This window comes from Schistocerca serialis, chromosome 10 (assembly GCF_023864345.2).
Source record: "Schistocerca serialis cubense isolate TAMUIC-IGC-003099 chromosome 10, iqSchSeri2.2, whole genome shotgun sequence".
In the NCBI taxonomy this organism is placed as follows: Eukaryota; Metazoa; Arthropoda; class Insecta; order Orthoptera; family Acrididae; genus Schistocerca; species Schistocerca serialis.
Window position 1 is genome coordinate 242480879 of NC_064647.1, and position 288358 is coordinate 242769236.

General features: G+C 44.8%; 1 protein-coding gene and 1 pseudogene across 1 annotated transcript; one reads left to right on the forward strand and one right to left on the reverse strand.

Annotated features, from left to right (window-relative positions):
• The first annotated feature begins 45549 nt into the window (after positions 1 to 45549).
• LOC126424968 (uncharacterized) lies at positions 45550 to 220594 on the forward strand. Its single transcript, XM_050087847.1, has 4 exons — positions 45550 to 45829; positions 215221 to 215330; positions 217671 to 217928; positions 218853 to 220594. The coding sequence occupies exons 2-4, from the start codon at positions 215325 to 215327 to the stop codon at positions 219744 to 219746; spliced, it is 1158 nt and encodes a 385-aa protein (XP_049943804.1). The 5' UTR covers positions 45550 to 45829; positions 215221 to 215324; the 3' UTR covers positions 219747 to 220594.
• On the reverse strand, positions 198135 to 198252 carry LOC126425587 (5S ribosomal RNA; annotated as a pseudogene).
• Positions 220595 to 288358: the final 67764 nt, after the last annotated feature.

Below are 288358 nucleotides of genomic sequence, written 5' to 3' on the forward strand. Positions count from 1 at the left end.
CGAATTGAGCAATTCGATTGGTTGCTATGAATTAGGTACGGTCTATGGTAGGCCTTAGACGGCTTATAGAAGCACCATTTGTTCGTGGGAGGTTAATAAGAAATTCCTGAAAAGTCATTAGTTTTTGGTATTAAAAGTACCAGTTGTGGAGGTGGTCGCGTCTATAATTTCTCTTCTTGGCAAATCGTCGAAATTTGTACCGAATGTTCTTAAAATGATGCTCTCCGGAAACCTTGCAGCTTCTTTCGATATCGTTGTCGGTTACCGAGTTCCAGTGCATGATAATTACCGTACATATGCACGTAAAATATACACGTTATATTCAAACTGAGACGTAAATGTAGTTTCAACTGCCGTAGTGAACACGTGTCAAGGGTTATGGGGTCACCGAACTATGTTTCCAGTAACTATTTTTTACCAAGAAAACTTTATGACGCGCTGTCTCGTTATAATTGGCACTTCACGCGTATACAGGCTGTCTTGACCTGAACTATATTTCGATACTGCCACCTAGCGGCGTAAGCCCCTTACAGAAAATTCCTTTTTCTTGTGACACTCTTTGTAACTACAGACCAATCACTTCATCTTTTGGCGCACTCTATGTTGTGCATTTTTTTTTGTAAGTTGGATGGGAGGCTATTTTGTGCTGATCTTGTATTAGGCATACTTAATACATTGTTTTTATGTGTTGAAACACGTATGTATTCAGTGGCAGCGATGGCGAGGCATGACAGAATCTCTGACCAGAGAGTTATTTATCGTTGCTAGTCTCCCCTTGACCGCGCGTGAGTGCAGTTGTTGTACGTAGCGAGTCGCGAGAGCATGTAGTTCAGTTCGAGAGTAGTAGCGCGCACGAGACGACAGTCGGAGTTGTGTGTGAGGAGTCGGCGGGCGTCGACATGGATCTCTGGTCAAGGTTCGGGACGAGGTGGTTGTTGTTGTTGTTGTGGTCTTCAGTCCTCCGACTGGTTTGATGCAGCTCTCCATGCTACTCTATCCTGTGCAAGCTTCTTCATCTCCCAGTACCTACTGCAACCTACATCCTTCTGAATCTGCTTAGTGTATTCATCTCTTGGTCTCCCCCTATGATTTTTACCCTCCACGCTGCCCTGAAATACTAAATTGGTGATCCCTTGATGCCTCAGAACATGTCCTACCAACCGATTCCTTCTTTTGGTCAAGTTGTGCCACAAACTTCTCTTCTCCCCAATCCTATTCAATACTTCCTCATTAGTTATGTGATCTACCCATCTAATCTTCAGCATTCTTCTGTAGCACCACATTTCAAAAGCTTCTATTCTCTTCTTGTCCAAACTATTTACCGTCCATGTTTCACTTCCATACATGGCTACACTCCATACAAATACTTTCAGAAATAACTTCCTGACACTTAAATCTATACTCGATGTTAACAAATTTCTCTTCTTCAGAAACGCTTTCCTTGCCATTGCCAGCCTACATTTTATATCCTCTCTACTTCGACCATCATCAGTTATTTTGCTCCCCAAATAGCAAAACTCCTTTACTACTTTCAGTGTCTCATTTCCTACTCTAATACCCTCAGCATCACCCGACTTAACTCGACTACATTCCATTATCCTCGTTTTGCTTTTGTTGATGTTCATCTTATATCCTCCCTTCAAGACACCATCCATTCCGTTCAACTGCTCTTCCAAGTCCTTTGCTGTCTCTGACAGAATTACAATGTCATCGGCGAACCTCAAAGTTTTTATTTCTTCTCCATGGATTTTAATACCTACTCCAAATTTTTCTTTTGTTTCCTTTACTGCTTGCTCAATACAGAGATTGAATAACATCGGGGAGAGGCTACAACCCTGTCTTACTCCCTTCGCAACCACTGCTTCCCTTTCACGTCCCTCAACTCTTATAACTGCCATCTGGTATCTGTACAAGTTGTAAATAGCCTTTCGCTCTCTGTATTTTACCCCTGCCACCTTTAGAATTTGAAAGAGAGTATTCCAGTCAACATTGTCAAAAGCTTTCTCTAAGTCTACAAATGCTAGAAACGTAGGTTTGCCTTTTCTTAATCTTTCTTCTAAGATAAGTCGTAAGGTCAGTATTGCCTCACGTGTTCGAGGTATATTTTTAAATAAGGTAATGAAGCAGCATTGCGCACATCTGATAATGTAATGTATGTTAACTGTAATTAATTTGTTCAAGAATTGCCCCAATAATAATTTTGTTCTCAAAGCAATCGTTTTAAGAAAATAATAATTACAATTGAAACAATATTTCCTTTGCTTTTCCTCCCAGAATCAATTTATCAGGTTGATTATTGCACAGGGCCTAAGGTCAGCGCAACTGCCCTTATAAAATTTAGCAGGTTGATCTTAATGTTAATTTTGTAGGGACTTAACATTTTTCACATTGTTATTATCATTGAGTTTTATTACTGTGGGAAGCTAACATTTGGCTCTATTTGCAATTCTATTCAATTCTTTTCATTTTGCTTATTTTTACCGGGAGGTTACGTTTAGCACGATTTTCATTATCATTTAAATATTGTCATCGAAAATTTTGTGGGAAGGTTACAGTGTCAAAGTTTGTAAATGTGTCGAAATACATAAATAAACTGTCAAAACGTTGCTAATCGATAGAATATGCTTTACGTGAACACCACACCATGCTGTAACAAGTGAACCAGCTGGAAAATGCTCGTGTCGGAGGACTCTGGCGGAAGTGGAGAACCAGCTGCTTTAATTGTCATTCCGCATTCCTCACCAAAAATTTTGCGTGCAAACGAATTCGGTCATTTTTGTGCTGAAGGAGAATAGAAGAGGGACTGTAAAAGAGGAAGGGAGAGGAGACAAGGCCAGTATCAGAGAAAGAGAGAGCAGACACTGATGATGGGAGAAAGAAAGTGGCAGTGGGAGAGGAGGAGAGATGGATGAAGACAACAGCAGTGGGAGCCAGTGAGAGAGGAGATATTGATGGTCAGTGAGATGGCAATAAAAGAGAAAGAGAGACGGGCGTAGATAGTGCGGTGGAAGCAGTTAACTCCACCAAGTGTGCACTGTTGCAATTGCGCCAGGCACAGCGCGTTTGTATGGACTGTATTACGACAGATTATTATTACAGTTATATACAGTGCCTCTCGTAAGTTTTGGGACAAACATTGTACACACTATGTCTGGGTATGAAAGAATTTATGATGTTTAATATGGAAATAAAGATGCATACGTACAAGTCGTACATCTAATTATGGGTAATGAAAAGTGCAATCACCTGTGTTTGCTTGTTTACAACAGAATAAGACCCATTTTTTACTGCGAGACATGAAACTCTGCACTACAAAAGTTTTGGGACAAACGTTGGCAACGGTGTCAGTGTGCGTATATCTGTTATTCGCTACTTTCTGCTATGTCAGTCATTACCTGTCGAGAGCTCAACGGAAACGTAAGTGTGTTTGTATACAATGGTACATAGAGGTATAAAGAGCACTTTGGAACATAGGCAGTTAGTAATATTCCACCACGAAAATGGTTCAAATGGCTCTGAGCACTATGGGACTTAACATCTGTGGTCATCAGTCACCTAGAACTTACAACTACTTAAACCTAACTAACCTAAGGACATCACACACATCCATGCCCGAGGCAGGATTCGAACCTGCGACCGTAGCGGTCGCGCGGTTCCAGACTGAAGCGCCTAGAACCGCACGGCCACACCGGCCGGCCACCACGGAAAGGAAGAACATGCCAAGAAATAGCGACGTGACGCCGGCCGCGGTGGCCGAGCGGTTCTAGGCGTGCAGTCCGGAACCGCGCGACTGCTACGGTCGCAGGTTCGAATCCTGCCTCGGGCATGGATGTGTGTGATGTCCTCAGGTTAGTTAGGTTTAAGTAGTTCTAAGTTCTAGGTGACTGATGACCACCGCTGTTCCGTCCCATAGTGCTCAGAGCCATTTGAACCATTTTTAGCAACGTGACTGAATACGTAGAAAAGTACTGCAGGGAACATGGTCCGTTGATATACATATGAAGACAGGATACAAAATCTGCCACAGATAGGCCGTCCAAGGATATTTGTGAGGAGAGAAGAGACAAACGGCCAAGAAAGATCCACAAATCACAGCTACACAAATTGACACTGAGGCTGAGGAAGAGTTTGGGGAGAAGGCCAGACGTCGCGTAATCAGACGAGTACTGTACAGAGAAAAGTACCATGGGCGAACTGCAAGAAGGAAGCCTTACATCGGCAATGTAAATAGGAAGGACAGACTGCTATTCGCAAGGGAACAGACAAACAAGAACATGGAGTGGTGGAATCAAATTTTCTCAGATGAAACAAAGTTTAACATATCAGGACCGGATGGACGAATAACGGGTCTGGCGTCAGTCCAACAAAGAGCTAGAATAAAGAAAATACGCAAGCTGCAGTGAAACATGGGATGGACCATATTATGGTTAGGGGTTGTATGTCGGCCCAACGAGTGGGTAAGCTGGTCTTGATTGACAAAACAATGAATAAAAATGTATACCTGCAGATGCTAAGGAACAATTTGAAGAAGAGCGCAGAAAATATGGGGATTGGAGATTGTTTCAAATTTTATCAGGACAACGACCCCAAGCATACTGCCTATATTGTACGGTTGTGGCTCCTGTACAACTGTCCAGCAGTTGTCAATTCCCCTCCACAAAGTCCGGACATGAATCTCATCGAGAATTTATGGGATGCGTTACAAAAAAATATTCGGGAAGTCCCCATACAGTCCAAACAAGACGTCAGGAGAAGACTGCAAGAAGAACGGGAAAATCTAATTATTTCCTACTTACAGTAGCTTGTACAAAGTACGCCAAAACGGTTGGTAACTGTTGCAACACTGCAGTAGAAGTACAAAGCACTAATTCATCATTATTTCCTAGTTTTTGGTTTGTTTCTGCACTTTGCCCCAAAACTTTTGCGAAGGAAAATATATGTTGCTTCACACAGAAATGAAATTATTTCTTTTTTGTGAGTCATTAAATGAAGTAAAATGTTCAATTTATTGCTCTGTGAACATCATTCTGTCTGTTGGAACAACAAGCATAATAGATTTAATTGTTTATCTGTTATTTTTCAAAGTAAATACATAACTACTCTAGGTTTGTCCCAAAACTTATGAAAGGCACTGTATGTTCTTCATTTGAATGGCGCATACATGACGTAAATGCGTGTTTGATTCAGTCAGGTACATCTTTTATCTCCTGTGAAGATGATTATAGTAACAGAAGCCAGTAGAGAATAAAGATGCAATTGTACGAAAGATAAGCAATGAAAAATAAAAGAACGGTGTTTTCTCTTTCTTTATTTTCTCTGGTAGCAAGCAGTCTTATCAGACGGCCTAAGGTCTGGAGCGCGATCGCATACATACGTGACTTTGCTAAAAATTAACCTAATTTCACACCATGATTGTAATTACCTTCTTTTCAGAATCCTAAAATCGTATCGATATACCTTCAAAGACAGCCAAATCAGCATCCACTGAAAACTCAGTAAAAGCAACCAACAACCTTTAATAATTAAAAAGCAGTTACTGACATTATGCCACGCAAATGGTGAATTCGATCAAACGAAACTAGAGTCCGGCAAGTGAGTCGCGGACCTGACGAGTACTCGGCCGACACACGGAGGTAAACACAACACGTCTAACCGCAGTGCAGCCGGCCTGTGCCCGGTGTAAACACAGACACAGCAGGAAGTGTCGGACTGCCGGAGCCACACACGGCCGGGGTCCTCGGTGGTCTAGCGGTTACAGTCTGGAACGTTCCAGCGCCTCGGCCGGCGCTGGAATTTTCAGACTCCCTGGCCCCTAGCCTCCGCCTCTCCCCTGGCATGTGGAGCATGCCGGGAACCTCCGTGGGGTCCGGGCTTCGGATCCCACGTGGACCACACCAGCAAACTACAAAAAACAGCCAGATTATGCTGCTGCAAACAGTGATCATTATTTTTTTTCCTTTTCCTTAAGGTATTTTACTGTTTATGCACTTTACTTCTGCAACTGAAGATTTTAAATTACGTTTTGACAGTAAGATATTTCGAGGAAACGGAATTTATGAAACTACCTAGAACAAAGAATGTATAATTTCAGGATACATTTCCCTTGAAATAACTCATTCTCACAATCAATCGCACGATATAATATATCTAGGATTACAACAATATAAAAAAAGGAAATAGCTTGTTCATATGGTATTTGGCGTACTGAATGCCAATGTCACAAAAAATCATATTAGAGATTATGTACAGTTGATACTGAATAAATTAGAAAACTTTTTTCTTTCTATTTTACTGATACTGCACTGCATACATTTTTCAAAAACGAGTAGAGACAATTATTCCTTAAAATATCTCACAATCGGTGGCAAAACGAAATGCATGATATCACACAGGCTAACAATGAAAACAAATTTGTGTGGTAAGTGAGTAGCTTATTCCTGTTCTTTTCAGTGTGTTCAGTGCTAATATTACAAAAATAACGTCTTACGATTATCACTCACTAGTTAAAAAATACTGGAATTTCTAAGTGGCTTTACTAACTGACCCATATATTTCATATAGCTACTATTTCGTTGGAAGTGGTTGAATTTGTTGGTATATCGTAACTACTATGACAATTTCTTTGGCTCTTTTCTCGTTGATCCGAAAAAAAATATATTACCATGTCTATACATACATTGGGCTTAATGAAACGGTTCGTCACAGCTTTACCCAAATATGCAAAACGGTTCAAGTACCTCTGCGACGCGTTTGCTAGTCTGCAATAAGTGAAATTGAAGAATATGATAAAAATCTATTAAGGTTCTACCACTGATGTTGCATTGCGAAAAAAAATTATTTACTGTGCTCTTTAAAATTCTTGATCCCACAACGCAGTTCAGTTATTTTGATACTGTGTAAAAAGAAAAAAAAAAGAAACCTTCACTCTACAGTGCAGATTAAGATGACCAATATACCTGGAACGAAATAAAAAAAAATAAAAATGAACAGTTACTATCAAACACAGTGTCACACTTCCATTTTAAATACTTAAAACCGAGCATGAAATTGTGTTTAGTAATATTAATTTACGAGCAAAGAATGTTTAATATAACGCCCCATTTGTGTTAAAGTCAATAGAGATAAAATTTCCGTTAAATCTTGTGAACACAGAATTACTTTGTAATATGTCAAATAGACAACAATGAGGTAACTGACAAACAGTGAAACGATTATGCAGTTACTTCTCTAACAATCGTATAAACCGACGTAAGTACCTGAATTTCTGCCGCCACTTTGCTGTTCACCACTCCGCTGGTAGATGTCTCTACTGGTCAGCCATCTGTAGTAGAGGCGTTCTCTGCCAGAGGGCGCTAGTTCCGCTGATAGCTCGCCGCTTCATTCAACATCCAGGCAGGTGACGTGACCGCAAAACCAGCAGACCAAAAGAGAAACGTAATACTCTCAGTACCAAAGAAGAAAAGCGTCGACAGGTGTGAATATCACTGAACCATCAGTTTAATATTAATAAGTCATTGTAGCAAAATACTGACACAAATTGCCCGTAAAAAAAAAAAAAACTGGAACAACTGGTAGCACCAAGCCTGGGGGAATATCAATCTGGAAGGAACACGCAAAACGTTGCAGACTGTGCGAATTATCAGACAGGTTGGAGGAAGACAAAGCCACGTTTTAGTATTTTTGTATGTAGAATAGACTTTAGACAATTTTCATCAGAATTTACAATTTAATGTTATGTTAACACGGGTAAGAAAGAGGACGTGAAAGATTATGTAGAACTGTAGCACAAACCAGGCACCAGTTGGACGTACAAGGGAGGCCGCAGTTAAGAAATTAGTGTGGCAGGACTGAAGTCCATCCCAGTTTAGTCATTTTCTGTACAGAAGGCCCAGAATGGGAAATCTAGGACACGAATTTATGATCAGAGAGAAGAGATGCAAACTGTTTCCAAAATGAATTTTCACTCTGCAGCGGAGCATGCACTGGTTTGAAACTTCCAGGCAGATTAAAACTGCGTTTTCTTTGTTTTTTGGGGGGGGAGGGGGGGGGTATTGGTAGAGCATTTGCACATGCAAGTCTAAAGCTCGAGTCCTTGTATGGCACACAGGTTTAATCTGCAAGAGAGTTTCAAAGCAGTGCACACACTGTTGCAGAGCGAATATTCATTCTGTAAACATTCCTCTAGGCTGTGGCTAAGCTATTTCTTCGATGTGCCCTATCTTGAAAGAGTGTCAGTCCTGTGCTAAGTGTAGCAGAGAGGTAGTGGGGGAAGTAAAGGTGTGACGACAGGACGTGACAGATCAGTCGGCAGAGCATTTAGCAGCGAATGGTGGGGGTGCCAGGTCTGAGTCACAGCCCCCGCCCTACCCCCTCCAAAAAACACACACACAGTTTTAATCTGCCAGGGAGTTTCAAATCTTCGTTTGCACGTGACATTATGCTTTGAGAGGTGCCTACACACTTGAAAGATTAGGTGAATGGAATGGATAGTTTTTGGAAGAAGGTAATAAGATGAGCACAGATTAAAACAAGAGTAACGGAGAGCAGTTGAATTAGATCAAAATTTAATGAGGGAATTAAAGTGCAAAATGATAAAGTAGGAGTAGGAAACGACTTTCGGAATTTCGATAGCAAAATAAAAGCCTGTAGTGGAAGTAGAAAACATATGAAATGGTAACTGTTAAGAGCAGAAAGAGCGTAACAGACAAGGGAAAAAAAGTTAGCAAATTGTGTTAGGAAGTCATTTCTGAGATTATTTTGTTTGGAAGGAAGCGTTTTAAATAGGAGTGACGTGACGATAACAAACAGTAGCCCACGGTTAGTCTCATATACGGTTCATGTGTGACTGGCAAAAGCCTTCCCCATTCCCTTCGATACGCCTTACATGAGACTTCGCAGATCCATACATTCCTGTTTGTGCTTGTCCGTAGGTTACATCCTCCCGGGCACAAAATTATAATATTTGGAAGGTTCGTGGGGACTGCACATACTGAGCTGTTTAACCCATGGAAAGTATTGCCTATTGCGTGACGTCCATCACCACGAATCATTCGCTCAGGTGCCTCAGTGTTCCAGTCCATTTGAGAAGTGGATGAATGACCCCAAACATTACACACCATCGTCTACTTTTAATGCAATTTATCCATTCTTAAACTTACCAGCGAGTAACACAGCTATCACAATATTGAACCTCTGCGCAGTTCAGAATACGTCCTACAAAGTGCACTGAATTTAGAGGATAAACACAGTTAACGTGCAACGACTTCAAGACAAATAGTTGTTGAGGAAGTGTTTTCAATTTACCGAGCACTAAAAAGTTCTTTATTTTTCGACCAGTGTATGGAACCAAAAAGATAGGACAAAAAAATACGATTTTTTCAAGCTGTCATATCTCGGGTTCTATTGGTCACAGAAATACGGGGTCAAGTGCTTCGAATAGCCATATGCCTACCGGAAGGAATGGGCATACTGTAGCTAAGCTACAGTACACGGTCCAAATTTAAACAACACGAAGTTCCTCCAGCCCAGGTAAATTGAGCAAATTGGATCGTTCTTTTGCATTAGGTGTAATCTAGGGTGGTCTTAGACGACTTGTATAACCACACTTTCTTCATGGGCGTCTCCTGAGCTATCACTGAAACACTTCTTTAATTTCTATTCGTGGCAAATCGTTCATTTTTCGGCAAATGTTATTCAGATAATGTTCTCTGAGAGCTTAGAAACTTTTTTGGATATCATTACCCGTTACCGAGGTCAAAAGGTTAAAGGTTGCCATGCTCTTGCACGCGAAGTAGTCAGGAACAGCTGGCGATGGTTCTGACGTCATCAAACTCTGTTTTCGGTCGTCATTGTTTCAGAAATAAAACTTTATGACTTGCTGCCTCTGTACAATGGGCACTTCATGGCTGTACAGGTTGTTCTCATCTAGTGACCGCTGGCAGAGGAAGCACCTTACAAAAAAAAAAAAAATTACTTGCAGCTCGAACACCATACCAATTTTGTGATATTTTAGGTGTAGCCTAAGGATGTGCACTTTATATAAACCATCGTAAAGATGGGAGACTGTTTTGTGTTAACATTGTATTATGCATACTTATTTGTTGTTTATGTCTGTCGAAATATATACATGAATTGTGAAAACGTTACTGACGTACAGAATGTGTTTTATATAAGCAGCACACCCGGTTGTAACAGGGAAAGTAAGGTAACCCGCATAAAAGATGGTCTTGTCAGAGCATAAAATAGGCGAATACGTTCCTATCTAAAAGACTCAGACAGAAAAGTGGAAACCAGCTGCTTCAGTCCAGCTTCCTCACGAAAAATCTTGGCACACGAACACGTTCGGCGTTTCTTGTGCTGATAGGAAGTACCAGAGAGACAGTAAAGTAAGAAGGAAAGAAAGTGGCAGTAGGAGAGAAGGAAAAAGGAGACAGATGGATGAAAACAAAGGCAGTGGGAGGCAAAGAAAGAGGAGATACTGATGGGGAGTGAAAGACAGCGGCAGAGAGAGAGAGAGAGAGAGAGAGAGAGAGAGAGGGAGGGAGAGAGAGAGAGAGATGACTGGAGATAGCAGCAGTGGGGAGGAGACTGTGGAAATGAAAGAGAGAGATGAGTGGAGAGCACATATATACTTGGGGGATACGGACAATGGCCGTGCGGTTCTAGGCGCTTCAGTCTGGAACCGCGTGACCGCTACGGTCGCAGGTTCGAATCCTGCCTCGGGCATGGATGTGTGTGATGCCCTTAGGTTAGTTAGGTTCAAGTAGTTGTAAGTTCTAGGGGACTGATGACCTCATATGTTACGCCCCATAGTGCTCAGAGACACATTTGTTTATTCACGGCAGCGTGCACAGGCCGCGGTCCGTCATTGATGAGATGGCGGGCGCCGCTAACTGTTCGTTATTGTAAATGTTTTGTAGACTTCTTTCATTAAGAGCTGCATCTGTTTAATTTTTATCGCTCTGTCGCTGGATAAAATTATACGTCTTTGCTTGATAATGCATAAAAATTCAGTAGCCTCTTTGGGTCAACCTACGAACAATGTTTTCCCATAACGAAAAAAAAAGGAACTGTTTGACGAACGACAATGTTGACTGGAATACCCTCTTTCAAATTCTAAAGGTGGCAGGGGTAAAATACAGGGAGCGAAAGGCTATTTACAATTTGTACAGAAACCAGATAGCAGTAATAAGAGTTGAGGGACATGAAAGGGAAGCAGTGGTTGGGAAGGGAGTGAGACAGGGTTGTAGCCTCTCCACGATGTTATTCAATCTGTATATTCAGCAAGCAGCAAAGGAAACAAAAGAAAAATTTGGAGTAGGTATTAAAATCCATGGAGAAGAAATAAAAACTTTGAGATTCGCCGATGACATTGTAAGTCTGTCAGAGACAGCAAAGGACTTGGAAGAGCAGTTGAACGGAATGGACAGTGTCTTGAAAGGAGGATATAAGATGAACATCAACAAAAGCAAAACGAGGATAATGGAATGTAGTCGAATTAAGTCGGGTGATGCTGAGAGAATTAGATTAGGAAATGAGACGCTTAAAGTAGTAAAGGAGTTTTGCTATTTACGGAGCAAAATAACTGATGACGGTCGAAGTAGAGAGGATATAAAATGTAGACTGGCAATGGCAAGGAAAGCGTTTCTGAAGAAGAGAAATTTGTTAACTTCAAGTATAGATTTAAGTGTCAGGAAGTCGTTTCTGATAGTATTTGTATGGAGTGTAGCCATGTATGGAAGTGAAACATGGACGATAAATAGTTTAGACAAGATGAGAATAGAAGCTTTCGAGATGTGGAGGTACAGAAGAATACTGAAGATTAGATGAGTAGATCACGTAACTAATGAGGAGGTATTGAATAGAATTAGGGAGAAGAGGAGTTTGTGGCACAACTTGACTAGAAGAAGGGATCGGTTGGTAGGACATGTTCTGAAACATCGAGGGATCACCAATTTACTATTGGAGGGCAGCGTGGAGGGTAAAAATCGTAGAGGGAGACCAAGAGATGAATACACTAAGCAGATTCAGAAGTATGTAGGCTGCAGTAGGTACGGGGAGATGAAGAAGCTTGCACAGGATAGAGTAGCATGGAGAGCTGCATCAAACCAGTCTCAGGACTAAAGACCACAACAACAACAAATAATATTTATGTAATAATACACTGTTAGAATTACACTTGCTAAACAAATGATGTGGACTAGTTACGTACATGGTTACTTTATTTTTAGGGTTGCCTTACCTCAGTCGGTGAAAACGGAACGTTTATGGAATCACATTGTTGTCTGTCAGATTGTTAACAAACCTTTTTCTGAGGACGTATCAGTATGAAATTTATGTCGCATCCTAAGGTTTGTAGCCCTTGTTGGTGTAATAAATGTAAGCTAAGTCAATGCTGTCAAAAGGTATGACCATTTATGTCACATATTTCGATATTCGCAAAGACACTCAAAAAAACTACAGGTACTGGTGGAAAATATATATTGTTTGTCAGAAGCCAAAAGCCGGTTCGCGACCAAATAATCTTTTGCAGAACATCAGGGAAATGTTTCCTATTTAACGCATTATTTTTCACCTCTTCTGCTCACTTGAGCAAATACATCTCTGCTGCCATGACATCATCATCTGTCATTGACAAAAAAAGTGCAATGAAAAATTAAAGAACAGTGTTCTCTCTCTCTCTCTCTCTCTCTCTCTCTCTCTCTCTCTCTCTCTCTCTCTTGTGTCTGGTAGCAGTCTTATCAGAAGGACTCAGATCAAAAGCACGATCTCAAACGTGAGTGAGTTTGCTGAAAATAACCCTAATCTCATACCGTAATTCCAATTACCTACATTTTTTTGAATCCTAAAATCATATCGACATACTTTCCAAGACAGCCAAGTTTGCAGCCACTGAAAACGGAGTAATAGCTACCCAGAAGGTTCAGTAATTAAAAAGCAGTTACTGACATTATGACACGCATATGACGAATTCAATCAAACGAAACTAGTCAGGCAAGTGAGTCCCAGACCTGGCTATTGGGCCGACACACGGGGGTAAACACAACACGGCCCGGTCTAAACACAGAGACAGCAGGAAGTGTCGGACTGCCGCAGCCACACACGGCCGGGATCCTCGGTGGCCTAGTGGTTAGTCTGGAACGTTCCAGCGCCTCGGCTGGGGCTATTTGCCCCAGCCGGGCCGAGGTTCAATCCCCAGCCGGCGCTGGAATTTTCAGACTCCCTGGCCTCTGGCCTCCACCTCTCCCCTGGCATGTGGAGCATGCCGGGAACCCCCGTGGGGTCCGTGCTTCGGATCCCACGTGGACCACGCCAGCAAACTACAAAACACAGCCCGATTATGCTGCTGCTAACAGTGACCATTATTAAATGTTTCATTTTTTTTTCTTTTGCTTAAAATATGTTATTGTTTGTGTACTTTTGAACTCCAGTTGAATACTTAAAATATTTGAAAAAAGAGACAGCATTGGTCGTATATTTTTTACTATTGCAAAATCTATGTGATTGCCGTAAGCTTAGTGACAACAGTGCATCCCAATTTAAGTTATACAATATAGCACTGAAGATGGTCACTTAGTGACAGAAAATCGATTTTGCAATAGTAAAAAATATACGACCAATGCTGTCTCTTTTTTCAAGTATACCTGTTATCTGATCGTAGTGCACAAGACAACATGGAGTCGCCAATCAATAACTTAAAATATTGTGCATTTCGTTTTGACAGCAATATATTTCAAGGGAAAAAAATTATTAAAAAAATGTCTCTAAGCACTATGGGACTTAACATCTGAGGTCATCAGTCCCCTAGACTTAGAACTACTTAAACCTAACTAACCTAAGGACATCACACGCATGCATGCCCGAGGCATGATTCGAACCTGCGACCGTAGCGGTCGCTCGGTTCCGGACTGAAGCGCCTAGAACCGCTCGGTCACAGAAGCCGGGATTTATAAAATTATCTAGAACACTTCACATGTATTTTCAGCATACTCGCCTCTTAAAATAACTCACTCTCAAAACGAATTGCACTTTATAATATCTCTGCGATTACAATAGTGTAAAAACTTTTAAAAAATGAAAATGGCTTCTTATTATGGCGTTTAGTGTGTACGTTCCAAATGTAACAAAAAAAAATACCACATTAGAGACTTTTTACAGTTGATATTAAATATATCAAAAATGTATGCTTTCATCGATTTTTTCTATTTCATATACTGTACAGCATAAATATCCAAAAACGAATGCACAGTACTTTTTTTTCTTAAATTATCTCTGTCGTAAAAGGAAATGTATGCTATCACACAAGGTAAAAATTAAAACAAAGTCTCTTGATTAGTGAAAAATATCTTTCCATCCTTTTTACTATGATTACCAGCCGGCCACAGTGGTCGAGCGGTTCTAGGCGCTTCAGTCGGGAAGCGCGCGATCGCTACGGGCGCAGGTTCGAATTCTGCCTCGGGCATGGATGTGTGTGATGTCCTTAGGTTAGTTAGGTTTAAGTGGTTCTAAGTTCTAGGAGACTGATGACCTCAGATGTTAAGTCTCATAGTGCTTAGAGCCATTTGAACCATATGATCACCACCCAGTATTCGAAATACACATTTTACTGAGCGATTTTAGTAACTGAGCCATATACATTCCATATAGCTACTATGTTGGAGACATTGCTTGCGCTGGTTAAAGTATTTCGTAAACGACTATGACACAAAAATTACCATCTTAATGGAACAGACTGCCACAAGCTTGACCAAATATGGTTAATGGTTCGAGTATATCTGCAAGCCGTTTGCTAATCTACAATGAGTGAAACTGAAAAAAATTCCGAAAATTTATTACTGTCCTACTACTGACGTTTCATTGCGGAAAAATTATTTACCATACTCCTAGCTATTTAAAATTCTTGAAACCACAATACAGTGCAGTTATTTTGATACTGATTAATGTAAAGAAAAACCTCCCTACAGTGCAGATTAAAATGAACAATATACTTGGAATGAATACATAGGAAAGAGATTGCTACTAACAAATGTTCTTATCAGACTTCCATTTTAAATACTTAAAAGCGTGTATGAAATTGTATTTATTAATATGAATGTACATACGCAGAATGTTGGAATATGACGCCCCATGTGCGTTAAAACCAGTAGAGGTACAATTCGCATTAAATCTCGTGAGAACAGAATTAATTTGTAGCTTGCAGAATACATAAAAATGTGTTAACTGATAAACAGAGCGCTGATGATGGAGTCTGTTTTGTAATAGTCGTATAAATTAACAAAACTCGCTCTATTTTCGCAACCGTATTGCTCCTCGCCACTCCGCTGGTAGAGGTCTCTGCTTGTCCCTTATCTAGTCAGCTGCCTGTAGTACAGGCGTTCCCTGCCAGGGGGCGCTAGTCTGCCGGTGTAGCTTGCTGCCACGCTTCTCAACGTCTGTGCAAGTAACATGGCCTCAAAACCGTCAGACTAGACGAGAACCATAATAATCCCGATACCAAAGGAGACAGGTGTGAACATCACTGGACGGCTAGTAAAAGACGTCATCGTCATCTTTGCAAAATACTTACACATCATGTGAATAAGAACTGATAGATAGCTGCCGACATGGGGGAAGATTAGTTTGGATGGAACACGCGACGCAGTGCACACCGTACGAATTGTAAGAGGGGCTGAAGAAAGACGAACCGAAATTTGTAGTAGTTTTGGGTGCGAAAACTACTTTTTGCAACATTGGTCAGAACACACATTTGATTTTGAGATGTTAACAGGGATAAAACAGTAGACGCGAAAGGTTAGCTAGTGCTTGAACAGAAACCACACAGCAGTTATAAGAGTTGAAAGGAAAAAAAAGACAAAAGTCTAGGCAGTAACTGAGACAGGGTTGTAGCCTGTCCGCCGTGGTAGCAAATATGCGAAATTGGCGAGAAATTTGGAAATGATTTTTCACTCTGCAGCGGACTGCGGAAGATTTCAAACTTCGTAGCACATTAAAGCTGTGTTTATCGCGGGCCGTTCGTAGCCCATGTGCCTGCAAAGGGCGAAGATTCAAATTTACTTCCAACACATAGTTTTAATCTGGCGGGAAGTCCCAAAAGCTTTATTCGCCGGTGGCTTTGTAATTCTATCTGACATGGCAAGGGAGTTTGCAAGATTAGCTCACGTTAATCGATAACTTTTGAAAAGAGGTCGTAAAGGCAAATGGGTTAAAATGAAATGAAGGTAATGGAGTGCAGTCTATGTAAGTCTAGGATTACCGATGGTATTATTACGAAATTAGACACTAAAATAAGGCCTCCTAGATTAATTTTGCTGTCTGAGTAACGAAATAACTAAGAGTGGGCGAAGTAGAAGCGATATGAAATAATAGGTCAATTGCAAGGAGGTTAAAAAAAAGTTCTGGAAAAGCAGACCCCGTACTAAACGGGATAAGCAACAGGGGATAGAAGAAAAACAACATAATTGAGTTACGTGATGGTTTCATCTCTTTTTCCAGCCGGTCTCGTCTTCGCGGGGTCGGCACGTTTTTCTGTTATTCTGGATTTGGCAGTGTTAGCGGGAGACACTGGACCCTCCCCCCCCCCCCCCCTCCTCCCCCTCACGGGAACTGAGAACCCCATGTGTGTGCGTCGGAAGTGTTATCCCGCGCGATAGTGGGGGGAACGTTTACGAAATGTTGGCGATTAGTGTAACTGCGTGGCGGGACGTGGGTAGCAGTCCCGTTGTATTGACATTGCGGGATGTGGGAAATCGGCTGAAAACGAATCGGCCGGGTGAACTGGGTCCGTGGCTGGCGGGCCTCCCGGAATCCCGGAAGCGGCGTGTCAGTACGCGCGCATATCTGGACGAGTCACTAATAATTTCAGCCAGGCGGTAAAATCAAGAATGGGTGCACCAAAACGTTTGTATGAAAATTTTTGACGGCGGGAAAGTAACTACGCTAGAAGGGAATAACAAATATATGTTACATCTGTGTGATTCCGTTATTTCCTCGACAGTCAGCTGTTGTCCTTTCGGCAACAATGATGGATACTGTCCAAAGCTCGGATTTTCGTAGAGAATTAACGACGCACGTCGACCGAGCTAAGAACAAATGACGGAAGTAGCATTAACTTACAGCTGTTAAGCCCATATAGATGAAGCAATGTTTAAAGAAGATCGATCCGAGTTTCAGCGTATTATGCTCCTTTGCAGGCAACGAACGTGACGCAGAAATTAAAGAGATAAAAGCGAAAGTACAGGATACAATTAAACAGCTGAAAAATGGCGAAGCACCAGGACATGGAACTATGGAAGGCCGGGCCAAACGTTTTATTCGAACATCTCGCACAGCTATTTAACCTCTGTCTTAGTGGAGAGGGAATCCTCGTCGAGTTTAAAGAAAGGTTCGTCACAAATCTATTTAAAAGAAGAAGCAAGGAGGACTGCGCTAATTATCGAGACACCGCAGTTCTGTTCCGTATCGAGACTATATGAGCCGGCCGAAGTGGCCGTGCGGTTAAAGGCGCTGCAGTCTGGAACCGCAAGACCGCTACGGTCGCAGGTTCGAATCCTGCCTCGGGCATGGAGGTTTGTGATGTCCTTAGGTTAGTTAGGTTTAACTAGTTCTAAGTTCTAGGGGACTAATGACCTCAGCAGTTGAGTCTCATAGTGCTCAGAGCCATTTCCAAAGAGACTATATGATATGATACTTGAAACTAAAACAGAGAGAGAAATTGAGGAAACAGACGAACAGAGTGGCTTCCGAGCAGGAAGCTGTTGTATCGATAATATCTGCAGCATTAAACAGGGACTGACAAGAGAATGGCACATAATTTGGAGACGCACATTGTCTTCATAAATTTGCAGAAGGCCTCTGACAGTTTACCATCCTCTAGGGTGTAGGAAGCAGTGAATAAGCAAAACATTCATAAATGCTACGTACAAGCCGTTAGAGAGCTGTTTTCACATAATACTTGTCGTGTTGAAGTTGGGGAGTTTCTGCCACAGAAAATTATGATTAGCAGATGACTGAGACAAGAATACTGCTTCGCGCCTGGGTTCTTTAAAATATTTTTGAACGAAGCAGTGAAAAACTGGAAAAGAAAGTGCAGAAACATGGGAATCAGAGTAAGTGATGACGTCCCGTTCTCCCTAAATTTCGCCGACGATCAGGTGATCCTCGCCGAGGAAGAGAGGATGTGTCTCACATGTTAAGAAAGCTTAAAGTAGAATATCAGCAGAGGGGAATGAAAATTAACCTTACAAAGAATGAGAACGAATAGATGCTTATCGGAGGTACAGGAAGAGATATCGTTATGGGTGATGGATCTAGAGTAAAGTGTAGTCAATCATTTAGGGACGATCATTTCGGATAAAGGTGGAAGTAACGAGGAAATAAAGCAGAGAAAAAGAAAAGGTGGCGATTAAGCAATTACACTACTTTATTTTCAATGAAACTACATCAAAAAATTTGAAAAGGAGGATATACGAAACTACAGTTGAAAGCATTTCTATGTATGGTGCTGGACTGAGGTGTGTTTCCAGGATCGACGGGAAGAAATTAAACGCAATGGAAAAGGAGTTTTGGAGACGAAGTTGTGGAGGTACAAGAAGAGAGAAAATAAGAAATGAAGTGCTACGAGAACAGATGGGAGTCACAAAGGATGTTGTAGACACTAGTAAAAATAAACGGCTCGCACGGTATGGACATCTCAGAAGAATCCCAGAGGAAAGATGACTTTCTAAAAATGTCGGTGGAGACATCCACTACACAGAGAAACGGGAAGGCCACGGCTACAACGATGGAGCGAGGAGTTGCGGTGCAGGACAGAATCACGCAAGAAAAGGACTGCCAACAGCGAAGCAGATGGGAACTTTGTAGGCCAGAGACGCCGCGTGGTGCAGAACATTCGCAAGAAGAGAAGTGGTCGTTGAACACTTAATACAACAAATCTGTCGCGGTTCGTGGCCATACAGGCTGATCTGGGGCTCCAACGAGGAAATTTTTGGAGGTAGTTGGGGTACGTTTTCCGACTGTTTTGGTGGCTATCGGAGTACCGATGTAGATGTAGAAGAGGTTCGGTCGTGTCCGGTAGCTCATTACAGAGTAATACTGTTTAGTTTGACTTTTTACCTACATTTATGTCTGTACCTGTGCTCTCCTGAAAACACATGCACAACACCGCAAATGTCTGCCGATCTGCGCCGTGCGTATTGTTTGCACCTATTGTTGACAACCGTACACTGCCGACTTCACTCTTCGCCCTGAATCTCGCACTCAGGACTGCCCAGTTCTGCCTCGAGTTTTTCTCCGGCAGTGTTGGTTGCGCGTTAACAGTACTGGGGACACCTTTACTGGTGAAAAGCTGCCCGATACGCACCTCGTGTGTGGGTTCACTGAATGAAGTGGAAGGGTGTCACAACCACGCTGCGCTCAGCTGTTGCCCGCAACGACAACAGCGAAATCACAGTCTTTTTGCGTCTGTCGGAGAGTTGTTGCATTACTTTGTGTTGTACGGCTGTGTGTTGCATATTACAGGCTTATTAGTTGCTGTGAACGCATTTTCACAGAAGCGAAGGTTATTCGGAGTATTTACTTATTTAGCGTTACGACACCATTGCTGTTGCATCTAATATACTAAAAGAAGGAAAAACACGTATAATATAAACGTTATATAGTAATGTGAGTCGCAGTTATCCACTCAAATCACATGGGTCTTCATTTCACCACGGGGATATGCTGTCAGCTCACATTCTTCAGCAAGGTGACGCATACATTGACTCGGTCCTCCACCATCGCAGTTCCGTATCGGAATTTTCCACACTTGTACAAACAAATGGGTTAACGAACAGAATAAATCGTAATTACATCTCGATGCAGTTACAGGTGATAGATGTACTGGTTGCGTCAGCCTGTCGTATTCATTTTGTGGAGGAAAAAAAAAATCCACCTAAATATGTTCTCTTTCCCCAACTACAGACCGATGTGAGAGAGTTAGTTTGAATTCTCAATGCTCTATGACGCGCCAGCTATATGTATGGTGTACGGTCATAGAGATGACCCACACAGTATTTAGAATGGAAATAAACTTTCCCAAATCGGTCTGCAGTTTCATTTAGTACTGAGAATCTAAATAAACTTTCCCAGGTCGGTTTATAGTTAAAGTTCGGAAAGAGAAGATATTTATAGCTTTTCGGTAGATTCGTTTCGTCTCTACCAAAATACGCGGAAAATATCGCTGTTCGAAATCTGTTTGCCTATGGGGTTGGACTTGACATTGAACTTTACATACTGAGGCGACAAAAGTCATGGGATAGCAACACGCACATATACAGACGGCGTTAGTATCGCGTTCGCAATGTGTAAAACGCCATTACAGGGTTATTACAAATGATTGAAGCGATTTCACAGCTCTACAATGACTTTATTATTTGAGATATTTTCACAATGCTTTGCACACACATACAAAAACTCAAAGTTTTTTTAGGCATTCACAAATGTTCGATATGTGCCCCTTTAGTGATTCGGCAGACATCAAGCCGATAATCAAGTTCCTCCCACACTCGGCGCAGCATGTCCCCATCAATGAGTTCGAAAGCATCGTTGATGCGAGCTCGCAGTTCTGGCACGTTTCTTGGTAGAGGAGGTTTAAACACTGAATCTTTCACATAACCCCACAGAAAGAAATCGCATGGGGTTAAGTCGGGAGAGCGTGGAGGCCATGACACGAATTGCTGATCATGATCTCCACCACGACCGATCCATCGGTTTTCCAATCTCCTGTTTAAGAAATGCCGAACATCATGATGGAAGTGCGGTGGAGCACCATCCTGTTGAAAGCTGAAGTCGGCGCTGTCGGTCTCCAGTTGTGGCATGAGCCAATTTTCCAGCATGTCCAGATACACGTGTCCTGTAACTTTTTTTCGCAGAAGAAAAAGGGGCCGTAAGCTTTAAACCGTGAGATTGCACAAAACACGTTAACTTTTGGTGAATTGCGAATTTGCTGCAGGAATGCGTGAGGATTCTCTACCGCCCAGATTCGCACATTGTGTCTGTTGACTTCACCATTAAGAAAAAATGTTGCTTTATCACTGAAAGCAAGTTTCGCACTGAACGCATCCTCTTCCATGAGCTGTTGCAACCGCGCCGAAAATTCAAAGCGTTTGACTTTGTCATCGGGTGTCAGGGCTTGTAGCAATTGTAAACGGTAAGGCTTCTGCTTTAGCCTTTTCCGTAAGATTTTCCAAACCGTCGGCTGTGGTACGTTTAGCTCCCTGCTTGCTCTATTCGTCGACTTCAGCGGGCTACGCGTGAAACTTGCCCGCACGCGTTCAACCGTTTCTTCGCTCACTGCAGGCCGACCCGTTGATTTCCCCTTACAGAGGCATCCAGAAGCATTAAACTGCGCATACCATCGCCGAATGGAGTTAGCAGTTGGTGGATCTTTGTTGAACTTCGTCCTGAAGTGTCGTTGCACTGTTATGACTGACTGATGTGAGTGCATTTCAAGCACGACATACGCTTTCTCGGCTCCTGTCGCCATTTTGTCTCACTGCGCTCTCGAGCGCTCTGGCGGCAGAAACCTGAAGTGCGGCTTCAGCCGAACAAAACTTTATGAGTTTTTCTACGTATCTGTATTGTGTCGTGACCATATGTCAATGAATGGAGCTACAGTGAATTTATGAAATCGCTTCAATTATTTGAAATAGCCCTGTACATTCGTACTCTGGTGATTCACGTGGAAAGTTTACTACTTGATTGTGGCCGCACGGCGGGAATGGTAGTTGGAGCAAGACGTGTGGGACATTTCAATTCGGAAATCGTTAGAGAATTAAATATTCCGACATCCACAGGGTCAAGCGAGTGCTGAGGATACCAAATTTCGGGCATTGCCTATCATCACGGACAACGAAGTCGCTGACGGCCTTCACTTAAAGGCGGAGGGCAGCAGCGTTTGCGGACTTGTCACTCCTAACAGACGAGCAACACTGCGTGAAATAACGTAGAAGTCAGTGTGGGACGTACGACGGACGTATCCGTTAGGACGGCGCGGCGAAATTTGGCGTCAATGGGCTAAGGCAGCGGACGACCTACGCGAATGCCTTTCATAACAGCACGACACCGCCTGCAGCGCTTTTCCTGGCCTCGTGACCTTATCGGTTGGACCCCCGACGGCTGGAAGACCGTAGCCCGGTCAGTTAACTGTCGATTTCAGTTGTCAAGAGGTGATGGAAGCCTTCGAGCTTTACACTGACGCCACGAAGTCACGGATCCCTGTTGTCAACCAAGCGCTGTCCAAGGTTGCGGTGTTTACATGGAACAGACTGGCTCCTCTGGTCCAACTGAACCGATCATTGGCTGTAAATGGCTATCTTCAGCTGCTTGAAGATGATAACGGGCGGGAGACCACTCGCTCCCCGAGTTCTTTAACGCGACTACGGCGACTTTCATTCACTCGCAAGGCAGAGAAAATCCCCGAACCCGCCGGGAATCGAACCCGGAACCCCGTGCGAGGGAAGCGAGAACGCTACCGCAAGACCACGAGCCGCGGACTGCTCGAAGATCATTTCCAGCCACTCGTATGTTCACGTTCCCGAACAACGATCGAATTTTTATGGATGACAATGCATTGGGTCACCGGGTCGCAGATGTTCGCAACAGGTATAAGAACATCCTCGAAAGTTCTGGCGGATAGCCTGGCCACCCCTCGGATATTTATGCGACGTAACCGAGACGTCGGTTCGTGCACAAAATTCTGCACCGGCAACATTTTCTCTGTTACGGACGGCTATTAGAGGCAGCACGCTTCATTATTTCTGTAGGGGACTTCCAACGACTTATTGAGTCCACAAGACGTCGGGTTGCTGCAGTACGCCGGGCAGAAGCAGGTCCGACACGATATTAGGAGGTATCGTGTCACTTTTGTCACCCAAGTGCATCTCTGCCAGAGTTCCATCCACCACCATCAAGAGACTTTTCCGCCAATGTATCGCCGCCCCACCGTCCAGGTGCGGGGTACTGTCTGCACTGCTTTGAACTGTATTTACATAACTAGTTTCACGTTCTGACTGAAGTGTTTGGCAGATGGTTCAAACAACTACGTTCAAATTTGTTTCTCGACCTCTCCATTCTGGAATAGCACGTGGGGAAAAATGAACATCTAAATCGCCCCCACAGAGAACTATAATTTCTTCTTATTTCGTTACTATGGTCATTTCACCAAGTAATAGTCGCATTCGACAAGTTGGTGACTGAAAGTTCGTGAAAAGAGCTAGCCGCAACGAAAATCGCCTCCGTTTAATGGCCACCGCAACTCGTATATCATGTCTGTGATACTCTCCCCCCTATTTTGCAATAATACAACGCGTTCTGTCCTTATATCAATTTGCTGAATGCATATTCCAAGTCTTTTCATTGCTGTAATGGTACTTTCAGATAACGAAAGGTAAACGGGGGCAACAAACCTTACAAATTCCAATAATATATAAAAGATGAACATCAACAAAAGCAAAACGAGGATAATGGAATGTAGTCGAATTAAATCGGGTGATGCTGAGGGAATTAGATTAGAAAATCAAACGCTTAAAGTAGTAAAGCAGTTTTGCTATTTGGGGAGCAAAATAACTAATGATGGTCGAAGTAGAGAGGATATAAAATGTAGACTGGCAATGGCAAGGAAAGCGTTTCTGAAGAAGAGAAATTTGTTAACATCCAATATAGATTTAAGTGTCAGGAAGTCATTTCTGAAAGTATATGTATGGAATGTAGCCTTGTATGGAAGTGAAACGTGGACGATAAATAGTTTAGAGAAAGAATAGAAGCTTTCGAAATGTGGTGCTACAGAAGACTGCTGAAGATTAGATGGGTAGATCACATAACTAATGAGGAGGTATTGAACAAAATTGGAGAGAACAGCAGTTTGTGGCACAACTTGAGTAGAAGAAGGGACTGGTTGGTAGGGAATATTCTGAGGCATCAAGGGATCACTAATTTAGTATTGGAGGGCAGCGTGGAGGGTAAAAATCGTAGAGGGAGACCAACAAATGAACCACTAAACAGAGTAAGAAGCATATAGGTTGCAGTAGGTACTGGGAGATGAAGAAGCTTGCACAGGTTAGAGTACCATGGAGAGCTGCATCAAACCCGTCTCTGGACTGAAGATGATAACAATCATTACTCAATAACGAACCCTCTCAGAACACTGATCCCTCATGCCAAAATAGTCGGAAAATATCCCTCTAGAAACTGTGAAATTTTTTGGCTGGAAGTCAGGTTGTCCTTGTATCAGTTTGTGTTGAGAAATAAAAGGATAGTCCTCGACTGCAGTGTCGAGAGTGATAGAGACAGCTCGCCGCCGTTCGTCAGCCACATCAGTTAGACTTCTGAAAACCCCTAACTGTACGACAGTGTTCCGAGTTGAGGTTTTTCGTCGGACGGCAGGCAACTCCGGCTTTCGTCAGAGCGGCCGGCGAACAATGGGGCTGCGGGCCGTGTTGGTCTGCTCGGCACACAAACAGCTGATACGGGCCGCCTCACGTCTGCTGACGTCACCAAACACCGCCACAGCAGTGTGGCAAGGCGCGACGGCGTAGCCGGCTGCACGGTGAAAACTGGCTCTGTAAAGTGGTCGGTACAAGAGGCTTCGAGACTGGCGTAACGCACGAAAACAGAGAAGAGCTGAGGGGCTGGGTTTGATGCTTCACGTGTCGTACACAGGCTCCCCCTACCTGTGTGCACCGCACCGAACGTTATACAAGCCAGTGAAACGGCCAGGACGATGTCGGTTCAAATCGGCTTCCGGCCATCTTGATTTAGGTTTTGCGCTATTTCCCTCAATCGCCTGGATGGTTGCTTTGAAACGCACGGCCTACCTCCTTCGCTAATCCGATGGGATCGATGACCTCGCTATTTGGTCCCCTCACCCGGGCCAACCAACCAACCCAACCAACCAACTAACCAGTCAGAAGAGTCCTCCTCGGAGAAGTTGTTCGTCTCGCGCCTCACGTTGGCTCTTGCGTGTCGGTTACGTCGTCAAAGCGTTGACATTTCGTGTCACTTTCTCCACTGTGTCATTTTATGGTAGGTTTGTACTGGTCCCCCGTGATCATTTTTTACAGAAAAGAATTGTCCGCGATTTTTACTTCAGTCAAGTACTGCGGCAGGGCTCCAAGTGTCGTTCTTTTTGTTCGGGGATCAAAGTATGCGGGACAAATTTTGCACACACTTTTCTCCAAAACATTCTGGAGCATACCTAGAACGCTTGATTCTGACACGTTTCTCAGCTGGCACTTGTGAAATAATAGCGTCGACACTACGTCCGCACGTCCACTGCTCAACACGTGACTGGTCTGATGCACGTCTGTTGTTTACACTTCTTAATTCAAGCTGCCGCCGCCGGCCGAAGTGGCCGTGCGGTTAAAGGCGCTGCAGTCTGGAACCGCAAGACCGCTACGGTCGCAGGTTCGAATCCCGCCTCGGGCATGGATGTGTGTGATGTCCTTAGGTTAGTTAGGTTTAACTAGTTCTAAGTTCTAGGGTACTAATGACCTCAGCAGTTGAGTCCCATAGTGCTCAGAGCCATTTGAACCATTTTCAAGCTGCCGCCGTAGTTACTGCGCTGCCGTCGCTTGTACGTCACAAATAACGTCAGTCCCGAAACGTTTTGGATGGACGCTGTACACCTCAATCCAATTACGGAAACCGTGGAAAACTCATATCTGAATGCCCGACGCATATTACAACCGCCATGTTCCCGAATTCGTATCTAGCGTCTTACTAGGGCAGAACTTTTATTTTCCCTTTATCTGCCGGCCGCTGTGGCCGAGCGGCTCTAGGCGCTTCAGTCCGGAATCGCGCTGCTGCTACGGTCGCAGGTTCGAATCCTGCCTCGGGCGTGGATGTGTGTGATGTCATTAGGTTAGTTAGGTTTAAGTGGTTATAAGCTCTAGGGGACTGATGACCTCTGATGTTAAGTCCCATAGGGTTTAGAGCCATTTTTTGATCCCTTTATCTGAAGGACACATCCTTCCTCCCCTACAGCTACGGAAACAAATCGAAGTAAGTGATACAATCGAGAAGTACTGTCTACTTCACACTGGTTTGCAAAGCAGACATTGTACATGCACAAGTGATAGATCACTCTAACCACCTGTAACTAGGCTGTCTAGGTTTTTATATTGGTAACGCCACCGCCACGTAGCCCTCTGTATGAAAAGCACTGGCTGTGCTGTGTGCAGTCTGTGACTAGTTTGCATTGTTGTCTGCTATTGTAGTGTTGGGCAGCTGGGTGTTAACAGCGCGTAGCGTTGCGCAGTTGGAGGTAAGCCGCCAGCAGTGGTGGATGTGGGGAGAGAGATGGCGGAATTTTGAGAGCGAACGATCTGGACGTGTGTCCATCAGAAAGAGTAAATTTGTAATATTGGATATCACGAGCTGATATATATATTTTGACCTTTGAACACTATTAAGGTAAATACATTGTTTGTTCTCTATCAAAATGTTTCTTTTGCTAACTATGCCTATCAGTAGTTAATGCCTTCAGTAGTTTGAATCTTTTATTTAGCTGGCAGTATTGGCGCTCGCTGTATTGCGGTAGTTTGAGTAACGAAGGTTTTTGTGAGGTAAGTGATTCATGAAAGATATAGGTTATTGTTAGTCAGGGTCATTCTTTTGTAGGGATTGTTGAAAGTCAGATTGCGTTGCGCTAAAAGTACTGTGTGTCAGTTTAAGCACAGTCATGTATAATTTTTCTAAGGGGACGTTTCACACCATTTCATGGAACAGTTTTGGAGTTTCCTTAATTTTACCAATGGTACATTACACTCGCAACTCACTTCACTTCACTTCAAGCATATGCGTCTGCCCACGTGGCATTGCTTCCTATCCTCGGTTAGTTGTCCTATGGTGTTCCGCTTTTTCTCGGTGTTTAATGCTTCTCGCAAGTATGTCTAAGACATGTACTTGCCGCTATTGTTCAGTGTTCTTTCAAGTCGGATGTCATCGTGATCGCCGTGCAGGTACAACAGTTGTCCCTGAAAGTGCTTCACAGCCTAGGAACCGTGGACCCTATACACTATCCGACCAGATGTGTCCGGGCACCGGCCAGTGGATATCAATACAGGCTGTGCGCACCCTTAGCCTCGATGAGGGCTTAAACTCTGCTCGGGCTCAGTATGTTAGTGGAGGGAGTTAAGTCCATTATTCGACAAGAACCGAAAACCAGGGAAGAGAGCCATGTTGGATACTGGGGCCTGGAACGATGTCGGCGTTCTACCTCATCGCAAAGGCGTTCCACTGGGTTCACGTCGGAACTGCGGGCAACACAGACCATCTGAGGAATGGTGTTATCCACAAAATGTTGCTTCACAGACGCCGTTTTTTGAGAGTGTGCGATGTGCTGATACAGTCAATCGTAGTCTCCGAACTGTTCCTGCACTGTAACTGATAGACAGTGCTGTGAAATGAGTTCGTATCCGCAAACAGCGTGTTCTTAAGATCAACAAGGGGACCGAAAAACACCCCTATACCGTGACACCGCCCCCCCCCCCCCCCTGCATAGTCCAAACAATGTGGCATGCAACTTCGAGTCATTCGCCAAAATCAAATGCCCCCATCGGAATGTCACAGGGTACAATGTGATTCACGAGTCCAAATGACTAGCTTCCAGTCACCCACTCTTTACACCACGTAAACAGTCATATAGCACTGACTGCAGAAATACATGGCTTATGAAGAGCTGCTCGACCATTGTGGAGCATCCTTCTTAATTCCCCACGCAGTGTCATTGTGCTGGCTGCACTGTCGGTAGCATTTCGGAACTCAGGACTGATTATTTAGTGTGATTGTTTTGTAAGATGGCAAGAACTACGCCCCTTACATGAAGTCATTAAAGATCACCTAACTCACGTTGAGCGAACAGTAGGACTGAACAAAAATGACTGACAAGGCACAATGCATCTTGTAGAGGGTATAGTATGGACGTATTGGAATAATTAATGTCGGGTGATGGTTTTAAAGTAATTCACACAACATGAAAATATTGTGGAAACGCGTCGATTTACTGGAGGCTAGTTTGTCCCAGGGAAGTATTCAGAATTCACCATGGCCAGCGGCGAAGGAAAGCGATAATAGGCAGCTTGGGGCGGCTCAAGCTCTGAGAAAGTGGTAATGGGGCGCGGCCTCCAGCTGCCTTAAGATGAGTGACAGTGAGTGGGTGGTAGACCCCATACTGGTGTACCGGGAAGCAGACGGAGAACTTGTACGCCTGTTGATAAATGTCCGTCTCCTGTTTTCAGTGAAACATGCGAGAAAGCCGCGCAAAGCTACGGTGGAGCAGTCAACAGAGGTCAAAATATGTGTGTTCGTGACTATAGCAACTTCACGCTGAATTCACTGTCTGCAGAGTCTGAAGTAAATCAGGTGAAGAGCGACAGAATGAAATACGCCGGCCTCCAATGGGAACGTAGGACCAAGGAATTTGAAGTACTCTCCTGGGAGTCAGAAGTCTGGAAAACTTTCTGTTTGTGCAGACGCTAACCTTGATTGGTGGCCTGGGAGGAGCTAAATAGCAGAAGTTGAGAGGAAGGGAAATTTTGTGGGAATTTGTTCACTTCCCAGAGCAGGCATTGGTCGGCGCTGGGAAGCAATGGATAATTAACGCGACTTGCGCTGCAATTGGCGTAAGTGATTTTGCTGGAGGGGAAACCGAGGTAAAGAGCAGACTGGGAGAAGTCCCCGTAGAGGTCTTCCGTTCCCAGCTTGCCTAGAGTGCGGATGTGGCGTTCTTTACTCAGCTTGCCTGAGAAAGAGTGAGCATCTCTGCAGTTTAGGACTTAGCAAATGCAATGATTGAGCTTGGAGATAGGAAGTTTTGGTTCTGCTATGTACTGAGCCAGATATCTAGGAGTGAGAAGACGAGCGCAGCCTTGCAGCACCACGAGGCCGGCCGACGCCTGCACAACGTCGCCGCCCCGCCATGCTATATTCGGTGATATTGCGCCAGCTCCAGCCACTGATTAATTTGTTGGATCACGTCGGCAAAGTTTCATCGAGGGTTTCATGGGCCGTGTAGTGTAGAATTCTTCTCGCACTTCGCATTATGCCTGGGTCAATCGATAGGAATTACTTTTGAGTTATCGCGCTTTACTCCACGCAAACGCAATTTATTACCACTGCCTGTCAGGAGAGTCTTGTAATGTGATGATTGAACGTCGGGAGTTAAAATAAATTTGAGCTAATCGACTGTTTTCAATCAAGTAGTTGAAATCCCAAGTCACTTTCTTAATTAATTTTATGTTCAACATTTGCATTTCGTGTTCAATAGCTGAATATAACATCAATGTGCACCCCTTTTTAATTAACAGTGATCAATTCTGAAGCAATTAATGTCAACACTGCCACCGCAGTTCAATAGGAGTCACATGGCCGTGTTACTTTCTTTGCGTTGTCCGACATTGCGGCAGTTTTGCACTCCCTGTTGATCTGTTAGTCAATTACCTGGGGTGAACACACACCAAAACCAGATAAGTGACGGGTGGGGTGTTACAGTTTCACAACCACGCTTCGCACTGCTTGACTGTTCCTTTCGCTCAGTACATGATGTCTGGCTAGTCTCGGTTTACCCGCGGTCGTTCCTTCGCGTTTCCACTTCACCAACAATCGATTTGGGCATCTTTAGAAGGGCTGAAATGTGCCGTATGGACCTGTTAGTCACGTGACATGCGCTGACTAGTGCACGGTAGAAGAGACTTTTTGAGTCCCCCGGAGCCACTCCTTGTGCTGTTACTGCTCTGTTGCCAATACACCCCTCGCCCTCCTCCCTCCATTTATACAGGCAGGTCGGTGTCCCGTCACACCTAAGTGCTCTATTCTGAGGTACGTAGGGGTGTCCGGATACTTTTGATCACGCAGTCTCTGTCTAATCGCTGGTGACGACGACCAAGTTTCTCGACGAGTCTTGATGATACACTGAAGAGCCAAAGGCACTGGTATACGTAAGCGCATTCGAATACAGAGATATGTGAACACGCAGAATACGACGCTGCGGTTCGCAACGCCCATATAAGGTAAGTAACTGGCGCCGTTTTTAGACCGATTACTGCAGCTACTATAACAGCTTATCAAGACTTAAGTGAGTTTGAACGTGGTGTTAAAGTTGGCGCACGAGCGATGGGACACAGCAGCTACGAGGTAGCAATGAAGTCGTGAATTTCCCGTATGACCACTTCACGAGTGTACTGTGGATATCAGGAATCCGGTAAAACATCAAATATCTGACGTCGCTGCGGCCAGAAAAAGATCCTGCAAGAACGGGTCCAACGACGACCGAAGAGAATCGTTCGACGTGACACCAGTGCAAACCTTCTGCAAATTGCTGCAGATTTCAGTGCTGGGTCATCAAGAAGTGTCAGCTTGCGAAACATTCCACGAGACATGATAGACTGGGTTTTTGGAGCCGAAGGCCCACTCGTGTACCCTTGACGACTACACGACACAAAGCTTTACGCCTCGCCTGGCCCCCGTCAACATCGACACTACACTGTCGATGACTGGAAATATGTTGCCTGGTCGGACGAGTCTCGTTTCAAATTATATCGAGAGGATGGAAGTGTTCGGGTATGGAGACAACCTCACGAATCCACGGACCCTGCATGTCTCCAGGGGACTTTTCGAGCTAGTGGAGGATCTGTAATGTTGCGGGGCATATGCAGTTGGAGTGATATAGCACCCCTGATACGTCTAGATACAATTCTGACAGCAGACACATACGTAAGCATCCTGTCTGATCACCTGCATGCATTTGTGTCCATTGTGCATTCTCACGTACTTGGGAATTCCACTAGGACAATGTGACACCTCACTCGTCCAGAATTTGCTACGGAGTGGCTCCAGGAATACCTTCTAACACTTCCGCTGGCCACCAAACTCTCCACACATGAACATTATTGAGCGTATCTGGGATGTCTTGTAACGTGCTGTTCAGGAGGGACCTGCACCCTCTCGGCGTCTTGCGGATTTATGGGCAGCCCTGCAGGATTCGTGATGTCAGTTCCCTAGAGCACCACTTCAGACATCAGTCGAGTCCACGCCGCGTCGTGTTGCGGCACTTCTGCGTGCTCGCGGCGTCCCTACACTGTATTAGGCAGGTGTACCAGTTTCTCTGTCTCTTTGGTGTATTAACGGCGCTAGCACGGCGGCAGATGTAGCAAAGATGCACAGAGAGTGTCAGTTGCCGGCGGTCTGCAGACGTGCGCCGTCGCTACCCCTGTGTAGCGTCCAGCTGCGCCCTTCCCTCCCTCCCTCCCGCCACCCCGTGACGGAGGCAGCAGTTCGGGGCTTCCCTCTGGCGCCTCACTGGAACACTTGTGCCGCTTCGTCCGCCTTCTAGCCTCGGTTCGCCAGCTATCGATCATCGGCGGCCGATGTTCGCAGCCGAAGGAGAGGTTCTGCTGGCGAGACGCCGTCGCCGAGATCCCCCATGTCGTTCTAACCGTACAACTAATTCGGAATATGTTGTTGTTGTTGTTGTTGTTGTTGTGGTCTTCAGAACTGAGACTGGTTTGATGCAGCTCTCCATGCTACCCTATCCTGTGCAAGCTTCTTCATCTCCCAGTACCTACTGCAGCCTACATCCTTCTGAATCTGCTTAGTGTATTCATCTCTTGGTCTCCCTCTACGATTTTTACCCTCCACCCTGCCCTCCAGTACTAAATTGGTGATCCTTGATGCCTCAGAATATGCCCTACCAACCCATTTCTTCTTCTAGTCAAGTTGTGCCACAAATTTCTCTTCTCCCCAATTCTGTTCAATACCTCCTCATTAGTTATGTGATCTACCCATCTAATCTTCAGCATTCTTCTGCAGCACCACATTTCAAAAGCTTCTATTCTCTTCTTGTCTAAACTATTTATCGTCCACGTTTCACTTCCATACATGGCTACACTCCATACAAACACTTTCAGAAACGACTTCCTGACACTTAAATCTATACTCTATGTTAACAAATTTCTCTTCTTCAGAAACGCTTTCCTTGCCGTTGCCAGTCTACATTTTATTTTCCTCCCTATTCCGACCATCATCAGTTATTTTGCTCCCCAAATAGCAAAACTCCTTTACTACTTTGAGTGTCATTTCCTAATCTAATTCCCTCAGCATCACCCGACTTAATTCGACTACATTCCATTATCCTCATTTTGCTTTTGTTGATGTTCATCTTATAACCTCCTTTCAAGACACTGTCCATTCCGTTCAACTACTTTTCCAAGTCCTCTGCTGGCTGTGACAGAATTACAATGTCATCGGCGAACCTCAAAGTTTTTAATTCTTCTCCATACATTTTAATACCTACTCCGAATTTTTCTTTTGTTTCCTTTACTGCTTCCCCAATATACAGATTGAATAACACCGGGGAGAGGCTACAACCCTGTCTCACTCCCTTCCCAACCACTGCTTCCCTTTCATGTCCCTTGACTCTTATAAATGCCATCTGGTTTTTGTACAAATTGTAAATAGCCTTTCGCTCCCTGTATTTTACTCCTGCCACCTACAGAATTTGAAAGAGAGCATTCCAATCAACATTGTCAAAAGCTTTCTCTAAGTGTACAAATGCTAGAAACGTAGGTTTGCCTTTCCTTAATCTATTTTCCAAGATAAGCCATAGGGTCAGTATTGCCTCTCGTGATCCAATATTTCTACGGAATCCGAACTGATCTTCCCCGAGGTCGGCTTCTACCAGTTTTTCCATTCGTCTGTAAAGGATTCGTGTTAATATTTTGCAACTGTGACTTATTAAACTGATAGTTCGGTAATTTGCAAATCTGTCAACACCTGCTTTCTTTTGGATTGGAATTATTATGTTCTTCTTGAAGTCTGAGGGAATTTCGCCTGTCTCATACATCTTGCTCACCAGATGGTAGAGTTTTGTCAGGACTGGCTCTCCCAAGGCTGTCAGTAGTTCCAATGGAATGTTGTCTACTCCCGGGGCCTTGTTTCGACTCAGGTCTTTCAGTGCTCTGTCAAACTCTTCATGCAGTATCATATCTCCCACTTCATCTACATTCTCTCCCATTTCCATAATATTGTCCTCAATTACATCGCCCTTGTATAGACCTTCTATATACTCCTTCCCCCTTTCTGCTTTCCCTTCTTTGCTTAGAACTGGCTTTCCATCTGAGCTCTTGATATTCATGCAAGTGGTTCTCTATTCGTCCTAATTATACAGGCATGAGGTACAGAGAGCGAACAGTTATTCACAACGCGTACAGAAACTAGACTTCGGTTACAAGAGACGACAGATTAGGAAGGGAAGCAGTAGTCGAAAAAGGAGTTACACATATAATTTCCCGGCGGGTTAAAACTCTGAGCCGAAGCTCGAACTCAGGACCTTTGCTTTGAGGACGGCTCGTGAGACGTTCTTGGATACCTCAGACGGTGGAGCACTTGGTGGTGAAAGGCAATGGTCCCAGGTTCCTATCTCAGTCCGGAACACAGTTTTAAATGTTGGAAATGTTCAAATGTGTGTGAATTCCTAAGGGACCAAACTGCTCAGGTCATCGGTCCCTTGACTTACACATTACTTAAACTAACTTATGCTGAGAACAGCACACACATCCCCATGTCCGAGGGAGGACTCGAACCTCCGGCGGGAGGGGCCGCACAATCCGTGACATGGCGCCTCAAACCGCGCGGCCACTCCGCGCGGCTAGTGTTTTAATCTGCCAGGTAATTCCATATTAGCGCACCCTCCGCTTCAGAGTGGAAAATTGATTTTGGAGTCAGACACGGTTGTAGCCTCCCCCCTCCTTCGATACTACTGAACCCGCACATTAGACAACAAGTGAAGCAAACCAAGGAGAATTTGGGGAATAGAATTAAAGTTCAGGGTGAATAAGTAAAATCTTTAAGATTTACATAACAAAAAAAACTGTACCAGTTAGTCATTCATGCTTATCACAACGCGTTTCGAAAATTTATTCTCATTTTCAACTGCATTTGTGCACGAGAATATTACTGGCGATGTTTGCATGTGTGATTTTCTACCTCTCTTGTGTTGTAGATGTGTTTTTTGGAGGTTATACTGCAATCGAAAACACAGACAAAATCAGTCTTGGAGTGTTTTTATATGCTAACGTTAGGAATGGTATTTTTGTTTGTCAACTTACAGAAGTTGTGCCTCCCACGTTACACAGAGTGTCACACACACGCAAATCATCATTTACGAAACACTGTAACACCTCCAACAGTATACAAACTCTTTGTGAAACCATTGTGTCGAAAGAACTTTGTAGGAAGTTTTCATTAGCAAAATAAACAGTGTAAGTGATGATTTGCGTATGTGTGAAATTCTGTCTGGTTGAGGATGCACAATTTCTGCAAGTAGACGAAGAAAAGTACCTTTTCTAACATTAGCATACACTCCAGGATTCATTTTGCCCGATTTTCCAGTTGCAGTAGAATCTCAAAAATACATCTACAACGCAAGAGAGCCAGAAAATCGCACACGCAAACATCGTCAAAAAGATTCACGTAAAAAAAATGCACTTGAAAATGAGAACTACGTAACAGGTGGAGTTTTTCATGATTCAAATCATGACTGATACAGTTGCAGGCTTTCCTAAAACACCCATTATGGTGAGCGAAATCGAGCTGTACAATCTTTCAAGATTTGCTTATGAAGTTTTAATTCTGTCAGAGGCGGCAAAGGACTTGCGAGAGCAGTTGAACGGAATACTTAGCGTCTCGAGACGTGCCTCCGAGATGAAAATCAATAAAAGTAACACAAGGGTAACGGTATGTACTGGAATTAAATGAGATGATGCTGAAAGAATTCGATAAGGAAATGAGAGACTAATAGTAGATTAGTTTTGCCATTTCAGCAGCACAATGACTGGCGTTGGAGGGAGCAGAGAAAGAAGATTGGCAGTAGCAAGGAAAGCATTTCTGAAAAGATTAATTTCTTATCATTACAAGCCAATTGTTAGGAAGGGTATTTACTTGGAGCGTATCCTTTTACGGTAGTAAAATGTGGACGATAAGAGGCTCAGACAAGAAGACGAGGCAAGCTTTCGAACTGCAGAGCTACAGTAAATTGTGAAAGATCCCACGGGTAAGTACAATAGCTAATGAGGCGGCATTGAAGCGAACTGAGCGAAAAACAAATTTACGCCACTACCTGTCTAACGGAAGTGATCGGCTCAGAGGGCATATCCTCAGGCATCACGAAATCATTTGGTAATGGTGGGAAGCTATTGTGTTCTCAGAAGAGCAGGTTAAAAGTAAACATGAACTTTTGCGACTTAAAAAAAAAAAAAAAAAAAAAAAAAAAAAAGAGAGAGATTTTTCACGGTATCGAGTCGTAGGAACCACTGCAGATTTTGAAAGATGTGCTCTTTAATTGTAATGCAATAACAATAAACGCACATAAAAACAAGGTACTAAGTTGTCAGAAATTGATGTACCGGTACAACTAATTTCGAAAATTTGCGAAGTGACATTATAAGGTTGAGCAACGTCACTCTATTTGATTCGCTGAGGAAACAGCGATGATCTTGAAAGACAGATCGTCCACTTTCAGGATAAACGGTAGGCCGGCCGGAGTGGCCGTGCGGTTCTAGGCGCTACAGTCTGGAACCGAGCGACCGCTACAGTCGCAGGTTCGAATCCTGCCTCGGGCATGGATGTGTGTGATGTCCTTAGGTTGGTTAGGTCTAATTGGTTCTAAGTTCTAGGCGACTGATGACCTCAGAAGTTAATCGCATAGTGCTCAGAGTCATTTGAACCATTTGATAAACGGTATTTGTAGCCACCCCCAGGTCGACAAAAAGTGAACTCGGTTCATCCATGAAGAGAGAGAGAGAGAGAGAGAGAGAGAGAGAGAGAGAGAGAGGCACGAAACGGCAAACAACGTTTACAGCGCTAGGGAGGTACCGACAGCAAAAGCCGACGCTGGTCACCTATTGCAAGTAACGTTTACAGTACGTAAACCCTTAAAAGTGCACGCTGACAAACCTTTTGTGAGTTTTTTGGTACTCCACCACAAAAGGCTGGTTCCAGTATTGGCATCTACGAGAGTCTATTAGCTTCTTCATGTGTAGGTCCACAGCCTATAATTCTAAATGATAACAATCATTTATTTGCGTTTGCGGTGACGAAAGAACACATTGCACAGCTACACACATTACATACATGAGGCAATGTCTTACAAGCCGTTTAGTAGCAGTAATTTAGTTGGATGACGTATTGCAAATGTGATGTGTGTTTCCGTATGCAATATGTAATTATAGTGCACTGTTGCGGATATTAAAAATTAATTATTACAGGCACATTTGGTAGGAGTTGACCGATTCCAGTTGTGACTCGTGGGTGAAGGAGGACGCAATGCCTAAGAGGGTAATGAAAGCAGAACTGCACTGAGGAGCCAAAGAAACTGGTACACCTGCCTAATATCGTGTAGGGCTCCCGCGAGCACGCAGAAGTGCCGCAACACGACGTGGCATGAACTCCACTAATGTCTGAAGTAGCGCTGGAGGGAAATGACACCATGAATCCTGTAGGGCTGTTAATAAATCCGTAAGAGTACGAGGCGGTGGAGATCTCTTCTGAACAGCACACTGAAAGGCATCCCAGATATGTTTAATAATGTTCATATCTGGAGAGTATGGTGGCCAGCGGAAGTGAAGGTATTCCTGGAGCCACTCTGTAGCAAATTCTGGACGTGTGGGGTTTCGCATTGTCCTGTTGGAATTCCGAAGTACGTCGGATGCACAACGGACGTGAATGGATGCAGGTGATCAGACAGGGTGCTTATGTACGTGTCACGTGTCAGAGTCGTATCTAGACGCATCAGGGGCCCAATATCACTCCAACTGCACACGACACATACCATTATACAGCCTACACCGGCTTCAACAGTCCCCTGCTGACATGCAGGGTCCATGGATTCATGAGGTTGTCTCCCTACCCGAACACGTCCATCCAGTCGATACAATTTGAAACGAGACTCGCCCGACCAGGCAACATGTTTCTGTCATCGACTGTCCAATGTCGGTGTTGACGGGCCCTGGCGAGGCGTAAAGCCGTGTGTCGTGCAGTCGCGAGTGGGCCTTCGGCTCCCAAAGCCCATATCGGTGGTGACTCGTCGAATGTTTCCCAATGTGACACTTGTTGATGGCCAAGCATTGAAATCTGTGGCAATTTGCGGAAGGGCTGTACTCCTGTCACGTTGACCGATTCTCTTCATTCGTCGTTGGTTCCGTTCTTGCAGGATCATTTTCCGGCCGCAGCGACGTCGCAGATCTGATGTTTTACCGGGTTCCTGATATTCACGTTACACTCGTGAAATGGTCGCACGGGGAAATCTCAACTTCATCGCTACCTCGGAGATGATGTATCCCATCGCTCGTGCGCCAACACCACGTTCAAACTCACTTAAATCTTGATAAACCTACCGTTCTAGCAGCAGTAACCGATCTAACAACTGCGCAGGGACTCTTCTTGTCTTACATAGGCGTTGCCGACCGCAGCGCCGTATTATGCTTGTTTATACATCTCCGTATTTAAAATACGCATGCTTATATCAGTTTATTTGGGGCTTCAGTGTAGTAGGCTACACTCGTGACATTCGTCCTCCTTCCAGTTTCGCGATTAATCTTCGCCGTGTGACGTCATCAAAATTAATGATGAATGTTGCCTCACCATGCGTACCGCAACTGATCACTCTCTCTCTCTCTCTCTCTCTCTCTCTCTCTCTCTCTCTCTCTCACACACACACACACACACACACACACACACACACACACACACACACACACACACACACTCTCTCTTTCTCTTTTCCCATTCCTCCGACTGGTCAGCCCCATCTAGCGCTAGAGCCACGCTGACCTCTAGCGCTACGGGATCCAGCTTTCTGCACTTTCATCCGTTTCCACCGAGTTGTTAATATCTTTTGTTACTTTGGCTAGCTCTTCCTTAGTTTTGCAGAGCAGTGTAGTTGCAGTGTCGGTGCCTTTCCATCGCACCCTTCTAGCACACAAGACCGGGGTAAGTGGAAATTTCCCAAACAGTCGCTACCATCTCGCTTGTTCCACGACTAGCACTTTTCGTCCATCTTGTGACCAACGCGACTTTTTCACACGAAGCAGCTGCGTGAAATATTCACACTGTTTTCATTTTGCGCGTGACTAACTTAATGTCCTTCCAACTTACCGGTTGTACTTTGTCAGTTAAAAAAAAAAAAAAAAAACTAGCGGTAAAATATTGGTTTGCATGGAAAGAGTCACTCATCATTTTGACTCCTTTTTACAGTTTACATTCGTCGTCTACATCTACATGATTACTCTGCAATTCACATTTAAGTGCTTGGCAGAGGGTTCATCGAACCACAATCATACTATCTCTCTACCATTAAACTCCCGAACAGCGCGCGGGAAAAACGAACACCTAAACCTTTCTGTTCGAGCTCTGATTTCTCTTATTTTATTTCGACGATCATTCCTACCTATGTAGGTTGGGCTCAACAAAATATTTTCGCATTCGGAAGAGAAAGTTGGTGACTGAAATTTCGTAAATAGATCTCGCCGCGACGAAAAACGTCTTTGCTTTAACGACTTCCATCCCAACTCGTGTATCATATCTGCCACACTCTCTCCCCTATTACGTGACAATACAGAACGAGCTGCCTTTTCTGCACTCTTTCGATATCCTCCGTCAATCCCACCTGGTAAGGATCCCACACCGCGCAGCAAATATTCTAACAGAGGACGGACGAGTGTAGTGTAAGCTGTCTCTTTAGTGGACTTGTTGCATCTTCTAAGTGTCCTGCCAATGAAACGCAACCTTTGGCTCGCCTTCCCCACAATATTGTCTACGTGGTCTTTGCAACTGAAGTTGTTCGCATTTTTAACACCCAGGTACTTAACTGAATTAACAGCCTTGAGAATTGTACTGTTTATCGAGTAATCGAATTCCAACGGATTTCTTTTGGGACTCATGTGGATCACCTCACACTTTTCGTTATTTAGCGTCAACTGCCACCTGCCACACCATACAGCAATCTTTTCTAAATCGCTTTGCAACTGATACTGGTCTTCGGATGACCTTACTAGACGGTAAATTACAGCATCATCTGCGAACAACTTAAGAGAACTGCTGAGATTGTCACCCAGGTCATTTATGTAGATCAGCCATAGCAGAGGTCCCAGGACGCTTCCCTGGGGAACACCTGATATCACTTGAGTTTTACTCGATGATTTGCCGTCTATTACTACGAACTGCGACCTTCCCGACGGGAAATCACGAATCCAGTCTCACAACTGAGACGATATCCCATAGGCCCGCAGCTTGATCGCAAGAGTGTGATCACTGTGACGTGGACAGAACAGACGCACGTTTCACGATATCCATCGTGGAGGTAAAACAAGAGGGAAGGTGGCATTACGTCACAAACCTAAGGCCGATGTCCGCCATATTAGGTAGCCCAAGACATTAGGTTCACCGCATTCGTATCCCCATAGTTCACCGCGGTGTCACTATCCCGTGACGTCACTCTGACTGTATCATACTACTAGACCAAATACACATCCAAGAAGAGTAAAAGGTTCGAAATGGCCGTCCTGACGCTATGGTATTCATCTAACATCTATAATGTTTAGTATTTAACACACTTGTTGCTCGCACAAGACAGAAATAATGAACAAGAAGCCCTAGTAGTCTGCTAATGTTTTGGGCTACTTGAAATGGCGCCACTTTGGCTTAAAGAGTAAGTCCGTAGCGCCACCTCCCTTCCGTGTTTACAACCATGATATTTATGTATAGAAGAGTGAAAGCAGTCGATATTATCAGAGAGTGTCCGAGTCCCCCGCTGGAGGTGTTCCCGCATCTCGTTACACTATTCTGGCACTTGAGCCTTGCTATAGGCTACTGCATTGCCCACAAACAGCCTCAACGAAGGTCCACTACACTGTGGACGCAACTGAACAAACTGCAAGCAGCTGGTTTATCCATTCTTCCCCGTCTACATGTTATGTGTATACAAAAGGTTACAGATAAACAGAGTGCAATATTTACTGCTGCAATTAAAGAGTGAATGAGTTACTAGCGAATGTGATAGACAAAGAGGACCGTCGAAATCAGTATCTATGTACATTAACTGAGCTTTTGTTTATACTCCCACGTGTCCACAAACAAAAGCGCGCTGATATACAGGAGTTTATCGACTGTTTGTCATTACAACATTGGGGCCTCCAATCTTATCTAGGAGCCACATACTGACCGCCCGCGCACAGTTATCTGTGTGACTCTCGAACCAGTTAAAGAAAGGAAAATGATCGTAGAGAGTACGCATTCAAGTCAGTAACAAAATCACTTGATGAAACAAGGCGACATATACAGAAAATGCACTGAAGTGCTGTCTGCATCGATACGAAATGTGAGAATGCAATGTACACAAAACATTGTTTGCTTTGTATTTTTATTTTATTTTTTTTCTTCTTTTCGGTTATAAGATCAGCACATTCCATTGCCTCCCACACAGCCATCCGTCAAAACCAAACTTTAGTTCGCACTGTCAATTGGCATCTCAGAATGTGACGCCGGCAGCTATCTGAAAACCGAAGTAAGACAGTACCCAGGGGACAACCATCCGTAGAAAACAGCAGTTAGATGACCTGAAGATGTGCGCTGCAAAGTCGGTCGAAATGTCGGCATTTTAGTTGGTTTACTGTTTCATAATGACGCGGCCTACTACACAATATGATTTCATTCTAATTTTTAACAAAAATGAATAAAACACTTCCATCTAAAAAGATTTGAACATAAATATAATTTATTCGTTTTCTTGTAGTACACGAGAAATTCTTGTTTTAGGAAAAAAAACTTAAATCTTTTTCCAGTTGTTGCAATTCTACAGCTGAATTTTTCTAATTTACACCTGAAACCAGTTCGAACAACGTATAAACATAGCACACAGGAAGTGTTCCGCAAAAAGGACTTGAAAACATTTTTTTTCATAGAAACCAGTTAGTGGTCTTCTGGATACAAAACGTACACTGCTAGAGTCGCCTTTTTATGACCACCACCACCACCACCACCACCACCACCACCACCACCACCACCACCGTCGTCGTCGTCGTCGTCATTATTATTTTTTTATCTGATTTGGCCTGCTAAGGAACCACATGAAATAACTAATGTCTTTTTTTTTCTCCTTTCCTTCTTTCCACCACTTCGTTGTTCTTTCCCTAAGTTTTATCTCTTCTGTCCATGTCTTTTCCTTTGTTTTCTCCTGGAATCCCTTTAACTTTTACTTTTGCTCCGAACTTTCCTCCCATTTCTTCCTCCGTCACTTTCGTTTTCGTCACGTCTGGTTTAATTTTTTTGATCCACGTCGTTGATGTTTTTGGTTTCTATAAAAGAAAGTTAAAAATTACTTTGTTATTCTGTGTTTATCTAGTCTGTTTTGGTGTCGATAGAATATTGCTGTTCTCTTCCTCATCGCGCCTAAAACTCGTTCTGTTCTTTCACAAACTTCTTTATTAATTCTCAGTTTCCATTTCCCATTGCAATACGTTGCATTATGGATATAGATTTCTTGTTATACAGGTATTTTGTAACTTGAAAAACCACCTCCAATTTCCTTGACCTTGCTACGTTAGCTACTTTGTCCAAAGCATCTGTTTGTAGTATTTCACTTAGATATTTAAATTTTATTATTATTACTAATTTCCGATTTAATGAAAATTATGTGAATGATGTTTCGCAGCCTCGTGGAATACTCTCGTAACACCGGGAAAACCTGAAGACACTTCATTTTAAGAACTAAAGCAATTTTTTACATGTTTTGTATGTGTGTGATATTGTGCTGCAAACTGGCTGTGTTAATGTATGTCTCTAATATTTAAACACATTCTAGAGTGCTTGGACAAAATTATGTAGAAAAAAATAAAACACCCATCTCGCAAAGAAATGGTTCCAAATGCCACTGGCGAGGGAACTCTTGTAACTATGATGATAAAACGCGTTACTCGTCTTACTTAAATTCAGGAACCAGCTACCTTGTTTACGAACTTTTGTTTATATCAACATGTGTAATACATTTCTAAATCTCCAATTAGCACATCGTTAAAAACGTTGACTATAATTCGTGTGTTGCAGTTACTCTGTGCAAAACGACAAGTTTGTTTAACTATCACACTTGGCGAGCTGTAGGTCTACAATACGCTACTCGCTAAACGCACTCGTCTTCTGTTCTGCCCCTGGCAGTTCCCAATTTCCGTGGCACAAAAACAGTGCAGCGTCCGCCATGTTTGTTTACATCCGAAAGTTAGGCCTACAATCAACGCTTTACTTACCAAATTTTGAAGGTACTGCTGAAGACAATGCATACATTAAATATCTTCAATTTAACCTTCCGAATGACTAAAACTTAAAATGGCATAGTACACAATGTACTGTACAACAGGAACTGATTAACTTGAACTACATTCAGTATTACAGAACTAATAAAGTACATGTTATATAAAGGAGTTAATTTCATCTATTTTACTCACAGTTAATAAATTTGACTCACTGGAGTGACATTAAGAATGAATAAGTGAAGAAAAATTGACATACATCATGCAAAGTTACTATACACGTTGGATATGACAACAGAAATTTATTGCTAATATTATGTTTTTTTCAGGGCTGTGTTTGGCGCTTGGTTGTGTCAGTCAGTTATGGAAGTTTATAAGAAACATTTCGATGGGTAACTCCTTTCCGTTATTTAGAAAGTCATTTGGGAATGCACATTTGTAAGGATGGAATTCAATTTGTTAGACTATGTGCATTCTTTTATCTTTGTTGGCCAGGTGAAGTATTAATTGTAGGTTGTATGGTATGTCTTCTGTCACCAATTGAAGATGGGGTAAAGGCAGAAAGGCATACTGGTGTAACTAAAAATATAAATAGTCTTGTTGTGATTGGAAGATGCTGTCGACGTTTATCTGTGTTTGCGAATGAATGTTGGTGTTTGTTTGGTGTGAGCGGTGCCAGCAGCTAAGTACCTGTGTAGGAGTATTGCGACGTAAGTAGTTGTTCATATCCAGTTTTATTGTAACGTCCTGTGAGAGCAGGTGAGAGCGTAGTAATAAATAAAAATAAAAAAAGGATGCTGTAAACAGCATATACAACCGCAGTAGAGTGAGAAAACACACCACAGATGCTAAAGTGGACGAAAAACTTAATTATAGTGACACACACAATCGCGACCCACAAGAAGTTATTCTCAAAAATAATCCAATTCTTTACGACTACTTTGCAGATGACGTAATGTCACAGCGTCAGGTATAAAAGGAAGCCGACATGTAGAAATTAGTTTTCACAAATAATGAATTTCCACGCAAGCAGTAGAAACAAATTAAACAAAATGTACATATTACAGTTTTTAGGCCTGAAATAGAAAAACTACCATGAAGTTTGTACGATACTGTAAAATCGAAATCCATAGAAGATGAAACACAGGTGTCGAAACATGTCTGGGTACATAGAAAAAGGAATAGATAGTATTTTGTATCATCATGATCAGTTATCTGCTATATTAGCAGGTCCTTTGCCTCTCCATTTTCTGCGATCCATTGCTTCCTTCTTAAGGCTGCTGTATGTTGTACCGTCCATCATGTCATCCAGTATCTGGAATCTCTTCCTTCCTCGCTTCCTTTTCCCTTCTACATAACCTTCTAAAACTGTTTTTATCAGTCCGTCATTCTTTCTTAATATATGCCCAATCCAATTTCTTTTTCTTCCCTTTATTACATCTAGTAACTGTCTTCTCTCCCACTCTTCTCAGTACCTCTTCATTTTTTACTCTGTCCATCCAACTTATTCTTTCCATCTTCCGCCATGTCCAGATCTCAAAAGCCTCCAGCCTTTCTCTATCTTTTTTTCCTCATAGTCCATGTTTCAGCGCCATATAGAAGAACACTCCATACAAGACATTTTATGAGTCTCTTTCTGAGTTCTCTGTCCAGACTGCTGCAGAAGATTCTCCTTTTCTTATAAAACGCTTCTTTTGCCATTGCTATCCTTGTTTTAATTTCTGTGGTGCACTTCCAGTCGGTGTCTATCCTGGTTCCAAGATACTTAAAATTTTTGCACCTGTTCTAGTGTTTCTCCATTCAGCATAATTTTTATTTCCTTATTTCCTCCTAGTGCCAATACTTTTGTTTTATTTGTGTTTATTTTGTATAACGTGGAAAAAATTAAAAATATATAGAAAGTGACTTGTCGCTATATTTGTATAAAAAATGTAATGCTCTGCCAAAGAGCGCAACAGTCAACTTTACTCAGCGATTAGAATGCGTAGAAAACGAAATGCGCAGAGCACAGTAGTTTCCCGGGAGCGTTTAATGCGCGTATTCGCTGGCGGTGGTCTCCAGGAACTCCGGGGGCTATTAGGAGAACGGAACAGATGCGGCTGCGAGCTTCACTTGCTTAGGCGAACAGGATGGGGGGGGGGGGGGGGGGGGCGGGGGGCGGAAAGCCCGGTAGCGGCCGGGAAGTCCTGTCTCTGGTTTACCGCGGCGCGCCGCTGCTCGCTTGTCGTGTGACGTATTACTCGCGGGGAGCCCCTCTTCACCCCTACTGCAGCCAGCGCTCTTCTTCCGTCCCCCTCCCCCCCCCCCCCCCCCCCCCCCACCATCCGACCGCTGCGCGACAGGCGTTGAATGCCGCTGACACCTCGGCGGCCGGCGGCGGTTATCAGCTGTTTCGCCAGCGGCGCAGCCAGGAAACCTCGCCGCGTCAAAAAGCCCTTATAGAGAAGACGACGCGGGGAGGGGGACAGCGGGCAGAGAGAGAGGGTGGGGCGAAGAGTGAGACGGAGCGGCGGAGGAAATGAGGGAATGACAAGGATGGTGTAGAGAGAGAGAGAGAGAGAGAGAGAGAGAGAGAGAGAGAGAGAGAGGAGTCTGGCGCCGCAGTTGCGGCGATCTGCCGCCAGAGGCGCTCGATGCCTGTCACTCGGTTTTCGCGTCGGCGGCCGTCGGATGCTGATGCTCGGCTGTTGGCGGCGGGATGGCGGAGGGGGAAAGCGGTGGGGGCGACGAGTGGTGGGGGGGCACGAGGGGGAGGGACGGGCGCTCACCCTCTGAGAGGAGTCAGTCAGTCGCTGCCCGCCGAGGCGGAAGGACGTGTCCGTGCGTGTGTGTTGTGTCCACTGTGTGTGTGCGCGGAGCAGCGTCTGGCGCGCGCGGAGCCGACTGCGAGACGCGGCACGTAGGACGAGTCGCCAGCAGCTCGTTATCTCCGTCTCGCGGGCGAGCAAGGACTTCGCCAGCCGCGCCGTGTGGCCCCTGCCCGGAGCAGGAAGGGGACCCTGCCGCTATCACCGTATATCGGTGCTACGTCAGTGTGTGCGCGCTCGCTCGCCTTTATCGCCACAAGTGCTGGCGCCCCGGCTGCGCTTTAGTGAACGCGACAGCTCCGTGGCAGGCTGGTATTGTGCGCGACCCACGTGCAAAGTGCATCACAGCTGGAAGTGAACAGTGAAAGACAAGTGCTAACAAGTGAAGTTACAGTGGTTGTCGCACAAAAAAAAAAAAAAAAAAGGAACAGTGTAGTGTCGACTGTGTTGGAATTTCCCGAGCTCCCTGGCGAGCAATCCACAGTGCGATAAAAAAAAAAAAATACACTGACCGGTGTGTTGTATAGTCTCGTATCCCCTGTGACGACAGATGCTGGGCGAGACAAGTGCGTGACAAATAACGGTTCCGTCTGCCGTCGCTTCTGGGAACTTTGTACCCACACACGTACTGCCTAGGATATACATACGTACACAGTCATCGCTCCACTCCCAGCGAGCCACGACTCCACGAAAAAGGTGAGTGCGTGTGTAGTGTTTTTTTTCGCAGTAGTGTCGAGTTAGTGCCGAAACTGAGTGGTGTGGGTGTGCGGAAACGCTTGCGGGAGAGCAATGCGACCCTTTTTTTTCCCACCGCTAGTCTCCATTCTGCCGCGGCCGAACGGGCGACCTCATTTTCGGAGCCCAGCGGCCGTTCGCCTCGCATGTCCGTGCGTGCGTGCGTGCGCGCATACGCAGCGGAAATCTCTGCGGGCGATCCTCGGTGCCAGTTCGCCCGCACTTAATTTTTCCCTGCTGTCAGGCGCGCGACGCCTGTTTGTCGCAGCCAGGCTGCGCAACGCGCAGAGCTGCTCTTATTTTCTGACGCCATTGTCTGTCACGGTCGCCAAGTCGCCTCGCCGGCCAGCCAGCTAGCTAGCTATTAGCTATCGCGCCTAGCGGACCGCAAAACCAGTTACGCACGACCTCTTCCTCTTTTCTCGGCCCTCTCCTTCTCTTTTGTTCCCTCCCCCTTTTAATTATATTGCTTCTGGTCCACCGCTCTTTTTCCGCGTCAGCGCGAGACCATCTGTCTGGCGTAACGATCGCTCCCTAATAGACGACAAAGCGGCAGTAAACGGAGGAGAGCGCTGCCCGGCTCGCCGCTTTGAAACTAATCTCATTCTTCTACAGCTCGCCGCTCCGCAGGAAAACCCATCACTTACCTAACATTACGCGCTCGATTCTTCCCCCCTCCCGTTACTTTTTAATTAGCGTCCAATTATCGAGTCAATTCCGCAGTCATACCTGGGCATAACTCCGGTGACGCGAAGCATATTCCGGCAGTTAAGCTACTCGATTACATTTCACCGCAGCCATTTAACGTTTTGTGACGAGGGGGGACACAGTGATCCCCCCTCCTTCGTCACTCTTCTGGCGTCCCGTCGGAAGTTGCCCCGTTCGGCCGTGACAACTCGATTGCGGAATGCACAGAACGGTTTCTTTGTTCGTCGCACGTCTGTCGCAAGCCCAATTAGTGCGAACCGATAGCCGTGAAAATTTCGCCGCAGCCTGGCGCAAATTTTTTCCACCTGTGAGCTAACACTTCACTGAGGAAATAGTAAGAGATTGATGGTTTTCGTGTCCATAGATCTCTGCGATGATAATGTGTGCGCTCAGGCTGAAAGAGTGTAAAGGAAATTCGTTCTGGATAGACAATGAAACTGCCTTTTTTAAAAAAAGGCTTACCTCGAGGCACAATGAAGCACTTGCAGATAAGTCAACAACCGAATTATAGGCAGTTAACACGTCGTACGCCTGATAAAAGTTACGCGTTTTCTTTCACGTTGACGTCGGAAACACAAGAGGTTGAGCGTTGGCTCTGCATCTACGGTGGCGGAGAGTATTCCTTACCAGTACTGGCGAATTTCAGCCCTATTGCCAGTTTGCATCAGTCTTAGTCGTTTGGTTCTCGAGATGCTTGTGCGCGGTGACAGCACAGTGTTCTTCGAGTACAGCTGGTTCCACAAGTTCACGCAACAAGGTTTCACGACAATTCCGTCTTTGGCTCCACTGAAGTTGCCCTGGAATTTGTGTTACATTTCGCATATTAGTTATATCGACCCGTTACGTCCCTAGCAGCACGTCTTTTAAATCGTTCGGTCTCTTACGTCACGTTTAACTGAGGACTCGAAACGTCGCAACAATGCACTAGCCACTAGCGTCTTCTACCGCGTTTTCTCCCTTACTGTACTCTCCCGATTGTTCTAAGAAGTCTTATGTCAGCCAATCGCCGTTCCCGCTGATCCAGTTTCATATCGTATATCCCGTAAATATTTGAACGGTATGATGTGGTCGACACGTTCTCCACTAATCTCGTGATCGCTCACTTTTGGTTTCTCTGTTACGGGTATTGTTCTCAGAGAGAGGAGTCAGCCAAGAAATACGTGCGAAAGTGGCGAAGTCGGAATTGTTGGTGCAAAATCTCAGCGCCGCAACTCGCCAATACAAATTCTGACACTGGACAGTGGTCAGACGAAACCAGCGAACTACGCGCGTTGCTATAATTCGTACAGCGTTCAGATTCCGTGAGCAAGATTTGCAGAGCGAAACACTTGTGTTTTCGACGATATTCAATGGATAATTGAAATCTTGCCGTTTACAGTCTCTTCTACAGCGATTTTGAAAACTGTTGAAAGCGTTTAGATTTCTAATTGTTATTAACACTCATTGTAAAGGAGGGAGAATCTGCGAACGCCGGCAGATGTTTCAGTTATCTGTGACGAAATTGCGGTCGGTAAAATATTGTGGACTCATGTCCAGTTAGGTGTAGACAACGTATCAGTCTAGTGCAAAGAATGGCAGCTGTGCGCGTCACGAACTGCAAAACTGTGCTCTCATTTGAGGACAGTGTTGACGAGTCGTAAGTAGAGCCACTCGCGTCATACAAATATTTGCGATGTGTAGGTGTGTCTGTTCAGTGGAACGACCACGTAGAGTTGACTGTGACAAGCTACGATTCAGTGGTAAAGGCACTGCCGTTTGCTGAAGAGTCTCTGATGAAACACTTACGCGGACCATAGTTGAACAGTAAAGGGAATATGGAACCCACGTCAGGTCAGACTGATAAGGGATGTGGGATCGTGTGGAAAAGAAGGGGTGGGGGTGTGCGACTGGTAAATGGCGGACAGTCCGATAGAAATGTTGAAAACTCTTACAACGCAAGTTCCCGAAAAAGCCAGTCTTACACCTCGAGAGAAAACGCTTAGAGAAAAACCTCAAGGATCGTCTTTCACGGCATAAACTAACGACATTCTAACTGCCCCCTGCACGTTTATACTTTAGCGACCGTGCAAAGCTCAGGCAAATGGCGATAGTACAGCAGCCGATTTTTGCACTCTCCGCCCGCGGGCGAAATGGAAAGGAACCACAGCATATCGAACTGTAGCACCCGCCGTTACGTACTTCTCTGTGATTCACAGAGAACAGGCGTGGCAGCTTTGTTTACCGCCATGCATCAGACCACTGTAGACATACTGTCCTGCCTTCGCACAGGTAGAAATTTAAACGTCCGCCTCTTACAACGGGCTGTTCCACCGCCGGCGATCAGACGATTCCATTCTCCTATACGTGAAAGCGATTACAGCCCGCTGGTGTAACAGTAGGCACTCCCTTGCTTATAGCTACTACCTGCTTGACACTTTTTTTAACCCCCCCCCCCCCCCCCGTTGCGTTTCATTTGACGGGAGCAATGTCAGCGAACGACAAAAAAGCTACTGCGCCCGTCGTGACAAGTTTTTAGCTAATTGTTCCTCCCCCACCGGCAGCGGTGGTCGTGTGCCACAGCTCCGACGCCCACTCGCATAACTAAGTGGGAGGCGCGCCGGCAGTTTAAATTAATTCTGAACGGAAACACTCGCCATTATTCCACCGTCTGTGTGTGTGTGTGTGTGTGTGTGTGTGTGTGTGTGTGTGTGTGTGCGCGCGCGTGCGCACTTCTGCCCTCCCCCCCTTCCGGACAGTTTATTCACCGGTGGGAGGGGAAAATTAAGCGACCTAAACAGTGCGAAATACGACAAAGCTTCACGTCTCGTACCCTCCCTTTCCCTTTCTTCCGTTCTTTCATTTTTTTTTTTTAAACATGTGCTTCGCGCAGTTGGCCATTCTGTGTAGCCACTTTGGAGAGGCGCGAGGGTGCGCACAAAACCACTAATCGAACATTCAGGCGCGCGTTAAGTGCTAATTAATTGAAGACGGCGAAGTCGATTAGTGGTGGCGCTAATTCTGCACCTCTCTCCCCCCCCCCCTCACCCTCCCTCTCCGCTCACGGGTTTTTCAATTTCCCCTCTCTCTCTCTCTCTCTCTCTCTCTCTCTCTCTCTCTCTCTCTCTCTCCCCTCCCCCTATCTGATAAGGCAGACCGATCCTCTAATGAACTGTTCGGTATTGTAGGGGCGGCAGAAAAAAAAAAGAATAAGGAAGGAAAAAAGAAAAGGAAATCGTTTCACTCCCCCAACAGCGGATTACGTGGCGCGTGCAAAGTGGGCTGTCGCTGCGCTAGTCCGATTACATCGTTACGCCAGCACTGAGGTTTTCATTTTTGAGACCGGAAAGCTGATACAGTCATCACCTTCCGAAAGAAAACCCCGCACCGTATGTTTATAGAGCGTAACCGTTAAAAAGACTCCACTCACTGTACATTATTCTCGAATAATAAACAAACATCTGTCAAAGTAAAACAACTGTACTGAAATGCGCGCTAACTGAATCAGGTGGTGCTGAGAAAATTAGATGAGAAAATGAGTTCTGTTACTTGGGTCGCACAAACGTGACCTTGACCGAATTAGAACTGCACTATATTGTCTCAAAAACCTTAGATTATTTCCAAGCCATTCCTTCTACTTCCCTGTTAATGATTTTAATTGTTTCATTTCCACTTCGTTTCTTAGTGCTGCCTCTAAAGAATTGATTGACGCAATGTGGTCTCCTGATCTCATAATCGGATACTATCGGCTTCTTTTTTTCTCTCGGGTGTAGGGCACAGTTCTCCGTTTATTCACATTCACGATGAGATGCCAGTCATTGCTCCAAGTAAACACTTTGTCCAGATCTTTATACATTTCCTCAAGACCGTCCAGTGACGGTAATTACTCATAGCCCGTAGCACTTTTGGCAAATATTCGTATAATGCTTCTAATCCAGTACGCAGGTGCAGATAACGTTGTTTCTGTGTACTGAGAATATTAAACGTCCAGATTAACTTCCTTCGGTCGCACACGATTTTACCCTCGTTTCTGCCACACTCTCGCCATCCAGTTTAACGTTGTTGCTCTGGTCTTCAGTTCCAGGACTGGTTTTTCGGAGCTCTCCATCCACACTGCTCTATCCTGTCTAATCCTCTTTATCCCTTAATATCTATGAGAATCTTCATCTATTTGAACCAAATTATTGTTGTCAAGCGTTGCTCTCCCAGACAAATATCCCTAGAAAAAAAAACTTCCTAGCACTTAAATTTACGTTCGATTATACACTTCCCTTCCTCAGAAACGTTTTTATTGTTGTAGACAATCCATACTTTGCATCTTTGCTTCGGCAGTTATTTAGTTGCCAAATAGTAAAATTCATCTACTACCTTCAGTGCCTCATTTTCTAAACTAATTCCTCTCAGCATCGTCTGCCTTGATTCTACTGCATTCCACTATCCTTCTTTTACTTTTGTTCGTAACAGTCTTATAACCTCTTTTCAAGACGCTATTCATCCGTTCAAGTGGTTTTCCCCGTCCTTTGCTGGCTCTGTTTTATCACGTTCTCACGCAAAATTTAAGTCCTGTATGGACCTGGGCCATGCTACATTATTCAACATGTACGACTTTCTCATTTAAAGTTACTTTTTTGCAATTATTTACTATTACATGGAAAGGAGGGTCATAAAGTCACGCAATGTTCCGTTGTGTTCCCTGAATTCGAGATACTGATCCAGTACCCGAGAAAGTGAGTTTCGAACCTCCGCCGGATTACCCAGATTCACGTATCCAGATAATAAGCGTGCACATAAACACTTTTGTTCGGAGAATACAGCCCCGCATACGCGCTCGTTAGGTATCCGACGGGGGCAGATCTTGATGTCAGATAAGCGTATAATTTACCGAGCGCTTCCTGAGATGAAGATGTGTAAGTAAACGACCGCCCTTGCAAAGTGTGAGCTACAGCGGACGACTCGCTTAAAGAGGCGAAGTTTTTGTCCCAGTAGGTGTGTGGTTTCTTTTATTATTTTCCGTGTCGAAGATTAGCGGACCATTTAGACACGGAATTGCAGGCTTCTTACTGCGCGTTGCGCGGCTTGCATAACTATCGGGCGTCAGATCTTAACTTGGTTTCTTCCCCTCATTAGACTGCAACAGGCGCCTGCGTTCTCTCTGCCTGCCTCCTTCCCTCCCCCTTCTTTCTCCTCCCTCCCCCACCACACACACACACACACACACACACACACACACACACACACACACGTGCGCGAGTTTACGCTCGGCAGATCGACTCCTGCCCGCCCTCGGCGGGATTAATGGCAGTTCATTAGTCGCTCTAATAGGCGCAGTTAAATTCCCATTCGTTTTTAACGACCGGCGCGGCTCAAAAGGTGGCTGCTCGTCATATTCTTGTTCTGCGCTGAAACAGCCACGGCGACGAGAGTGAAATGGCCCCGCAGACGTCTCTGTCATCGGGTGCCGCTCCTTCCTCAGGGATTGGTTCCTTTTCAGAGCGCAGCGTCTCGCTGTGCCGAAGTGAAAGGAAATACGTTCTCCCTGTTCATTTTAGAAGTGGCACTTTGCTTACGGAATGTTATGCAGATACTTCGGAACACGCGACGCAACGCTGACCCTACCACTTATCTTCCTAAGACAGATTATACAAAGGCTAATCTCCGTTTGAAGCATTTTTTTAGATTTGGAGAAACCTTTTGAATTTCTTGACTGGAATACACTCGTTTGAGTTCCGAAGGCAGCTGGGGTAAAATAAGGCTGTTTACTACTTTTGCGGACACCAGACTGCACTTGCAAGGTCCAAAGAGCGTGAAATACGGGCTATAAATTAAAATAAAATGGTTCAAATGGCTCTGAGCACTATGGGACTGCACATCTTAGGTCATCAGTCCCCTAGAACTTAGAACTACTTAAACCTAACTAACCTAAGGACGTCACACACATCCATGCCCGAGGCAGGATTCGAACCTGCGACCGTAGCAGTCCCGCGGTTCCGGACTGCAGCGCCTAGAACCGCACCGCCACCGAATACGGGCTATTGCAGAGAATGTTTGTCCCAGGTATAGAGCAAGCAGTAAAGGACACCAAGGAGGAATTTGGAGACAGAATTAAAGTTCACGTAGAAGAGATAACAACTTTGAGTTTTGCCGCTGACATTGTAATTGTGGCGAAAAGATTTGGAAAAGCAGTTCTTTACTGAGCACTCAAAGGACCTGCATCCAGAAAATGACCGAAGTTTTTTTTTTTATACTGGAATTGAAGACTTTCCTTTTTATAATGACGCATGTATTTTGTATTCAGCTCAATTTTAAGTATTTTTATTTTATTTGCTAAGAATATGCTGACATAAGTTTGTCCTGATATGTTTTTCATTCATTTACGCTTTCCAGTAATTTCGCATATAGTTTGTCTGTGGATCAAAATGGCTCTGAGCACTATGAGACTTAACTTCTCAGGTCATCAGTCCCCTAGAACTTAGAACTACTTAAACCTAACTAACCTAAGGACATCACACACATCCATGCCCGAGGCAGGATTCGAACCTGCGACCGTAGCGGTCACGCGGTTCCAAACTGAAGCGCTTAGAACCGCACGGCCATACCGGCCGGCTCTGTGGATCATGTTTCAGTAGTTGGCCAACAAGGTACAAATGGCAACTGTTTAAGCTTCAGAATGACATAACTTTGTTTTTTCTTTATGACTTGTATTGTTAGTTCGTTTTAGTCGGGGTGCGATTCACTAATCACCTGTTTATTTATTTATTTTTTTTAAACTCCAGTGAGTTAGGTAAATAGTTTGTAGTGTTAATGGGGACAGTGCTCGTCCCAGTAGCGAGCAACTGAGACATTCAGGTGAAAGAAGCTTCTAGGAGCTGAGGACCAGAATTCCGATGCAAATCTGATCGTTTGCTATGTCCTCTCGATCGCATGTACGGCCGTGAAGACATGTCATCAATACATCAGTGTCTAGCAGATACTGAAAACTGACTTTATACTATCGTTGATACATGTTGGTAGACTGTGGGTATGTTGTGACCCCTCGTGCCCACTGCATTTCCACCAAGTCTGTGGTCCCTTAGGACACAATCAGTGTAAAATATATTACACTCTAGACTATAGAGCACACGGTACTGTTGCCACGCACAAAAAAAGAAAAAAAAGGCTCTAAGCACTATGGGACTTAACATCTAACCTAAGGAGAGCACACACATCCGTGCCCGAGGCAGGATTCGAACCTGCGACCGTAGCAGCAGCGCGGTTCCGGAATAAAGCGCCTAGAACCGCTCGGCCACAGCGGCCGGCACCACACACACCTAAGGAAACATTATTGGGTGTCGAGTGCAGTGCATAATACATGATCAGTGGTGCATCACTCAAATAAAGAGAGGAAGAAGAGTGCCGAAAGGGATGAGAAGAGTTTGTAGACACAAGCTGGGCAAAAGACGAAAGCCGCCGACCAGTTATCTATTGGCTTGGAAAAATCATTCCTCCATTCCGGGATTTCCTTAAACTGCTACTGAAACTTCAAACTCCATTCCCCACAAATGTGCTTTATCGCCATATATGGAGCATTTTCAAGTGAATTATTGTAGGTAAAGACCTAAGATTTTCACTGTTTCATCATAGCCATTCCACTAAATGCCACAAAATAATTCCGTGCCAGCAGCAGTTAAGAAAAAATTTGTTTTAATTTTTCCAAGCCATAAAAATACTGTTATGTGAAGACTAATCACCTACACGCTGAAATCCCAAAGGTACAGAACGTACCCACCTTGCTAGTCTCCAGAAATTAACTATGTAGTTCAAATGCTGTAACAGAAAAATTCCTTAAATTTCACATTGCGAATATTGGACAGTCTGGGCTCCTTAATTTCTTTTAGACAATACTTGACGAACTAGTGCCAAATATTTGTACATGACGGAATCTGCTTAATCGTATAGTGAAATTATACAACCCTTTTACGTTTCGTCACGAACACAACTGCCGGAATATTACAGCAAATTTTCTTGCCCTGTAGGGAGCTGCCAGCACAAATTATTGGAACTTGTTCCAGAAAGTTCACTTTCTTTAATGTGTTGTTAGCTGGTGAGTCACTGTGTCAGACACATTACCAAAGTTGTTAATATTGTTCCTCTGCTTACTAGTTTTACCAAGTCCGTGTTCTGTGCAAATGTCAAACATTTATTGGAAAGTGAGGTTTCTGACAGCGCCTCAATGTTTATGACGTCACATGTCCTAACCATGTGTCGTGCTGTGTATTTTGCAAGGACATTCATTGGTATGCAAGCTATGTTGAGAATAAATTAAAACGTCGTGCCTAATGCTCACGTTTGACAGCATGAACAGTGGAAATGTCTTTTTTTTTTGGAGGGGAGGGATTCAGCGGTCAGCAAGAAAAAGTTTCGAATTGAAATTATGTGTAAAGTTTATTATAAGTAGCAAAGTGCTCCGATTCTGAAATAGTGGACGAATAACGTCCGTGTATTGGCGCACCGACAGTTTCGTGTTCGATGGATCATTTGCTCAATAAATCTTAATGATGTGGAACGAGTCATTTTACATTCTCATTTGTAAATATGGCTGCATGCTGAACATTTATAAGTTCATTAATATTATTATTATTATTATTATATATAGATGTTACTTAGTAATTCCTACAAGTCATTTTTTGGACGTTACAGTAATAGAAATTATTCTACGGAATTGCAGTAGTTGTCAAGGAGAAACATTTTCAATTTGTTTTCCTGTCTGTCAGAGATTTTACTACTGAGTAAGTAATCAAAAATTTTAGTTGCTTAATCGCGCACCCCTTTTTGGACTAAAGGCAACCGTAATGTGGAGTGATGAAAGTCGTTTTTCCTTCTGGTATTGTAATTATGTACGTCATTGTTCCTTTTGAACCGCAGTGGATTATTTACAACAAACTTCATGAGGGGGGTAAATATACTGTGGAGCAGGAGTCAAATCCCTAAAACACAGATGCCTGTAAGGTGATCCTGAGTGAGCACCACATGTCATTCTTCCAGCACGCTGTTGAGCAATTTAGACTTTATGAAAGAACATTATTCCATAAAACACTACTGAATGAAAATGCCAACTTACTGATTTGCCTCTCACAAGGATTGTAAGTGCAAATGTAGCTGGACTAAGATGTTTTAGAAGTTGCAAAATGTGCTTTTTCCAGGTTAAATTCTCATCAGTATGGACATTAAGAATTTTGAAATGTACGCCCTATTCATTATTTCCTCGCCATTTGTTACACTTAATCACTCGTGTAGTACCCCTAGATATGCAGAAATGAACATGTTGCGTCTTCTTAAAACTGAGAGTGAGTCCACTCGCATAAAACCAGTCACAGAAACTTTTAAGAACCTTGTTTACTATTTCTTCTGTTGCTTTATGTACACTGTCTAGAGGTAAACATAAAGTTTCTAACTGTGACACTTGTCTTACTGTGTTAAAGGTGAACATAAGAGCAATGTTCTTCATGAATAGATCGACACAGCTTTCTAAATCCCAACTGTATGAAATATTGTAAATGAAATTTCTCACACCGGAGCCGTTAGATAGGCAACCAACAACAGGGAATGCGCCGAATTAGTCGTTCAGTACGTAATACAGATATGTGGATCGGTGCCTGTGGCGAGGCGCTCGTTGCCTTTATAGCTGGCATTCATTACTCTTTCTTGTTGAACAGCTCCCAGTTTTAGTTTCGTCGTTTTTTCCCCTCCTGACGTGCGCGCTTTCCTCCGGCTTTCTTTATCGCTCCTGTTTTCCTGTATCTCTTTTGTCCACGACTGTCAGTAACGCCTCCTCACGAACGTCCTTCGCCGTCCTTGTCCCCACTGAAGAAGAGGAAGAAGAAGCGAGACTGGAGAAAGAAAGGATGGGGCGAGCTACTGGAGTGGAAAGGAGGGAGGGGAGGGAGAGAGAGAGAGAGAGAGAGAGAGAGAGAGAGAGAGAATGCAAGCGGCTGTCGCAAGTGAGCTGAACACTCAGCAAAGGCAGGGTGCGGGGAGCGACCGTGAAAATTCTGCTCTGTAGAATGACGTGCGCGGCGCACGTACGAATGCAAGAGCGTTCGCAGTCCCACGCAGGCTACTGCGTGAATGCCTAGCGTCGAGGTAGTCTCATTCCGTTTGATGGCACATGGTGTGTGTTTCGATTTTGTCGCGCGCTTTTAATAGAGATGTTTCTCAACAACACTCGCGGTAAGGAAAAAGGTTTGCTGGAGGGGGGGGGGGGGGGGGGGGGCACGAGCGCACAACCTGCTCTGTGTGCAGTCACAGAGAACCGTCCCTCCGGTAATTGCGTTGGTAATGATAGCCATTGCAGCGATAAACAATGTCGGCAACATTCTCCAGTACAGGTGTAGTAGTTGCCGTTTTCGACACGAATACAACTATTCGCTGATTGGTCGAACTTCCTTGCGCGACAAAATGTCAGATTTGAACCGCTAATAACTACCAGTCTAATAATGAGTAAACAATGGATGAGCCCACGACGGGTACATCCTATCTGTATGTGCTTTTCGTGGAGTATTTGTTTTTCTGTGTTGTCATCGTACCAGTGTAGGAATACGCGCGTGAGTGTCACGATTTAGTTTTGTGTGCAGTTACAAACTGGCGTAGCGTGGCCACGCGTTTAGCTAGGAAACTGATCCTATTGTTATTGTGAAGAGCGTGCGCCGCATTACCGGAACACAAAGTGAGACAATTAAAATATGCGGTGGAGTGTTACCCTGAAAATTGCGGAATAATGAGAGCTATCGTCTCAAATGTCTCGTAAACGTCTCCGCAATTACAGAAAACGCGAGTCGGAGAGAAGATCGCGTCAAAAAAAAAAAGTTCAGTGTCCAGAGAATGCGAGAGCTATGGCAGGACCGGAATCGAAATAAAAAAGAAAAAATAGTTGCAAAGGGATTAAGTAGTCGGCAAGCAGTGGAAAGTGGCAGTCCTTACTGTATAGTGATTTGCTGTAACCACTTTAGTCCATAGTTAAATTACATATCAGTACGAAACAACAGTTATGATTTTATTTGACGTCTACTGCACAGACCCGAACGGTGCATATAGAAATTTTAATATTTTAATTTTATTATTATTCTTTCTTCCTGTCGCAGCTGCCATCTCCGGACCACGCATGTTTTGGCCCGTTTTCAACTTTTTCTTTCCTTGTAAACCAAGGTGCCGCTGGAGTTTACTGTCTGCTCCAGTGTTACCCGCTCATCTTGCGAGCCTTTTTCTATCTCAATGAAGTACGTCTTGCTGAGAAAGTAGCGAAGAACTGACTGCTCAGCCCTGCAGGAAGACAGAGTTCATGGTCGTTGCTGTCATCTGCTGAATTCTCTGTTTTCTTTGACCAGGATATTTCGTGAATATACATCATCTCCTATATCTAATTCCTCGATCAGTCCTTTTCTATTCATAGCAAGGCATCCGGCAGCATATAGTACCTCCAGCGTGTAGTTATGTCATGTGCTGCTGCTTTCTTCTAGTAGGCAAATCCGTTCAGTTCGTATGCTGTACCCGCTTTTCCGATGCGTGATGCAGCTGCTCCGTTATCTGAGGTTTTTGTCTCTGCCCACTCCGAGACTTTTAAACTTCTCCCATGTCCAGTGCCTTGGGTGCTGACTTGATCTACGTAATATCTCTGTTTCCTCGAATGATATCTGGAGCCAATCTTCGCTCACTGTGTCTTCAGGTGATCTATTTACTGCAGTTCAGATTTCGGCACTAATGAACCATATACTCGAACAAGCATTTTCATAAATTTAGAGGTTTGTTTTAGACTTCTTCGTGCCCAACATTTCTCAGAATGGGCTCCTTTTTTCGCTGGTCACATCATCTTGTTTCATTCTCCGGTATCTCTGCCACCCAAACTGCCTAAAAATATTCCTACCCGTTATACCAAGTTGTGTTATTCCTGCTTCTCGACGTCTTTTTTTTACTACACCGGTCCATTTTATTGCTTCAATTTTACCTTCGAAAAAATTATTCACTTTCGTAGAATTATGCAACCTGACTAATTAGTCTGTTTGCTTCCATTCTTTTTATACGCCCATAAAATTTTAGTCCGTATATTTTTTTCGTATTGCAATAAACTTGGCATACTTTTTCCAATTCCTTTATTAGATATTAATAATCTCTAGATTTCTCCTTCACAGTTATTCGGAACTAAATTTTTCCTGGTTACTTTTTGTTTCCTCTCTTAGATTTTTTCAATGTTTCTCTTTCATTTTAAAATAAGCGATTCACAGTCACACCGACCATGACATTCTGCTTTGAGAATTTCGTTGTAACGTCTCTGTTCTGAGATGCGCGCGTGCGTGTGCGTGTGTGTTTTCTGTTGATTTATGTAATGTACAGACTTTTTAAATTCTTTGTGTCCATCTTTTCATATATATGACTACAAAACTGTAATCACCGATTCCTGATAGTATTTGTAATTAGTTAGCATCCAATCTTCAACATTCTTCTCTAATGCCATACTTAAAATGGTCCTATTCTCTTCACGTCTTAACTGTTTCAGTGCCATCTGAGACAAACGCCAGAGACAATCTTTTGTTGCTGCTCCCAGTCTGTATTTTATATCCTCCCTACTTCGGACATTATCAGTGATTTTGCTGCCCAAATAGTAAAACTCATCTATACTTTTAGTATCTTATTTCCTAATATAATGCCCTCACAGCATCGCCTGATTCACTGTGACTATATTCCACTATCCATGTTTTACTTTTGTTGATCATCGTACAATCGCTTTCCAAGATGCTACCCTTGTCCCTTACATAATTGAAGTGTCTTCTGTATAGTTTTCATTTCTTCCCCCCTGAACTTTTAATTCCGTTCCCAAATTTCGGAATGTTGCAGTTTACTGCTTGCTCAATGTACAGATTTAATAACATCTGGGATAGGCTAAAACCCTGTTCACTAGCTTCTCAAATGTGGCTTCCTGTTCATGCCCTTCGGTTTTTATCACTACTGTATGGTTTGTGTACAAGTTGTAGAGGTCATTTAGCTCCTGTAATTTATCCCTGCTGTGTTCAGAATTTCATGTACGGATGCTATAAGCGTAGGTTTGTTTTGTTCCACCTGTCGTCCGAGATACGTCGTAGGGTCAGTATCACGTCGCGTGTCCCTACATTTCTCCAGAACCCAAACTGATCTTTCACGAGATCGGCTTATGACAGTTTTTCCACTCTTCTGCACAAAATTCGTGTCAGTGTTTTGCAGTCCGTGACTTCCTAAACTAATCAGTCCGTTCAGAGCACCTGCTGGGCCTTTCGATGCCGGCCGACCGCCGTGTCGTACTCTGCCAGTGGCGCCACAGGATGCGGTAGGTAGCGGGGTGAGGGCAGCACGCCGCTCTGTCAGTCTCGGTCAGCTGGAGACGCTACTAATCGCTCCTCGACTGACTTCCAGACCTCCCACAGAGGGGAAGTCCCTGGCAGTGCCGTGTGCAACACGCTGGTGGTTTTGCAATGCTCTCACCTGCCTGCACTTGCCTTCTGATACTGGAATCAATACACCCCTCTCCAGACAGTATCACACGTTTGCGTCACCGACTGCCCCAAACCTGGCTCGGTAGCGCGTCTGATCCTGCGATTACAGACACAGTAGCCTGCGAGCTGGCCACTCTGGGGCAGGCCCACACTTCTGGGCGAGAAAGGCCCCGTGCGGCTCGGCTCAGACAGCTGTTGGCCCCGGTCCAAACGGCAGCGTCCTTCGCAGCTTCACATACTCGTGGCACACTCCGCCCTACAGTGTCGCACGCAACATCAGATAAAACCCCAAGGCCGTCGCGAAACCCATCGCGAGGACACTTTTCGGTATCCAGGAGTCTCAGTCATTTCACACGCAGTTCCAATGATCGTCGACACCTGTAGAACCGACTGTCGAGTTGCGATGCGTCAGTCCGTGGGAATATTGCCGTCGACACGGGGGCAGCCGCCGTATTGCGGTTGCTTAAGGAATTGTGATTGTATCCACGCGTGCACCTCTTCATCCTAAGCGAATCGACGGTCACGAATGTCTTCCCAAAAAAGGACCGTATGGGCGACGTGTAAGGGCTTCACAGCAACGTGGCCGAAACAACCTTGGCGGTGTAATATTATATCCTGACATTATATATATATATACACTCCTGGAAATTGAAATAAGAACACCGTGAATTCATTGTCCCAGGAAGGGGAAACTTTATTGACACATTCCTGGGGTCAGATACATCACATGATCACACTGACAGAACCACAGGCACATGGACACAGGCAACAGAGCATGCACGATGTCGGCACTAGTACAGTGTATATCCACCTTTCGCAGCAATGCAGGCTGCTATTCTCCCATGGAGACGATCGTAGAGATGCTGGATGTAGTCCTGTGGAACGGCTTGCCATGCCATTTCCACCTGGCGCCTCAGTTGGACCAGCGTTCGTGCTGGACGTGCAGACCGCGTGAGACGACGCTTCATCCAGTCCCAAACATGCTCAATGGGGGACAGATCCGGAGATCTTGCTGGCCAGGGTAGTTGACTTACACCTTCTAGAGCACGTTGGGTGGCACGGGATACATGCGGACGTGCATTGTCCTGTTGGAACAGCAAGTTCCCTTGCCGATCTTGGAATGGTAGAACGATGGGTTCGATGACGGTTTGGATGTACCGTGCACTATTCAGTGTCCCCTCGACGATCACCAGTGGTGTACGGCCAGTGTAGGAGATCGCTCCCCACACCATGATGCCGGGTGTTGGCCCTGTGTGCCTCGGTCGTATGCAGTCCTGATTGTGGCGCTCACCTGCACGGCGCCAAACACGCATACGACCATCATTGGCACCAAGGCAGAAGCGACTCTCATCGCTGAAGACGACACGTCTCCATTCGTCCCTCCATTCACGCCTGTCGCGACACCACTGGAGGCGGGCTGCACGATGTTGGGGCGTGAGCGGAAGACGGCCTAACGGTGTGCGGGACCGTAGCCCAGCTTCATGGAGACGGTTGCGAATGGTCCTCGCCGATACCCCAGGAGCAACAGTGTCCCTAATTTGCTGGGAAGTGGCGGTGCGGTCCCCTACGGCACTGCGTAGGATCCTACGGTCTTGGCGTGCATCCGTGCGTCGCTGCGGTCCGGTCCCAGGTCGACGGGCACGTGCACCTTCCGCCGACCACTGGCGACAACATTGATGTACTGTGGAGACCTCACGCCCCACGTGTTGAGCAATTCGGCGGTACGTCCACCCGGCCTCCCGCATGCCCACTATACGCCCTCGCTCAAAGTCCGTCAACTGCACATACGGTTCACGTCCACGCTGTCGCGGCATGCTACCAGTGTTAAAGACTGCGATGGAGCTCCGTATGCCACGGCAAACTGGCTGACACTGACGGCGGCGGTGCACAAATGCTGCGCAGCTAGCGCCATTCGACGGCCAACACCGCGGTTCCTGGTGTGTCCGCTGTGCCGTGCGTGTGATCATTGCTTGTACAGCCCTCTCGCAGTGTCCGGAGCATGTATGGTGGGTCTGACACACCGGTGTCAATGTGTTCTTTTTTCCATTTCCAGGAGTGTATTTATTCAGCACTTTTGGCATTTCCAGGCACCAATACAGCGGGAATTATTCTGCAACAGAACAAAGCCGTCTGTCAACATTGTTGGGCGGTTGGACTTCAATGCTTGCATGGTTCTATAGGCAACCAGTAACATTTTTCCAAGGAGGCATCGGCCGTCTTGTCGCACAGTTTCACACGTGTAGCAACTGTTACGGCGATTGCCCTTGAAATAATTAGTTTACTTACTTTTTTTTTATCTCTGTCATTTTCACTTGACAGCCCGTTACGAAAGGCTGAAAAAGAATAGGGCGTAACTAATTTATCGATCCTCGTAACTGAAGTGCAGTGGAAGCATCTCAGTCTGTTCCACGCGCTCATTAGGGGGTGCCTTGCGGTTCTCTGCCACTGTGAAGTTGTCAGCAGTTTACTCGGGGTTAATACGCGAGTGTGGCGCGTGCGTGGCGCCCGTTTGAGGCGTCAGCGACGGCTCAGAAGACACGGCCGGCAGCCGGAGACGCCGGAGTAACCCAGTTATTTATTGCAGTGGGCCGTGCGCTGCGCGCTTGTTATCTGCCGGGCCGTTATACCGGCTGGCTGCCTGGCCCGGCCCGCTCCCCCTCCCCCTTCTCCCCCCCCCCCCTGCCGGCCAGCTCTCCTCCTCCCCTCCACTCTACCGTCCTCCGTCTCCCCCCCTCCCACCACCACCCGTGTGCCCAGCGCGGAGCCACCGCACACAACCCGCGCGTCCGACGTATCGAGCGATCGATGCGATAACGCAAGCGGGCACTAAACCGGTTATCACCCGAGTAGATTGTTTGTCGTCCGCCCCCTCTCTCTCTCTCACTCTCTCGCGCGCGCGTTCTGCCGTGTCCTTTACAACATCGTGTGTGTGTCTGTGTGTGTGTGTGTGTGTGTGTGGCAGCAACCGAGCGCAGCGGAGGAGGAAGCCGGTGGAAGTCTACCTGGCGCTTCCGAGTCGAGGTGACCGTCGATTAGTCTGGAAGTGCCTCGCGTCCTGCCCCATTTACACTATAAGCACTGGTCTACAGAGAAGTCGATATCTCGCGTCGGCTGAAGCCCCAACGTTTTATTTCCGTTAGCCCCGCCTGTTAATGTGGCTTTCGACGTATTCACAGAGTCGCGGGTTCGTCGCCTACCACTGCCTGTCTCTTGTCCGGCCTACAGAGGAAGGGACACTAGGTGCCTGTTTAATGGTGCGTCCACGTCGACATCATCGTCATTACGGCCATAACGATCAAGTTCCCGCCAAGGGCGCCGGCATACAGAGGGCAAATACCAATTAATTAAAAGAAAGAACGAGGGCGCCACCATCACTTAACCACACAGAGAGCTACACGCCCTCGGTAAGCTGTGTGCCTACTGGGTATCAGTTGTGCGACTGGATTCGTGATTTCTTGTCAGGAAGGTCGCAGTTCGTAGTAATAGACGGCAAATCATCGAGTAAAGCTGAAGTTATATCAGGTGTTCCCCAGGGAAGCGTCCTGGGACCCTTGCTGTTCCTGATCTATATAAATCACCTGGGTGACAAGCTGAGCAGTTCTCTTAGGTTGTTCGCAGATGATGCTGTAATTTACCGTCTAGTAAGGTCATCCGAAGACCAGTATCAGTTGCAAAGCGATTTAGAAAAGATTGCTGTATGGTGTGGCAGGTGGCAGTTGACGCTAAATAACGGAAAGTGTGAGGTGAACCACATGAGTTCCAAAATAAATCCGCTGGAATTCGATTACTCGATAAATAGTACAATTCTCAAGGCTGTCAATTCAACTAAGTACCTGGATGTTAAAATTACGAACAACTTCAGTTGGAAAGACCACATGATAATATTGTGGGGAAGGAGAGCCAAAGGTTGCGTTTCATCGGCAGGACACTTAGAAGATGCAACAAGTCCACTAAAGAGACAGCTTACACTACACTCGTTCGTCCTCTGTTAGAATATTGCTGCGCGGTGTGGGATCCTTACCAGGTGGGATTGACGGAGGACATCGAAAGGGTGGAAAAAAGGGCAGCTCGTTTTGTATCGTCACGTAATAGGCGAGAGGGTGTGGCAGATATGATACGCGAGTTGGGATGGAAGTCATTTAAGCAAAGACGTTTTTCGTCGCGGCGAAATCTATTTACGAAATTTAAGTCACCAATTTTCTCTTCCGAATGCGAAAATATTTTGTTGGGCCCAACCTACATAGGCAGGAATGATCGTCGAAATAAAATAAGAGAAATCAGAGCTCGAACAGAAAGGTTTACCTGTTCGTTTTTCCCGCGCGCTGTTCGGGAGTGGAATGGTAGGGAGATAGTATGATTGTGGTTCGATGAACCCTCTGCCAAGCACTTAAATGTGAATTGCAGAATAATCATGTAGATGTAGATGACAATAACGCCTCTTGAGTTCCTTCTTGCTTTCAGCCGTTTGCAGCGCCAACATACGAGGGCTACTCAGAAAGTAAGGTCCGATGGGGTGCGAAATGGAAACCACAGTGAAAATCCGATAATGCTTTGCACAGACGTGTTGGACAGTGCCTCTAGTGATCGCGTCACGCCGCTCTTTTTAGCTCAGAGCGCACAGTGAGCACGTAAAGATGCTTAGAATTCTAGTGTCTCCCAACAAGTTCGTGGGCCTGGTGAGAGAGTTCGCCTGACACCGTGCAGTCCAGACAACATAACTTTCGTACGTTTCCTTCTGCATGGTAATTCTCGGCCGCTCTCTGAAGAGGCAATGGAGATGCTCCAACAGCGTTTCCTATGGGAAGTGCGTCATCATCCACAACAGAGCCCGTAATTGGCTCTGAGTATCATCTCTGCTCACATGAACTGCTAGCTATGAAGACAACGTTCTGCCACAGACAACGAGCTGTAGACCATCGCAGATAATTGGCAGAAAGCACAGGCGCCTTCCTTCTATGACGAAGGTATTAGGAAGTTGGTACTTCGCAAAGTAAGGTCCGATCGGTCGCAAAATGGAAATAAAAAATGTTTCATGTGCAACAGTTAGCTACTATACCTTGCAGCTACTTCTCTACATAGTCGCCGCTCCGATTTATATACCAGGGTAATCCCAAAAGTAAGGTCTCCTACTTTTTATAAGTCCTTAGACCTGTTTATTTCTACACTGATTTACATCAGTTTACAGCTTGAACATGGTAGCTATTTTTCGACATAATCACTATTTCTGTCGATGCATTTTTGTAGACGCTGTGGCACTTTTTCTATGCCAATGTCTTACCAGCTCGCCGCCATGCTGTTCAGAAACTTATGAACCTCTTCTTTCACCTCGTTGTCGGAGCTGAATCGCTTTCCGGCCAAATGTTCTTTTAACCCAGGGAACAGGTGATAGTCACTGGGCGCCAAGTCAGGACTATACGGTGGGTGGGTGGGTGGGTAGGTGGGTGGGTGGGTGATTATGTTTCACTGAAACCGTTGCAGGAGAGCAACGGTTTGCCGAGCGATGTGTGGGCGAGCGTTGTCATAAAGAATGTGAACGCCCTTGCTCAACATTCCTCTTCTCCGGTTCTGAATCGCCCGTTTCAGTTTTTTCAGAGTCTCACAGTACCTGTCAGCGTTAACTGTGGTCCCAGCGATTCAGCTCCAACGACGAGGTGAAAGAAGAGGTTCATAACTTTCTAAAGAGCATCGCGGTGAGCTGGTGTGACATGGGCATACAAAAACTGCCACAGCATCTACAAACATGCATCGACATGTCGAAAAATAGCTAAATGTTCAACCTGTAAACTGATGTAAACCACTGTAGAAATAAACAGGTCTAAGGACATAAAAAATAGGAGACCTTACTTTTGCGATTACCCTCGTTTCTAAATCGGAGCGGCGACTATGTAGAGAAGTAGCTGCGAGGTGTAGTAGCTAACTGTTGCACATGAAACATTTTTTTATTTCCATTTTGCGACCAATCGGACCTTACTTTGCGAATAGGCCTCGTATTAGGGCCATGTTGGCTGATGTTACAAGGCCAGATCGTTCAAATGGCTCTGAGCACTATGGGACTTAACATCTGCGATCATCAGTCCCCTAGAACTTAGAACTACTTAAACCTAACTAACCTAAGGACATCACACACTTCCATGCCCGAGGCAGGATTCCAGCCTGCGGCCGTAGCGGTCGCGCTGTTCCAGACTGTAGCGCCTAGAACCGCTCGGCCACTCCGGCCGGCGAGAAGGAATGCAAACTGTTTCCAAAATTAATTATAACTTCGCAGCCCTGATTTGAAACTTGCTGGTAGATTAAAACAGTGCGGGCGTTAGTACAGTATTTGCTCGCTAAAGGGAGAGGTTCCAGTCCTCGTACGACACACAGCTTTAATCAGTGAACACTTCTCTGCAGAGTTACAGACGTACCTGATATCTGCATCACCCGAAGATGTGTAATGTTTTCCGAAGCGACCTGGGTGCATCACTGGACAGCGACTGATTTCCCGTATTTATTTCTTTTCCTTCCTTTGTCAACGTATCGAGAAAACTGAATACCTCCATGGGTAATGTAGCGATAATGTGAGGTGAAATAGGCTAGGCTTTACTTTTTTTTTTTTAATAAAGGACAGCAGTGGGTGTTCATTTCATCACTGACATGTTTCTACCTCACGAAGTATCGCATTAAATTCCACTAGACGCTGGTGACAGCGCAAAGGATCCATTTTATAAGCGAGGAAGAAGGTGTTGATGATTCTGCTCTTTCCTCCGCCTGTTGCAGATGTTCTTTATACAGATTCTTGGACTGCAGCAGTGGCAAGAAAGAAATTAAAGCAGGAATGAAACGGCTGCTAGCTGCGGACATTTTTACAGAGTAGCTACCCCTAGGTACTACAAATTTTTACACTACTACGGCTCATTTCGATGTAAAAGCGCCAGAGTGCTTGTCTCCGCTGCAATACCGTCTGACTGACAGTTGCAGTAGCACAACCACACAGCGTGATTCTCTCTCCCCCCCTCCCCCACCATTTTTTTAAATTTAACAGATGTATGTAGATGGGCGCTTTACATTCCGCGTTTCGTACAAATAACGAAAATATCAAATTTACGGCGTATTGCTAGCGAGCACATGGTCGAGTGATCGGGTGTCACAGCTGGTATTAAAAACGTGGCCACGATAATCAAATGTAAACATTCTGAAATAAAAGCTTAAAAAAACAAAAGTATACTTGTTTGTTCTGTATCACACATGATATTCCGACTTTATTATTTGCGTACGCCGTATTACCGCAGCATATGAAATAAAAAAAATCTATCGAGCCAGGCCGCAGCGCCCCGAATTTTGCTCATTGAGTGTTTAGAGCAACCTACATCGCACAGTTGCTGCCGCTATTACTGGCCCACGATGACTGTAAACAGCTGAATTTATCCGTAGTCTAAAACAGGAATTTTCCTTCCTCTTGGATAATTATACGCTTCAAGTGGATTAGGCTTCTCTTTGTTGGCCTATGCTCACTTCACGGTGTACTGTCCTACAAGCTGACTACCCGGTATCGTTTACTTCACTCTTTCCACATCAGTGGCCCACCACTAAACGTGGTACGGGGTGTCTTACGTCAACGGTGCATCTTTTCCATGTAGAATTTCATATGCACCAAATTTATATCAAAGCGTTCCAGTGCTTGAGACAAGTCAAGTGCTTTTCACGTTTGTGAAAGCTACTGCATCAACATATATGACGACGTCACACTCCCTGCAGCTACTTTCACATACTACTAAGTATAAAGTGTCCGTAAATGCCTTCCATCTCTCTAATGAGCCTCCTTTTGCTCGTCTAAAGTGACAGTGAAGAAGTTTTGAAACGTCGCAAAGCGACTGGCTGTCGTCTTAACGCCCACCATCCGCCAGGCTAAAGCAGCCGCGGCAGAAAACCAACGACCAAAAGTGGTTCAAATGGCTCTGAGCACTACGGGACTTAACATCTGAGGTCATCAGTCCCCTAGAACTCAGAACTACTTAAACCAAACTAACCTAAGGACATCACACACATCCATGCCCGATCCGGCCGGCAACTAGCGTACAAAATGGATCGGGAATTTACTTGCGCTTTCTAGAACTTCAAGTTTGAACCCAAGTACTACAACGTCTATCGATATGAAGCCATATTCCTTCAGTACACCAAAGCTAACATTCTTTAGTTTGTCGATTGCCTCCATCCATAATATGCTCTTCCCTGTACGCAGCCCTTACCCCACTACCACGAAGCACCCTTCTTTCCTACCAAAGCTTGTGCACTGGACCTAAATTTCTTTTCTTCATAACTCGTTAAGTCAGATAATATTACTTTCATACACGTGTATATACGTTTTGTACCTGCTACTGTCACTATTATTACTATTATAGCGGTAACCGAAGGCCTCTGAAGAGGTATATCTGCGGGTGAAACAGAAAAAGCAACGAGTAGTACTAGTACAGGATACCCTCCGCCACGCGCCTTACTCTAGCTTGAGAAGTGTGTACATAGATGCAGACATAAACAGAGCAAATGAGAACACTAAGCTGCATTCCGTATTTTATCACAAGTTGGACGCTTCCCAAGAGTCTAGGAATATGTGATTTCGTCTTCTTCTCCCTGCACTTTATTCCGTATCTTCACGGCACCGGTAACGGTTACTGTACTTGACAATGCTGGTGGTAGGTGGTGGCCGGCAAGTTTCTGCGTCTAGTGTTATCTCGTGTGAAACTGTTCACAGATTTTATAAATGCTGACGAATCGTACAGCTGAGATGGGACATGTGCACATTTACAGCAGTCGTTCCCGAGCCAGGGGAAAATGAAATCTTCAGAGGCTTTTAAACAAAAGGCTTCAATTGTGTTTCCGTCACAGAACTGAATTATTTTTTGAAGACTGTAATACCGATCACATAGGAAACCAATAATCACTTTTTTTTTTCAAATTCGAACACTAATGCATGACACAATTTGGTTCAAATGGCTCTGAGTACTATGGGACTTAGCTGCTGTGGTCATCAGTGCCCTAGAACTTAGAACTACTTAAACCTAACTAACCTAAGGACATCACACACATCCATGCCCGAGGCAGGATTCGAATCTGCGACCGTGGTGGTCGCGCGGCTCCAGACTGTAGCGCCTAGAACCGCTCGGCCACCACGGCCGGCCACAATTTGGTGGAGGCTGCAGCTTGCAAAACGAATACATGATCATCATCTTCGTGACGAAGTGCACCCACTACAAACATACTTTGTACTTTATACCGTGTACCTATGGCACTAAAACTGACGCATGTACATCACATACACTTAAATATCTCACGTAAATGCCTTCTGAGCTGTACCTAGTTCCCGCAATGGACCAGTAAAAGCTTTATTACTCGCTTCGCAACAGACAAAAGAACAGAACTAAGTGAGAACACAACAGTAACCATGCAATGACTACCACCATGCTGTTAAGTCCTATACGCTATTATTGTCATTACTATTAATGGCTGTGATACACAAACCACTGACAGCCTGAAGTTTTTCAATTTCAGAAATAAGGAGACCAGCGATCACGCGATGTACGAACATTAAGTGCAGTACACACATTGAGCTCGGTTTATTTTAAATGCGATGCAGTGTGTGGGTGAAGCAAGTGTCGGTAGAAGAGGAGTGGAGCAGAGGATGTTTCGTTCCGAGTATGCACACCCTCAGCGCTTCCTTTTCTGAGAAGGAGTTGTAGGTGGCACTCACGATGCACTGAGAATTGCTTCATCAGTCTATAAAAAAATTGTTATAAATAAGCAGTACTAGTTGTCAAAGTCAGTGACTTAACAAAACCAAAAATCGCTTGCCATTCTAGACCTAAGTTACGCAGAGAAATTGCTATTTGGCAGAGAGATGGTGGTAGCTGTGGGGAGAGGGGGTATTCGCTCTGACTGCACACAGGGGTAATGGTCTCAGGAAGCTTGGGAGCCATTGATTTCGAAGGACGTGGAAGACCGCCTAAAAACCAGAACCAGGCCGGCCGGCGCACCCCCGCGCCTCCCCTGATCCCGGAAAGGGCGTGCTAACGCGCGCGGCTCTGCGGATGGGTCACAGTAGCTGCTTGCTATTAAGTATTGATACAAAAATCACGATTTCAGACTAAAAGAACAGCCGACGCAAGTGAATGATATCTTTTAAGAAAGTGGTCATATTGTAATTATGGCTATTTTATAAGTAAGAATGGTACAAAATTGGTGTATGTGTAGAACTCGACTCCGATGTAAGAGTGGTCCCGAAAGTCCTCAAAGCAAGCAAAGCGTGTTTTGGCACTGACGGGATTATCGCGACCGACCGACCGCCGTGTCATCCTCTGCCCAGTGGCGTCATTTGTCACGGTGTTGTCGGCGGCTGTGGTGACCTGAAGCCGCTACTCGACTCCCATCACGAGGCCGAAAATTCCCAGGCAGCACCGGGAATCCAACCCGGGTCCTCCGCACGGTAGGCAGACACTGTTACCAATGAGCTACTGACGCCGGACTCAAGGTACTCATCTGACCGATAAAATATATTGAGATAGTCGTTTTTATAAAATGCAATTTAGCCATCAGCTGTTTATTTGTCCCATCAGTCATAGGCCAGTTTCGATTATTAACGATAATCCAGGATATCCATGATCATCATCATTTAGTTATAACAAAAGGAGACTAAACGTTTCTGAATATACACGCTGTCTGACACACCTTATTGCATAAAGGATGTTGCTGTAAGTGAAGTACCACTGGAAATTCGATGCTGCACTTTAGATTAACATTATTGCTTTTAGTAAGGTGTATTCGGTTCCACTTTTATCTTGCGATTGTCTTTATTCTAACTTTCAGTACTAACCGTGTCTGTTTTTGTTTACATCCCGTCAAAGATGTTGGTAAAGATATTCTGTTCTTTGACTTTACCACTGATGTAAAAGGATGTTGGTATGTTAGCTATTCAGTACAGATGTACTATCTTTAACATAACTCGACTGCTAAGAGATTTTTTTTTCTTTTTCAGTAATTGTTCGTCTTCTTTTTCCTGTTATGTCTGTCCATGAGATACGACTGTCACTATTCTAAGAGAAGTCATGTCAGCTGTTTTTCACTGGAAAATTTCGATATTGTTCAGCATTAAAGGAATATGGGAGACTTCTAACTAATCCGTTGTACACTGTAAGTATACAAGTGGAATTTTGCACCCATATATTTGGTTACTAACCGTTATCCTGGATCATGGTTAATAATCCAAACCGGTATATGAATAATGAAACAAATCTACATCTACATCCATACTCCGCAAGCCACCTGACGGTCTGTGGCGGAGGGTACCTTGAGTACCTCTACCGGTTCTCTCTTCTATTCCAGTCTAGTATTGTTCGTGGAAAGAAGGATTGTCGGTATGCCTCTGTGTGGGCTCTAATCTCTCTGATTTTATCCTCATGGTCTCTTCGCGAGATACGTAGGAGGGAGCAATATACTGCTTGACTCCTCGGTGAAAGTATGTTCTCGAAACTTCAACAAAAGCCCGTACCGAGCTACCGAGCGTCTCTCCTGCAGAGTCTTCCACTGGAGTTTATCTATCATCTCCGTAACGCTTTCGAGATTACTAAATGATCCTGTAACGAAGCGCGCTGCTCTCCGTTGGATCTTCTCTATCAACCCTATCTGGTACGGATCCCACACTGCTGAGCAGTATTCAAGCAGTGGGCGAACAAGTGTACTGTAATCTACTTTCTTTGTTTTCGGACTGCATTAGGATTCTTCTAATGAATCTCAGTCTGGCGTCTGCTTTACCGACTATTAACTTCATGTGATCATTCCATTTTAAATCACTCCTAATGCGTACTCCCAGATAATTTATGGAATTAACTGCTTCCAGTTGCTGACCTGCTATATTGTAGCTAAATGATGAAGGATCTTTCTTTCTGTGTATTCGTAGCACATTACATTTGTCTACGTTGAGATTCAATTGCCATTCCCTGCACCATGCGTCAATTCGATGCAGATCCTCCTGAATTTCAGTACAATTTTGCATTGTTACAACCTCTCGATGTACTACAGCATCATCCGCTAAAGCCTCAGTGAACTTCCGATGTCATCCACAAGGTCGTTTATGTACATTGTGAATAGCAACGGTCGTACGACACTCCCCTGCGGCACACCTGAAATCAGTCTTACGTCGGAAGACTTCTCTCCATTGAGAATGACATGCTGCGTTCTATTATCTAGGAACTATTCAATCCAATCACGCAATTGGTCTGATAGTCCATATGCTCTTACTTTGTTCATTAAACGACTGTGGGGAACTGTATCGAACGCCTTACGGAAGTCAAGAAACACGGCATCTACCCGTGAACCCGTGTCTATGGCCCTCTGAGTCTCGTGGACGAATAGCGCGAGCTGGGTTTGACAAGATTGTCTTTTTCGAAACCCATGCCGATACCTACAGAGTAGATTTCTAATCTCCAGAAAAGTCATTATACTCGAACATAATACGTGTTCCAAAATTCTACAACTGATAGACGTTAGAGATATAGGTCTATGGTTCTGCACATCTGTTCGACGTCCCTTCTTAAAAACGGTGATGATCTGTGCCCTTTTCCAATCTTTTGGAACGCTACGCTCTTCTAGAGACCTGCGGTACACCGCTGCAAATAAACAGTTAATGGTAAAAATGCATTTTATGTAGTACTTGCCGCTGTCGAATTCACGTTATCTAAACATTACGTATTTAGAAGTGATGGTGACACGGCGGCCAGGGTCTGCAGGACGCGGCCAGCTTACTGCTGGCGCCGTGCCTGGGATTCGAGTGAAAGAGGAAGCGACAGCGCGGTTGGCTATTAGGGGGACGGCGGGGGTGGCGGCGGGGGCGGGGGCGCACGCAGCTGCCGCGGCTGCGCTGCGTGATTTACGGCAGGAAGAGCGCCGGCCGGGCCTGTTGATCTGACAGGGGGGGGGGGGGGGGACCACTGCCTGTAGGCGAGATGGTATGCGAGGGGGCCAGTACATTCCGCACTACCTTTTGTAGCAACTGACGTAATCGTGACGTAGTGGCGCTGTGAAGGCGACCAGAAACCGAGTTATCGATTTCTCGATCACTATAGGGCCCAGCTGATGTTTGTGGGCGTGTTAGTGAGAGGAGACTGCCACAGTTGTAGCGAGAAGTCTTTCAGGCGTCAGCACTTTTAAGCTGTACCCTTAGGTTCCTGCCTAACAAAACACGCTGAAATCACCACATAATCGGAAATACACACCAAAATATTTACACTACTGGCCATTAAAATTGCTACACCAAGAGGAAATGCAGATGATAAACGGGTATTCATGGGACAAATATATTATACTAGAACTGGCATGTCATTACATTTTCACGTAATTTGGGTACATAGATCCTGAGAGATCAGTACCCAGAACAACCACCTCTGGCCGTAATAACGGCCTTGATACGCCTGGGCATCGAGTCAAACAGAGCTTGGATGGCGTGTACAGGTACAGCTGCCCATGCAGCTTCAACACGATACCACAGTTCATCAAGAGTAGTGACAGGCGCATTGTGACGAGCCAGTTGCTCGGCCACCATTGACCAAATGTTTTCAGTTGGTGAGAGATCTGGAGACTGTGCTGGCGAGGGCAGCAGTCGAACGTTTTCTGTATCCAGAACGTCCACTGTTCAAAGTCCCTTCAATGCGAACAAGAGGTGACCGAGACGTGTAACCAATGGCACCCAATACCATCACGCCGGGTGATACGCCAGTATGGCGATGACGAATACACGCTTCCAATGTGCGTTCACCGCGATGTCGCCAAACACTGATGCGATCATCGTGATGCTGTAAACAGAACCTGGATTCATCCGAACAAATGACGTTTTGCCATTCGTGCATCCAGGTTCGACGATGAGTACACCATCGCAGGTGCTCGTGCCTGTAGCTGGTCACCGTGGCCGAGCGGTTCTAGGCGCTTCAGTCTGGAACTGCGCGACCGCTACGGTCGCAGGTTCGAATCCTGCCTCGGGCATGGATGTGTGTAATGTCCTTAGGTTAGTTAGGTTTAAGTAGTTCTAAGTCTAGGGGACTGTTGACCTCAGATGTTAAGTCCCATAGTGCTCAGAACCATTTGAACCATTCGCTCCTGCCTATGATGTAACGTCAATGGTAACCGCAGCCATGGTCTCCGAGCTGATGGTCCGTGCTGCTGCAAACGTCGTCGAACTGTTCGTGCAGATGGTTGTTGTCTTGCAAACGACCCCATCTGTTGACTCAGGGATCGAAACGTGGCTGCACGATCCGTTACAGCCACGCGGATAAGATGCCTGTCATCTCGACTGCTAGTGATACGACGCCGTTGGGATGCAGCACGGCGTTCCGTATTACCCTCCTGAATATTGCATATTCTGCTAACAGTCATTGGATCTCGACCAACGCGAGCAGCAATGTCGCGATACGATAAACCGCAATCGCGATAGGCTACAATCCGACCTTTATCAAAGTCGGAAACGTGATGATACGCATCACAGCAACGTTTCACCAGGCAACCCCGGTCAACTGCTGTTTGTGTATGAGAAATCGGTTGGAAACTTTCCTCGTGTCAGCACGTTGTAGGTGTCGCCACCGGCGCCATCCTTGTGTGAACGCTCTGAAAAGCTAATCATTTGCATATCACAGCATCTTCTTGCTGTCGGTTAAATTTCGCGTCTGTAGCACGTCGTCTTCGTGGTGTAGCAATTTTAATGGCCAGTAGCGTATTTATCCTTCATTCTCTAATCAGACGGAAATGTTAAATAACATCAAATATTGCAGAAGATGCTCGCACTACATTCGTAACAACGTTGCAGAGTGTTTTATTGCCGCCTGCAGTAAGCGGCTGTACTTTCGGTGTTCCGCGCAAGTCTCGTGAATGGTGCGGTGCGAGTGACGTACTACATTTTCCGTAACGAATCTGACACACACACGCCTTAAGAAGCAATGAATCATCCTCCACATAGCGGAGAAAGGTTGCTACGAGGCGTGTCTTTTAAGGAAGTACCATTTTGAAATAAAAAAAAAAAGAGCTAAGATATCTCAACAATTCAATTTTTACACGAAAGCCTGTACCTTAATCTACTTTTCTACATAATTTCCGTCAATATTGAGGCACTTGTTACAACGTTGTACGAGTTTTTGATTACCCTCCTCATAGAAGTCTGCCGTCTGACTTGTTAACCACTGCATCACCACTGTTTTGACTTCGTCATCGTCTTGCAGACGCTGACCGCCCAGGTGTTTCTTCAAGTGCAGGAACAGATGGTAGTCACTGGGCGCAAGATCGGGGCTGTACGGAGGATGATCTAGAGTTTCCCAGCGAAAAGATGGGATGAGATCTTTGCTCTGATTCGCCACATGCGGACGGGCATTGTCTGACAGCAAAACGATGCCCATGCTCAACTTCCGTGAACTGTTGCTTTGATTCTGGTGTGACACAGGCCACCCATGTCTCATCGCCCGTAACAATTCGGCTTCAGAAATCATCACCATCATCGTGGTACCGCTCAAGGAAAGTCAATGCACCGTCTAAACGTTTGGTGTCGTGCGCATCAGTCAACATTTTCGGTACGCAACGTGCGCACAATTTTCGGTAATTCAAGTACTGGGACACAATGCCATACAAAAGACTACGAGAAACATTAGGAAAGTCATCCCGCAAGGACGAGATCGTAAAGCGACTGTTTTCTCTCATCTTATTGTGCACTTCCTGCACCAAACTTTCATCAACGACTGAAGGACGCCCACTCCGTTGTTCATCGTGCGGCCATCTTTAAATGCTCTCACCCACTTTCTTAGCATTCCATCACTCATAATGTTTTCTCCGTAAACTGCACAGATCTCACGATGAATATCGATCGCGTTTAGGCCTTTAGCACTAAGAAATCTTATAAGAGCCCGTACTTCAATGTCGGCGGGACTCACGATTATCGGAGGCATCTCAAACACTCAGTACACAACGTAAACAAGCAAGAATCAGATTGTTATGGCGTCAGTGCGTAGATTAAGGTACAGGGTTTCATGTAAAATAAAATTATTGAGATATCTTAGCACGTCTTTTTTAAATTTCGAAACGGTACTTACTGAAAAAAACGCGCCTCGTATCTTCGTAGCAAGCCGGGAGATCACTTTAAGACGGTGTTTCTGGTATGGTATTTCTCATGCTCAGGATGACAAATATTACTACCTTCTAGCACTAAAATTTTGTTGTTGTTGTTGTGGTCTTCAGTCCTAACACTGGTTTGACGCAGCTCTCCATGCTACTCTATCCTGTGCAAGCTTCTTCATCTCCAGTACCTACTGTAACCTACATCCTCCTTAATCTGCTTGGTGTACTCATCTCTTGGTCTCCCTCTACGACTTTTACCCTCCCCGCCGCCCTCCAATACTAAATTGGTGATCCCTTGATGCATCAGAACATGTCCTACTAATCGATCCCTTCTTGTCGTGAAGTTGTGCCACTAACTTCTCCCCAATCCTATTCAATACTTCATCATTAGTTATGTGATCTACCCATATAATCTTCAGTATTCTTCTGTAGCACCACATTTCGAAAGCTTCTATTCTCTTCTTGTCCAAACTATTTATTGCCCATGTTTCACTTCCATACATGGCTACACTCCATTCAAATACTTTCAAAAACGCCTTCCTGACACTTAAATCTATATTTGATGTTAACAAATTTCTGTTCTTCAGAAATGCTTTCCTTGCCATTGCCAGTCTACAATGGAAATGAATTTGAGCGTTTGGCGTCATTGGCCGCCTTGGTGCAGGTCTTATTACAGTCGACGCCACATTGGGCGACCTGCGCGCCGGATGGGGATGAAATGATGATGAAGACAGCACAACACCCAGTCCCTGAGCGGAGAAAATCCCCGACGCAGCCGGGAATCGACCCCGGGCCCGTAGGACGGCAATCCGTCACGCTGACCACTCAGCTATCGGGGCGGACGCTATAATTTAATAATCGCTCATAATCCATGTCTCGCTTAGGGGAACATCGGGCGGTACGACCGAAGGTAACAAACTGATACGATTTCCGCAGACCGTCGTCGGACATCTGGACTTTCGGGCGTTGAACACGGATCGCCCTGAGACCGCCCACGTGGTGGCGGACTGATCTGAACAGATCGGCGAGACTGTGGCCCCAGCCATAACTAGTGCGAGTAATGGCGCGTACAGGCAAAGGAACGGGCAGGTTCAAGAGTGGGCGGGTGTACCACAGCAGAGCGGAGCACGAATGTGTACAGCGTTTGTGCTTAACGACTGTGAAACGAACAACTCGTGCGAGTTGGTCAGAACTTAGTCGGGACTGTCTCATTTTGGCTGTGTGTCTGCAAACAGTAGCGGCAGAGCAGGAAGCCGTGGGGTGGGGGATGAGTAACACCAGGTTCGGGGAACGACGGCTGCTCCGGTCCGCACACAAAGATACCGGCCGGTGACTCACCAGGGGTCGCGCCCGCCAGCCGCTTGAAGACCTGTTGCCGAGTGTGTTTCTGTCTGTCAGCTGGCCGCCTGCATATTCAGGACGGCCACAATGGAACAATGCATTCCGTCGCCAGGTCACGCCGGTTCGGTTTCCAGGCGCCTTTCTGTGTTCCACACACTGCCTTCGTTACAAGGAATAGCACTTGTCATTATACGGGGAATTATTTTCGAGACATATACCTCTCGGTAACTTATCTGCTCCCTAAAACCACGCCCAGGGACGGGAGAGGAATGTACGAATCCCAGTTTTGCTGGTAGGCTGGCCGTCTCCACATAAACACGTAGAGAAATACTGAACAGTCAGGGACCTTCGGAGTTCTCCTATTATAATATCAAAATTTCTCTCGCATCCTGCGAGAACTGAACATAAACTAAATTCTGGAAAAACATTAACGCGATATGGTTGGATGCAGTGATACCCGCAAATAATCTGATAATTTATACTAGTTCTTAATAACATATTCTTTTACTTTAGTTTTGAATACCTAGCAGTTTCTAATTTCCATTGTGTCGGAAATCTGTTTAAGACTTTGTCCAAGATAACGTGAAACTCTGTTCTGAACCTTAGAGAGGAATATGAAGTCGATATGAACTTTTTTTTGTACTTCTAGATCTGTGCCAATTTATTTCAAAGTCTGTATTAACATTATTATTATTATTATTATTATTTATTTTCTTTCTCAGACGTTACGTCTGGTTAAAAATGGAAAGTCACGCGGACCTTGATCAAGCGTGACTTCCTTTTAACTGTACGGTATATGTTACATTGCATTTAGGAACTTTCGGGTAACTGAACATGTATCAATAATTACAGATTTCTGTAGTTGTATATATACGTTTGGATGTAGCAGTATTGCGTTGATGTACTGGTGGATATTGTGTGGTATGACTCCTGTAGTTGATAGTACAATTGGTATAATGTCAACTTTATCCTGATGCCACATGTCCTTGAATTCCTCATCCAGTTGGATGTATTTTTCAATTTTTTCTCCTGTTTTCTTTTGTATATTTGTTGTTTTGGGTATGGATATTTCGATTAGTTGTGTTAGTTTCTTCTTTTTATTGGTGACTATCATGTCATGTTTGTTATGTGGTGTTGTTTTATCTGTTATAATGGTTCTGTTCCAGTATAATTTGTATTGATCATTCTCCAGTTCACTTTGTGGTGCATAATGTGGGAACGTGTTGTTGTATTAGTTGTATGGCAAGTTGTTGATGTATTATTTTTGTTACATTGTCATGTCTTCTGGGGTATTCGGTATTTGCTAGTTTTGCATTATTATTATCATTATTATTAACCACGAATAATGTTAGGCAGTAAATGCATTAGCATATAAGTGCAAGAATCCGGAGTTTACCCAAGAGAGTTTTCCAGAATATTCGGTTACAGGATTACAGTGTATTTCATCTATAGTATAAATGAACTTTTTTTTCATTTTATATGCATTTCTCTCATAGAGCAGAAATTGAAACTAAGTCTGCTAGCAATACCGCCAACACAACGAGTTGAAACTGCGACGGCCACGTAAAAGTGTCACGAGGCAAGGCAGACGCCAAACAAGAGTGATTGCAAGAATTCTCGGGAAATCTGGTCCACCCACGAAGGAGGTAGCTTACAAAACCCTCGCTCGTAGTCCTGGACCTGTCCAAGACGGAATCTGTACAGTAAACGGAGAACATCCAAACAAGTGCGATGTGTTTCGGCAAGGGATCGTTTGGTCGGAGCGTCAGTGATACGGAGATGCTCAACAAACTTCTTTGGGAAACGGAGAAGTGTACTGTTGAAATTCCGAGAGCGTACTTTCCTAGAAGAGTAAAGCGATATATTTTCTCGTACGTGTAGCTCGCGAGAAAAACACGAAAGTGAAATGAGAGGGATTCGAGCTCACACACGAAGCTCGACTGGAACAACAAAGGGGCGAAGAGCAACTACCCTCCGCCACACGCTCTAAGATGACTTCCGTGACATACCTGCAGGCCCTGTGTTTGTTAGTGTACTATCTGATTTGCACACCGTTAGTACTCGTGCGGTGTTTGCAGTGGAGGCTGTATTCACGCCTCTGTGCGTATTTGCGTTTGAGATTTAGTACACACCGCTCACCCACAGTTTATGGTATTTTATATGGCAAACACGCTTATTTTTATGGACTGCTGTGTGTACTCTCGCGTGGTATGCTTCTAGCTGCCTGAAAGATGGATGAAACACCTGGAAATATAACCGCTACGAGTAAATAAATTAAACAATTTTTGACAGCTGTAAGCGGAACCGACCGCGTTTACTAATTACTTGAATGCTTAGGATGCTTCAAGACACTGGAGAAGGACGGCAGTGGAGTGGTAGTGGTACACGAAGTACCCTCCGCCGGGCACCGCGAGGTGTCTCGCGCCGAACAGATGTAGGCGCGGGCCAGTAGCGGCGCGGCTGCAGACAGCTTTCTCTGACACGGTGACCCCGCTGCACTGTACTGGAGACCTCTATCCCGCTCGCTGTGTGGCAGCCGTTCTGCCGAGCGCGCGAGAGTTGCTGTCTGCGTGACGCGCCAAGGCTGCGGGCCCGCGCACGCCTGCAGAGGACGCTCGGCAGCGCCGGCTGCGTGCGTGACGTAACAGCCGGCCGGGGAACCACGGCTGTGACGTCGCGTCCGGCGCGTCTTCCACAGACCGTCGGGTCACCTCCGCGTTCCGCGAAGCGCCGCCGGAGTCCTGCGTCTGCTGCCGACGACAGTGGGGACTTCCGTGGCGCCTCGACAAGTGGAGGAAACTTTTTACGTCTCACGGATTACCAGCAATGAGTCACCCATGACATACAAAAGGGCTGGGGGTGCGGGAGAGGGGGCCGTTCACGAAATCGACATTTTCTTTCAATTTTAGACCTATTTTTTATTTATTAGTAAAAGGCATGGACAATACGTTCCCCAAGTTTCACTGATGAAATTGCATCCGAAGTGCCTGATAAATAATTAAACGTGTGACGCGACCTTCCTGCCACTCCCACTTTTCAAAGCAACGCTTCAACAGTTGCTCAGTATTCAGAGGATTCCTTTCGAAAAAAAAACTTGCACAGAACACATCCGCAAGGCTGTGATGTGTACTCATTGGTTTCGTAGATAATCTGCGATTTTGTTCCGTATCTTAGAAACAACGACACACCAGGCACATTAAAACTGTGTGCCGAACCGAGACTCGAACTCGGGACCTTTGCCTTTGGCGGGCAAGTGTTCTACCGGCTCAGCTACCCAAGGACGACTCACGACCCGTCCTCACAGCTTTAGTTTTGCTAGTGAAGCTATGAGGACGGGTCGTGAGTCGTGCTTGTGTAGCTCAGCCGGTAGAACACTTGCCCGCGAAAGGCAAAGGTCACGAATTCGAGTCCCGGTGCGGCACACATTTTTACTCGCCGCCGCTGATTCCACGTGAAATCCCTTTGCAGCTGATATCATCTGCTCCTTCCCTTTCCTTTTCTTTTCTGTCTTTGCTGCCTCTAGATCGCGCCTTTCTGGGTTCAGTCCCTGGCGAACTCGTAGATTTTCTCAGTTCGGGGACTCTGTGTTGTCATCATTTCAGCTCATCATCACAGAGACGCGCCGAGCTAGCATCAAATAGAAAGAGTTGCACGCGGCACCCGAACAACCGCAGACGCAGTGTGCAAGCCAGTGATGCCACGCGTTCATTTCATTGTAAAACTATCGTAGACTACAACAAGCAAGCGTAGACTATACGGAAGTTTTGCTCCTAGCGTTGGTCAGTTAATGGCGTGCCCACATCACCTCTTTGTAATGTGTGTTGAATACCTATCAGGCGCTACCTCATAACGATCTATTTCTTTACTTGCGCGACCAGCGTCTTACCAGATTCCCCTAAAAATCGGGACACCTAGAAACTGAGTGAAGATACACAACATTCTTGTCCTACACAGCTACCCTCCTCCCTGTCTGTTAGAAATAAAGTGTCTTTTTTTAGCAAAGCTGAAACTGTATATGTTTAATTTAGGTTTTATTTGAAATGTGTTGATTTGCGACGTAAAACAGAGGATGTCGTAATAATACAGAAAACAATAGAGATTTACCTTATAGCGCTAGAAACCGCAATTTCCTTAAAAAAGATAAAATACAAAAAAAACGCGAAACAAAAAATATATCAACCACCGTTTGAGTAGTTGGTGGTGCGTATATAAAACATTTTTCTGTTATTCATAAACAACTTTCCCATTTATCAACAGTAAGATGAAACTCTACCATTTGATAATAATGAACAACATTCTACTGAGTAAAAATGTGTGTGAAATCTTATGGGACTTAACTGCTATGGTCATCAGTTCCTAAGCTTACACAGTACGTAACCTAAATTATCCTAAGGACACACACACACACACACACACACACACACACACACACACACACACACACACACACACACGCCCGAGGAAGGACTCGAACCTCCACCAGGACCAGGCGCACAGTCCATGACTGCAGCGCCTGAGACTGCTCGGCTAATCCCGCGCGGCATTCTACTGAGTACGAAATAACAATAATTGTACATATCTTTTCCATGTTGGTGCACGTAAACTGTACTTGCATCAAAAGCAATTGCTTCGATTAAATCAAAGTCCAAAAGTTACGGGATCGCCTTCTTTTTATCAGTAATAAAATGCAATTTGTATTCTCTAAGGATATAAAATACACAATGGGCTAACACTGAATCATGTGCGGTTCTAATTATGTGCGAAACAAACAGCCAAATCCACTTACGTTTCTTTCACAACCATCGCTACCTGTAGTACCTGTAATCCTGCCATTTACAACGTCGTTTATGTACTGTAGCGAAACTACCGAACCGTAGTTTTGATAGAGCGCAACTCTAATCATAACATCTTTTCAACACACTACCCAACATTCTTATCTGCTCTTCCAACTCCTTTGGCGTCTCTCAGAAACCTCACTATTTCATCAGCAAACGTGACCATTTTCGTTTCTTCTCCCTGAGTTTTAATTCCCTCTCCAAATTTCTCCTCGGTTTCGCCCATGAGCTTGTTCAATATACAAAATGAGTAGCACCCTGCCTAGGCTGCAACCCTGCCTCGCCCCCTAGTAACTCCTTCCAGTCTCGTAACTGCAGTCCGTTGTCTGTAGAGTCTCTGAATAATCCTCGGAGCCGGCCGCGGTGGTCTCGCGGTTCTAGGCGCGCAGTCCGGAACCGCGCGAATGCTACGGTCGGAGGTTCGAATCCTGCCTCGGGCATGGATGTGTGTGATGTCCTTAGGTTAGTTAGGTTTAAGTAGTTCTAAGTTCTAGGGGACTGATGACCACAGCTGTTAAGTCCCATAGTGCTCAGAGCCAATAATCCTCGGCGCCTTCTATTTTATCACCGCCTCCTTGAAAATGTCAAAGAATGAATTTCAGTCTTTTCCGTTACTGACATACAAATGTAGAACAGGTCTGAGACGCGTGGAATTCCTCCGGTCGCATCGTCAGCTGTGCAGATTAGACACGCGCGTGCGTGCCGTGTTTACGTATCGCGCGGCCGGTGTTTACGGCCGAGTGCTCGGCTGACGGGCGAAGGGGTCTGCCTGCTGGCTGCTAGAAATCGGGTCACGTGGTCTCGCCGCCGCTACCCGACTTTCTCTTTTACACAACTCGCCGCGCCGAAGAAAGGGAACCCGGGCGAGCGGGCGCTCTCAACACGCCCACGCCCGCCCCCACAGTGTTTAACACTTGCTCGTAGCTTCCAGGGCACCAGCGGAAAACGTAGCTCCCCTATCCGGGATGGGGACAGCACTTTCTCAAGCACCACGTGTCCGAGACGCGCCTTGGGTAGAAGTACAAGTAACATGCTTCTGCACCACACCTAATACAAACCACGCCTTATGCATCCCAAAACACGTACATAAACTTACACCGATGAGACTTTTTCGCTAAGTTGCAGCCCGGAAATATTTCTGTCCTACTCGAGACATTTCTAGAGTTCCGTGCATCAGATTGCAAAAACGGGAGGGACCCTTATAGAATTATTTTGTTGTCCATCCGACTGCTAAGAACCCTTTCTCTCGGCAAAGTGTAGAGGTATCAAGTTGAAATGTAGGTTATATACTAATGGACACTTCAGGGTGTAAAAATTTAAGCTTCGACGTCAATTCAATCAAAAAATACTGCTATTTATGTCATATAGTAGAGACGCTGAGTCGCAGATAGGCACAACAAAACGACTATCACAAATAAGTTTTCGGCCAACAAGGCCTTTGTCGAAATCTCCCTTCCCCATTTTCCTAGAACCATAAAATTCGGACCGGCCGCGGTGGCCGTGCGGTTCTAGGCGCTGCAGTCCGGAACCGCGCGACTGCTACGGTCGCAGGTTCGAATCCTGCCTCGGGCATGGATGTGTGTGATGTCCTTAGGTTAGTTAGGTTTAAGTAGTTCTAAGTTCAAGGGGACTGATGACCTCAGAAGTTAAGTCCCATAGTGCTCAGAGCCATTTGAACCATAAAATTCGGGAAGAACGAAGGTGTCACAGTACACACGCAGCAAAAGATCTGAAATTTGTTAAACTCTAATTCCAATAAAACATATGTTGCATTCATCGTGTGTCAAAAGCATAAGAGACGAACATTACCGCATGCAAAAATAAAATGTAAGTTACAGTCATGTTTTAGTAAGTAAATAAACAATGTTTTGTTAAATCTTCTCTCCCTGCACATGTAAACTTAAGTGCCTTGCTCCCTTCTTGTTGCATATCCGGGCTGGTCTGAGGAACTACTGTAGACATTTTGATACAACCCTGGAATCCCCGGGACCAGTACCTTGCCGATATCGATAGCAGGGAGAAATCTTTGAGATTCTCTGTCCCCAAGATTCGATGAACTATACGTAGGTAATTAAGTTTCCACGGAACCATCGCTGCCCGAGCCCCATTCCCAGTTCGCCTGTTTTATTAAGTTTATAGTTGCCGAATTATGATAACGAATACCACAGTTCATCAAGAGTAGTGACTGGCCTATTGTGACGAGCCAGTTGCTCGGCCACCATTGACCAGACCTCTTCTGTTGGTGAGATATCTGGAGAATGTGCTGGTCAGGGCAGCAGTCGAACATTTTCTGTATCCAGAAAGGCCCGTACAGGACCGGCAATATGCGGTCGTGCATTATCGTGCCGAAATGTAGGGTTTCGCAGGGATCGAATGAAGGGTAGAGCCACGGGTCGTAACACATCTGAAATGTAACGTACACTGTTCAAAGTGCCGTCGATGCGAACAAGAGGTGACCGAGACGTGTAACCAATGGCACCCCATACCATCACGCCGGTTGATACGCCAGTATGGCGATGACGAATACACGCTTCCAATGTGCGTTCACCGCGATGTCGCCAAACACGGATGCGACCATCACGATGTTGTAAACAGAACCTGGATTCATTCGAAAAAATGACGTTTTGCCATTCGTGCACCCAGATTCGTCCTCGAGTACACCATCGCAGGCGCTCCTGTCTGTGATGCAGCGTCAAGGGTAACCGCAGCCACGGTCTCCGAGCTGATGGTCCACGCTGCTGCAAACGTCGTCGAACTGTTCGTGCATACAGTTGTCGTCTTGCAAACGTCCCCATCTGTCGACTCAGGGTTCGAGACGTGGCTGCACGATCCGTTACAGCCCGGTGGATAAGATGCCTGTCATCTCGACTGCTAGTGATACGAGGCCGTTGGGATCCAGCACGGCGTTCCGTATTACCCTCCTGAACCCACCGATTCCCTATTCTGCTAACAGTCATTGGATCTCGACCAACGCGAGCGGCAATGTCGCGATACGATAAACCGCTATCGCGATAGGCTACAATCCGACCTTTATCAAAGTCGGAAACGTGATGATACGCATTTCTCCTCCTTACACGAGGCATCACAGTAAAGTTTGACCAGGCAACGCCGGTCAACTGGTGTTTGTGTATGAGAAATCGGTTGGAAACTTTCCTCATGTCAGCACGTTGTAGGTGTCGCCACCGGCGCCAACCTTGTGCGAATGCTCTGAAAAGCTGATCATTTGCATATCACAGCATCTTCTTCCTGTCGGATAAGTTTCGCGTCTGTATCACGTCATCTTCGTGGTGTAGCAATTTTAATAGCCAGTAGTGTATATATAATTTTTTTTTTCATAGTACCTACATAGGATACAGTACGGTGGCAGCGTAATGGCTGCACAGTCTTTTACGAATACAGCGAAAGCGGTTTTGCGCTTTCCTTCAAACGATTATGATTTACAACCGGCGAGCATTTCCGTTACACTTTCTTACATGTAAAGGTCAAGCGTAGGTAACTGTCCACGACAGGACGTCATATGACTGGTAGTGAAGACGGGCACACTCCTCTGCGTTTATTCGCAGGAGTCGCAACCATCTCGGTGTCGTAGCTCGTTACCTGACAGGCCGTAAGAACGGGCGGCCGCCTGGACAGACACTTGGCTGTGCTGCGTTCCGTGTAGCGGCCCAAGCCACCCGACTGGTTTCCCTTCCAAGGCCGATCAGTGCCGGCCGCCAGTATCCGGTATCCTAGCCCCGTATATCCCGTCCTATGCCACCCCGCGCGCACGGGGCCAGCACGCGAGGCACTGGGCATTACGAAAAGTATACGACAGTTCAACAGCAAAGGCAAGTACTCCCACACTCATCTTACCAGCCGGCCCACCAACTACTCCTACAGGTGAAACCAGAGGAGGGAAATGCCTTCCGTGCACCGCGGAAAACATCGTACTGGGTGACCTGCGGTAAGCGTACGTTTGCAATTGGCTAGTACTCGCAGGCAGACACGGCGCATACGTCAACTATTTCCGAACTGCCCGTCAGTTCTGTAGTTCGGGAACACCAGACGACAGGGTATCGCTCGTTTGCAAACAAGGCGCTTCCTCTAAATGTCGAATGTGTCGTCGCAGCGCGGAGAAAATTCCGTCGCCATTTCAATCGTACAGCCCTACGCGCTGCGGCACGACCGTACGATGGATGACAGCTTTCAGAGCAATAGAAAACTCTCTTACGAAGAAGGCGCCAGGCTCAGACGACGGCCGGAAACATCGCCCTTGTGGGAGAGGCAGTTGTGGGGGCTCCGAGACCATACATAGTAAACAAACACACCTTACACGGATGAGCTGCGAGTCTGAGAGAACAATTTTTCCCTTGGCTATAAAATCCCATCCGTATGAAATGCTGGTGATTCAGCAGATCAAAAGTAGGTGACTTTTAGTGGCGAGAAGACTTTGCAATTCTGTTTTTATTTTATTACGGAATCAAAAGTCAAAACTCTGCGTCCTCATTCTGTGTGTGTGTCCCTGACACGACAGTGAGACGGAAACTACTTACCACTATTCGCTCTGTACGGGAGTAACTCCGGGCCAGGTTAATTCTAGGGCAACGCCTTTCAAGCTGTAATTATTGCTTTGAAGGACGCCTGGAGCGCAGGAGTACATTCCTGGAAGGTAGCTGGAAATTAATCCAGCCGGTAATGGCAACCTAAGAGATCTGGAGAAGCTGGTAAGGCAGAGACACGAGGCTTCAGACTGGTCCATCACCGGACACTTCTTGGACAGCCGATGGCTCACCACGACGAGATATTACGCCATCCCACTACACTGTTCAGATGGTTCAAACGGCTCTGAGCACTATGGGACTTAACATCTGAGGTCATCAGTCCCCTAGAACTTAGAACTACTCAAACCTAACTAACCTAAGGACGTCACACACATCCACGCCCGAGGCAGGATTCGAACCTGCGACCGTAGCAGCAGCGCGGTTCCGGACTCAAGCGCCTACAACTGCTCGGTCACAGCGGCCGGTTGCTGCACTGTTACTAGAATGAGATTTTCACTCTGCAGCGGAGTGGGCGCTGATATCAAGCTCCTTAGTAGATTAAAGCTGTGTGGCGGACCGAGACTCGAACTCGGGACCTTTGCCTTTCGCGGCCAAGTGCTCTACCGACTGAGCTACCCAAGCACGACTCACGACCCGTCCTCACAGCTTCAATTCTCCCAGCACCTACACTGTGGCTCCCCATGGCTAGCATTTCTTCCTCTCTTGCTCGTCTCAACCCTGTAAGGTCTTCACTGGTTGCCTTTTTGTTGCTTTTGTTTCAACTGATCCTTTGTAAAACTGATATTCAACAATAGCGCACTCCTTCCTCCCGATTCCAGTGCTCGACATTCGTTTTCTATTGTCTTGTAAGTCCGGAATGCAGAAGATAATGCAGTTTGGAAGCCGAATTTGGTCTTTTCCATTCTTACTACTATGGTACTGCCCTTCCTGTTCACCTGCATTCCCACGATTGACACGATTAATCAACGTTCAAAGTGGTTGCTTGATTCACACCTTCAAATTGGATGTAGTCTGTCGCCCCCGAGGCCAACCAGTACGGCGTCGCCTTCATTCGATTCCACTGTTTGAGGAAGAGGTGAGCACATCAGTTGTAACAAAGCAACTTCCCTACGCATATGCAAGTGATCTACGAAGGCGACCCAAGCGCAACAGTGTTTGTAAACGAAGAGGCGCACTTCTTCACCCGAAATGGGTCAGTTAACAAACGCAGCCCAGGAATAGCCTTGCGTACTTGATAAAAGACCTCTCCATTGCCCACGTGTTCCGTACCTGCTGTCGGTGTAATCGGCCCTTAGGTGTGTTTTTGAGAAGCGCGGCGTTGACGGTGGGCAGTTATCTCGGAACGTTGCGTATCTTAACTCTCTCTGCGAGGATTGAGGATACGACGCATAAACAAGAGGAGCGTTCTGTGCGACAGTGCAGACTGGCAATCCATCCGTGGCAGCTGAGAACCACATTTCCCTGGATGCCTAGTTCACCGTCTAACATTCTGCGTGGTGTCTGTCTGTTCCAAGTCGTATATCTCCCTACCACTTTCGCGCAACGACGCTCTGAGCGTGTTTTTTTAGGAAATTGACTAGTTTGAACCTGGGACCTGTTGCTGGTAAGGAGACGCCAGACCACACATGACATGCAGAGTTCAGAAGAGTTCAGTGAGACTAGCGATGATGTAATCAAATACTTAATGATTTCAGCGTCAGCTCCACTGCACTCCCTGTAAAAGAATCTTAATACTAACTAAATTTAGTTGAAGGGGTTCAAGGCTTTCCTATTTTTAGTTAGTTGGTAAAATAACGTCGAAAAAGCAGTTAAGTTTACCATTGGAAATTTTATTCTACTCACAAAACATTGTTTATAAATTGCACTATTGATAAAAGGAAATATTTTAATACAGGATGATAAAAACCAACTGCGTTCAACAAAAATGTGAACGAATATTCCCTGAATGGGTTTCCAAGTTCTACAATGGATCGAAGGATGACCTATGCCATATCACATCTATAATTTAGGTTTAAATTAAGTTTACAAAAGAGCAAACTAATAAAATGGTCTACAGTGACCCTCAATTATCTTTAATTACTTATCTAACTTGTCGTAAATTACAGTGGCTGATGTGGCTTCTCAATAACTATGTAACAGAAAAATCATCGCGTTTCAGATTTTTACTTCAAGTGGCAAATGTGAACACCATGAGCTTTAATTGACGATCGACACTAGTATTACGCAAAAAGGGGGTGTAACAGATGAGACTTTTGCAGTTCTGAGTGAAGCTTTATGCGCTGTTATGCGGCATCGCATGCGTTCATTACCTTGTCGGTGTTCGTCAGGGGGCAGCGGGCAGCACAGCTCCGCTCACCTCTCCGTCTCGGAAGCAACTCTGTCCTAACCTCTCCTTACTACAATTTACCGAAGTTGGTTTAAAAAAAAACTATCTGACTGTGTTTTCATCTGATCAATCAGGGTCTCAATGTTAGCTTTAAGCTCCGCCTACAAAAATTCTGTCTATCCAATGAGAAACGTTATACTTTTCGTGGTGGGGCAATGTTTTTAAAGTTTGCAACGTAACAGAGACGCGAAAAAGTCTCACGCTAAAACTTGCGGGTGGTGTGGCCCTTTTTGTGTTATCGTAAGATCTATACTGTTCTTCTGGAGGGCTCTATCTTTTAACATGGGCTGGGGGGTGGTCCTGGCGGTTGGCTGGAGACGTGGGTGTCCGTCCCTTATCGTAGGGCCTAGTAGCTTAACACGGTTCTGCTCTCGGCTTCTGTTCTCGTTTCTCCCCTCGGAACTGCGTCTGTCTCACGGTGGGAAGGTATGACATGCATTTAGGCATTCTTGTGTTAGTCTGTGGTATTCCATTTGCTCACTCGTTACTCGTATTACTTTGGTTAATTTAATGTCAGGATTTATTCGGAGCTATGTGACATACTGCCGGATTTGCTATCAAGTCAGGGTTTTCATGGAAGGTGTTGGATTTGCCTGATACCTTACACCCGTTCCACTGACATGTCGCACTCACCGAGTTCACCATAGTTGCGACTCTTGGCGTGTCGGCGTCAACAAACCCCAGAGTTGAACAGAGTCGAAAGCTGCCATTAAGGAGGAGGTGGATCTGTCTGACGGACGCCCGTTACGAATAACTTCTGGCCAGAGGGTTGAGAGTTGTGTTAGAGACAACAGCTGCCAGTGGAGTGACACAGCTTTTCGTAACTTACCGTGTACCGTAAATGGAACAGTGGTGTGTAAATGAAAGGTCTTCTTCCTTAAAGAAGAACATACGACCGTCCACTTCTGAACTGACCATTTGCGCGTAGTGTGTAGACTGCCGGACTGACGTGTGATCTCTAGGTGGAAGGTGGGAGGTTCTACGCTACGCCGCGATCGCCGCTTTTTTCCCGCTTCCTGCTCTTCGCTCCGCTGCCGCGACTTTTTCCTTATTGCGGGCAGCCACGCAACAGCTCAACACGAAGCGACCTTCCGCGTAGTCTAGCCGACTGATTACTTCCACTACACGTCCCTCCCGTTTCCTTTGACTACGATAGTACTTGCGACTCCAATAAGACGCACGGCGACAACAGGCTGAAGTCTTACCCTTGTTTTTTCTTTCTCCCGTTTGAAGGAGAAGCGCTTTACGGGCAACTCGGTAGTAAAATCCTTCTGTTGCCTGTCTAATAGGGAATTTACTTCGCCAGTTTACATTACCAAGTCCCAGCGTCATCGTGACGCCTTCAGCTGTTACGCAAACTGCCTTTATCGCTATGTCAGCGTACGTCTTTGCGACTTCTGGAGCGTTCACATTCACAATATCTGAAATTGTGGTGCAACGCACACAGAATTACAGAAGAATATACATGGCACGAAACTTCCTGGCAGAGTAAAACTGTGTGCCGGACCGAGACTCGAACTCGGGACCTAGTTCTGCAAGGTTCGCAGGAGAGCTTCTTTGAAGTTTTTTAAAGTAGAAGACGAGGTACTGGCGGAAGTAAAGTTGTGAGGACGGGGCGTGAGTCGTGCTCGGGTAGCACGCGGAAGGCAAAGATCCCGAGTTCGAGTCTCGGTCCGGCTCACAGTTTTCACCCGCCAGGAAGTTTCATATCAGCGCATACTCCGCTGCAGAGTGAAATTCTCATTCTGGGAATATACGCGGTGTTTCAAAGTCTTGGCATCAAACGTATTGGGTGGTGGAGTATGTCACGGGGAGTAACTCTGGTCAGAGGCAGCGAGTCGGCCCACGATTATCGGAGTTGCAACAGGCCTCAGCTTGTGCTGGTGATGTGGTCGCTGCCATTCTGCGGCCTGTTACCCGCGAGCCAGTCAACTGGGCAAAATTAAAGTTCATCTTGCTTTTCTAAATATTTTTCTGCGCTTCGAAACAAGGCCGGCGACTACTAAACGACGCCATACTCGCTCGCAAGCGTCAGCGATCATTTTCTAACGAACAAAAGTTGTTACCTGTGATGTTTGATGCAAAGACTCTGATACACCCTGTATCTCGATTTATGTTGAAACTTGCGTTGTTGTTGCACTGCTAAGGCTGTTTTCATGCAGCTCTCCATGCTGTTCTATCCTGTGCAAGCCCATTCACCTCCGAGTAACTAATGGGTTGGGTTGTTTGGGGAAGAAGACCAGACAGTGAGGTCAACGGTCTCATCCGATTAGGGAAGGACGGGGAAGGAAGTCGGCCGTGCTCTTTCAAAGGAACCATCCCGGCATTTGCCTGGAAAGATTTAGGGAAATCACGGAAAACCTGAATCAGGATGGCCGGACGCGGGATTGAACCGTCGTCCTCCCGAATACGAGTCCAGTGTGATAACCACTGCGCCACTTCGCTCGATGAATACCTACTGTAGTCTCTACACCCAACTGAACCCGCTTACTGTACACATGCCTCGATTTTCGTCTACAATTTTAACAACCCCCCACTTACACACACGAACGCACTTTCCTTAGTTACCAAACTGCCGATTCCTTGATGGCTCATAACCTGTCGTATCAAGTGGTCCCTTCTTGTAGTCACTGTGCACCAGAAATTTCTTTTAACCGCAGTTCGCCTGAGTACCTCGTTATTGGTCATTCGATTTACCGATATAATCTCCAAAATTATTTTGTAGCACCAGATTTCAAAAGCATCTATTTCCTTCTGTTCCGAACTGCTTATCATCCACGTTTCAGTTCCGTGCTGGGCTACACCACACACAAATAACTCTGCTCAAAAATTGCCTAAAAATTACACAACACATGTACAGTTTTTGTTAAAACTTCTCTAATTCTGTATACGGTCTACCACAACTTTGCAGACTAGTGAAGAACACACTACAGCCCAGATAAACATTAACATTGCAGTGAATGTTCCTTACGTAGCAACTGAAGAAGCGGCGAAGGCGTTATCGCTTCTGAATGTATACTACAAAGCCGAAACGCTACTGGTAAGACGGTAGCAAGAGTCTCGGTTATGCCAAGAACAGCTAGTAAGGCTACCGTGAGAGAAGTGATCTGTTCAACTCTGAGGCCTAGACACATGCAGTGGGTCAAGATGACAGTTGGTTCCGTTACTGTTGTTGAGATAAGGTATTGTGTAATGAAATGCGTAAAAGTAGTTACACGATACAACTTCATAAACAGTTGATGTACCTCAGGCATGTCGAATCTTAATTTTATTTACAATAACGATGTAGACTGAAGCAATGAATTGAAATTTGTAGCAGTGTGGATTCGAACCCAGATCTCTTGCTTACTAGGCAGATGTGGCTCTCTCGTTCCCACAGTTGCACGTTCCACCACATCACATCTTCCACCCGATACAAGGTCCAGTTCACACCTCAGCACTTTGGAGTTTGCCGTCTAAACTCTCTGTAGTAGTTGGAGTGCCAGTGTGGTGAAATGGATAGCACATTGCCTCGTAAGGACGAGACCTGTGTTCGAATCCAGACACTGCTACAGATTTTAACTCATTGCTTCAGCCTACAACATTACAGTAGATAAAGGTGAGACTATGTCTCAGTGACATCAAGTCTGTATAATTAATATAACAACGCCCGAGTTACAGGCAGGATTTACCCCGTTTAGCTCATTGCTAAAGTGCTATTCCAATATCGGAGAGCCTCGGCAATGCTAATGCGGGTTTACAACGGGAATAGTAATGGGCTCAGGCGTGAATGGGAATTTGTATCTGGGGTGGTCCGTGCTGCTGAGATAGCTGGGCTGCCAGTGTGGCGCAACGGTCAGCGCATCTGCCTGATACAAGACCTGGGTTTGAATCCCAGCACTGCCACGTATTTTAATCCATTGCTTCAGCCTAAAAAAAAATTGTGTTAAGTTCTATGGGACCAAACTGCTGAGGTCCCTAGGCTTAGACACTAACTTCAACTAACTTACGCTAAGGACAAAAAAAAAAAAAAAAAAAAAAAAAAAAAAAAAAAAAAAAAACACACACACACACACACACACACACACACACACACACACACACACACACACACACACACAAGGGAGGACTCGAACCTCCGACGGAGGGAGCCGCTCGAACCGTGGCAAGACGGCCGAGACCGCACGGTTACACCGCGCGGCTGTTCAGCCTACATCATTTTCGTACAGGAGAGGTTCGTTGAGCACAGAAAGAGAAGAGACAAAGCCACTGTGTAGCATTCATTTCACGCTAGGTGAGGAGAGCCCTACGTCAGCGTGACGTAGGCAAGCGTCATCATGAGTTTGACGAGTTGTCCTATCGACTGTTGTGCGCGTCTTGAATCTGCACTGTTCTTTGTTCTTAGTTGATTTACAAGATGAAGGCAAAATTAAATGGAAGTAGATGGTTTAATATTTCCAGCAACATTCGGAATTACTTCGAACTTCAGGTTTTTAAGTTCAACGTTTCTGCCCACCTGAATTATGTACAATTCATTGGCTTTTATAAAAATACTAAACACTTTAATTTATCCCTATTTCACGTTTTTATCCACATGATTTATGCACAATTAATCGGACTAAAATTGCCTAGACACTTTCGTTATAGTTATGATTCCTTCGTTCAGACATTCATTAGTTTCCTGAAACACATAATACCATCCCAAATTGTTGGGATTACAGCTTAACAATTAATTCAACTGGGATGAGCGTAACAGATAACTCCTGTCATTTCGTTTGTACACATGTATTTACATTTAGCTTTGACGTTATCGGTACAACCGCAAAGATCGATATACGCACTCATGTAGTCGATTTAGGTTATTTACGTCACGATGACGTAGTGTTACGTCACGATGACGTAGTGTTACGTCACGATGACGTAGTGTTACGTCACTGACGTAGGGTTCTCCTCACCTAGAGTGAGATGAATGCTACCCCGGTGTTAACACCTGTTTACGTGGACACAAGCAGTACTGGCAATCGGCGCAGGAATATCGACCGTAGAGGTACACTTTCCACCTGTTCGTGAAGAGTGTGCTTCTGATGTTTAGCCGTGCGGCGGAGACGCGTGGGTGGGGGAAAGTGGGGTCGGAGCGAGAGGGGGTGGGGGGTGGGTTGAGGAACGGAAGCGGAAGAGGTGATTAGGCGGGCGCTGTTTAGCTGAGGCAGGTAACCGCTAACCGCGCGCCGCGGTCAGAGCGGGCCAGATAGAGCTCCGTGCTAATGCCGGAAGCGACCCAGCTCCCAGCTGCCACTGAGCGCGTACTTCACCTCCCAACAATGCCGCTACTCGCACATATGGCTATCTACACCTGTATCTGCATCTGTACTCCGAAAGACAGTGTGGCAGAGGATGCTTTCTGTGCCAATACCATGTCCCCCCTCTCCTGCGACTGGCGCGTGGGAACAATGCTTCCATACGAGCTCTAAGTTCTCTGGTTTTCTCGTTGTGGCCATTTTGCGAGACGTACGTGGAGAAAGAAATACGTCGCCCGACTACTTGCGCATCGTAGGACGCCGAAATTTCGACAGTAGACCGCTTCCTGATGCGTAACGCCTCTCACTACGCATATTCGGATTTAGGTTACGACATGTTCGGTACGCCCGCCATCACTGGCGATGACGTGGCGCAGACAAAGAGCGAAATTCTGCACGACACGCAGAAGTGTCGGAACATCCATCCTGTCGATTACGTCTTATTGAACGCCTCCGGAACGCTCTCGTGGCCACTAGGCAACCGACTGACGAAACTCTTGGTAAGGGTCCTAGACTAATGAACAACAGCGAAGAATCAATCGTGCACGCGTTTTCCAAGGCACTTCTTTCATGGAAGACATACATTTTCCTATCATTCCCCCTACGAATCTCAGTGTGGCATCTGCTTTCCCTGTAATTTGCTTTATGTGATCACTTCGCTTTAGCCTACTCCGGATGGTTACGTATTTTACGACATGATGTATATACATGATGACAGTTATTGAATTACATTAAATAAAATCTTCATAACTTCTGAACGGTTTGCGTTAGGACGTTCAAACTGCACGGTTGGGCGAGAGGCATGATGGGAATTAGTATGGGCTGTGTGGTTTAGCGACGAAACCCACTTTCATTTGGATGGGTTCGTCAATAAGCGAAATCGGCGCATTTGGGGGACTGATAGTCCGCATTTCGCGATCGAGATGTGTCTTCACCCTCAACGGGTGACTGTGAGCAATAACAGAATAATCGGGGCGATATTGCTTGGTGCGGTGACTACCGAGCGGTACGTGAAGGTGTTGTTGGAAGATGATTTCATCCCCATTATCCAAAGTGACCCCGATTTTGACAAGATGTGATTCATGCAAGACGGAGATAGACCCCATCGAATCAGGAGATGTCTTGATGTCTTGGAGGAGCACTTTGGGGAACGCATTCTGGCTCTGTGGTACCCAGAGCCCACTGGCATAGGCCTCGATTGGCCGCCACATTCTGCGGATCTCAACACATGCGATTCCTTTTTGTGGGGCTGTATTAAAGACAAGGTCTACAGCAATAACCCCAAAACCATTGCTGAGCTGAAAACAGCCATTCAGGAGGTCGTCGACAGCATCGATGTTCAGACACTTCACTTCAGCGCGTCATCCAGAATTTCGCTACTCGTCTGCGCCACGTCATCGCCAATGATGGCAAGCATGCCGAACATGTCATAACCTAATTACGAACATCTCTAGTGACATTTACATGTTGAATAAGGTGTGTTCGCTATGTAGTTTGTAATTAATTTACTTTTTTCGTGCAGCTGAATCACTGTTACCATGTATGCAGACTAAAGCGACGAATGAAAATTTGTGCCAGCATTGCAGAGGCCCGTGTCGTTCGATGCCTAGGTACTATTGCAATACAGTCCGAGAGCATCTGCGAAGCTGTCCGAGTTTAGGGGGAAAACCAAGTCGGCCGAGGCGTGAATGGGAATGTGGACAGAGGAGAGAAGCCAGCCCATACAGCTGTGCAAAGCCACTCTCCCAACGTAGCATAGCGGTTAGCTCATCTGCCAAGCGAACAGAAGACGCAGGTTCGGATCCTGGCCGCGGTACAAATTTCATTCGTTGCTTCAGTCTGCATACATACATTGTAGATGTCTGTGCCGTAAAAGGCCTCTGGAAACAAGTAGTTTCACCTCATTATTCTACGAGAATATTTCTAGTGATTTGTCGTGAGTAGTGTGATGGAACACTAGTGGATCTCTTCGCTTATTTACACACGATACGTCACATCGGTTTACGTCCAGGGTCAAGTGCCACTATCTGCAACCGCTGTTAATCGTCTGCAGTCTCCTTGCAGCTCGTTACACACTCCCGGCATTGCAGCCTTGCTATAGAAAACAGCTCCTGTCGCGAGGTGGCCAGTGGAGCCTCCGTAATTATCCAGTAGATGATTAACATAAACTGTGAGCAAAGTAATGGAAGCTCCAAACTGTGAGCAAAGTAATGGAAGCTCCTGACAGTGCGAAATACAGCCGGAGCCGATTTCCACAGCTCCGCACGTAGAGGTGTGCGCCGACGGATAAACGCTGTCCACGTTCTGACCTCATCTGCAAGTCTTTCATCCACAACCGTGGATATAAGGTGTGAGCCACATCAAACCGTTATGTATGCCAGAACCCAATGCGTCGGACCTGAATGTTCGTGGCCTCCCCAAAACCGCCATCTTCAAATATTCGTATAGCGGTCCCAACTTTAATTTTTGATGGGTCGGAGGAGTTTTACATAGATCATCAAGGAAAGGTTAACTATTGTGGCCGTGTACTAATTACCAATCCCGCATTCTTGTTTCTCCCTTCTGAGTAGCTGCCAGCTTTTATCCTGTGAAATTTGTTATGTAATATCCTGTATTACGGTTAATATTTAAAAAGAAGTACTGCAAATGCTTGCATACTCCTGATTGTCTCAGAACGCTGGTTTCGTTTCGTTTATCGTCACTCTGCAAAATTTCCCGTGGAATTGATTGAGTATTTAACCAAATAACGTTTCGGGAAAATACCACTCTTCATCATGCGTGCGCAATATTTAAGGTTAAATAATCCCTCCGACGCGTTACATTAGTTTCCACTGGATTCTTTAATTAGTATTTTGTTCCTTTACTGTACTTCCAATTCTTACCTTCCGACCACTTTGAACAATGACAAATTTCAAATAAATCGTTTCGCTTAAGATTCTACCACCCACTGCACACGATTTTCGGTTGCTACACTCTCTCTCACAATCGAAGTGACGACAGATTACCACCAAAACGACACCCGCGCCAAGCTCGAAAAACCCGCATTGTCATCGCCATACTACAATGCCCAGCGAATGTCAGTTCTTCCTAAGAATTTGGCTCTTTTACAAATCGCACCGCGTTCTTAATTGATGCCCCATACACTAAGAACGTAGAGACCGACCCTGACCACAGTTTAATACACCGCCGACTGTCATACTCATGTTATTTTCACCAAATCACTACTTTTTGCCGCTACTACCGAAACGTAATTTGTGAATTCTGACTCGAAAATAACGTATTCGCTATTTGATCAAACTTTCATGTGGGACAAAATATCGTCGGATTTGAATCGCTGATAACTACGAGACTAATAATGCGTCAACAGTAGTTGTGCCCTCAGCTGACATACCATGTCTGTACGTGTTTGTCGCGCAGCACTTGTTTTGCCTGTGATGTCATCGTACCATATGGGTGGTTGTTAGGAAGTAGCTTTGAGGAACGCCATAAACTGGTATGACGTGGAAACGCGTTTAACTAGGCCATTGATTCGGGTGTCATCGCGAAGAGCTTGTGGAGCACTAGTTGGAGCCAAAGTACGACAATAAAGTATTTGCCGGAATATAAGTGAAAATAGGTACCAAACTGCGAATTACAAAGTAATGAAAGATGTCGTCTCGTCATTGCATCGAAAGGAATCCTAAAAAACATAAAAAAATCCACTGGCGAACGAATTTCAGAGTTACGGCAGCGTCGAGAAGGAAATGAGAAAACGGTTCACAACAAAGTAAGTAGTCGGCGGATCGGACACACAGCGGCCCACGACGGTCCAAACTTGCAATTTCTCTGTACTGTAACCGTTATATTGTACCAGAGAGGCTGATGACTAAATTACCTAATAATACGAAACACTTATGACGTTTTTGTCCCGATTACGTAAAATTTATGGCATATAGCCGAATTGCGCAGACTATTATAATTTTATTTTATTATTTATTTATTTTTTGCGGAATGCATATTCAATACAGAAACTGGAGTAAGGTTTTGCAGTGTACACGCATCTGCATATTTCACTCGATATGTTTCGCACACGATATTTTCGTGAGAGATTTCGCTGATACGAGCGACTTGACAGAAAAGCGTTTCTTCCGATGCTCTCTCTCTCTCTCTCTCTCTCTCTCTCTTTGCGTACAGCCGAGTGCGGTTAGTCTGAATGGCGCATTGTTCATCAGCGCAAGCGCACGATCGCTCCAACAGGAAGGATAAAGGGTGGGAGGAGAACAAAAGAGCACCACCTGCATCCACTGGTCTGGCAGCAGTTCCCCGGCCCGCCGCTGGAGGCGCCACCTACGGGCGCCGCCGCGTGACGTCAGCAGGCCACCACGTCACTGATAGAGGGCAGAGCGCCGGTTCAGCTGCCGATAGCGCACCTAGCGCATAGCGCAGCCTAGGCCGCGCTGATCGGAAAATCCCCGGCCGGCGGCTGCGGCGTTGGGAAACACTTCCATGTCGCGCCGGGCCGCTTTCTAATCGGCCGACCGCGCTCCGTTTTTGCGTCCCTGAGAGAGTGGCTGCTGCCCGCCGCCGAAACATTCCGCAATAGCGCGCCATCTGCCCCGCCGGCTGCCAATTACGCGTCACCCAGCCCTGCGTTTTGTTTTCTGCCGGTCCGACTGTAACGGCGAGGAGGGCGTAGTTTGACAGCAGCGATGCGACAAGATGAAGTTCAGTGTATTGCGTTCATACTGGAAGCGAGACTCAGCAAAAGGCCACCGATACGCTGTTTGCTAACGATGCTGTCGTGTCAGCGTTGAGTGACTAGGAGGATACGAGATCCCCCCTAGCCAGCCAGTGTTCTGCGTGTGGTGAGTGGATGATCGCCTAGACGCTGGCTCGAATGGATAACAAGATTAGCCTCTTAAGCACAGTGCGCGGGAGTCGATACCTACTCCATTCATCGTACGTCGGCTGGGTCACGGAACTGGGTATCGTATTATCTGGGGACTGCAGCCGGCGCCAAATCCGTTGCGTGAGGTTGGCCCGACTGCGGCGGCCGTTAAGGAGAGCTTTGCGCTGCGTTGATCTCGCCCACCTCTCCCGGGGGTGGGAGAGAGGAGGGTGGGTCGCGCCTGAGGCCTGGGGGTCCCACAGCACACGCCTGCGCGCCGGGTTGCCTAATCAATCAGCTGTCAGGGACCGCACCCTCATTAGGGTTGTGCGCTGTGGCCACAGAGCGGATCGCCCCCCACTAGACAATGTTTTGCCTGACCCGCGTTCACCAGTTGCTGCCCCCGCAGTTGCGCACTCCCTAACAGCGGTGGTCTACGGCTGCTTCGGTCTGGCGTCGCATTGTCGTTCTGCGACTTGGTAGCGATAATGAACACGAAACGTCGAAGGTCGAGTCGCTCACTACCCATTTGTCTGTCATACGTGTCTCACGTAATGCGAGCACTCGACGCCATACGCTATTTCCTGCCTGCGGCGACCAAAGTTTCTGTGCAGCTGCTAGTTATGTTTCTCGTTGTTAGCGACTTGCACAAGTACACAGCGGAAACGACGTGGCCTTGCGGTTGCGAGTTTCGACCAGCGGGACACATTACTTCACCTTCCATTGAGCAGGTAATGCTCGACGCACTGCTTCACGGTCATCACCGAAGCCACAATACCCAGCGGTGTCACAAGTAATAGATTGATGTGTAAAAGCTCATACTAAATTCAACATCTGTGGTTGTAGGAACCCGATATGTTTCCAATATTAGACAGTCATCTTCTGTTAGTCTGCTCTGAAGTTGCCAAAAAATGAACGTGGACAGAAACCAAAATCATTATGAACGCATGGACACGGGAGAGAAATACACGTTTTGGAAGGACAGAACTGCGGATGATCACGGATATGTCTATGTGGATCGACCTGTAAAAACGAAAGGAGATTTAACACTATAAATATTTCGACGTATTAATTTGGGCTGACAAGCTTACACAAGATATTCTTCAGTTTCCAAGTCTAAGATTTCGGCTGAGCCGAAGAAAACAGTTTTTGACCAACGTATTCTACCAGTAATAACTTACGGCTGTCAGACATTGCCATGACACGAGTTCCTTGTTAGAAAACTCGTAATAGCTCAAAGACAAGTGAAAAGTTCAATGTTGGTTTACACAAAGAAACACGGAAAGAAAGCAGCAGGTGGCAGACGTACAACACAGGTGTGTGACATAATGGAAAGAGTCATTACAATGGGAGCGGGCTGGTCTTGCCGCTCGAAGAAAGGATGGCATCTGGCGGAAACAAATACTAGACAAGAGCCCACTTTACCAAAACAGATCGAGGGCAAGACCACCAGACAGCAGCGCAGAGACTTACGAAGACAGCTGGATTCAGTTGGCAACGGGAAGCTCGAGTTGACCGTAAACGAAGGAAGCTGCTGCGGCCCGATGTTGCACACCGACTCAAAGAGGCAACATCGCAAGTGAGCCAAAGTGATTTTTGACAACCATAAGTAGGGTGGACAAAATAATACTGACCCGGATAATATTTATAAGACCGACGCAAAGCTGCAGCTTGTTAATGAACGGAGCAACTGGTAAACAGGAACCGATGCACCATCCCGTTGCCGTCACGCGTCCGTGCAAGCGCGTCTCCCGTATGCTGTGTCCCGAGTACTTACCGTGTTATTACGTCTCAGTGACTGATAGGAACAGAGGTGTTCAGTGACGAATTGGATGCGATACAAAACGATAGGAGCAGAGGTGTTCAGTGGGCAATTGGATGCGATACAAAATGGTGCTCGCGATAAAAACAGCGCGTGTTCGATATGGAGTGTTACGCGAAGTGCAGTTCGTGCAGAAATGTGTGCGCATGTCTTTGACCGCTAGTTTGAAGAGTGGCAGTGTTTTGGCGAAACATCCAGCAAATCCTGGAACGAAAAAGTTTGCGGCAAAATGGCACAGGACGGGTCCTATAATCAAAAAATGGTTCAAATGGCTCTGAGCACTATGGGACTCAACTGCTGAGGTCATTAGTCCCCTAGAACTTAGAACTAGTTAAACCTAACTAATCTAAGGACATCACAAACATCCATGCCCGAAGCAGGATTCGAACCTGCGATCGTAGCGGTCTTGCGGTTCCAGACTGCAGCGCCTTTAACCGCACGACCACTTCGGCCGGCTATAATCAATAAGGTGGTTTCCAACACCAGAAAACATTACGCTAAACAGTTTCCTCCCCCCGCCCCCCCCCCCACCTCTCTCTCTCTCTCTCTCTCTCTCTCTCTCTCTCTCTCTCTCTCTCTCTCTGTGTGTGTGTGTGTGTGTGTGTGTGTGTGTGTGTGTGTGTGTGTGTGTGTGTGTGTGTGTGTGTGTGTCTCTCTCTGTGTGTGTGTGTGTGTGTGTGAGAGAGAGAGAGAGAGAGAGAGAGAGAAAGAGAAAGAGAGAGAGAGAGAGAGAGAGAGAGTGTATATGTGGGAGGATGGCTACAGCTGGTGGTCGTGGACGACAAAAAAGGGACGGCCAGCCTGCGTGCGTAGGAATGCGTGGCAGATGCGTGCCCGGTACGCAGCACAGCACGCGCTCTCCGGCTTCCGCTCTCTTCACCGCTCATCCTTCTCTTCCCTTCCTTCGCCCTCCCTTTCCCTTTCCCTTCCCTTCCCACTGGACGCCAACCCTCCTCTAACCAGAAAGGGCACTCCCAGCCGTATAGCGCCAGACTCATACGGCAGTGGAAAGCTGAATTAGGTACTTTCAGTTCTAGCGAGAAAATGAAGACTCAGACCAGGAACACACAATAATGCCTAAAACCGAGTGGAAGCAAATCATGAAAATTGCTACAAAACGACAATCTCATGTTAAAACAATGCTTAAATTATGATACGGCTCTACACTGCAGTCTGCTTCAATCTCTTTTCCAAACTATTGATGTCAAATGTCACTTCTATAGACTAGTTAATACATTCATATTTTCTTCCGTCACTGTAACTATTATTATTATTATTATTATTATTATTATTAGTCGTTGTAGTATTGGTATTACAACAGCTACTAATTAGGACTGTTTTCACCAACCTGCGATAAAGGCAAATCTGGTTTCAAATCACCCTTTGACTTCAATGGAATTCGAAAGCAAGAAAAGGAGAAAGAAAAATTATAGGTGAAATGGACGGGGGGGAAAGAAATAAAAGAGGGAGCCGTCTTGTAGAATGCTGCAAAGAGCATAATTTAATCATCGATTATACTTAGCTTAAGAATCATGAAACAAGGTCGTAACGCGAAAGAGACGTGGAGACGCCGGAGTGTTTCGAACTGATTATATGACAGTAAGACACAAATATCTGAACCAGATTTTAAGTCGTAAGAGATTTTCAGGGGCAGATGTGGACTTTGACCCCAATTTATGAGTTATGAATGTAGATTAAAAGTAAACAAATTGCAAAAAGGTGAAGAATTAACGAGATGGGCCCTGAAAAGCTTGAAAGAACCAAAGGTTGTTGAGGGTTTCAGGCGGAGCATTAAGGGAACCACTTTGTACAGGGGGGAAGGAATATAGTAGAAGAAGAATGAGCGGTTTGAGAGATGGAATGTTGAAGACAACAGAAGCTCAAATAGGTAAAAAGGTAAGGCCTTGTAAAAATTCTTGGATAAAACAGGAGATATTGAATTTAATCGAGGAAAGGAGAAAATATAAAAATGCAGTAAATGAAGCAGGCGAAAGCGAATACACACGTGTAAAAAGTGAGATCGACAGGAAGTGCTAAATGATTAAGCGGGAATGGCTAGGTGACAAATGTAAGGATGTAGAAGCGTGTATAACTGGGGAACGTTAAGTTTGGAGAAATGAGAAGGAACTGGATGAATATCAAGAGCTTAGATGAAAAACTAGCCCTAAGAAAGGAAGGAAAAGCAGGAAGTTGGAAGGAATATGTAGAGGACCAACACAAGGGAGATGAACTCGAAGGCAATATTATAGAAATGGAAGGGGACGTAGTTGAAGATAAGACAAGAGATATGATACTGCGAGAAGAATTTGATAGAGCTGTGAAAGACGTAATTCGAAACAAGGCTTTCCGTCAGACCTACTGACAGCTTCAGTAAAGACAAACATGTCAAAGCTCTTCCATCTGGTGTGCAAGATGTCTGAGACAGGAGAAATAGCCTGGGCCGTCAGGAAGAACGTAACAAAATTCCGAAGAGAAAAGGTGCTGGCAGTTGTCAACATAACGATCTATCAGTTTAATAATTCATGGCTGCAAAATACTAACACGAAATCTTCACAAAAGAATGGAAAAAATGGTGGAAGCCGACGTCGAGGAAGATCAGTTTGGATTCCGGAGAAATGTGTACACACGCGAGGCAATATTGATCGTACTACTGATCTTAGAAGGTAGGTGAAGGAAAGGCAAACGTAAGATTATAGTATTTGTAGACTGAGAGAAAGCTTTTGACAATATTGGTTGGAATATTCTCTTTCAAATTCTGAAGTTAGCAGGGGTAAAATACAGGGAGCAAAAGGGTATTTGCAACTTGTACAGAAACCAGATAACGGTTGTCGGAGTGGGGGGGGGGGGGGGGGATGAAAGGGCGGCAGTGGTTGAGAAGGTAGAGGGACAGGGTTGTAGCCTATCCCCGGTGTTATTCAGTCTGTATATTGAGCAAGAAGTAAAGGAAACTAAAGAAAAATTAGAAGGAATTAAAGTTCAGGGAGAGGAAATAAAAACTGAGGCTTGCCGATAACATCGTAATTTTGTGAGAGACAGCAAAGGACTTGGAAGAACAGTCGAACGGGGTGTATGGTGTCTTCAAAGGAGGTTATAAGATGAACAACAACAAAAGGAAAACAATGATAATGGAATGCAGTCGAAATGAACATGGTGTTGCTGAGGTAATTAGATTCGGCAACAAGACACTTAAAGTAGTATACGAGTTTTGTTGTTGATGATGGCCGGAGTAGAGGGGATATAAAATGTAGAATGGCAATGGTAAAAAAAGAATTTCTAGTGAAGAGGAATCTGTCAACATCGAATGTAGATACAAGTCTTTTGTGAAGGTATTTGTGTGGAGTGGGAGAGAAACACGTGGACGGTGAGCAGGTGCAGTGGCTGAGCTGTGAACAGAGCGAGGCGGCGCAGTAGTCAGACCTCTAGACTCCCATCCGGGAGGACCACGGTTCAAATCCGCGTGGGACAGTACTCATTTAGGTTTTCCGCGATTTCTGCAAATCGCCCCGGGCAAGTGCCAATGCGGTTCCCTCTGAAAAGGCACGGCCCATTTCTCCCCATCCTCGAAACGCATCCCGACTTTCTGTTCCGTCTCCAACGATCTCGATGTCCTCGGGACGTTGAACCCTAGTCTTCGTTCCTCGTGTTAAACTTTTAACGTAAGATTATAGCACTTAATAGGTAGGCTGTGAGAGCATTTTAAACTTTTAATTTCGCTCAATAGTTACGCTGAATATTGAATATCATATTTTTGGCCCTGTGAGGCGTAAGATTGGCAATCTGCAGTTAGTAGTCGGATCCGGGTTAGCAGTTTAGTAACAGAGGTAGCGAGAGGTGTCGACGTGTGCAGGGTGTGTGAGGCGGCGTGAAATGCAGAAGAAACCCCACGGCAGAGGGTGCCTTCCTGCCTACTGCACACAATGGCGCAGCTGCCCGCTGCCAGATAAGATTACAGCTCGCTGCCTGTGGCTGGGAGTGCGTGCGCCGGTGTCGGCAAGTGTGCGCCCCCCCCCCCCCTCTCTGTCTGTGTCTCTCTCTCTCTCTCTCTCTCTCAAAGAGTTTGGGGGGGGGGGCGGAAGCGGGGAGCAGCTCAGGGCTGGCGGAGCGGAAGCCCGAGAGGAGGAGGAGGTAGGCGCCAGCCGCCGTGTTGACAACCGCACGCACCCACGCACGCATACAGAAGGCCCCACTGTTGGCTCCGCTCGATTACGGAATTAGGAGCGCCGGTCGTCGCCCCGGAGCACAGCCCGGCCGCGGGCCGGCGTCCGCCTAAAATTCCTACCCCCACGGCTGCGTTCCGGGACCATTTTACCTGATGTAACATGCGGCAGAGCGAACGGGCGACCAGATGCTTCGCGGCGAGTTACAGTTTGCAGCACATTCCAGGCCTTTCCGTAGCATACCGTGACAACCTTAATCTTTGCAGTAAATGTTTTCAGGTCATCAGCCTTTCAGACAGATTACCGGAATGCCTCGGATACAATTCCGCGCTGTAGTTAAGTGGACTACATACCAGCTTACTGGCAAGGCGACCGTGCCTAATCGTCATCGCCTATATCAGGCGTTTCCAAACTACGGCCCGCGGGCCGAAACCGGCCCGCGTTAGCTGGCCGGACATCCCCGGTATCCGGACCGCCATATATTTGAGGTGCTACCTATACTGTCAACAATTGAGTTTCGAGGTCTATCGCGACCAATACACCGCGACATTGTCGGAGCTCTATCTTTACAAAGCGGAAGGTCGTGGTTAAACTTGTGGCTATCCACAATAAACAGACAGACCATTCTCCGTGCGATAGTGAAAAAAAAGAACGGTTAACAGACTAATTTGGCGAAAACATTTTAAGTAAAAAAATTCTTTGAATTTTATTTTATTCACGAGTCTGGTGCAAGTCTTTCAAATGGACGCCGCTTCGGTGAGTAGCCTTAGTAATCAACCATTATGGAAGATGCTTCTTAAGAGAGGTTTCACTTTCTTTTGATTACGTTGTAAAATACATACAGAATGTGCAGTGACATACTTTTTTGTCTGTGAAATTCGCCAGAATAAAATACGCCAGAATTTCGGTCAGGCACGTCCACCAGTCAAAATTATGTAATTAAATAAAAATCGTAGTTCGTTTCAGTGCTACCTATTCCCAAAACCTTAGATTTTTGCGATTTCATCTTTCCTTTAGCCTCACATTACGGTGATGGTGGAGTGCTAGGGTGCTTTAACCCCACTATGTAGATCTTGGCCCTTATGACTTCGTGGAGGAGTCAACGTGGCCCGCGGAACAAAAAGTTTGAAGACCCCTGACCTATATCGTCGGAATTTATATTATTTGCACGGCTCTGCCAGAAATGCAAGTGGCAGAAGAGGGAGCTCCGGAAGGCTAAGCGTTCTGAGAAAATAGCATTATCGATGCGGGTGTGGCGACGTACGACCGATTTATGTTAGCGCAGTTTGCAGCCAGAAGATGGCGCAGCAGAAGGCGTACGGACTGGTAATCGCAGTGTGCTGGTATCGGATCTCTCTACGGAACACCTTTTATTTCACTTTTTACGTTACTTTCATTGAAAATAAACCGAAATAATGCGCAGTATGTTGTCTTTATCAATATTTTCTTGGAAAGCATGAAAAAGTTTAACGACATTTGGGATCGCCAATAAATTTCCAAGAAAGGATTGTAAGGCGTACAAAACAACTTGGTATATACAATTAGATACTTTTATTATTTTACAGCTGATCATTTACACGTGCAATGTGATATTCATCGCCGGCCGAAGTGGCCGTGCGGTTCTAGGCGCTGCAGTCTGGGACCGCGAGACCGCTTCGGTCGCAGGTTCGAATCCTGCCTCGGGCATGGATGTGTGTGACGTCCTTAGGTTAGTTAGGTTTAACTAGTTCTAAGTTCTACGGGACTAATGACCTCAGAAGTTGAGTCCCATAGTGCTCAGAGCCATTTGATATTCATCATAAAAACAGGGGAAGTAGTAATTTTCTCGGCATCTTGCATCAGGGACCTACTTTTCGCGTGCATCTGCCGAGGGGTTCTCGAAGGTCAAAATGAAACCAGCCGTCCACCAAGTCCTGTACACTTTAAGTACAATCCCCTCTCGGGAAGTTATTTGCAGAATCCTCGTGGAAATTTATTTGCAATACCAAATTCTTCATCAAGATATCAATAAAGACAACATACTGAGCATTATATCGGTTCATTTTCAGACTAAGCAAGTAGCAAAAGTAAAAACAAAAAAGTTTCCACTTGGGGACTCGACACGAAGACCGTCGGCATTACCGTTCCGCAGAGTCTGCTGGCTGCAAACTGGCTAACACCGTTGCCTCACATCTCGGCCGACCGGCGCCAAAAAAGCTAAATTTTTTTTCTAAATTCTGGGCCATCTGTACCTTCCGGTTCTGTCAGTTTCATTTCTGGCCAGTTCGTGCACATATCGTAATCTTGGACAAAACCGGCGACAGCTAGTAGCAGCGATCCGTTTGTGAGGATAGGACCAAAGTTGTCTTTATAGATTCGGTACTTTCTTGCACATGGGAAGCGATCCTTCGTTCTTAATGGTACAAAATCGATGTACACTATCTGCTCGGAAGTAACGTAACAATGATGATGATAAATGCCCCGTTTACTTTCGCAGTAAAACTCGGACCTCGGTGTATTATTTTGCCAGAGTTTTCAGGCTAGAGTCTCCAAGTGATGCGGCTGTGAGGTCGCCGTGAGAGCGACAGTCGCCTGCCCACTCCCTCCTCCCCCCTTCTCGCCCCCCCCCCCCCCATCCTCCACCATGTACGGCTTCGGCGGAGACACGCAAGACGGAGCGCGCACGGGTTTCGTAAGCCCGGCAGCCAAAGCTCTGTCCAATCTCACGGGGATGCGCCGCGGGCTTCGACACGTGTTGCCAGCAGAGTCCACCCTGCGATGGTCAGTGACCTGCTAGTCGGCACCAGTAGTGACAGATGCGGATCGCAGCCCGGAGACTGTGCGGAAGAAACAGGGAGGGAGGGAGATGCGCTGGGAGCAGACGTCAGGCGCGCCGGGATCGTAAGGTATGGACGTGAACGTGCGAAAATCATGTGCGACGAGTGTTCCGCAGATTGTAGGTATTTGGTGAAGGGCAACTTGTTGTGCATCGTGAACTGCGCGTCAAGAGGAAGTGGTGGTATAATTATTAATTTGCCCGGATAGCCGGGAGCGCTAGCGCCCCCCTTCCGAGTGTCGGGGAGGCACGCCGTGCGCCGGAACGAATCCGTCCGGCCGAATGACGAAAGTTGGTGTACATGTACATGAAAATCATTTAAAGTGACTAAGAGTGGGATGTTGCACGGGACACAGACAAATATTTTACTCTAACGAGGCAATTTCCTGTGGGCGTTATTTAATCCGGTAGGGGGCGTACTCACTCGACTCGTAATGACCAAATTGTTGTTGTCGCGGTTCCTGTTCTCCTGTTCCACCGGCAGAGGGCATACGTCACTCACACTACGTAGCTGTTTCGCACTCAAATTTAGTTGAACGTCCTGACCCAGCACAGTACTTGTTTACTAATGGAGCGACACAGCTGGAGTGAGTACACTGATGCGGCTGGTGCTTAGTACATAGCGATGGTCTTCCTCATCCGCAATTCACGTGATTGGACTGAGTTTAATCCACCTGACTCATTTACTCGCGCGCGTCATTTGTGGTTCTGCGTGAATGTGCGGACAGGTGTTGCCGGTAAGTGGGTCTATCTCCGACGTAGACCATTAAATGACAGTTGCAATCTCCTCTCTATTGCTTGAAGACGTGCCACTCGCTACACCACAGCGAATGTGGTTCCAGCGTCCACATTTGAGTCGTCCTGTGCGTCGATTCTTGAACCGACAGTTACCAGAGGTGGTCCTGTACCGTGGCCTACTCTGGACTTTTTTAGTGTGGGGGAAAAAAAGCACAAGCTCGTTTAGAAAACCGCTGTTGAATCGTAAGAGTATCTGGTTGCTCGAATAGCAGCAGCAGGAAAAACTGGGGACCCTTCTGCAGTCGTTCACTGTCTTAGAAGAAACATGCCCCGCCGGTGTCACCTTTGTTTAAAAGTCACTGGAGGCATTTTTGAACCTCTACTGCAACTGAAGTAATTGTGTTAATATTGTCGCGTATCGGTAATAAAGAATTAAAAATTATTTTGGTTATTTTTTGTCTACTGTAAGACAATGTCCTCATAAAATAGTGCTTCACAGGAAAAGATATTATAAAAAGCGATTTCAATGTCCGTGCAACCCTCCGGAGTTTGTTGGTTTAAATAATTTATATTACGTAGTCATATTACTTACTGTTTTTCACGTAGAATAACATATGTTCTGGAACGAGATTTCAAAACGTGTACGGCAGACGTGATCTTCCCCCCCTCCTCTTCCGTCGCCCTCAACTTTCCGCAAATATGAGGGCCTTGGTCGTCTCTCTGCTGCACAGCAATTGGCGCTCGGGGATTTTGGCAGAATGACGTGTTTAAAAGGTGCACCACCAGAAGGTCATAACTGTGTACTGTCACAATTACAGCACAAACTTTCGCATGTGATCGTTTGCTGTCGCTCATATCTCGCAGCTGTGTGTGTGTGTGTGTGTGTGTGTGTGTGTGTGTGTGTGTGTGTGTGTGTGTGTGTGTGTGTGTGTGTGTGTGTGTGCGCGCGCGCGTGTGTGTGTGTTTTTTTCCGGCTTAAAATATGGGGTCAAGTTGACGATGTTTCCTTGTATGACCGATAATATCCGCAAGACAAGTGACCCGTTTGGACCTAAGTGTCGAGTGAGGTTAGATAGCCGTGTCATGCGGGTCATCGCCGCGACTCAGCTCAAATGCGAGACAGATAATTGTGACTCACGCCAGGCCTGGTGCGCGCGCCCACACACACACACACACACACACACACACACACACACACACACACACAGCCACACACACAGCCACACACACAGCCGGCCGGAGTGGCCGAACGGTTCTAGGCGCTACAGTCTGGAACCGCGCGACCGTTACGGTCGCAGGTTCGAATCCTGCCTCGGGCATGGATGTGTGTGATGTCCTTAGGTTAGTAGTTCTAAGTTGTAGGGGACTGATGACCTCATAAGTCCCGTAGTGCTCAGAGCCACCACACACACACACACACACACACACACACACACACACACACACACACACACACAAGCACCCCGCCGCTGTGTGGTGGTGATGCTGTGGCGTTCGGCAAAGTGTCGAGTCCATGCCACGTCGTTTTGCGGCTCTACTGCGTGCTCGATATTAGGCAGGTGTACCAGTTTCTTTGGCTCTTCAGTGTAGTTTCTCGTCTACAGTGACTCGAGTAGCGAAAGTTTAATTATAACCACCGTGTACTTTTATCCACATTGAAAGGGCTACAATTCGTTACACCAGGTGGAAATTTTGCGCGAGCCTTTCTGAGGTTGCTTACGATCGTCCGACGACCAGCCCTTCCGGTGGACAAGACCACAACCCAGTAGAGAGCTGGTCCTGTATGACGCGTCCTCTGTGTACACGGCTATCGTCGCAATGCGCGGCTCTCCGTTACACGCCGTCAGCCGGCGGCAGCCACGCCGCAGCCCCGGGCCCTGCGGCCGTTGCCACTCTCCGCGATCCCGTTACAGCAAAAGGACGCAGGCTCGCCGCAAGGATAACGCCTCGCCTCGCCTCGCCACGCCTCAAGGACGAGCCTCGCCGAAAGTGGACGCCCCAAGGTCGCGGCGCACTCCCACGGCCGGCGTTTAAACTCTCCGGCTCCCGCTGTTTAAAAGCCCAAAGCGGTGGGCGTCACGACTCCGTGCACTAGGCCTGCAATGGCGTCACTCACGAACGATTCGGTTTTCTATTCGTTTTCCTCGCCTTATGCCACATCTTCACGGGATCGGCAGTTGGATTTCACCAATGTTTGTGGTAGTAGCACCTTTTCGGAATGGTTGCCAATTGTTTAACAGTGGGTCGAGGGGACGGGGGGACGGGGGGGGGGGGGGGGAGAGTCGCGGGTGCCAGCCCGGTATTCACCTACTCAGATGTGGGAAACCGCGAAAAACACCGGCCTCCGTCAATCCGCCGGGGCCAGTACGCCCCCCCCCCCCCTAATTCCCGGAAGTGGCACGCTAAAGTTCGCCGCTGCCCGACCCAGTCGTGAAAGATTGCGACAATCACCGTTACAAGCTACGTAACACTCCCTCAATAAAGATCTGAAAGCAATGGAAATGCTACACGAAATGAGGCATATACGTCCACAATGGCGTAACAAGACTGGGAGAGCTGATACAGACAGACACTGGAATTTGTTTACCGTATGACATACATTGCAAGTTTTGCGTCACAATAACAGCTATACATATACAGAGTTTAATGCAGGCATTTCTACATGTGCCACGTTAACATGTACCCACTCCAACGTGTCAGTTGCGTCGAACAGTCTTGCCACAAGCGCGTCACAAACCCTACGATCTGATGTTTTCTGCCCCGTCCTAACTCCACCACTAGGTGGACTACGCCTGTCAGCATAGACTAACCGTCTAGCGCCTCCACGCACCTGAGGTGCTGCCCAGGGAGAAAAGAGCATTAATGGATTGCTCTTGCCACGTGCACTAACCAACCTAGAAACATACTACTTGCAACAGCTATAATTACTAGTTTGCAAATGAAGTAAATACTGATGCAATACTCTTCATTACACTGACCTCACTCATCGACAAAAATACCGGCACTTATACGCATTACAGCTTGTACAAAGACTATTAAACTACTACATACAACTCTGCAGCATAACACAACATCAGTCTGAAAAGATCAGTGAATGGTCTAATAAAAGTTACAAAAAAAAAAAAAAATGCTCGTACCTTTACTGCCCTTCAAAGTAATCACCATTAGCTTCAACACACGTGTGATACCGGTTGTAAAGCGGTTGAAAACAATCACCAAACGCTTCTAGATCACGCGTCGTTGTGTATCTGCATAATTACTGGAGAAGAAACCTAGTGCTAGCAATACGACCGAGAGATTAAACTATAGTCAAAGGCGTAGTGTTGATCGTCTTCACCGCCTCCCAAAGAAAGTCGGCTAGCAAAATCCAGTACTAAGACAGTGTTGACCGGCTTTTCCGAGAGCAAGATTTGCCCCGTCACGAATTTTTCCCCGGCGGTGGTGGGTAAGGCGACTGTCGCTTGTTCTCCGGATCGTACTGGCAGCACCAGGTCTGACCTCTTGTAATGATGCGGTCATACAGCGAGACGTGATCACGGTGCTTCGAGCGATTCCACAAAAAACTTCTGTCGACATTTTCAGCCGCTTTACGACCGATGCCAGAAATGTGTTGTAGCTAACGCTGATTACTTTGAAGGGCAGTACAGGTATTCTGTTTATAATTCCTCTTTCTTTTATTTCGCGATTCACCGAAGTTTTGAGACGCTCCATGTATAACACAGATGACACTAGTCAAAAACGAATATCAGGGTTTATTTTATACAGTTCAGCACTCCGCTCGTCAGTGTCAGCAATCTTCGAAAGGACTCTCGTAGGCACGCGCAGGTCACGCTGATATTTAAGGCGCGCAACTGTCTGCGCTCACAAGGTCGTAGTGCAGATTTGCCCCACTTGTGGAGGGTGTCCGTACATCTCGCACATTCGCAAGGGATTCAGAATCGTCCGAAATGCCCGAGGCTTGTCATATCCAGGGGGTTTCCTTCAGAATGCAGGGAAGTTTCAGGCATTGTGAGGGACAGTTTTGTTGGCAGCAGTGTCCCAGGCTGTGATAAAGGGTGGGGTGTCTCGATCTCAATTTTTTTCGCTCCACAAAAAATACCCTCATCCACCGCTGCAAGGTCGGGGTTATCAACAATCATCTGGTTTCCATGTTGCAGCGCACTTTCCGTCTGATAACAGGAGGTGGAATGTGGCTCAAGATAGCTAAACTGTACGTGGTAGTATTGGTTTTAAGCCACTAACAATGCACAAGGATTCGTTAAGTAGCACGTCTGGTTTTTTTTTTTTCTCTCCACAGAAAGAGCATTAAGCCAGACAGACGCAGTCACCAATCCGAGTGTCTGCTGTCGATGCTCAGCTAGTGCCCCAGACCTTATGAAGGGCCTTTTTGGTTTTTGAGCTTACCAGATGTTCGCGCAAATGGTCTTTAAAAGAAAGTATGCTTATTTAAGTTAAAATGAAAGGTCGAGATCGCAATAATATTTGTTTATTAACCGGTTTCGGCTTATCTGTAAGCCATCTTAAGAACTTTCGACCCTGCAAGGGTAGGAACAGCTAAGTTTTAAACTGTACTCTTACATCGCCGGCTGGGGTGGCCGAGCGGTTCTAGGCGCTACAGTCTGGAACCGCACGACCGTTACGGTCGTAGGTTCGAGTCCTGCCTCTGGCGTGGGTGTGTGTGGTGTCCTTAGGTTCGTTAGGTTTAAGTAGTTGTAAGTTCTAGGGGACTGATGACCTCAGAAGTTAAGTCCCATAGTGCTCAGCCATTTTTTCGTACTGTTACATATGACCTTAAAATAAGATACAGAAAAGCTTTGGTAAAAATTACACACAGTACTATTGTATATGGCGTTAAAAAAATAGAAACAGATGTTATAGCGATCACGACTGTTCATTTTAACTTAAATATAAGCGTCAGGTCGCTCCTCTCCACAGACTATGTTGTCAAAATTTATGAAGAAAATATCCTGTCTATGGCGAGCAGAGAGAGAGAGAGAGAGAGAGAGAGAGAGAGAGAGAGAGAGAGAGACCAGAAGTACGCTCCGCCAAATACAGAGAGGCGGCTTGCTTAATGACGTAGATGGAAACGCAGAAGAAAACGATGCGACGTAAGTGGCCGTGTGCGACTGATCGATGGCGCGGAGACGTACACTGACTGTCCCAAGACTGTTTGTAGCTGACTCTGAGAGAGTGGCACTTGAAGAAAGCGATGCCACACACATTTCAGCTCCACAGGCGAGGGTCACAGCTGCCCCCCCCCCCTCCTCCCACGTGGAGGCGACAGTACGGTGGCTGGGGTACTCCCGCACGTGCGTGCTGACGGGCCCTTTGCGTGGGCGATGGCAGGGAATGAGGTGGGGGAGGGGGGGGGGGGTCCTACAGAAAGGATGCGCGTGCGAGAGAACGGCTGCGCGACGGGGGGGGGGGGGAGGTAGATGGCAGAGGGGGCTTCAGACGGGGCGCAGCAACAGCAGCTGCCACCTGGCCGCAGCTCGGTCGGAGTTGAGTTTAATAACGGCGTCCGGTCAGGTCAGGCCAGAGCAGGCGCGGCCCAGCACCTGTTGTTCCGGACGGTGGGCGGCGAGGCTCGCTCCGGTTCCTGCTTACGTACGCTCCTCTCGGCGTCTCAGAAATTTCCACTGTTTTCGCCGCGTCCGGTTTATCAGTCCGCGACCCGGCGAGAACCCGGAGCAGGGGGCAAAAAAATCCGTCGGGAAATCACGGACGGAATAGGAGGGCTATGAGCGAGTCGACTTTTCTGAATTTGCTTCTGTACTTTCTCAACTTTCCGGCATTTGTTCTATAGATCTTGTTTACTGTTTATTTACCGTTCGCGATTCCGGAGAAATATCTAAGGTCGCCCGACAACGCAGAATTAGATCGTAAATAAAGGTTCCCTTGGGGTCCGCAAATGAGTAGGTAGGAAGGTTCGGCTACGAGGCCAGGCAGCCATCATCCCCATTGTGCGCTGAGTGCACGCCTGAAGGAACGAGAAACGTGCAGGAAGGAAAACGACTAGGAACGTAAACAACAGAATCACACCAACTGTGTAACACTGTAAGGTTCATAATGTCTTTTTCTTCTTTTTCTTGTGCCCTTGCCCACATTGCTGCAGGGTCGGCATGGTTATTAAAGAATTTGTCGTGTTTAGCTTAACACTTTCTCGTGAGCCGTGGGAAACATGCTTCCCACTACAATGAACTCGCTGCTACCACCTAGTGAACAGTATAGGGTACTACTTGCAATCGGAAGTTCCCGCCGTTTTTGCTGTACCTTCGCGCAGAGGCACTGCATAGCTGAGTGTTGCTCTGTAGAGGAGCCTTTCACTGCTGTTTGCGTGACATTTTGTGATTTTTTTCCTCAAAGCTATAGTATAAGGTAAATACTTTTGATTTACCCAAATTTATGAAGGAGCACGTAAAATTGGAACGAAGAGAATCCAGTTCGAAACAAAAGGAGCCATTTCCGCAGTAAAATGGATGGATAACTGTCTAGTCACTTTCCAGTCTTCAATTCATGACCCATGAGAAACAGCCACAGTGAAAAGGAAAAACAAGGATGGTACTAGTACAGAGATTTCTTCTCCTGAAGTTATGGCAGAATACAACAAAATGATGGGTGGTGTGGATAAGTTTGATCAATTACGAGAAAGGTATGCCATTGGGAGACGTTCTGTAAAATGGTGGCACAGAATATTTTATTTCCTGGTGGACGTTGCTTCATTGAACAGTTTTATCCTGTGGAAAACAAGTAAAAGAGAAAGTGGACACCATGATCAGCTCACATATAGGATCCATACAGCCAGTCGATTCACCGCTGGCTTCTCATCCCAAAAAAGGCGTGGACAAAAACCTGTCTTTCTGGCAAAAAAGGGGTAAAGTACCTGAAGATTTTCGTCATGTGGCTGTAGGGGAGCTTTAACCCATTTTAGGAGAAACATATTGGACGTGCCGTCACTGTAGTACCAAAACTGCGGAAAAGAGCACTCGCTGTGTTTGTACATATTGTCAAATACCACTTTGCCTAGACCTATGTTTCAGAAAATTTCATGGCAAGGAATTGTGAACAATCATTGTAACAAGAGAAGGAAATTTATCAAATAAATATGACAAACTGTAAAGTTTGGAAGGTAGGAGACGAGATACTGGCAGAGGTAAAGCTGTGAGTACCGGGCGTGAGTCGTGCTTCGGTAGCTCAGGTGGTAGAGCACTTGCCCGCAAAAGGCAAAGGTCCCGAGTTCGAGTCTCGGTCGGGCACACAGTTTTAATCTGCTAGGAAGTTTCATATCGGCGCACACTCCGCTGCAGAGTGAAAATCTCATTCTGGAAATATGACATATATTGAAAAAGTTGTTTTTGTCATTTAACTCCAAGGAAGGGCAGTGGGAAGAATACTTCCCACCTTGTGTGACCTCACTTTCACAGTTGGAGCAAATTTGATATTCTGTATGATAAATATACCTATCTGTTAACTACTATCGGCTCTACATTCATTAAAAAAAAACTGCTCAATAATTTTGTCCACTAAAGGGTTAAGGGGTGGGCAGAAGGGCTCCCTGTCACCTCCCCCCTTTTCCCGCCGCCCCCAGGAAAGGAGAACGAGCACTCCGACAGTCTTGGAGTAGTGTCATTCGTGCAGAAGTGTTTCACAGACGCGGCCACCGAGCGGGCCGGAAGATCGCAGCCGTCGACGCCTTCTGTGGCTCGCTAATGCAGCCGCACGTAACTGCGCGTCGATTTTAATTTAGACGTCACCAGCGGTCCCGACTTTGCTTGTAGCTGCGGGCTGCATTAGGGTTGCGGTCTGCTCGAGTCGCCAGCTGCTCCCCCAACCTGACCAGCCGTTTGTGGGGGGTGGGTGATGGGGGGAGGGGGGGGGAGAGGAGGTGAAACTGCCTATTGACTGGTTGCTCTGCTGCGGAGGCCATGTAGGGTGGGCAGAGGGGGGGAGAAGCGGGTACCCGGTAGCCCTCAGTGCGCGGGAATGGGGGGAGGGGCAGCACACAGCTCGACTTAGCCTCCAACACGCGTGCCTAACATACGCGCCTTTCGTGTTAATGCGATGTCCGTGTTGCGATTATGTTGGATCCGCGCCATGCGTGGTTGCTTCATTTAGCAGACTTCTCTGCGTAACATCACATCTCTATACACACACTATATCATAAAAAGTATCCGACTGCCTTCTAGTGGACATTAATGCGGGAGCGTCCAGCCTTCGCCGAAACTGTGCTGGTGCCCCTTTCATTGAGGTGTCTGCCTGTGGAGGAATGGCAGCCCATTCTTCCTCAATGGCACAAACCACAGAAGGTAAGGATGTTGGACGCCGGAGTCTGGAGCGAATTCGACGCCCTAACTCATCCGAATTCTGTCAGAGACACCAAAGGACTTGGAAGAGCAGTTGAACGGAATGGACAGTGTCTTGAAAGGAGAGTATAAGATGAACATCAACAAAAGCAAAGCGAGGATAATTGAATGTAGTCGAATTAAATCGGGTGATGCTACAGGAATTAGATTGGGAAATGAGACGCTTAAAGTAGTAAATGAGTTTTGCTATTTGGGGAGCAAAATAACTGATGATGGACGAAGTAGAGAGGATATAAAATGTAGACCGGCTATGGCGAGGAAAGCGTTTCTGAAGAGAAATTTGTTAACATCGTTTCTGGAAGTATTTGTAAGGAGTGTAGTCATGTATGGAATTGAAACATGGACGATAAATAGTGTAGACAAGAAGACAGTAGAAGCTTTCGAAATGTGGTGCTACAGAAGAATGCTGAAGATTAGATGGGTGGATCACATAACTAATGAGGAGGTATTGAACAGAACTGGGGAGGAGTTTGTGGCACAACTTGACAAAAAGGAGGGGCCGGTTAGTAGGACATGTTCTGAGGCATCGAGGGATCACAAATTTAGCATTGGAGGGCAGAGTGGAGGGTAAAAATCGCAGAGGAAGAGATGAATACACTAAGCAGATTCAGAAGGATGTAGGTTGCAGTAGGTACTGGGAGATGAAGAAGCTTGCACAGGATAGAGTAGCATGGAGAGCTGCACCAAACCAGTCTCAGGACTGAAGACAACAACAACAACAACAACAACAACAACAACTCATCCGAGAGCTGTTCCACTGGCTTCTGACTCTCGGAAGGCCAGTTCATTTCACGGGTGTTATTGTTCGCAAATCATTGCCCCATATCAAATGGTTCAAATGGCTCTGAGCACAATGGGACTTAACATCTATGGTCATCAGTCCCCTAGAACTTAGAACTACTTAAACCTAACTAACCTAAGGACATCACACAACACCCAGTCATCACGAGGCAGAGAAAATCCCTGACCCCGCCGGGAATCGAACCCGGGAAACGGGGCGCGGGAAGCCAGAACGCTACCCCACGACCACGAGCTGCGGACTGCCCCATATCAGCCGCTTTAAGGACAGGTTGTTTTTTCCATGCTGATACACCACTCTTCGTTTCCGATGCGTTCCTAAATTGTAGGCATTACACAATGATGCAAAATGTGTTAGTACCCTTCTGCTCTTAACGTTCCTTAAGCGCAATAGGGAGACCGTTGTCCAGACACGAAAAATACTCGCATACCGTAAAACTGGCTCCTCCGCACTTCACTGCTATCAACGGACACGGTGTCACGTTCGTAACACCCAAACGTTCGTACGTCCCAAACCCTTGCATCGGATTGCCACAGGATACAGCATGGTTCGTCGCTACAAATCATTCATCTCCAGCCATCCACCGTCCTTACATCGCCTCGAGCCTCACTTACCGCTGACTTCGGAAATGCGTGGCTCATCAGCAGTTGCTCGGCCACTGTACCGCATTCTTTTCAGGGGTTCGAACCCGCCATCACTGAGCTAGCTGCGCTGCCGCACGCAGTAATGGAAGTCACGGAGCGATTCCTTCCGCTGATTACGCCGACTTTCTTTACAACTACCACGAAATGTGATATACCCACTCAGGAAAGCTGTCGTTAATGCCACTCTCACACAAAACCTGTTACTGCACCAAAATGTCGTCTTTTCTCATATGGTGCAAGCAATAAAAATGAAAGCATAAGTAGCCATTCCGAGTCACTGAAAGTAAAATATGTAGTGCGAGGCGACGGAGCTAATAGTTTTCGTACACATGAGAAAATAGTTAAGTATTACATTTGTACAGTATTGCGTATGGTTACGAGGGTAAAATGTATTTTTGCACTCTTATAACCCTACTGCAATGTTTTCGTTCAGTGTTCTTATAAATATATATTTATTACTAATGTCATAACAGTAATGAGTAAGGTAGCTTTCCACAACATTTTTTGCGTCAGTGTGCAAAACTGCTTCATAACGACAGTTTTCGTATGTTCACCGCGCACCATTAAATTGACAATTCTTCATTTCCTACACAGGTTGTTTCGCAACGGCCAGATCGACAGAATGATGACAAATAAGTGTTTGTATATTAGCATCTCGTGCTGTTGTATGAAAGTGCCTTCGCTAATCATGTCATACTGTCCGAATTCCCCAGTCTGTGTATCCGTTGGCCCTGTGATTCATTCTGACGTTTCGCTACGAAATGGACGCAGGAGTATGAATACTTGTTACAGTTTGTGCAGGTTCTCGCGGCTGAAAGGACGAAATGACGGAGTTAGTAACAGTATCTATGACGTTACAATGAGCATTTATGTAACGCGCTTATGTTAGCACAATCGTGTGACTGTGTGGGCACAGATGTTCCTTCTGCTTACGTAACTATTGTCCGGAACGTGTGTGTGTGTGTGTGTGTGTGTGTGTGTGTGTGTGTGTGTGTGTGTGTGTGTGTGTGATGACTTTCTGAACAGGGGAATGTATTCGGCTACTAAGTACGAAAAGGATAAAAAAAAAAGGCAGAAGTGACAACGTCTTCAGTGCTAATTCAAGGACACACGAGACTTGTACACCCACGTGCCGACAAATTCTGTATCTGGATACCGGACCGTCCGAACGTTCGCACGCTACCACGTTTCTAGTGCGGGGTAAGTGCATTTATAAGCCGTTACTACTGGATATTTTTTGTGACGCCGTCCTCCGTCATATCAGTTATAGTCAATACGAAAGTGTAAATATGTTCGGAAAGTTCTTGCACAATTTAACTGAAGTAGGAGCTAATGTAATAGAAGCATTCAGTCGTCGCTAGGCACAGGAAGAAGAGCAATAGCTTTGCTAGTCTTACATAAAATCGTGCGACCAGCTGGGAAAACACACACACACACACACACACACACACACACACCTGTGCACCAACGTTGTACGGAAAGCTATCAAGTTCAAGTTTCGCGAAACACTGTTGCAAAACTTTAGAGAACCTGTGTTCTGCCACTGTCCTGTATCTCGCGTACGGATCATGAAAATGCGTACAGAGGTAGACAGACATTGTACCGGCGCTCAACAGGCGAGGGACAGAAAATCAACACTGATACCACGTACCCTCCGCCATGCGCTGCACCGTGACTAGCGTAATATAAATGTACTAGTAGACGTAAAAAAAGCAGGCGGGAGGGAATCATACAGGGTGGCGCACGAAATGTGTTACCATTTTGTTTTTGAATATAAACTTTATTGTCAATACAATCTGAAAGGAACATATACTACAATGAAGAGCCGTCCACGGAGATTTGTTCTAACTCAGCACATGCTCAATATGTCCACCATTTCGTTTCCTAAGTTCATTCAAACGAACACTGAAGTTAGTGATTACCCTACGGCACATGTCTTCCGTAATTTCACTGCAAGCTTGAAGAATAAGTCTTCTGAGCTCCATTAAATCACATGGATGTTTCGGGAAAATTTTTTCCTTTAGGTAGCCCCAAAGAAAAAAGTCACATGGATTGAGGTCTGGACTATTGGGGGGTCAATTTTGTCCTTCATTGAAGCGACCTGGAAACCTGAGTGAAATGATCCGCATGTCGAAATGCTCGTGTAAAAACTTCAACACAGTGTTTGCAGTATGTGGCCTTGCTCCATCCTTGCATGAACCACTGCATGTTGAAGGGCAAGGCAGTAGCAAGAAACTGTGGAATGAAGCTATTGCGAAGCATGCTCAAATAACGCTCGCTGTTCACAGTTTCTTCAAAGGAAAAGGGTCCAATAAGTCCGTGACTGGAAATTGCTGCCCACGCTGTAATCCTTGGAGCATAATGTTGTCGTTCATGAAGCACTTGTGGGTTTTCAAAAAAATGGTTCATATGGTTCAAATGGCTCTGAGCACTATGGGACTTAACTACTGTGGTCATCAGTCCCCTAGAACTTAGAACTACTTAAACCTAACTAACCTAAGGACATCACACACACCCATGCCCGAGGCAGGATTCGAACCTGCGACCGTAGCGGTCACGCGGTTCCAGACTGCAGCGCCTAGAACCGCACGGCCACATGGCCGGCTGTGGGTTTTCAGTGGCCCAAAAGCGTATATTTTGTTTGTTAACCACACCGTCTAAATGAAAATGCGCCTCGTCTGAAAACCAAACGTTGTTGAGATTTCTTCCCCATCCTCCGCCCAATGAGCAAACAGTAGTCTCTGCTGCTTGTGTTCTTCAGTGAGCTTCTGTGCACAGGTCATCTTCTATGGGTACATATGGAGGTCACTTTTAAGAATGGCCGGCTGTTGTGGCCGAGCGGTTCTAGGCACTACAGTCCGGAACTGCGCGTCCGCTACGGTCGCAGGTTCGAATCCTGCCTCGGGCTTGGATGTGTGTGATGTCCTTAAGTTAGTTAGCTTTAAGTAGTTCTAAGTTCTAGGGTACTGATGACCTCCAATGTTAAGTCCCATAGTGCTCAGAGCTATTTTTAAGAATGCGTTGAACGGAGCGTCTGGATATTCCCAGTTGCACTGCTGCCTTTCTACACGATTTCCCGGGACTTCTCTGTACATTAACTCGTACCGCTTCAATATTCTCCGGCGAACAAACAGGCTTAGGCCGAAGTCGCTTCGCTTCCAATACTGTTCCTTCCTGTACAAATGTATCGTACAACCTGTGGATGGTCTTCTTGCAAGGGACCCGTCATGTGTTAAACTGTTGTCGAAAACGCCTCTGAGTCACAACAAAGCTTTTCGTTTCATGAAAAGTAACACAATTGCCGATCGTTACTAGTCTCCTAGCGGCAGTATCGTGAATTACACGTCATTTCGTAACTCATTTATTTTTCCAAGCTCTACTGGTACTGCAGTAGCGGAATATTTGGCGTGCGTCGTAAATTGTGAAAGAAACTATCGGTAACACATTTCGTGCGCCACCAGTGGCGATAACGTGTCCTTTCGACGCCTGCATTTAACCACAGAGGGCTGGAGCTGAAGCCGTGATCACCGTAGAAGCTGCCAGAGGGCGCCGCCGTCTTCAGTCGCCTCGTAGGCGAGTCCCCCGCAGCCCTCTGCTTCGGTGCGCCACGAATGCCGGCGCTCTACTCATCAGTACGGCAGAGCGCGCCTCGCCTCACACACGCCGCGGCGAAGCACGTCGTTTGTTCGCGTCGACTCCCCAGCACTTGCTCGTAGCTCGCGTCACGCAAATCCTACTCGGCTGGAATCCCAAATAAGTTGAAAATATGTGGAATAAAGGGGTGAGCGTCTGTGCAGAGAAGTGTGTGAGCAGCGGGTGGATAGTGAATAGCGCGGGAGATGCGAACGGGTGCTCGCTGACCGCCGCTTGGCATGGCAACAAAGACCGCCGAGGCCCCCGGCTTGTTTACAAACAGACGCCACGAAAAGAAAGCGCTCCGCCGATAGCAGGCAGGGTGTCCGGCCTTGCCCTCACACACACACACACACACACACACACACACACACACACACACACACAGTTTGGCGCGGCTACGCAGCTGAGCGGCTCGGAGTGCGTCATGCACGCCGCGGTACCGCGTTCAAGCCCCACTGCTTCCGAAGCGTTTTTCGTCACAAGGGACAGATGAGTCCTTTTCGATTTTCGTAATAATTATACACTGAAGCGCCCAAGTAACTGGTATAGGCATGCGCGTTGAAATACAGAGAATACGGCACTACGGTGAGCAGCGCCTATGTAAGCCTAGTGTCTCGCTCAGTTGTTATATCGGCTACTGCTGCTGCAATGCCACGTTATCAAGATCTGAGTTTGGACGTGGTGTTATAGTCGCCGCACCAGCGATGGAACACATCTCCGATGTAGGGATGAAGTAGGGATTTTCCGGTACGACCATTTCACGAATGTACTACGAGTATCGGAAATCCGGTGAAACATCAAATCTCCGACATTGCTGCAGCCTGAAAAAGATCTCGCAAGAACGGGATCAACGACGACTGAAGAGAATCGTTGAGCGACACAGAAATGCAACCCCCCGCCCCCCGCAAATTGCTGCAGATTTCAATGTTGGGCCATCAACAAATGTCAGCAAACCATTCAACGAAACATCATCGATATGGGCTTTCATAGTCAAAGGTCCACTCGTGTATTCTTGATGACTGCACGAAACAAAGCTTTACGCCTCGCCTGGGCCTGTCAACACCGACATTGGACTGTTGATGACTGGAAACATGTTGCCTAGTCGGACGAGTCTCGTTTAAAATTGTATCGAGCGGATGGACGCGTATGGATATGAGACAACCTCATAAATCCATGGACTCTGCATGTCAGCAGGGGCTGTTCAAGCTGATGGAGGCCCTGAAATGGTGTGGGGGGGGGGGTGTAGTTGGAGTGATATGGGACGCCTGATACGTCCAGATACGACTCTGACAGGTGACACGTACGTAAGTATCCTGTCTGAGAACCTGCATCCAGTCCTGTGCATCCGACGTACTACGGAATTCCAGCAGGACAATGCGACACCCCACACGTTCAGAATTTGCTACAGACTGGCTCCAGGAACATTCTGAGTTTAAACACATTCGCATGCCACCAAACTCCCCTTACATGAACATTATTGAGCAGATCTGGGATGCCTCGCAACGTGCTGTGCAGAAGAGACCTCCACCCCGTCGTACTCCCACGGATTTATGGATACGCCTGGAGGATTCACGGTGTCAGTGTTCCGTCCAGCACTACTTCAGACATTAGTCGAGTCCACGCCACGTCGCGTTGCGGTATCTCTGCGTGCACGCGGGGACCCAACACGAGACTAAACAGGTCCAGTGTAGAATCCGAGGGTTACTATCCAGACACCAATTTCCCGAAACAACATGGCTCACTTCTGAAAATAACTGTTATGAAAACTCCTGTCAAGATTAGACTTTCAAGCATTGTTGCCTTAATAACTTATTCGTCGGTAGCTAAGTGCGTAGCATGATAGACCTGTAATCGCAAAATTCCTTGTTCGAACATAACATTTTTTACTTTGCGTTTTATTTAAATTCCATATTCATTCACAAATGGGGAGTTAACTAACGATCGGCGAATCGCTTTTTCTTTGAAAATAACACTTCATTTTTAATTCCTGTAGTATAAAAATGACATAAAAAGCGATACAGACAGGTGGAATGAGTTTTTGTTAAATTATGGTTCCCATCCAAGAAAACAGCGACCACAGAATGGGCCACAACAACGGGGTATATTAGCTCGTGGAGAAGATGACTGATACGATTCGGAAAAGAGGGACTGCCTTTTAGCGCCACGTGCTACAAAAGAGCCCAGAAAAGATTTCTAAAAAAAATGTTAATCTGCTTTCATGACAAGATAACCAAAGAGGCATGGTTTACAGAAGTCGATAAAGGTCTATGAGATGTGTAAATTTCTCATCGAGATAATCCACGAGTGTGGTCCGTTTAAGGAATCATTACGAACACACAAGGTTTCCAGAAAAATCTGAAGCTGAGCATCGGATGGCGTGTACAAAAGAGAGAAAGAACACCTCGGAAATGAATGCACGAGCACTGGATGTCAATCAAAGCTGGGAAACGAAGAAAGAAGAAGGATACTGTCCAGTCTCAAGATATAACAAAAGTATTTTCTTTTATATTTGATGTTTCGCATTTCAGTACGAAATTTTAATTTATTGTGAATACTTACGTTTACATGAGTGCTAACTAGAAACCGAGATATGTTGGTGTTAGTAAAAATTATGATTCAATATTTGTTAATGACCGTTTCCATTTATCAGTAAGTACGGAATTTACGTAAAAAACGCTACTGTTGACATTCGAAATAGTTACTGAACCATTACAATCCTGTTACGCTATATATTCACCTACTGCCGAATACGTTAATAAGCGAAAAATGTTTGTACTTTACAGCTCTCGAAAATCTTCCAGTTCCAAAGACTTTTTAAGAATTGCTTCGTACTACATTAGGGAATTGAGGTGTCAGTGGAATTTCTGGAGTCACAACTGAGGAATCACTAGGATCAGAAACTGTGCCCCCATTTTCTCCTCCTAGTCTTCTTCTTGCATACGTTTCGTCTATTCCCTCGTCATCTTTCACGGTCCGTTCCCCTTCTCCCAACTTTCGTACCTTTTCTTTCCTCCTCCTCCTTTTCGGGTGCATTTCCATCATCTCCTCCTCCTTCATTATGTCCTCCTCGCCCTTCTCCTCATTATCACTTCTTATTCGTCGTCTACTTATTGCTCTCCTTTTCATTTCACCTTCCCCTTTTACTATTTTTTTCTTTTCTTCATTCTTCACCTAACACCCCTTTACCTATTCAATCTTCCGTCCACGCTCCCCTGTTTTCTTTCACACCCGACTCATTCCCCTTCTACCCACCGCTGTCTGCCCGTCCTCTTTCCATTTTATGTACCTCGACGTAAGATCAAATTTTCACATTTAATTAGGTGATTATAACGCGTAACTGCGGAACGGGCAGGACGTCAGACCATCACTCCAGCTTTGCCAGATAATAAAACGGGCGCTATTAAATTAAGAGCCCTGCCCCGCGTGTCGGCTAAAAGTTTCCGCTAGGGACTGTCCCGCGTCTCATTATAATTAAAAGCTACTCTGCTCGCCGCCCACAGAGTCCTTTCCTACGCAGCGGCTCCCGTTACGGGCACGCTGTTCACAAAACCAATTTCAGAATTGAGTCTAATGTTGTTCTGGACACGGCCGCGGCAAGTGTGCCTGCAGTCTTTTGTAGTCGGCACGCTTCCAGCAGGCTGAGCTTTGACACTAACCCACAATGTCATTTGAAGATGCTAGTCTTTGGGAGATATCCAGCACACTCCTGCAAGTTAGATGTAGTTGGCTCGCAATGATCGTAGGACGGAAGCAAGCCGTCTAGATCGTTTGCTGTTAGTGTGTTCAAATGTTAAACACCGATAACAGAATCTACGTGGCGCATTAGCCCAACTGGAGAGTAAGTTGCATACAGCACTGCAAAGACTTGCTATCTCCCTTGATTCTTTCCCTGTTATTTGTATGTGTGTGAGGAATGTAATTATATAAACAATAGGTTTGTGCAAGACAGACCAAATTTCGTCACAGAAACCCACGTTTCTTCATTACCAGTCTGCTATATGCAAATCACTGAGAACATGAAATAGTGTCAAATTTACTTGAACTTATCTAAGACTGTGTGACAATTGATACATTTATCAAAAGAAAAAATATTAAAGATGACAGGTGGGTTTTTTTCTGTCATTAAAAATTTACGTCTGCTAAATTGCGATTTAAATTATATTAAATATTGACTTTCATCAATGTCTCTAATTTATGATTATGGATCATATAACTGATTATGGAGTTTATACTGCGTAGGAACTGTTTAATTTAAACAGGTATATAGTAGTTATAAAGTTGGATCTCACTTCTCTTCTTTGGTATTTATACCACCATAAATACTTTTTAAATCAATTATTTTGCCTTAAAATAGGTTCATATAAATTTTATAAAGTTATTAATCAAAACAGAGTTAATTAAACACAACCTGTAATGATGTTTTGTATTAAGGTTGACGAATTGAACTATTTATTTTAAACAGAATAGTAAATTTCAAGCACCAAATAAATTAAATACAAGAACCGTTGGCCCTTAAACACCATAATTTTAACAATAGTTATATACTGCATTATGATTAATGCATTAAGTTATCTGTGTTAAAAATAATTCCAAATTTCAAAAGGAAATAAATGAAATGCCTAATTGTATTCACATCAACCTGAGAAGCTAGAATTTTACCTAATACTGCGCTTTGTCTTATTTTCAGGTGAGCAATCTTGCTGTCGCGACCACAGCCACTGACTATATTTCAGCTTACTTTGGGGACTGCGGTTTTCTACATCGGTATGTACCTGAACAGAGCAAATTCCTTGTGGCAGGGTCTTTCCTTAGAAGCAAGCAAGACAGAGGAGCGCGTAACACGAACAGTCGAGATACCTGTTGTCAGTTCACGATTTTTATGCGTACCACTCATCAGGGCATCGCAGCTGTGGAGCAGGAGGAGATATTGTTAATGAAGTCCAGTTGTTCAGACACATTCAAGACGGACTTTTTCCATTATTTGTGTGTGTTTCGTTTGTCACAAGTATGGTGGTATGTCATTTTGCTTGGTGTTCAGCCCAAAAGCTTTTGGCGCAGTTCAGTTTTTGTGTCCCACATTTCCCTCTATTAAAAAACTGACGATTGCCTGATGCCTATTGCTGTGCCTTATCAGCTGATACTGTTTATAGTTAAGTTGTGCAGTAAACCTCGTTCCTCCCAAATTCGATGCATTATCGCTTCACTAGTTAATCTTCAGTATTGATCTGTAGCACAGTAACTCAGACAGCTTCTGTTTTCTTACCATCCAGGCTACACTGGAGATAAACGCTTCCAGAAAAGACATTCCAACAGTTAAATTTACTTTATATGTCAACAAGTTCAGAAACGCTTACCTTGAAAATTGTTCGTCTGCACGTTACATTCGTTTTCACTCTCTCATCGTCAGTTTCGTGTTGCCTCAGTAGTAAAATTGTTCAACTATTTTTAGTGACATTTCCTAACGCAATTCCTGCAGCATCGCCTGATTCAGATCGACTGCTCATCTCATAACCTGTTTTTGAAAAAAGTTATCTATTCTGCTTATCCGATTTTCCAAATAATTTGCTGACTACAGCGTCGTCGGCAAACCTCGAGGTATTTATTGCTTGCCCTTGGACTATAACTACCCACCCAAACTTCTGCTTTGTTTTCTTCACTGCCTGCTCGAAGTACAATTGACCATCATCAGCAATAGCCGGCAACCCTCTCCCGCTCCGTTCTTAACCACTGCCTTCTTTTCCTGTCGTTCGATTTTTATAACTGCTGTCTGGTTTCTGTACAAGTTGTAAATATCCTTTGGATCGCTGTACAATTTCAAATACTGTGTTCCAGCCAACACTGTGAAAAGCTTTTTCGAATTCTGCTAATGCTAAAAATTTGTGGTCTTTCTTCATGCTAACAACGGTAATCAACCTGGTCTCTACCGTCCACTAGTGGGCGTCCAGCTTCCATGGTGAGCGGTACGAAAGAGGGATTTTAAAATCATTTTCATTACGTATTCATGAAATTATGACATCAAGTATTTGATATGTAATTATTATATTATAAGCTTCGTAATTTTTATAGAGTAAAGTTACTTCCTACTTTATAAATCATTATTACTGTGCGGTCGATGGCCAGTTAGAAAATTTTACCACTGACAAGAGGTACAGAAGTGGGAGGTAAGAATAAAATATTGACTCCCATGTATCTACACTAATCTGTATGGACAGTATGGCCTCGCGTGTCGCTTCAATCACCGGGAACCCATATTGATCTTCCCGCAGCTCCGTTTGTAACAGTGTTTGTAGTACAGAAGTAGACTGTCTGCTACCACATCGCGCGGGCATTTTCCTCGATCAAAACTGAGTCTGTTTTATCGCTGAAAGAATCGGTTTTCTGTTATACCGGTTATTCCCTGACTCTTAAAACCGCTTAAAACAACTGTTTTCTGAAATAATAGCGACAGAAAACGAAAATCGGTTATTTCAACAATAAAAGTACACAGAGAACAAATGTTTAAAAACGCTAACAATTCCTCCCTCTTTTACATTATACATTTCAAGACACACAGAATCAAAGAATCGAAAAAATTGGTAAGTAAAAGAAAACTTAGTCCGCCCACCATTTACTGCCTCTCTCGAAAAGTAACGAGGGATTGAATAACACAAAACATTGTCCATTATTCTCCTACAGATTGTAAATTTTTAAATCTGTACTCAAAAATCGTGTTGTAACTGGGGACCCTACCACCATTTGGGAATTACCCAGAGTCACTGTCGTTCGTCACCAAGGGCTACAAGCAGATACAGGCGTCTTAACTAAACACACGCAACATCAGCTATTTTCTAACTTTATTGCAATCTGTGAACGAACTGTTCAGTTATTAATTTATTGCTTTCACATAACTTCCCTTCGCTGTTACTAGTTCTTAGAAATGACAGAATAATAATAAGCTTTTTGTGAAATCTGTAGTGTTGTTTTCCTTTATTTCGAAAGTAAAATATCTTTACTTTTCAACGGGAATTTGAATACAAATGATTTTTTACTGACACAATCAAAAATGCTCTTTCAGAAAATTCAAATTAACAAGTTGCCAAATAGGCAAAAACTAACATTTATCAGGAACAAATGCATGGGAATATCTGAAATTTCTTTAATGAATCAATGCATTGCCCAATATTTATTCTGCAGTGTGTTAATAATACTCGTCCTGTGGTGTGTTGATCTGTAAGTTCACTCACTTCACCAGAAACAGTATTATTCAGAGCCGGTACCAATCTTTCAGAAGTCACAGAACTTGCTCCTAAACTCGTTTTTAGAAAAAATTTTATTTAAAAAGTAAAATATTTTAGTACCACTGCTATGGCACACTGATGTACTAGTTTTATAACCGGATATCAGTAAAAAAAAAATTAAGATACCTGTTACAACCCACATCAAACATATACCGAAAAATACCGGTTATTCAGAATTAAAATACCGGCATCGGTTTCAACCGGTCGGTTTTTCCCACTTCTGTACCAAAGGTGCAGTGGCGAACAGCAAGTGTGGGCTACACCTTGATCGCGAGTCAGAGATATAAGTAGTCGGAGGCCGTCCAGCTAGACAGACGTAACGTGAACACAGGAAAAAGAAATGAGCAAGGGAGTGGAGGGCGGAGGGGGGGGGGGGGGGCTGTGGTCTGTGCGCTTTACTGCGGTGAGGGGGCGGCCAGATGTCTGGTGGGTTCTGGCAGAGGGGGGAACCATTGTGGCACACGTCGAACTGGAAGAGAGGAAACCAGAGGCACAAACGCACACCTGCCACAGCAGGGGGGGAGCTGTGCTCTACACGATACGCGATACATTCACGAACGATCCTGGAAACTTAAAGGACACATCTCGGCACCTGGTTTAGTAAGCCGTATGTTTTAATCGTCAATTTAGAAAAGAAATTAATGGCCAGCGAGGGCTTGCCGATGATATTGTTAATTCAGAGACAGCAAAGGTCTAGGAAGAGATATTGACTTGGATGGAAAGGATCTTAAGAAAGAGGACGTAAGATTGGACAGCAAGAAAAGCAAAACAAGGGTAGCGGAATATAGTGGAATGAAGTGAGCAGATGCTGAGGGAATTAGATTACGAAGTGAGACACTAAAAGCAGTAGATGACTTTTGTTATTTGAGGGGGAAAATAACCGGTGATGGCCGAAGTAGAGAGGATATACACTGAAGAGCCAAAGAAACTGGTACACACGCCCGCGAGCACGCTGAAGTGGCGCAACACGACGTGGCATGGACTGGAATAATGTCTGAAGCAGAGCTGGAGAGAATTGACACCATGAATGGCGCAGGGTTGTGAGAGTACAAAGGGGTGGAGATCTCTTCTGAACAGTACATCGCAAGGCATCCCAGATATGCTCAGTAAGGTCCATGGTCGGAGAGTTTGGCGGCCAACGGAAGTGTTTAAACTTAGAAGAGTGTTCCTGGAGCAATTCTGTAGCAATTCTGGACGTGCGGGATGTCGCATTGTCCTGCTGGAATTACCCCACTCTGTCGTAATGCACAATGGACATGAATGAATGCAGCTGATCAGACAGGATGCTTACGTACGTGTCACCTGCCAGAGTCGTATCTAGGCGTATCAGGGGTCCCATATCACCCCAAATGCACAAGCCCCACACCATTACAGGGCCTCCACCAGCTTGAAGAGTCCCCTGCTGATATGCAAGGTCCATGAATCACGAAGTTGTTTCCATATCCGTACACGTCCGTCAGTTCGATACAATTCGAATCGGGACTCTTCCGACCAAGCAACATGTTGCCAGTCATCAGCAGTCCAATGTCTGTGTTGACGGGCCCAGGCGGGGCGTAAAGCTTTGTGTCGTGCAGTGATCAAGGGTACACGAGTGGGCCTGTAGCTCCGAAAGCCCATATCGATGATGTTTCTTTCAATGGTTCGCACGCTGATACTTGTTGATGGTCCAGCATTGAAATCTGCAGCAATTCACGGAAGGGTTGCACTTCTATGTCGTTGAACGGTTTTCTTCAGTCATCGTTGGTCCTGTTCTTGCAGGATCTTTTTCCAGCCGCAGCGATGTCGGAGGTTTGATGTTTTACCGTATTCCTGGTATTCACTGTACACTCGTGAAATGGTCGTACGGGAAAATCCCCACTACTTCGCTACCTCGTAGATGCTGGGTCCCATCGCCCGTGCGGCGACTATAATGCCGCCTTCAAACTCACTGAAACCTGCCATTGTAGCAACAGTAACCTACCTAACAACGGCGACAGACACTTGCGGTCTTATATAGGCGTTACCGACCGTACCGCCGTATTGAACCTGTTTACGTATATCGGTATTTGAATATGAATGCGGATACCACTTTCTTTGGTGCTTCAGTGTAAGATGCAGACTGGCTGAAACATGTAAAATGCACATGAAAATCAACAAGCTATTAACCATCTAGTATTAATGTGAAGGACGTCTCTTCTGAAGATAATTGTCTGGAATGTAGCCTAGCGTGTAAATGAAAAGTACATGATAAGCAGTTCACACGAGCAGCGTATAGAAGCTTTTGAAATGTAGTGTTACAGGGAAATGATAAAGATTACATGGGTGGGTAGGGTAACTAATGAGGATGTACTGAATAGATCTGGGGGCGGGGGGAGGTGTTTCGAACAACTGCACTTAAAGAAGGGAACGGATAATAGGACAATTCTGAGGCATCAAGGAATCGTCCATCTGGTAAAGGAAGAAATTGAAGGACCGAAATTGTCTTGGCTGTAATAAACAGATTATGTGGATGGTGGTTGCAGCAGTTATTCAGAGGTGAAAACGCTTGCGCCGGATAGAGTTAGCGTGGACAGCTGATTGAATCAAACTTTTTTTCAGACCGAAGACCACATCATTTCCTTTTGCGGCACGCCTTGATAAAATGGGTGTCGAGTGGCTACCACTGTGATGTCAAGACGATATGAAGTCGTACCTGTGGAGAGTGAAGATGAGTTTCATATGAGACTTGGAAGTATAGGGAATCCTTAGAAGATTAGTGCTGAAGTACGGATAGGGAAGCATGATCGGCTACAAAAACAAAGTGGGTGTCGCCAAAGCAGAAGTTCGTGAAAGAAAAATTCGTTTTATGAAGCGTGTGAGGCAGGATTGTAGATTGTATTACTGGCGTTCACCTTCTACCGTCGAAGGAGGGATGCAAAAAGTGAAAAAAAAAATGCTTCAAGTGGCTCTGAGCACTATGGGACTTAACATCTGAGGTCATCAGTCCCCTAGACTTATAACTACTTAAACCTAACTAACCTAAGGACAGCACAGACATCCATCCCCGAGGCAGGATTCGAACCTGCGACCGTAGCAGCAGCGCGGTTCCGGACTCAAGCGCCTAGAACCGCTCGGCCACAGAGGCCGGCAAAAAGTGAAAGGAAATTTCGGTAGAGAAAAGTAGTTGAAGGGGAGCACTAGCAAGACTCAACTTCGCAGACGAAATAACCGTTCTAGAGGAAACATAGAAACCTTAGGAGCACCCTTGGGAAGAAAGTGCAGTAAAAGTAAAATTAGCACAGAATATGGCTTAAGGATAAACAAAGCAAAGATGATGGTGTGAGTACACTTGAGAGGACAAAAACAACTTGCATAACGTGCAATATGAGAACGACAACAACAACAACAACAACAACACGGTAGTGCAAGAAGTAACAGTTCTCTCCAAGAGGGAAGGTTACAATGATGATGGTGTTGAAGCTCTTTTTTTCCGTGTTTGCTTTAACAATATGTATATTGTAATTGTGTTTTGCTGAAAGCGGACCCTATCCAGAAACATAACTAAGGTTTCAATGGATGATATCTGGAGTAGAGTGACTTAGAGGAATGAAACAATTCCCACTAAGGGGATCTATCGGTGTCTCGGTTTGATTGGTAAATAAGAAGAAATTTGTGAAAGCTTGTATCTGCTGCGCGGTATCGCGTGGAAGCGACACGTCGAATTATGGAATCAATAAAAGAAAACGGAGAATTTAGAAAAAATAAAATAAAAGCTGGGTTGCGAATCAGCTCTGTGCCATGGCCAGCATCCGAAACGCCAGCTTCATAGGTAAAACGGAGGGAACTCATAGCGTTGCCGTATTGAGACTTGATGCTACAAGAGAATAACAGCACAAACGCGTATAATGGAATTTAACACGCCTGTGCAACCTGTACCGTTTCATCTCCTTTTCCGGGAGCGTACGTCGCTGAGTTGGTGCTGTATGTAACGGAGCGAGCGTGGAAAACACGAGAGAGAAAGAGAAGGTGCGGAGGCTTTTGGTGGCAGATGCGGACGGCTGGCGAAGCGCGAGGTAGGAAGAGAGCGATGAAATGGGTGTGGTGGGGGAGACGAAGAAGGGGAGGCGGCAGCGACAAAGCCGACTGGAGGCCGCGCAAGTTGCGGGAGTTTAAAGCACCGGACAACCGACCCGAAACTTCTCGCACGGGCCGGCGATACTGCAGCCACTCCAGGCGTCGATATCTCGCTCGCCAAGAGTCGCTACGGTGCGAGAGTTACTTGCTGGGCTGCATCTGCAGAGACAATACGCACTATTCGATGTGCACTGGCCTCTGCCGTTAGTCCCAGAGACACAGTCTTTGAGGGTCAGCCTTCTCCACAACTAGCGGTCTGCGCGGATGCGGATATAATAATCATTATCATTGTTCAGCTCCCTTGTTTGGATGATCTGCGAAAACTGGGAGGAGATTCAGGAACAGCTGGTTCCTCTGGAAGAAAATGTGAGATAGTAAGGAATGAAATTTAAAGTGCGAGATCCCGGTTACAGCTAGAGAGATAGATCAACAAACCGAATAAGGATTGCAGGTGAACAACTGAAGAAGGTGGAAAGTGTCAAGTACTTGAGAAGCGCGACAGAGAAAATGGAAAAAATGAGGGAGATATTAATGAACGTGGCAGACAGGCAGAACCATTCCTGTTAAGTATTAAGTATTAGTTTGGAAAAATGACGTCCCACAAAAAAGCAAAGAAGTAATTATATAAAAGTGACTACATCCCAATAGTGACCTGTGATCTGAAACACGGTCAATGAAGGAAAGATACGTAAGCACCTTACAGGCGTGCGAAATGAAGTTCCTCAGAAGTAGTGTGGGACTGAGGGGAGAGAAGGTGAGCAGCGTTAACACTCGTCTTAAGAAACAAAAAGGCAGTTGTCCGTCTGGGCAACCTTCATAAATCGCCAGTAGCAGATTATGGCTTCAAGGAATCACCAAATTCGTTTCTCCGACACTATAGTTTTATCGAGATCCAGTTACGACCATGCTAGAGTATACAGAGAGGCTATAGAAATTCAGAAACACAAAAAGAATTCCACCAATCAAAAAGAAGGGTTGACAACAGACAAGTTGTGAGGCTTAGTGCTAAATAAAACAGACAGCGCCAACTTTTCCCCGTTGCAAGCTCCAGAACACGTCGGTGCGACTGCACGATCGTAGGCAGTGGTCTTATGACGTCACAACCCGATCTACATCTACATGTACATCCATACTCCGCAAGCCACCTGACGGTGAGTGGCGGAGGGTACCTTGAGTACCTCTATCGGTTCTCCCTTCTATTCCAGTCTCGTATTGTTCGTGGAAAGAAGGATTGTCGGTATGCCTCTGTGTGGGCTCTAATCTCTCTGATTTTATCCTCATGGTCTCTTCGCGAGATATACGTAGGAGGGAGCAATATACTGCTTGACTCTTCGGTGAAGGTATGTTCTCGAAACTTTGACAAAAGCCCGTACCGAGCTACTGAGCGTCTCTCCTGCAGAGTCTTCCACTGGAGTTTATCTATCATCTCCGTAACGCTTTCGCGATTACTAAATGATATTGTAACGAAGCGCGCTGCTCTCCGTTGGATCTTCTCTATATCTTCTATCAACCCTATCTGGTACGGATCCCACACTGGTGAGCAGTATTCAAGCAGTGGGCGAACAAGCGTACAAGCGTACTAGAGTTCTTATATAAGAAGCTGAATCGTCCGCCATGTTTTCCCCAACTCTGAAGATTAGGCAATGTGAGTGATTAACCGATTCACGCAAGTTTTTACGATATTTCTTATAAAATATCTTATATTGGATGTATGGAGTGTACCAAACTGTAATTAATGTGCGTAGACATACTTAGAATGTCCTTTAAAAATTGAAATGTAATACCAGACGACTGAAGAAATGTAAGCTCAGAACTTCAGTGGTAGTTTGTAAATGTGTTTCTTGTTAAGATGTGGTCAAAACTTGATTCTTTGAAGGTTGTGTTACTTGCGCAGGTTCCCTCAGGATGATCATCCCTCTACAAAAATATCGTAATTATCAATCGTCCTACCATACTGATATAAGAAATGGGTTTAAGTATTATTCAGTTTGTGTATGTATGTTTATGACAATTACTTATAAATACATCACAATAAATATTCCTGTCTACTTTGGCAATTGCGAAAAAGTGCCAGGTATCAAAAAAATTTGAGACGAACTGCTTCAGTTTAGTTTTCAACTGGGAGCACAAACGCAGTTGTACACAGTTGGTTTCACGCTTACAACTATTTTTATTAACACGTATCTACGATACACAACTGAGCGGGAGGTCCTGGTTCCCAGTTGTCTTTGCGGCAATTTATGGCCCATGTTTTTCTTCGTTCGGGGTCACCTGGAAATCTATAACCATTCGCAAACCATTTTTTGCAATGGATAGTGCGTTTAACAGCTGAGCAGCTATCCATATTTATGACGAATTATTCAGTACATTTAATTAGAAATGGCCACTCGCATCGTGACTCATATGTAAACAAGTGTGAATATCCTATACTTTGGGGAAAACACGGCGGACACTTCAGCACAGGTTACAGGAGTCTTAAGCCGACTGTTGCGTGGATACGTGTAAACAGTTCCGCTTGCTGAGCGTGTTTAACTGCTATCTGTAGGCTTTGGTGATGTCTCCAGCACTGAGAGACGAAACGTAGACAGAGAATTATGCCTCGGACAATAGCCTAATGCCCGAAAAAAGGCCGAGAACAGAAAAATTAATTTGTCACGCATTCCCCTCGCAGCAGTGTTTGATCCCGGCCCACGCCGCGCCGTGTGGAGCTGAGCAATTTGTAGCGGGGCGCGGCGTCGCGGTTCGTCTATTTCGGTCGCGGCGGACCCAGCAGGAATGCCGAGCTGGAGTTTTGGGCGCGTCTGCCACTTGTCACCGCTGTCCGTCAGTGCTGCCAACCGACAGGAACACACGGGAGCGACGAATTCCGCCGGGGATCTCATTATCTGGAGGTACAAGCGGGGTACCTGCTACCCCAACCATTGGTGTCTGGAGTACAGAAACCTCGTGCAGTTCTAGAATGGAAATATAATCATGCAGTGCTCAAAGTACGCAGCTAAGTTTTATTGCCTTTATTTGTACTACAAGCCTACTTCGGCTGAATTAACATCGTGTTGTCTGGAAGTAAATGGTACATTATTCCTAATTTTACAGCTAATTACTAAATGGATTTTATTATTACGCACTTTTTCATACGCCTGATGGCTTTGACATCCATGCGGTATCGGTGGCTGTGCCACTGTCTACTTGCTTGTTAACTACGTTCCTTTCGTGGTATTGGACTAATAATGGTTGGTTATCACCCCATCTGACTCATTACTTTATGTCATTCTCAGCTTATATTTTCGTATCAGTGTTTTCGTGACAGTTTATTTGACAGCTAATCCAATGATGGTCACTGAAATACTGATATGAAAATATAAACTGACTTTACATAAAGTTTAGCACACTGGACTCGCATTCGGGAGGATGACACTTCAATCTCGCGTCCGGTCATCCTGATTTAGGTTTTCCGATATTTCCCTAAATCGCTTCAGATAAATGCCGGGATGGTTCCTTTGAAAGGCACGGCCGACTTCCTTCCCCATCCTTCCCTAATGATGGGACCGATGACTCGCTGTTTGGTCCCTTTGCTCGAATCAACCAACCAACTACATAATTTAATAAATCAGGTAAGATGATAACCAACCATTATTTGTCCAATACCACCAAAGAAACGTATTTAACAAGCAGACAGACAGTGACGGAACCACCGATATCGCATCTATGTCAAAATTGTCGGACGCATGTAAAAATGTATAATAATTAAATCCATCTAATAATTACCAAAAGTTAGAAATAATGTACCAAAATTATGTACCATTTAGTTACAGATAACGTGGTCATAATTCAGCCGAAATAGGCGTTTAGTAAAAAGTAAAGGCAATCACACTTACTATCTTACTTGGAATTATAATCAGAGAATGTCCTTAGGAGACACATGCAACGCAGCGGGCCCAAAAGAATATAAATTGTAGAACTGATTTCCCGTGAGTCCGCTGTCTCGTTTAGGCAGTTGTATTACGTGGCTAATTGCAGGTATACAGTACTACGGCTTTAGCAACTGCTGTACAACTTATGTTTGTAGAGTCTTGGCGCCGTTAGATGCCTTCTCTCTCCCCCCCCCCCTCCCCCCCAAGGGATAAATTTTTAGTGACGCCAATATCTGGAGCATCCGCATTGAAACAAGTCAATAGCTAAGGACTATCAACAACTGCTGGGTCCGTTGTCCACACCTACGATGCATTGACATTAGCACACCGGACAAAAAATTACTGGCCTCCAGGACACATCTTGTTCATTTCCTCTAGTACCGCTCCTGGAGAAAATGAAGCAAAACGAACTAAGCGGCGACTAACGTACATGTTTTTCTGTATCTCTCCTGAAGCCACATTCTTCGACAAGTTGTATGACAATTACTTTGTTTTACTTTTGTATATCTTAGGATTTTTCACTTGGAAAGTTATGTCGATAAATAGTTTAGACAAGAAGAGAATAGAAGCTTTTGAAATGTGGTCCTACAGAAGAATGCTGAAGATTAGATGGTTAGATCACATAACTAATGAGGAGATATTGAACAGAATTGGGAAGAAGAGGGGTTTGTGGCCCAACTTGACTAGAAGAAGGGATCGGTTGGTAGGACATGTTCTGAGGCATCAAGGGATCACCAATTTAGTATTGGAGGGGAGCGTGGAGGATAAAAATCGTAGAGGGAGACCAGGAGATGAATACACTAAGCAGATTCAGAAGGATGTAGGGTGCAGTAAATACTGGGAGATGAAGAAGCTTGCACAGGATAGAGTAGCATGGAGAGCTGCATCAAACCAGTATCAGGACTGAAGACAACAACAACAAGTTATGTCTGCAGGGATCCAATTTAAGAATTCTGCATCACAATAGGGGATCATTTGGATTCATATACAGGCCAGGTCCGAGTGACAATGAGTTTCACCTCTAATCTCTTGGTTGTGAGTATCATTTACCATTTGTTGATCACCTTATCGGCTCAGAAGTGTAAGTATCCAAAGATCATTGAAGAAGATACTGAAAAACATTCTGTAATAGACCTTATACATTACTTTTATTGTAATGTCCTGTAAAATAAAAAGTTTTGATCTTTACTGCGCGGCAGCAGAACAGTATCGAGTGAAAGTACGGCAAGTACTCTAGCAGTACAACCTGTAGGTCTGCAGAGTGAGGGAGATTTCTGAACTGAAAGCAAGCAGAACTGGATGTTCTCTTACTTCTTCACGCGTCGGTTCCAAGTCACTTTGTAATTCATTCAGAGTGTTTCATTTACTGTCTGCCCACTGATCTCTACTTCTGGCATGGTCAGTACTTTTATTTTTCTGGGCGTGCATAATGTGGATTTTTTGTATTATTATGCGCTCAGCTGTTCGCTGAGAGCCAATTGTTTGTTTCATATGCATGTTTTGGGGGTCCTTCATTAATAGACCTGTAAAATCTCTAAAGGTAACAATTTTCGAACACACTTCCAATATCTTAGGTAAATCACTTAGGGGTTGTGGACAAAAATTTGGAAAGTGACTGTTGTGCCGTGTCGACTGTAAACTAACACATCTCTCGACGGGTGGTCCATGACGGCCCGCGCCAGACACTGCTTCCATTGCTCGGAGAAGCACAAGCGGCAGAAGAGCGAAAATGAAACATTTTGTGTCCACGGCTCGGAGCGCAAGTGTGGTGCGGCTTCCGCCCCCCCCCCCCCCCCCCTGTAGAGGTACAGGGAGAGAGTGGCCAACCAGACGATGCGGCGGCCATTTTTCTGCCAAACTGCGGGAGTAGTGGAGTACACACTCACCGAATCAAAAGCACAAGACAATATCGCGAAATCATTCGTTAAATGCCTTTGTTTATAAGAATAATGTGTTACAATAATTTTCACACAGCCAATTTACAGGTCTGTTTTCAAATTTAACTATGCATATTGCAAGTTCTTTTATATGTAGAAAAAAGCAAAAACGACTTACTTCGCACAGATAAGAGTACTTTGTCGGTTTCCACAGGGCTCCTGTTTGATTTATGTCAGCCCTGTCGACTGCGACTGTCCACTGCTTCCGTCTTCCTTCATTGCGTTGAAATGCTAACACGCGAAATCCACCTCCGCCTCTGTTGGAACAACCAAATGCGGCACAACCTGGCATCGTTTACGAACGTCTGCAGAATGAATTACAGATGTCAAAAACAATACTGTACAATTACGGACGTGTTTACTTGAAACATGTAGGCCTACCGAGTTCAACACAAAACGCTTCATTATGTCAACTCGTGTTTAAGATCGCAAACGCTAATTACGTACTGAAAACGATATACTACTAAATCGAACATGCATGCACAACGCATAACAAGTCTCTCAATAATTCAAATACCTTTTTAATCGTTTCCAAAAGTCCTCTGAATTTCAATTCAACTCAAAAGCACGGCGAACATAGGAAGCGCGAGAGACGTTTGGCGCCGTTTTTCTGCCAAAGCTAATCAACCAATCACGGGCAACTTCACCTATGGCCACTCTCTCTGTATACCGGCTCTCTAGGTAGAGGCAACTTGGCTGGCTCTGCTCCCCGCATCGCACGCCAGAGTTCCCTCAGCGTTTGCGCACAGACTGTGCACACCGCTTCCCACACTGCTACACCGTATTCAGCGCGACCACAACGCTGCCTTAATGGGGTGGCTAATATTTCGTCCGACGGGCTTACATTATCGCTCCTTTCGCCACCCACTCCAGCAACCGTCCCCGTGAAACGGCCGGCTCTCCCGCTAAAACCTGGACAGGCTCTCGCTGCCGAGGCGCGTTAAGTATTTAGCAGGGCTCCGGCGCTCGCGATTGATTCCAGCACGCCGCCTTAATTGCGCGGCAGCTCTCGCCCGATTACCGCGTCTCGTGCAACGCCGCCGCCGCCGCGGACATTGCACACGCGTTTTCGCTCTCCTCCGCGAGTCTGGAAGTCGAGAATCGTCCGGGATCCGGTTCCAGCGGACAGACCGCAAGCGGCGAGCGCATTCAGAGTGGCTGCTTAAGCTAGGCCGGCCAGTTAGGCAACGCGCGCTCACCTCGCCTCGCCTCGCCTCGCCTTACCTGTTGCTGGCCGCGCACCACAGGGGACCTGCCTCACTCCTTTGTCAGCGGCTGTGCCCCCTCTCCACCCTACGCCCTCTTGACCGTCCTTACTGCTTTCCAGACTTGCTCTCCCTCCGCAGTTTTGACCCGCTACACTTCCCTCCACTAAGCCGGGTTCACATAAGCAACTAATTAGACACCGCGGTTTGTGGTTTTCGGTAGCGCCACAGTACGCTGCCGTTCACACAGCTCGCACACAAATTCTACGCAGTTGCACAACTTTCAAAAAAAAAAAAAAAAAAAAAAAAAAAAAAAAAAAAAACATGGCGTCAACTGAAAACATACGGGCCGGCGGTGCCCGAGCGGTTCTACGCGCTTCAGTCCGGAACCACGCTGCTGCTACGGTCGCAGGTTCGAATCCTGCCTCGGGCATGGATGTGTGTGATGTCCTTAGGTTTAAGTAGTTCTAAGTTCTAGGGGACTGATGACCTCGGGTGTTAAATCCCATAGTGCTCAGAGCCATTTTGAAAACATACGGCTGATTACTAATGTTATAGTGCACTTTAGGTTATGGCATTAGAGCTGTGACAAGACTTAATTATAAAGAAGGCGAAACCCAAATGTTATACCCGAAAATATATTTCGCTGAGGAGTAAGTTAGGGGTCACCAACATAAAGGGTGATCAAAAAGTCAGTATAAATTTGAAAACTGAATAAAACACGGAATAATGTAGATAGAGAGATACAAATTGACACACATGCTTGGAATGACATGGGGTTTTATTAGAACCAAAAAAAATACAAAATGTCCGACAGATGGCGCTTCATCTGATCAGAATAGCAATAATTAGCGTAACAAAGTAAGACAAAGCAAAGATGATGTTCTTTGCAGGAAAGGCTCAATATGTCCACCATCATTCCTCAACAATAGCTGTAGTCGAGGAGTAATGTTGTGAACAGCACTGTAAAGCATGTCCGGAGTTACGGTGAGGCATTGGCGTCGGATGTTGTCTTTCAGCATCCCTAGAGATGTCGGTCGATCTCGATACACTTGCGACTTCGGGTAACCCCAAAGCCAATAATCGCACGGACTGAGGTCTGGGGACCTGGCCGGCCAAGCATGACGAAAGTGGCGGCTGAGCACACGATCACCACCACCAAACGACGCGCGCAGGAGATCTTTCACGCGTCCAGCAATATGGGGCGGAGCTGCGAGGACCGTGACAAGGCGCCGCACACCGCGCGGCAGTGAAACTCTCCATCTACATCTACGTGATTCCTCTGCTATTCACAATAAAGTGCCTGGCAGAGGGTTCAATGAACCACCTTCAAGCTGTCTCTCTACCATTCCACTCTCGAACGGCGCGAGGGAAAACCGAGCACTTAATTTTTTCCAGACGAGCCCCGTCTTCTCTTATTTTGTCGTGATGATCATTCCTCCCTACGTAAGTGGGCGCCAACAGAATGTTTTCGCAATCGTTGGAGAAAACTGGTAATTGAAATTTAATGAAAAGATCCCGTCGCAACGAAAAACGCCTTTGTTTTAATGATTGCCACTCCAAGTCACATGTTATGTCTGTGGCACTATCTACCCTACTTCGCGATACTGCAAAACGAGCTGCACTTCTTTGTCCTTTTTCGATGTCATCCGTCAGTCGCACTTGATGTGGATCCCAGCAGTACTCCAGAATAGGGCGGACAATCGTTGTGTAAGCAGTCTCTTTAGTAGACCTGTTGCACCTTTTAAGTGTTCCGCCGATGAATCGCTGTCTTTGGTTTGCTCTACCAACAATACTATCTATGTGATCGTTCCAATGTAGGTAAAAATGTAATCTCGTGTGGCTAGGGCCTCCCGTCGGGTAGACCGTTCGCCTGGTGCAAGTCTTTCGAGTTGACGCCACTTCGGCGACCTGCGCGTCGATGGGGATGAAATGATGATGATGATTAGGACAACGCAACACCCAGTCCCTGAGCGGAGAAAATCTCCGAACCCGGGCCCTTGGGATTGACAGTCTGTCACGCTGACCACTCAGCTACCGGGGGCGGTTATTTGTAATTGTAATCCGTAAGTATTTAGTTGAATTTACAAACCTCAGATTTCTGTGACTTACTGCGTAATCGAAATTTAGCGGATTTCTTTTAGTACTCACGTTTATTGAGTGTCAATAACCAATTTTCGCGCCATTCAGATATCTTCTCTAAATAGTTTTGCAATTTGTTTTGGTCATCTGATGACTTTGCAAGACGGTAAATGACCGCATCATCTGCAAACAATCTAAGACGGCTACTCAGATTGTCTCCTATGTCTAACCAGATTTCGCGGTGTTCATGAAATAAGATATAAACCCCTTTGACTCGGTGTTCTACTCTTACATTGGAAGGATCGACACTTGTCAGCCGCACAACAACAACACCACAGCCGCAGCAGCCGAGGGCACCAACAATGTCAACTTCACGCCTTTCCTGGTGTCCAGGTGTAGTCTCGACTTCGGCCACTGATGTATGTTTCTACAGCTTTGTATTACTCCTCTAGCCATTCCTGCTTCGTTTGTTTTGGCCCTGAAGGCTATACAACCACGGTGCTGACGTGAAGCGAAAAAATGTCCCTGAAGATGAAAAACTTTACCGAAGCGTATCTGGATGGAGAGAACTAACGAGAGGTGACGGGTGGACTGTCGAGTCCTTCACTGTGACAGCGTGGCCTCGCAGCCCACACTCACACTGCTATAGCCTCCCGTTGCGTGTGAAACGGTGCGAGGTGGAAGTGCGGGTGGGTTCGTCCCAGCTTCCTGGTCGCGCCTTTGGCGGACAGCGGCCTGTGGCGACCTTGAGCCGAGCTGTCCCCCCCTCCCCCCCCCCCCCCTCCCACCAGTTGAGTCTGCTCAGCGGCGCAACCGACCAGTGAATTACAGTTATTTCTCGCCTTACGCAACCTTCAACCTTCCTCCTCGTCTCTGCGTGGGCGGCTGGCGGAGGAAAGGAAGGAGCTTGCGACTCGGAATGCAGTCGAAGCCTACCTAGCCTGTCTGCAGTCCGATCTGAAGTTCGGCAGTCCTCGCTGGACAGCCAGCGGTCTGGGCTCTGCCTCCAGCACTATACCAGAGCCAGCCCACCTTTGCAGTATCTACACGGCTGGCTCTGCCGGACAATAATCAACGACTGGAAATGCCAGACGTTCTAACAAACCGCGTTTCCAGTACTGTTGTGTTCTCTGTGCTCTGTTGTATGTCCCTAGACTTTTTCCGGATTGTGGAGAAAATGTTTCCGACACCCATTAGTGGGTGGTGCACGGCCTTTGTGTCAAACAGTGCTTCCCGCTCGAGTTCCAAGTGCCCTGAGTAAAAGTCCTCTCCATTTACAGTGGAATGCTTTGAAGAGGCAACACACAACGTTTTGATGAATAAACACTCTTTTTGGACTGCGACAGAGATTTTGCTATTATACAGAAGTGAACACAGGTAAGAAAGGCCTTTGTTTCGGAATACAGACACAAGATTTTTGCGTCAGCTATGTCTGTGGACCATTGCATGCAGTTACAGTTCATACATCCGACTTCTTTGGATTTAAATCTGCTTCTGGAACACTGTTGCGGTACAGCAGCGTTAGACTTCCAAATGCAGTGCCATCAAAGTGTCTCGTAAACATTCATCTCAAACAGCTATTAAAAATTGTTACGCTGAAGCAGAAGAATGGAAAGTTATTAAAAAGACGAAAGACCTGTGGCGTATTTCACCTCCAAGACCATCCGTGTTTATCAGTTACAGAACAGGAAAATCTGTTGACGGTGCTTGACAGCAGAGGGACTTCTACAGTCAACACTGCAACATCTCATCTCAAGAACGGAATTGTGTATGGAACAGAAATCAATACTACGACAGGTTCTTTTTGTCACTCTCTTGTAAAAAATTTGAAAGTTATGACAAATTGTTCTTGTTGACTACAGTTCTACCTCTGAAAACATTTCTGCTCTGTATCTGTGCTTGATCATCACACAAAAAATACACTGTCTCAATACTAATGTCACAAAAAAAAGCTTTCTTATCGGCACTTACGACCAGTGCCGACATTCCCACTTTGTGTCCATGCCAGGTGAGCTGCCACTCTTCTATCCTATCTCTGATACTTTCTCGTGTCTGGGCTACTTCCCTAATTGTTGTGTTTCTTATGTCATCTCGTTGTGATATTCTACACGATCTTCTGAGCTAGGCCATTTTTACAATTCCCAATTTGCTTTCATTTCTTACCGTAATTTTCCAGCACTCGCGTCCGTAACCCTCGTTATAAGCTCTCCAACACTTCTACAGAGCATGTTGTTTACTTTCCAACTTATCTCAGACGAAGGGTTTAGCGGTTGGATTGCTGCTTTGCCATCGGCTACTGGTTGCTCCGTTTCCCAATTACTTGTCCCGTCTTCCCATAGGATGCTACCCAAAAACTGCCTTGGTGTGACTACCTTCCGTTTGCCAGTTTCCTACATTTTCTCCATTGCATAATTATTCAGTCTTTTGAAAATTTCCATTCAGTCTCTATTTATAATATTAGGGGGACCGGTAGCAATCTCTTTTTACATTACACTCAAAGAAATAAATCATTAACAATTTTTTTTTAATTTTAGGTGAGTGATTAATCACCCTCGTTATCAATAATCTTTTCCCACCTAGTGTACAAATTTTCAATGCTCGATCGATAAAAATCAGTTGGTTTTTGGGCAAAATATCTGAAGATGGTCATGTTAGACATCATCCACGTTTTCAAATTTTTTGCCACTTTGAAAATGTTGTAGCGATCGGAATAAATGGAAATGTGATGGTGCAATATCGGGTGAGTACTGTGGATGAGACAATACCTCCCACCACAGTTCATTAATTTTTTTCCAGGGTTTGTTTTGTGCAGTGCGGCCTTGCATTGCCGTGTTGCAGAATAACGGCTTTTCTCTCTGGGCACTTTTCAATTAAAGATCGATTTACTTGATCCAGTTGTTCACAGTTTGTCTAGGTTTCACTATTTAATAATGAACGACCTCGCGAATACTGCATGAAACACACAAAAGTGCCCTTTTATGGTGTAAATCTGGCTTGGCTGTGCTTCGCAGCGATTCATTCGGAGAGAGCCGTTAGCGTTTTGGATTATCACAGAACACCCATTTTTCGTTTCCAGTGATCAAGCGATCGAAAAACGCTTCTTTATCGTGCCGCTGAAGTAATAAGTTGCATGTAATGGACTGGTTGGATTTTTTTTCTCTTTATGAATTTAGTTCCGACGATCTTGTTTGGTCGACCAACGTTGGTTAAGGGTGTTTGTCAGACACGGATATGCTTCCATTCCCTCCCTTAACATACAATTGTCTAAAGTTGTTGGTCTTTCGGATCGGAACGAGTCGGTAAAATTACCGCATTTGAACTTACAAAAGCACCTTTGGCATTTACGGATGTCTAACGCACGTGGATAAACGTCACAAATGTTTGTGGTAGCAACTGTTGTCCTACTACCTGTATGAAACCCAAGAGTCGTACTATGCTGGTTATGTACTTCATCTGGCTGCCCATTTCAGCATAAATGTTCTTCACTCGGAAGACTGGTTCGATGCAGCTCTGCAAAGCTGCTATATCCTGTGCAAGCCTCTTCATCTCCGAATAACTACTGCAACTTCAGAATCTGCTCACTGTATTCTTGTCTCCCTCTACGATATTTACCCCCCCCCCCCCCCACTTCTCTCTAATACTAAATTAGTGATCCTCCTCGTCCGAGAATGCCCTTTTCTCCTCAATTCTATGCAGTACCTAGTCATTATTCACGTGATTTATCGATTTAATCTCCCGCTTTCTTCTGTAGCGCCACATTTCAAAAGCTCTCTTCTTCCCTAAACTGTCAGTGTCCACGTTTCAGCTGCACTCCATACAAAAACTTTCAGAGAAGACTTCCAAAAATTACTTCCCGGTCCCCCTGGTCTCACCTACAGTGTCTTCTGATTTGCCTCGTTCAGTGCCACCAGCTACGAGACCAGATACAGCTGGACAGTACACAGTCGGTCTGGCGTACAGTAGCTGCTGCGGCAGAGCCCCCAGTGCTGCTCTCTGCCGGGGCCCCCGGGCGTCAGCTCCTCACGCCGCCACGTGTTTGTTTATCCGCGGGGAAGCCCCGGCCTTCTGGTTCGTGTCAGGCGTCGCGCTGCTGGCAGCTCTTACAGCGGCAGCAGCGACCCGAACAGCCGCCTCTGTTCCGACCAGTCGGCTACCGCCTATCTGTGACACTCCTCCCTCTGGCGCACAGATAAGGGGCGGCCAGTTGCTGCCCGCCTCAGCCGCAGTGGGCGACACATCGCTGCACAAAGAGGGGAAGGCGGTCGTGGTGCGCGACGAAACCAATAACTGCTGTATATCACACGTTGAACTAAACTTTCACATTCCTTTTATTGGCTGTTTCCGTCGTTGGTTTGGTTGGTTTGCTTTTGTATTCATACTTCTTCCATCTCGTACGAGAGCAAGTCGGTGACTAAACACGGTTTTATTTCACTCCCCTCTCCACAGCTTCAGATGTTAAAATTACCGAACTATCAGTTTAATAAGTCACAGCTGCAAAATACTAACGCGAAATCTTTGCAGACGAATGGAAAAACTGGTAGAAGTGGACCTCGGAGAAGATCAGTTTGGATTCCGTAGAAATGTTGGAACACGTGAGGCAATACTAACCTTACGACTTATCTTAGAAGAAAGATTAAGAAAAGGCAAACCTACGTTTCTAGCATTTGTAGACTTAGATAAAGCTTTTGACAATGTTGATTTCACATTCTAAAGGTGGCAGGGGTAAAATACAGGGAGCGAAAGGCTATTTACAATTTGTACAGAAACCAGATGGCAGTTATAAGAGTCGAGGGGCATGAAAGGGAAGCAGTGGTTGGGAAAGGAGTGAGACAGGGTTGTAGCCTCTCCCCGATGTTATTCAATCTGTATATTGAGCAAGCAGTAAAGGAAACAAAAGAAAAATTCGGGTTAGGTATTAAAATTCATGGAGAAGAAGTAAAAACTTTGAGGTTCGCCGATGACATTGTAATTCTGTCAGAGACAGCAAAGGACTTGGAAGAGCAGTTGAACGGAATGGACAGTGTCTTGAAAGGAGGATATAAGATGAACATCAACAAAAGCAAAACGAGAATAATGGAATGTAGTCAAATTAAATCGGGTGATGCTGAGGGAATTAGATTAGGAAATGAGACACAAAGTAGTAAAGGAGTTTTGCTATTTAGGGAGTAAAATAACTGATGATGGTCGAAGTAGAGAGGATATAAAATGTAGACTGGCAATGGCAAGGAAAGCGTTTCTGAAGAAGAGAAATTTGTTAACATCGAGTATAGATTTAAGTGTCAGGAAGTCGTTTCTGAAAGTATTTGTATGGAGTGTAGCCATGTATGGAAGTGAAACATGGACGATAACCAGTTTGGACAAGAAGAGAATAGCAGCTTTCGAAATGTGGTGCTACAGAAGAATGCTGAAGATAAGGTGGGTAGATCACATAACTATTGAGGAGGTATTGAATAGGATTGGGGAGAAGAGAAGTTTGTGGCACAACTTGACTAGAAGAAGGGATCGGTTGGTAGGACATGTTTTGAGGCATCAAGGGATCACAAATTTAGCATTGGAGGGCAGCGTGGAGGGTAAAAATCGTAGAGCGAGACCAAGAGATGAATACACTAAGCAGATTCAGAGGGATGTAGGTTGCAGTAGGTACTGGGAGATGAAGCAGCTTGCACAGGATAGAGTAGCATGGAGAGCTGCATCAAACCAGTCTCAGGACTGAAGACCACAACAACAACAACTCCTCAGCTTCACGGCAGTGCCTCAGTATTATGCCGTAACCTCAGTGTTGTTGTTCTACGTTAGCTGTACATCGTCGGTGAGTATCATTGCTGTACACACCCAACAGTTCCAGAGCAATTTACTGTGAGTGCCCGTTGCCCGTATGCAACAAGGAAGAAGTGATACAGGGGCGATTTGTTTTGGAGCTGGGTGGCATATGTAGCCAGGGGAATACGTGGTAGATGCCATTGCCTTCTCGTATCCCAAGAGATAGGAAAATACAGGGACCACAACACAATGGAAGATGCAGTAGTAGAAAACATGCATGTGTACAGCCAGATACCACAATGTGTGGTGGGGTTTAGAAAAGACCTTTATGCACCACTGGTTATCAAGTAGATGATAATTATCACCATCATCAACTTGTACAAAGTGAGGTGTCACTGTGGTTACAACATTAGTCACACCCAGGAACAGTGGTTCAAGAACCTGTTTCCCCATCTATATTTAGATTTACAATGATTGACTAGGCAGCTTATGACAACTGCCTGACTGCTTCCTTTGAAACGACACAGCCTATTTCTGTTTCCATTTAGCCTGTATTCTAGCTTGTGCTCCAAACGTAATAACCTCATCCGCAATAGGACATTGAACTCCAATCTTTTTCTTCCAACTCACCCATCTAGAATGACGTCAGCATTTTAATCAGAAACCCCTTCGTGTAAACATGTACTACTCTGCGTTTCTTGCACAACCACTTCGTTACTGACACATTCATTCAGGCACCTATCTCTACTGGTTAAGGATAGAACCTGAGACGAGAGAAACAATTAAAATTGGTAGATGGCTTAGACAAGGCTGATGTCTTTCGTGTACTCTATTTAGATGATTTATGTACTTGAAAAGAGCTTCCAAGATCGGTGTGACAACCGGAGGAAGGACAATCAAATTTATAAAATTTGATGTTAAATGAACTGAATCCCAGCTATGAGGAATATGGAATGACGATGACAACCAATACGATTATGATAATCATTTTTACAAAGCAGTCAAGGGAAATAAATGTGAAAATGTCATAAGTTAGTGAAACAGCTTGTTAATTTCAGGTAACTAGAATGTGAAAGAAACATTAAGTGTCACATAATCAAGAAATAAACACAAGTATAGCTATTGCAATAGAAACTTTTTACAGGTGGAATAGCGTTCTTTATGGTCAATTAATACACAAGTAAGGAAGAAGTATATATGGAGCCAAAAGCTTAATTAAGATGTGGGTTTGGAGAAGAATGGAAGGTGTGAAACACAGAGATAAAATAAGAAATGAAGTTGTGTTATACAGTAAACGAGGAGAGACGGCCGGCCGGAGTGGCAGAGCGGTTCTAGGCGCTACAGTCTGGAACCGCGTGACTGCTACGGTCGCAGGTTCGAATCCTGCCTCGGGCACGGATGTGTGTGATGTCCTTAGGTTAGTTAGGTTTAAGTCGTTCTAAGTTCTAGGGGACTGATGACCTCAGAAGTTAGGTCCCATAGTGCTCAGAGCCATTTTTTGAGGAGAGACGAATAGCAGAAACAGGAAACAAAGGGAAAAAGAAATAGTATAGTACACTCGGTGAGGCTGTAATGAAGGATGCACTAGAAGCAAAGGTAACTGGGCAGAGGACCAAAGGAAAGAGATGGTAGCAGCTATTTCATGACATCAAGATAAATGCGTCATAGCATCTACGAAAAGGAGGAATGGTGTGAATATGGTATGATGGACCTGCCTAACAGACAAGACCCATCGTCATCTTCCTCGACTTCTTTGTCGTCACCACATCCAAGAAATCTGGTGAACACTATCTGCAGATGTAATAAAGGCCAAAACGCAAATGAGGCTATCTGTAATCGCCTCGCATTAACTCGCGGCGAGCAACTTCAGCGGCATAGGTTGGGCAGCCTGCGGAGACAAACGAGGTTCGCGCAGGCGTGCCACCGTGCCGGTGTTTACGTAACGCGGCCCGCTGCTGGGAGCGGCCGGCGCGGTCAGTTGGCAACACTGTCGCGGCGGCAGGGCGGCCAGCCAAGCGGCTAGAAAGTGTCACGGCCACTTTCGCTGGGCTCGGCCCCGAGAAATATTTGAAAGTTGGCCGCCGCCGCCGCTTCTGCTGCCCGAGACAGACCGGCTAGCCGCTCCACCTCGCAAGGGGGCACTCCTCGCTCCCATCACCTCCATTTACATTCCCTATATGTAGCACCCCCATATCCAACTGCAGATACATCAGTACGTATGACGCGCATCGCGAGGTGCTGTACATGATGTACTACTGTATAATTTAACCAGTTTTTCGTGCCATTTTCTGCACCCCAACGTACAGGCCCGAGGTTCTTTCACATGTCTTCCAGACCATACACACATATATGCATAAATGCACTCATATTTTATAAGGTGATAATATTCCCCCCAAATGTTCCTCTCTACCTTAGCTCTCATATTTAGAGCCAAGTGCAAAATGGCTCTTATCATTAAACACTGTCTGTCTAGTTGCATTCTTCTTTTTAAATGTTCATTTCCTCCATTTTTAGCCGATGCGTGTGTATATATTCCCACACCTAATGGTTCCTGATACATAATACTATCTCTTTTACATTATTATTATTATTATTATTATTATTATTATCGTATTGAGACAAAAATGGCTCTGAGCACTATGGGACTCAACTGCTGAGGTCATTAGTCCCCTAGAACTTAGAACTAGTTAAACCTAACTAACCTAAGGACATCACAAACATCCATGCCCGAGGCAGGATTCGAACCTGCGACCGTATTGAGACAACTTTGTACTAAATTACAACAGGAATCAACTTCAAAAACGTTTTAATCACAAACCTGTTATACATATAAATACAGTTAGAGGACGTCTACAGGAAAAACAGTACGTAAACAGGTATATTTTCTTGGAAGGTCCATTGTTGAGAGCAACATAATTTTTGAAGCATTGTATAGAGGCAATTCCGTAAAGCCGATCGTCTTACACGTATAATGCGTAACGAAGTTGAACTACTGTGTGTAGTAGTTTGTTGAACTTATAATCTTTACCACCATACGAAAGCCTTTAAGAAATTGCACGTCTACCTCATCACTCAGGGGACAACACAAAAAAATGCTTCAAATGGCTCTGAGCACTATGCGACTTAACTTCTGAGGTCATCAGTCCCCTAGAATTTAGAACTACTTAAACCTAACTAACCTAAGGACATCACACACATCCATGCCCGAGGCAGGATTCGAACCTGCGACCTTAGCGGTCGCGCGGTTCCAGACTGTAGCGCCTAGAACCGCTCGGCCACCCCGGCCGGCGGGGCAACACACAGCAGGCACTTGGTTCGGCGACCATCAGCTATTACCAAACTGACGATTCCTTGAATGTGCCCTGTCAACCAATCTCTTCTCTTATACAATTTGTTCCATAAATTTCCTTTTGACCAAATTTGATTCAGTATCTTCTCCTCAGTTACTCCATCTACCCATGTACCTTCGGCATTCTTCTGCAGCACCACGTTTGAAACGTTTGTTCTCTTCGTTTGCGAAAAGTGCGTACAGTCCACCTCTTTCACTTCCGCACAATGGAACAGTCCCGCCACGTACCTTCAGAAAATACCTACAAACGTTTGAATTTTTATTCGCTGTCAACGAATATCTTTTCTTCGAAAACGCATTTCTTGCTGCAGGCAGTCTGCATTCTCTACCTTCTCGACTTCGGCCATCGTAAGTTATTTTGATGTCCAAATAGCAAAATCATCAATCACTCTCAGGGCCTACTTTCCTAATTAATTCCTTCTACATCACCTCGTTAATTGACTTACACCCCATTACTTATTTTCTTTACTTTTGCTGATGTTCATCTTCCAACTACTTTTCAACACACTCTCCATTCCACTGGTGCCTTCCGTACCAGTCCCATCCCCAGCCTGTGGCGGAAACTCCTCATGGTGCGACGGGTGTGTCAATTCCTTGCCTGTCCTACCTCCCCTGCGTACCCTACCGTTGCTCGACCGCCTATGGAACGTCTCTTTTCCAGTAGTCTCAGGGCAACGAGACCATTTGGGATTCGTGCCAAGCATTTGCTTGAGTCCTTTGGTGTGGAGCGTGTGGCACCCCAACTCCAGGGTTTTACCCGCCTGCCTCCCTGGTGGCTCCAGAGGCCCAGCGTCCTTTTAGACTTGTCGGAGTACCGGAGGAGCTGCACTCCTGCGTTTGTTTTTACCTCCTTATTTTCCGATATTTTACACCAGCTTCCGGACCATGTACCAGTATTTACGGATGACTCTAAACAGGGGGACTCTGTTGGTTGTGCTGTTGTTTTCCCTGATCGAGTCGTCAAGTTTCGGCTTCCTGCGGCGTTTACCACCTTTGACGCCGAATTCTTTGCGATCTTGCGGGCGTTGAAGCAGATGAGATGTGTTCCCAGTCTTAAGTTCCTCATCTGATCTGACTCCCTGAGTGCCCTTGAGACCATGCAACACTTGTACCCAGAACATCCATGATGCCCTACTCCATCTGCAACGGCAGGGGAAGGAGGTTTCTTTCTGCTGGGTGCCGGGGCACGTGGCTGCCATAGATGCATGTTGGCAGTCGGTGAAAATAAGCTGCGTCTGGTCAAGGCCAGCACGCGGCCGTGGCGTACGTCCTACCAGTCATGCAGGCGGGATGAGGTTCTCCTCTCTCGCCTCCGCATCGGGCACAGTCCCTTAACGCACGGTTTTTTACTCCGGCGGGAGGACCCCCCCAAGCTGCAGTGCTTGTGGCGTCCAGATTACTTGACTGTCTTTTATTCTCTGACCAGAGGGCGGTGGTTTCGTTGCCACCGGATTTGCCCTCTATTTTGCAAGACGGCGCAATGACCGTGGTTAAGGTCTTACGGTTTTGTGTCCTGTCCAATTTGTTGCCTCGGATTTTAGGGAGAGGGTTTTAATGTGCTGCTGGGTGACTGGCTCACCCGGGTTTTAGGTAAGAGGTCCGCCAGTCACGATTACCTACTTGTTTCCCTTCGGTTTCTGTTCTCTTTTCCTTGTGTTTCCTTTCCTTTTTTAGTGCGTTTCTTCTCCTCTTGTTTTGCTTCTGTCTGTGAGGATGTGGAACTGCGTCAGGTCTGTGTCTTTTAGCCGTTCTCCTTGTTCGCTGTCCGTCCCTTCACCGCATGTTCTCCTGTTTCTATGCGTTTGGCCGCTGATGACCACGCTGTTTAGCGCCCGAAAACCTCAAACCCCACACACACACACACACACACACACACACACACACACACACACACACACACACATACACACACCCGTTCGACGTGGCAGGCTCCCCCACTGCCGGCGTGCTACCAGCGGGTTCTGAGACACCGACCAGCACCTTCACGTGGCACTGCCAGCGCAAGGACGCCTGCGGGGCTACAGCTGGCCACTCAGCTCTCAGCGGGCACAAAAAGACGCCGTCTTGGGGCTGCGGGCTGCTCCTCGTTCTTGTGAAACCTTGCGGCTCGGTCACGCGACATACCACTTCACCCGTTACCCCAGCACAAGTGACCTACTGCCCACACTCCAACGATCCACACGTGGACACGTCACCAGCCACCCTCATAGCCCTACTGGCACTAAAATTATCCCTCACACAGGCTACTTTACTACGCTCTCTCTCTCTCTCTCTCTCTCTCTCTCTGTCTGTCTGTCTGTCTGTCTGTCTGTCTGTCTGTTCGCGCGCGCGCGCGCGCGCGCGCGCGCCCGTGTGTGTGTGTGTGTGTGTGTGTGTGTGTGTGTGTGTGTGTGTGTGTGTGTGTGTGTGTGTAGCTATTGTTTCGTCGAGTAAAACGAGGAGTGCAGTAAGTGCTCCTCGTTACACAAGAACGTTGACGGACTACTTAGCACTCCGTACTCACAGGTCGCCGCCGGTCGAAAGCGCACCTGTTGTTTAAACTTCTTACAAGGGAACTTCCCCATCGCACCCCCCTCAGATTTAGTTATAAATTGACACAGTGGATAGGCCTTGAAAAACTGAACACAGATCAATTGAGAAAACAGGAAGAAGTTGTGTGGAACTGCGAAAAAATAAGCAAAATATACAAACTGAGTAGTCCATGGGCGACATAGGCAACATCAAGGAGAACGTGAGTTCAGGAGTGCTGTTGTCCCGTGGTAGCGTGAGCAGCTGCTGAACGAGAGATCCTTGGTTGAAGTCTTCCCCCGGGTGAAAATTTTACTTTCTTTATTTTTGCAAAGTTATTATCTGTCCGTTCGTTCATTGACGTCTCTGTTCACTGTAATAAGTTTAGTGTCTGTGTTTTGCGACCGCATCGCAAAACCGTGCGATTAGTAGACGAAAGGACGTGCCTCTCCAATAGGAACCGACAACATTTGATCGCACGGTCATAGGTCAACCGATTCCTCCACAGGAAAACACGTCTGATATATTCTATACGACACTGGTGTCGGCATGTGCGTCACATAACAGGAATATGTTGTCGACCCACCTAACTTGTACACTTGGCGAATGGGTAAAAAGATTCTTCTACCTTGCCCGATTTAGGTTTTCTTGTGGATGTGATAATCACTCCCAAAAAAGTGATGAAAACATAAGACTTTGTGACATAAACTGCAACAAATGAATGCAGCAGTTTCACAGTCGCACAGTTTTCCCTGTGCCCTGTCAAAACATATGTTTTTTACGTTTTTCAAATGTTTCCATGTGTAGACCGTCAAATCCTGCATATGTCCAAGCAAATCTGAACATGTGCTGGAATTTTGGATAGCGAAGTTGATTATGTGTGAGTACCTGAACTTTGATAACTGTCTGAAAATAAAAAATTAAACTTTTCACTCGAGAGAGGATTTGAACCAAGGACCTCTCGTTTCGCAGCTGCTCACGCTATCCACGGGACCACGGCACTCTTAAGTTCACAGAGTTCTTGATGTTGCCTACGTTGCGCATGGACTACTCAGTTTGTATATTTTGCTTATTTGTTCATAGTTCCACACAACTTCTTCCTGTTTTCTCGATGGATCAGTTTTTCAAGGCCTATCCACTGTGCCAACATATAACTAAATCTGAAGGGGGTGCGGTGGGGAGGTTCCCTTGTTAGATGAAGCTGTCCCCGTAGTAAATGCACTGACGTCTCTTACACGCCAGGAATAAAGTCAGTTTCGGAATGCTTTGAGTGCAGGGTGTGTGTATAATCTCAACGCAAATTAATGCACAGTTGTACACTCAACGAATATAGAATCATCCCTAAACCTCTTTCAAATTCTGAAGGTGGCAGGGGCAAAATACAGGGAGATAAAGGCTATTTACGGTTTCTACAGAAACCAGGTGGCAGATATAAGAGTCGAGGGACATGAAAGGGGAAGCAGTGGTTGGGAAGGGAGTGAGACAGGGTTGTAACCTCTTCCAGATGTTATTCAATCTGTATATTGAGCAAGCAGTAAAGGAAACAAAAGAAAAACTCGGAGTTGGAATTAAAATCCATGGGGAAGAAATAAAAGCTTTGAGGTTCGCCGATGACATTGTAATTGTCAGAGACAGCAAAGGACTTGGAAGAGCAGTTGAACGGAATGGATAGTGTCTTGAAAGGAGGGTATAAGATGAACATCAACAAAATCAAAACGAGGATAATGGAATGTAGTCGAATCAAGCGGGGTGATGCTGAGGGAATTAGATTAGGAAATGAGACGCTTAAAGTAGTAAAGGAGTTTTGCTATTTGGGGAGCGAAATAACTGATGATGGCCGAAGTAGAGAGGATATAAAATGTAAACTGGCAATGGCAAGGAAAGCGTTTCTGAAGAAGAAAAATTTGTTAACATCGAGTATAGATTTAAGTGTCAGGAAGTCGTTTCTCGAAGTATTTGTATGATGTGTAGCCATGTATGGAAGTGAAACATGAACGATAAATAGTTTGGACAAGAAGAGAATAGAAGCTTTCGAAATGTGGTGCTACAGAAGAATGCTGAAGATTAGATGGATCACATAACTAATGAGGAGGTATTGAACAGAACTAGGGAGAAGAAGAGTTTGAGGCACTACTTGACTAGAAGAAGGGGTCGGTTGGGAGGACATGTTTTGAGGCATCAAGGGATCGCCAATTTAGTATTGGAGGGCAGTGTGGAGGGTAAAAATCGTAGAGGGAGACCAAGAGATGAATACAGCGTGCAGATTCAGAAGGATGTAGGTTGCAGCAGGTACTGGGAGATGAAGCAGTTTGCAAAGGGTAGAGTAGCATGGAGAGCTGCATCAAACCAGTCTCTGGACTGAAGACCACAACAACAACAACAACATATTAACCTGAATTACTGCCAAAATTCACTTCTTTGCGATACGAAACGAAATCGTTTGTCCAAAGGCTGATCGCTGGGGAACTCCACAACTAGTTTCATTAAAGAAGCGAACCATTCTAAACTATATATGCAGAGAAATGCAACGTTGCTCACGATACGAGTCGAAAACGCATCCTTTGACTAAAAATATTTGTAACAACGAATAGAGGTATGAAGTGGAACGACACACACAGATTTGGTTCTGGCAAAAGCAAATCACAGGTGTCGCCTCGGTGATGGTGTACTGAAAACTTGCAGTTTCCCTACAAAGGAGGTAGCATAAAAAATACTAGTACCGCTCATAACTGAATACTGCTCAAGTAAATGAAACTCACATCAGGCTGTGCTGTCTCGTGACACGAACGTAAGGCCGCTACCACCACTCGCAGGCTTTTTGTAGTGGCCAGAGAGATTAACTGCAATCCTGAACAGTCGCAGAATTCATACACTGAAAATAAAAGACGCCGTACATATCTCTGTAACCTGCTTAAAAACCTTCGTGAACCGTTTTTCTGGGCGGAAACGAGGAATACCGCTGAGCGTTCTACCTACCCACCCACCCTGTAGTGATCGCGCACACAGGATGAGACCACAAACACACGACGCACACACGTCGATGGAACGGTATCTAGTCTTAATAAACGGTGCAGTGGGAAGTACACTCTGCCACGCACTTCACTGTGGTTCGCAGTGTACAGTGGAAGAGACGCGTTTTTGCGCCTGGCTCGGCGCCCAGCGGCGTAAGCTATCCGGGTCACGGCAGGCGGCGGACGGTTGCGTTTCGACCCTGTGACACGTCGTCAGGACCCCCCGCTGCTCCCGCCTCAGCGCGTGTCCGCCACGTCCTCTGCTCGGATGCTGCTTCACGTGTTAGGCGGGGCCGTGGAGCAATCTCTAAGTTACCTACCAGCCACACAGCACTGGTAATAAACTCGATGTGTTGTGAAATCTGACATAAATCACGTTTCGTAGAACGCGAGTTCTTTTATACGTCACCGCAAGCTGTGTAAGAATGCGTGCAACTCACCTCATATGCTGTGATGCTATTTTTGTTGCAACATTGCTTTCATAATGTTACTGTTCGCGTTAGTTTAGCCTTGTTTGGTTTTTCTTGTTAACAGATTACAAGATTACAGTTCTGTAGACTGCACTGGAAACCAGTCATTTTATGACTAAAAACGGAGGTTGTCATCCGCACAAATAAAAGAAAAAAGAATAGTAGTAACTAATAGTTTGCCACAATGGCATAGGTAAGGAAACAGATGAACACAAACTAAAACGTTTGAAGAAATCGTCACCTAAGAAGCTAAGAACGTTGTGATTGCTATTATAAAGCTTCGGGCTAAGCCAGATCACCTTAGTCACTGCTAAAATGTACTAATTTACGATAACAAAGCAGTTGACTTGTTCAAACGCTGATCCCTGCCGAAGAGCACTACTTGTTTCCAGTAAAGGAGGGAATCACTGTTAACAATGATGCTACAGCAATCCTGCCGGCAAAACCATTTAGAGGGAGCAATAATTTCTAATAAGGGAGCAAATTAGTGGTAGAGACGATAGAAAACAGCGGTCGGAGAACTGAAAATTGCAGAAGTGCTGTACTAATTTACGCTAATGTGGCATATCATTTGCGACAACTGTGGTAATGCATGTTCTGAGGAAAAAGTTCCGTGTAAGCCCACTTGTAATTTGAATTAAGACGGCAAATCATTAGTAGTAGCAATAACGAAAGGACTGAGGGCAGCAGTCATTTACGTTAATGCAGCAATTTAGAGTAACCGCGACTGAACACAAGAGTGTCCTGCGGAGGTGCTATACAAATTTCTGAATTTCCCCCAATGGAGAAAACCGTTGACAGTCCAATGAAAAAAATTCTTCCAGTAATGGAGCAAATCACTGATTGTAACAGTAACAAAGTTTCTGTGGGCTCCAATAATTTACGCTAACGGATGAAGTTAGTGGTAGATATAATGAAAACAACAGTACAGGGATTATATGTTGCAAAGGTGTGTACTGATTTCCACTAAGGTAGCAAATCATTGAGAACAACAGTCAGAAAGAGTGTTTCTACGACAGATCTCTTTGGAAGACAGCTCGTAATTTCCACTAGCTACCAAAAGCAAACAATAACAGAGTGTGAGGAGACCAATAATTTATCATAAAGAAGGACGTTATTGATAAATTTAACAGAAACCAACGGTGCGAGAATTAAATCTCACATGGGTGCGCACTGATTCTAAGTAGCCAATCATTGACAATAAGGGTGCAACCAACGAGTCCTGTGGACAACCTCTTCAGTTCCTGCCAGCTAAACGACGAAGTCATCGATAGTATGTCCGCTCCCGGTAGCTGAGTGGTCAGGGCGACGTAATGTCTTACCGACGGGACCGGGTTCGATTCCCGACTGGGTCGGAAATTTTCTCTGTTCAGGGACTGGGTGTTGTGTTGTCCGTATCACCGTCATCTCATCCGCATCGACACGCAAATCGAAAGACTTGCACCTGGCGAACGGTCTCCCGACGGGAGGCCCTAGCCACACGGCATTTCCATTTCTTGATAGTATCACCAACGGAGTGTGTAACGACAGCAATAATTTACTCTTAAGGGAGCGTAATAGAACACAGTAACGCGTGAATTAAATCTTGCGGCAGTGTACTAATGTGCGCTAAGAGAGCAAATCATTGGAAACAGCAGTCAGAAAGAACGGTCCGACGAAAGACCCCTGTGGAAGACCGCTTGTAATTTCGGCTAACAGAGGGAATCGCCGGTGGCAATAACAACAGAGGTCCGCGGACAGAGCCTTGGGGGACGCCAGCCGCGGCCTGTCAGATGCAGGGCCCGCTCTCCCTCCCCCACTCCCCCTGTTTGCGTAGCGCACCGCTACGCGGCGGGCCTCGCCTCTCCCTTCTCCCTCCCCTAACGGCCGGCTCCCCCTGCTCCCCCCCCCCCTCCCCCCCTGTTAGCCAGCCAGGCGGGCGCCACTAGAATCGAGCCAGCAGGCACGTCCGCCACCCAATTTACTGCGCGCCGCGTAAAAGTAGGGGGCGGGAGCGGCGGGGACCCACCCGCTCTCCCGCGCTGTGTGTATATATATGTACCGGTAGGTTAACAGCCGCGCGGACAAATACCCAACACCAATCCGCGTGTTTACCGTCCGCGCAACGGACGATTAAAACTGAGCGCCACCGAGTGAGGTTGACCACTTGTCACTGTCAGTATACAGCAGAGACCAGTAATTTTCAATTACTCCTATATCGTCTAAAAGTACTCTTCGCAGGCCACCTTAAACTAGATGTGTACACGTGAGAGTTTTTCACTCTCAGAGAGCTATTGCGAATAATACGTGTCGTGTAAACAGTGCCACGAGTCGACTCGACGGCAGTGTCCGAGCATGTGGCAAGATCTCAGATAGTGGCTCTCTGCGAGTTTAGACAGCAAACTACATCTCTGGAGACCTGCTCTCCGTAGCCCTCAGGCAAAAAAAAAAAAAAAAAAAAAAAAAAAATATATATATATATATATATATATATACTGGCATCGTCGGAAGGGCTGAAAGTGCCGAGCGGCCATATTGCGTCCCAGATTTGTGCCGTATTTCACGGTTTGTACTCCACGACATCGTGGTAATATATTTTGACGAACTCGTGAACGGATTAAATGAAAGTACACACAAAACGGCGCGTTTTGAGCCGTGATATGTGTGCGTCGCAATTTTCTGACCGAAGAAATCGCCCGTTTTACCTCTCAAGCGAATAGCACGAGCAGTTAGCCTATTTAGAAAGTTCTAGACGTAAACAGTGCTACGCAGCAAACAACACATAAAAACATCATAGCCATATTATGCAGAATTAACAGACGAAAATAAAATAACTGCCACTGACGAGACTCGATCCCACGTAATACGAATGCATGACTAGGGCGCTGCCGACCGCGGCACATCAACACCGCAATGAACCGCTCTGTAAGCGAGTTCCAGCATTGTCGCGGCAGCTGACACTCGTGCTGTGACAGATGCGCACCGTGACCAAGTCAGTAATGTTTCGGCAAAAAAAGTAACGAAGAACGCTGCCAGAAAGTTGACTCTGGACGAAGTTGTGAATTTAGTAAGCCTGTAGATTGAAGGCCAGCATTATGGAATGTACAGTTACTGGACCGCAGGAACTGAGATGGGAAAAAAAGTTTGTTGGCTGAAATGGCTATAGTTTTTTACAGCTCCAAAGAATACATTTGCCAGAATAGCCACTATTCAAGCAATCAGGCAGAGTAGTTTTATAACATACATTAATTAACGCAAAGGAACAGTAAAGTTACTTTTGAAAGTAATCGTTCTGGAACCCAGAAAATTGCCATTTAACTTCAACAAACACAGCTCTATTTTATACGACATGGTATTTACTGATTACGTTACACAATGGGCGTCGAAGAACATGACTCCAGGAATTTACGAGTTGTTCCGTAAGTCAATACAACTAAAAACTTCCAAATGAGTGTATGTTGAGAAATGCTTCGTTTATCAGATATCCGCCCTACTTGGCTTTTGAACGTCCATTGACATCAAGATGAAATTGGTATAATGCTATTTTTTCGCTACTGTTACTTTACCAGAAAGGGAGTACACGTACCTGGTGCTACAAATATTAGTTTCACAAGCAGTCTTTCTTTGACACTAATGCATTCAAGCAGAACAGTACGTAGATTGTCAGTGATTCTTCCATCTCCATCGCTTGCATACTCCAAAAATTTCAATATTGTTGTGGATTTTAGGTCATGAGCTCTACAATGCGATTCTTGGGTGCTACAAAATCGCCGCATCGCATAATCCTCTCTCTTCTCCAACACGAACACTGACGTTTACGTTATTTCTTTGCCAGTGAAGCTACGAAAAGTGCAGTTGTAAGCTGAAGCTCTCTTCCATCGCAACCTCTTCCCTCGCACACACAACTGCGACCGAAAAAAATCTCGCGGAGAGTGATGTCTCAGCTCTCACAGAAACTCTCACCATGTCGTGTAAACACTTCCGACATCTGATGGCTCTAAGCACTATGGGACATCTGAGGTGATCAGTCCCCTAGAACTTAGAACTACTTAAACCTGACTAACCTAAGGACATCACACACGTCCACGCCCGAGGCACGATTCGAACCTGCGACCGTAGCAGCCGCGTGGTTCCGGACTGAAGCGCCTAGGACAGCTCGGCCACAGCGGCCGGCCTCCGACATCTGATCTCGCAAGGCTCTCAGACACTTGTAGAAAGTACTCTGAAGGGAAAATTCGCCTTAAGTGTAAACAATTCTGCGAGTACAGTCCGAGTAGCAAACTATCTGCAGCTAGCAGCTGCATTTCCTCAGGATTCTTGCAGTCAGCCTCCGTCTGGTAAACGCCTTTCCTTCATCCAGTTGTACGTGTGGTCGTTGCACTTGCTATCGCTCCCCACGCACCGTTCCTAGGTACGTAGCGGATGTGGCTGCTCATGGCGATAAATCCGCTGAACGCCTGAGAGTGACGGAAGTCCGCATCCGGCGCAAAATGCGCTTCACCGATTCCCCCCGCTGTGTAGCGAGGATCTGCCTCCACTTGGACTTTTAACAACAGGGCGGGTGAGGGCAACCTATTTGTGTTTTGCCGTGCCGGACAGAGCGCTGAAATTCTGGAAATGTCGAGCCGTCTCGCGTCTTCAAACGATGTTCTTGTTCCCGTGCAGAAGCACCACACAGGTCTTCGATCCGATATCCCTGAGCTGAGGCTAAAAGGTATCGGACGAGCTGATTAAGTTCCATCTATGCTAGTGAATTAAAATTCAAAGTTTTTTTTTTGTAATGGCTTATCAATAACGCTTTCATCAAATAAAGCCATAAAATTATCGACAAAGTTGCAACAATACGTACGCCTTCAAAGTAAAACGTAAACTACTTCTGACACAAGATGTTCCTGGAGGAATGTTCAGTAACCAGGGATATGGCGGTTGCGGTCATTCTAAGCAAAACCGTCCAGTAAACATGGTCTCTAAGATGTATATGTTAACTCATGTGAAGGTATTGAAGATATTTTCAGTACTGTCAAACAAATCTCTTGTTACTGCATGCTCTTTGCTTTCCTTGTTTTGGGAGGAGGTAGTATGGACCAAAACATAAAAAACTGTGTAGTAAACACGAACTCTAAAATGAACACCTTAGAAGGTACGAGCACTTGCTCAGCAGAAGTGGTGCGTCTCACAGTGGCAAAGATGCGGATCAAGAGCTCACAGATCTTCAGGTACGCATTCTAGATCCCGTGTTTACTGGACATTTTTTTCTCCTTGGTTTGGTCCTTTCTAACTACTCCCAAAATACGGAAAGCAAAGAGCTTGCAGTAGAAGAGATTTGTTTCACAGTAGCAAAGAGGAACAAGTGCTCATCCCTCTTAAAGGTACCCATTTTAGAGCCCATGTTTACGAGAGATTTTTGCTCCGAATAATCGTTCCGCTGACATCCCTGTATTGACTGTTCCTCATGGGACACGCCATATATTACACTTTTAATCCTGGTACATTATATACATCGTAGAAATGGCAGTCAGAAATGAAGTTACACACCCGCGCCCTCTTGTTCTGTGTTGGCGGCAGAGTCGCCATTTTATAAAACTTTACTTGCCAGCCTCATGTTAACTGCCTTGCTCGCGTCTCCCTCGTCAAGTGGACAGCCCGGATTACTCTTCGCTAATCCTGCCTAAGACGCACCGGTTGATTCGTGTGCACCGCGTTATTCTAATGTTATTAAAAGCGGCCAGTGAAATAAAATCTTAATTGAGAGGGTATCACCTATGATCCTCAATGGAGTAAGTGTCACAAGCTAACAAAGGTTAATAGTTGAAAATGTGAGATTTTGCGCGCATGTGCGATGTTAATCGCTCGAGCTTTTGTCGTGGCCGTTAATCAGATTATACGACTACTAAATCGACGCAATCTCTCGCGGAATTGGTACCCGCTGTACCTTCTCTCGTGTGCACCTCATGTCGCTTTATTGTCATATTTCAGCTGCTGCATTTTCCGATCACTGCCAAGTGAAGCTCGGAGCTGAATAATACTGCCCCACTGCGAGAAATATTAAATGCTTCTGGAGGTCATCCTGACTTCGCTGCAGATTTCTAGCGTCACTACTTGTCTGGTTTACAATAGCATGATGAAAACTCTTCCTTGTCTTCTAAGCGGCTGGTACAAATATTAGTGGTAATTAGTGGACGCTCAACACTTTATACACACTACACGTGCAGTTGCAAGAAGACCACGAGTTTCATCATCGCACTCACACACTCTTGGCCGGTTAGTTACAGCTGAAGGACTGCTCGGATTCGAAAATTGGCGGATATTGTCACTAATAAATACTCGCTGGAAAAAAAGGCGTGTCGATTTGGGTACCCGAAATAGTAATTACTTTGTGACTGAATGCTGGAATACAGTGCCATTACAAATTTCGTCTATTTGCAATATATGCACATAATTGTTCAGTATAACTTCTGTAGTCTATGAACATTTCTCTTAAATATAGTCACAAGTACAAAGCGAAAAGCTTATTACCTACAAAACAGCAGTACCTTAAAAGGACTCAGTATAGTGGCGAATAAACGTGTATACAGTAAACGAACTGTATGAGTAACATTTAAGCCGGCCGCGGTGGCCGTGCGGTTCTAGGCGCTACACTCCGGAACCGCGGGACTGCTACGGTCGCAGTTTCGAATCCTGCCTCGGGCATGGATGTGTGTGAAGTCCTTAGGGTAGTTAGGTTTAAGTAGTTCTAAGTTCTAGGGGACTGATGACGTAAGATGTTAAGTCCCGTAGTGCTCAGAGCCATTTTAGTAACATTTAACAGTACGGATCAGTTGGGGACAACTTGTAACGGGATCTGTTGCCACTTCCCAATGTGGCAGAACTCCTGCAAGAAAAATCCGCAAAATTCGTTTCAGTAATTCTTGCAGAAAGTTGTTACTTACGGAACGACATCCTGTGTTACACAAAAATATAGGTATCGTTGAGTTCCACTTTGATTAGACTTTTTTGCCCGATAGCCTTTATCTCGTCTTCTACGAGGTCCACTTTTTCCAGTCTTTGCTGAATTTTATTTCAGTATTTAACTTTGTGTCCGAATGCCCTTCCTGGCTACGAAGTCGCCAAGGCAACCAAAAGGAAAGGAAGTGTTGTGCGCCATTTCTCTACGGCTAGTGCAAACTCTCCTCTGTGTGTGTCGTATTTTAAATGTTTGTGGATCGCATTCTTTGTGGTGGAGAAATGACAGTGGCACTGAGTGTGAGATTTCTACATCTACATCCATACTCCACAAGCCACCTGACGGTGTGTGGCGGAGAGTACTTTGAGTACCTCTATCGGTTCTCCCTTCTATTCCAGTCTCGTATTGTTCGTGGAAAGAAGGATTGTCGGTATGCCTCTGTGTGGGCTCTAATCTCTCTGATTTTATCCTCATGGTCTCTTCGCGAGATATACGTAGGAGGGAGCAATATACTGCTTGACTCCTCCGTGAAGATATGTTCTCGAAACTTCAACAAAAGCCCATACCGAGGTACTGAGCGTCTCTCTTGCAGAGTCTTCCACTGGAATTTATCATCTCCGTAACGCTTTCGCGATTACTAAATGATCCTGTAACAAAGCGCGCTGCTCTCCGTTGGCTCTTCTCTCTCTCTTCTATCAACCCTACCTGGTACGGATCCCACACTGCTGAGCAGTACTCAAGCAGTGGGCGAACAAGCGTACTGTAACCTACTTCCTTTGTTTTCGGATTGCATTTCCTTAGGATTCTTCCAATGAATCTCAGTCTGGCATCTGCTTTACCGACGTTCAACTTTATGTGATCATTCCATTTTAAATCACTCCTAATGCGTACTCCCAGATAATTTATGGAATTAACTGCTTCCAGTTGCTGACCTGCTATATTGTAGCTAAATGATAAGGGATAAGGGATTTCAAGCTTCTGTCGTGGCGACAATTGGATACTGAACTAACTAGGAGCAGTCGGCAGTGGAACTGAGACAGGTGGTCATGCGAAGAACGACGAGTGCGGCCGAGGGAGACCGAGACTGAGACGAGCACGCGACCGAGGCTGGAACGAGAACTGCCGAAGTGACCGCCGCGACCGAAGTGAACTATGAACCGATCGTTTCTTGGTCCTTTCGTTCATGTTGGCGAACCGTTCCTTTGCACCCGTTCGTTCGCGAACTACCCATCTCTACTAGCCACTGCGCCACCGTCCGGCAGGGAAGACGCATCCGGAATGCCGACACAGACATTCGACCACAGCACCACTGCTGGCTCACCTCTCTCGCTCCCCACGCCCGTAGCCAGGTTGGAGGTGTGCACTGCTGCCAATAAATATTAGGAGATCGAGACCTTTCGTCGGTAGTACTTCGGTGGTATTTCAGTACAGCCATCCGGCTGGAAACTCTGGAGCTTCTCACCGTTCTCACGGTGGTGGTGGCGAAGGATTTGAGAATCCAGTGGTGGGTGCGGACTGCAGGCAAACACAGGCGCGTCCGGTGAGGGACCGTGCAGTAAGCAGGTGCGGCCTGCGGCGGCTGCGACAGGCGAGGTGCAGACCTCGGCTCGGGCCGCCATTGTGTGACGAGTGGGAGCCCCACACGGCCCGAGCAGGCCCTGCGTGCAGCCGCGGCTGGCACGCTCTGCTTGTTTGTCTTTCAGCGGCCGCCGCGCCCCCGACATGTGCGACACACACACACACACACACACACACACACACACACACGTGTGTGTGTACCTTCAGACTGCCTGACACATCTTTAACGACGCGTAAGACGAGAGCCATCCGCAAGGCCCTCATCCGCGCCCGCGCGTATTAATACTTTGTGAACCACTTTAGCGCCGGATCTCACGCGGTAGACTCGCACCTGACCTGAGGTTTCGTCTGCTGATGTCTCACGTCATAATTTATATTTCGTAGACAAACAAAAGTAGGGGTCTGCTCGTATAGTGAAGCAGCCTGCTAGACTGGGAGATGAGCCACGGGGCAGGTTAACGACCGCGAGCTGGTACCAGACAGCCTGCATGCGGTTTTTAGGCGTTTTTCCACAGTCCTTCAGGCAAATAATGGGATGCTTACTGTTGTGAACTGTGCACTCCGAACATGCTGTTGAACGCGCCTAGGCTTCAGTCGTATGGTGACACTGGAAAAACTCCACTGATACATTACATTTAGGAAGGCTCTAATTATTTTCAAATTTGGTTGTTTCCAATTTGCATTACCTGCTAGTTTGGTTTCTTTGAAGAAAAAAATAAGTGCCTTCTGGGTCATTTTGGCTCATTAGGAAAAGCGGTGCCTCTCCATTTGAAAACACATAGATTGCCATAAAATTATATTTACTTATTATCTCAAAAACATCTGTTCAGAAGGAGCTTTCAAACCAAAAACTTTATTACGGTGAACTTAATAATAATTATTATTATTATTATTACTGCTGCATTAACGTTAATAATGCAACACAAAAACCTAATTTTTACTAACCGTGTGATGCAAGTATGAGAAAACCACATTTTATTTTATGCTTCCATGAAGTCTCTACTTCGCCTACGAACTCAGACACAACGTGAAGTATATATAGGGTGTAAACGATTATTGTTTACTACGTAGCATAGCTATGTAGTGGAAGTCGAAACGAAGAATTTTATACGAGACACTTGTGGTCTATTAAGTTGGGAAACAGCCACCAACAGGTTTACAAGACTACATGAGCTATAGCCCATGCGCGTCGCGTGAGATTTTCATGTTCTTTTCTCCAGCTCTCTACACATCATCGATTGTTTCGCAATTGTTGCTTGCATTAGCTTGTTATTTCTTAACTGCCTAATTATTATATGTTTGTTGTATCTTCTTGTAACGGGTAACACATCGTCCGTAATTGGCGAGCAGTCTGTACTCGGGGCCGGTTTTCCGTGCGCCACCATATATTATTTCCCTGCGATCAGCCACACAACGCTACAGTTGGCTAAACGACAGGTTCTGCAGAATCACAGAAATTACTTCTAAAAGTGTGTAAGAATTCTGTAATGAATCAAAACTCTATACTCCAGGGGGGAGGCAAGTGCCCCCTCTTGGTGCCCTCCATCCTTCAGTCACCTACACTACTAGTTTTCAGTTTTTCATAAGAACCATATACTATGCACAAATGAACGATGAACGAGTAATAATGAACGGTTCCCAAAAAAAGAACGATCAGCAGTGAACTAGTTCCCAAGGATGAACGAGTCTGCCCATCTCTAGAGGCTAGCACACTGGACTCGCATTCGGGAGGACGACGGTTCAAACCAGCGTTCGGCCATCTTCAATTAGGTCTTCCGTCATTTCCGTCAATCGCTCCCGGCAAATGCCGGGATAGTTCCTTTCAAAGGGCACGACCGACATCCTTCCCCATCCTTCCCTAACCCGATGGGACCGATGACCTCGCTGTTTGGTCCCCTCACCCAAATCAATCAACCAACCAACCAACCAGACGGTGTTACTCGCGCCCTCGTCGTATTGTCGCTAATGCCAGATTCCGTGCAGAACCAACTCCGCGTCTTTCGTCCCTACTGACAGATTCTGAAGAATCCTTATTTCTGTCGATTCTTATAAAACTAACTCCGTGCAAACACACTTCGGAAGGCCCAACGGTACCGACCGACAGCCGTGTCATCCTCCGCGGAAGGCGTCACTGGAGGCGCATGCGGTCGGCACACCGCTCTCCAGCCGTTGGCAGTTTTCGTGACCGGAGCCGCGACTTCTCGATCAAGTAGCTCCTCAAGAGCTTGCCAACATCGCTCTGCAGACGCGGACGGTCACCCATCCACGTGCTAGCCAACTTCGATGAATTGGCGGGAACAGGTGTTACCAGTGTGGCATGGCCGTGGTTTCCTGTATAATGCTGTCCCAATACCCAGTTGAACAGCGAACGGCAAAGAATACCAACTTAAATGAATATTTCGTCCATAAAGAACGGCGTTATGAGGGCTGCAAGTGTCTATAAATCCAAATAAAACAGTTCTCTGCGTCAATCATTTCTTCATTTTACCCCTGTGTCTTCCGATGGTTAACACCGTGAACTTCAGCTGAGAATTGTTTGTTTTCATAGCTGGTGTTGGTGAAAAGCGCCGCGCGGGATTAGCCGAGCGGTCTAAGGCGCGGCAGTCACGGACTGTGCGGCTGGTCCCCGCGGAGGTTCGAGTCCTCCATCGGGCATGGGTGTGTGTGTTTGTCCTTAGGATAATTTAGTTTAAGTAATGTGTGAGCTTAGGGACTAGAGTCGTAAAAAGTCGGCATTTTCTGTGTCCTCCCCTGTACATTATTGTTTACATTGTCACTTCAAAGATGATGTACATACCACAGATATGCTTGCTTACATTGGATACAAATATAGAAGATTAAATGGTTATGTACATAAATGTTTTTTCTTTATTGAAAACAGGCAGCTGTATGGAGACTTTTTACGACTGTAAACGCATCCCCTCTCCCCCCTCCCCCCCCCCGTATGTAAAATCAATGTTTTTTAATCTCATAAGGGCCTTTTCGAAAATAAACACTTTTTATCAACAGCAAAAACGCAACGTAACCTGTACTACCCTTGGACGGCTACTATGAAAAGACGTCTGTGCCCTTCACAAAAAAAAAGAATGTTCAAATGTGTGTGAAATCTTATGGGACTTAACTGCTAAGGTCATCACTCCCTAAGCTTACACACTGCTTGACCTAAATTATCCTACGGACAAACACACACACCCATGCCCGAGGGAGGACTCGAACCTCCGCCGGGACCAGCAGCACTACGATTCTTTCCATGGAAGTCACTGTTAGTTTATACAAATTTCACAGGACGTTGAACTCCCGAGTGACTGTACGCACCATCGTCATTATACTCTTCGTCGCCTCTTGTCATTATCTCGCGGACGGTACCGATTGCGTGTAAACACGTTGTAGGCAGTGGTACTAACTGCGGCACCAATATCGTGCCCTGAGGAAGTCACGTTGTACGCGATGTATTATCTCTCCCTCCCGCTTCCACGGAGCTGTCCCTTTCTGTTCCTGCTTCTGTTCTCCTTCCCTTGTCCTCTTGTTACTTCCACCCACCTCGGTCGCTCTCCCGGAGATTGAGGTTTACAGTGAGTCCCAGCGGCCGCTACATGTGAGGCAAACACACGCATGATAGCAGCAGGTCCCGTCCTGGCCGGACGCACCTCATTAGCCTACTCCGGCGTGCCGCCGCCGCCGCTGCGTGTTGCGAAACGAGGAAGGAAAAAACACCTCTTCCTACACGACACACGGGACCACTGGCGTGGTGCATTCCGTCACAGAGCGCGGAGGGATAGGTTTCCTCGTCGTCTTCCTTTCCCCTTTATTCACCACCACGCCGTGTTTGTGCTACTTCTCCACTTTCCCCTGTCTTTCCATCTGATTCGCTTTACATCTCCAAACCATTTTAACCGACTCTTCTCAGTTCTATCATTCAACTTTTCAACGCCAATTTCCTTCCTGACATCTTCATTTCTCCCTCCGCCCCTCCTCGTTTTCCGTAACATATCTCTTAGGAATTACATTTCACCGGCCTGGGTTCTACTCTCCTCTCTTCTTGTCTCTGTCCAGATTTCCGATGCGTCTAAGGCACGTCCAGTAGACCACTTCCTTTACGCTTCATTGGCACCTCCCTTCCCCAGGTTAAGGGCCTCTCACGCTGGTTTAACGCGTTCCTTTATTGTACCCGTTCGGTAACTTCCATCCCCAGCCTTCCATTCTACATTACCTCACTTGCTAAATACGTCAAGTTAGCCACAATTTAAATTTACTGCTGTTTAATACTAATTTGTCCTTTCTCTTCCCTATCTCCGCTACTTACTACTATAGTGTTAATTTTCTCCACACTGCATTTCATGCCTTGTGCTCCAATTTAATTAGTATATCTATTCGTTCCTGTACACGAATTTATAAGATAGAAAGTCCACCACTTCCATCTTGAGATTAAAGCTCTGTTTGCATTCAAAGAAATATGTTTGGGAAAAAAATTGTGTTGTACGAACCACATTTTTTTTATCGATACATCACGATTTCATGATCGTCAGTGGATTCATATTTTCTTAATAGCACATACATTGATCACACAGAACCTAAAAGCCGGTACGTCTACTTTTGGCACGGATGCGCCGTGGCGTGGAAGCAATGAGGCCTCGGTCGGTCTCTACATCTGCACACTTAAAGTCACCGAATTCTTGTAAATTCCGGGCACGCGGTCAATGAGCTCTGACGCCACATTCAGTCACATCCCAGATGTGGCGAACTAGAGGGGGGCAGCACATCAATGGGAACTCGCCACTCCGTGACACTCCAGCTCCTGTGACATGGCACATTATCTTGTTGAAAAATGCCACTTCCGCCGGGAAACATGATCTTCATGAAGGGATGTATGTGCTCTGCAACCAGTGTACGATAGTACTTGGTAGTCACGGTGCCTTTCACGGCCTCTACTGGAACCACGGATCCCCACATGTATGTTCTCCATGGCATAATGGAGTTGCCGCCAGTTTGTCTCCGTCCCGCAGTACATTACAGGTGTTACGCAGCCGTTCCCCTCGGCATGACGAGAAGACTCGGGACTCACCAGACCGTGCAACGCTCTGCCATTGCAACAACGTCCAGAGCCGATGGTCACGTGCCCATTTCAGTCGTAGTTGCCGACCTCGTGGTGTGAACATTGGCACACGTGTGGGTCATAGGCTGTGGAGGCCCGTCGTTAGGAGTGTTCGACGGACTTACGCTCTGGCCAGCTACAGTTCGCCACATGTCCTGTTTTGCCAGTCTGCCCATCGTACAATGTCAGAAGTCTGTAATGAGTGGCTGACCGCCCAACCCACACACCGTCTGGACGTACTTTCCACCTTGGTTTCGCCGCTTGTTGAAGACACTCGCCACAGCACTCCTGGAACACCCGACAAGTCATGCAGTTTGCGACATGCCTCCGGACCATCACAATCTGGCCACGTTCGGGCTCAGATAGTTGGCGCGCCTTCCCCATTCTACACACGGACAGCGTGCTCACCGATACTACACGCACCGCGCGTGTGTCTGACTGGCAGTCACTCCTCGACAGGTGACGCTGCTATCGCCTGGACAAGTTTATATCGATAGTAGGTCCATGGTCACAGTGTTCTCGCTGGTCAGTGTATGTATCACACAACGACGGAGAACTGGGATGGCGTGGTATGGCACAGCAGTGGTAACCGATATGCCAGCAGCAGCCGACAGTTTCATAACCTGTTACGCAAAGCAATGAGAAGTGCACAGCAGAGGGTACCTCGCATTGTACCGAATGTTGGGATGCATCCGAGTGATCCGATCGGAACCGATGTTACCGCTGCTACCGGGCCCTTGGTAATATAAATCTACATCTCCGTCTGCGCTCCGCATGCCATCTGGCGGTGTGTGGTGGAGTGGATTTTGTGTATTAGTTAACACTTGTCCGTTTCCCTGATCCAGCTGCGCGAAGAACGATTGCCGGTAAGTCTCCGGTGTGGCCTTGAATCATTAATGTTACCTCTGTGGTCTCTTCACGAGATATGCATAGGAGGAAGCAATATATTGGTTGACTCTTGTAAGGTATTTTACCAGTAAACCACACCGTCATGCAGAACGCCGCACTTGCAACGACTGCAGAGGGCGCGCCCTACCACTACGACTCACTTCCGTCCCTGCTCCACTCGCAAACAGAGCGTGGGAGAAACGACTATCTGTGTGTCTCCGTATGAGCCCTGAGTTCTACTATCTCACTTGGTGGTCGTTAAGCGCATTGTATGTTGGAGACAGTAGAATCCTTCAGTAGTCAGTTTGAAATGTCACTTCTCTGAATTTTCACAACAGTGTTCCTCGAAAAGAAAGGGAACTCGAGGGATTCCCATTTGAGTTGCCGAAGCATCTCAGTAACAATTGCGTGTTGTTCGAACCTACCGCTACAGATCCCAAAAACTCGAGTAGTAAACAATAGGTCGCACCAGCGTCCTACATGCTGCCTCTTTTACAAGTGAACGTAATCAGCATGGTTTCACAAAACTTCGTTCTTGTGCAACGCAGCTAGCTCTTTATTCGCACGAAGTAATGGCCGCTATCGGCAGGGGATCTCAAGTTGATTCCGTATTTCTAGATTTCCGGAAAGCTTTTGACACCGTTCCTCACAAGCGACTTCTAATAAAGCTGCGGGCTTATGGGGTATGTCTCAGTTGTGCGACTGGATTCGTGGTTTCCTGCCAGGAAGGTCGCAGTTCGTAGTAATAGACGGCAAATCATCGAGTAAAACTGAAGTGATATCAGGTCTTCCCCAGCGAAGCGTCCTGGGACCTCTGCTGTTCCTGATCTATATAAATGACCTGCGTGACAATCTGAGCAGTTCTCTTAGGTTGTTCGCAGATGATGCTGTAATTTACCGTCTAGTAAGGTCATCCGAAGACCAGTATCAGTTGCAAAGCGATTTAGAAAAGATTGCTGTATGCTGTGGCAGGTGGCAGTTGGCGCTAAATAACGAAAAGTGTGAGGTGATCCACATGAGTTCCAAAAGAAATCCGCTGGATTTCGATTACTCGATAAATAGTACAATTCTCAAGGCTGTCAATTCAACTAAGTACCTGGGTGTAAAAATTACGAACAACTTCAGCTACAAAGACCACATAGATAACATTGTGGGGAAGGCGAGCCAAAGGTTGCGTTTCATTGGCAGGACACTTAGAAGATGCAACAAGTCCACTAAAGAGACAGCTTACACTACACTCGTTCGTCCTCTGTTAGAATATTGCTGCGCGGTGTGGGATCCTTACCATGTGGGACTGACGGAGGACATCCAGAGGGTGCAAAAAAGGGCAGCTCGTTTTGTATTATCACACAATAGGGGAGAGAGTGTGGCAGATATGATACGCGAGTTGGTATGGAAGTCATTAAAGCAAAACGTTTTTCATCGCGGCGAGATCTATTTACGAAATTTCAGTCACCAGCTTTCTCTTCCGAATGCAAAAATATTTTGTTGAGCCCAACCTACATAGGTAGGAATGATCATCAAAATAAAACAAGAGAAATGAGAGCTCGAACAGAAATGTTTAGGTGTTCGTTTTTCCCGCGTGCTGTTCGGGAGTGGAATGGTAGAGAGATAGTTTGATTGTGGTTCCATGAACCCTCTGCCAAGCATTTAAATGTGAATTGCAGAGTAGTCATATAGATGTAGATATTTAAACTGAGTTACTTCTTAAGCAGCACACGAACAATATTGTATCCTAACATTACAGGTTTGATCTCACAATTCACACGCATTAACTTACATTTTTCCACCTTTAGAGCTAGCTGCCATTTATCACACCAACCAGAAATTTTGTCTAAGTCGTCCTGTGTCTTCCTACGATCACTCAACTTCGATACCTTATCGTTCACCACAGCGTGATCAGAAAACAACCAGAGATTGCTGCCCATCCTGTCCGCGAAATCATTTATGTAGACAGAGCACAACAGCTGTCCCATCACACTTCCCTGGGCTCCCGTCACAATAGCCTTGTCTCTGATGAACACTCGTGGCAACATACTGGGTTCTATCACTTAGGAAGTTTCGAGCCACTCACATATCTGTGAACTTTCTGCATATGCTCTTACCTTCGATTTCGATAACAGCCTGCTGTGGGGGCTCCGTATCAAATGATTTCCGGATATCTAGAAACATGGAAAGTACCTGTTGTCCTTCATCCATAGTCCGCAGTATGGCATGTGAGAAAAGAGCAAGCGGAGTTTCGCACGGGCCACGATTTCTACAACCGTACTGATTCTGGGACAGACGCTTCTCAGTCTATTACATTGGAACTGAGAACATGTTCGAGGATTCTGTAACAAACCGAAGTTGGGAACACTGGTCCGCCCTTCGGCCAGAACGTCAGATGTCAGATGTCAGCGGCTGTGCGGCCGCACCTCCTCGAGAGACGCGCGCAGCTGCCGAGTCGCGTGTTTTCGCTCACGCTCGGGCGAGCATCTGGGACAGGCTGCCAGCCCAGCAGGAAGCGGCCGCGGAGAGAGATTTCTGTTTCGCCACCGCAGCAGCCAGCCTACGCTTCAGGTGTGCGCCGTGGCCGAACGAGTGCTCAACAATACGAGTGACTAACCGCAAGTCTTTTTTAATACGCACTACAGTCCTACTTCGTGACTGGACTGAAGACAGCGCAGCTTGTCCTGTCAACGGAGAGAAGTCTTCAGACGTACAAGTAACTTCGCGGATACTCCAAGGAACTGTTCTAGGACCATTAACTTTCCACTTTATACATATACTATACAAAGTGATATAAGGGATAACATCAGAAGTTCCGTGAGGCTTTTCCGCGGGTGATGCTGTTTTATGCAAACAAGTCGCAACTCTAGAAAATTATAGCGAAATGCTGGAGGATCTGCAAGGGATCGACGCATGGTATTGGAAGTTGACCCTCGATGAAGGCAGATGCGACGTATTGCGCAAAAATAGGCAGGAAGTCCCATTAGCACCGCAGAGCGATCATGCCTGCAGTTAAATTTGTAAAATATGGAGCACTACGCGGACGGAGCGATCTGAAGCGGAACGATCACACAAAATTAATCACAAGTAAGACAGACGACAGACGCAGATCATTGGAAGAATACTCAGGATACCGAGCGAGGTGGCTCACTGGACTCGAATTCGGGAGGACGACGATTCAATCCCGCGTCCGGCCATCCTGATTTCGGTTTTCCGTGATTTCCCTAAATCGCTCCAGGCCAATGCCGGGATGGTTCCTCTGAAAGGGCACTGCCGACCTCCTTCCCCGTCCTTCCCTGATCCGACGAGACCCATGACCTCGCAGTTTGGTCTCCTTCCCACAAACAACCCAATCCAGTATTCTGGATATGTAGTAAGTAGCTTACAAGGCGCTCGTTCGAGCGATAGTTGAATACTGCTCGTCAGTGTGGGATCCGTACCAGATACGACTGATGAGGAAATAAAGAAGATCGAAAAAACAGCAGCGCGTTTCGTTACACGTCCATTTAGTAAGAGCGAAAGTTCAGTTGTATTGTACTTATTTGGTGTCTTCTTTCTTCGTTGATACAGTTTTTAGGCCTAAAATAGGAAACAAACAGGAATCCTGTATAATACTTTTTACAGAAATAAACCGAGACCCAGACCGATTGAAGATTACACTTTGGTCTCTAAATATGTTTCTGTGAAGTTTTAAAAACAGAGATTTAATTCGCAAACGTGGAGGAATAAAGAACAGGAGCTTCCGACTTCGACAAGATCATTATCTTGCGTTTTTTGATAAAACAAACTCAATCCGTGACTATCTGCTAAAAACAGCAGTAGCGATGGGAATGTTTTAACACGTCTAAAACAACGGGAAGCAAGACCACAGCATCAGATATCGCGACAAGTTGTAAAATTTAGAGTAAGTACAAAACTACCCGCACAAATTAACTTGTAGCGAGATAGATGGAATAATAGCCAAGAAACCATTGAAGGTGGCACGCAGAAAGTACGGGAAAGTTTGTGGGTGAAGTGAAAATTACCAAACGGTGCATTGTGTGAGGCGGTATTTCTCTCAAATTTTTCTTAGGAAGCACCAAATATGAGGAGAGAGATAACATACAAAAGACGATTTTTCATTTATTGCCTTTGGCCAGTTCTTAAATAATGACTTGCATACCAGAATGCAACTGCGCAGAACCGCCCGTACCAAAAGAGACCTGCACGGCCCGTCACACCGCCATTCTTCCAGTCGTACGAGTTACTCTCGCCCTGTCTCTCTCACGTCGTTTGCTGAATACGCGACGCGTTGTACCGCTACGCTGAGCACCCTCCCTAGAGGCAGAGGCATCACCAGAGAAGAGAGAGTGTATGGAGAGTGGGAGGGCGGGGGGGGGGGGGGGCGGCAGCGGTCTCCCCAGGAGGCCTATCGATTTCAGCCGGGGTGGAAAAGAGCGGCGAGCATGAATAAAACACAGCCGACGCCGGTCATCGATCCCGGCGATTACAGTTCAAAGACGGCAGGCGGTGTGGCGACCGTCGCTTCGTTGTCTCGCTTGACGGAGGCAAACAAACAGTCGGCGTTACCGAAGAGGACACACACACACACACACACACACACACACACACACACATCAAGACTACCCTCTGATGAGATCATGAACTCACCTCATCAGATATAGCCAGTTATGTTCGAGATCTACTTCCACACGTGAAGCATCGCAAAAGAAGAGAATGCAAGCATCCGAAGCGTTGCGTCGCGCAGTGACACTGGAAAATTTGGTGGAATGATAAAGCAAGAAGTGATGTGGTCCAGAACTGCCGAGTAAATGAATATGTACAGAACACTGACTAGGAGAAGGAGCTACATCGAAGAACATGTTTTAAGACATCAGGGAGCTACTCCGATAGTACTAGACGACAAACACTGTAATGGTGAGACAAATATTGGGAGGTAAGCAAGAAATAATCGATGACGTAGGTTGCAAGTGCTGCTCCGAGATGGTGACGTCCGGGCAGAAGACAGAAGTGTTTGCAGTCCACATCAAATCAGTCACGAGACTCGTGACCCAAAACGAAAAAGCATATATTACTGACGCTGGTGGTCAATATACAGCACATTACAAACATCTTTGGTAACGAAAAGGCTAACATTTTTTGATTTCGATGTAAAACGTTTTTTTTTCCTTCTGCTGCCTTTATCACAGTTAATTTCACACAGTATCTACGTGGAAAATATACAGCTTCATTTTCAGACACCATGATAAAAAAGACCGACCAGCGTCTGCTCTCTTGTACAAATCTGGGCTATAGCTACACTCGACATCTTCATCTTCACGTACCGATTAGGCTGGAGAAACGGTGTAACTATAAAACTGATGGACCAATCTCGTGCAAGTGGTCCATACTGGGTCGAGCCAACAGCGATTCTGGAGCAGCGCCGAGTGGAGTGGTACAGTATAGTTCAAATTCTCGCCTCACCAGCGGGATTTCGATTTTCTGTGGTGTCTGTAAACCAAGTCAGTCATATACTACTGACACACCCTTGCCCCACCTTTCTTCAACGGAGTTAGCTAGCTAGCTAGCTAGGCAGTTAGTTACATGTTGCATAGATGATATGAACAAATCTTTCGTCTAAATAATGTGGAACAAGTCAGTTTATCAGATATGTATGTATGATTAGTGTGAACATTTACGGAAATTTACTGTTTTAGTCCTACTCAAGCAACTACACTTCAAAAATACGTTCTCTTTATTTCTCTTTGACAGGTTACCAGCCCTTAAAAAAATTTGTCCATGGAATAGAAGGAGTTGTACAAGAGAAACGATTTTAGGGTAGATTTTAAGAGTGCTTGGCTGCCTGTGGGACTTTTCGTACTATTGGACATATGATCAAAAATTTTTCTTCCTGCATACTGAACTCGTTTCTGAGCGCATGATAGGTTTAATAATGGGTAATAAAGAGTACCTTGTTAAAAAAATGGTTCAAATGGCTCTGAGCACTATGGGACTTAACATCTTAGGTCATCAGTCCCCTAGAACTTAGAACTACTTAAACCTAACTAACCTAAGGACATGACACACATCCATGCCCGAGGCAGGATTCGAACCTGCGACCATAGCAGTCCCGCGGTTCCGGACTGAACCGCCTAGAACCGCACGGCCACCGCGGCCGGCAGTACTTTGTTCTCTAGTGTTGTCGGTATGTACATCATTACTCTTCTCGAATTGTGATATGCCTCTTGTCTGACAACGTCGATGAAACGGTCCTCTTCGACGTTCCTCGAGGGACCTGAGCAACGAATAAGGCTATTTGAGAAACTTAAACCAATCAAATATCATTCAGGGCTTACGAGACAGGGGCTTTTGACTGTCCCATTTGACAGGCGCATTTGACTTTACATCACGGTAACAGGTGAATTTGGTTCCGTACTTTTTTTCTGTTTGGTCTGAATTCTCCCCAGGGTGTCGGGGAAAGGAGGAAGAAGGCACGGGCCAGAGCAGGGAAGGAGCACCGCGCGCAACCAATCTTCTGGAGGGATGTCGGCGGCCGCCTGCTGCTCGAGCCAGATGAAATATGTACACGCACGCACGCACACGCCGCAGGCTCACGCACGCAAACAAACGGCGCCGCCGCCTCCACACCGCTGGATTTTTCTTTATTTCGGCGGCCGCCCTGGCAGATGCCACCGGCGCAACAATGTCCTCCCGCGCCACCCCCGCTTGTTCCCCGCATTTCTCCCATCACCCGCGGCCAGACTGCAGCAGTCTCTCCGACTCCCCCTGTCTCCTCCTCCTGCCCCCACTCTTCGATCCCTTCCGCGCTCTCCTCCTCTCCCTCAGGCTCCAGCTCCAGAGCACCGACCGCCGACCCAGGCCCATTCATCAGCGCCCGCCACCCCTACCCCACGAGGCGACCCCCACGTCGGAGTGGCTCACCCCAGTCCGCCCTACACCGCACTATACACAATGCCGTATCTCCGTAAGATCGTATCTGACACCCGAGTGAAATGGAAGGTTAGTCTTCAGTGTACCGTCAATAACGTGGTCATTACAGAGGCGCATCTGACTTAGAGAGACTGACGCACTTAGCTGTTTGAACTATATTTATCAATAGTCCCAGCCGTCATTATTGTGTCCTTTATGGACCGAATACACTCAAAGATAAGAAAAAAAAGTAACAACTCACAACGAAAGAATTATCCGAGTGTTGTTGTTGTTGTTGTGGTCTTCAGTCCTGAGACTGGTTTGATGCAGCTCTCCACGCTATTCTATACTGTGCAAGCTTCATCTCCCACTACTTACTGCAACCTACATGCTTCTGAATCTGATTAGTGTATTCATCTCTTGGCCTCCCTCTACGATTTTTATCCTCCACGCTGCCCTCCAATGCTAAATTTGTGATCCCTTGATGGCTCATAACATGTCCTACCAACCGATCCCTTCTTCTAGTCAAATTGTGCCACAAACTCCTCTTCTCCCCAATTCTATTCAATACCTCCTCATTAGTTATGTGATCTACCCATCTAATCTTCAGCATTCTTCTGTAGCACCACATTTCGAAAGCTTCTATTCTCTTCTTGTCCGAACTATTTATCGTTCACGTTCCACTTCAATACATGGCTACACTCCATACAAATACTTTCAGAAACGACTTCCTGACAATTAAATCTATACTCGATGTTAACAAATTTCACTGTTTCAGAAACGCTTTCCTTGCCATTGCCAGTCTATATTTTATATCCTCTCTACTTCGACCATCATCAGTTATTTTGCTCCCCAAATAGCAAAACTCCTTTACTACTTTCAGTGTCTCATTTCCTAATCAATTCCCTCGGCATCACCCGACTTAATTCGACTACGTTCCATTATCCTCGTTTTGCTTTAGTTGATGTTCATCTTATATCCTCCTTTCAAGACACTATCCATTCCGTTCAACTGCTCTTCCAAGTCCTTTGCTGTCTCTGACAGAATTACAATGTCATCGGCGAACCTCAAAGTTTTTATTTCTTCTCCATGGATTTTAATACCTACTCCGAATTTTTCTTTTGTTTCCTTCACTGCTTGCTCAGTATACAGATTGAATATCATCAGGGAGAGGTTATAACCCTGTTTTACTCCCTTCCCAACCACTGCTTCTCTTTCATGCCCCTCGACTCTTATAACTGACACCTGGTTTCTGTACAAATTGTAAATAGCCTTTCGCTCCCTGTATTTTACCCCTTCCACCTTTATAATTTGAAAGAGAGTATTCCAGTCAATGATCTGAATGGGACGGAAATCGATCGATGTGATCTACATGTACAGACAAACAAATTATTACGATTTAAAAAAAAAAAAAAGTGAGGATTCAGTCGAGATAAACAGCTTTACAAACCGAGCAAGTCAATAACGCGTTGGTCCACCTCTGGCCCTTGCGCACCAAGCTATTTGGCTCGGGGCATTGGTTGATACGAGCTGCTGGGTGCCCTACTGAGGCATATCGTGCCAAATTCTGTCCCATTGGCACGTTAGATCATCAAATCCCAAGCTGGTTGGAGGGTCCTGCCCATAAACGTTGTAAACGTTCTCAACTGGGGATAGAACCGGCGGCCTTGCTGGCCAAAGTAGGGTTCGGCAAGCACGCAGGCAAGCAGTAGAAACTCTCACGGGCGGGCATTATCTTGCTGAAATGTAAGCCCAGGATGGCATGTCATGAAGGGCAATAAAACGGCGCGTTGTGCTGTAAGGGTGCAGTGGATGAGAACCAAAGGGGTCCTGCTATGAAAAGCATTGGCACCCCAGACCACGACTCCTGGTTGTCGGGCCGTCTGGTGGGCTTCTGTCTCCCACCACTGTCCACGGCGTCTGCTGGCTCGTCCTCGGCCATGACCTAACTGACTGCAGTTGAATTGTTTTCAGTGATGAGTCCCACTGCAGACTGAACCCCGACGACCTGAGATTTCTAACCATTACACTCGTTGATCATTTACAAAGTCAAAGGAATTTATGTCTGTTTTCTAGATCACAAAGATCAATATGGTCTAGAGTGAGGCTGTCAGCAGGGCAGGCATTCCTCGCTATTCAGCTTATTGGTTGTACGATATGTAATGCAATGCAGTAAAATTTAAAGTGTGAGCTCTTCAATATATTTTAGAGTTATTAGAAAGATAATTTACATTGATAGTATTAAAAATTTCGAACAGGTTTTTTTCTCCTTTTTAAGTTTATAAAGATTACTGTAGGTGTATAAGCACATGACATAATAATACAATATAGATATGGCACAATACAAAAAGGCTTTCAGTTTGTTGCATTAGACGACCCATGTCTCCATGAATACAAGTTTATTGAAAATGGCGAACCAATTAAATCTATTTCATGAAGTGTGATTTGGACATTAGTTTCCTATATAAAGAGAAACAAATGAGCTTTTTAAGTCAACAATTTGTAAGTAGTCTACTCAGTGTGTACCACTCCTCCTCCAACTCGCATCCTCAGTCGACATCCTGTATAAGATGTGTGTTACACATAAAAGTAACAATTGCTTACAGAACTGGCAAGCACCAGCCGAGGTTAATTCCACGAAAGCGAGCACAGCCAGTGTCCTCACTCGGGCTGACGAACACGTGGCCGTAGCCAGAGGTACGTCGGCAGGTGACAGCTTTCTTATCTGCCCTAATCTTGGCGCCGCTTGCCCTCTGTAGATTCCACGCCACTCTGCACTTTTCCACCCGCGTCTGGACACATTCTCCGCAGCACAGAACAGGACTCGGAGCGGCGGTCGCAGTAGTATAGGGCCCAGAGCGCGCTCTCGAGGAACACCGCATCCCGGACACCTTCCCCGCGGCGCTAGCAGCAGTGTGGGCCCCAGAACGCGCCCTTGCGGAACGCCGGCCTACGTGACGACCTTCGCGGTGGGTGGCTGCGCAATTCGGGCATTGCTCAAGGAATGCGGCCGGTGCGCCCAAGGACGTGACCCGCCCTGCTTGTATAGGATACTGTGCCCAGCCGGTCCTAACTTTCACTCTCCTTTCGCCAGTCCGTGGCACACATATCGGCAGCAGCCTGTGCAGATACGCACTGCCGTAACGCCCACGTCTGAAGTCATTCTGCAATATTTCAGCGTAAACAGTTTTCATCTTCCATTTTTCCCCTTCTTCGCTTCGTGGTTGTAACATTTTCCTGTTACAAACAGTAGTAGTCACGAGGTTTTAAAAACCTCCTAGAAAAAAAAAATCAATCTGCAATCGTGAACCTTGGCGGTGATTAGAGCCCTTGTCAAGTCGAATTTTCTTAATCCTGTAAAGAACGATATTATTTTCACTACGCCTTTATATTTGTTGGCAACAGTATTCTTCGGTATTTCGCCGAATTAGTTGTAGAAGACTGAATTTCGGCTCTACAAAGTACGGCCCACCTACAAAATCAGATCGTCAACATTCTAAAAATGCCAACCACGTACTGGTTCCTTCATCCGGGGAAAGAGGAAGAAGTCACTGCTGCAATGTCAGGAGAATACGGGACGTGAGACAAACTTTGACAGCGCAAGGACTGTACTCTGGCGCAGTATCAGCTGGGACGTTGTCATGGTGCAAAAACACACCGACGTACAGTTCCCCGCATCAGTGCATTTTGACAGAGTCTTGTAACACCATCAAAAGCTTTGTAGTATGCTCCTTTTACCCCCCTCCTACCTTTCCCCGCAGGATATTCTGTTAGCGCCACACCACTCCTGAATAACCTTTTGTAGTGATAGTTGCGTCTTCGCCTTTCCTGTTATTTCGCGTCGAGATGTCATTAAGTCTCGCGAAGTGCAAAATACGTTCTGCGATATTTCAGCAACGTGCTAAGAAAGGTTGAACCAATTACAGGCAAGAGTGCTCTCTACGTCGCAGGCAGAACTTGAGAGACGCGATATTCTGTTTGTCGCTTTCAATTGAAGCCCAGCTGTTGGGCCTTCCTTGTTTCTGAACAGCTGCTCATTGAAGATCTCTCGAAAACTTGTCATTGTTCCGATTTATCGTAATACGATGATGGGAAACCTCATATAGGTGGTTGAAGAATTCTCGTGTTATTTTCGTCTTATAACTCGCGTATTGTGAAAGTAGGCCGTTTTAAGGCAACAGCATATTGAAGATTAATCGAAAACGCTTCGTTATTTGTAGAATTTGTTATAATTAAATGTCGGCCTTTAAAGGCTTCAGAAAATCGTTACATGAAACACAAGGTCATTTGTTGTTGAAGTTCAACGTAACTTCGTTGTTAGAGGCGCTGAGTTACGAAACAACGTGTACCGCTACATGAAATGTATTCCTAATTGCAAAACTGTCGGCTGTGTAATGTAACGACAATGAAAATTTAAGCCGGACCGGGACTGGAACACGGATTATCCACTTAATGCGAGCGGTCGCTTAACATTGGGGTTTCATAGCACGACTCACGACCAGACCCAAATTTCCGTAAGTTGTCAACATGTGTCTGGAAGCTGCGCTTGTACATCCATTATGCATATTGCTGTACATTTTTAAAGTCGATTGCCCTGTGTCGGCGGGTAAATACGATTTGGAGCGCCTGTGTTGTTCAGAAGCACGACGGAGTGTTCCTTCGCATATGCGTGCGAACTTTACATCGTACTTCTGAACAACACAGGCGCTGCAAATCGTGCTGCAGAAGAATGCTGAAGATTAGATGGGTAGATCACGCAACTAACGGGGAGCTATTGAATAGAATTGGGGAGGAGTTTGTGGCACAACTTGACTACAAGAAGGGATCGGTTGGTAGGACAGGCGCTGCAAATCGTGTTGCAGAAGAATGCTGAAGATTAGATGGGTAGATCACGCAACTAACGAGGAGGTATTGAATAGAATTGGGGAGGAGTTTGTGGCACAACTTGACTACAAGAAGGGATCGGTTGGTAGGACATGTTCTGAGGCATCAAGGGATCACCAATTTAGTATTGAAGAGCAGAGTGGAGAGTAAAAATCGTAGAGGGAGACGAAGAGATGAATACACTAAGCAGATTGAGAAGGATGTAGGTTGCAGTAAGTACTGGGAGAAAGAAGCTCGCACAGGATAGAGTGGCATGGAGAGCTGCATCAAACCAGTCTCAGGACGGAAGACCACAACAACAGCTCGTTCATGTCTTGCTGTATAAAAAAAAGTTTTTCTTTTCACCTTCGCGCTTTTTGAAAGGTTGTGGGACTTCCATTTTAAATTAACAGAAATATTTACTGCAATATTCCATATTACAGCAAGCTCTCTCTCTCTCTCTCTCTCTCTCTCTCTCTCTCTCTCTCTCTCTCTCGGTGTGGCCGAGCGGTTATAGGCGCTTCAGTTTGGAACAACACGACCGCTACGGTCGCAGGTTCAAATCCTGCCTAGGGCATGGATGTGTGTGCTGTCCTTAGGTTAGTTAGGTTTAAGTAGTTTTAAGTTCTAGGGGACTGATGACCTCAGATCTACATCTACATCTACATTTATACTCCGCAAGCCACCCAACGGTGTGTGGCGGAGGGCACTTTACGTGCCACTGTCATTACCTCCCTTTCCTGTTCCAGTCGCGTATGGTGTTAAGTCCCATAGTGCTCAGAGCCATTTCTCTCTCTCTCTCTCTCTCTCTCTCTCTCTCTCTCTCTCTCCCTATCTCTCTCTTTCTCTCTTTCTGGAGTGAGTTTGCCCGATTTTGTTAAGTTTTACAAACTTATGTCACTGCTGGTCGAGAGCGCTACAGCCGCAAATCGCGTTAACCAGCACGTCCCGTGCGAAGCTTGAGGCGGGGGGGGGGGGGGGGGGGGAGAGGAGGGAGGGTTTCCCGTCCGCGTGCACGTCCACGTCAGCTGTCTCGCACCGTGTGACGGCGCTCTTACGTCAGCAGTGGAGGGTCAGACGATCGCCTGGTATAGTCTGTCGGTAAACTGAAGAGCGAGCGAGCGAGTCCCCACTCTGCCAACCCAGCTACGTCACGAGGCGCTTCTACAGGCTGTTTCACAACGTAGTGCCGGCCCTGCCGCGGCGCCCGCCTTGTACCAGCTATACGGCGCTCTGTATTCTGGCAGGTGACCTTACTATGTGTAGCGAAGCAAACACGCAAGCCGCCGATGTACCGTCTTACCTAAAGGTCTCCGACGGGCTGGAGGCGGCTAGGCCTTTTCTGCTTTTAATTCGCGAGTGACTTCTGCCACGACCCACACGCACTCCACCCGCCGTTGACCCCGCCGTGCGCTTCCCCGCGCTGGCGGTGGGCAGTGTTACACGGGCCGCGGAACGGAAGCCGTCGCTTGCTCTGTGGCAGTCACTGCCGTAATCAAGCCCCGCCGGCCCGTGTGTGTGTGTGTGTGTGTGTGTGTGTGTGTGTGTGTGTGTGTGGTGGCGCCCCCGGCGGCGGTTCGCGTGACTATCGGGCAATAAAACTCCCTAAGTTGGCCAGCCGGCAGCTTGCCTGCCTACGGCCATTTGCCTAATGGAAGCCAAGCGTCGGATCACTCTGCTTAATTAAGTGCTACGCCATCCGTCTCCTCGCGCCGCGGTGCCCGCCTCCCCACCACTCCTCTTCGACGCAACGCACCGACGCGCAAGTGCGCACTCGCTACGTACCGGAATTCAAGTTCTTCCGTATCGGGTGCCGCGACCACAGATTTATTCGAACATAATTCAACCTTCCACCATCACAGCCATTTATCACATACCATTAGCTCATTCCAGCGATGTACCGTGTTAAAAGTGCCGACTCACATCCCTGTAATTTTACACAGTAACCCTACGTAAGTGTACGCAATGTACGTCTTTTATTTAAACGTAACTCAAGTGCTGTGGTCCAGCGGTAAACCACGTGCCTCGAAACCGAGAGGTCACAGCTTCGAGGCAGAAACTAACCACCCTTAGCCTTGGCCTTGGCCTCGTTTATCTTTAAACAAAATTGACCATTCGTACCGTATAACGCAGATGTTTACGTACAGGTGCAAAAGTTTTAAAATGTAGAACTGCATCAAAAGTCTAGTAATAGTAGTAGTAGTAGTGTAGTAGATGCCTTTATTGAAGTCGAAAACAGACTGGCACGACTCGTTTCGCTAGTTTTGGGTTGCATCTTCTGTTGTATAACTGTACATAAATTTTTATAAATTAATAGTTTTATAATGATGAAATGAAGTTATCCAAGATATTTTCAAAGTATTGAGTGAATGGATTTAAAATAGAAAATATTATGCATCTGGTAAGGAAACAAGGTGCGAATCACATACGCTCCACAAAGCAACGGCCCTATTCGTATACAATAACTACGATTTATAATTTCATATGAAAAGATGCTTACTTACAATGTTATGTCATGTAGCATAGGGACTTGTTATATGTGGCGGATTAACGGTTGGCGTTGCTAGGTAAAGCTTTTAGCCTTATCCGGTTGGTAAAAACCGTAAACGATGATGAATGTCCAGTCCATAAAAGCAGAGGAATAGAATGAGCAATCAGAAACTGATCCTTGACTAAAAAAAGAGCGCTTCTTCATCCCTTTCCTTCGCTTAAGACAATCCACTTTTTCAGAGAGGAATTGAAACTGAAAAATAATTTGGAAAGGGCAATACTACACTATGAACCCTCTGTGGCTTGTAGAGTACATGTGTGAGTAATGTATCGATGGTTAATGTGTTCATTAAAAGAAGTGAGAGGGCTAGTGGGGAGCGACCGAGGAAGAAAACAGCGAGAGGTAGGACAGGGAGGACAGGAACACGGAGAGCGCGGAGACGGTGCAAACAAGCGGTGCGAGGGAAGGGGGGCCGCGGCTAGGGGAGATAGCGCTGTTGTGTTGGCAGCCCTTCATCACCGCTAGCTGTGGCGGCGGGGAAGTACCGGCAGCAGTACGGGCGGCCCTGCGACCATAAAATCCCCAGCGGTGCTAAATATTGGGGAAGGGGATCTGATGGCGCGGCGCAGCCTCTCCCCTACTGCATCGCGCGCCCAGTTACGACCGCAGGTCGCGACACAAGTTCCTTCTACAGATTGGTTCAAATTTAGAACCGCTCTCATTTACCAGCGTGCACCTTCCTCCTTCCTTGTTCTCTCTCTCTCTCTCTCTCTCTCTCTCTCTCTCATGGGCACTCGGGACGTCAAACCCAAATTTTGCTTTCCTTTGGTTGAAGGCTTACATTGACGTTGGAGGGTATACGTAATACTGAGAATGCGCGTCGTAGAAAACATTTTGTTTGAGATCGGAAATACCTTTCACATTTACAACGTATGTTGAAAGTGGTCGCCATGCGGTCTATGGAATTTTACGCTCGTGAAATCACATTCAAACTCAGGGCTGTAGAATGAAATGTTTTAACCACTCCATTTTATGTTTTCGCTCAGTTTGTCTACCGTTGCTTGGTAATTGTAGTGCACTTTTAGTGTTAATGACCCTGCAGATAAAAAAGCACGAACAGGCTAGACCTTCGCCTACGGTGGGTTCTGCCTCGAATACCCGATAGCGGTCGGCGAAGAGTCAGGCACGTTCCTTCATCTTGCTGGAAAAAGCGGGTCCGCCTTTCATGTTGACTGAAAGTACGAGTGCTCGAAAATTTGAAGATAAACGGCTGCATTGACAGTGGTATCAAAGAACACGGAGCCATCAGTCTGAGAGCCAGAATCCACGCATGCAATCACCATCGTTTTGATCGTGCAGGGGAGTTTAGTGAACAGTGAAAGGGATTTGGGTGGAGTGGTGGTGATTATTCGGACTTTCACATGGCCCGAAAGGAGAAACCCATCACCACCACTCGTACGACGCAGTGACCCGTCAAGATCTCCACCCACGACATTTTTTAAGCAACCACTCACAATATTACACCCTCTACTCTTCACCAGATGGAACACATGAAACGCGGCAAGGTTTCTGGTGTAGGGACTGTCCGTTGCGAAAACCGCCAGACTTTTTTTTCTGTCTTGCAGTAATTTTCTGCTAGCTGTTTGCAACTGTGAAGTACGAAGAGCGAGAATAATAACCTGTTTAAATGCCCCCGCGTGAACTGCAATTATTTCTGTCTTGTCGACGCATCCTTAAGAAGCCTCCACTCCTGTGAATTGATTCGAATTTCCTGCGGTAAATTTATGTAGAATCGCCAGCATTCATACCACCAACAGGTTCCTTGCAAACCACGTATACAAGGTGTTTATAAACTGACGACCATAAACATTACAAAAAGCCAATATGTGCTTGTGTCCGAAAATGCTTCGTTACATAAATTTATTGGCAGTTTTACATGCGATACATTTTTAACAACGCTCGAAATGAGCTGCTGCTAATTCCAGGCATCGCCTGTGGCTGCATACTCTGCGATACTATCTCGAGGACTGCTGAAGCGCGTCTGATTTGATCAAATCCGTTCTGGATACGCTGGCTGAGGAGATCGACATTTGGTGCAGGAGTAGAACACACCGAGGATTTTAAACGTCCCCGTACGCAGAAATCCACTTCATTTGAATCTGGCGATCGGGAAAACCGTGCAGAGGAATTTTTTCCCCATAATTTTCCTCGTTGACTGGACTAAAAGATTTGTGAGTCTCATCAAACCTTTAAATGGCAGCAGCGTCGTGGAAAGGAAATGAGGACCAGCAAGATAACGAATTATCGCACCCCCGGACGCTGAATCCGAAAAAAAAAGATATAATCAGAGAATCTAAAAACAAATGTCATGACCATATGTAAAGAAGCGCGTAAGAGAAAATGAAAGTCTGAGCTGCGCCGCTTAATGGTCACTACAGGTGATTGCCTGCGTCACTCGATAACCAAGGATTTTCGGAGCCGTGTTGATAAGGGCGTTTTGTAATGTTTTTGTGTGGGGAACACGTCCCCGCATCTATCGACGGGCAGTCTCGACGTTGTAGATGGCCGCCACACGCCAGTAGCAGATACGACACAGACCGCAGCAGGGCACAGGCGGTACCGCCACCCTTCTCTGTTCCTTCTCCTCTCTCTCTCTCTCTCTCGCTCCCTCCCTCTCTACCTGAAGCGAACCCGCAGCGGCCGTTTCCGCCTCCTTTACGGTCGGCATCCAGCGCGCTTTCTCGTCAATCTTTGATGCCGGCAGCCGTAGGGCGCCCCGTGTAGGGCGCCCTCAAGGGCCGACCCTTCTGACAGCCGTGTGTGTACACTCCTCAAGTTTGCCCTAAGGTTGCTACATTTTGTAGGCTCCCGCCCTCACGTCATCGTGTATCGCGATACCGACGCCCGTCGATACAGCGGCAGCTCCGGGTCCACGACGTTTCGCCACCACCGTCAGTTTCTCGTAGAGCTGCCACATCTCTCGAAACGAATATGCCCATTCCCTAAAAGGTACCCGCGCAGATTTTTTACCACTTCTCATCCAACGCAATGAGCGAGGATATCTTTCACCGAATTCTCAGCACACTTGAAGGTACTGCATCAGTAATGTTTAGGATAGCTGCTGCAGAATGGTCAGCACCACCACACACTGCAACAATTCGATCTACTGCTAAGTGTAGAGCTCGGGCACGTTCGGTCTTCAGCTACTTGCCTTTACAGTTTTTTATGTCACGCTTCCGCCTAGGATTTCTCTTATCTCTTGGAATCTAGTAGAGATCTTCCTTAGTCCACCTACTGATATATATATACCGCCCGCCTGCAGTAACGTCATAATAATTGTCTTTCCATTCATTTTTTTTGTTTTCTTCTGTTTACCCTATTGAGTCTCAACATTTATTTCCCCATTGCTTGCGTGGCCGTGCGGTTCTAGGCGCTACAGTCTGGAACCGAGCGACCGCTACGGTCGCAGGTTAGAATCCTGCCTCGGACATGGATGCGTGTGATGTCCTTAGGTTAGTTAGGTTTAATTAGTTCTGAGTTCTAGGCGACTCATGACCTCAGAAGTTAAGTCGCATAGTGCTCAGAGCCATTTGAACCCATTGCTTGCCGACGAACCCTGCAATTTTGAATGATTTTCGCATTAAAGGTACTTGCGTTGCCACGATAAATCAAAAGTGGTAATAAACATTGCTTACACCGGTTCTAAGCTTCCATTTTCAGTCACGTTGGACATTTTTTTAAAACCCTGTTTAGTTCACCAAACGCACTATAGTCCAATTTTAATACACTGTTACAGTACTTCCCTTTTCTTTCTGTCGAATCGTCGTAAAGCGTCCAGAGTATTAAAAAAACCTGACGAGCTATTGTATGACTTCTTTGTCAATTGGTACTATTTTCTTTCCAGTCATTTTCAAAGATACTGTATTAAGTCCAGTCAGCCCGACCGGTTAGCCGAGCGGTCTAACGCACGACTTTCCGGTGTGGGAAGGAGCGCCTGGTCCCCGGCACGAATCCGCCCGGCGGACTTGTGTCGAGGTCCGGAGAGCCGGCTAGTCGGTGGATGGTTCCTAGGCGGTTTTCCATCTGCCTCGGCGAATGCGGGCTGGTTCCCCTTATTCCGCCTCAGCTGTAGAGATGGGCAAAACTGTTCTTTTCAGAGATCGGATCAGAACTGTTCACTCCCTGAAATGCACTAGCTCTTTTTCATGACTCACCACTCATTCACAACAGAAAATAAATGGAAGGCACATTGCCCTTTAAACTTGGTTTATTCCAGTACTATACCTGTATTTTGATCTTATTTGATCCTATTTTGAAGTAACACAGATAATGAGTAAGAATTTTGTATTTTTTATTGAAATTTCCACGATGTGACAAAGTTTTTGATTATTGATTTATTTTGCACTATCGTGTTTTGGGTGATCGGAAAATGTTGTAACTTGAGATTTACATTAACAATATATTTGGCTATAATGTATTAAAATTTCATTAACCTCGTACAAATACATCGCAAGCCATATATTTTTAAAGTGAACATTTCCTTCCGAAAACGCCTAAAATCGCAAAATCCGTACTACAATAAGAAAAAAATATATAAATTTGACTGCAAGACCAAAGTGCTGCATATAGCCTTACGCAGAATAAAACAAGGAAAATATTGGTGTATCACATTTTGCGATACATTTATCGGTTCACTCGTAATTAAAGCGTAAATTCGAGTGTCCATAATAAAAAAATCCTGTAGTAAGAGAAGTCGTCAGGAACCTCATCTGATCAGTTTAAACAAATAAAAATAAAATAAAAGATGTACACATAACATAATTATGTAATATACACATCGGTATTAGTACGAAGAACAATATCCAGTATAGACGAACTCCGATGCAGAGACGCTGAGTCAAGCTGGTCGAGCCGCGAGCCGTATTACTGCGTGAGCTAAGACCGCAGAGCCCAGAGTGACACCTGAGTTGCTTTGCTCAACGCTCTGGCCAGAGTCGAGAAAGTGGGGTGAGCGTTGAGCGGGCGAGTTCCGAGGGTGGGGGGAGCGGTGAACTGCCACCATTCACCCGCACGGAGACAAATCGTCCGTTCTCTTGCGAGCAGGTTGTTGCAAGTAGTTCTTATGTTCTCCGCTAGGAGGCTCTCTGTCCTGTTGCTCGCATCAACTGCCCAGAGGGCAGGACGTGCAACTGAAACGATCGCCGACGGAGTGCTATGCTAAAGTTAAGGTGCGCCAGACACTGCACGCGGCAGAGGAAGCACAGAGACGGCACGGCATATGTGAAACACAAAATCCAATGGGGGCACTGCACAATGCAGGCAGCCAAGGCAGAAGCAGGGTAGAGGCCGGCGCTGGCTGTGTTGTGTGGCGTGCAGTGTGCTTTGACCACCAGAGGCCCCACTGGTCTGCTCCGACTCTCTCTCTCTCTCTCTCTCTCTCTCTCTCTCTCTCTCTCTCTCTCTGCTGTGGGAAACGTTTGGAGCTACTGTTCTTTTTTTCTGAATCACTGATTGTTCACTCCTTTGAAAGATTCAACTCTATGAATTAGTTCAGGAGCGGATCCCCCATCTCTACTCAGCTGCACTATGTCGGCGATTGCTGCGCAAACAAGTTCTCCACGTACGCGTACACCACCATTACTCTACACGCAGTCCGGGGGGGGGGGGGGGGGGAGGGGTCCACCGAGGACCGAACCGCACAATAACCCTGCGTTCGGTGTGGGGCGCCGGAGGGGTGAAGTGGACTGCGGTAGTCGTCCTGGGGTTGTGGACCACTGCGGCTGCGACGGGGACGGAGCCTCTCCGTCGTTTCTAGGTCACCGGCTAACATACAATACAATATAATACAATAAAAGCACTAGCACTCCGTCTTCAGTCCACAAGTGGCCCATCGGGACCATCCGACCGCCTGCCATCCTCAGTCTAGGATACGGATAGGAGGGGCGTGTGGTCAGCACACCGCTCTCCCAGTCGTTATGATGGTTTTCTTGACCGGAGTCGCTACTATTCGGTCGAGTAGCTCCTCAATCGGCATCACGAGGGTGAGTGCACACCGAAAAATGGCAACAGCGCATGGCGGCTGGATGGTCACCCATCCAAGTGCCGGCCAGGCCCGACAGCGCTTAACTCCGGTGATCTCACGGGAACCGGTGTTACCACTGCCAATACAATACAATACAAGTCCAATTATTTGTTGAAGTTAAAACAAAGAAGCTACTTCCCACAGGGAACACTACTACAGAATCGGTCAAACGAAGGAGGTTCAAATAATAAGGGGTCACACTGTCTCTTTGAAGATAACGACGATGTAAAGTTTGACAATATGTAAATACCAGAACAGTCTCTGCTCCCGAGTATTTCTTTTATTCAATGACCGACTTCCATCGCAGTGGTCATCTTCAGATTGCTCTGTGTTCTCGAGGTAAACAAAAGATACAGGACTGTGATCAATCTGAAGACGATTATACGAGTCAAACTTCTCACTGATTAAACCAAATACTTGCGATCATATATTCAAATGACTCTGAGCACTATGGGACTTAACGTCTGAGGTCATCAGTCCCTTAGAAATTAGAACTACTTGAGCCTAACTAACCTAAGGACAGCACACACACCCATGCCCGAGGCAGGATTGGAATCTGCGACAGTAGCGGTCGCGCGGTTCCAGACTGAAGCGCCTAGAACCGCTCGGCCAGCGTTCATATACTGTTGTGGATCTTACATAGCGGTTCAATGAAGTTACTTTAACACGCTTCCCTCTCCATTTTCCCAGTTTAACAGTTCGCTTGTCGGCCACGTAAACCTTGCCGTTCCTTGCAACGGCAGCCATTTGTAACGGTTTTTCAGTATTTATTAATAAGCTCGGCCAACAATGAGGACCGATCGAGCCTCTCAATGTAGTTGATTTCGCACTTAAAAGAGGAAGAAATTGTGCCCCTTTCGATTTGAATGATCTGCCGAAATTTTCGCGTCCTGTCAGCTGACAGGAGTGGCAGAGAGTTTAGCAAGTAAAATCTCTGTCTACGGGCTCCCGAGCACAATTCTAGCGACATGCTAATTTCTTGGCTTTCTCACCGCTCTGCTGCGTAACAGCAGCTGTAGCCTGGCTGGCGCTCAGCGCTCTCGTCGAGTGTCCAGCGGACCAATCCCTAGATGAGTCCCAGCGTGTTCGCCTGGCCTGCTGAGTCCTCGCCGCGAGCGCACAAAGCAGATAGGCCCCCGTGTTGCCCGGAAGGCGTCAGGTATATAAACACGTTACGTGCCGCTGCCAGTACAGCGCGCGCTTGGCGCTTCACCGAGTCCGGCCGCGGTTACTTTGTCTGCGTCTGGTGATCGCCTTCTGTTCACTGTCTCACTGGCCGCAGGCGTCAGCTATAGACCCAGGCGCTGGTGCTGCTAGACGTCGTCGCCATGTGGCGGAGGCGCTGGTGTACTGCAGCGATAGGGATGCACAGTAATGAGGCTTCGAATGAGGCTGTAATCTCACCCCCCCCCCCTCCCGATCAAGCTGATTGTCTCAACGTGATAGAAGCCTTTCTAGAGCTTCTGTATCTATATATCTGGACCAGAACAACAAAGTGATTGTCGGTTGCCCGTTCCACACTGTTTCGCCAAAAAGTTATGCATTTAAATATTTGGCGTGTATTGCCCCAACGTCAGCTTCTGAAAGACTGTTCTCAAAAGTAAGATATGCTCTCTGTCAATACTGCGAGCACTAAAGGGGAAACTTCCGTCAAAATGTTATTGGCCAGCGTGAATACAAAAATTTGTGGGAAGCGTAGTGTTCATTAAAAAATGGCTCTGAGCACTATGGAACTTAACATCTGAGGTCATCAGTCCCCTAGACTTAGAACTATTTAAACCTAACTAACGTAAGGACAAAACACACATCCATGCCCGAGGCAGGATTCGAAACTGCGACCGTGGCAGCCGCACGGTTCCGGACTGAAGCGCTTAGGACCGCTCGGCCACAGCGGCCGGCAGTGTTGTTTGATGTTTGTTTGCATGGCCATCTTTCGCAGCTGCTGTGAAGATCAATTGCTACTCATTATCCGTCTTGAGCTTACTGCAATTTAATTAAAGAGAATTACAGCAGACACGTTTCGCTTTCATTTATAAAGCATCTTCCGTGGTTATTCTGCAAATTGCATACATACGTTTTGTGCAATTCTGATTCTCTTAGGTTAAGAACAGCGTTTTGTTTATGAAGTTGTTGTGCAAGTTACTAACGGTGATTATATTCTGCTTCTTGCTAGCAGCGGTTGACATCGAAAAACTTCGATTTACTTATGCACTTGTTCTACGTAATGCAGAATGGCAAAAAGTGCCATCACTTTCGTGAACTGAATTGAAGGTGTGTGTGTTTGTCACTCTGCACAACAACAGCCCGAAGTCTGTCGATGTCAAGCGCTGCTAGCAACGAGGCAAGAAGCAGAATGTAAAAACCGTAAGTAACTTGCATAACAACTTTTTAAACAATGTTTTTAACCTAAAAGAACCAGAAATTCACAAAACGTATGTATCCAATTTTCAGAATAACCGTGTGAGTTTATAAATAAAAGCGAAACGCGTCTGTCGTAATTCTCCTTAATTAAAAACTGCAAAAAGCTCAAGACAGATAACCAATAGTAACTAATACTAGATATATTTATTTGTTGCTTTTTACGCCATTCTATAAATCAATTATTTGCAACACGTGTTTTGTGGTCGATTATTATCGGCCATCGATGTTTGGTAGACAACGAAATCGAAATCGGCATCGATGGTTTGCATTGCCTTATAATGAGCTAAAAAGCTTCATGACTTTCTGTGGCCACCGAACGCTACGTACTGCCAGTCCGCGCTCAGCAGGGGGTCGGCTATGAGTCACGTACCTGTTACAAACCACAAGCGATTCAGAAGTCACAGTTTTCGTAATAAGTTACCGGTACCTCGCTATCATTTCAGTGACAGCCAAAAGTGACAAGTAACAACTGAAAGCAGCATTGTAACATTCAGTGTCCTGTGGCATCTGTTCAGCGACGTTCGTACCTTGTTCTAGGAAGCCTGTGTCTCAGGACATCAACTTACATCTTGAATCTTCACGATTGTCTCCTGCATGTGCACGGACAACCATTGGAGCGACTAATCACAGTGGGAACTGCGTGTGGAAACCCACGAGGATTATTTAACTTTTCTACAATCACCGATTAATTACAGTGTTATTCGCAGTGTGCAACGGCTTATATTTCCGGTACGTTTGTAATAAACACTCTCACTTAAGCTCATTCACATTCATTGAAGCAAACCTTTCTTTGCTAATAGTTATTCAGCGGGGTTCCTTCCATTTTTTGTGGTCAATGTACGATATACGTAAATAACATACATCAAAATACTCACCGGAGACTCGTTCAAAATGAAATATAGGTTTTCTGAATTTACTTCGCATGACGAGAGGTGCCTTAAATATGACACGAACGTAAACATTATGCTACGCTACAGACTAATGTGTTACTAAAACCTTTACTTCGCATCCATATTCGTTGGTTCCGCCAACGCACAACCGAATTATCACTTTCAAACCTAACCTAAACCTCGGGCTACGCTATAGATCAGTTCACCACAACCAAAATTTCACGCGAGGGAGCAATACCACATTCTAGTGTTTTTCTCGCGAAGGCAGTCTAAAGGAACAGTGTGAAAGTCTCCCGTTCTGCTGTTAATGATATCCTTCCTTATCTCTATGTCGAGTGACTGAAAATGTAGTTGATACAGCTGTAAAAATAACAAAGCTGTTAGAATCCATATTACAGATAAAGTCCTACTACACTGTGTCGAAGTTTATGTTATGATCCTCAACTCCACACTAATTTTTCACACTTGTCTCATCACATCATCATTTGAAGTCAAACAACAAACAAGTGTGAACTGTGCTACAGACTTTTAGTTGGGATGAAATTTTCTCTCTACGCAACTTTTGTTTATCAGGTAATAACTCAGTAACAATTCTGTATTTGCAAATATTAACATCATCATATCGGGAAACTTTTTGTCACCTGGTTTACTGGTAACGCTAACCTTAGGTTCTGACGATTAGTCGGCTTTACAGCAGAGAACATACCACTTCCGTTTGCCGCACGCACGCACTCTCTCTCTCTCTCTCACACACACACACACACACACACACACACACACACACATACACAGTTCTTATGGCCATAAATATCAGTTAACAAATATACCTGCCAATACCTGTTAGGTTGTTACTGATCACAGCGTAACAGCGAGGGTGATGTACAACACAAGGAACATTTTAAAGTTGGTGGAATGTGTATGTGTGTGGGGGGGGGGGGGGAGGGGGGGGAGAGCACAAATCACAACTAAACATACCTGTTAGCGAAATTCGCACTCTCAGACATCACCGTTATCGCGAAGTCACAGTTTAGGTCCTCCTTACAGCTAGATGCTTTTGAGCAGGTGTTAAGAACCTCCAAAAGAACAGAGCGGCGGGATCAAAGCGGCCGGAAGGGCAGGGGGCATTTAGGTGAGGGTGGGGGCGGCGCAGGTGTGTGATTACGGAGGGGCGCTGCCTTCTGCTGCGTGCAGGCACAGGGCCATGTGACCCGCATCGCGGAAGTCGCGCTGTCGCCGCAGAATAATGGCAGGAAGTCGGCCGTGTGTGTGTGTGTGTGTATGTGGGGGGGGGGGGGGGCAGGCTGGTAGGACCTCACGGGCGCTGGCTCCACGGTGGAAGCTCCTCTTCACGAGCGGACACACGCTGACACGATTCAAAAAGGCTCTAACGTCCCGTCGACGACTAAGTGGTTAGAGACTGAACGCGGAAGGAAAGCGATCTCGCCCTTCCCAGAGAAATCATTCCGGCATTTAGGACAACCGTGGGTAACCTAAATCAAAATGTCTGTAATTGCCGCATCGCTGGCAGATACCATCAACGAAGAGGCTTCTTTCGACTGTGGAAGTTCCACTTGATACAAAAGTTAAGGTGTCGTATATCACCGAATAGTCTTTCTTCAGAACAACAGGAAGTGTGCCAGGGTATTCAGTATAACGAACAGCTTGAGAGATCAGTTAAGTGCAACGGATAGAGTCTGAAAAAATAGGTTATAACGTGAACATCAACGAAACTAAAACAATAATGCAGTTATGAAGGAATTGCGTTACGCGATGACACACTAAAAGCAGTAGATGATTTTCGATACTTAAAAAACAAATGCCGTCCGAACAGGCCTTTAAGGTCTAAAGGTACCGACCGGCCGTCGTGTCATCCTCAGCCCTTAGCCGACACTGGGTGGGGATATGGAGGGGCAAGTGGTAAGCACATCGCTCTCCCGGCCGTATGCCAGTTTACGAGACAGGCGCCGCTGCTTCTCAGTCGAGTAGCTCCCCAGTTTGCCTCACAAGGGCTGAGTCACCCCGCTTGCCGACAGCGCTCGGCAGACCGGACGGTCACCCATCCGACTGCTAGCCAAGCCCGACAGCGCTTAACTTCGGTGATCTGACGGGAACCGGTGTTACCACGGCGGCGAGGCCGTTGTCGAGTTTCGATATTTGCGCAGCAAAATAACTCACGATGGTCGAAGTGGGGAGCACATAAAATGCAGACTGAGAACTACAAGGAAAACATTTCCGAAAAAGGAGAAATATGCTAATGTCTAATACACATTTAAGTGCCAAGACATCATCTCAAAGTATTTGCCCGGAGTGATGCAGTTATCTACAATGAAGCACTGAAAGTTAGACAAATATTCAACAACATCTTGAAAGGACTTAAATGTGACAGCTTGCTTTGAATAGCCGGGAAGGTAACATCGTGCACTACACACACTGAAAAGAGAGATTATTATCTTATCATTAGAGCATCAAAGTCCACGCCCTTCGGTGAGTAGTGAGCTCTTCTGAATGCCAAGCAGGGCCCGCACTGGAGATTATCTCCGCTTGGGGGTGACCTACTGTCATTATCGTTTCACCAACACGCAACTCGTCCAATGTGGCGTCAACAGATCTACTAAAGAGACTTTCTACACTACCCTTGTCCGTCCTCTTTTACAGTATTGGTGCGTGGTGTGGGATCCTTACCAGACAGAATTAACGGAGTAAATCGTGAAAGTTCAAAAAAGGGCAGCACGTTTCGTATTATCGCGAAATAGGGGAGAGAGAAATGATACAGGATATGAAGTGGACATCATTAAAACAAAGGCGTTTCACGTTGCGACGTAATCTGCTCGCGAAATTTCAATAGGGTTGCACTGGATTAAGTAGAAGAAAAAACAAAACGATTATTTTGTATAAAAACTGAACATCATAGATAGAAACAGTTGTCAATTACTATAATACCGTAAAAGAAGTTTCACGTGTTTTCTTCAGAAGTAGCCATAAAAATAATGTTCCTTCCAAATCTGGCAATTGTCTTCTACACCTGTGGAAGCAGTGAACCAAATCTGCCACAGCGCAGCGGAATTCACGGAAGAACTGTAACTGTCATTTGTAAGAAATAAATAAATAAATAAGAATCTGTCAGTATAATTTTCTGAAGCTGGTTATTAGTTTAACCTTGCCAAAATTAATTACATGTTTCATGATCGATTGTAATGACGTAGAATAAGTCATTTTACGTTCGCATCGCAAGTTAATTGGTACATATGGGCACATTCCGAACATTGTTTTTATTTTTTTAATACAAAAAGAAAAAATATTCAAAGATGTATTTTCTACACTCTTCGTTTTACACATTTTAGTAAACAATGACTAATCGCATTAATATTTAGAATTTCGAAGAATTTGGGGTAATTTTACTGGTACTACTACATGTATAATACCAATACAAGTCGGTCAACTGTGCTTGATTTCAGCTACAAAGGAGACACTTTACTCTCCGTTGCGTGACAGAGGTTGCTTTCAATCCCCGACACGGCAGAGATAGGGGAGGGAGGGGGGCAGTCTATGTACTCTATATCTGCTGTCTAAGCTTAAGATTGAGTGCTAGATGAGGCCCGGGACAGTGCTGCCAACCGCGGGTTACAGGCGCGGGCAGTTGCGCACGGCAGGGTTTTAGCGCATGCTCCTCACGAGGGCGCTGGCCGCCGGCTCTGAATAAAACACGCCCCGCCACACACCGCAGCGAGAAAGCGCCAATGGAAAGCGTCCGCCAGCCCTTCGCGCATTCGCAACGCGCGCCGCGCAGCCGGAAGCGGCCAGCCCTGCACCCAACACCGCTTTTGTGACTCCGAACACCTGCATACACGCTCCACAAGCCACCGTGAAGTGCGTGGTGGTGGGTACCTTGTACCACTGCCAGTCACTCGCTTTCCTGTTACACTCGCAAATGGAGCTATGGAAAAATGATTGTTTAGCGGACGTCTTTTAAGAACGTCAGCTCAAAATGGAGGTGGGGGCGGGGGGTCCGGGAAAATGTCACCAAATCTCTTTGAAAGGGGAGAGGACAAAGAAAATCTCACGTAAACATTTTAGTTCAGAGAACATACATTATTATGGCGAATAACATTTCTTGCATAATTAATCTCGCCCGTAGACAATATTAAAGTTCCTACCAACCGCTGCGGCTCCTCTGAACAGAACCCGGATGCTTTACACGTGTCCGGTCGTGATTTCCCGATTTGAAACAAATGCCGCACAGGTGTTGTGCTTCATTTGGGAAGTTCTCTGCCACGTCTGTGGAAATCACTGCGAGTCAGTGATACGCATACAAAGCTGATGTTATTGTGTCCAACACGAATTTGTATCAGAACTTTTACAGTGCGTATGTTAAGCGACGGGCCGAGAAGTGGAAACACAACTAGGAACAAGAAGTTAATCGTTTGTGGAAGGAAACTACGCGTAAGTTCACAGACAAGAATTCTCTTAGTTATCATATAAATCGTGAGACTGATAAGCAACATAATCATACGGTTTAAAGAGAGCAAACGTTCACTGAAATATGACGTACATAAAATACCAATACAACGTTAATTTTTTTAGGAGTCCGTCAAAATGGTTAATATTATTTGCATGCAGTCTCTCTGTCCGTCTGTCTCTGTGCGACTGTTCATCGTGTTTTTTTTTTTTTTGTTTTTGTTTTTTTTTTTTTTTTTTAACCGGCCGAGATGGCGCAGTGGTTAGCACACTGGACTCGCATTCGGGAGGACGACGGTTCAAACCCGCGTCCGGCCATCTTGATTTAGGTTTTCCGTGATTTCCCTAAATCGCTCCAAGCAAATGCAGAGATGGTTCCTTTGATAGGGCACGGTCGACTTCCTTCCCCGTCATTCCCTAATCTGATGAGACCGATGACCTCGCTGTTTGGTCTCTTCTCCCAAACAACCCCAACTACGTTTTGGCGTGCTTAAAGTTTTTTTTAATCGCGTATTGAAAACATTGTTTAATACATTTTACAAATAAAACTTGGTTTTATTGAAGTGTTTAATCAATGTTTAAAAGAATTAATTCATTTTTACCCGACTAGGGCGTAAAGGTCACGTGAGGGGGACGAAAGGGTGAGGTAGGGGGGGGGGTTAGGGGATCTCACCAAGTGGGGGGGGGGGCGGCGGGATCCAAATTTGGAAGATAACACCTCACGTAAATAATGGACGTCCCCCCTACATGCTTCGGTTAAATTGTCTTCGCGACACAACGCGAGATGTATGTCGGTGGCAGTAAGATCCTTCAGCAGTCCGTCGTATAATGCCGGTTCTCCAAGATTTGCCAATCTTTTATCGCGGAAAGTACGTCTTCTTCCCTACGGGGACTGGATCACTTGAGTTGACGAAGCATTTCCGTGATATTCGTGTGCTGAGTGAACCTACCTATCTTCTTTTAATCCTACCTACTGGGAATCCCAAACACTCGCGCAGAGCTCAAAACAGATCGCAGAAGTGTTCTGTAGGCGCTCTCCTTTATAAACGATCCACGTTTCCCTTAAACTTTCCCTTCCCTACTACCCACCTCCTCATGTGCTCATTACATTTTATGTCGCTTTGCAACGTTACGCCTACATATTTAATCGACGCGTTGGTATTCGAACATTAGACGTTTGATGGCGAGCTGCTATTCACCACACTAAATAGAAATTCTGTCCAAGTCACGCTGTACCCTCCTACATTCATTCCGTGAGAGACTTTCCCGCACACTACAGCATCATCAGCGAGCAGACGCAAATTGCTGCCCATCCTATTAGTCAGGGCGTTTAAATGTAGACAGACCAAGAGCGGTCCTCTCACACTTTGCTGGGGCCCTCCAGATCTTCGGCCACGATGAAAACTCACCACCCAGGACGACGTACTGGGTTCTATTACTTACTAAGTCTTCGAGCCATTCACATAGCTGAGAACAATGTTTATGTTTTTACTGTTGTGTAAAAATTGAAATGAGTGTGTGATAACAGCTTATAATAAAGTACCGTAAAATCTGTAACCATGCACTATTCATATTCTTTATTAAGAAAAAAATTGGACACACCGATTTCGAAACGAAGGGGCATCCACTGAGTGCTGTTCATGTTTAAAATTACATATATCATGCGAAGTCCATGCGATGTTTCGTTTTTTCGCCTCAACGAAAGATTAGCCTACACCGTAAGCACTGCATAAGGTATATACAATCTTAAAAGTGAACAGCCGACTGAAGATGAAAACTTTGTTCGTAAGAAAGTGTTAGCAACAGTAGCTGTTGCTGCTTCTACTGCACTATAAGAATTAACCTGTATTTATGCTTCTCCTTTGGCTGATAGATGCCAATTATCTCTAGTCTAGAAGCCGCTATGCAGTCCCCATACACCGAAGAAGGTGGTGTAGGCCTGCCATAGAGAGATGTTATAAACATATCTTGTACCTTTTTCGTGAAACACAGGCTTTTACACTATCTTAAAATGCAAACTTGTGAATACAATATGCTTAACTTACAAATGCGAATGGATTTCAAGCTTTTCCGGCGAGTGTATATCTACAAGATGAATCCGAAGTCCAATGTCGAAATTTCGGAGGCTGTTACGATAGATGCTGCGGGAACATATCTCTCTACGTTCTCTATTTCTACGTATTGTTTCCCACAACTGCTTGCATTAAACGAGTGATTCAAATTGTCTCATTAATCCCGAGGCCAAATGAGGCGCCAGTACTACCCAACATTTAATAGTTCAAGAGCGATTGTAATTTTTGCAGACTATGATAAGTTTTTAAAGAAAGTTTCCACTTGGAAGTGCATTTTAAATCCATATCACGCCACAAATGCCTTAGTTTCTTCGTGAAATCTGTTTTCGATGAGACAAGACATTAAAACACCACCAAGATTCCAAAAACATGTTAACATATGTTTAATAACGGTCAGGCAGTTTTAGATACTAGAAAAAACCATAACACATAGTACTTACATCTGGAGTTGCATACTACAAACTTACTCAAGCATATAGTCATTTAAAACGAATTACTCACTTTCTTCGTGAAGCAACGAACAGTTGCAGAACACCGACATTACACTGCGCAGCGCAGTTCGTGTACCTGGCCCAAGGAGAGTCGAAGATCCTTGATTTGCCCTCTCGCTAAGAGAAGTGGAATATCTGTGAGACTCCATATATGGTCTTCGCTCTGAAGGCGAATGTTCATTGCGTCGTGGTGACTTGTGACATTATTGTGAGGGAAGAGAAGTCTCCTATGACTGTTTTCGCTTTGTTGCGGCAAGTGATACAAGAAGCAATGTCTTTCCTATACTGCTACGTGGTGAAGAAGTCGCGCAGAACTTGTAAGTACTAATCTCGCATTTTCCTTTTCGTTAAAAGCAAGCAGTTGTGCCTGGTGCTGAATTCGCGCGCTTTATATGTCAAAACATTGCGAAAGTGCAGGTTAGAATGGGATATATAGCAAAAATGTGACTTTTGCAAGTTCCATTAAGCAAATAAAAATAACGAGTCGCAACAGGAAAAGATTTTTGTATTTTAAAACGGTAAGAACTATGTACGTTTTATCAAATTTTTATAACGTAATGTAAAATGTACTCCAATCTCGATTCCGTCAGAGAAAGTTTTCGTAATTTCTTCAGTTACAAATGCTGTTGGTGTAGTTTTGAAATTGTTTTCTAATTATTATTGTGATAATTAGTAGATTTTATTGAAGTTTTAAATAAAATATTTGGTTAGGGGAAAAAAATACATGCATCAAAATGTAAGACGTCTGTTTTGTGAAGTTTGTCCCGTATTTGCGATAACATGTTCCATAAAACTTTTTGATTGTGTGAAGTAGTAATTTTTTTTTTCCGTGTTGTACTACGATAAGGTATAAAAATATGAGGAAGTGGAACATCGGTGGGAAGAAAATAACCTTTTTATTCGTCATTACATTTTGTATTCGGTTCCGTAATATCCTAAACGTTTGAGGTGAATAAGATACTTCAGTTCGGAACCGCGCTGCTGCTGCGGTCGCAGGTTCGGTTAGGTTAGTGGTGTTTAACGTCCCGTCGACAACGAGGTCATTAGAGACGGAGCGCAAGCTCGGGTTAGGGAAGGATGGGGAAGGAAATCGGCCGTGCCCTTTCAAAGGAACCATCCCGGCATTTGCCTGAAACGATTTAGGGAAATCACGGAAAACCTAAATCAGGACGGCTGGAGACGGGTCGCAGGTTCGAATCCTGCCTCGGGCATGGATGTGTGTGATGTCCTTAGGTTAGTTGGGTTTAAGTAGTTCTAAGTTCTAGGAGACTGATGACCTCAAATGTTAAGTCCCATAGTGCTCAGAGCCATTTGAACCACTTTTTTGGGATAAAACATGAAACACCCAGGATTTACAATAATGTAGCATAACATCTCTTGTTGGCATACTGAAGGTGTTACCAAGGCACCGCATAGTGAGTGCTCTTTGCAGCATTTCGTGGCGTTCCACATCAAGTAATTTTGTACAGGAAATTCCGGGCCGCGGTGGTCGAGAAAAAGTTTAAAACTGGCCATAGAGAACTGCTTCTTAGTACCTGTCTGGACATGTATATACGTGCAGATAATTGTAATGAAGTATTTTATTTGTTTGAACGCATGCCTAATCATTGTATGACCCAAGCTTTCTGAAATCCAGTAATAATCACAAATCCTTGAACGTTGTTTGCAAACAGAGCAGCTATTAGGTCTACGCCAACGACTAAGGGTGTTTTGCATACGTGTGTTTTCGTACAACTCACCCTCCCCCCGCCCCGTCTGTTGTAAATTACAAAACCATAGTGTTGCGTTGAAGGTAACTTTTAAGAGTGTAATATTGATGCAGGTATCTAGAGCCATTTATCAGGCATTTCCTCATTTTTGGAACACTGTGTGCTCAGTGATAAAGTTTGCTTAATACTAATCTAAAACACTACCTACTATATAAGGGTGAAGTCATTCTTTCAGTGTTGCAAGTACCAATAAATAAGAGCACTTACAAAACCCCTTTAACTAATAAATCAAACAGTAACATTTTATTATATACAAAAATTTAATGAGCTTTAGGAATAAACCCAGTGCGCAAGTTTCTGAAGATTTTTTTTCCTTTCATTTGTACATGCAATCTTTTTGTTAAGATGGGCCGAGCACTTTCACTATTAATTCTGGCCTTTAAGGAATCTGGGTAAAATATTCTTATTGCCACCAAGAGCGTTTATCTCCTTATCTGATAGTGTCCGGAAAAAATGAAAACATCCTAATTTGATAGCTTACAAAAATTATTTCTTAAGATGAGAAATAAACATTTAGATACACGGTAAATAAGGTGTAAAAACAATAAAACTATGTAGTAAGTGTAAACAAACAAATTTATTACAAAAAACGCTATTCTTGTATTATAAATTTTTTACATTATTTCACATGTCAAAGTTTTAACCAAGTTATATTGTACAAAAAACAATTAAGATAATTTGTGCTTACCTTTCTGTTTCTCAGTCATTATTTGACTCGCTTTCGGGAAAAAAATAAATAAATGCATGCGCAAGAAACATCTAGCTGATATGCATAGCTCGTTCATTACAGTTTTGTGCTAGTGAGCGTATATTCTTTGTTCCCATCGAAGTACCAGGTCAGAAATCCTGTGTGAAAGCGGTTCAGCTAAGTGTTGAGCCGTTTCTAGTAGCTGCATTTGGGTTTTGTTTTGCAGTTAGAGCCACTGCCTTTCGATCGCCGTAGGCCGCATCAAAGACTTTGGTGTTTGTAAAAGCAGACCTTGAAAAGGGGAGGTCAAAGGACGCTGGTTCAGGAATTAATTCATGTTCCTTTGATATCAACCTATCAGTTATTTCCTTATCATCGCACACTTCGAAATACTTTTGACTGCATGCAGCTGCTGCCAACCTATACGACGTAAACAGCAATTGTGTTGGACTCAGTCAAGGGAGGGGCGGATCGGAACTGGAAACTGAAGGGAGGAAGTAAACTAAGCAATGTTTTCGGTCGTTCGATGAGACGCGGTTCGCACGGTTCACTGCAGGAGTTCAGAACTAAAGAAGAATAGGCCCTAGGAGCGGTCTTTAGCGAGACATTCCATCCGTGGTCATTGGAACTGCTGACAGCCAGAAACAAATTTTTAATGCCAGTATATGTGATATTATGTGAAGAGAAACGCGCTGCCTGCTAGTAACAGGGAACTGTCTTCCTGAGCACTTGCCGTGTAATTCACTAAGGCTGGTTTAGAATTTCGTAAAAAGAAATAGAATGTGCGGGGTAATATAAAGAAATTGCCCACATGATTTGCGGCCGTCTGAGGCAGAATCTGGCAGTGAGCCGGGTGTTTACCTAGTCGGGTGTGTGGGAAACCGCCTAAAACCCAGATCCAGGGTCACCGGCCCCCGCCGTTCATTCGCCGGACGGATTCGATGCGGGGCCAGCAATTCTCCCCGTGTCCGGGAAGCGGGCGCTTTTAACACGCTCGGCAATCCGGGGCGGGTTCTCGCGCCGAAGTAACATTTGTTGTCAACGTTCGCGGTTTTGGATGTGCATTTGAAGCCGTCGCAGCTCCTTCAGTGCGCGAGGTATCGCAATATTGCTGTCAGTCTTTAGATTAGTAATTTATGGTGTTAGAAGCCAAGATCGTTTGATGTGAAATAGTTTATTTCGTGACCAGTTTCGACACTAATTACCTCTCATCCTCGGTTTCTAAGAGCTCCCAGAAATATAATTAAACACCAGTCTTGTCGACACAGTGACAACATGCTCCAAATATAATAATGCAGCTCCACACTAGTTTGTTAAGGTCGGTAAATAAATTATCCATAGCGGCAATACGGAGTACAGGAGCATTCAATAGGTACATCTTCGGCGCATCACCCTGACTGATGTATCTGTTTCTGCTTGTGCGCACAGCCCACCCTCGTGGCGATCAGCGGTTAACTACCGGCGACGTTTTCTAGCGAGGTATGGCTCTACTGTGCGAGTCTACTATGCCGCATCGGTGAAGTTACGGAATCGTCCTAATTTCTGAAGGGTCTATTTAAGGGCGTACAAACCTCACTGTTGGCCGCGGGGCATGACGGGAATTCGTATGCGCATTATAGATTGGTTTAGCGACGAAGCCCACTTTCATTTGGATGGGTTCGCCAATAAATCAAATTGGCGCATTTGGGGGGCAGAAAACCCGCATTTCGCGATCGACAAGTCCCTTCACCCTGTGTGGTGTGCAGTGTCCAGCCACCGAATAATCGGTCCGATATTCCTCGATGGCGCGGTGACTACCGTACGGTTTGCGAAGGTTTTGGAAGATGATTTCGTCCCCATTATCCATGTAGTTACCCGGATTTGGACAAGATGTGGTTCATGCGGGACCTCATGGAAGCAGGAGAGTGTTGGATGTCCTGGAGGAGCGCTTTCTGGCTCTGAGGTACACAGAGGCCACTGGCATGGCCGTCGATTGGCAGGCGTACCAAATTTGTCATAACATAAATCCGAATATCTGTAGTGACGTTTACATGTTGGACAAAGTACTTTGTAACCAATTTACTTTTGTTTCATCCTGTAGGTAATTGGTAATTCGAATGTCGACAAATCGAAATGGTGGTCCGATTTTTTTTGTTATAGAAATTGACACTGTCGAGATATTAGTCCTGGGGATTCCAAGACTTTCCATAATGTTCGAGTTTCAAACTTGAAGTCGGATAACAAATGACGAAAGAAAATTTGTGTGTGTGAAATAACAATTTAACCAGACTCATTTTTTCTCCTTTGCTCGCACTGCGAAATCTTGTCTCGTGGAAAATGTCATTATTCTGCGTCAACGGGAAATATCGTGTAGGTTCTGACGAGTGACAAGTTTGTTTGCGTGGCCATCCTCCACAGCAAGCACAGAAAAACTTGATTTGTAAATAAAACCGCCTTTCTTGCTGCAACTTAATGTATTTTTCCCAGACGCGTTTCGCCCTTTTCTTACTCTAAGGCATCTTCAGTGGGGTCTAGAACGATACAATTTGTCACTTTTAGATTGTCAAACAGTTCACGAACTTTTTTTCTTTTTCACATCAGAAAGCGCGACGTGAACTGTTCGATAATCTAAAAATAACAAAACTGTATCGTTCGAGATCCCACTGAAGAAAAAGGCGAAATGGGCCTGGGAAAAATACATTAAGTTGCAGCAAGAAAGGCAGTTTTATTTACAAAACAGCTATTTGATGAGCGAGTATCAAAAACAAAATGCGACGCAAATGGCCGTATCTTCTGATTGCATTGACTTAGAAGCTTCACGTTTCTACATCGTTAGGGGACAGTAGAATTTAATATTTGGCATAAGTTTCAACTTTATACGTCTACTCGTTCCTGAGAAAAAGGGTGAATTCTACACATCTACATATCCCCCCCCCCCCCCCCAAATAATCGGGGTGGAGAGTTTACCGTTGTGTAGCTAATTGGGAAACTAGTGTAATGCTGTGGACCGCTATAGATTTCACAGATCCACTGCAGAACAGACATTGCGTAGGACGGGAAAGCGAGCGCCGAGCTAGTATCAACCGACCAATTTGCGGCTATTTACAGGAGCTGGGCATATCAGACACGGTATTCGGGCTGGCGGTGGAAGCTGTGTCGGGTGGTCGGCGCCAATGGAGAGAATGGTAGCGGGGAGGGGACGGAAGCAAAGAAGCAAGGGGGGGGGGGGGCGGGGGGGAAGGCCCAACGGAATTGATTGCGGGCCCGGGCAGTGCCGGCAGATTGTAGTGCCCCCTTATTTATTGGCCGCGCCGTAGTACCTCCCCCTGCCAGGCAGCACACGCACGCTGTCTCGCGACCGCCCCCTCCCCCCACATCTTGCCGCAAGATGCGAGTGTGATTTGTCGTAGCTTCGCTCTGGTGGCCAGTAGCGGGGCTGGTTCTGGCTCGCTGCCTACGCACTCCGCTTCCCAAACTCCTGTTCCTCCACTGCTCTCTCCCGTTTCATTCAAATCCTTTTTCCAGCGCTGGTCCCGAGATGCGAGGGGAAAAAAAAGAGTATAGGTTTTTAAGTCGTCTTTCGTATTTACAAGTTTATCCAGATAGACGTATTCTGTGACGCTTTGCAGTTGTATACTTCTATTCCCCGCCGGCGTCCATTCATTCATCACGCCATGGTTTTGTCCAGTTCATTTCTTCTAATTGTGACTTTGGTCATGCGTTCTCGACATTCGTCCCACCGAGCGAGGTGGCGCAGTCTGGAGGACCAATTTCCAAAACAGCGTCCGGCCATCCTGATTTAGGTTTTCCGCGATTTCCCTAAATCGCATCAGGCAAATGCCGGGATGGGTCCTTTGTAAGAGCACGGCCGACTTTCTTCCCCATCCTTCCCTAATCCGATGGGACCGATGACCTCGCAGTTTGGTCTCATCCAACCATTTCTGTTCCACTAAACAAGAAACATATCCGCATTCGAGAATACGAACAACCATGAGCTGAATAAGGGAATGAATATTTTTAGTCGGACCAGGCCTCGAACCCCGATTTCCCTCTTTACGCGAGCGGTCGCCTTAAACCGCTTCGGCTATTGTGGACGACTCAAAGCCAGACCCAGACTGCCATATGCCGTCATTCCTGTGTCACAAACTGTACGCGTACACATACACACATCAAAAAAGTTTTGCATCACCCCGGCTCCCAGAACTCCTGAAGACGGACGTTGACTGTGGATATTGTATCACAGACACAGTCCCTCTGACTGATCAGAGATGTCACTAAACCCACCCAAAGATGTAAGCATCCATGCACGAGCAGCGCCTATTAGACGGAGGGGGTCCGACAGCCGATCAGTTCCAGTCATTCCACCAGGAAGGAGGTACGCGGCTCGTGTGTTCAACCATGCCTTCGCGGTAAATACCGCGGTTCGATCGTGTCCGCATTGTTACTTCGTGCCAGGAAGTGTCCAGGCGTGTCTGAGTGAGCCAAAGCGATGTTGTTCGGACGTGGAGAAGATAGAGATAGAAACTGTCAATGACTTGCCTCGCTCAGGCTGCCCAAGGGCTACTCCTGCAAAGGGCTTCTACTGCATTGGATGACCGCTACCTACGGATTATGGCTCGGAGGGACCCTGACAGCAACGCCACGATGTTGGATGATGCTTTTCGTGCAGCCACACGACGTCGTGTTACGACTCAGACTGTGCGCAATAGGCTGCATGATGCGCAACTTCTCCCGACGTCGATGGCGAGGTCCACCTTTTCAACTACATCATACAGCGCGGTACAGATGGGCCCAACAACATGCCGAATGGACTGCTCAGGATGAACCGGTCAGGCTGAACGCAGCGAGTGCAGCAAGGTGGACGTTCCCTGCTGTTTTCGGGTGGCGTTATGTGGGGCCGATGTACGCCGCTGGTGGTCGTGGAAGGCGCCGGAACGACTGTACGATACGTGAATGCCATCCTCCGACCCATAGAGCAACCATATCGCAGCATATTGGCGAGGCACTCGTCTTCACGGACAATTCGCGCCCCCATCGTGCACGTCTTGTGAATGACTTCCTTCAGGGTAACGACATCGCTCGACTAGAGTGGCCAGCATATTATCCTTACATGAACCATATCGAATATGTCTGGGATAGATTGAAAAGGGCTGTTTATGGACGACGTGACGCATCAACCACTCTGAGGGATCTACGCCGAATCGCCGTTGAGGAGTGGGACAATCTGGACCAACAGGGCCTTGATGAACATGTGGATAGAATACAGTCAAGCATCAATGCAAGAGGACGTGCAACTGGATATTAGGCGTATCGCTGTGTACAGCAATCTGGACCACCACCTCTGATGGTCTCGCTGTATGGTGGTACAACATGCAATGTGTGGTTTTCATGAACAGTAAAAAGGGCGGAAATTATGTTTATGCTTATCTCTATTCCAATATTCTGTACAGGTACCGGAACTTTCGAAACCGAGAAACTTTTTTTTAATGTGTGTATTATGTAATGAATTATGGATACGATAGAAGCATATATACATATACACGGACCGAATGTTGCTACCTCCTTCACCACGAAATTGATACGAATGTTGCTTTCCTTGTAATGACAAGAATGGACCTATAGATTACGACTTCTCTTGGCTTTTACAAACTGCGGCAGGAGTAGTCAGTATTCAGGGATGTGGTATGAACGATCATTCTAAGGAAAACTTCAAAATTCATACCTTCAGAGCTACCAATACTTGTTCAGCAGAAATGTGTTTCACAGTAGCGTAGATGAACAAGTGCTTATAGTTCTTAAGGTATGCACTTTTGAACCCATGTTTATCAAACGTCTTTCTTGTTTTGGTCCGTACTACCATCTGTCAAAAAAATGGAAAGCAAAGAGATTTGGTTCACAACACCAAAGATCAAGAAGCGCTCTCGCAATTTATAAGGTATGCATTTTAAAGCCCGTGTTTATTAGACTTTTTGCTTATGAAGATAGTTGTGATATCCTTGAATACTGACCATTCCTCCTCTGACACCGTGTATAAAATTTCCAAGCGATTAGGAAAGATAAAAAGAAAACGTTTTATGTTACAACAGTGTCACAGGTGCACGGTTTCTCTGCTAGGAATCCATTTACGTTTCGTCGCCAGTGATGTTGAGAGACGGTATTCAAATTGCCGTGTAAGAGGGAGGTACAGTTAGAGTGGAAAGGGTCAAAATTAAGTGCTGTTTGTCGTGGAAGTTGTCGAGAAGAGGTCGCCGCTTTTTGTAATGGCAGACACACGTCATCTTTCCGCCTCGTGTTTCTGTTGGCTTCTGTGCGTTCTCCCGACCTCGAAAGAGACTACCAGTGTGTGTGTGTGTGTGTGTGTGTGTGTGTGTGTGTGTGTGTGTGTAGAGGGGGGGGGGGGGGAGGTGGAGGAGCGAAAAGGTTCACGCAAGCAGGGCGGCAAACTCGCGTCGGACGGGCCAAGTCCCTAATCGGAACATTAATTTCATGACCCTCGCTTCAGGGGATGTAGCCGGGGTAGACTGCTGGATGTAGAGAGAGAGAGAGAGAGAGAGAGAGAGAGAGAGGAGGGGGAGCGCCGGCGTCTGGCGTCCCCCGCGGGTGCGCCCTGGATCCTGCATTATTCATGATGCCGCGCCGCTGGAGAACTGGAAGCTGTGCCCTGCCAGCCGGGAGCTCCCCGGAGTGTATCTACATCGACACTTCGTGACTTACACTACGCCACAGCGTCTGCGCCCGCCTCCCACCTTCACACTAGAAACACGTGCCGAGCAACCGATCTAATTCTATGGTGGAACGAGGCGCACCGAGAAGTTTACAACTTCCAGAGTGAATCTCTCTTTATTTTGTAGCGGAGTGTGCGCTGATGCAAAACTTACTGGCAGATTAAAACTTTGTGCCCGACGAGGACCCGAACCAGGGACCATTTCCTTTCGTGGGCGAGTGCCTAACTGAACGAGCTAACCGAGCCCTTCCAGCTTAACGTCCGCCAGTACCTCCTACCCGTAGAGAATGTATATCTCCTGCACCTGTTCTCAGCAGCAAACTGGAGTAGGCACGCGATTTTGGGACGATGCTACTTTTCTACTATTTGCGGTAACAGCTAAGCTTAAATGATTTGTTAAATTTACGAAACTAAAAACTTGGAAGATTATGAAGTATTCGCCTTGTTTCTGCACTTCGGGTTTTAGTAACAGCTATTTTGCAGTATTGTCGTTGCTACGGATGTAAAGTGGAATATGTGGAAGGAGGATCAGTTACTTTTTCATACGTATATAAAACAAATGTGTAGTTGTTAATGTCATACTGATATGAGGCGCTTTGTGAGTTGAAAAATATCCGAGGCACGGCATTATAAAGACCTGTATTGTAGAGAGAATTTCTGCGCCTTTATGGTCATATATATATTAGTGCTTTCTTCAAATGCTGATTCAATTTATACACGACAGCCAGTAATTTCCTCCAGTTTACGCAGCTTCTCAAACCCTTTTGTGTATAAGTAATTCTGCGCGACACAGTTTTGTGCTGAATCTCATTGTAACGTGATCAGGACAGACATTCAACAATATGACTAAGTGCAATAGAAAACGTAAAAAAATGTTGCTGGCTCTTACTTCTTATTCCTGTTACTGAAAAAACGTAAATGGAGTGAAATCCGAGCTTAGATGCCGTGGTGAAAGAGCACAATACTATCGCTGTTCCCAATATTAAGCCAACTTCAGTTCCTGTATCAAATCAGCAAGATGTATGCAAATCACTTCTACAAAGTTTCACGGTACTTTTGAAAGTCATCTATATGGCTGCAAAGTAATAACATTCAAATTGCACAAAGCGCTACACGGGCTAAAATGCACCATCCCAGAATCATGTGACTTGAGCTGTAGGAGATGTTACGGGCAGAATTCTCGTTCTGCGCATGCGAATGCTCACTCCTTAGAAATTTATAATATATGCTGCTAGTCTTTGAAACATTGCTCTTATACCATTTTTTTGGACATTTTCATTTACACAGTCAGTGTTGTATGGTGCTTGCCGCACTGGTAAGACGCCGCTTCCGGGATTCGAGGAGGGGTTTCAGCTCCGGATGGTATCCACCCGATGTATGAACAACAAGGCCGGAGGGCCAGACTGAAGTTTTTAGCTCGTTTCACACATCTGATTACATGAATACCGGGCTGGTACCCACTTTCCCCTCTCAGTTACAGGAATTAGAGACATCTGACCACCTTCTACCACAAACGGTACCAAACCCAGAGTAAGATACTGACCCCGTGAAAGGATACGACGAGGAAGTAGAAAATATTAGTAATTAGCTTACGTCAGAGTGTATTACATTGCTTTTGTGTAACTTCCAACAAAATGCAATTCAAAGAAATCTAGGAACAAGTCATCCAAAAATTTGAGAAGTTTTTGATGTAAGACTCTCGCAACTTTGACAGCGTCGTAATTTAAGCGATTCGAAACCCAAAGTGTGCACTCACCATTAATATCTGACCGAGCACTGCAGTTGTGTACACCAGTCTGCAGACTGTGGCTGTGTGAGCGTGTAAATTAGGGAAATGCTGTTTCTTCTGGTTGTTTCCACCTGTGTTCAGGAAAATCAATTTTTCTTATTTGTTTCCCCTACTGGAAAATACTCGAGAACTGCCAAACGTGATGAACTGTAATCACTCCATTTGCAACGAATGCATAAGGTTCAAAATCGCGTGAATGGGTCCCATCTGCTCTATGCCAAAGTCACAAAAATCGGCGGGTGGCCGTATGTACAACTCTGCTTCCTCGCTATCAGTTGGCTCGATTGTTCCTGTCATGTGTCGCCACAAGTGACGAGAAATTAGTGTCTTTATGGTAACATAACGGAGAGCACGGAATGGTTGAGCTCAAATGAAGCAGCAGCTCCCCATACAAGGACCTCCATGCGTCCAGAAAAACTAATGTTATGCATCTGGTGTATTATGAATTGCTTCCCTGAGGTGTAAGCATCACATGGCATTTATTGTCAACAGCTGAGATGTCTTGCAGATGATAGTGACGGCCCGCGTTCTGCTAAACTGACAAAACACACTATACAGGAGATTGTACAGGAAGTCGTTCTGCAGCCACCTCATTTCGCCTGATCTTGCGCCGTCAGATTTTCACGTTTTCCACTCTCTATCAAACAACCTTCAAGGAACTTCCTTTCTGGTTGAAAATGAGCTCTAAAACAGGCCCCAACACGTTTTTTTTTTTTTTTTTCAAACAGACATAATTTGTACAGTTGCTGAATCGAGAAGTTAGCCCAGCGTTTGCAGACTGTTGTGAATAGTGAAGGAGAATATATTATTCGTGACTAAGGTCATTGTTACATTTATCTATTGCGTTTAGCAGACTTACGGAAAAAACTCTAGGAGCTTAGGCACCAACCCAGTTCCTATTCTTTAAAGAATCGGGGGTTTAATTGAAAATAGACTGATTCACGGGGAAAGTTTGTGGATATAATTTATTACAACAGCAGAAAGTCATCCAGGCGTAGATACTTAGTGCCGTTCGTGCAAAGCCGGGGCGTGTCGCTGGCACGAAAATGAATGTTTTTAGTTTGAGAATAAATGTAAAAAGGAGGAAACGAAATTGGTGAGACGGGAATATGTGTAAGCAGAGGTACGCCTTCGTGCTTTCAGGTGTCGCGGGCACGGCGAGAGCGAGTGGTGTCCAGCCCCTACGCCTCCAGCAGCAGCCGCCCCCAGCCACCGCCCCCAGCAGCTGCCACGGCTGCGCAGCCAACATGAAAGTGAGTCAACTCTTCAACTTGCACTCTCCTCCGCTTCACTTCTTGCACTGTCGTTCAGGCCCCTCTGGGCCGGGCACATTAGTTTTTCTGTAGTTTCTCCGTATTCACAAACTTGGCCCATTTTCTTCCTCACATTTGTCATATTCAAAGTTTTTCGTCTTTTCTTCATCTAACCACACTCGCGCTACACCTTTTTTTTTATGGTTACTGCAACTTTCCTCCGTTCATTCCATGCACATCTCTAATAAACGGTTATTCCTTCTCTTCCCCTTGCCTCCTTCCAAAATAGACGCTACTGCTTCCCATTTCAGAACAAATCTAATTTACTTTTTTCCCTCTTCATCATTTTGTGTGTGTGTGTGTGTGTGTGTGTGTGTGTGTGTGTGTGTGTGTGTGTGTGAGCACAGGCACATGTGTGCACTTTTTGTTCATAATTGTTCTAAATATTTTATGAGCTGCTTCCTCTCATTCTGTGTTTTCATTTCCTCTCAAATAAATTGTGCTTACCGCATTTCCACTAGTGTGATGCATTTTTCATGTCACTGTCACTTACTACACGCATTTCTTGTCCTACTGTTGCGATACCGTAACTTCTCATTTTTTTGCTGCCTTTTTCCCCTTATATATTTTTCAGTTATCAGCCATTATCACTTTCCTTCACATCATTTGTTTCCAAGTGATTCTTTTTGCCGAGGCTTTTGTACCGTGGCATTCATTTTGCATTCTCATCACTGTCATGTTTCAAATTTCACCGTCTTAAAGCTCCCATCTTTTCCTAAGTGTCATAGTTCTCCTCCATACCTTCCATTCTTTGTTTTTATAAGCATTAACTTAACAGGAAAATTACATGTTTTGGAGATTATTGCCATTGCTGCACTAATTCCTCCTTCTTCTTCTCCTCCCCCTCCTCCTCCTCCTCCTCCTCCTCATCCCCCCCTCTCCCTCTCCCTCCTCCTCCTCCTCCCTCTCCCTCTCCCTCCCTCTCCCTCTCCCTCTCTTTTTATGTCAAAAATTTTAGATTTAAGCTCTTTCTGTCTTTGTAACAGATTTGCATGTGGAGTTCTATCATTCATAAAAATCAATAGAAAAGTACTGACAATTTTTGCATAATTTGCTTATATTTTGTGTATGGCCATTAGGTAGCCCTGTAATTGTTCTTAATGTTATGCAAACAGACAGCGTCTATAGGTGACAATATTGCTACACTCACAAAAAGTATAGTATTGTAATCAAAGCATTTGTGTGCAGTTTTGTGTATTATTGCAAATGAGCATTTGCTTTAAGACAACACACCGCTGCATTAAGAAAGACAGGAGTTCAGTTTCATCTTTGGCAGTCATGATTTCTTAATGAAAATGTTTGGATGATTCCTTTAAAATGAACATGGATAATTTCCCCACCCTTTCCCAATGTGAGCCAAAGTTTCATTTCTAATGACATCACCAGTGACAGGATATTGAACTTTACTCTCCCTTCCTTCCTGCATCTATATACTTAGTGGTGATGACCAATCAAGCCTGTGGAATGTACAGGTCTACTACGGCCTAAAGCCAGCAGTGTTGATGTAAAGAACTGTATCTCACTGGTGAATCATCAAAGGTTTTTGTTTATAGATTCATCGTTTTCCACTCTCTCCCGCCTGTCTAGCTGTGGTTGTGATGTTTAAAGCTTTTCCGGCGTACTGATTGTTTCATAAAAACACGGGAGAACTGCCGGATATCAGTGGCAGGACGTTACTGATATCCGGCAGTTCTCCCGTGTTTTTATAGTTGTGGTTGTTTTGGTCATAGACTTCAACATTGATTTAAGGCAATCTTCCCTTCCCTGGAGATCGCTAGTTATCTTTTTCAGGACAATCGGTGCATTGTACATTACCAGTAATCTGTATTATATAATTTTGTTTGGAACTTCCACTGTCATTCTTTTCTTTCAAAATCTCTTCGACTACAGTTGTGAACATGTTCACATGGAGTCACATTGCAGTGCATGCCAAGCTGCTTCTCTCTCTCTCTCTCTCTCTCTCTCTCTCTCTCTCTCTCTCTCTCTCTCTCAAATTGATGTGTAGCCTATTGTTTCCATTCCTTATTTATAGCTTTTAATTAATCTGTGGATGTTAGCAGCAGTTAATTTTTTATGAGAAGCCTCTGCTTGTGCAGTGCACTACAGAAACTTGAAGACATTTTCCTTAATCACAAGTTTCACTCCTGTGACAGCAAACTTAGGTCTCCTCTTCGCGAGCCTTTTATCCTGGCCCAGAATTAATCCTCCCAGCAAGCCACTCCCCCCCTCCCACATTTCCAGTCGAGTGCCCTACCTCACAGTGCACCCTCGTCATTGCAGGTGAACCAGACTCCCGACGACCAGCTGCCGCTCATGTTCGGCAGCAGTGGAACGCGCTTCGGCTCCAAGTCGCGGCCGACCATGATCTCCGCCAAGTACCGGCTCAAGGAGGAGCGCCGTAAGGTGCTCAAGATATCTATCGGCAAGCTCAAGAAGATAGAGGACCCCGAGAGCTCGCTGAGGCGTTCTGTGCTCATCAACAACACAGTCAAGCGGTTACAGAAGGAGGCGCGCGAGGAGAAGATGATGAAGCAGCAGGTACGTTTTTCTCTCTTCGGCAATAACCCTCGTCTCCCTCCCGCAGCTCTGTCCAGTGACAGTACTTTGAACTCTCCAATACTACACAGGGCAATACAAAACTGTGCGTCTCTTGCTGCTACTTTTACGAATATTGCATTGCTCTGATAGATACTAAACCAGATGATGCCAAAGACAAGTAGAGTATCAAAGGGAATTATGCACAATGAACACCTAAAAATATGAGTGGTTAAATTATGCAGGTTGTAACTACTGCTGCACACTGTCACATTAAATTAAACCTGAAAACTTCTGCTATGATAAATGAAAGAAATTTTACCACACACAAAGTTGTCAGTGTGCAAGTTTAAAATATGTGTACCAAATCAAGTACAAATGTTGTGTTACGATAGGCGATATTCTCGACTGTGTTGTGAGTGTTGTCGAAAGTTGTTTAGTGTTAACATGTGCACACCCAAAGAATGCTTGACAGTGAAACAAATATTACCATAAAGTCATCACCAGTGTAAACAATTCAGAACTTCAAATTCTTGCTAAAGAACTTTGTCAGCTTCTACTTTTCCATTTTTTTTGTCCTTGACAGCTTTGTATTGTACAGCAAAGACCATCCACACACAGCACACTAGTAGCGTAGAAATTGAGTGTACAGATTGCATTTTAACAATGTGTGACCAATATAAGTTTTGACTAACTTAGGTATGTCCATTTGATGGATTTATATCACACACTTGAAAATGGCTACACAGCTGAACATATACAGTAGTGAAAAATGACAAAAAAGATTGTTCCGATTTACACTACAACAGCCAGTGTGGCCAGATATTGTCATTCGAGATGAGGAACTTTGGCTCGATGTAGTCAGATGAAAGAATTGTCAAAATGTTTAGGCAAGCAGCTAACAACAGTGTGGTGTGCCTGTTTCAGGTGCTGTACAACACTACCAGTAGCTGTTTCCTGGACGATCCAGATCCAGTCACGGCTTCAGTGCCGACAGCAACTACTACGACAACTCCCACGCTGACGGAAGCTTCTGTCGTGTCACCTCTGACGACCGGTGTCGTGGACCCACTGGTAACCCCAGCTTCCCCCGCAGTAGTCGGCACTGTGACTACCGTACCGTCCCCGAGCGGTGTCGATCCGTCTTCGGCCTCGATCACTTCCGTCGGCAGCGTATCCGGTACCTCGGCAACGGCGCCAACTGACAGCCGGAAGAGGCCACTCCTGGAGGACGACTGCTGTGACGTACTCAGCCAGTTCTACATGCCACCCACACCACGCATGCTCACCTCTATCGACGACGAGGACGAAGACGACGACGTCGTGGTCAACGTGGTGGACGTCGAGCCGCAGTCGGCGGACCCCGCGGCTACGGCTACCGGGACGTCAGCCGCACCTGCCGGTGACCCCACTTCGAGCCCCGCCACCTGTCCGATCGACTCCCGGGAGCTGTGCAGTCCCGCACCGGCAAAGAGGCCCAAGTTCGAGGTGGCCATCGAGGTGCCAGACCCGGCCACTGCGGAACTGGAAAGGCGACTCTTTTCGTGCGGGGGTGACGACTTGCGGAACAGCACGTGCTGCTGGTCCGCGACCACCGGCATCCCCAGGGTACCCGCGCCGCACACCGACGATCTGCGGCTCAGGTTTGCCGACAGCTCCAGGTCCGCGTCCTCTGGCAACTGCACCGAGTCCTCGACAGCAGAACAGCAGCAACAGCAACAGCAGCAGCAACCGCAGCAGTACTCTTGTGGGCACGCGTCCATTTTCGGAGAGATCCAGTCTGTCGTCTTCCACAGCTTGATCGCCTCACTCGAGTCATAACGGCGAAACTCTGGTGACGTGGAATTCGGTGGCAGCCCGAGTGACTGTCATAGAGAACTGTTCTGACGGTTGCTGTGTTGTATTGGACTCCTTTGAGACTGCACCTACTCCACAGAAAAGAAAATTTGATGTGCCGTTTGCAAAGGCCACGTGCACGTAAGTGGAGCAGGGTTGTTTGGCAAGCTAGAAAGTGTCTTTCGAACAGATACGACTGTCGACAGCTGTGGAAAGCCGATACTCGAGGCGACGTGTGAGACCGAACTCTCGTGTACAGCACTGAGCTATGTGATGCGGAGTTTGGTTAGTCTCCTTCCTGTAGTGAATTTCCTACACTGTAACATTATTTGTCACAAATATTGTGGGGTGGATTGAACGGGAGAGAAAAACACGTCCACATAAATAGCCTGGTGGTTAGGTATTGACTTCCAAGTGGTTAACATTTGGATCTTGTCGATACTGTGCTCCAAAAAAATGAGAGAAAAACTAGCGGCCCTTGTCTAGATCTTCTGTGAAATCACCACTGTCACACCTTTCCCAATTTTATTTTATCCTTTTGACATATTGGGAGTAGATAAAAAAAATGCTGTGGGGGGCACAGAATGTTAAAGGCAACTAAGTCAATAGCAGTTTAGTTAATGAAGGAAAGACTTCTTTATAGAACATTTAAAGGAAATTGGTTTGGGACGTTCTTGAGACATTTTGTGGACGAAACAGGCTGTGTAATGTACATAAATGATATATATAAAAAAATATATATATATTTTAAATTGTTCCACAGTTCTAAGAACTATGTCTAAACAGCCTGACTGTGCTGCTAGAAAGGCAGAATTTTTTTTTTTTTTTTTTTTTTTTTTTTTTAGAAATCATCGTGTCATATGTCAGTGTTCATAAAGAGTGAGGAAGAAAATATGTTTGAGGGGCCGAATACAATGCATTTCATCTAAAAAAAATGAGATATATGGATTTAATAAAGGCTCAGTATCTACATATTAACTTGCACTTGATTTACTGTGCTCACTGTAGTGTCTTTCTACAATAGATTTTCCGGATACTGTTTCATCTGTTGGAAAATCTTCTGATAAATGGTAGGAGCACATTTATCATAGCTTTCCTTTTTCACACAGTCTGTCAAATCATAAATTGTCTTTCTCTGAGGAGTTCCAGAAGTGCGCACTGTAGGCAATGGGGAGCAATTGGTCATTACTTGCACATTGCTGTTTTACTCCCTCAATGAACACAGTAATATTCTTTTTCTTTTTTTTAAATCTCTGTCGAATGATGCAGGCACTACCATGATCGTGCACTTTAATATTATGATTATTTTTGTTGGTATCTACTGGCACTAGGAAATCAAAATTTCTGTGGCATTGTGTGTATTATTAAGATAACAAAACAGCTTCCCTGGGCTCCCTTAGTGAAGTGGCTGTATCTTTCATGTAGAATGAGAACGTGCAGTTTGTCTGCAGGCTGTAGCTAATATTTCTCCTACGAAGTTATCTGCTCATATAAAGACTGTATGAAGAAAAATAAAAAATCAACTATTTATTTTCAAAAACCGAGCTTTTCGTAGATCGCTATTTGTGCTATGTAAAACTGTGGTTTATTGAAAGTACTAGTTCTGAAACTAGCACTTAATCCTTCTTATCTGAATGAGCTATTTTTTACTACCATTATAGATCAATATATATATCATAAACATACTAACATCTCGGTATTATTTTGGGTATGCGATGCTCACAGCTGCCAGAGTGTTAACTATTGTTGGTGATGCTAAATGTTGTAATGTGTTCCACTGAGAATTGTTATTAGATATTTTGCCGTATCTATTAGGAGTGTTGATGGAAATGTCCCACATAACATTCTATTCGTACATATATGGCATTTAGTGTACCCGATAAAATTGCAGTTGATGCGTCATTTGTATTGAGTGCTATTGACCTGCAGTCTTTGTGACTTCCATATTGTTTCCATAATATTACAAATTGTGTCACTGTAGCATGGTTCTGTTAAACATATTGTGTTGGTCATATTATCAGTAGGTGTTCAAAATATAATGAGTGTATAAAATTTATTTTGAGGATTTCTTTGTTTTATTTAATTTTTTGTGTAGAAAAATAAGAAACTTAATGTAGATTCAGAGAACTGCTGAGTACAGAAAGGCTTCTTAGACATCCCAAACTATATATCCCAATCAAGGAACAGATCGATCCACTAAGTAATAATCAGTGTTCATTTTGTGGGTTCACACAGAAGACCAATATGTCAGGGACCATTGGAATATTTTTGAAATCATTATCATGAAATTTAGATATTTCTAGTATATTTGGTATCAGAGGCTTAAAATGATCTGCTACAAAACAGTTTCAGAGTTTTATAATTATCGCCCAAAATATGTATTTGTGGAACACTTCCTTCAACACTTCTCTCCATTGAGATCTCGACTTAGCTATTTGACACAGTATTTCTTGTGGGATGCCAAAACAAATAATACTGACATGTAAAAACCTGTATATGTAACATTTTTGTCAAAGTGTGTCTGTGATATTCTATAACCATCTTTAATTCTATTATGTCAGTCTGGGTGATGTCTTGTACTTGGCAGTCAATGTAGAGACATGCCAGTCATAACCACAGCACAGTTGCAGATAAGCTCATCACAAAGTCTAATTGTTACCATTATTGTTTTGAAACATCAGTGTAAAGAAAGGAACACACTGAATTAGTACTTCTACCACTGCTGTCAAAGCAGTAACGTAGTATCTGTTCTCAAACTGCAGAATTTTTGTGCTTTTCAACTCAACAAAGCTGTGATAAATACAATTATTTTTACCGCAGTTATTTAATTCAAATAATTTACAGTAGATACTGACTAGACACCAGGTTTTTTGTTTAGATGAATATTGTCTGATCCCATCACCCAGGTCTGTGTCCTTTTTTTGTACGGTGAATGGAAGTGAATTATGATGGAAAAACCTATACTTTGAACAGCTTCATACATTTAAAACTGACACATCATTACTTTGCAACATCAGCAGCGACAATCTGTTGCAGCCACATGTGACTTTGCAGATATTTTTATTTATTTTTGCAAAAGGCTGATTTAAATGGTTCTACTGCAATACCAACACTAAAGCATCATCATTATGTGAACATTTTCTTCTTATTGCCTATATTTCTCTCTAATAAGTGTCAATTTCCAGTATTTAAAGCTTTGTAAAATTAGGCATTGAAATTAGCTGTGAAGCAGTAGCAATTGCTGAGGGACAAAGAGGTCAAACCAGGAACAAGGCAAAACATGGCATCACCATGAAATGAGTGCATCATCTAAACAAAATGCCTCATTTCCTGTTGCAGCAGGTCACTTATGCATGTCTCTGCTCACAACTTTATCTCGGCTTTAGACATTTCAACAGTTTATGAACAACTAAAAATATTCCAAGTGCCTTTTTTGATAAAGATATACATATATAAATGTGAAGTATGTACACTGGTGTGTACATATATATCTATACAAATATATACATATATAAAGTGTTTTGGGGAACAAAACTTAAGACGAATAATTCATTGGGTTGCATCCTCTTTGTCTTTCACTGCACTATCATTGAAAATCAAATGTGTACGCTTTTGTAGAATTCATAGAAACGCCGTGCATTTTGTAATAACAGTGTGAAAACGAATATCTAAACGTGTAAGATTTGTGTAGAAAATTTTCCCATTGTTACAATTCAGTGTTGTGATAGAAAGGTTCAATTTTTGTGGCAGCTATATTTTTTAGTTGAAAGCTTTTTCAGATAGATATGACAGATTGATATAAATTTATGTACCCATGATGCCTACATCATAATTTTTTACTTCATTGATTTTATAAGCAATGAGAAAATTTACAGATACATCAGCCTAAAATTATTTTAACTGACATTCTGAACAACAAACATTTACAAAGAACAACACTGTAAGTAACCATCTACTCAAATATTCCTGGAATTCTGTGTGATGAACTGATTGATAGCGGTGGATTAGGTGGAAGTTACCATTTCATTTACTTTTCAAACAAAACAGCACACAAAACTTTATTCAAATAAATTCCTCCATATTATTTCCATCACAACACCAAAATATGCACTTAAGTGAAAATTTGTATCATTCAGTGTTTCCAAAAGGAAAAAATTCTCACATCCGAGTTTGTTAATCATCATATGACAATAGATTCTTTCAAACATTCATAAGGATATTGTCTTATTTGTAGACCTTAACTGGTCATGACTTGGCTTGAATTTTGGTTTAAGATTATTCAGAATGACTCCATACCTGATTGCAAATGGTTTCATTCTTGTATATTTTTTCCTGTTACTTCTTAATTTCATGTACTCAGTCTTAGTTGTGCCTGTACATTTTTGCAAATATTGTAAAAAGCATGAGCAAGTCTTATGTAAAAAAAAAAAAAGAAGATTCAGTTTCTGTATGATTCATTTAGGTGAACTGTTTTATGTATAGAGTGATGTATTTCGATCTTAAGGTAGTTGTTTCAGTTATTGTCATACCTGATAATAGTCCTGTGAAACAAGGTTGGCATTGTTTCGATCACTTATAACCCGTTTTCTTTCTGTCGGTTGTGAAAATTACATGTTTTTGTTCATATGCTATGACTTTAAGTTTTTATTTAAAACACTAAATATCTGTCTTTGAAAAGTGGGTAAATATATGTTTTTGCACAACGAGCTTAACAAAAAATGGACATTCTGAAGACTCCATCAAACAGGGCATTCAAAACGAAACCATCAATGAAAGTAACAAAGTTATTAACAATGAAACAGGAACTTCGCTGCTCTTATGGCTTCTCAGAAATTACACAGAAACAGAAATATTTTGTCTGCAATGTGCAATTATCTATTGTCTGCAGAATAAAATGGTACAATGAATATAGAACATTAACAAAAACTATATATATATCTATGTCTCTGTAAGAGCATTTTGAAATGACATTGGACTTCACAGAAATGATTCAACCATGTTCTCCATCGAACTACAGCAAATTTGTATGACAAAGTTCAAGAGAGTTGTTTTATTGTTATTGTTATTGGGATCTGTTATGCAAATTTTATGTTTACAGTGTATAAAATTTGTGTTATACTTTCATCAAAATTATTAATGCAGCAGGCACAAATATCTGATCAGTACAGTTCAGATTTTGCTGGGAGTAGAAAGAGAGAACCCTAACTTTTTGATTGGAAAACTACATGATCCCTGAATAATATGTGCTTAATACTTTCAATATGTTTTTTTTTATTTGCAACATACATAACATACAGATATATATATACACAAACACACATAAAATATATATACCTATAGATATGTACCAAAATATGAGGTTACCGACGAAGAATATTCGTCACGAATAAAGTACCTGAAAAAAAAAAAGCCTGTTTTTGTCCTGTACGAGTCACCAGACCATCACAGATCCTTTCTTCCTTGAGTTATGAGTCAACTAACGATATTGTGACTACACTGTGAAATACCAAAGCTGTTGCAACAAGAAATACAACGGATTCTCACATGAGTGTGTGGCACTACAAAGGCAAGATGTCCCTAAAAACACACACACCCTTTGAATGACAGGAAATGCACTGCTCACTGATGTAGATTTCAGGTGAATTGATTCAAAGTATTAAGATCTAAGCACATTTGGAAATTTTCAAACTGATATCCCTCGCCATCTGCATAGCGGATAACACTGAGCAATTAAGACTTAAAACAGCATGACTGATTTCGCTTGTAATTTGTAGAAATATGTTTTGCTATGTTTGACAAATTATTTCTTTACATGGCCTATTTTTCATGTTACAAGCTCATTTTCTGGTGTTACATCTGGTGTACTACAAAACATTCTACAACTGCCAAAAAAAAAGTGATAATTCAAAACACATCAGAATCATACAGCATACAAGGAAAAAATAAAATAATTATGTGGAACATTGATGATGTAATATGTATTAGACTACAGGTTCCACTTCTCACTACATAATATTGACAACTGGTTATCTGATGTGTCGGTGCATAAGTTCATAGCATTTTTCCGTAAGTTTAATAAATACAACAGATACACATAACAGACTTTAGTCATCAGCTGTAGAAATCACACAGTGTCGAGACGAAGAACTCGTCGAGTCTCATCTGGAGTGCATTTTCATCTCGGAAAGAAGTTCCTCGAAGGTTGTTTGCTCCGATCTGATGGTGTGAGATCAGGTTAATATGGTGGGTGCAGAATGATTTCCCAAACCAGTTCCTGTATAGTGTTTTGTATCACAATCCGTAAACTCGAATAGCCACAATGAAGTACAAATCAAAAAATGGCAATCGGTAAGTAAACCCGTAGGAACCGGAATATCAATATGCAAAACAGGAATGTTACGAACCTATGTAACAACCTAATACATTATTAAATGACCAACCCAGTTCATGGTAATGGGCTCATTTGCATGTTGTGTGTCAAAGGGCTTCCAGGGGAAAAACAAATTTTATATTAAATGTGTCATATCATGGACGAATTTAAAAAGCTATTATTACCTACTCAACAAGGGGATTATTTTATGTTAATGGCTGGACACAGTAAGACAAATATTGCACTTAGCAGCTCAGTTTACATCTTGAGGCAGCACAGCTCCCGGCAGACCATATTCATCCACTGTTTGATAATGAGAGCACTGAGACTTCTGACAAACTATACACATAATTTCAAATCATTACGAAACTTTTTCTCGTTGACATCTCCCACAAAGTAATGGGAATAAAGGAGTTTATCACTTGCTACATTTTCGCAGTTGGTGTAGTGAAACTAAAGCATCCTGTACGGCGTTTTAATCTATTATTACTAACTCTGTACGGAACACACAAACCTTTCTCACTGTACGACGCACAGTTCGTCGACATACGGGTGTGTGGAATACTAGCTTCTGCTTAAAACGGAGTGCAAATTACCCAGACTACATTCATCCATAATAAGAGCTCTTAGCGACTTCCAACAAACTTTACACGTAACTTCAAACCTTCCCTAAACTTTGTCTCGCTTAAGTGTTTTAAGAGGCTGTAAAGCAGTGTTTTTCAACCTGTGGGTCGCATCCCCCGAGGGGGGGGGGGGGGGGGGGGGGGGAGAGGCAAGTCTTGCTCAGGGGGTCGCGGTCGAAGGAGAAAGCAGTTGCAGCATCGTTAGTAAAAACTTTTCCATTTTATGCTCGCTCAGGGGGCGAAGTGCGAAGACAATCACTTCCGTACTTGCTGGCGTACTCTGACATCTAACTGTAGTGGCCGAAAACCCGTGACTATGCCCCCGCTGAGCCCTTCTCACCTCCACGGCAAAGAATTTAGTTATATCTCTGCCCGCAGGGCACTGAGACCTCTTTTCACATTGCACTTGATCTCTCGATCAGTACAGTATCAATAGAAAGAAAATTAAATACTCTGACATACTTTTATTATCGTTCTGGGGGGTCGCCATAATATTTTTACTAGGAAAGGGGTCGCATATTCGAAAAAGTTGAAAAACACTGCTGTAAAGAATCGGTGGTTTATTACTGGATATTTACTACACAAAAGAGAGTCGAGGTTGTTTCAGTATTTATAGATGTTGAGGCACAAATCATGCAGTTGAACAGCACATAGGGGATAGGAGATGATCAACGTGATTTTCGTTTCATCTATTGTGGCAGTACGAAGAAGTGGCGAGGAGGGAGAATCGGTTTGATCGTTTAAATGGCAACTCTGTGGGAGATCTCTCGATGATTATTTTCAGTATCTCCAGCGGAAACACGTGGAAGAGGAAATGGGAAGCGCGCAGCACAACGCTCTCACAGAACATTAAAAAACTATTTGGCTATGGTGAAATTCTAAAAAAAAAGCTATGGACTAGTAAAGAAGTCTGTGAAAGTCGCTTACCGAAAGGAACTGCCGATACGGACCGGTGTGTAATATCGAATACACAAACCGCATATGGAATAATAATTTTATTGACGGGAGTACACACGAAGCATCTGGACATAACCAGAAGACTGTGCGCATTAAACAGTCAGTCAGAAGCCATTTAGTCGCCCTCGCTGGTTGTATGCCGCCGTAGTGCGTAACACGCGAGGGAGAGACCAGAGAGTATAAACGTATGTGGAGTGAGCATTCGGATGCGCAGAACGAGAGTTCTGTCCACATCATCTGTAGCTCAAGTCATGTGAGTTTGATGCGGCACATTTCAGCCAGTAAGGCGCTTGGCGTATTTTGAGTGTTACTACTTCGATAGATCGCTTTCAGAAGGTTGAAACTTTGTACACGCGCTTTACAGACGTCTTAACGACTTGGTGCCAGGAACTGAAGTTGACTTAAAGAGGCGAAGAGCACTGCCACTGCACTCTTTCCCCAATCAGAGCTTAGATTCCACTTCATTTACGTTCTTCCGGTAACGTGACAGCAAGTGACACCTAGTATCAAACGTAGGCCTTAATTAGAGGACCAAATTTCTGAGAATGTGTGTTTGGAGCACAACACTGTATGATAGTGAAGCAGACTGTGGTAAAACCATAACAGAAGAGAATCGGAGCATTTGAGATGTGGTTACAGGAATGTTGCAGATTAGGAGGACCGATAAGGTAAAGAATGAAGAGGTTCGTCACAAAATTGGTGAATAAAGGTATGTATGGAAAACACTGACAATAAGAAGGGACAGGGCGATATGACCTGTGTTATGACGTCAGGGATTAACTTCCACGGTACTTGGGTACTTGAGGGAGTTGTAAACCGTAAAAACTGTAAGCAGGGCTTCCCAACGTGTGGTCCGCGGATCCCTTAGGGGTCTAGGGGGTCCGCGGCCACCCTTCACCAAATCGTGTAAAATAATGTGTACAATTAGTGAATAAAAATGTGAAACTCAAATTCATGACTATTTTTTTTTTTCGTGTGAAAAACATCCCCAAGCAGCCTTTGCGGTTCCTAGTGAGGACGTATACACAGTTTAGTGCCGGAGAATTCGCAACAATACGGGGGTCGTTTGTCGCCGGCTCACGGCGCTAGATGCGCTGAAACCTTTTACGCATGCGCGGAGCGAGCTTTGTCGACCAATCACAGCACTCGCTGGCACGTAGGAATCATTAAATGTTAAACTTGCTTTGTCAGTGCACTACCTGTTTCATAAGTCGATTTTCGACCAGTTTATTACTTCTAACATGGATCGGTGACTGAAGTCAGGATCATTGAAGAAGGGTGCAGTTTCTCAATCGCCTTCACAACAAGGGAAGTTTCCAGTTGAAATGAATGAGGAGGGAGGATGACCAAAGGAAGACTTTACATACATTTGAACATTTTTCTTCGGATTTCACGAAAAACCCCACACACACGACTGCTACGAAATATGCATGCTCCTTACACAACAGTAGCCAAACAATGGAAGTGAACAGACCAGAAGCGGCAGCTTGTCAACAGCGAACAGTTTGGACGTTACGTTGATTGCTCTTGCAGGGAGAAAGCTCCATCGTGTGAAATTTCAATTACCAAGTAATTTTAATCAGGCTATAGTGTGTTGAACAGAGGGAGTAAATCCACTAGTAAGTGTCTGGATACAGTGGAAATTCAAATTGGATCGTTAATTTCAAGTTGTTTTCATTCATTTCTAAACCAAAGACTATCGATACTTCAGGGAGGAGGGGGGGTCATTGGGAACATGGCACCTGCATTAAGAAGCTCTCAGTTCCCATGAGTTTCGCTCTGAAATTTGAAGTTACTGTGCTCTTGAATGACTAGGGGTCCGCCATGGATTTTCGACTGAAGAAGGGGTCCGCCAGCTGAAAAGGTTGGGAAGCCCTGCTGTAGAGAAAGACAGAGATTGGAGTACATCCAGGCAAATAATTGAGGACCTAGGTTGCAAGTGCTACTCCGAAACTAGCACAGGAAAGGAATTAGTGGCGGGCTGAATCAGACCAGTCAGAACACTGATGACAAAAAAAAAAACTTTTTAATCTTTCCAACGCAGCAGTTAATATAAAAACAACTTTAAAGGCTACAGAGAGGAGCCTGCTTCTGATTGGTTTACACAAACACAGGTTGTACAAGGCTGTCTAGAAGCGAGAGAACTAGCGGTGTTTGTTACTAGTTCCTCGTGAGTAGTGGACATGCAGAAACGTCGTCAGCGATAGGTTTGAGTGTAGTGATGTGCAATCTTCGTGAGATACTTGCATATCCATTACCTCGTTCGATTGGCATTGTGTCTCCCTATCAAGTCAATTCGTGGCACAGTTATTTTAACGATATCACTGCCGTACTGGATCACTGCACTGACCAGCCAGAACAGTATGGCCATCGACCTGCTACCGATATAAAGCCGTCCAGGAGACAGTACCATTACCTGGCGAGGCGCAACTGCTAGTCAGAGACACGGCGTGCTTGTAGTATTACTGAGCGCGCTGTCCGTGTGTAGAATGAGGAAGACGCGATGGGTGGCCGGCACCCCTCGTTACGTGTGTCTGACGTCGTAGGCTGGGCAGACTGGTGAAACGGGACAGGTGGCCGACTGACGTCAGACTTTAATGCTGGGCAAAGTACAAGTATGTCTGACCACACAGTGCACCGAACACTCCCAACGGTGGGCCTCCACAGCAGTGTGTGCCAGTGTTAACACCACGACATCGACAACTGCGACTGAAATGGGCAACTGACCGTCGGCAGTGAAAGTTGGCGCAGCGCCAAAGGGTTGCACGGTCTGATGAATACCGACACCTCCATCATACCGAAGGGAGGGCGCAAATCCGTCGTCTTCCAGGGGAACAGCTCCTTGACACCTGTACTGCAGGACCGAGACAAGCTCGCGGCGGCTCCATCAGGCTCTGGAGAACATTCAAGTGGGCATCCATGAGTCCAGTGGAGCTCGTGGAAGGGACCACGATACCAAAGGGGTATCGTACGCTGGTTGCAGACCACATATACCCCTTCATAACGATCATATTTTCCGATGACAGTGCCATTTTTCGACAAGATAATGTGCCATGTCACAAGGTCAGGAGTGTGCTGGAGCGGTTCGAGCAACGCAGCTGCGAGTTCCAATTGATGTGCTGGCCCTCCAACTCTGAGTTGTTGACTGAACATGGCGTGAGAGCTCATCGCCTCCCCCCCTCCCCAGAATTTACGGAAATTAAGTGACGTGTGCGTGCGTGCAGAGGCGGTGCCAACTCCCTCCAGGGACCAACGGAGGCCTCACGACTTCGATGCAACGACGTGTCGCCGCTGTTATCTGTGCCGAAGTTAGACATACCGGCTGTTAGGTAGGTGGTCATTACTGTCTGGCTGATCAGTGTAAGGAAAGTACCTGGTGTCCTTTCTCATACTTCTCTTTACATCTGTAGCAATAACAATATTGCTCAATGGCTGTTACTACAACTCGAACGTGCAGAAATGCAAATTAAACAAGGCAAATTAAACAAAGCAAATACCTGTAATACCCTAGTTTCGCTATTACTGCAAATTATGAACAATCAGCGTCGTCCCAAAATGACGTTCAAACTGCGCCTTTCACCATAGGGCATAATGGGAACTAGTATGTGCGTGGATGGTTTGGTTTAGTGACGAGGCTCACTTTCATTTGGATGGGTTCGTCAATAAACAAAATTTGTTCATTTGGGGGACTGAAAATCCACACTTCGCGATCTAGGTGCCTACGCAGTGGGCAGTGTCCAGTAACGAAATAATAGGTGCGATATTCCTCGATGGCACGGTGACTACCGAACGGTGCGTGAAGGTTTCGAAGATGATTTCATCCCCATTACCCAAAGTAGACCCTGATTTCGACAAGCTGTGGTTCATACAAGACGGAGCTCGACCCTATCGAAACAGGAGCGTGTTTAATGTTCTGGAGGAGCACTTTGGGGATCGCATTCTGGCTCTGGGGTACCAAGAGGCCACTGGTTTGGGCCTCGATTGGCCGCCGTATTCTCCAGATCTGAACACATGAGATTCCTTTTTGAGGGTCAATATTAAAGGCAAGGCGTACAGCAATAACCCAAAACCATTACTACGCTGAATACATTCAGGAGGCCTTCGACAGCATCGATGTTCCGACACTTCCGCGGGTCATGCAGAATTTCGCTATTTGTCTGCTCCACATCATCGCCAATGATGGCAGGGATACCGAACATATCATAACCTAAATCCGAATATCTGTAGTGACGTTTACATGTGGAATAAAGTGTATGCACGCCTTAGTTTGTAACTGATTTACATCTTTTTCATGCATACTCTACAGGAAAGGAGACTGGACTGACGACCCATAGCCTTCACACGGATGGTTGGTTGGTTGGATCGAAAGAGGGGGAAAGGGACCAAACTACGAGGTCATCAGTCCCTTGTTCCGAATAACACAATGCCACAAGTGTGAGAATAAAACAAGAGAGCCGGCCGAAGTGGCCGTGCGGTTAAAGGCGCTGCAGTCTGGAACCGCGAGACCGTTACGGTCGCAGGTTCGAATCCTGCCTCGGGCATGGATGTTTGTGATGTCCTTAGGTTAGTTAGGTTTAACTATTTCTAAGTTCTAGGGGACTAATGACCTCCGCAGTTGAGTCCCATAGTGCTCAGAGCCATTTGAACCAAAACAAGCGAGACTGCCAACTCAGAGCGGAATGAATGGAAAAATCGCAAGAATGATGAAGGGCAACAAACATGTAAATGGACAAAAGGGGACAAGAAAACCGGACAAACGCAAGAGGGATGCAGACATTAAAACAATAAAGCAGATTACCGTGGCTGGCTGACTATGAGAATAAAAAAGGAGAAGCCAGCCACATTGCAACACATTGAAACCTCCACCCTAGAAGTACTAGGGTGGAGGACACAGTGGGACAAAGGACATGCGCTGAAACTTTGATCAAATGATAAAACCGACCTTCACGAATAAAACGTAAAACTAAATCAGCGGATGAGCCGTTATCAGATAAAATTAGCGGCTAGGAGTCCGGTAACCCAAGTTTCCGTCGCTGGGCAGTCAAAGTGGGACAGTGCACCAGAACGTGGGCCACTGTCAACCGGGCGCCCCACCGACACTCAGGCGGGTCTTCACGGCGCAGGAGGCAGCCGTGGGTCGCCCGAGAGTGGCCAATGCGGAGCCGGCAGAGGACAACTGATTCCCTGTGAGAGGCCCGCATGGAAGACTTCCACACATTCGTAGTCTCCTTAATGACTCGCAGTTTGTTCTGTGTACTATGCCATTCCGTCTCCCACAGGCGAAAAACCCTACGGCGTAAGTCAGAACGTAGGTCAGGTTCAGAGATGCTCATTTTCAGAAGCGGTTTCCGCGTAGCCTGCTTGGCCAGCCTGTCGGCAAGTTCGTTGCCTGGGATGCCGACGTGTCCTGAGGTCCACACAAACACCATTGAACGACGGGGCCGGACCAGGGCATAGATGGACTCCTCTATGGACGCTACCAAAGGATGACGAGGGTCGTACTGGTCGATAGCTTGTAGGCTGCTCAAGGAGTCAGTACTCAGAAGAAACGATTCCTCGGGGCATGAACGGGTATACTGAAGTGGACGAGAGATGGCCACCAGCTCTGCAGTGAATACACTGCAGCCATTGGGCAAGGAATGCTGTTCAAAATGGCCTCTGTGGACGTACGTGAAACCAACATTACCGTCAGCCATCGAGCCGTCGGTGTAAACCACTTCAGAGCTCCGGAACACGTCATTTTTTTGTGTGGGGTTTTAGGGCGCTCAACTACTAGGGTCATTAGCGCCCAGTCACAAATGTAAGTGCACATATAATCTGGTAAAACTCAAGGGGGTGGGGGGAACACTAGAAAGCTCTTACAAAGACGCAGATAAAATAATTAAAAGAGTTAGATGTCTTTGGACAAGTCCGTGAAAGTAACAAAACGAAGAACACCAGCAGCTGCTCGAGCGTCATCAGTTAAAATTTCCTGTAAGGTAGATGGCAGAGACAGGACAACACGAGATTAATTAAAACTCTCTCTGAGATTGTCGGGAGGAGGTTGTCCAAGCTGTTGGGAACGGTTTTATGGCCTGGAGTTTATTTTCTTGAAGTGACGACCAAGTATCCCACCATAATGACACAAGCCTCTTACAAACAACTCCACTAATGTCAGACGATGGGACACGAAGGGAGGCTCGCCGAGGCAGGAGGACTGCAGCCTTGGCCGCAGCATCAGCAGCCTCATTCCCAGGCACTCCTGCATGGCCTGGAACCCACATAAAGCTAACAGGAGAGTCCTCAGCAAAAGAATGGAGGGATTGCTGGATCAGTTGCACCAAGGGATGGACCGGATATGGAGCTCCAAGTCTCTGAAGAGCACTGAGTGAATCAGAGCACATACGGAGAATGGCGGTGGCGGCGGACATACTGAACGGCCTGAGAGAGAGTAAAAAGCTCGGCCGTAAAGCTGGAACACTGGTCGAGGAGCCAGTATTTAAAGGTGACGTCCCCGACGACAAAGGCACAGCCTATACCATCGTCAGTCTTGGAGCCATCAGTGTAAATAAAGGTGTTACTCGCGAGTCGCGCCCGAAGTTCGACAAACCGTGAGCAATACTCTGCATCCGGAGTACCCTCCTTCGGCAGCGAGCTGAGGTCAAGATGAATGTGAACCGGAGCCTGGAGCCAAGATGGTGTCGGGCTCTCACTCTCTCTGAAGGTGGTAGGGAGGGCAAAATCCAACTGTCGAAGCAGGCGACGAAAGCGGACTCCAGGGGGCAGCAGGGCAGACACATACAACCCAAACTGACGGTGGAGAGAATCGTCGAAAACGGAACACGTCAAGAATCGAGAGGAAGTGACAGTGGAGAGCGGCAGGAGTAACTGAGTCCATAAGGTCATGCGAAAGGTCCAGACGAACCTGTGGCCTAGGTGTACACCGTGGAGGTGTATGCGGACGGCCCTGGATGGCAGGTAGTAAAGGGGAGGACTCCAGTTCAGACAGAAGGGATCGCATGTGAACAGCAATCGTTAGCCCAGACCTGGGTCGCCGATGCGGGAGATGAAATGCCGCGTGTGGAAAAAGGAGACGCTAATTCGGATGCTCAGGAGAACTACGAATGTGTGCAACATAACTGGCGAGCAGTTGTGCACGTCGGATCTGCAATGGAGGGACTCCGGCGTCCACCAAGACACTGGACACCGGACTCATTCTAGAAGCTTCCCTCGCTAGGCGAACGCCACAGTGGTGCTCTGGGTCGAGTACACGCAACACTGAGGGCGCCGCCGAACCATAAACCAGACTCCCATAGTCAAGATGGGATTGAACAAGGGCTTTGTAGAGCTGCAGCTCAGTAGAGCGATCTGCACCCCAGCTGGTGTTGCTCAGCCAGCAGAGGGCACTGAGGTGCTGCAAACACCTCTGCTTAAGCTGACGAAGGTGAGGTAGCCAAGTCAACCGGGCGTCGAAAACCAGTCCTAAGAATCGATGTGTCTCCACTACATTGAGTGGATCGCCATTAAGGTAAAGTTCTGGTGCCAGATGAACGGTACGACGCCGACAGAAGTGCACGACAGACGACTTAGTAGCCGAAAACCCAAAGCCGTGGACGAGAGGTGTGGGATGTCGCAGTGTCCTGTTGGACTTGTCCGAGTCCGTCGGACTACACAATGGATGCACATGGTCAGACAGGATGCTTACGTACGTGTCACCTGTCAGAGACGTATCTAGACGTATTAGGGGTCCCATACCACTCCAACTGCACACGTCCCACACCATTACAGAGTCTCCACCAGCTTGAACAGTCCCCTGCTTACATGCAGGGTCCATGCATTCATGAGGTTGTCTCCATATCCGTACACGTCCATCCGCTCGATACAATTTGAAACGAGACTCGTCCCACCAGGCAACATGTTCCCCCGTCATCAACAGTCCAATGTCCGTGTTGACGGGCCCAAGCGAGGCGTAAAGCTTTGTGTCGTGCAGTCATCAAGGGTACACGCGTGGGCATTCAGCTCCGAAAGCCCATATCGAAGGTGTTTCGTTGAATGGTTCACACGCTGACTCTTGTTGATGGCCCAGCATTGAAATCTGCAGCAATTTGCGAAAGGATTGCAGTTCTGTCGTCGCTGGTCCCGTTCTTGCAGGATCTTTTCCCGTCCACAGCAATGTCGGAGATTTGATGTTTTACCGGATTCCTGATATTCGAGGTTCACTCTTGAAATGGTCGTACGGGAAAATGCCTACTTCGTCGCTACCTCGGAGATGCTGTGTCCCGTAGCTCGTGCTCCGACTATAACATCACGTTCAAACTCGCTTAAGTGCTGATAACCTACTATTGCAACATCAGTAACCGATCTGACAACTGCGCCAGACACTTGTTGTCATATATAGGGAAGCGTGCAAGGAACAAATCCCTGCAGGCGGACTATCCTCTGTGCCCTCGGTGGCCCAGATGGATAGGGCGTCGGCCATGAGATCCCGGGTTCGAGTCCCGGTCGGGGAACACATTTTTAACATGTCGCCAATGATGTATATCAATGCATGTTTGCAGCTAGGCTGCCGATTTAATTATTTCATTCTAGAGAAGCTGCACAGTCATCAACGGTATCTGTTGTTTCAGGAACAGATACTACCTTCATACATATCTTATATCTGCATTGCCGACAGCAGTGCCGTTTTCTGCCTGTAAACATATCTGCGTTTTGGAATATTAATGCCTGTACTAGTTTCTTTGGCGCTTCAGTGTATTTCGATATATTCACTGATGTGACAGTACAAATTTACAACTTACACACTTTACATTACTTGCAATTTATTTTAAATGAGAACCGATTGTAAAATGTGTACTTCCGCTGCCGGAAATGTCATAAATAATAAAAATTTTCGGGCTATTATGTCGTTGTCGAATGGATTTCAAATTAAAACCAAACGTTTCATCCCCATCTGCGGAAGACATTTTCAAGGGGCATCGTAGCTTCTCAGAGTGTCAGATTCACACCCTGGCTCGCTACTGACTACAGCTGAAGTCCGCTTCCGCGCAGAGGCGTGACGTCACGTCACATGTTTTGAATACGCGAGCGCAATTGGCCGTTGTGGACTGCCCGTCGTGCGCTGTAGGTATCACCCCATGTGGACCGCTGATGCCCTTCTCCTTCGGCACCGGAATCCAAATGTCAGTTTCCCGCCCTCTTCCTGGGGAGTTGGCGAACACAGACGCGCACTGGTGACTGGGACAGAATTGACAGACCGTTGCGCGAGCGTAATTTGTCGACGTCTTATAGACAGAAGAAGAATTTTCATAATTTGCAACCTAATAAGACGGCCCACCATTTATATGCTTCCCGCAGGATAATCTGATCTGTCGATCAGAGATCTGTGCATGCCAAGAGTGGCAATTTTGCCATCAGTCCGCGAGTTGTGCCTACGGAAGAAATAATGCCAATGTACAAGCAGGTATCTGTAGTGTGGACGCGGTTACGGCTGAAGAAATCGGTATAGAAGCCGTGAGAGTATTGTCTCGCGCAAAGCCTCCGAGAAGGAATTTAACTGTGGCTGAGAGGAATGCCATAAAACGCCTGAATGAGAACGACGGCGTTATCGTTTTTCCCTCTGACATCTACATCTACATCCATACTCCGCAAGCCACCTGACGGAGTGTGGCGGAGGGTACCTTGAGTACCTCTATCGGTTCTCCCTTCTATTCCAGTCTCGTATTGTTCGTGGAAAGAAGGATTGTCGGTATGCCTCTGTGTGGGCTCTAATCTCTCTGATTTTATCCTCATGGTCTCTTCGCGAGATATACGTAGGAGGGAGCAATATACTGCTTGACTCCTCGGTGAAGGAATGTTTTCGAAACTTCAACAAAAGCCCGTACCGAGCTACTGAGCGTCTCTCTTGCAGAGTCTTCCACTGGAGTTTATCATCTCCGTAACGCTTTCGTGATTACTAAATGATCCTGTAACGAAGTGCACTGCTCTACGTTGGATCTTCTCTATATCTTCTATCAACCCTGTCTGGTACGGATCCCACACCGGTGACCAGTATTCAAGCAGTGGGCGAACAAGCGTACTGTAACCTACTTCCTTTGTTTTCGGATTGCATTTCCTTAGGATTCTTCCAATGAATATGTCTGGCATCTGCTTTACCGACGATCAACTTTATATGATCATTCCATTTTAAATCACTCCTAATGTGTAGTCCCAGATAAATTTATGGAATTAACTGCTTCCAGTTGCTGACGTGCTATATTGTAGCTAAACGATAAAGGATCTTTCTTTCTATGTATTCGCAGCACATTACACTTGTCTACATTGAGAATTGCCATTCCCTGCACCGTGCGTCAACTCGTTGCAGATCCCTCTGCATTTCAGTACAATTTTCCATTGTTACAACCTCTCGATATACCACAGCATCATCCGCAAAAAGCCTCAGTGAACTTGAAGACAAAGAAAACGCAACGGTTGTTTTGAATGTGATCGACTCTTATAGCATGATTAACAACTTACCAGATCCGTAAACATACAGGAAACTGAGTAAAGACCCCAGTGGCTAAGTTCTTAGAACTGTTACGCGGTTGGCCGGCCGTGTTGGCCGAGCGGTTCTAGGCGCTTCAGTCTGGAACCGCGCGACCGCTACGGTCGCAGGTTCGAATCCTGCCTCGGGTATGAATGTGTGTGATGTCCTTAGGTTGGTTAGGCAACGAAACTGGCTTTCCCATCAATATCACAAGAAAAGTGATAGATGCCTTTCCTCACAGCCAACTCAGGCCTGTAATAATACAAATTGGCTGCACGATTCCTGTCATACAATCAACTCCGCATGCACAATGGAATTTCCAGAAAGCTGACTGGATGAAGTTTTCAACGGAACTGGATAAGACCATTCGATGGATACCTCCACCACATAATAACTATCAACGTTTCATTGGTGCAGTAACAGCAACTGCTAAAACGTGTATGCCAAGAGGATACCGAAAAGAATATGTTCCAGGATGGAATGATGAAAGTGAAACACTGTACCAACACTTCCAGCAAAGTGGTGACCCAGAGATAGCTACGGAACTATTGTCCAGCTTGGACATGTCTCGGAGGCAGGAATGGGCAGAAACAGTCGAAAATATTGACTTTACCCACTCGAGCAGGAAAGCATGGAGTCTTCTGAGAAAACTGGGAGGAAGTGCACCAGCATGCAGAAAAAATTCCGAAGTAACACCAGACCAAATTGCTTCCCACATCATTACCACCTCAAGTGTACCTCCTGACAAGAAACATACAAGACATATCAGACGACAGCTTCGTGACCTTAAAAAGAAGGCATCTCCCTCATCTGAGTATACCCATCCCTTCACAGTTTCAGACATTGACTCTGGACTGAAGGACCTCAAACCTCTTAAGGCACCTGGATTCGATGGTATCCACCCAGAATTCCTGATCCATATGGGAGGAAAAGCTAAGAAATGGCTGGCAGAATTCTTCACTGACATCCTGCTGACTGGTCAACTACCATCGTAGTTTAAAAAGGCGAAGATAATATCTGTTCTGAAACCTGGCAAACCCAGCAACAAGGTAGAAATCTATCGCCCCATTTCCCTACTCAGCTGCTGCTACAAGCTTTTTGAAAGGCTAATATATAACAGAATAAGTAGCGCTATCTTAGAGAACGTTTCAGTTGATCAGACAGGCTTCAGACCAGGGCGTAGCTGCTGCGACCAAGTATTGTCTCTCACATCTTTCATAGAGTCAGGATACCAAATGAAGCAGAAAACATTTGTGGCATTTGTTGATCTAAGTGCCGCCTTCGACGTTGTGTGGAGGGAAGGCCTTATCTACAAATTTCTCCGCATCATACCCTGCAGAACAAAATCTCGATTGATTAACAGCATGCTAAGTGATCGGAAGTTCCAGGTAATCATTGGAAGCAACATAAGTAAAGAGAAGAAGCTAACAAAGGATTGTCTCAAGGATCAGTTCTCTCACCCTTACAGTTCAACGTATATCTATCTGATCTACCTGACACTTCGTCCAGAAAATACGGCTATGCCGATGACCTGGCTCTTGCTGTGAAACACCAGGAAATGAAGACAACAGAAGAGATTCTAGCCAATGACCTGTCTGCATTAGATAGTTACTTCAAAATCTGGGGACGCCAACCCAGTGTGAGTAAAACAGAAGTGTGTTGCTTCCATCTAAATAACCGGTTGGCGAACGTAAAACCGGAAGTAAGTTTCAGAGGCAGAATTCTTCGTCATAATTGGAACCCAAAATATCTTGGTGTCCTCCTGGATCGTACACTATGCTTCAAACAACACCTTCTTAACTTAGCTCAAAAGCTGAGGACTCGAAACAACATCCTCCATATGCTATGCGGAACTACCTGGGGATCTTCAGCAACCACCCTGCGATCTTCAGCTCTGGGCTTGGTGTACTCAAGTGCTGAGTATTGAGCACCTGTTTGGATGAATAGTCATCATACAAGGCTTGTTGATACCCAGCTGAATATGACAATGCGCATAATATCTGGCGCAATCAGATCTACTCCAGTTTATTGGCTTCCACTGTTAACCGGTATAATGCCTCCTGATCTACGCAGATGTACTGCCCTTATGAGAGAATTCTACAAGACCTCCAGGAATTCTAACCTACCCGTGCATAGCGACCTGCCACTTTTAAATCACAAGAGACTGAAATCACGCCATCCAACTCTGTGCGATGCTGCTGACATGGGTGCTAAGGATTTCAAACCTCTTGATGAATGGAAAGGTCGGTGGGAAGCAGTGACAGATGTGCACCTGCATAACATCTTCTCAGGTGCTAAACTTCCAAGTGGATTCAACCTACCATGCAAGACCTGGACTACTCTCAACAGAATCCGTACCGGCCATGGCCGATGCAGGGATGCTCTCTTTAAGTGGAAGAAGCTGCCTGATCCAGTCTGTGACTGCGGGGCTCCATACCAGACTGTTCACCACATTGTCAGTGAATGCAGGATTCGAGCCTATCACGGCGCCAAAGAGGACTTCCTGCTAGCAACTCCACATGCAGTGCGCTGGATTGAAGGACTGGGTATTCAGTTGTAAAGACAAACTTAAGTTTCTTGTGTGTTAATATGTACATATGTATAGATAGTTTAATTTCATGATATGTCTGTATTAGCCGTACGCTAAATAAAATAAATAATCCACCGATAATGGTGTCAACAGCTCATCTTGTCATCCAAGCCAGCAGAAGATGGCATATTTTAGGTCCAGATTGAATCTCCCACATAAAATTCCACTTGAACCAGTTCAAAGAGAAAAAGAAGTCAATATCATTGAAACCATAGCCTCAAACAATGGATACAACCCTCTCATGATGAACTATTACAACAAATCCAAAAACCAACAGACAACAAAGCTTTGCACCAGACAACCACGCAGTTAACATAAGACACAGCAGAAAATATGTTGCATTACCTGTCTTCGGTAGCACAGCCTACAAAATAAGCAGCCTATTTAAAAACACAAGCATTAAGAAAAGCTTCCACACGAACAACAGACTTCAGCAGATAGCAATTCACAACTTTAACAATAACCTCCCATACAAAATGTCACACACATAGAAACTCGGCTGCCAAAGTTGCCCCTCCTACTATATAGCATATCCTTCCATCTGGCAAAACTTTTTGGTGTGTTTGAGTGATGCATTACATTTATTTGTGTACATATGTATCAAAAAAGTGCTTCGTACTGTCTTCGCTACAGCATGAACGCAAGCAGTCAACACTGCAACGTAATGGCGCGGAATTTTCGACGCAAATAACTAAAATACTTTCACTTTAATAATTAGTTTATATCGTTATGAAGCACAGATACAGTCAAATAGTTTCTCATATGTACCGCAACCAATATTCACCGCACGGGGAATAAGAAATGAAAACTAATGTAAATTACAGTATAGATGAATCCTGACGAACAATCCGTCTCATCGTAGGCGTGTCTGTTAGAAACCGTTAACGGCGCAATTATAAAAAGCAGCTGGTTGCTGTTATCTTCCGCGCAAGAATCAGTCTGTACTTATTTCATCTACTTGTTGCCAAACTTACTTTCCTGTTCCTCAAAAAAATAAGCATTTTATTTGAAAAATTGAATTCTATCAGTGTAATTCTTGATTAGTACAGTCAGCAGATAGGTTTGTAATCGGAGTAGTAAAAGCTTTTTTGTTTTTGTTTTTTTGTTTTTGTAATGATTGATACAGCAGAGTCTGAACCATTTGTCTTGAGCCCATCCAGCCTTCACAAAAACATGGCGGCTCAGTGAAAGTATTGCAACCACATGTCTGCCTCGATCCTCCTAAGTACAATGGGCAGTTCTTTGTTGCAACATGAAAAATGAGGATTTTTCCTTCAGATCCATGTGCGTTACCTCGTGTTTCGAATAATTAAGCTAAACATTACAACATAAATCTTAAAAAATGGTCTTACTAAGAGCCTGAAACGGCCCCTAGATTGACAATACTATTGTGCATTATAATGATGGTTGGTTCCAGACAGTGAATCGATACGGCGCAATATTAGTGTCAAATTTCGGGCGTGCGAACATGGCGGGTTCGGACGCCAGCTATTATTTTGGCTCTTGTGCTGGCTTTGTGCTCACGGAAGGAAACGAGGAAGCTTAGATGGATGAAGTAGATGGAGTGATATAATAAGAAATGGAGACTGACGCGTGCAAATTTACTAAGTGACTTAACCCTTTCCAGCCCAGTGATGCCATATGGTATCATCATATTTAACTTTTCCCCAAGGCCAAACTATTTGTCCAAAGATTATGAACAAGTGTGCAGGGCTTTCTAAAGTTCATTGTTCTTAGGTTGGCTACCGTGAATTCGCTAAAACAGAGAGCACCAGGCTACAATGCCTTGACAAAAGTATTGTTGCATGGTGTCTACGGTACAGTGCACCCAGATGGACTTTCAAAATATCATATCGAAGTAAAGGAAGCGACTAATATAAAACTTGCACTAATAAATAATTGTTGAAAGTGTAAATTAACTAGTAAACACTTTGAAAATAATGCTAGTTACGGTAATTTTCTGCTCGGAAGTCACAAACATGTGATTCCATCTGGGATCATTGGGCATTTGTTATGTTACCAAATGTAGCACATGCAATAACTTAGACTAAAGTTTACCATAATGTGTAACTCCAATATTTTCAAGTTTCTTTTGAAGCTTTATTATACTAACTAATATTAATATGTTAAAATTTTTATTGATATAATTTACCAGTTTTTTTGCTGCTTTAGTAAAAAAATCCTGATTTGTTTACCAGATGATTGGCAATCATAAATCATTATCAGAAGAAGAAATATTGCTGCTTCTCGAAGGTGATTTATCTGATTTGGACCTTGATACATCTGATGTGGAGGAAGAGATTGAAAATGCTCGGCACCAGGACCCTACTACACCCGATATACAGTTTCTTCAAGAAATGGACCTTGATATGGTTGAAATTCTGGACCCTCAAGCCAATGATGATGTTCCCTTAGCTTCAAGATTACTTGCTGAGCCAAACCTTGCACCAAGTCATTCAGTTCAGGAAATTCAGTGTGATACACACCCGAATCTTCGGCGGAGAATGAAGGACATTGAAGAAGTGGACACATGATGTAATGCAGTTTTTTCTGACCCTCCAGGAGATGAACTGACACCTTTGCAGTATTTCAGAAACTAGTCGAGCAATCTATTCTATACTGCACACAGAAAACAGGTGCATCTTTAGATGCAAACGTTCGTGAAATAGAAAAGTATATAAGGATAAACATCCTAGCAGGTGTTGTGAAAATGCCTAGTTACAGAATGTACTGGGCAGAGGCTACAAGATTTTCTCCAATAGCTGACTCAATACCTAGAAATAGGTTTGATAAGCTAAGAAATTATTTACATGTGAATGACAACACTATAATGAAACAAAGAGAGGACCCTGGTTATGACAAGCTGTTCAAGGTGAGACCATTTGTTGACAAAATCAAACGGTTTTTCAATTATTGAACCTGAGGAATATCATTCAGTGGATGAATTAATCATTCCTTTCAAAGGTCATTCATCTCTGAAACAGTATGTAAAAAGCAAACCACACAAGTGGGGTATAAAAGTTTTTGCCCATGCTGGTTCTAGTGGAATTGTGTACGATTTTGAAATATACCGAGGGAAAGGAACTGTACATAATGATACTCGTCTTGGTATAAGTGGTGATATTGTGATAAGGCTTGTGGAAGGACTGCCAAAATATAAAAATTTTAAAGTGTTTACAGACAATTTGTTCACCTCTTACAATCTTATTTCTGCCCTGAAAACTATGGCATTTTGGCTGTTGGAACTGTTAGACCCACAAGACTTTCTAGGCTGCAATCTAAAAGCAGACAGTGAGCTGAAAAAGCAGGGACGAGGATCATACGATTATCGAACTGAAACAGAAAGGAACATCATAGCGCTGAAGTGGTATGATAACAAGTCTGTCGTTCTTGCATCATCATACAAAGGAGTATGTCCAGTAGAACCAGTGAAACGTTGGTCAGTGGGAGAACGAAAATATATTCATGTCCCAATGCCAGACATTGTTCGAGAATATAACCGTTCGATGGGAGGAGTTGATCTGCACGACATGCTGGTTGCTTTGTATAGTAGTAATATTGGTGTGAAAAGATTTTATCTAAGGATCGTATTCCACCTCCTTGACATGTGTGTTGTGAATGCGTGGCTCCTATATCGCCGACATTGCAGACAAAGAGGAATTACCAAACACATGTCTCTGTTGATTTTTCGGTCTGATGTAGCTCGTGGACTACTAAAAGCAGGAGACATTTTGGTAAGAAGTCGAGGACGGCCATCAGATGACAGTCCATCACCTACAGATGTGAAGAAATGAGCCCCATTGGGTCCCAGCCCAGTTGATGATGTAAGGTATGACAACATTGGACACTGGCCACAGCATGTAGAAAACAGAGATATAAATTGTGCATTACAGCATATTCTCGAACGAAATGCATCAAATGTAATAAACCTCTTTGCTTTACCAAAGACAGGAACTGTTTCTTAAATTTTCATGTAAAGTAACGATCATGCTGTAAAAAAACATAAAATTGTGTAATTAAAATATTCATTCAAGTTCCATTACCAAGCACTGTGACATCCCAACCACCTGACTGAAGGAAACAAATCCTGCCCAATGATGCCATATGGAGTCATCCCAAATTTCCCTCCAAAAACAAAAAATTAAAAAATTTCTTATAAATATATATTATTTCAATCGTTATGTAGGGAAATACGCGAAAAAATATTTTTTCCCACAAGTAAATAAAAGTTGGGCTGGAAAGGGTTAAGGGTAAGCGACCTCATAACTCAAAAATGGTTCAAATGGCTCTGAGCACTATGGGACTTAACAGCTGAGGTCATCAGTCCCCTAGACTTAGAACTACTTAAACCTAACTAACCTAAGGACATCACACACATCCATGCCAGAGACAGGATTCGAACCTGCGACCGTGGCAGCAACGCGGTTCCGAACTGAAGCGCCTAGAACCGCTCGGCCACAGCGGCCGGGTTCTGATAATTATCCTAACTTTCGCTCATTAAACGTCCTTTTGTAAATGGTTACACCTATCTTCATTGTGACTATATCTGCGTAATATTTTTTTAGGTCGAATTATGAAAACAAGAGGTTCATACACTTTCATTTAAATTGTGCTAAAAATTTCTTGCACTTGCAAAAAGTTAAAGGCATCTAAGTACGAAAGCAGTGCTCTGCTTTTCTATGCTCTTTAAAAATTTAATATCTTTGCTAATTGAAACGTATTTGCTTCCGGGTGCATATCTCTGTATTACCGACCGCATTGCTCCGTTTTCTTTGGCGACTGGGTCTATCATGTTCGTTTCAGCTTACCGTAAGGGTTGGAAAACCCATAAATACACCCAACAGTTCTCAAATGAACGTCCGTTCCGCTGATTTCCGACCCATTTTCACTTCACAACAAATAGCGCAAAACAAGCATTTAGAGTGGACGAAGATATATGTCAGCAAGAGAATATATAATCCTAACAATTTGCTCAACAAAATTTAATTTCAGTAGATGTGTCAATGTATTGCAGAACCTTCAAGCGTATCTACAGACGACCAATAATATTGCAGAATTTTATTGACAGTCTGGGAGCCAGTTATGGCAAGACAACTATTAATCATATGTAAAAGTGTAAAAAATTTAAAAACTTTCTATAAAACTTTTTCAAATTTTCAAATTTTTTTTTTATTTATTGCAGTAACTGTATGTGGAAGTCATTTGTCACCAAATGTTCATATATCTTTACTATTTGGACAAGTCACGCAGTGTGACGATATTGTATATACACTGAAGTGCCAAAGAAACTGGTACACCTGCCTCATATCGTGTAGGGTCCACGTAAACATGCAGAAGAGTCCCATCACGACGTGGTATGGACTCGACTAATGTCTGAGTAGTGCTGGAGGGAACTGACACCATCAATCCTGCAGGGCTGTTACAAACAACTGCGTCCAGTGACTGGAAGAGAAAAAGGAAAAGAAAGGAGAAAAAAAACGCAGGCCACACCTGTTCACCAGAAGGATCTCAAGTTATCCACGGAACTAACACCCGATCTCACTGACGCCCATGTACTGCAGAATACTTCATCGTATCCCGAGTTCAAACGGAATGCGGTATCTTTAACACAATGGCCTTCCCATACGAATAACGATGGATTCCGGAAACGTCGATCATGCGAAACCAAACTTCCACTTTTCTCACTGGACATCCTGAAAGACACGGTATATATGCCTGAACACTTTAAAGAACATAGTTCTTATATAGGAAAACAGCGATCTATAATTATTATAAATAAACCGGAAGCAGTCTTGATCGCTTGTGCTGCAGTACACCACTGGCCACAAACAAGAGCGTTACCATTCGCCACCGCCTCCGGCATACATTCACGGTCCGAAGATGATCTGATAAAAAGATCGAAACCGGTCACCATTAAGAAAGTTGAGCAATCAAGACTGCTTCCAGTTTATTTATACAGGGTGTTACAAAAAGGTACGGCCAAACTTTCAGGAAACATTCCTCACACACAAAGAAAGAAAATATGTTACGTCGAAATGTTTCCGGAAACGCTTACTTTCCATGTTAGAGCTCATTTTACTACTTCTCTTCAAATCACATTAATCATGGAATGGAAACACACAGCAACAGAACGTACCAGCGTGACTTCAAACACTTTGTTACAGGAAATGTTCAAAACGTCCTCCGTTAGCGAGGATACGTGCATCCACGCTCCGTCGCATGAAATCCCTGATGCGCTGATGCAGCCCTGGAGAATGGCGTATTGTATCACAGCCGTCCACAATACGAGCACGAAGAGTCTCTACATTTGGTACCGGGGTTGCGTAGACAAGAGCTTTCAAATGCCTCCATAAATGAAAGTCAAGAGGGTTGAGGTCAGGAGAGCGTGGAGGCCATGGAATTGGTCCGCCTCTACCAATCCATCGGTCACCGAATCTGTTGTTGAGAAGCGTACGAACACTTCGACTGAAATGTGATGGAGCTCCATCGTGCATGACCCACATGTTGTGTCGTACTCGTAAAGGCACATGTTCTAGCAGCACAGGTAGAGTATCCCGGATGAAATCATGATAACGTGCTCCATTGAGCGTAGGTGGAAGAACATGAGGCCCAATCGAGACATCACAAACAATGCCTGCCCAAACGCTCAGAGAAAATCTGTGTTGATGACGTGTTTGCACAGTTGCGTGCAAATTCTCGTCAGGCCGCACATGTTGATTGTGAAAATTTACAATTTGATCACGTTGGAATGAAGCCTCATCCGTAAAGAGAACATTTGCACTGAAATGAGGATTGACACACTGTTGGATGAACCATTCGCAGAAGTGTACCCGTGGAGGCCAGTCAACGTTACCTTGTTCAGCAGCAACTTCTCTGACGCTGACGTTAGGGTTATCATCAACTGCACGAAGAATTGCCTCGTCCATTGCAGGTGTCCCCGTCGTTCTAGGTCTTCCCCAGTCGCGAGTCAAAGGCTGGAATGTTCCGTGCTCCCTAAGACGCCGATCAATTGCTTCGAACGTCATCCTGTCGGGACACCTTCGTTCTGGAAATCTGTCTCGATACAAACGTACTGCGCCACGGCTATTGCCCCGTGCTAATCCGTACATCAAATGGGCATCTGCCAACTCCGCATTTGTAAACATTACACTGACTGCAAAACCACGTTCGTGATAAACACTAACCTGTTGCTGCTACGTACTGATGTGCTTGATACTAGTACTGTAGAGCTATCAGTCGCAAGCACCGAAGTCAACATTACCTTCCTTCAATTGGGCCAACTGGCGGTGAATCGAGGAAGTACAGTACATACTGACGAAACTAAAATGAGCTCTAACATGGAAATTAAGCGTTTCCGGACACATGTCCACATAACATCTTTTCTTTATTTGCGTGTGAGGAATGTTTCCTGAAAGTTTGGCCGTACGTTTTTGTAACACCCTGTATATGCTTGACATATCTGGTTAGGGGGTGAACTGGATTAAAGCAGAAACAGAGGTACAGCTTCGAATAGCCAAGATCGCTATTGTACAGCATTCGCTGTGATGATCGGTTTCAGCGAAATGCTTTGCCGTTATCAGATCTGTAAATCGTAGACCAACATATTCAGGCACTTATATTAAAAAACTAAAAACCCGTCTCGAGTGCGAAAAAAGCACCTAGTGTTAAGTGTTAACCCAGGTTTCGGCGTAGATAACTACACCTTCTTCAGAACAACAATAAAACCCACAAGTGTCTAAGAAGACCTTCGTCAATAATTAAAAGACCACCATAGCTAATACATTTCTAAACGAAAAAGAAAGCACAAACGGTACATATGTACAAAGTCAAAATCACTGCTTAATAGGTTCCACAACGAAACATTGTCTCGATGGTGGTGGTGGTGGTTAGTGTTTAACGTCCCGTCGACAACGAGGTCAGTAGAGACGGAGCGCAAGCTCGGGTTAGGGAAGGATTGGGAAGGAAATCGGCCGTGCCCTTTCAAAGGAACCATCCCGGCATTTGCCTGAAACGATTTAGGGAAATCACGGAAAACCTAAATCAGGATGGCTGGAGACGGGATTGAACCGTCGTCCTCCCGAATGCGAGTCCAGTGTCTCGAAATTTGGTAGAAAATCCGAAGAAATTCTGGTCGTATGTAAAGTACACAAGCGGCAAGACGCAGTCAATACATTCGCTGCGCAGTGCCGATGGTACTGTTACCGACGACTGTGCCGCTAAAGCGGAGTTATTGAACGCAGTTTTCCGAAATTCCTTCACCAGGGAAGACGAATGGAGTATTCCAGAATTTGAAACACGAACAGCTGCCAGCATGAGTTTCTTAGAAGGGGTTGCGAAGCAACTCAAATCGCTTGATACGGGCAAGTTTTCACGTCCAGATTGTATACCGATTAGATTCCTTTCAGATTACGCTGATACAATAGCTCCCTACTTAGCAATCATATACAACCGCTCGCTCACCGATAGATCTGTACCTACAGATTGGAAAATTGCGCAGGTCGCACCAGTGTTTAAGAAGGGTAGTAAGAGTAATCCATCGAACTACAGACCTATATCATTGACGTCGGTTTGCAGTAGGGTTTTGGAGCATATACTGTATTCAAACATTATGAAGCACCTCGAAGGGAACGATCTATTGATACGTAATCAGCACGGTTTCAGAAAACATCGTTCTTGTGCAACGCAGCTAGCTCTTTATTCGCACGAAGTAATGGCCGCCATCGACAGGGGATCTCAAGTTGATTCCGTATTTCTAGATTTCCGGAAAGCTTTTGACACCTTTCCTCACAAGCGACTTCTAATCAAGCTGCGGGCCTATGGGGTATCGTCTAAGTTGTACGACTGAATTCGTAATTTCCTGTCAGGAAGGTCGCAGTTCGTAGTAATAGACGGCAAATCATCAAGTAAAACTGAAATGATATCAGGTGTTCCCCAGGGAAGCGTCCTGGGACCTCTGCTGTTCCTGATCTATATAAATGACCTGGGTGACAATCTGAGCAGTTCTCTTAGGTTGTTCGCAGATGATGCTATAATTTACCGTCTAGTAAGGTCATCCGAAGACCAGTATCAGTTGCAAGCGATTTAGAAAAGATTGCTTTATGGTGTGGCAGGTGGCAGTTGGCGCTAAATAACGAAAAGTGTAAGGTGATCCCACATGAGTTCCAAAAGAAATCCGCTGGATTTCGATTACTCGATAAATAGTACAATTCTCAAGGCTGTCAATTCAACTAAGTACCTGGGTGTAAAAATTACGAACAACTTCAGCCGCAAAGACCACATAGATAATATTGTGGGGAAGGCGAGCCAAAGGTTGCGTTTCATTTGCAGGACACTTAGAAGATGCAACAAGTCCACTAAAGAGACAGCTTACACTACACTCGTTCGTCCACTGTTAGAATATTGCTGCGCGGTGTGGGATCTTTACCAGGTGGGATTGACGGAGGACATCGAAAGGGTGCAAAAAAGGGCAGCTCGTTTTGTATTATCACGTAATAGGGGAGAGAGTGTGGCAGATATCATACGGTGACACGCGAGTTGGGATGGAAGTCATTAAAGCAAAGACGTTTCTCGTCGCGGCGAGGTCTATTTACGAAATTGCAGTCACCAACTTTCTCTTCCGAATGCGAAAATATTTTGTTGAGCCAACCTATATAGGTAGGAATGATCATCAAAATAAAATAAGAGAAATCAGAGCTCGAACAGAAAGGTTTAGGTGTTCGTTTTTCCCGCGCGCTGTTCGGGAGTGGAATGGTAGAGAGATAGTATGATTGTGGTTCGATGAACCCTCTGCAAAGCACTTAAATGTGAATTGCAGAGTAATCATGTAGATGTAGATGCTTCGACTAAACTGCAGATACCAGCCAGGTAGGTGGCCACGGATGGCACCTGTGGAACATCCCCAGTCAGTTCCAGCTGTCGCTCGTGGTCAGAACGGATATAAGATGAACACCAACAAAAGCAAGACGAGGATAATGGAATGTAGTCAAATTAAGTCGGGTAATGCTGAGGGAATTAAAATGAGACAAAGTAGTAAAGGAGTTTTGCTATTTGGGAAGCAAAACAACTGATGATGGTCGAAGTAGAGAGGATATAAAATGTAGACTGGCAATGGCAAGGAAAGAGTTTCTGAAGAAGAGGAATTTGCTAACATCGAGTATAGATTTAAGTGTCAGGAAGTCGTTTCTGAAAGTATTTGTATGGAGTGTAGCCATGCATGGAAGTGAAACATGGACGATAACTAGTTTGGACAAGAAGAGAATAGAAGCTTTCGAAATGTGGTGCTACAGAAGAATGCTGAAGATTAGATGGGTAGATCACGTAACTAATGAGGAAGTATTGAATAGGATTGGGGAGAAGAGGAGTTTGTGGCACAACTTGACTAGAAGAAGGGATCGGTTGGTAGGACATGTTCTGAGGCATCAAGGGATCACCAATGTAGTATTGGAAGGCAGCGTGGAGGGTAAAAATCGTAGAGGGAGACCAAGAGATGAATACACTAAACAGATACAGAAGGATGTATGTTGCAGTAGGTACTGGGAAATGAAGAAGCTTGCACAGGATAGAGTACCATGGAAAGCTGCATCAAACCAGTCTCAGGACTGAAGACCACCACAACAACAACAACAACAACAACAACAACAGTGTCTTACATACTCTAGAGATTTACATTAAGAACCAACATTTATTATTTGTTAAAAAAATATTGCAGACCACTGAATAATTTTTTGCACTACCTGCATATCTGGCAATATGTGAGGTCTTAGATTCAAGCGGAGCAGAGAATGAATTACATATCACAAAAAGAGAACTCTAATGTGTAGTAGAACGAATAGAACAGAAAAATAACGTGGTCATAGATTCAAGCGGAGCGGAGAATGAATTACAAACCACAAAAGGAGAAACTAATGTGAAGTACAAGGAATATAATAAGAAAAATAGAAGCAGTCTATTCCAAAGAGCACATCTGTGAAATGAGATACTGCTGGGAAGCGTCCAATGCCGTGTTGCAGCGCCTCGTGCACTGTAGCCCGCTAGACTCCTCCTCGGCGAGCTGTCCACAAGGTGTTGGAGACGTCACTGGTCAAACCTGCACTGTCCCGCTCTTGGACGGCGGCCCTGCTGATGCCATCCAGTTTGGGGGCTCCTGCGACGACGTGACGCAGGATTCAGCCGGTCTTTGGCACGCTCAATTGGTTTCGTGTATGAAGACAGTACAGTCCACTTCTGGAGGAAGGTGTTCACGATGGGGATGTTTTGCGCTCGTGCACTGTCGTCTTGGAAAAGGAAGCTATTATTGAAACGTCGACTTGCAGGGCGGGAAAAAGGTTGCAGGATCTTGTCGCTACGCTGCACAGCCCTCAAATTACACTCGATAGCGACGAAAGGCTTCCGATAACCGTACATAATACTGGCTCGGAACACGACTGACCCGCACCCTTCTTGAACCCGTGCGTCAGCTCGGCTGAGACGAGGATCTGCATCTGGACTCCTCAACACTCGTCTCTAACTGCTGTAGTTGAATTGTTTTATCTTGGCGGCTCGCGCATGCCCGCCCAGACGCGGGAGATTGCTGCGTTGCCAGTTGCAAACGACGCACGCGCCAAGAGAAGCAGCGCCATAGTATAGTACAATTCGCAAACTTACGTTTAGGGGGGAGCGCGTTCGCAAACTTACGTTTAGGGGGGAGCGCGCAGTTTATGAAGTAAAGCCACCACGGCCGCATTAACCCTTTCGGTGCTACAGAGACGTGCTCCCCGCATTCCACGATGTGCGCGATTTTGTCATCATTGCACTGCTCTCCTGTGCAGACACATGGTGTTTCCACTGCTTTGACACACTTATTCGATTTCACAAAAGCTATTTGGCCAAAAATTTGATTTTTACCCATCTTCTTGACTCATACATTCCCCCCATAAATGACTTAATTTTGTTTCGATGTTCAACGCACTTATTGTGCAGCATTAACTGTAGTAAACCATTGCACGAAATTCTGAAGAGTTTGCAGAGGTCAAAGTCCACAGCGTATACTTTCCGTATGGTCAATTTCAGTTGCCACTAGAAATTTCAAAAAATTACATTCAAACGAATAAAATTCATGAAGTAAGACACTTAGATATTGTTTTTAAATAAAGAAAATATTAAGCACCAAGCAAAGTTTGAACTGAAAATCTTTTGCTTCGCAGCCACACACTTTTACCATTACGCTAACGCAATTCGTTATTCAATAGCTCTCCCGGCGGAGGACTTTAAAATATCACGCAAAATACCGACAAACACTATTGGTATGACTATGTATTACTCACGTTTCGTCGAAGTACAATACGAAATAAACAATTACCGCTGTTCTTTCTTGCGAAAAAGCGGTTAGTGAGAATGATACAAACACCTTTCCTTGCTATCGCCTGAATTAGGAGGCTTATTGTTTGTTTGGTTTAATTAATAGAATATGAAGCAATTGGTATAAAGAATGCTTTTTCCAAACTTTCTACAAAAGAAAGTCTGCTATCAAGACATTGCTTTTGTTCAATTACTTTATTTATGACTGAATGTTTCTAAAACTGAAGACACTCGTCCGTGCTCTGCACTGCAGTCGAGCTCTGGCAATTTCGTTCTCTGTTCATTGGCTGACTGTGTTTTCTGACGTCAGATGCGCAGAACGAACCTAAACTCGGCCGCCGTTGTAAATGACGCGCACTTTAGTCAAGAATCCTGTAAGGCAAGAAGACGCGATGATCAACACCCCACTGAATGTGAACAAGGTCGTGAAATAGAGCTACGAGAAGCTGGATGTTCCTTCTGCGGTACTGCAGAAAGACTTGGTAGGAATGTAGCCACTGTACATGACTGCTGGCTGCAGTGGTCGCGAGTACGTACGGTAGTAAGAACACCCAGCTCCGGTCAGCCACGTGGCATTCCCGAGAGGCAAGACCATCGTTTTCTGTATATGGCTCTCGCACATCGTACTGCATCAGCAGCGGCAATCTGAGCAGCAGTTGGCACCACTGTGACACAACGGTTACAAATCAGTTATTTCACCGACAGCTCGGAGCCAGATGCCCTGTCGCTTGCATTACACTGGCCCCAAACCACCGCCACTTGCGACTTCGGTGGAGTCAAGGGGGAGCCCTTTAGAGGGCAGGATGGAGGTCTGTTGTGTTTTCTGATGGCCATGTGTTGATTAGAAGGGGGACAGCTGAGGGCCTGCACCCAACGTGTCTGCACCCTAGACACACTGGAACTACACCTGGTGTTACAGTCTGGGGTGCCATTTCATATGACACCAGGAGCACTCTCCTGGTTATCCCACACACCCTGACTGCAATATTGTACGTCATTCTGGTGATTCGACCTGTTGTGCTGCCATTCGTGAATAGCATTTCAGGGGGTGTTTTCCAACAGGATACTGCTCACCCACATTTCGCTTTTGTAGCCCAACATGCTCTGCAGAGTGTCGACATATTGCCTTGACCTGCTCGATCACCAGATCTGTCTCCGATCCAGCACATATGGGACACCCGCGGACTACAGCCCCAGCGTCATCCACAAGTAGTATTGAACGTCCCTGTACTGACTGATCAAGTGCAACATGCATAGAATTCCAACCCACAAACTCACATCCGACACCTGTACAATAGAACGCATGCAAATTTGCGAGGTGCTGGAGCTAGCAGTGTTTTTAACACTAAATTCTTCTAGAATCTTCATATGAAAATTATGCTCTAAACCACCCCCTTTTCTAATTCCTACTTTTGCTGTTGCACATGGATTAAGAAGAAACGCGAACTGACTGTAATCGACCCTGCAAGTTGCGTAGAAAAGAGTTTGGCACCTGCAATAATTTAATTGGATAGAAATTAAGGAAAGTTTCATTAACATAGTGAGAAATGAAAGGGTTGCTCTACCGATTAACAGAATGAAAGTTCTGTCCAAAATAACAATTTGATTTATTATGACTAAACTCAAAATAATAAACAAAACACACGAAATATTTACAATACATCAAACTGGATACTCTAATAAATGCTGTGAAGGTGAGGTTGTCCATAATCTAGATTGTGACATTTATTACCAAGTGGTATGTAGATCAAATTCCTCGCAACTGAAATCTTAAGAGAAACACCCAGCCAAGCCAACATTAATTGCTGCTACTATAGTGAGAACTCAGACAATGAACAACCAAGAGAGAACCACGTAAGAAAAGACGGGAATAGGCGCGCTCTGCTGAGCTCTGATTATCACAGGGCCAATTCCCTAATCTGCCGGTGCTGCGGACATACATTACCAAGCTGTCTTCTCAACTGCAAGGACACGATCTGGCGTACCGGAGGCGATGGCTGGTTGCTTCGACGTCCTGCCGTGCTGATGAAAATGTCGCGAGTGTAGCGCGAAACAAATTCTCCTGGTCTGGTTGTTCCAGAGTAAAGACTTCCTATCAATACAAATGCGCCTCTGACAGAGTCGAAGAACGCTCGCCACACAATCACTGATCGCACAGTGATTGATTTTAACAAGCGAAGTCACACAGTAACTCTGGTACAGTCAACTTTGGCCAAAACTGCTCAAGACGAACAACACAGGCCGCTTGTACGCAGAACGCTCAATTGCCAACTGCGCTCGGAAAGTTATGTTGAAGTCGAAACTTCAGCAACTTCGTCAAACAGTTGCAATTAAATCAAAGTATATTAGACAGCCATCGGAAGGCAGGCTGTCCAGAGCAGCGAGAACTCAGTCTTGTAACCTACTCCCACCGAAAGGCGAGAGCCGACCCTCTCAAGAGCACCCTTGCAAACAGAACACAGAACATTCCCGCCCCCACGACAGTGGCCGTGGTTAAACGTTCCAATCGGCAACTCGAAAACTGGCGGAAAATTCCACTCTATTGCCGACGCAGTACTACTCCACCAATGGAGATACTTGGCGCCAATTTCTGCGCCGATTTTGCTACGTCACAGAGCTATCCCCTGAGCCAGCCAATCACAGTTACGATTTTGCAGAAAACGCTGGAATTTTCCCGCCAAGACTGCCTGGGAACAAAAGTCATTCCCACGCCTCGCTGGTAGCCCGCCAGAAAGTGTTTTCACTAAGTTTCTGCGAAGTGACGGAATCTCTAGCCCAGCCGCTCCGTCAAACCCCTGTACGCGTGTCGCCCCCGGTCTTACGACAATGTCGGCGTCTGGAAAGCTTCCACTCGACTCCCTCACACACCCTTTCAAGTTCAGCAGAACCCGCCTGTGACGAAAGACGCTGCGTGGGAAGTCCACGTGTGAAGGAATAGCGACTTTTCACCGCATGCAATTAAAGAGGAAAATTGAATTACTCAGAGTAAGATAGAAACATGAGAGGGGGCCCATGCCACCTCTCAAATTTGCACGCTTGCGTTCAACATTCTGGCGGGCCACACCGGTTATTAATGCACCAGTATTTCACGTTTGCAATGCCTCATCTCGCACTTACATTAACTTGTGATCTCCCAATGTTAATCACTGGAACATGTTACCTGGACAAACGTATTCCCGAAACTTCATTACTCTACATCAATTATTTATGCTGTTGTGATTTTTTTCCAACAGTATTGTTTACATTGGTTCACGTTTTGACACTGGAAAAGGTCTCGTCACGTAAGTCTCGAGTTGAGCTGCATCGCGACTGACTGGTGTCCGGCCGCGTGCAGGACATCACGCGGCTGCAATGGAAGATCATCGTCGCTCGGCCGTAGTCGTACGACCACGCGGACGACGTGTTGCTCGGCGGAATACTGCTCCACTGGACGTCCAGTCCCCTCTGGGTGACTGTGCTGTGCGCACTTGCTGGCGCGTCCTTGTTAAGTGGGATTTCAACTCGATAATAAATTCAGTTGGGAGGAGCACACCACAGAACTGCAGAAACGCCTTAACAAATCTGTATTTGCAATTCGAGTGTTAGCAGACATAGGCGACATATAAATGAAACAAGCTTGCATACTTTGCCTACTTTCATTCCGTAATGTCATATGGTATAATATTTTGGGGTAACTCTTCAAGTCAAACAAAAGTATTGTTATTTCAGCATAAAAAAATTGACATGTTCCACATCCTCCAGGATCTCCTCAGCACGGATCTATGGAACGAAAAACTAATCTAATCATGGGAGGGTTTCCGTCGCCCAACTTTTTATTCATTGACTGTCCACCCTACTGATATAGAGGTTTTTATCTACGGTAGTTGTACCTTCCATAATCTCCACGTTGTTTACCATGTTTCAATTTTCATTTGCACCGAGGACGTGGTTATAAGCCACGAAACAGGCAGTGCCTTAATCAAACTGGTTCAAGATACAGTTGTCTTCGGAGTTCTTGCTACAGAAAGCAATAGAAATAAGTTCAAGCGTGCTCCAAAGAAGGTGTGTTGGAACACCTTTTCTTGATGTTGTATATTAATGACTTTGAAGACAATATTAATATCGACCTCAGCTGCATAAATATTCCGTCACACCTTGAAAATATTTTGAACTAGTGCAAAGACTGACAACTTGCTTTACATACTCAGAAATGTGAAATTTTGCACTTCAGAAAACAAAAATTTGTAGTACCGTATGATCACAGTTGGAAGAGGTCAACTCATACAAACACCTGGGTGTGACACTTTGGAGGGCACGAACAGACGGGCTCAGTCGTGGGTAGTGCAGGTGACAATCTTTGGTTTATTCACAGAATTCTGGGAAAATGTAACCCGTCTAGTGACTGCTTGTGCGTTTATTCTAGAATATTGCCCAAAGGTCTGCGATCTGGATGATACTGCACGAACAGGATACCAGTGAAATAGTGAAGGCAACAGAGGATTAAATAGGTTATAACACAGGCCTAGTAGGAATCCCTAGACAGCACACAAGATACTGAATTTAACTGATGAAAGGAGAAAATATAAAAATGCAACAAATGACGTAGGCAAATGGGGATGCGAATTTCTAAAGAATGAGATCGACGAAGTTCAAAATGGTAAAGCAAAAATGTATGGAGGACAAATGCGAGTCTACAGAAGCATGTGTACCTAGGGGACGAAGAGAGACCTGTGGGGAGAAGTAAGCAGCTGTGTGAATATCAAGAGATCAGATGGAAAACCAGTGCTCAGCAAAGAAGGGAAAACAAAGCTGGAAGGAGTATATAGAGGGACTACACATGGGAAAAGAAATTGGAGACAGTATGATAGAAATGGAAGAGGACGTAGATGAGCATGAGATGGGAGATATAATACTGTGAGAATAATTTGACAGAGCACTGAAGTTGAAACAAGGCATCTTGAGTAGACATTCTGTCAGAAATACTAGTGGCTTTGGGAGAGCCAGCCGTGACAAAACCATTCTATCTAGTCTGCAAGATGTACGCGACAGGTTAATAAGTAATAGTTGTGAAATACTGGCATGAATTTTTTTTACAGAAGACTGGAAAGACTATAGAAGCCGATCTCGAGGAAGATTAGTTTCCTTTCCGGAGAAATGTAGGAACACACGAGGCAAAACTGATCCTGTCTTAGAAGATAGTTTAAGGAAAGGCAAATATACGTTTAAAAATTTGGAGTAGCAATTAAAGTTCAGGGAGAAGAAAGAAAATCTTGAAGGTTTGTGAGGTTTGCCGATGACATTGTAATCCTGTCACAGACAGCAAAGGACTTTGAAGAGTAGGTGAACGGAATGGACAGTGTCTTGAAACGAGAGTGTAAGACGAACATCAACAAAAACAAAACATCGATAATGGAATGTAGTGGAAGTAAATCACGTGATGCTGAGGGAATTAGATTAGGTAACGGGACACTTACAGTAGTAGATGAGTTTTGCTATTTGATAGCCGAAGTAGAGAGGATTAAAATGTACGCTGCCAATGCAGAGAAAAGCATTTCTGAAGAAGAGAAATTCTTGAACATCCAATATAGATTTAAGTGTTAGGAAGCCTTTTCTGAACGTATTGATCTGAAGTGTAGCCCTGTATGGAAAAGAAACATGGACAATAAAAACTCAAGAAAAGAAGAGAATAGAAGATTTTGAAATGGGACGGATGAACGCTGAAGATTAGATTGATAGATCGCTTAACTAATGAGGAAGTACTGAATATTACTGAGGAGACAAGAAATTTGTGGCAAAAGTTGACTAAAAGGAGGGGTACGTTGGTAGGAACCGTTCCAAGACATAAGGGATCATCAGTTTAGTACTGGAGCGACGTGTGGTGTCCACAATCGTAGAGGAAGACCAAGAGATGAATATAGTACGCAGCTTCAGAAAGATGTAGTTTGCAGTAGTTATTCGGAGATGAGGCTTGCACAGCATAGAGTAGCGTGGAGAGACATCAAACCAATCTATGGACTGAAGACCAGAAGAGCTAAGAAGAACGACACGAATGGTCACAGGCTTGTTTGACTCACGTGAGTGTCATAGAAATGTTAAAATACCTGAACTGACAGACTTTTTAAGGCAGATGCAAAAGATTACTTACTAAATATCGAGAAGCAGCATTACGTGAAGAATGTAAAAACCTTATTTAGCCTCCTCCGTCTCGCTCACGCTGGAACAGTGAAGACGATGTTACACTACTTAACAACATGTGCAACTATCATTCTATCTGTGCTCCATACACGTCTCTAACCGGAAAAAGCTGTAAGAGGTAGGAGCGTGCTAAATATCCTCTGCCACGCACGTCTGGAAGAAAGGATAGTGCGGAGAATGGGTAAGGGCATTACCAGCGAAAGCAAAGGTTCCTTAGCCGGCGCACATTTTTAAGCTGTCAGGAAGTTTCAAATCAGCGCACATTCCACAGTATAGTTAAAGGGCTATTCTTCACTGTGCAACAGAATTAAGTGATCACTTTTTCGAAATCCAGTTATTGCTGCCCTTTACGGTGCCTGAGTTTGAAATTTCGCTCGAAGGTGTCCTTGGGGCTCGGCGACATGCTAAAAAGATAAAAGACACAGCTCAGGAGTTCGTGTGAGATGTAAGGTGGGTTAATGATGTCACATTGGCACCAAACTTCACCACATTTCTGCTGAACGCCTTTCGTTTTGTTGCAGAGTGTAGAAACAGACCTCTCGACCAGTGTTGCGCAACATTTTATTACACGCAGTACAGCTAGACGGCCTATACACGGCGCACCAAAATGTCTTTTCCCTCAAAATCGTTTGAATCTTAATATAATTACGAATTATTATTATTATTATTATTATTATTATTATACAGGAAGGGACTCAAAGACTTCTTAACAAGATATTAATTTGGTGTCACTGTCGAGATTAGGCATTTTCAATTCGAATTTTAAAGTACATAAATCTAGTGATACCTTCAATGTGATTTTTGAGGTTTCTTTGCTGCACACAAATGTTGATTCGCTGCAGTATCTTTGACAATGCAAACCTCATTTCTTGATCAATGGATTTGACTCTCTCTGTTCTTTTTTTAACTTCAGACAATGTCGAGAAGCCCGATTCCCACAAATATGTAGTTGAATATGATAATACATTAACTACCATCTAGGAGATAGCCGGCTATTCACTGCTCGTTGATGACCAAAATCTTTCCACAAACACTTCAAAGTATTTTGATTTCAATGTTCTGTATGCTTACAAATTTGCTAGTTCCTCTTTTAGGCCTAAACCTAAATTATTTGGAACGTCTTTCGAATCCACCAATGGACAACAAACCCAGTCAAAATCTTCAACACTGTCTCGAAAATATATTTCTTTGGAATTTTGCTGCAACAATGCTACATATTCTTTAATTAAGCCTCTCAGCACCTTATTATCGTCAGTGAGGAGCCAGTAATTGGGAGCATCAAACACGATCCATTTTAAATTGTCTGTACTGTAATTTTAGGAGTATGTAGGCTAGACCACGTCTCGGGGCGCGACGCGGCAGAAGTTTGCCGGGTCGTCGCAAATAAGGAAAACCCCACTACGGGGAATTTTGATGGCTGTCGCTCGCATGGCTTTTGTACAGGAGACAGTGCTCCAAGACATTAGGTGCCCAAGACCTGGAGTGTCGGACAGTTTTAAAAATGACTAAATCCTAAAAATGGCTAAGTTACAGCTCTTAGGGAGTCAATAACAGTTCACACCAAGCACTAAAGCAAATCTGAATACGTTAGCGATCTCAGAAAAATGAGGTTCACCCAGTGAAACAACAATATTTCAATATCTTTAAAGCTACAGAAGTTAATGTTTCACAGTGAATAAATATTTTCACAACGTACCTCTGAATTAACGGTTTTTAAATGCTTCATGCAATTTCAACTAACATTATCCTAAATGACAGTATTGCACTATAACTGTCATGTCTGGAAGCTATGTATTTGTCTCTATTTTATTTGTTGATTTATTACGCCTTTATATCTTTTTTATTACGCAAATGTTTGTCAAAACATAGTATTCTCCGCATTTACACAGCAAATGAACACAGCTTCAGTACCTCATATTCTGTTATACTTCTAGTTAATGAACAGTTTAATATTTCGCCAGTAACTTTATTTAAATGTTGACTGCAAGTGCTATTAAAAAACTGCAAACTCAAAAATTGTCAGTCGCACGTGTTTGGTGACACCACTGTTTTAAAGAGTGCCAAAATACACTTTTGTCAAGAAGGCATAAATAATTGTCCAAACAAATTCTAACGACAGTTCATTGTCATTTAACATGAGTGCACTTACACCAGAATACTAGCTTATTTATTTATGAACAAACATTTATTTGTAACCATTGTGAATGATCCGAGCGTGATCAAATATTTATAATATTTCTTTTTTAAGTACTGTAATATGTCAGTATAGTCCAGAAAGATACAAGATGAGCAAAATCATGTTTGTTGTGCATAAAAATTATCCATTTTTGATGGGGATGGCCTTCAGCCAGTGGAAAAGCAGACAGTACCGGAACTCTAAGGGAGTTAAGTGGAGACTGGAATTTTTTGAGGGAAGAGCTCAAGGAAGCGATTCTAGACGTGATATCGAATGCTAAGAAGGCAGACCTGCCTATGGTATCGTGTGATTCAGTCGTATAGATTGATTCTGGGCGGTGAATGACCGCTACAATACTTTTGAACGGACTTCATATTCTGAGAAGTTCGAATGACCTCTAGTCTGTTACATTGCCAGATGATAAGTTTGTTTTGTTTGCAGATGATGCAAACATTGCAATAAGTAGCAAGTCAAGTACAGATTTCAGAATAGCTAAAGCTGACATTAATAAATGGTTTAAAGTTAACTCACTGTCATTAAACTTTGAAAAGACCCACTACAAGCAGTTCAGGAACTGTCAGATTTCCCTACAGCATGTGTACAACATATGGAGACATGTAGATTCAAGAGATTGGCAGTGTTAAATTTCTGGGATTACAACTCCGTAATAAATTCAGTGGGCAAGGGGATATCAAACAATTGCTTACGCGCCTAAATGAGTCTGTATTTGCAGTGAGAATTATGTCAGCTCTAGGAGAGAGAAATATAAAACAAACTTGCATACTTCGCTTACTTTCATTCTGTCATGTCATACGAGATCATTCTGGGGTAACCCATCAAACTGAGAAAAAGTTTTTTACGTGAAAAAGCATTAAATAAGAATCATTCAAGGTGTAAATTCAAGACCATAATGTAGAAACCTGTTCAAGGAACTTTGTATTCTAACCACTGCTTCTAAGTATATTTATTCCATGGTTAAATTTGTTGCAAGTAATATATATCTGTTTCCAACCAATAGCTCAATACACAGTAGCAATACTAGGATTAAGAACAATCTATATAAAGACCTACAATCACTTACCTTGGTCCAGAAAGGGGCCCAATATTCAAAAACACACATTATCAATAAATTGCCAGCAGCCTTTAAACGTTTGGATTCAGATAAAGCACAGTTTAAACAGAGTCTGAAAGACTTTTTGACAGGCAACTACTCCTACTCCATAGATGAATTTCTTAATCGAGACTGTTAGGCCACTTTAAGTAAAGTCTGTTAGATTTCAGTTTTGACAACACTTGGTCATAACGGTCAACATTAGGTATTTTGTGTATGATAAATTTATTAATAGTGCATAACAGTGTTTCATTCTGACAGCATATTAATTCTGTAAATATTAGCCGCTCCAGTTTACTGCATGATATTCACCTATTTTGACAATCTCCTGACAAATGATTGGTATTATATTCAAATGTTTTATGATTTCTACGTTATACTTTCTGACATGTTCCACACCCATGAGAATCATGTCCGTTTTTGGTCTATGGAACTAAAACTGAAACTAACCTGATCCAGGGTAGCACTCCAATTTATTCCAATTGTATTAAGGAAATTAGGACAGACAGGGTATCAGTCACTATTTTTTATATTGTATGTGTTAATTTGTGAATCATCATGTTGAAATCTATGAACTGTTTTGAACTGGTGAATATTTCGTGTGCTGTGGCTGCGAAATGGATTTAGTTTTCGCTTATCTTTGATGACTATTTAGTTTGGAGAATTTGCTACCATTCTCGTAAAACCATCAGTGTAACTTTGATGCATTTGATAAGTGTATTTTCTGTCTGTAATTTAACTGAATATCGTAGGAATACTTCCCATTTACTTGAGATGTCCTTTCTCGAATAAACATTATTCAACATAATTCTCTGTTATCCACAGCATTTACAGATGTTAGACAAGAACCCTTTTTATTAAATTACTCATTTAACTTTATATTGTATTTCTGTATACTTCATTAACTCGCAATTCTAGCCAATGAATAGACTGACTTCAGGGTAACAGTTACAGGTTATTGTTTGCAACGAACAAGCTGCATGGCATGAAAGTTGACTTGTACAGCTCGATCCTATGACTACATGAAGCAACTGTTTTTAAACGGAGCCATGCATAACAAAAGTATCTAAAGTACAAGGATCTACAGGTAAAGATGCAACTGGTTAACCCATATGGACTGCTGTTTGGGAAGAGTATTCAGCAAAAATAGAAGGTATGGTTACAGTATCACAGATTTAACTCACTGATAAATCATCGAATGTTATCCATGTTGTTGTTGTTGTCTTCAGTCCTGAGACTGGTTTGATGCAGCTCTCCATGCTACTCTATCCCGTGCAAGCTGCTTCATCTCCCAGTACCTACTGCAGACTACATCCTTCTGAATCTGCTTAGTGTATTCATCTCTTGGTCTCCCTCTACGATTTTTACCCTCCACGCTGTCCTCCAATGCTAAATTTGTGATCCCTTGATGCCTCAGAACATGTCCTACCAAACGGTCCCTTCTTCTTGTCAAGTTGTGCCACAAACTTCTCCGCAATCCTATTCAATACTTCCTTATTAGTTATGTGATCTACCCATCTAATCTTCAGCATTCTTCTGTAGCACCACATTTCAAAAGCTTCTGTTCTCTTCTTGTCCAAACTATTTATCGTCCATGTTTCACTTCCATACATGGCTACACTCCATACAAATACTTTCAGAAATTACTTCCTGGCACTTAAATCTATACTCGATGTTAACAAATTTATCTTCTTCAGAAACGCTTTCCTTGCCATTGCCAGTCTACATTTTATATCCTCTCTACTTCCATGTTATCCATACTATCAGAATATTTTCGTTCCTACCTTGCATTTTCCTGTTTAGTTCATTTCAAGGTACGAAAATATTAAAAAGAGATGTCAATTTAGATCCATTAATTACTTGCAAATAAATTCACATGTTCATGCCCCTCAGCTGTCAAAAATGTAAGTACTCATATCTAAGTTCCAACATTCGCTTTAACAGTTTACTTCGAGAGAATCAGTATAGGGAAGGTGTTGTGTTCTATGATACAATTTCTTTACCCAATACGTTAAAATGCCGCATATTTTGGGGCCGAGATTTGATGAAATTCACGAATTTTACTATTCTGTCCATCACAATTTTCAGAGAAGAGCGCAAAGATTTGGCAACCTTGGCTTCACAGTGAATGAGACAATGGTCGGTTTCATTTGAACGATTCATTTACTGAAATGATGAAGTAGTTAACAGGATATATGTACATAATTAGTTTTACCATTAATGAAACATTTTGGTCCTATTGACGAAACTAAACTTTAAAAAAGTTTTTTTTTTTTTTTTTTTTTTTACTGGCTACCACTTATGTAGAAATTCGTCAATGGAAATGTAAATGAAAAGATTTAAAACTTGCTTTGGCACCTGTCAGATATTTTATGTTATTGAGCAAATGATCAAAAAATTTTATAGCTACATATCGAACTACTGAGCTACTGCCAGCTTTAACAGTGGATAATAAAGGTCTTTTTTCCTTATAGTGCTGTAGGTATATGAGGTGCGACAATAAGGTAATGAGACTGATGTGAAAAAAATTGTTGCCTACCATTTTATTCAAGTTTAGTGTTGTCTCCTTCAGAGTAGTTCCCTTCTGATTGCACTCACTTTTTCCAGCGCTTCTGCCATTGGTGGCAACATTTCTGGAACTCATCTTCTTTAATACCCTCCAAGACCCTTGTCACAGCTTTGATTAAGAATTGCTATACTGAGAGAGCAGTATGGGATGGCGCATTGTCGTGATGCAGAATCCAATTATCAGCAATGTTCGCACGGACACGAAGAACTCTCTTACGAATTTCAGTTGTTCTGCAATCATTTTCACGGATAATCTTCGATCAGATCGTACGAGTTCACGCACCCTGGCCAAGTTGACATCCATCGTGAGGTTGATGGTCGTCCACTACGGTCTTCATCTTCAACATTCGTTCTACCTTCACTAAACATTTTATGCCAATGAAAAACTTGAGCTCTTGACAAACTCCTCTCCAAAAGCCTTCTGAAGCTTACCCTATGTTGTTGTCGCGTTTTCACTCAGTTTAACGCAGAAAGAAATGGCATACCGTTAGGCAATATTATGCGGTCCCATTTCCGTGACGAGAGACACAAATAAGTGTTAACTTATTACAGCACAACTCACGACTGAGCAGTTGCATCGATCTGCCGCTTGGACTAGAAGCAGCTTATAGACCAAGGTCAAAGATATTGTGCCTATTCAAGCTTGCAAGGTTGCCACATCTTGCAAAGAAAATCAGTCTCATTACTTTATTGTCGCACCTCGTACACATCACTGTTCTCAAATTGTATGGATTATTTATTAGGAATTTGACTAGCGGAAATATGTGTCGTGACAACGCAGTTAAAATGTCTTGCACCTTGAAGAAGTACCTACAAGACGTCCATAGCTGAACACCACATATTATCCTTATTCCTCGCTTCTGTGAAATCAGTACATTCCTTCTATGTAAAGATTTATCCAGAAAATTAATCAGCTTGACATTGAGTAGAAATGTGCAAAATATGTTAGGAGGTTGATACATTCGCTTCCTAGGTTAGTAATTATACGAAGAGAAAAAGTAGCTGAACTTAATTGTTTGAGAAGTTCAATAACAAGCTTAATCGAGTCCAGGTTTTCATCACTACATACACCCAAAAATTTGGAGCATTCCACACTATTTATTGACGCCTGTTCAGATGCTGTATCAATTGTTGGTATGACTGTTTGTTGAGTAGAACTGAATGTAGTGTTTTCTTTCAAAACTAAAGTGTATTTCAGAGAACTGTATAATAATTTGGAAAATATCATTCAGAAACTCTTCTGTTGCTTTCTCACTAATTGAATTTGTTGCAACATTAGTATCATCTGCAAAATGTACCAATTTTGCTTGTTGAAAGTCAAGTGGAGTGTCATTCACATACAGTATATAAGGAATGAGAGTGCATCCAAACGTAAACCCTGTGGGACTCTTTTTAAGATTTTATGTATGTCACTAAATTTTCAATCCTTCTGACATTGTCTGAATTATTCAGAACAACCTTTTGCATTCTGTTTGTCAAGCATTATTCGAACTAGCTGTGTGCAAAGCCATAAGTTCCCAAAAAAATTGAGTTTTTCTAAGAGTATCATGATCTACACAATCGAAAGCCTTAGGGAGATTACAAAAATACCAACTGGCGATGTATTATTACTTAAAGGCTTCTGCTGTTTGAGTGAATGTGTAAATAGCATTCTGGGTCAAGCAACCTTTCTGGAATCCAAACCGTGATATCCTAATTAAATTGTATCCAATTGTGTACGTGACTATTCTTGGCTACATTACTTTTTCGAATATTTTGGAAAAATATGTCAGTAAGGAAATTGCACAATAATTGTTTCAGTCTGTCTTGTATATCATCGCTTCTTAAAAAAAAGAAATGTAAATCATTTTATCGATATGTGACTATAATGGAGTTGCTATATGTGCTCAGAGAATTGTAATTACTATTGTCTCTGTATCATTGTATACAAGAAAAGATTTCGTGGTCTTTTCTTCTTCTTCGTCTTCTGTGCCTGGTTGGTTCTGATGTTTCATTTAGATTACGGTCTGAAAAGAATTATTTCTGCTATATGTAATGTATTTAGAATTTCTGCTAAATATATTTGTCAGTATTTAGTGTAGTATGTGTTTTTGTTAGTAGCAAGAAAGTATCTTCCCTGTCCCTTTCATTTAATTAATAATGTAACAATCAGGAGAAAGAAAACTGGCGTTCTATGGATCGGAGTGTGGAATGTCAGATTCCTTAATCGGGCAGGTAGGTTAGAAAATTTTAAAAGGGAAATGGATTGGTTCAAGTTAGATAAGGTGGGAGTTAGTGAAGTTTGCTGGCAGAAGGTACAAGACTTTTGGTCAGGTGAATACAGTGTTATAAATACAAAATCAAACAGGGGTAATGCAGGAATAGGTTTAATAATGAATAGGAAAATAGGAATGTGGGTAACCTACTACAAACAGCATAGTGAATGGATTATTGTGGCCAAGGTAGATACGAAGCCCACACCTACTACAGTAGTACAAGTTTATATGCCAACTAGCTCCGCAGATGGCGAAGAGATTGATGAAATGTTTGATGAGATAAAATAAATTATTCAGATATTGAAGGGAGACGAAAATTTGATAGTCATGGGTGACTGGAATTCGATAGTAGGAAAAAAGACAGAAGGCAATGTAGTAGGTGAATATGGATTGAGGGGGGGGGGGGGGGAGAGAAATGAAAGAGGAAGCCATCTGGTAGAATTTTGCACAGAGCATAACTTAATCATAGCTAACACTTGGTTCAGGAATCATAAAAGAAGGTTGTATACATGGAAGAAGCCTGGAGATACTGGAACGTGTCAGATGGATTATTGAATGGTAAGACAGAGATTTAGGAACCAGGTTTTAAATTGTAAGACATTTCCAGGGGCAGATGTGTACTCTGACCACAACCTATTGGTTATAAACTGTAGATTAAAACTGAAGAAACTGCAAAAAAGTGGGAAATTGAGGAGATGGGACCTGGTTAAACTGAAAGAACCAGAAGTTGTAGACAGCTTCAGGGAGAACATTAGGGAACGATTGACAAGAATGGGGGAAAGAAATACAGTAGAAGAAGAATGAGTAGCTTTGAGAGACGAAATAGTGAAGGTAGCAGAGGATCAAGTAGGTAAAAACACGAGGGCTAATAGAAATCCTTTGGTAACAGAAGAGATACTGAATTTAATTGATAAAAGGAGAAAACATAAAAATGCAGTAAATGAAGGAGGCAAAAAGGAATACAAACGTCTCAAAAATGAGATCGACAGGAAGTGCAAAATGGCTAAGCAGGGATGGCTAGAGGACAAATGTGAGGATGTAGAGGCATCTCTCACTGGGGGTAAGATAGATACTGCCTACAGGAAAATAAATGATACCTTTGGAGAAAAGAGAACCACTAGCACGAACATCAAGAGCTCAGATGGAAACCCAGTTCTAAGCAAAGAAGGAAAAGCCGAAAGGTGGAAGGAGTATATAGAGGGTCTATCCAAGGGCGATGTTCTTGAGGACAATATTATAGAAATGGAAGAGGATGAGGATGAAGATGAAATGGGAGATATGATACTGCGTGAAGAGTTTGACAGAGCACTGAGAGACCTGAGTCGAAACAAGGCCCCGGGAATAGACAACATTCCATTAGAACTACTGACAGCCTTGGGAGAGCCAGTCCTGACAAAACTCTACCATCTGGTGAGCAAGATATATACGACTGGCGAAATACCCCCAGACTTCAAGGAGAATATAATAATTGCAATCCCAAAGAAAGCAGGTGTTGACAGATGTGAAAACTACCGAACTATCAGTATAATAAGCCACATTTGCAAAATACTAACACGAATTCTTTACAGACGAATGGAAAAACTGATAGAAGCCAACCTCGGGGATGATCAGTTTGGATTCTGTAGAAATGGTGGAACACGTGAGGCAATACTGACCCTACGACGTATCTTAGAAAATAGATAAGCAAAGGCAAACCTACGTTTCTAGCATTGGTAGAGTAAGAGAAAGCTTTTGACAATGTTGACGGAAATACTCTTTCAAATGCTGAAGGTGGCAGGGGTAAAATACAGGGAGCAAAAGGCTATTTACAATTTGAAACTTCCTGGCAGATTAAAACAGTGTGCCCGACCGAGACTCGAACTCGGGACCTTTGCCTTTCGCGGGCAAGTGATCTACCAACAGAGCTACCGAAGCACGACTCACGCCCGGTCCTCACAGCTTTACTTCTGGCAGTACCTCGTCTCCTACCTTCCAAACTTTACAGAAGCTCTCCTGCGAATTTATAATTTGTACAGAAACCAGATGGCAGTTATAAGAGTCTAAGAGTCGAGGAGCATGAAAGGGAAGCAGTGGTTGGGGAGTGAGTGAGACAGGGTTGTAACCTCTCCCCGATGTTATTCAACCTGTATATTGAGCAAGCAGTAAAGGAAACAAAAGAAAAATTTGGAGTAGGAATTAAGATCCATGGAGAAGAAACAAAAACTATGAGGTTCGCCAATGACATTGTAATTCTGTCAGAGACAGCAAAGGACTTGGAAGAGCAGCTTAACGGAATGGACAGAGTCTTGAAAGGAGGATATAATATGAACAACAAAAGCAAAACGAGAATAATGAAATGTAGTCGAATTAAATCGTGAGATGATGCAGGAATTAGATTAGGAAATGAGACGCTTGTAGTAAATGAGTTTTATTATTTGGGGAGCAAAATAACTGATGGTAGAAGTAGAGAGGATATAAAATGTAGATTGGCAATGGCAAGGAAAGCTTTTCTGAAAAAGAGAAATTTGTTAACATCGAGTATAGATTTAAGTGTTAGGAAGTCGTTTCTGAAAGTATTTGTATGAAGTGTAGCCATGTATGGAAGTGAAACATGGACGATAAAGAGTTTGGACAAGAAGAGAATAGAAGCTTTCGAAATGTGGTGCTACAGAAGAATGCTAAAGATTAGATGGGTACATCACATAACTAATGAGGAGGTATTGAATAGAATTGGAGAGAAGAGAAATTTGTGGCGCAGCTTGACTAGAGAAAGGGATCGGTTGGTAGGACATGTTCTGAGACATGAAGGGATCACCAATTTAGTCTTGGAGGGCAGTGCAGAGGGGAAAAATCGTAGAGGGAGACCAAGAGGTGAATACAGTAAACAGATTCAGAAGGATGTAGGTTGCAGTAGGTATTGGGAGATGGCGAATCTTGCACAGGATAGAGTAGCATGGAGAGCTGCATCAAACCAGTCTCAGGACTGAAGACCACAGCAACAACAACGTAACAATTATATGTTACCCTGTCCATTTCTAATTGCATTGTTGAAGCGACGCCATTGCTGTTAAAAGTGATAAAAATTTCTTCATAGCTATTTAATTCTGAAAGTATTGAAAGGAGTTAATACCAGTAAATGTAAAACAGCGTCTCATAATAATTTCCATTTCATTTTTAGGCCAGAGGTACAGTTTTATTGAAAGGAATTATCCTAATTGTGGATGCTGCCATTGCACGTTGGCAACTATACAGGAGCATCAAGCCTCACAAAGAAAAATAATTGTTTGAATATTACATTAAATTTGCTTATCACATAACATTAAAGAAAGATAATTTTTTTATCCATCATGAGTAAGACAGATGTCTTCATGTTGGAATACACATAATATTTCTGGCCATAGTACCCTAAGAAAATTTAGCTGTGGGTTTCAATGAACGTAAAAGAGATTTTCTTTAATCAAACATTTTCATTCCAAATTAATGGAACATCTTTCTCTCTTTTCAGGAAAGTAAGTTACGCGATTCTTGTCACATTTCTTGTGAAATGGTTTAACAATTACATATTTTAAACTGTCTGGAAAAATTCCCTGTGCCAATGATAGATTGCATGTATTACTAATATGAACAACTTTTCAGACTTCGTCTTGCAATACCATCAATCCCACCAGAGGTTTCGTTTTATAAAATTTTTGTAATCTTATTAATTTCACTGAAAGGTGTTGGTGCTACTTCGAGTCGCTTAAAGTTCTGTGGAGTGCCATTTTTAATGTATTATCTTGCTTCTTCAGTTTAACGATTTAAGTATGTATTTGCTGCTACATTTAGAAAGTGATTATTAAACTTTTGTATTATTAGTCACAACACTATGATTTAGTTTAATTGTTAAGAAATGTTGTACACTGACTGACTGTCCTTTGTCCCATTTGACGATGTCCCACATAGTTTTAATCTTATTATCTGCATTACTTATTTCTGTCAGGACATGCATACCTCTTGACATTTTAATGACTTTCCTCAAGAAACTAAAACATTTTTTGTAGTAGGCAACTAATTTCTTAACCCTGACTTACTAAGGCCTTTACATAAGATTCCCATTTTCTTCTCACATAATATTGTAATTCCCTTAGTTATTCATGGCTTACTTGTTGTTTTTTTTAATGGTTTATTTTTTCAGATAATTTTTTAGGGAAGCAACTTTCAAATATCTACACAAGTTTCCCATGGAATAAATTGAATTTGACATTTGCATCTCTTTCTATGTGTATCTCATCCTATACCATCTCTTTTAGCTTATTCTTAAAACATTGCATCCTGCTCTTGTTAAAAATCCTCATTGCTTTGTATGAACCTACCTCTGCCTTGTACTGCGCCATAATGTTTACTTTCATTAATTGTACATCATGATCTGATAGTCCATTAACAATTGGGTGTGCATTAACTGTTTCAGCCTAAGGACTGCCTATACAAGTATTATCAATCAGTATTTTGCTGCATGTAAGTTCGAAATTGCCTACTGAAACTAGATTGAAACGCCCAAATAATAATTATAGTTCGTTTTTCTTGTCCGTATCTTAAGAAATGAATACTGAAATCTCCGCAAACTAATACGTATTTCTTGTTTGACAAGTAACTCAATAATGCATCTGGATTTCCCATAAACAGCTGGAAAGTTTCCTAGAGGGGATCTGTATACTGCGACAGTTATCAGGCAAATATTCTGCAGTACCATATCGCCATCAAAATCTCTACACAAGAGCCCTATGTTCCGGTTAAGGTTTCACAATGTTTGCTACCCGTAATTCAAGGCCCAGCTTTTTCAGTAGCAATTATCCTACACCTCCCGTGACTGCCCTTCGTAACAAGACTTTTCTGCCGACCTAGCCTTTAAGCCGTTCCTACGAGTCTGTTGGAACCCCTTTTAGCTCGAAAAGTGGTTGTGGCTGTCCCCCTATTCCAGGTAACAAGTCAAATTGATTGCTATCAGGGACCTGTTTTCTGGGGTATTTTTTGCCCTTTTGCCTATTACTTGTCTTTTTCTCCCAGCTGCCATTCCCCCCCCCCCCCTCTCCACTTGAACCTATCTAATTCAAAATATGACATTTTTAATTCTGCATGGAGGGCTCAAATCTTTTGCCCCTGTTCCACGATTTCCTTTTCTCGACTACGTAGTTTACAACTTCATGAAAGACGTTCATCTGACACTTTTCTCGCCGACAGTCCTGACATGTTTCTCCCATACCAGTTAACCTACGGCAACTTCCACATTTGTCACACATGACACTACTCTTACAGTAAAGTAAAAAGCACTACAACACACCTACACCGTAATAAAGTAATAATCAGCAAAACTTACCTTTCGTTGAGTTGTGCAGCTAACTTCCAGGCAACAGGCATACGAAGAACAACACGATCGAAGTTCGTTGAACGTAGGTAGTACCAGACGCGAAATTAATGAAAACTATAAAAACAGATATCTTCTAACAACACCCCTAAAAATGACCTTATCAGGAAATTATTTAAATCACTGCAATTGATACAAGACAACACTTAACGATTACACGGCGTGCAGAAGTTAACACTTAATTGTAAACACATCACCGATTTCCACTTAACAAACCATGGAAGACACGAAACGTTATCAGAACTCTCGATATTTATAACAACACTTTATAATACGACACAGTACAGAAATTAAGGCGAGCACTACACTGCATTCAAAACAACCCGTAATTCTGCACAACTGCTGTTGTTTACTTTCAAGTGTGACCGTCTGCAGCGGCTGTCAACTGTCAACTCACTGCCATAGGTAGGATTTACTTCGCGTACATTACCCATGAATCCTTTCACTCGGCCTCCCATAGAAGCGGTTCTGTCTGTACAAACACTACGTATTCCTCCCAACCAAATATTCATTAGTCGCACGAAATATTTCTTCACCAGTTCCTCGTTAGGGTAGTTCTTTGCAAGAAAATAAATTAGTTGCAATTACATCTCACTAATATACCCTCCATAGGAAATAAGTTGTGCATGACTTCCAGTATCCAATTCACCGATCTGAAGTGATGACATACGACTGCTCTCTATTTTCTCCTTCAAAATGTCTTCGATGTCACTGAATGTGCCACCAACTCAGTGGCTGAATGTGTCGGCAGAGAGAGGAATTTTTGAAAATTCAGTAGCAGCTTCTGAACCAAGAACTATTTTTATCATCTCTTTATACGCAGGCATTCATAACGTTTCTGCAATTGTGTGTGGTTTTCTGGCCTTTAGGATGAGTTCAGTTACCTTGTAAGAAGCCTGCATTTTCAGACCTTACATAAGCTTCATACGTACGATACAGAATAAAATCCCCGGAAAATAACTCTATATTGTCAACAGGAAGTAATTATGGCAATCTTATGTACCGAATAACAAAACAATATCTACCCTTATAACGACAGGGGTATCCAGACCAACGCACGTGGCTAGAGGCGTTGGGTAAATTCAATTAACATTAACAAAAGAAGGCCCACCTGCAGCACAGAAAGAAATAAGGCGAGTACAGTATAATACCTGTTAGAATAAACACGGCCGAGACCGTGGGTAAATGGCGATACTACACACCCGGGCAAGAAAAATAAGAATTCACCTATAACGAGGAAGCAGTTGGCCGGTGCCATACTGTGTGACATAGTAGAATCGCGGTGGGGAGAGAAAGGTCATATAAAAGCATTTTGAGAATTAACACACAGAGCTCTCGTCTCGCGGTGGGCCACACACATGCGTGTGGTAAAATTAGCCAAGACTTTGAGACTGAAACTTTACGTATGCGAAGTGAGGGCGGCACGCTTCACGTATCGTAGCGACGAACGTAAAGCAATAGTTCATATTACTGCGGGAATTTTTGCGGGGTGCACGTCGCTCCATCCCATAGTGAGTGGCAATTGCCATTAATTTCGACTGGGGAACATTTAACATTCTACGGGATGGAGGGAAGTTTAGACTGATTGAATTCAGGCAAGGCCAGAGTAGGAAATTAGCGTTTCAGATCGAGCACGGAGACAACAATGCCGCAGTTCCTGATTGGTAATGTACCAACGCGCTTTAGGCGAGAATAAATGTTGAGTCGAGATTTTGCCCACTCCAACCTGTGTACGCTTTGAATATAGAAATTCAAGAGTTAATTACTAACATAACCTCCATGGAGTACATGAGAGATTTGATTAGTACAAAAGATAAAGTTCATTCTCCACCAACTTAGCCCACTGCTCAGTTACGACAATGTAGATGTAAATATCACTGATAAACGTTTAATTGTTTCATTTTTCATAATATTTCATATATAGAGATAAAGTTTTAATAATCACATATTCAATGTCTAAATGTTAATTAATATGTTGAGAGTATAAAGTAATTAAACCTTCTTATTGTTTATGACGTGAACATTGAAAGCTTTGATAAATAAAAATGTAGAATGAGAAAGGGAGAGGTCGTGTTATCATTTTAAGATAAATCCCAAACTTGTCATATATATTAAGTTGTGTATTCTTTGTAATGTCACACTGGAATTTTAATTAATTTGCGACAGGGCCAAAATTTATAGCTATGTGGAATGCCTGTTTACCACCCTGGGTTTGAGATGAAAGTTAAGATACGTTATCCATTGGCAGGTAGGATACGTTATCCACTTTCATAAAGACCGTGAGACACGTCAGCCATCTTACAACCTAATAGCTAACTACTTGTACTTTATGCTGAAGATGAACCAATGCAGTCATGAGCTTCACCTGTATTTTATTTTGTTCCGACAACCGATGAAAATGATTCTAAACTTTACTTAACGGAGAAGAATGTTTTGTTGACAAACGTCGTTTCAGTTTACTGTGAACAGTAGCACTGTTACATTACACACAACACGCTCGGAGACCGAGCATGTTTTGTCATCCCACCAAAAAATCTCACAAGAAGAAAAAAAAAGAAGGAGAAAAAAAAAGACGTCACGAAGGAGTTATCCGACTGGGATGAAAATCGGCGGATGTAATGTACAGGTACCAAGGACGTAGCCAAAAGAGGGGGGGCGATGGTGTCTGGTCACCCCCCTCCCCCAAAAATCATCTAAATGAAATTACACACGACCTAGTTGCAGTGTAGTGAAAAAGAGATATGGACTATCGATAGTCAACAAGGCCAAAGATAGATTTAAACCGTCGATATATCCATAGCATCATCGGTTGTCACCCATCCCTATTTTGGACAACACATTATTGGCCTTGCTTAAGCTCAGTTGATAGTTAACCAGATCACTTCTTACTTGCAGCTGAATTTAATGTAAGTTCTACCATTTATTGTTTTTGTGCTGTGTACTGTTGTGACAGTTTCTAATTATGGATAGGTTTGTAACAAGAAAGAAGAAGAAAAACCGATTTTGATTCGCCCACTACCGTTATGGTAAGTTAAAAATATGTAATCACTCATGTACTATCCTAATTACCTGTTATAGCAGTCTAATATTAGCACTAGAGTCTTTCTTTGGAAGGTGGTGGAACTTTGGGGTTGCAATATTTCAGTACTTCACGATGCAGCGGAGACGTAATTATCATTACAATTAAGATTAAAATAAAATCATTGCATAAAGATAGATTTAGATTCGTCTGTGTCGCCCAAAACGCGCTTTGACCAGCAGAAATATCGCTCAAACTACGATGGGTCGCATTTCTTTAAAATGAGAGTTTTGATTAGTTCGAAAGATAAAGTTCATTCTGCACCAACTTAGCCCATTGCTCAGCTACGACATTTCCACAACATTAGGTCACTAGTAGTAAAAATGGCAAAATATCTCCCAATATGATCACCGGGGCCATATTCTGTTAGGAAAACCATTTTCGATACGGAACGATGGGGAGGAGTTTGTTGAAGGCATAAGGAATATCTGACGACAGCACTATCAATAGTTAGTTCATTTCTAAAGGTTGAATGCGTTCTGTACGACTGTGCTCTATATCTCTCTCTCCCCCCCCCCCCTCCCCTCCCCTCCTCACCCTTTCGACCAAAATCTATTTATGCTCTTGCAATACTGCAACAACCGAAGACAGCAATTCCGTGCACAATTAAATCTTAAAACATGCATACATTAAAGAACCAGTCAACCGTAATTAAAGGAAAAACATGCAATATCAGAATTTCATCTTTTGTTGTGAGCCTCGTGATGAGTGGGTGTTGTGTGCTGTCCTTAGGTTAGTTAGGTTTAAGTAGTTCTAAGTTCTAGGGGACTGATGACCTCAGATGTTAAGTCCCATAGTGCTCAGAGCCATTTGAACCATTTTTGCTGTGATACATTTTATTTTCTTTTAAAACAATGTGCAACAAACAGTTTTCCGAATTCTCCAGCGACTAGATTCGGGAGGGGAGGTGGCTCGAATCGATCCGCTGGAGATACTGAAAATGTTTTTTTTTTGTGGTTTCCCATTTTCAGTTTAGGCAAATGCCGAGAATGGGCCCTTACTACAGGCAACAGCCAATTCCTTCACAATTCCGTTCTTTCTTGGCAGATTCCAATTCCACTGAAGACGCAACCTCCCTGCTTAAATGAAAAAAGGTGCAGTGAAGGTGAGCCAAACGTCTCTTTGTAGACTCCAGACACTAAAAGACAAAAGAAAAACAAATAATAATACCCATTCTCCTCATTTAAATTCACCGATTTGTCTCCCAGAAAAAAAACCATCTTTCTACGTTGCAAGAAGTGACAGGTGCATAATTACACGAGGAAATTTGGGAAAGTGTAAATTTGAGTAATTCCTGATCCTTTACATTTTCGCCGCCAAAAAATTGTTCTGCCTTCCCTGTCGAACAGGGATGTCTTTATTATTTCAAAACCTTGTCGGTAATAATCATGCTGCCGCAAAAAATTCTTGCTAGTCCATTCCTGATCACTTACTCAGCTCAAATCCAGACTGAAAGGAGAAGACTGTCAAATGACCTAGGAGGGTGGGGGGAGGTGGGGGAGGTGAAGGGAGACTAGCAAACCACTAAGGAGCAGTTACGTTCCAAAGTACAGCACTCCTAACAAGGGAACCTCCCCATCGCACCCCCCTCAGATTTAGTTGTAAGTTGGCACAGTGGCCTTGAAAAACTGAACACAGATCAATTGAGAAAACAGGAAGAAGTTGTGTGGGACTGTGAAAAAATAAGCAAAATATACAAACTGAGTAGTCCATGGGCAAGATAGGCAACATCAAGGAGAATCTGAGCTCTGGAGCACCGTGGTCCCGTGGTTAGCGTGAGCAGCTGCGGAACGAGAGGTCCTTGGTTCAAGTCTTCCCTCGAGTGAAAAGTTAACTTTCTTTATTTTTGCATAGTTATGATCTGTCTGTTCGTTCATTGACGTCTCTGTTCACTGTAATAAGTTTAGTATCTGTGTTTTGCGACCGCATCGCAAAACCGTGCGATTAGTAGACGAAAGGACGTGCCTCTCCTGTGGGAACCGAAAACATTTGATCGCAACCGATTCCTCCACAGGAAAACACGTCTGATATATTATATACGAGACTAATGACGGCATGTGCGTCACATGACAGGAATATGTTGTCGACCCACCTAACTTGTACACTTGGCGAATGGATAAAAAGATTCTTCTACCTTGCCCGATTTAGGTTTTCTTGTGGATGTGATAATCACTCCCAAAAAAGTGATGAACACATAAGAGTTTGTCACATAAACTGAAAATAAAAAATTAAACTTTTCACTCGTTGGAATATTTGAACCAAGGACTTCTCGTTCCGCAGCTGCTCTCGTTACCACGGGACCACGGTGCTCCAGAGCTCAGATTCTCCTTGATGTTGCCTATCTTGCCCACGGACTACTCAGTTTGTATATTTTGCTTATATTTTCACAGTCCCACACAACTACTTCCTGTTTTCTCAATTGATCCTGTGTTCAGTTTTTCAAGGCCTATCTACTGTGCCAACTTATCACTAAATCTGAGGGGGGTGCGATGGGGAGGCTCCCTTGTAAGTACCGGGATTACAGCTCTTCTTGGTGAGTAGTCTGAGACCACTGTCGAAATAAATTGTTTATCGCCCTTTATGGAAATTTCAAGGCCTTCTTTAACAAATCGGAGCCCCTCCCCCTCCTTGACAAAATCCTGGCTACGTCCTTGCTGGTAGAGATAGAAAATGATTACAATTTCAGAAAAAAAATTGGATGAATCATTTAACAGAAAGACAGAATTTGAGCATGTCAGTAACACGTTGGTCCACCGCCGGCCTTTAGGCAAGCAGTTGTTATACATGGCATTGCCTGATTCTGAACCGGGGAGAGATGAGTCGAAGACAGCGTTCCGCAAGTAGGAAGACAAGCAGCAGAAACTGTCGCCGTGTACGTGCGGGCATTCTCTTGCTGAAATGTAAGCGCAGTAGGCTAGCCACGAAGTCCAACGAAGCGGGGTGTAGGATATAGTCGACGTATCGCTGTGATGTAATGGTGCCGCAGATGACAACCAAAGGTGTCGCGTTACGGAAAGAAATGGCATCCCAGACAATCGCTACCGGATGTCTGGCCGTATGGCAGGCGATAATCAGGTCGGTATCCCGCTGCTGTCTACGGCATCTCTACATACACGTCTTTGTTGATCATCGGGGCTCAGTTCGAAGCGTGACTCATCACTGAAGTCAATTCTACTCCAGTCAATGTGATTCCGGGCCGAACAGGTGTCTGGAGACACTCTGGACAGCGGTGCAACACCAACCTGAGTGCCACAACTCATACGGTCTGACTATCAGAAGTGAAGGTCCGGGCACCATTTCTTTTCATAGCAGGAGCCCTTTGGTTGTCATCCGCGTCACCCTTACAGTACAGCGGTATGTGGAAGATATTCTGCGCCTCGTTTAGTAGCCCTTCCTGGGAAGCCATCCTGGACTTACATTTCAGCAAGATAATGCCCGCCCGCACGCGGCCACAGTTTCTACTGTTTGTCTCCGTGCTAGCCAAGCCCTATCTTGGCCATCAAAGCAGCTAGATTTCTCCTGAATTGAGAACGCGTGGAGCATTAAGGCAGGTCCCTCCAACCAGCTCGGGGTTTTGACCATCTAACGCGGCAGTTGGGAAGAATGTGGCACGATTTGCTTCAAAAGGACAAAAAATTGTTCAAATGTGTGTGAAATCTTATGGGACTTAACTGCTAAGGTCATCAGTCCCTAAGCTTACACACTACTTAACCTAATTTATCCTAAGGACGAACACACACTCCCATGCCCGAGGGAGGACTCTAAACTCCGCCGGGACTAGCGGCACAGTCTATGATTGCAGCGCCTTGGACCGCTCGGCTAATCCCGCGCGGTCTGAAAAGGACATCCAACAAAACAATCAATCAATGCCAAGCCGAACAACTGCTTGCATAAGGGGCAGAGGTGGATCAACGCGTTATTGACTTGGTAAATATATGAATAAATCATCTAAATTTTTCTAAAATTGTAATAATCTGTTTGCCTGTGCATGTACATCATCTACCGATTTCCGTCCGATTCGGGTAATTCATTCGTGTTATGCCGTTTTATTGTTTTGTCTTAGAATGCATTTAATCACCACTACATGTTCTTTGAACTGCTTTTTTTCCGGATCGACGGTTTCACTACTTGCATTCGACGTCGGACCACTCATAGTGAACTTATCCTCATAAAAGTTGAATAACACTGTTACCGAAAATAGCAATCGCAGTATTCGCGCTACTGCAGAGCATAGCTGTGATAAAACTGAAACGAAATATTCAAACGATGGGAAGTCTAGCATGGAATAACAACAATATTGTTGAACTGAAATACTGTAATGTTGCCTGACAATGCGTGAGTTCTTTGGCAGCAAACGAAAAGAGCTACGTAGTTTAAGAAGAAGCTACAAACTCAAATATAAAAATGAAATTTTAGGAAGAAGCATTTACAGCAAGCCGTACGCGAAAGATGTAGTGTTACGAAGTACTCTCACCGAAGTGGCGTACCGGTGCAGTGGTGCAATTTACTACTGTAACAGTATTGAGTAAATTGCGTATATTTAATTTCTACGAAAATATATCATTTATCAACATATATTAAACAGACAATAAACGAGTATCTTCTTACTTAAACTGGAAGGAAATAAGTTATATTTAATTTCTTTATAAATATAATAATTCACGATAGGGCTTAAATCGAAATCTCTTAATTTCTTACAATAAATTACGTAAATGTTTGCCTCAGAGCCTTCACTTTACGGCGGCACACTGGCTAAGCCATTTCATCGGAACATGGTTTCTTCCAGGAGTGCTAGTCCCACAAGTTGAGTTGGAGAGCTTCACTCATGTTTGGAAAATAGATAAGGGGTATTAACAGAGCTGAACATGTGAGGTCAAATCAGAAACAGTGGAAATGTCAGACTCCCTAAGTGCCAAATCTCACTTGTGCCTTAAGAATAAAATGCAATGTATGTGTTTGTGTACGTAACTTATTAGGATCCAAAAATTTGAGCTGTTCGGATACCACAGAATTATGGTGCTCACCTCGCCACCGCAAAAAATGTGACAAAATAGAACATAAATAATTTGTTAAGAGTGTTCTGGGTGTCATACCAGGGAAGTGGCTTGTTCTAAGCATCAATAAGAAAGTTCTTGTTTGAAGGGCTGTTAATACTGAGGCGCTGTCTTCTAACTGCGATAATACGAGTACAGAATTAACTGGTAGAAATGTAGTCAACAAAACCGCCTTCTCGTAGATTTTAAATTTTTAAAAGAGAATAAAAACATTAAATTCAAGAAAAACGGTCTTCGAGAACTGACTTCTGTTTCTTTCACAAGTCCATTCTTGGGATCAGATGTTGCAAAGTCGACTGCAGAAACTCCTTCAACTGTTGAGGAGGAGTGGCTTTCCGTAACTTTTTCAGACATACATCTCGTTCGTTTACTTTTCCAACGTTTTTGTGCTAGTTTTGAAATCCGAATTATCCTCTTCGGTTGCAGTAGTGGCTTATATGCACTCTGCTTACCACACGAACTAAACGTAGAAGAGGTTGGCGTGTGACACTTCCAGATGCAGAGCTCTGCTGGCGCAGTGCCCTTATGCCGTCTAGTAATCAATGTTTTAAGCGCTTTCTCCAAGATTCGGAGAAAGTCTAGCGGATGTGCCAGAGTATTGTGGATGTTTTCGCCCTTCAAATGATGAGTCTTGCCTGGATAGCTCAACCTGGAGATAATTTCTGCTTTATGTGAGGAAAGGTTTAATTTTTATTTCACTCACACGTTTTCCTACATTTTATGAGCCATTTCCATTGTTTTTAGGGTTCCATACCCCAATCTATAAAAATGATACCATTATAGGATTGCTTTATTCTCAGAACGCTCGACTGTTAAGAACTCTGTTCGAATGTATGTGACATACAAAAGTATATGGTCTCTTGTTGGTGTAAAAAGTTTAAGTTTCGAATTCAGTGCAGTCAAAAGATAACGACATTCATGTCTAGGTTTGCCACCCGTCCCGGTACATCGGGACCATCACCATTATAGACGTTCTTGTGCCGACATCTCGACAAGACCAAATTTTGTCCCGATCTTCCAAAATACCGTTACGAGCGTGGCTCAAGAACTGAAGTAACGCCATCTGTTAGCGCAACACGTAAATGCAGCCTCAGTTATTTTGATTTATGTCAGCAAGTTTATGTTGACAAGGCCGTATCACAGATGGTGTTTCATGCTGCGTATCCTGTATCGACGGTGCAAGTACCCTCTAGATCTAGCGCCATCACTCAATACCAGGCTTCTCCAGCACTACGGGTCTGGAGCTACACTATGTGATCAAAACTATCCGGACACCCCCAAAAAAGGACGTTTTTCATACTAGATGCATTGTGTTACCATCTACTGTCAGGTACTCCACATCAGCGACCTCAGTAGCCATTAGACATCGTGGGAGACCAGACATCGTGGGAGTCCGCGGAACTCACGGACTTCGAACGTGGTCAGGTGATTGGGTGTCACTTGTGTCATACGTCTGTACGCGAGATTTCCACACTCCAAAACATCCGTAGGTCCACTGTTTACGATGTGATAATGAAGTGAAAACGTGAAGGGACACGTACAGCACAAAAGCATACAGGCCGACCTTGTCTGTAGACTGACATAGACCGCCGACGGTTGAAGAGGGTAGTAATCACGCAGGAATTCCAAACTGCATCAGGATCTACTGGAAGTACTGTGACAGGCGGGAAGTGAGAAAAGTTGGATCTACTGGTCGAGCGGCTGCTCATAAACCACACATCACGCCGGTAAATGCCAAACGACGCCTCGCTTGCTGTAAGGAGAGTAAACAGTGGACGATTGAACGGTGGAAAAACGTTTTGTGGAGTGACGAATCACGGTACACAATGTGGCGATCCCATGGCAGGGAGTGGGTATGGCGAATGGCAGGTGAACGTCATCTGCCAGCGTGTGTAGTGCCAACAGTAAAATTCGGGGAATGTGGTGTTATGGCGTGGTCGTGTTTTTCATGGACGGGGCTTGCACCCCTTGTTGTTTTACGTGGCACGATCACAGTACCTTCTTGCCTCCCACTGTTGAAGAGCAATTCGGTGATGGCGATTGCATCTTTCGACACAATCGAGTACCTGTTCATAATGCAAGACCTGTGGCGGAGTGGTTACATGACAATAACATCCCTGTAATGGACTGGCCTGCATAGAGTCCTGACCTGAATCCTATAGAACACTTTTGGGATGTTTTGGAACGCCGACTTCGTGCCAGGTATCACCGACCGACATCGATACCTCTCCTCAGTGCAGCGTTCCGTGAAGAATGGGCTGCCATTCCCCAAGAAACCTTCTAGAACCTGATGAACCGTACACCTGCGAGAGTGGAAGCTGGCATCAAGGCTAAGGGTGGAGTCATTTTCAGCCAGGTGTCCGGATACTTTTGATCACACAGTGTATTTAAGCAGCACCACGCTGAAGAATCCGGCAGTTCCCAAATGAATAGCGGCCTGATAAGATGATTCTTTGCAAACTTAAATACGAAGAACGAGTGCAAATTAATAATGTCTCCGCTATATCCTTTTTTCAGGAGTGCTAGTTCTGCAAGGTTCACGGGAGAGCTTCTGTAAAGTTTGGATGGTAGGAGACGATGTACTGGCAGAAGTAAAACTGTGAGGACGGGGCGTGAGTCGTGCTTCGTAGCTCAGATGGTAGAGCACTTGCCCGCGAAAGGTAAAGGTCCCGAGTTCGAGTCTCGGTCGGGCACACAGTTTTAATCTGCCAGGAAGTTTCATATCAGCGTACACTCCGCTGCAGAGTAAAAATGTCATTGTGGAAACATCCCTCAGGCTGTGGCTAAGCCATATCTCCGCAGTATCCTTTCTTTCAGGAATGCTAGTTCTGCAAGGTTCGCAGGAGAGCTTCTGTAAAGTTTGTAAGGTAGGAGACGAGGTACTGGCAGAAGTAAAACTGTGAGGACGGGGCGTGAGTCATGCTTGGGTAGCTCAGTTGGTAGAGCACTTGCCCGCGAAAGGCAAAGGTCCAGAGTTCGAGTCTCGGTCCGGCACACAGTTTTAATCTGCCAGGAAGTTTCAATGTCTGAAGTGGTTACTGCTGCTATAATAGGGCGTGAAGTGTATAGTTCCGTGTACTTCGATGACTAAAGCGTTATCGTCGACTGTTTACTGTCTAATAAACTTATCACTGATTACGAAAATGCCCGAGGATAGAAAGAGACAGTGTCACTTTTCGGATGATTATACGAAAGAGTGGTCTTTTGTCAAGAACGGACGTTTGGATCAGGAATGGTTGTGTGAGATTTGTGGGTGTTTCAGTAACTCACGAAGGTAAGGCAGATGTGAGGCATCACATTTCTACGATGAATCATACAAATAGATTCGCGGTAGCATTGACACCTACATTAATGATCAAAGAAGGTACCCAGAAAGAATTGCTCGTTGCTGCTGCAGAAGTAACAGCAGCTTATAAAGTTGTCAAGCACCATCAATCATACAGTTCTCTTGACTGTATCGCAAAACAATGCCGCAGTGTGTCCTGACTCCGCAGTCGCCGCAAAGCAGTCTATAGCCAGGATCAAAGTTACAGGATTGTTTAAAATATTCTCGCCCCACACTCCCTGTCCGAATACATAATACAATTGCAAGACGTTTCAATTTACTTCTCTGCCTCGTGATGGCTGGGTGTTGTGTGCTGTCCTTAGGTTAGTTAGGTTAAGTAGTTCTAAGTTCTAGGGGACTTATGACCACAGCAGTTGAGTCCCATAGTGCTCAGAGCCATTTGAACCATTTCAATTTACCGAAACTGACGGAGTCCAACAGAAGCTGTTGAAGTTTGATTCGCTGAATAACATCGAAGACAATTGCAAAGGTTTAACACTGCTGCAGATTCCATTAGATAGATTAATCGCTTTTTGTGGAGACAGTACCAATACTAACTTCGAAGAGCTCCATCGACGCGGCCAGCGGAATGTATTTCACGAAAATTAGAGAGGTACTAGGAAAAAAACGTAGAAGGAATTGGATGCCCTGCCAATATTCTCCGCAATACTGTTTCAAGCGCTGCTGGAGTCTTAACCGTCGACATTGAAATAACTGTCATGAAAATATTTAATTATTTTTCAGTATGCACGGTAAGGACAGAGAAGCTGAAAGAGTTCTGCTTGTACGTTGATGTGCGTCATCACACTGTTCTGCCTCACTCTGAAACAGGATGGCTGCCGTTAATGGCCGCGTCTGAGAGAATTCTTAAGCTTTAGATTACATTAAAACAACTTTTTGTTGCCGAAGACAGGCCGCCTAAAATAATTTCAGATTTTTTCAGTAATCCGATCAATGAAGTTTACTTCATATTTCTGCATTCAAACTTGGCTCTGTTTGGAAAAAATGTAAAAAGTGTGGAGTAGAAGAAAGTCTCGGTAACTGAAATAAGAAATATATTAATCGTTACTCGAACATGCCTGAATGAAAGGAAGACTACCATTTTTATTGGCAAGCAAACCAAGATGAATTTGGACAAGTCGAAGTATAAGAACCCTAACCAAGAAAGAATTAATTTGATTCCGAAACTTGAGGAACAGAAAAAGACTTTCTGTACCACAACATTTAATTACTTAGAGAAATGAGCCATTTCTTTCAATAAATATCAAGTATTTGATTGGATGACGCTATCTGAATCCTCAGAATGGGTGATGGTTGGAAACTCTATTATATACCTAACTAAAAATGGTGTGAAAATTTCAGGTGAGAACTGTTTCCAGGAATATATGTATCTGAAGTTTTTTATAGAAACTGAGCGTGACTCGGAAGAATGGAAGTCTAAACACTCCGTGGAAGAAAGGTGGATTTAGTTTCTTAAGGAAACTAGAAACTCTAAACGCAAATGCCAACTGCTAAAATTATGCGAGTATTTGTTTTCCGTTCCAGCACACAACGCCACTGTGGAAAGAATATTTTCGCTGGTGTCGGTCCAGTGGACTGATGAAAGAAATCGACTGCCTCCAGGGACTGTGGAATCAGGCTTACAGTTTAACCATAAGCTACATACAAGGAATACAAACGTCTCAAAAATGAGATCGACAGGAAGTGCAAAATGGCTAAGCAGGGATGGCTAGAGGACAAATGTAAGGGTGTAGAGGCTTATCGTACAGGGGTGAGATAGATACTGCCTACAGGAAAATTAAAGAGACCTTTGGAGAAATGAGAGCCACTTGTATGAATGTCAAGAGCTCAGATGGAAACCCAGTTCTAAGCAAAGAAGGGAAAGCAGAAAGGTGGAAGGAGTATATAGAGGGTCTATACAAGGGCGATGTACTTGAGGATGTAGATGAAGATGAAATGGGAGATACGATACTGCGTGAAGAGTTTGACAGAGCACTGAAAGACCTGAGTCGAAACAAGGCCCCGGGAGTAGACGACATTCCGTTAGAACTACTGACAGCCTTGGGAGAGCCAGTCCTGACAAAACTCTACCATCTGGTGAGCAAGATGCATGAGACAGGTGAAATACCCTCAGACTTCAAGAAGAATATAATAATTCCAATCCCAGCAGGCGTTGACAGATGTGAAAATTACCTAAATATCAGTTTAATAAGTCACGGCTGCAAAATACTAACGCGAATTCTTTACAGACGAATGGAAAAACTGGTAGAAGCCGACCTCGGGGAAAATCAATTTGGATTCCGTAGAAATGTTGGAGCACGTGAGGCAGTACTGACCCTACGACTTATCTCAGAAGATAGATTAAGGAAAGGCAAACCTACGTTTCTAGCATTTGTAGACTTAGAGAAAGCTTTTGACAATGTTGACTGTCATACGCTCTTTCAAATTCTGAAGGTGGCAGGGATAAAATACAGGGAGCGAAAGGCTATTTACAATTTGTACAGAAACCAGATGGCAGTTATAGGAGTCGAGGAGCATGAAAGGGAAGCAGTGGTTGGGAAGGGAGTGAGACAGGGTTGTAGCCTCTCCCCGATGTTATTCAATCTGTATATTGAGCAAGCAGTAAAGGAAACAAAAGAGAAATTCGGATTAGGTTATTAAAATCCATGGAGAAGAAACAAAAACTTTAAGGTTCGCCGATGACATTGTAATTCTGTCAAAGACAGCAAAGGACTTGGGAGAGCAGTTGAACGGAGTGGACAGTGTCTTGAAAGGACGATATAAGATGTACATCAACAAAAGCAAAACGAGAATAATGGAATGTAGTCGAATTAAATCGGGTGATGCTGCAGGAATTAGATTAGGAAATGAGACACTTAAAGTAGTAAAGGAGTTTTGCTACTTGGGGAGCAAAATAACTGATGATGGTCGAAGTAGAGAGGATATAAAATGTAGACTGGCAATGGCAAGGAAAGCGTTTCTGAAGAAGAGAAATATGTTAACATCGAGTATATATTTAAGTGCCACAAAGTCGTTTCTGAAAGTATTTGTATGGAGTGTAGCCACGTATGGAAGTGAAACATAGACGATGAATAGTTTGGACAAGAAGAGAATAGAAGCTTTCGAAATGTGGTGCTACAGAAGAATGCTGAAGATTAGGTGGGTAGACCACGTAACTAATGAGGAGGTCTTGAACAGAATTGTGGAGAAGAGAAATTTGTGGCACAACTTGATTAGAAGAAGGGATCGGTTGGTAGGACATGTTCTGAGGCATCAAGCGATCATCAATTTAGTATTGGAGGGCAGCGTGGATAGAAAAATCGTAGAGGGAGACCAAGAGATGAATACACTAAGCAGATTCAGAAGGATGTAGGTTGCAGTAGGTACTGGGAGATGAAGAAGCTTGCACAGGATAGAGTAGCATGGAGAGCTGCATCAAACCAGTCTCTGGACTGAAGACCACAACAACAAAAACAACTTTCATGGTGTTTTATAAATACGTTGAAGGGAAGAAAACTTACTGAAAAAGATGAAATAATCCGGAAAGTATGTTCTACCAATTACTTCTGCCGCAAAAAATTCGTTGTAACTGTGCTCCAAAGAAAAAGCAACTACACTAAACTTTTTACTTTATTTCTACATTCCCATCTCGAAGTGTCTCGACGAGTTCCCAACTGTATATGGCAAACCTATTTATGTTACATATTTGCGAAGTCAGTTATCAAAACCTGTAGGGTACTACACGTTGATCCAGAATTCTGAAATTCGGGAAGTAGTAAGATTTTCCAGTAAAAATTGTTAATTTGTAATTATATCACATGAAAAAATGTTTTTTTGGTCATTTGTTATCCGAGCCTCTATCTCCGTCTGTTTAGACCCCTTCTTCTCACGAACGGCTAGACACATGTGTTGCCAGCGTCGATATCGATAACAGAAAAAAATCGTCCAGTTTGTCGATTCTCAAGATGGAATGAGCTGTCTGAATACGTAACTATGTTTGTTCGGAACCCTCGGTACAAAAGTCCTACTCGCACTGATACGGTTTTCTTTTTCACCATTGCGCCCCACGCAACGCTCTCAATTGTTTGCCGCTCGTAA

Bases quoted from the DNA above. Each gene is read 5' to 3' on its own strand.
- LOC126424968 (XM_050087847.1), top strand. The intron at 217,929-218,852 runs GTACGTTTTTCT...TGCCTGTTTCAG, and splicing joins AGAAGATGATGAAGCAGCAG to GTGCTGTACAACACTACCAG.